General features: G+C 46.7%; 2 protein-coding genes and 1 non-coding gene across 3 annotated transcripts; 2 read left to right on the top strand and 1 right to left on the bottom strand.

Moving 5' to 3' along the window:
- The first annotated feature begins 21,464 nt into the window (after positions 1 to 21,464).
- Positions 21,465 to 38,104, top strand: LOC119965782 (cholecystokinin-like). The gene is made up of 3 exons (XM_038796605.1): positions 21,465 to 21,700; positions 27,226 to 27,471; positions 37,700 to 38,104. The coding sequence occupies exons 2-3, from the start codon at positions 27,228 to 27,230 to the stop codon at positions 37,834 to 37,836; spliced, it is 381 nt and encodes a 126-aa protein (XP_038652533.1). The 5' UTR covers positions 21,465 to 21,700; positions 27,226 to 27,227; the 3' UTR covers positions 37,837 to 38,104.
- A 23,472-nt stretch (positions 38,105 to 61,576) lies between these two features.
- On the bottom strand, positions 61,577 to 287,658 carry trak1a (trafficking protein, kinesin binding 1a). Its single transcript, XM_038796604.1, is given in 21 exon segments — positions 61,577 to 63,253; positions 63,255 to 63,496; positions 63,499 to 63,672; positions 63,675 to 63,706; positions 70,297 to 70,399; positions 73,569 to 73,895; positions 77,889 to 78,208; positions 81,113 to 81,352; positions 84,346 to 84,422; positions 87,260 to 87,397; positions 89,959 to 90,033; positions 91,327 to 91,457; positions 93,632 to 93,710; positions 95,141 to 95,249; positions 95,686 to 95,786; positions 99,924 to 100,040; positions 107,186 to 107,262; positions 171,733 to 171,927; positions 188,692 to 188,990; positions 206,845 to 206,936; positions 287,159 to 287,658. Coding segments are annotated over 20 exon segments (3,186 nt in total). The 5' UTR covers positions 206,850 to 206,936; positions 287,159 to 287,658; the 3' UTR covers positions 61,577 to 62,908.
- Positions 272,242 to 272,429, top strand: LOC119966711. The gene has a single exon (XR_005460821.1). It is a non-coding gene; the product is annotated as a U2 spliceosomal RNA (small nuclear RNA).
- Positions 287,659 to 288,358: the final 700 nt, after the last annotated feature.

Here is a 288,358-nt window from a genome sequence, read left to right as displayed (position 1 = left end):
ATGGATGGGAGGCAGGTTTGTGTGATGGAATGGGCGGTATTCACGACTCTCTGAAGTTCCTTGCGGTCCTGGGCCGAGCAGTTGCCATACCAGGCTGTGATGCAGCCCGATAGGATGCTCTCTATAGTGCATCTGTCTGACCATGTCTTCTCACCAATATATAGTTTGGCAGTTTGGCGTTCCTCACAGAAAGATTGTGAAATTTTCATCTGCATTTTTCGAAGCTCTCAGGCATCTCTCTATTTTCAGTCGGAAATTGTAAAGGTCCCCAGAGACACAGTGGAGATGACATCCTCACTGATATAATAATAAGAGTTGATAATATGATAACTGTGCTTCTCTGAATGACTTCAATTAACTGTATTGTGTCCCTCTGACCGTGACATTTTCAGACACACTCCCACTTGTGCAGTTTAAATGTACCCGACCCATTATATCTATCTGTGCCAGTGTTGTATACTTGCCGAAGCATAATTGGCTTTCTAAGCTGCTGTTAATGGGTTTCACATTTCACCTCACTTGTTAAGCACGGCTTTGCAATGTGCTTGTAAGGATGTTAGCAGATGTGTAAATCTGTGAAATGGTTTGACTTATTTAAGTGTTTTGGACAGATTACCAGTTTGCAAAATTACAGGGTGCTTTGAATGGCCTGGTATTATTTCCTTTGATAATTCTTCATTTTGCAATATTTAAATTGCGAATAATTGCAGCGAAATATATAATAAAAATTTACTAAAAGAAAGATGCATTTATGGAGCACCTTACGTGACCACAAGACATCCCAAAGTACATGACGGCCAATGAAATACTCTTTGTAACCTGATCACTGGTGTAACATAATAAACGCAGCAGCCAATTTATGCACAGCACGTTCTCACAAACAGCAATGTCATAATGACTAGATAATCTGTTTTATAAAAAATATTTTCATTAAAGTTTTACATTTTCCCACTGTACGTTCGGTGAAGATAGGTGAGACGGTTATAATTTACAAGTTGTTCTTTTTCGGTATCATACCCCTCACTCCTCCCACCCCTCCCCCCTACCCACCCCCCTTCTTTAGCTGTTTTAGGGTGCTTTCCTTGGCCCATTACTTCACTGTGGGTGGTTTTTCGGTGTTTATCTGTGGGCAGTGCCCTCCTCCCTTCCCTCTCCCAGTCGCTCGATCTGCCATCCCTTCTTCTCCCCTCTTCCCACCCTCTCGTCAGCCTGCTTTTGAGGATTCTCTTTCGTGTGGCCTTGGGCTGGGCCCTCTGGTCCCTGTATCGGCCGCTATATGGCCTCTCCCTTGTTGTTTCCTCTGGTCTCCCCCCCTCCCCGTTTCCTCCCCTCCCATTTCCGTCTGCTTCCTGCAGTCCCAGTGGCCCCCCCTCCCACGCTATCGATTGTTGGCTTCGAACAGGTCCTGGAACAAGTTGTTGAATAGCCCCCACGTTTTGCGGAAGCCCTCCTCTGACCCTCACGGGGTGAACTTAATCTTCTCCAGGTGGAGAAATTCCGATAGGTCTGCCAGCCAGCCTAGAGCTGTGGGTGGCGCTGCTGATCGCCAGCCGAGCAGGATTCTCCGGCGGGCGATTAGGGAAGCAAAGGCTAGGACGTCGGCCCTCATCCCCATATGTAACTTTGGCTGGTCTGATAACCTGAAGTCTGCCACCTTTGGGCACGGCTCCACCCTCACCCCCACCAACCTTGGACATTGCCTTGAAGAAGGCTGTCCAAACCCAACAAGGGCGGACCCAGAGCATGTGGGTGTGGTTGGCCGGGCTACCCTGGCACCATTCATATTCATCCTCCACCTCCGGGGGAAGAACCTGCTCATTTGAGGTTCTGGTCAGGTGTGCTCTTTGAAACCCTTTTATCTGCATGAGGCTGAGCCTTGTGCAGGAGGAGGTGGAGTTGGCCCTGCTCAGTGCTTCGCTCCAGAGCCCCCATTCTATTTCCGTCCCCAGCTCTTCCTGTGGTGGCCCCGCTCCCGGGGTTGCTCTGCCCCCCAGACCCCCCACCCACTCGCTCTGCTGGTGTCACCTCTGTCTCCTCCTCACCCTCCCCTGCGTTCTGATGCCCTCGCCCCTCCCTTCCTATGAGCTAGTTCCCTTACTCATAGTGAGGCAGTGCAGTCCCGCATAAAATTGTCCATTTCCCTCGCTTTCTCTCTCTGCATCTTCCTCACCACTGCCTCAATTTCCTGTCGTCCGCCTCTGCCAGGGCAGTAACGTAGTGTTCCTTCTTCTGATACGTTACCCATAGCCTGGCTGGGAATAACATTCTGAATTTAACATTGCTTTTGCACAGGGCTGACTTTACGTTGTTGAATTTGGTCCTGCGCTTCGCAAGGCCCACCCCAATGTCTTGTGTCCGTCCCAGCTGCTTGCTTTTGTCTGCTGAGCCCAGTGAAGGATCCGCTTCCCATCCTGGGGCGGAATTCTCCAACCCCCCCCCCACTCCCCAATGGCGGGACGCGAATCGGCAGCATTGGGGCCAGCGTAGTCGAGCGGCGCCGGTCGGGGTATGTGCTGACTCTCTGGCCCAGCATGGGCCAGCACGCCAATTCTCAGGCCCAGATGGGCCAAGCGGCCATCATCAAAAAACCGTGTCCCACCGGCACCGTTCTAACATCGTCTGAGCCTGTGGGACCTCGGCTTTGAAGGGGCCGGGGGCGGCCTGTGGGGGGGGGGGGGGGGATCTGTAGTGGCCTGGCCCGCGATTGGGGCCCACCAATCGGCGGGCCGGCCTCTCTGCCCCCCCCCCCCCGCCTCCTTTCCTCTGCGCCGACTCCTGTAGCCCTGCGCCATTTGGTGTCGGGATGGCGCGGGGAAGAAGGCCACTGCAGATGCGCTAGTTGGCGCCAGCCCAACTGCGCATGCGCGGACCCCGGGGCGCCGGGTTCAGGCCGGGATCGTCAGCTGGATTGTCAGCTGGAGCGCCGGGCTACCCCAGTGTGGGCCGCAGAATGGGGTCCTGGAACGGGTGCCGACGCCGGAGTAAAACACTCCCGTTTTTATGCCGGCATCGGCACTTAGCCGCCCGATGGGAGAATCCTGCCCCTGGTACCTGTGCAGCTTGGTTATTATTGGCCCCAGCTGCTCCCGGCCTTGGCCTCTGGTTGTAGTGACCTGTGTGTTCTGTCGATCTCCGGCAGCTTGGGGAAGCTGTCCCTTCCAACCAGGTTTCCCAGCATCTGGGCCGCATAGCCGTTTTTTTCCCTCTACCCACAATTCCCTCTGGCAGGCACACTATTCGAATATTTTGTCGCGTGGATCAGTTCGCTCGGTCCTCTTACTTCCCTTTCGGGCTCCCCTGGATCTCCGCCAACCTCTTTATGTCGGCCCCTAGGGCGACGACCCAACCGCTCTGATCCGTTGAAGCCTTTTCAAGTTGTTGTATTGTTTTCCCTTGGGATTCCAGCCTCCTTCCCACCCTGCCGAGCGCCATCAGCAAGGCGGCCTCCCCCACTGCCACCTTGACCACCGTTTGGATCTCCGCCTTGATTTTGTCCTTCATTGCAATCAGTTAGGAACGTCTTCCAACCATCGCCAGTTGGCGGGGGTTGGGGGGGGGGCAGGGCGAAGCCTGCTATCGGGTCGGTGGTCTCCCTCTCTCAGGGGGGTGGCAGGTGTCCCCCTCACCTTGTGTGTCCGAGAACCCGCTTGCTCACTGCTCCTGCCCTTATCCGCAGTTTCTGGCTTCCCGGAGCTTCTCTCAAGCTACTGCGTCCTGGCTTTCTTCTCCTCCCTGTTGTCTTTCTGGGTGAGGGGATGAATGAGTCCCATTTTCCAGACTTAATTTGGTCAAAAGTGTATTTTGCTGCGTTCTGGAGAACGACTGCTCAGCACATCCACGTCATCAGAAGTCTCCAGATAATCTGTTTTTGTGATGTTCATTGAAGGATTTATCATTAGCCAGGATACCAAGGAGAACTCCCCTGCTTTTCTTTAGGGGGTGGCACAGTGGTTAGCACTGCTGCCTCGTAGCGCCAGGGTCCCCGGTTCGATTCCAGCCTCGGGTGACTGTCTGTGTGGAGTTTGCACATTCTCCCTGTGTCTGCGTGGGTTCCTTCCGGGTGCTCCGGTTTCCTCCCACGATAATAATATTTTATTGTCACAAGTAGGCTGACATCAACACTGCAATGAAGCTATTGTGAACATTCCCTAGTTGCCATACTGAGGGAGAATTCAGAATGTCTAATTCACCTAACAGCACTTCTTTTGGGACAGGCGCCGGAATGTGGCGACTAGGGGCTTTTCACAGTAACTTCATTGAAGCCTACTCGTGACAATAAGCCATTTTCATTTCATGTGGGAGGAAACCGGAGCACCCGGAGGAAACCCACAGACACGGGGAGAACGTGCAGACTCCGCACAGACAGTCACCCAATGTTCCAATGGCCATTCCTCTTTGTTCCTTTTTTGCTTCAATATTCCCGGTTTCCGGAACTTTCATTGAAGTTAAAGTCAGAGATGCGAAGAGAAGAGTTCATGAGGGTGGCTTCATAAAAGCCACATATCTGAAGCAATAAAAAGCATGGGTCCTTGTCATAATATACACACAGGTATATGATGGTGCACAGACAGGCAGTGATTGACATACAGGATGACCAATGAACACACAGAACACAGCAGCCAATCACCAGACAGGACACAATCACTATAAAGCCAGAGGGCACTAGTGATCCCGCTCTCTCGGGATGCAGCCTCTGAGACAGTCAGAGCTCGTGAGCAACAACTAGAACATACACCATGTGGTAGTCAGATAGTCTGGTCAGGTTAGCCTCAGGTCTCCAGTCAAGTCAGCATAGTGTCAACCCACAGTTAAAGTATGTATTATAGCTAAGAGTTGAATAGAATCGAGTTCAAGTGTTGGAAGCCTGTCTCTCTCACTGCTATAGTAAATGCAGTCCTCGCAGACCCAGCTTACCCAACCCTTATTTCCAACTTTGAATTTCAGATGGGGACTGAGTATCTGAGTGTTTGTGTAAAAGCTTAAAATAATTCAAGGTAAAGGAATACGGACAGGAGAGTTAGAAACCCTGGAGGCGGAACTTTGCTAAACGGAGAAACAAAGAGCAGGAGTGGGCCATTCGGCCCTTTGAGCCTGTTCAGCCATTTAATATGATCATGGCTGACCCTCTGTCTCAAAGTCATATTCCCATTTTCTCCCCATACCCCCTGATGCCATTAAAATCTAAAAGTAAGTATCTATCTCTTTCTTGAATACATTCAGTGACTTGGCCTCCACAGCCTTCTGCGGTAGAGAATTCTGCAGGTTCACTATCCTTTGAGTGAATAAATCTTTCCTCATCCCAGTCATAATTGGTCTTCACTGTATCCTGAGATTGTGTCCCCTGGTTGACCAAGGAAAACATCCTCCCTGCATCTAGTCTGTCCTGCCGTGTTAGAATTTTATGTCCTTCAATCTGATCTCCTCTCCTCCTTGTGAACTCTAGTTATACAGGCCCAATCAAATCAATCTTCCATCATAGGACAATCCCGCCAACCCACTATCTACTGAGTGGCTGTCCGCTGCACTCCCTCTGTGGCAAGTATACCTTTTCTAAGGTAGGGAGACCAGAATTGCATGTAATACTCCAGGTGTAGTCTCACCGAGGCCCTGTATTAAACAGGCGAAAGCAAGCCTGGCCTGAAAGGAGAGTTGGAAAAACTGGAGGTGGATCCTTGACTAAAATAGCTGAGGAAAAACATGACTTGAAAGATTTCAAAGCATATCTTTTTGAGAGTAGAGTTTGGAAACATTTTTGGGGCAATCACCTGGAGGGGGGGGGGGGGGGGGGGGGGGGGGGGATATTTGAGGAGAAACCCACGGAAAATCAATTGAGTGGCATCTGCCACTTTGTTTCATAGTGGGGTGTATTTAACCTCTGTTAGCCTGTTGGGTTACAGGGACTGTATGTTTATTGAGATATTATGTAACCTGTGTTATCCTTGAAATCTATGTACATTAGTGAAGATAAGCAGGAGTGAAGGAGTTTTGTATTATAGTCAAACTTGATGCTTAATCATTTTGTTTGGTGTTAAAAGCTAATTGACAGTCATGTGACTTTGTTCCTCTATGCATTGGAAAGAAAGTAAAAGTTTGGTCTTTTGAGCCAGGGTTCCATTCTGGGATCTTCTCCCTGTAATATCAACTGGGATCGGAACAACTTTAAATGTTGGTTAGGTGATCACATTGCCAAATTCCTCCATTCTGCCTATAGCATTCCACCACTCTTTCCCACCCTGACCTCTGGGAGTTCATCTACCTGCAATATTCCACACAAGTCATTTTGAGGTATTAAAAAAAAAATCCTCCATCCTGCCATCATTTTTGGTTGGTTGGTCTGTCGTTCTTCCTGGCCATTTACTAGTTTGCTTAAATAAATCCCAGCCCCTCAGAGAGGTGATTTATTATAACAGCTAAGAATTTCCTACTTGCCTGAGAAGCAGGTTTAACCCATTCACATCCTCTGAATGATCTGTTGTTTTGTCGTTGTCTTTCCCATTCCACCTACTTTTGCTACGGTAGCATTGTGGATAGCACAATTGCTTCACAGCTCCAATGTCCCAGGTTCGATTCCGGCTTGGGTCACTGTCTGTGCGGAGTCTGCACATCCTCCCCGTGTGTGCGTGGGTTTCCTCCGGGTGCTCCGGTTTCCTCCCACAGTCCAAAGACGTGCAGGTTAGGTGGATTGGCCATGATAAATTGCCCCTAGTGTCCAAAATTGCCCTTAGTGTTGGGTGGGGTTACTGGGTTATGGGGATAGGGTGGAGGTGTTGACCTTGGGTAGGGTCCTCTTTCCAGGAGCCAGTGCAGACTCGATGGGCCAAATGGCCTCCTTCTGCACTGTAAATTCTATGAAACTGGATTATCTATGAATCCATTAAAACGCTTGGCTATCATTCAACGTTGAGTGAGTGTTCGATAAAAGAACTATTCAATTGTTTTTTTTCCCTCCACAGAACTGACTGATTTGCTTTGGATTTTCAGTATTTTCCCATTTCCATTCCAGTTCTGACAATTACATGTTCCTCGCTCCTTTCTGATATCCCTATCTGACAATGATGCCTAATTATCAATAACAATGCAATACCTTCCTTATCTGTTAATACAGTGGGAAACCTGTTAGGTAATCGACAATCAACATATATTCCCAATAGATGTTCCAAGGAAATTTGTTAGTTTCTTTGTTCCATTGCGAATTCAGAGGGAAAAATTGGACGAGGCCGAAAAACAGACAGGCAGGTCGTGATGCTTGATTAACCCCGTGTCCGTCCATTGCAAACGTCGTCCTTCCTGCTGAATTAATGATCGCAGCCTGCTAAGATGTGCTGTTAAACGGCTGCTCGCCTCAGCAGGGGGTCTAATTCTGTGCGAGGCTCACATGCCTTTAAAGGGGCAACGCATTCTGGCTGCGGCAAGTGTCTGGAGTAAACTGTCTAACTTGCAAGAAGAACGAATATGGCTCAATAGAGCCAGAGACTGTGCTCCCAGCTTCTCTAATTCAGCATGGGGTGCAAAATGCGAAGTGAGCTGGGAGAGTATTGAATTGGTCATGCTTAGAGGTAACAAAGGCATAGATGAGGGTAAGGGCGAGATTCTCCGAGCCCCGCGCCGGGCCGGAGAATCGCCACAACCGCACCACGCCGCCCCGTCGCTGGCGCGCGATTCTCTGAGATGCGGAGAATCGGGGCCATTTGCGGCAGCGCGTTTGGCACGGTGCCAATCGCGAGCCGCTGTCCGTGGCCGGGCCGCCGATTCTCCGGCCCGGATGGGCCGAGCGGCCTCACGGAAACGGCAGAGTCCCGCCGGCGCCGTTCACCCCTGGTCGCTGCCGGCGGGAACTCTGCGTGAAGGGTCGGGGGGCGGCCTGTGGGGTGGGGAGAAGCGCTCCTTCACCGGGGGGGGGGCCTCAGATGGGGTCTGGCCCGCGATCGGGGTTCATCGATCGACGGGCTGGCCTCCCCCCCCCGGGCCTACTTTGTTCCGCTGCTGGCCCCAGAACCCCTGCGCCATGTTGCATCGGGGCCGGAGCGTTGAAGAAGTCCTCCGCGCACGCGCAGGTTGGCACGGCGCCCATTTAGCGCTGGGAAGGGAGGCTGGAGTGGCATGGACCGCTCCAGCGCCGTGCTGGACCCCTGTGGGGGCCAGAATCGGTTGTCCCCGCGCCTGTTTACGCACCGTCGTGAAACATGACGGCGTTCACGACGGCACGACCACTTAGTCTCCATTTTGGAGAATCGCGCACTATATTTCAGAAGATGAGCTAAGACAATGCTGGAGGCAGGGCGACATTACAGAGGTGAATGTCGGTAGCCTTGGTGATGGAGAAGATATGTGGTTGGAAGCACAACTCGTAGCGAACCTGCACACCGAGCTCACAAACAGCCTGGTTTGGCCTCTTACGATGGCCGGGAGAGGGATGGAATCAAGTATGGGGCAAGGACCAAAGATCATTTTTTTAAATGAATTCTTGGGGTGTGGATGTGGCTGTCTGGGCCAGCATTTATTGCCCAACAACTGAATAACTTGCTCAGCCATTTCAGAGTTAACCACATTGCTGTGGTTCTAGGGTCACATACAGGCCACACAGGCCTGGACAGCAGATTTATTTCCCGAAAGGGCATTAGTGAACCAAATGGATTTTGACAGCACGGTAGCATGGTGGTTAGCATAAATGCTTCACAGCTCCAGGGTCCCAGGTTCGATTCCCGGCTGGGTCACTGTCTGTGCGGAGTCTGCACGTCCTCCCCGTGTGTGCGTGGGTTTCCTCCGGGTGCTCCGGTTTCCTCCCACAGTCCAAAGATGTGTGGGTTAGGTGGATTGGCCATGCTAAATTGCCCGTAGTGTCCTAAAAAGTAAGGTTGGGGGGGGGGGGGGGGGGGGGGGGGTTGTTGGGTTACGGGTATAGGGTGGCTACGTGGGTTTGAGTAGGGTGATCATGGCTCGGCACAACATCGAGGGCCGAAGGGCCTGTACTGTTCTATGTTCTATTTTATTAAATTCCGTCCGCCATGGTGGGATTCGGACACGGGTCCGCAGAGCATTACCCTGAGCCTCTGGGTCTAGTGTCATCTACCACCATGCCATGACCCCCGCATAACGGCTTTGATCGTCCAAATATCTACAGTATATTAAACCTTAGAAGGACACAGGATTGACGAATGGTTTGAACTCATCGGCCGAGATTGTCAGGAATCCTGTGACTGAGCTCGCTGTAGCACTGATCTTATGGTGAGACCGCTCCTGTTTAATTGGAAAGGCTTCCTCTTTTTGTTCGGTTTGCTGAGGTCAGACACAGAATAATCAACAGTCGGTATGGTTCCCCAAAGAAAGCACCACGGGCTTCAGCTCAGGTCCTGCTTAACAAACCTAAGAGCACTCAACTCAACGGGAAGGAAAGGCAAATGGCCACTTTCCTTGTTTGGCGGTCTGAATTCCATTTAAGGGATTTTACTTATGCCAAATCTATCCTTGAGTATTTCCACAGGGAAGGCCTCACATATAAATGTCAAGCAGCTAATTGGAGCATCGCTCTTGATCCTAATTAGGATGTTCATTTTAATGATTTACTTGCAAAGGCATCTCAAAATTATTCCTCGAGGTCTATGTAACATAACCTATAAATGGACTAATTACCACTGCTGCTCCAAGTCTGAATGTGTCCCTGGATGGTGGTATGGAACACTGATGTACTGTGATGTCTGTTTAGTGTCCTATCATCTGGTTCTGTTAGGGGAACGTCCAGGAACAGGAGCAGAGATTGAGCCATGCAGTCGTTGAGGTTTCTTTCCTCTTCTCTACGTTGTTGACCCTCTAATTTCCTCTCTCCTCCTACCCAAGTTATGAGCCATGAGAGGTTTTTCTACACTGTCATCAGGACTGGGGACTTTCCATTGATCTTTGTTTTCCTGCCAGAGCAGCTGATATTCTCCCCTCCTGTCCTGTAGCCACGCGCTTCCTGGCGACGCGCCATTAGCTTGTGGCGGGATTCTCTCTTCCCGTCCTTTGTCAATGGGATTTCCCGTTGAAGCCGCCCCACGCTGCTGGGAAACCTGCGGGGACGGTGGTGCGCTGTTGGCGGGAAAGGTGAATCGGAATTCCGGCCCAGATAACTGACCAGGCCAGGGGTGAAAGTACAAAATTGGTCATTTGCATGAGCGGGCGTGTCTTCCTTATCAGCACAACGTTAGCATTTTGAGCGTGCATCAATCCAAACTCTCCGTTTCGGCTTCACGTAACCTACCTGACCTTATACAGAAAATGTTAATGGATAAACGACACGAGTAAACCCTTTAAATTTAAAACTAAGATTGCCGGAAGCGATCGGTGAAGAGATGCAGTTGGCACATCTGTTTGGAATAGCTGCAGTGTTTGCAGTCTGTCTGGTGAACAGTTACCGGCCTGCACAGCGATCAGCAGGTGACTGAAGAGAGGTGTTTTACCCAAATGTCAGGCTGTAATCAATCCATAAGTGATTTGCATGTGGATTTATTCAGTGTGAGTTGGTTCAAATCATCTTTTCATTTACTTTCCTGTGCCATTTTATCCTGTCTTTGGAGATGGAATATAAATCAGCCCCGGTCTTATTAAACGACAGAGGAGGCCTGAGGGGCTCCTCCTGTTTCTATTTCCTACATTCTTACCGTCGACCATTCCACACCGTATCCAAATGATCATTATTCACGAGGGTATAGACCGTGAAGGCAGTTTTCAATTCAGCCAGAAGACCCAGTGCTGGTGATGGTGGAGCGCAGATTAATGGAAAATGGCTCAGGACGTCCATTACTTTGGCTGCTACCCATTTTTATTAATATATATAAATTTAGAGTACCCAATTCATTTTTCCAATGAGGTTGTGGGGGCGAAACCCACGCAAACACGGGGGGGGGGGGGGGGGGGGGGGGGGGGGGAGGCAGAATGTGCAAACTCCACACGGACAGTGACCCAGAGCCGGGATCGAACCTGGGACCTCGGCGCCGTGAGGCTGCAGTGCTACTTACTGCGCCACCGTGCTGCCCTGCTACCCATTTTTTTAATGCACCAGAATTCCCTGCGCCACTTCCACCGGACCTGTCTATAGAATTATAGAATCACGACAGTGCACAAGGAGGCCATTCATCCCATCGAGTCAGCACCAACCCTTCGAAAGGTCCCTTCCCTGCCCTGCCCCTGGAACCCCAACCAAGCTTTGGGCACTCAGGGGCAATTTAGCATGGTCAATCCACCTAACCTGCACATCTTTGGACTGAATATGGATCGGGGCATTTAAGCGAAGCGGCAATAACTGGGTGACATCAGGTACCAGATTTCCCCTGGCAATTCTGGGCATTCATAGCACCAGCTTTTGGCAGGGCAGCTTTTCCAGGTGAGGCATCATTAGATAATCTGTTAAATTAGGAACCGAGAGTGGGAATAATGGAGGGAACGTTGATTGACAGGGTCACCATCATCGGGTCCTGAGCACTTCATTCAAAGCAGTAACATTTTTGGCCTCTTGAGGGCTCTCCGCTCTGTTGCTATGCTGTCGTTAACCGACACGTGTTGTGGTGACCATTCCTCCATCTACCCATCCCCCAATCCTGGCCAACTAACTCCCACACGGTGAACATGCTGCTCTGTATAGGCTGGGGCCCTGCTAAAAGGATCTCATTAGGCCGACCTTCATTTTCAGTGTTGGGCAACGTGCGTACGTCCTGGTGCAGGTAGAGGAGGACTGGTCCTCCCAGTCGGCCCAAGAACCCCACAGACTTTACTCTTCCGTCCCCTTCTGGGTTGAAGACCGAGTGCCAAGTAGCTCCCAGCCATCGACTGCACAGCAAGGCTGCATCAGAAGACCTTTTCCAGACAATTCCTCCTCTCCTTCCCACCGGATTTGGGACGTCGGCCCATCCTCCTGTGCCCCACCCTCTTATGCCTCCCTCCCCTCTGCCCCCCCCCCCCCGCCATGACTCTCTCTCTACCCCTCTCTTCCTCACACCATGGGAGAGGATCACCAACACCTCACTCTCCCGCCCCCACCCCCCTGTAAAATTGCCGGGCTGGGTGTAGCACTACCCAGTACGGCGGCGACACTGTCTTCGCTGCTGGCGGGCTCTCAATGGCCACCTATGTGGGAATGGTGGCTTCTAGGGCCCCCAGTATACCTGCAGTGCCGACACCTTTTCGGCTTATCACCCTCCCCCCCACCTCAGTGCAGGGCAAATGGTGCCCCTCGACCTTTCGCCCCGCCCCTAGAAGAAAAAAAATAAAACAAAGAACTTAAAAAGCCCCTGTGTCTTTGCAGCCCCCCCCCCCCCCCCCCCCACCCCCACCACCCCACCGAGCAAGGACGCCTCGGGGCCGGGCGCGGACGGGGTCCCCGAGGCCTCGTTCCACATTTGTTTTTAAAACGCCGGAGGGCTTCGGGTCATTGGACGGTGGTGGTATGGAGCCCCCCCCCCATCTTCCATCCCGACATCTGATGCCGGGCACCCTTATCTCCATCTCCAACGTCGAACCAACCTGCCTAACACATCATGGTACCAGAGTGCTATTAATCCTACCGAACCTACCTCGAGTGAATCTGCAACAACCAGCAAGCGGCCATCCAGCGAAATAGAAAGCATCCAGCCTCCTCCGCAGCTTCACATCTCCGGCAACCTCGCCACCAATTGGAAAATCTTCAAGCAAAAGTTCCTCCTGTATATCGAGGCCTCTGACCTCGAGGCAGCATCGGATGCCAGGAAGATCGCACTATTCCTGTCAACTGCGGGGGATCACGCCATCCATAGCTACAACTCGCTTACGTTTGCCGACAGCTGATTCCACGATCCGGGATCAGATCAGTGCAATGTGCAATCTTCACACGGACAGTGACCCAGAGCCGGGATTGAACCTGGAACCTCGGCACCGTGAGGCTGCAGTGCTAACCCACTGTGCCACCGTGCTGCCCTCCTTGCCGGTCTCCTGAGGGAGTGAAGGGGTACACACTCCTCCGCTCCCTCCAAGCACTAGAATGGTAAAGGCAGCACTTTACATCTGACATGGAGGTGACCGTAGTCAGCCTCAACATCAACAGCAGCAGAGAGGAACTCTGCAGGTTCCCGATTTCCTCGTCCCTCCGGGATGGGATGTATGCGGCATGCTTCCTGCAAGAAACCCACATTGCTCCGGGAGACAAAACTACGTGGCTCCTGGATGGCGAGAGGTGGGAAGATGGGTCAATATTAGTCACCTGGCCTTACGTTCAGGCGGCCTGGCTAACTTGCTCACCCCACATTTTCAGCGCGAGATCTTGGGGATTAAAGAGTCAGTGCCAGGCTGATTGTTGCACCTGATGGTCTGTAACGGGAGCGCTGTGCTGAATTTTGTGAAGTCTACGCTCCCCTTCCAGGCCCGCAGCGAACCACAAGTGTCCACTCTTCCTGGCACAATTGACGTGGGCGAGTGCATTGTCTTCGGGGCGGGGGGATTTTAATTGCACCCTCGGGACAAGGAACTGCCGGATGCCCAGCATTGCACGCCAACGGTGGTGAAGTGCAGGGATTTGGTTGGGTCCATCGACTTGGTGAACGTCTGGTGAACTCTCCATCCTGACCCCAGTGCGTTCACTTTTGTGAGGCCTGGAGTTGGAGAGTCCAGAATTGCCTGCCTTTATATTTTGAAGAAGTACCTGCCCCACAGTCCATCTGCTTCTGTGCTGTAGGTGCCATGCTCGGAGCACCATCGGGTGTGGGCGGGGCTTGGACTCTTTCGTGGTGTACAAAACAAATCCATGCCGGTTCTGCACAACCCTACCATTATTTTCTCAGTGTTCTGTCATCATATCCTTCATAACAGATTCTAATGTTTTCCCTCCGACTGATATCAGGCGAACAGGTCTGTAGTTCTCAGCTTTCTCGCTCCCCAACTTCTTAAACAGTGGGGTGACATTTCCTCCCTTCCAATCTGCAGGAACCACTCCAGAATCTGTAGAATTTTGGAATATGACCTTCAATGAATCCACAATTTCTACAGCCACTTCTTTCAGCACCCTGGGATGTAGATCATCGGGTCCAGGAGATTTAGCAAATTTCAATCCCTTTCATTCCTCAAGCATCGCTCTTTTTGCCAATACTAATTTCTTTCAGCTGCTCATTCCCACAGGTCCTTTGGTTCTCTAGTATTTCTGGGAGGTTTTTTGCACCTTCCTGCATGATGACAGGCACATAGTTTTTTTTTTACTTACTGTGCCATTTCCAAATACCTCATTAGAAATTCTCCTGTCTCTGTCTGCATCGGACCTGCATTTGGCCTTGCTAATATATACTTTTTTATGTACCTAACTTTTTCAGTCTGTTTTATGTTTCTCACTAATTTACCCTCATATTCTGTTCTCCCTTTCTGCATCGTCTTTTAGTCCTCCTTTGCTGAATTCTAAAATGCTCCCAATCCCCAGCCTTACTACTTTGTTTGACAACTTTATCCTTCTTTTGATCTAATACAACCTTTAACTTCTCTCATTAGTTGGATCATTTTTCCTTTTGAGTTTTTGCGCCTCGAATTAATGTATATTTGTTGCAAACCACTTATTAATTATTTAAGTGCTAGTCATTGTATACCTACTGTCATACCTTTTGATGTAGTTTCCAAATCTACCACAACCAACTTGTGCCTCATCCCTTCATGGTTTCCATTTTTACGACTTATGATCCAAGTTTTAGATTGAACTACGTCACTTTCAAACTTAATGTTATGGTCACTCTTCCCTAAAGCCTCTTTTACAATGATATTATGATCATTGCACAATGATAGATCAAAAACAGTCCCTTCCCAAGTTGATTCCTCAACATAGAGTTATAGAAAAACATTGTGTATACATTGCAGGAATTTGTCCTCCATTGTATTAGTGTTAATTTAGTTTACCCAGTCTGTATGTAGATTGATGTATCCTGTGATTACTGTATTACTCTTGTTATAGTCTCTGATTTATATCACTGCCTACATCATCACTACTTGTTGGTATAAGTACCTTCCAGCAATATTTACTGCCTTTTGCTGTTTTTTAGCTCCACCCAAACTGACTCTTCATTTTGATCTTATGATCTAAGGTCCTCTCTCACTAATGTACTAATGTCATCCTGAATCAAGAGTGCTACACCACCTCCTTTCTCTTTTTACTTATCCTTCACCCGGCAGTCATATCTCAGTGATGGCAATTAGATCTAATTGTTTACTCTGCTATTTGTACCATCAATTCATCTACATTTTTGCAAACTGCTGCATGCATTCAGATAGAGTGCCTTTAACTCTATTTTATGCCATTTGTTTCCACTGCCGTCCAATTTTATTTACTGCTTTTCTTCCTACCATTACCAGCTTTGCTTCTCTCTTATCTGAATTCATTCTCTGGTTCCCATCCCCCTGCCAAGCTGATTTAAACCCTCCCCAGCAGCATGAGCAAGTCTCCCTGCAAAGACATTGGTCCCGGTCTTACTAAGGTGTAAACTGTCTGCCTTGCATATGTCGCACATGCTCCAGGAACATTCCCAGGAGGTGAAAAAAACACCCCACGATGAAGTCCATGACTTCAAAGGAAAGAGAAGTAGAGCAAATTGGTGAAACCAGGGAAGATTCTGACTGAACTAAATGTAAGAAGTCTTACAACACCGGGTTAAAGTCCAACAGGTTTGTTTCAAACACTAGCTTTCGGAGCACTGCTCCTTCCTCAGCGAACTAAATGTAGTTCAGGACTTAGCGTTGATTAATATTGTAACATATGCTAAGACACTTCAGTTGCTTAGAATACGAGGACCTACAGCGTAATCAACAATGAAAGTGGAGCTGCAGGAACAATGATCATGAAAGCTAAACATGTCTGTGCTCAAGATAATTTCATAGACATGGTTTATATTACTTTAAACAGATCGATACACTCCTGCGGATTAGATGCACTAATGCAGATATATGAATATATTTTACTGGTCTGTTATTTGTTTAATTCTACTTGTTGAATGAACAGTTTAAATCTATTCCATGCAAATTAAAAGAGAGTAATGAATTCAAATTCATTTTGACAGCCTTCAAATAGCTTCAAAAAATGTTGTGCATCATCGATAATTATATTTTATTTCACATTTTACCATCCTTTGCATATTTAATGTACCAACGATTGATCCAAATATTTTTTTATTAGCTCTTAAATGCTTCTCATTCACCATGTGGTCCATGTATTCTGAGATTTCTGAAATGCTTATCGTCATATGTCTAAATACAAAGTACAGGACATCATTAGAAGTAATTATTGACTGCATGCTCTTCCATGTATGACTAGCTAATTAATATTCAGGAGCATGCAGGAAATGTTGTTCGAAAGATACTGAATCAACACAAAACAAAATCTCTCACATATAAACATCCATAATTGTCCTTGAGAAGGTGGTGGTGAGCTGCCTTCTTAAACCGCTGCAGTCCATCTGGTGTAGGTACACCCATATTGCTGTTAGGGAGGGCGTTCCAGGATTCTGACCCAGCGACAGTGAAGGAGCAGCGATATATTTGCAGGTTAGGGCGGTGAGTGACTTGAAAGGGGACTTCCACATGGTGGGGTTCACACATGTCTGCTGACATTGTCCTGCTAGATGGTAACGGTTGTGGATTTGGAAGGTGCTGTCTAAGGAGCCTTGGTGAGTTGCTGCAGTGCATCCTGTAGATCAGTGCTTCTCAAAGTGTGGTATGCGTACCGGTGCCGGTACGCGAGCCATCGTCTGCCGGTACTTGGAGTGTTTCCAGAAAAGAAAGAGACAGTAATCCTGGATTGGCTTGTTTCGCTCACCGGTCCCTGGCACATTGAAAAAAAAACTGTCGGTACGCCACATCAGATAGTTTGAGATGCACTGCTGTAGATGTTACACATGGCTGCCACTGTGCATTGATGGGGGGAGAGTGAATGTTTGTGAAAGTGTTGCCAATCAAGCGGGTTGCTTTGTCCTGGATGGTATCAAGCTTCTTGAGCATTGTTGGAGCTGCACTCATCCAGGCAAGTGGAGAGTATTCCATCACACACCTGACTTGTGCCTTGCAGATGCCGGATAGGCTTTGAGGGTCAAAAGGTGAGTTACTCTCCGCATGCTCCCTAGCCTACGACCTGCTCTTGTAACCATAGTATTTATACGGTGAGTCCAGTTCAGTTTCTGGTCAATAGTAACTCCCAGGATCTTGAGTGTGGGGGATTCAGTGATGGTAATGCCATTGAATGTCAAGGGGCAATGATTAGATTCTCTCTTGTTGGAGATGGTCAATGTCTGGCACTTGTGTGGCGTGAATATTAACTTGCCACTTGTCAACCCAAGCCTGGATATTGTCCAGGTTTATTCCATTTAGACATGGACTGCTTCAGCATCTGAGGAGTCGCAAATGGTGCTGAACATTGTGTAGTCAACAGCAAACTTCCCCACTTCTGGCAACATGATGGAAAGAAAGTCATTGATGAAGCAGCTGAAGGTGGCTGAGCCGAGGACACTACCCTGAGGAACTCTTGCAGTGATGTCCTGGGCATATTGAGATTTTATATAATTATTGATTAACAGTTTGCATGGCAGATATAATTTTTGTCTGATGTATCTGTCTTTCCTGGTAGACATAGGTGGCATCCTTACTGAATCAAGGTATATTTACAGACAGAGTGTCAGGGGATAGAAGCTAAATAACAGTTATTTAGGCAAAAGAAAGTCATTTAATAGCAGCCAGTCTGAGATCAAGAAAAGTAAGAGAGCAATTAGCTCAAGTATTGCAGCTTGTGTGGAAGGTGGGTTCAGTCAAAATTCAAGATCAAAGTGAAAAGATAAATCTGTCTCAAACGGGATAGTCATCACAAAACTTTAGAATCTTAATGTATTTATCTAAGAGAAAGAAGGTTGAGATTGTTTAAGGACTGAATAGTTTTAATCAGGCTTGTGGACTTGAGCTAATTGATATTTGCTGTTCAAAGCTATTAACTTGTAAGAATCTTAGTGTAATCTCACTAATTTATAACCTTAGACACTGCTCATTGCAATAGCTAATATTCAGTATCCATTAGCCCTAATTTATAGTGATATACGGACTTGACTATGTATCTTGTTACTCGTTTTATTGAGTAAATCTGCTCATTAGTGGTTTGCAACTCGATTGCTAAGCAACTCTGATTGCATTTATGTATGTCTATTAAATGTTCATGGATCCAACTGTAGCTCTAAGTTGTAAGTTGTAAAACGCTCTTGACTATGATTTGGGTCATTGCTTGAGGATTTGACAAGAAAGAATTAATGCACTCTGCAACAAATTAAGAAACCCCCACTAGATGGTTTAGCAGGGACTGATTTAGCACAGTGGGCTAAACAGCTGACTTGTATGGCGGAAGAAGGCCAGCAACAGGGGTTCAATTGCTGTACTGGCCTCCCCAAACAGGCGCCGTAATGTGGCGACTAGGGGCTTTTCACAGTAACTTCGTTGACCCCTACTTGTGACAATAAGCTGTTATTATGGTTAGTAAATGAAATTAATTTCTTTTTGAGCTGAGTTTAGATCGGCATCACGCCTGCCCAGATAATCACTGGGAGGTTAAACCCCCAGATGGGTCTTTAGTAAATAGTGAAAGAGAACAACAAGGGTTCGTCTATTTCCTCGGTGTTCAATGTCATCATCGCGATACTGAAATTCCGATTTTGTTTTACAAAGATCGCCATAAATGTTGTGAATCGCACCTTCTGGAACTGTCTGGACATTATTCTGTTTTATTAGCGCCACGTTAAGAATAACTTGCAGGGGTCCAACAGCCACCAAAAAAGGTTCGCACTGAATCATCAACAGAATCATTTCAGCCAGATGCAAGTCATAATAACTATTCCCGAATGTCAACTTTTACCAGACTAGGCAGATGCTATATTTTTACAGTGACTTTAAACACTGGTCCGAAACTTCTTTAACTATGTTCAAGACCATTTAGCGGGAAGTACTTTTTTAAAAATAGGCGATTGATATCTACTTTCGACGACTGGGCAGCTTTTGGATCTTGGCATCAAATTTGGCAAGCCCATTTACTGCTCCTTGCTCTTGAGATGCAGAATTGAGGCTTGAATAGCAATCCTTGCAAATGTGGAAAGGCAGCATCCCAGACACTTTACACTTGTCTCCTCACTCTCTGCTCGGGGTGGCTGAATGAATGAATGAATGAATTGTAACCTCGACCATTTATCTCTGCCAGTTTTTGGTCCTGGCTCGCTGTCGCCTCCCGTCGGTCCCTCTCGGCTTCTGCCCGGTCTCCCGGACCCTCTCTCGGCTCCTGCCCGGTCTCCCGGACCCTCTCTCGGCTCCTGCCCAGTCTCCCGGACCCTCTCTCGGCTCCTGCCCAGTCTCCCGGACCCTCCCTCGGCTCCTGCTCAGTCTCCCGGACCCTCCCTCGGCCTCACTCCTGAGAGTGGTCGGGCTCCACCGGAACGACCCCAATTAAACAGAAACGACTTTTAAAGCACCCGGTGGCCGCTGAAGCAAAACGGGTGGGTCTGAAATGGCAGCGAATGGGGTTTATTTAGCTGATATTTGCAAAAGTAAATTTATTTTTTAGAAAAGCAGCAGAAATGTTAAAGTTGAGATTTGACTTGTCATTAAATGCCCCTCACTGTACCTGTGACAGAATGTAACTGGTGCAAAGGCCAGTGACAGAGTTAGCTTTAAATTCAATGCAACTTCTATTTGGGCAGAATTGGAGTCTTTGCATCGATATATTTATTGTACCCACAACGTGACAGGCACACACTGGTCAATATAATCAGCTAAAAATTGTGATTCTGGTGATATCCGATGTGGTGAACTCACAGTTTAGAAACTGCCTGTGTTAGCAAACCCCTGTTGCTGCTTCGGAATCATTGGGACGAGAGTGGGACAGTGGAGAGGGATTCACGATTTGGAAACGAAAGGCATCCGGTGAGCAGAAGGGGAATTTTGCAAACAAAAGCGTGTGTTGGAGCGATTCCCCGGGTCAGTGTGTAGGTCCCCTCTCTTGCTATAGTGAGAATGACAATAAAGGGGTGAGCAGATCCTATCAAAGTATCTCTCCCACTCACACTGTGCTGGTGTAGACAGTGGCAAACGCTCAATGAACACACACACACACTATGGTTAATAATATGAACATATTTCCTAAAATGTTATCAGTCCAATGAATCACAAGCCTATGGGGAGTGGGGGGTTATTTACATATCGAAGTCAGTCCAGTGCTAATGACAAGGAATGTGTGACCAGGTTTGAGATCTGATTAGAAAAAACGGATTTAACCCTCTCTCCACCCACCCCGGGAGAGACATGAAGGCAACAGCCGGGAATCCACTCTGTCCCCCGGCAGCTCAGTCACTCTGAGCCCCCTCCCTCCACGCCCCCTCCTTCTCCCCCCACCTCCTCTCCCTTCCCCCCTCCTCCTCCCTCCCTCCTCTTCTCCCCCTTCCCTCCTCCCCTTCCTCTCCATCCCTCCTTCTCCCACCACCCCCTCCTCCTCCTTCCCTTCCTCCACACCCCCTTCTCCCTCCACCCCCCCTCCACCACCCTCCTCCCCCTCCTTCTCCCCCACCCTCCCCCCTCTTCCCACCCTCCTCCTCCTCCCCTCCCCTCCTCCCCTACCCTCCACCTCCTCCCCCTCCCTCCTCCCCTCCCCTTCCTCCCTCTCCTCCCCCTCCACTCCCTCCCTCTCCTCCCCTCCATCCCTCTCCTCCCCTTCCCCTCCCGCCCCTCCTTATCCCCCCTCCTCCCCCCACGCTCCCCCTCCCCCTCCCTCCCCCACCTCCCCTTCCCTCCCCTCCCTCCTCCCACCCTCCCCTCTCCCACCCTCCCCTCAACTCCCTCCTCCCCCTCCCCTCTCCTCTCCTCCTCTCCCTTCCCTTCCTCCCCCTTCCCTCCCTCCCCTTCCTCCCCTTCCCTCCCTCCCCTTCCTCCCCTTCCCTCCCCCCCCTTCCTCCCCTTCCCTCCCCTCCCCTTCCCTCCGTCCCCTCCCCTTCCCTCCGTTCCCCTCCTCCCCTTCCCTCCCTCCCCCTCCCTCACTCCCCCTCCTCCCTCCCCCTCCTCTCCCTCCCTCCCCCTCCTCCCCTCCCTCCCACCCCCTCCTCCCCTCCCTCTCCTCCCCTTCCCTCCCTCCCCTTCCCTCCCTCCCTCCTCCCTCCCCCCCCTCCTCCCTCTCCCTCCCTCCTCTCCCTCCCTCCTCCCTCTCCCTCCCTCCCTCCTCCCTCTCCCTCCCTCCCTCCTCCCTCTCCCTCCCTCCTCCCTCTCCCTCTCCCTCCCTCCTCCCTCTCCCTCCCTCCTCCCTCTCCCTCCTCCTCCCCTCCTATCCTCTCCCTCCCTCTCTTCCTCCTCCTCCTCCTCTTCCTCGCCCCCTCCTATCCTCTCCCTCCCTCTATTCTCCCTCCTCCTCCTCCTCCTCCTCTCCCCCTCCTATCCTCTCCCTCCCTCCCTCCTCAGCACCAAATCTTCCCATCCTTTTCTTTTTCCAAACTGAATTCGTTCGCTGGCGTCACCGACTCAACAACTTCGCTTTCGTGTGTGTAGGTTTTTTTTCAAACTCCTGCACGTCAATCTCCGCCAAGATTGAGATTGCCTTCCCTCCCCACCTCTCCTGACTTATAAATAGCGACTCCTGCCAACCAGCAGCGAGTCCGTCCCCCCTCCCCCCAAAAAGAAGCAACTTCACCTCCGAGAGCAGCATCGAGGAGCAGCTGACGAACGGGTAAGGATTCTGTCTCCGCTTCATGTCTCAGTGGGGCATTATTGTTGTTGTTGCAAAACTCTAGTTTCGAGGTCACTAAATCAGATTTGGGGAGAGAGAAAAAGCCCAGTCCTTTCTGATAGTCTAGAAAGATAGAAACTAGCTTGGAAATTGACCTTTCCTGGAGTGACCAGGGAATGTTAACGCCAGGAACATCACTAACTTATCCCCCCCCCCCCCCCCCCCCCCAATAAATCCTTGTCCAAATCTCAGCCGCTTGGGGGGAATGATTTCCACCCCCCCCCCCCCCCCCCCCCGACTGTTTGGCACCAGTCCCCACCTCTGCTCTGTGTCTCAAACATTGAGGTTCTCCAGGGGTTTGAGTTAAGACTTATTCCAGAACATGCTGTCCCCGGAGTTAGCAAGTGCATGTTTGTTCAGTGGAGTTTGGAGGCTTTTCCTTTGGAGCGTTCATTCAAAGCAGACATTGTTGTGTGGAACGAAATCAGATCAGTGGATGGTTGGGGTTGGGAGTTGAGTCCTTTTAAGTGACCCAGTCGAATGTTCAATGAGAATTTCACTGTTAACCAATCTGTTGGTGAACACATTACATTTTATGTCATTCCAATGACAGATTGAAATAGATAACTTGGACTGAGTTGACTATTAATAATAATAATCGCTTATTGTCACAAGTAGGCTTCAATGAAGTGACTGTGAAATGCCCCTAGTCGCCACATTCCGGCGCCTGTTTCGGGAGGCTGGAACAGGGCAGGAACCCTCGCCGCTGGTCTTGTTCTACATTACAAGCCAGCTGTCTCAGCCCGCTGTGCTAAACCAGCCCCAGATTGCCAAAGACTCAGAAGGAAGGGGGGATGTTGGTTGATTTGCTGGGTTAGTGGTGGTGTGGAAGGAGCTGGTGGGAGGGGGTTGTAGGAGGCTGTGAAGAGGGTGGGTGATTGAGTGAGGAGTGGCCCGGTTGCTCCATGGGTTATTATAGAATTTACAGAGCAGAAAGAGGCCATTCGGCCCGTCGAGTCTGCACTGGCTCTTTGGAAAGGTTAACAGGGTGTCAGAGAAAGAAAGGTTCTGTTAGTATTTGAGAAGCTGTCAACTCAACCCCAACCCATGGCTGCTTGAGACTTTTGGCTGGGTGGCGATCGGATGAGTGATCCTTGGGTTTTTTGGGAGGCATAGTCAAGTCTGTTTTACCCAAGGCAGCACGGTGATGCAGTGGGTTAGCCCTGTTGCCTCACGGCACCGAGGTCCCAGGTTCGATCCCGGCTCTGGGTCACTGTCCGTGTGGAGTTTGCACATTCTCCCCGTGTCTGCGTGGGACTCACCCCCACAACCCAAAGATGTGCAGGGTAGGTGGATTGAACACGGTAAATTGGCCCTTAATTGGAAAAAATGAATTGCGTACTCTAAATTTATTTTTTTTAAAGTCTGTTTTACCCACTGACCTTGCAGCTCATCTCCGACTGCACTGTCTTCTGCAATTGGCGGGTTTAAGTGGCAGCAGAGTTGCTGGGTAACTTCTTCACTGCGAGGTCAATTTTCAAAAAAGACCCGTGGGGATGAGAGAGACCATTCGGTCCATCTTGTCATAAAACTGCTGTCCCGTCCTTTCCAATCTGCCGAGGAAGACTGGGTTTTATATATATATATATATTAGAAATATATTTCAGGAGGTCATTTGAAAGAACCCTAGAGTGTACCGCACAGGAGTTCCATATTGTGAACTCACTAACTACACACATGCCAAGTTAGAAATTAGGAGGCGTTTATCCAGGTTCACCAATCTGAACTATTGTTAGTTGCTGGTTAACAATATATAGAAGCTCCGGTCTGAGCTAATCTCAGCCGATTGTTTATCCTGAGTTTTGCATGTAAAATCCACACACCCACTGAAGGTCCGAATTGTGTGAGGACACCCCACTTTACAATCCAATAGTCTGCGTCTATTTTCCAAATCTATAAGCGCTTTATGAAATGGTCACTTTCCAATAAATGTCAGTAAAACCCACCAGTTAACTTCAGCCAAGCGCAATATGTTCGATCGACTTCACTAATTGCAGCAAATTCCGTTTTTTCTTTTCCCGAAAGGGATTTATTTGTCCCCGAAAGGGACGTCTATTTTACGGTGGGTTAATATTTCCTCTAAACTCTGTCAAACGATTCATTTCCAAAGCAGGAGGAACACAGAACAGGCTATGTCGACAGCAACATCGACTTAATGTAGACCTTACGGACAGGGGGCTGGAATGCCAGTTCTAGGCACCTTCCCAGGAGATGCGACCCCTTGTACTTTCACCCCCTCCCTTCCCATAATCTCAGGGTCCCAAATACTCCTTCGAGTGAAACAGCAATTCACCATCACTCTTCAGTGTTAGCGTAACTTGCGTTCGCTGCTCAGGATGCGCTCTCTACACGGGGTAAATTCACATTGGGTGATCACATTGTGCAACCTTTGGGTATAGAGGTGTCGTTCCCACCCCCAGCCCGGGCTTGTGGTCACCTACCGTTTAAATGTTCTGGCCCTCAACATTGATCACAATTCGCAAATTATACACATTAGGCACAATTCTGCACAAACTGAAGAATTTGTGGTGCAAACCACAAACAACAGGGTTATAACGCTGCTCTTCTGTTATGGCAAGTGTAGTATTCTTCAAGTTGTGTGACAGCATTTCTCTCCTCAGCTTCCTCGTTCCAATATCTCACCATAAATGGCCGGAGGAAATATTTGGAAACCTTAGTGTCTTGCTGAAGACCACAATTCGCAAAGAGTGGTTTTATATTTAAAATGAATGTATTTGAAAACATGCAAACTCTTGTCTGGGCTCCTGTCCTCCAGAGCTGTTCTAATGAGGCTGAGGCTTGATAAACTCTCACAGGCGCTTCACACAGAATTCAGCTCTTTCCCATGATAACCACTAACCCATTATTTTGCTGTTGGTAACGGTTCTGCAGTTGCCATTCATACCTCCTCAAGACCCATCTTTTTTTCTTTACTTAATAATAATCTTTATTGTCACAAGTAGGCTTACATTAACACTGGTTTAGCACAGGGCTAAATCGCTGGCTTTGAAAGCAGACTAAGGCAGACCAGCAGCACGGTTCAATTCCCATACCAGCCTACCCGAACAGGCACCGGAATGTGGCAACTACGGGCTTTTCACAGTAACTTCATTTGAAGCCTACTTGTGACAATAAGCGATTTTCATTTCATAAGCGATTTTCACTGCAACAAAGCCACTGTGAAAATCCCTGAGTTGCCACACTCCGGCGCCTGTTCGGGTACACGGAGGGAGAATTCAGAATGTCCAATTCACCTAACAGCACGTCTTTCGGGACTTGTGGGAGGAAACCGAAGCAGCCGGAGGAAACCCACTAAGACAAGGGGAGAATGTGCAGACTCCGCACAGACAGCGACCCAAGCCGGGAATCGAACCTGGACTCTGGAGCTGTGAAGCCACAGTGCTAACCACTGTGCTACAATACTGCCCCATTACCATCTCCTTTTGCCTCACATCATGATCCCTTTTATCATTTAAGCTCTGCTGCCGACCGGATTTGTCCCCCACCCCCCTGACCTTAACCTCTGGATGCCCCCCCCCCCCCCCCGGCCACACTTTTACCCTACCTCTGGATTTGCTTACCATCTCTTAAATATTTCCAGTTTTAGTACAAGACATTGACCTTAAATATTAAATCCATTTTTCTCTCAGAAGATGTTTCCAGACCCCGCTGTGTATTTCCAGCATTCGCCCTTTTTTATTGCAGATTTTCTGTATTTTGCCTTTGTGCTGGAAGTATTCACATCTGCTCTCCTCATTTATACAATATGCAATGTTCTGCCTGCAATGCTGCCTTTTTTCGATGTAAGGACAGGTCAGGATTCATTGAGCTCTTGTGCTACCTTTACTCTGCATCTACTGGTGCAAGAACCGCCCTTTCGGTTCTACTAGACAAAGGCAAGAAGTGAAGCTAGCATGGGTTCATACCCGTGGGTCTTCACTGTGTGTCTAGACCATTGCTCGCTCGTCCCCTACTAGTCATATACTTCCAGCCAACTCTTCCTTTTCCAGTGATCGTGCTGCAAAAGCAGGATGTTACACAAATTGGACAATTCACTATGGAGAATGGAATTAAGCTTATGCCCTGTTGAGATCTCGTTCATCCATTCTTGGAAACATTGCTCGACACTGAGCAAGCCCTTCAACACCTAATTTGGAGATAGCTTGCACATGGCTTCCAGCGTCATATTTTCTGCACATGTTTGTACCAGAATGTTGCTACTGGATTTGGCATTTACTAATCGAAAATCTAGTCTGTTGATTGAACAATTTAAATGGATGTGACATTCTGTTAGCGCAAGCACTCCTTGTGGGACCTGGACCATTGGAGACACGTTAGGAAATCTCACTGTGGTCCCAGTGGTTTTTCAATTTTAAAGAGCAGAATATTGTACAAATCCATCCCGCAGATTGTAATGACAGTTAAGGTTGGCCACTGAGAGTGCTGTTGGAGCAGTGTAATTTATTCTGCATTTAACTGACATCGCTCAGTGTTCATACCCTTTTGCTGAAACTATTGCAATTTCTTGTGTTACTATTTCTCACCTTCATGAAGCCAAAGACAGAGAAAACTTACTAAAATCACAGCCAGCCCGATAGTGTAAGGTCACCTTCAAGGATTGAGTCAAACTGATAAATACAAAGAGATAGAGGCCCTTGGCCCAGAAATTAGGACAGTAAGATCTAAACTCAACTCTACCTTCAAACAACAATTCAGGTTTTATAAATGTCTCGATCTTTCTGGTGCAGTGTTTATAAACTGCTGTGGCCAGGGACATAGTCCCGGATGACAAAAAATATTTGTAGCAAATACTGAGAAAGTTAAGTTAGTTACTCATTAAATATTGGCTGTTATTGGACATTATGTGCTCTGTATATGAATGCTTCCCACTTGGATTCCTCCCACAAGTCCCAAAAAACATGCTGTTAGGTAATTTGGGCATTCTGAATTCTCCCTCCGGGCTTTTCACAGTAACTTCTTTGCAGTATTAATGTCAGCGTATTTGTAATTAATTAATTCATTTACTAATAATCTTTATTAGTGTCACAAGTAGGCTTGCATTAACACTGCAATGAAATTACTGTGAAACTCCCCTAGTTGACACACTCCGGCGCCTGTTCGGGTACACAGAGGGAGAATTCAGAATGTCCAATTCATCTAACAAGCATGTCGTCCGGGACTTGTGGGAGGAAACTGGAGCACCCGGAGGAAACCCACGCAGACACGGGGACAATGTGCAGACTCCGCACAGACACTGACCCAAGCCGGGTTTGAACCTGGGACCCTGGCACTGTGAACCAACAATGCTAACCACTGTGCTACCGTGCCACCCGTGTAACAATAAAGATTATTGTTATTATAATAGAATAAGTGTTTGAAAACATTTTGACTGCTTCAGGCCGACGTGTACCTAATCGCAGAGACCAGATTTCACCGCAGCTTGTTCATTTTCCCTTTCATTGCAGCTATGAACAGTGGAATGTGTGTGTGTGTTTTTCTCGTGGTCCTCTCCTCGGGCTGCGTTGGCAGAGTCATCAATGGGTCTGACGATGGTATTCCAATCGGAAGTGAGCTGAAGCAAAGCGTCGACATGCACCAAAGGCAGGTCCGGGAAGCCCAGTACAGCGACCAGGTGAAACCCTTCCACAGCAGCGAGCAAAGAGCCAACTTGGGAGCCCTGCTCACACAATACCTTCAACAAGTCAGGAAAGGTGAGCAACACCGACTGCACAAACTGCCAAACATACCGTGCAGCTTAATAGTTCAACATTTTCTGCAATTACTTACTGAATGCAAGTGATTTAACATATAAATGATTGAATTTTTGTGCATTTTACCATGAAAATGAAAATCGCTTATTGTCATGAGTAGGCTTCAATGAAGTTACAATAAAGCCCCTAGCCGCCACATTCCGGCGCGGCTGGTACGGGAATCGAACCGTGCTGCTGGCCTGCTTTAAAAGCCAGCAATTTAGCTCAGTGAGCTAAACCAGCCCTGATGTAAATCACTAGATTGATGTGAGTGTCTTTACATACATCAATGGCTCAGAACATCCAGTAATGCAGATCGTGGGAGACTGGATCTACCCTAAAAGATACACCGAGAGATTCCTTGACAATCCTCATGTAATGACTGTGGGAATTGTTCAGGAAGTTTGGACTTCCCGATGGGCAATTAACATCCTTTCAGAACTCTCTGAAAAAGACTCCAACTGTTGTGATAACAGAATTCTACAGTGCAGAAGAGGCCCATCGAATCTGCACCGACTCATGAAAGACCCTGAGCTGCCCACCTAATCCCATTTGCCAGCACTTGGCCCATAGCCTTGAATGTTATGACGTGCCAAGTGCTCACCCAGGTGCTTTTTAAAGGGTGTGAGGCAACCCGTCTCTACCACCCTCCCAGGCAGTGCACTCCAGACTGTCACCACTCTCTGGGTAAAAAAGCTTTTCTCAAAACCTCCCCTAAACCTCCCACCCCTCACTTTGAACTTGTAACTGACCCTTCAACGAAGGGGAACAGCTGCTCCCTATCCGTGCCCCTCAATCTTGCACATCTCAATCAGGTCACCCCCTCAGTCTTCTCCACTCCATCGAAAACAACCCAAGCCTAACCAACCTCTCTTTATAATTTAAATGTTCCATCCAAGGCATCATTTTGGTGAATCCTCTCTACACCCCTTCCAGTGCAATCACATCCTTCCTATAATGTGGCGACCAGATAGCACACAGTACTCCAGCTGTGGCCTCACCAAAGTTCTATACAACTCCAACATGACCTCCCTTCTTTTGTAATCTATACCCCGATTGATAAAAGTGAGTGTCCCACAAGCCATTTTTCACCATCCTATTAACTTGCCATTCTGCCTTCAGAGATCTATGGACAAAGATGCCAAGGTCCCTTTGTTCTTCAGAACTTCCCAGCGTCAGGGCATTCATTGACTATTTCCTTGTCAAATGACTCCTTCCAAATTGTATCACCTCACACTTTTCAGGGTTAAATTCCACCTGCCACTTATCTGTCTATTTGACTATCCCGTCTATATCTTCCCGTAATCCAAGACACTCAACCTCACTATTAATCACCCGGCTAATTTTTGTGTCATCCGTAAATTTACTAATCCTACCCCCCACATAGTCATCTATGTTATTTTTATAAATGACAAACAATAGGGAGCCCAGCACAGATCCCAGTGGTATGTCCCTAGTCACTGGCTTCCAGACACTGAAGCAGCCGTCTATCATCACCCCCTGGCTCCTAATGTTAAGTCAATCATGAATCCACCTTATCAAATCACCATGCATCCCATGTGCAGAAACTTCAGAAACTTCTGCAGGAGTTTCCCAACCACTGATGTGAGACTTACTGGTCTGTAGTTCCCTGGCTTGTCTCTACAACATTTCTGAAATAGTGGAAGCACATTAGCTGTTCTCCAGTTCTCTGGCACCTCCCCCATGGCCAGAGAGGAATTAAAAATTTGGGTCAGAGCCGTGACAATCTCCTTCCTCACCTCCCACAGCAGCCTGGGACACAATTCATCTGGACCTGGAGATTTGTCCACTTTTAAGCCAAACAATGCCCCCAATACCTTGTCACTCCCTAGGACAGTTGGTTCAAGAACCTTACAGTCTCCCCCCCTGAGTTCCATAATAACCTCCTCATTCTCCTGGCTGAAGACAGATGTGAAATATTCGTTCAACACCCTACCAGTGTCCTCTGGCTCTACCCACAGATTTCACCTATGGTGCCAAATTTGCCCTACTCTTTCCTTGGTTCTCCTCTTCCCATTGATATACTTATAGAATATCTTGGGATTTTTCCTACTTTACCAGCCAGAGCTTTCTCATATCCCCTCTTTGCTCTCCGAATTTATTTATTTTTAAAAATAAATTTAGAGTACCTAATTAATTTTTTCCAATTAAGGGGCAATTTAGCACGGCCAATCCACCAACCCTGCACATCTTTGGGTTGTGGGGGCGAAACCCACACAAGCACGGGGAGAATGTGCAAACTCCACACGGACAGTGACCCAGAGCCGGTATCGAACCTGGGACCCTCGGCACCGTGAAGAAGCAATGCTAACCACTGCATTGCCGTGCTGCCCCCTAATTGATTTCTTAAGCTCCATCTTGCACTTTCTGTACTCCACTAATGACTCTGCAGACTTACTCTCCTTATACGTGTTAAACGTCTCTCTTTTCCTTCTCATCAGATCTTGAATGTCTCTGGTCATCCATGGTTCTTTCGGTTTGTTGCACCTTCCTATTACCCTACATTGGGCCTGTACCCTCCCTATTTCATCTTTGAACGCTCCCCCCTCCACTGCTCTCTTCTGTAGATTTCCTCACAAGTAACTCTTTCCAGTCTACCTTGGCTAGATTCTGCTAATTCTGCCTTATTTTGTTAAAATCTACTCTCCTCCAATCCAAAACCTTTATTTACAACTTGTCTATTTCTTTGACAATAACCAACTTAAATTGCACCATGTTGTGGTCACTATCACTAAAATGCTCCCCCAACATCACACCGACCATCTGTCTGGCTTCATTCCCCAGAACTAGGTCCAGCAGTGCACCGTTCCTGTTGGATCCTTTACATATTGAGCTAAAAGGTCCCCCTGTATACATTTTAAGAACTCTACTCCATCCAAGCCCTTAACATGATGGCTAGCACAATTAATTTTGGGAAAGTTGAAATCACCGAATATAATTACCCTCTTATTATTTTTACACACCTCCGCGAATTGCGCACATATTTGCTCCTCAATTTCCTGCTGACTATCTGGGGGTCTGTAATAAACACCTAGCAACGTGGCTGTCCATTTCTTATTCCTAAGTACTACCCAGAAAGCTTCATTTGATGCCTCCTCCAAGATATCATCTCTCCTTACTGCAGTAACGGCCTCTTTAACTAATAATGCAATGCCTCCTCCTCTTTTACCCCCTCCTCTGTCTTGCCTGAAGATTTTATATCCTGAGATGTTGAGCTGTCAATCCTGCCCCTCACTCAATCATGTCTCTGTAATAGCTATTATATCATAATTACACGTCTCAATCATTGCCCTTAATTCATCCGTTTTACTTTTATTACTCTGGGCATTAAAGTAGACATCATCCTGGTCTTACTCCCTTGAAACTTACTACCGCTATATTCCCTCTGACCTGGTTCCTTTTCTATATTATACTGTGTCCCTATTCTGCTATCAGTCTGCGTCCCCACCTGCTGCCAAACTAGTTTAAACTTTTCCCAACAGCACTAGCAAACCCGTCAGTAAGGATGTTAGTCGCGCTCTGGTTTAGATGTAGACTATCCCACTTCTACAGGTCCCGCCTTCCCCAACAATGGTCCCAATGGTCCAGCAATCTAAAACCCTCCCTCCTGCACCAACTCTTAAGACACACGTTCATCTATGCTATTCTCCTATTCCTGTACTCACTAACATGTGGCGCTGGGAGTATTCCAGAGATTACAACTTGAGAGGTCCTACACTTTAATCTATTGCCTAACTCCCTGAATTCTTGATGCAAGACCTCATCCCTCTTTCTACCTATGTCATTGATACCACCATATACCATGATCTCTGATTTATCCCCCTCCCCCTTCAGGGTGCCATGTAGCTGTTCAGTGACATCCCGGACCCTGGCACCAATGAGGCAACAGACCATCCTGGAGTCTTTTTCAGGACCACAGAAGTAACTATCTGTGCCCTGACTATGGAGTCCCCTTTGACTATTGCTCTTTGACCCTCCCTGCTGAACAACAGAGCCAGCCATGGTGCCACTGCTCTGGCTGCTGCTATTGCTTTCCCCTGATAGGCCATCCCCTCCCAACAGTATCAAAAATGGTCTACTTGTTAGAGAGGGGGACAGCCATGAGGGATTCCTGCACTGACTGCCTGCCCTTTCTCGTGGTCATCCATCTCTCTGCCAGCACCTTGTGCATGACCACGTCTCTATAACTCCTATCTGCCACACTTTCCTACATGGCTATGTGTTTGCAGCTTTGGTACAGCAATGCCCTTGGGCATTTCTTCGCATTATCTGCTTCTTCAGGTAACCCTGTGCCCAATCAAGGTAACCCTACCCAAGGTAGGGTTAGATATTCAGAGCAATTGTTGGGGCACCTTTGGTGGTTGGGGGATTTAGTCTGACAGATGATAACTCTTGTTGCACGAACAACCTTATTGGGGGAGGTAGTGTTCCGTGCTTCCCTCAGTGCATGCACTGGAAAAGACTGCAATATCTTTCTTTTTCTCTGGAATTTTCCACCACCACTAGCCCCCTCCCCCAAAAAATCCAAGAGTGAAGCTGTGGGTATCTCAGAAGTAGCAGCCGTCAGTGAAAATGATCTGCATCAGCTCTGTGTGCAAGTAATGGTGGGTCAACCACCCCCACAGTGAAACATTGGTCAATTCAAATCCAGGTTATTTTGTGGGCGATTAGGCCTCAGACGTTGCTCCAGGGGCGGATGTTGACACTTTGAATCGATGATCATAGATCATAGAATTTACAGTGCAGAAGGAGGCCATTCGGCCCATCGAGTCTGCACCGGCTCCTGGAAAGAGCACCCTACCCAAGGTCAACACCTCCACCCTATCCCAATAACCCAGTAACCCCACCCAACACTAAGGGCAATTTTGGACACTAAGGGCAATTTATCACGGCCAATCCACCTAACCTGCACATCTTTGGACTGTGAGAGGAAACCGGAGCAGCCGGAGGAAACCCACGCACACACGGGGAGGATGTGCAGACTCCGCACAGACAGTGACCCAAGCCGGAATCGAACCTGGGACCCTGGAGCTGTGAAGCCATTGTGCTATCCACAATGCTACCGTGCTGCCGTAAGGTCCAGGGTATTTGCCATGATCATAGGAGAAGCACCACAGGAGGGTTGGTTAGCCCAATGGTTGAGAATGTGTGATTGAGAACAATGCCAACAGTGTGGGTTTGATTCCCATCCTGGCTGGGGCAGGCCATGGGCCTCCTTGCCCCTGAAACTGAGAGTGGAAGGCAATGGCAAGCCTTCTACTGAGGACAATGGGCCAGGATGAAGCACCAGCAGACAAAAAAGCCAAGAATCTGCCTTTGGGCAGGGCAGGTGTTGCACTAATGAAAAAGCATCAGAATATTACTGAGAACAACAGCGTTTTAGACTTTGATGCAGAAATGCTTCACCAGTAGGCAGGGGTTGGTGTATAATTCCAATGTTCGCCCTTGCCCCTTTGTAATTTGACGTTCCACATTGTCTATTTTTGCCTGTTTCTCTTGCCCTCCTTTCGACATTGAGGGAAGTTATTAGAACTGATATCTTGTCATCTAAAATTATAGAATTCCCTATTTTTTTTGTATGTTTGTCCAGAATAGGACAATATTTCCTGACAGATCCAATTCCCATCCCTCTCATGTGCCAGGACATCTCAAAAAGGAACAAATTGTTTGAGGCCTGGGATTAATCTGGCCCATTCCAAAAGGTTGGAGACCTTTACTTCAAACATTGGCTACAACGTAAGGAGTTAATAAACGGCGTCACAACGGGACAAGTCCTGTATGATTGGAGGAGCACATGCATTTTGCTTGTTTTCAATGCCTTCGTGACATATTAAGGTGCCCATTTTACCGTATAAATGCATTGATTGCCAATCTGGAAGCCACAGTATCCAAACACACAGTGTCTGCTTGAACAGGCATAAGGTACGTTGAATGTGTTAAGACCCCCCTCTTCCAAATTTGCCATAAAATAGGGTCTTACAGTGGCATATCCAGTGGTCCGATAAGGGACAGAGTTGGATGCCAGCGATGAAAATGCAAGTTACCTTCCTTTTAATTACATACATTAATGTGAAGCCAATTGGCGTTATGAGTGCTCCTCCCGACTTCACAACATTTGTGCGGGCTCAGACTTCTCCCTGCCTCTGGTTCACCTCCCCAACCGACCCCACCCCAGGCTCACCTGCCAAGCCTGGTATAGAATCAGAGAAATTTACACAAGGATTCCTGTCACGTCTGCCCCAGCCGAGAAAAAGCTATCCAGCCTAATCCAGCACTTCAAGTGCATGTACTTTTTTTTTTTAAATGTTGTGAGGATTTCTGTCTCTTCAACCCTTTCAGGCAGTGAATTCCAGACCCCCACCACTGTCTGAGTAAAATTATTTCCCCTCAACGTCCGCCTATTGTTTCTTTGAAGAGCAGCTTGCCAGTTGAACCAGCTGAGGTTGCTGAGGTGCCAACTAATGCAGCGAGATGCCGAATTTGTGTTTATGTGGATGAGGCCCAGCCATTTTCACCTAGCCTTAGTTGAAGTCTTCAAGTTCCCGCGTCCTTTGTGAAATCCATTTTGCGCCAGTTTCCAGTCTTACAGCCTATTCTATGACCACAGAAACTAATGACCTTATCATTCAAGACCATGGTCATAGAGTCATAAAGTTTCACAGCACAGCAAGTCACTGGCCAGCAAGCACCTATCTATTCTAATCCCACTTTCCAGCACTGGGTCTGTAGCCTTGTACGCTCTGGCGTTTCAAGTGCACATCTAAATGTTTCTTAAATGTTGAGGGTTCCCAATTCGGCTACCCTTTCAGTCAGTGAGTTCCAGATATCCACCACCCTAACCTGGAAAAGGTTTCCCCTCAAATCTCCTGCCTCTTATCTTAAAACTATGACCCCAAGTTATTGACCCCTCTACTAAGGGGTAAAGTATCTTCCTATTTAACTTATCCATGTCCCTCATAATTTTGTACACCTCCAATGAGGTCTCCGCTCAGCCTTCTCTGCTCGAAGGAGAACAACCCCAGCCAATCCAGCCTCTCTTCGTAGCTGAAACGCCCCAGCCCCAGGTTGCATCCCGATCAATCTCCTCTGCAACCTCTCTCGTGCAATCACATCTTTCCTACAATGTGGCGACCAGAAATGCACACAGTACTCTAGCTGTGGTGGAGGATACAGAACAAAAGAAGGAGCAGGGTCTGAGTACCCACTAGACCCTCCCTTCATCTGGGCTGGATGGAAGTGCAATGATGGAGATGGTCCAAGTCACTCAGTTACATCTCTAAAAGTCTACCTACAGCAAGGTATCATCACGGTGAACAAGGTTCCTGTCTCTTGATTCTCCCTTCCTCCTTTTTAAGCAAATACTGAAGTTTTCATTTCATTTCACTTCCCTGTAATAGAATCACCATGACATACTGTGTTGTGAAGTCATTTGCTTTCATTAAATTAAGACAACATTCGTGCTTGATATGAAATTCTACTGTCGTTTTCAAAGTATATTTGCAATCAAAAAGCTTTCACATTTCAATGATAAAAGAGTAGCTTGTTTCTGTTGAACACTAAATATGTAATTGAATAACAATTGCGCCATCTGGTTAGGACAAAGTAATTCTTATTTTATACGTTAGCAAATTGTGAATGCAATTATCCGGAACGTAACTGCATGACTAATCTGCTGGATATTTATGATAACATGCAAAGTCATGAAATAATTGGATATTTTCTCCTTGGAAGTACTGACAATAAGTGCTTCCACAATTCTAGTTTATAGAAGTTGTTATTAAACATAGACAAGAATACCATTTTGGAGAAGATGGGCACTTTTTATATTCCAACAAAAATGTTAATTTAAAAAACAATCATGCATAATTTAAAGATCTGACAGGCTGTTTAGGAGAATTCTGGTTCTACGTGCCTTTGAAATACAGACAATTCAAAATTAAGTTGAACTAGAAAAGATGTACTGGACAGAAAAAGTTATATTATCTATAAATCAATAGCATTTCAAGTTTAAATAAGCAGGTAAATCACAGGAATAAACGTCAGTTTTACAGGCACATGGAGTGTATTGAACACAGGAGATAAGCCCAGACCTAAGGTGAAGAGGATGGCTTAATCACTGAAACAATTCTAATTCATAGTCCACCAATCAAAAATAGATACTGCTTATCGTCAACTGGTTAGCAGCATGTAAACAAGAGGTTTTAACTACTTAATCTGCCTGCATTCGATTTGAGATAACTGTTCATGAAGAAAAGGATGAATTGCGACCTAGACCATACACATTACTGACAAGGGTTTAGATTTTTTTTCATGCCTCTGGTCAACTATGTACTTTGGAACATGGCTGCTCTGTCTACCAATGTAAGCCATCAGGGAAATTTGTTTCTAAGCTCCATAACGCCTCTCATATTCCTGAAGGTAAGATTAAAACAAGCTGTGAATCTAGTTTTCACAATAGTTGTCGATAGACTAAATCCATCACGCATAAAATCTCGAAGTTGGTCAATGTTTCAGACCATCCTCCTCTCCCTGTGTCTACCTGCCCCTGTTGAAAAGTGTACGCAGTACGGTGTATGGAGTTAGAATGTTGACTCTCTCAAAATAGAGTACATTTTATGAAATATTTGACCAGTTCTTCCAGTCTTTTCTCCCTCCAATAAAATTCTCCAATTATTACACCACAAGTTTGAAGAGTGATCTGCTTCATCTAACCACTTGCTTCTCTATTTGCCTTCTCTCTTTCATTTTCAATTTTGGAGTCCTGAGTCCAGCAGCTATCACCAAATTCTCAAATAGAAAACAAATGCCTACTGGGCTTGGGTCGCTGCGCGTGCCAATGGATTCTCTCATCTCGATTAGTGTTTCAACGTCAGAAAAATCATCCCTTCCCCTTTACTTTGATTACAGTGGTTTGCGTTGTGAATTCACTGTACAAGAGCAACCTGGGTCTTATCACCCTGACATGGGGTTTTGGAGTTCTCACTTGCTGTATTAGCAACATGTGTTTGTGCATCAGGTTACTTTTAAGACAGGATATTTCAGAGCTAACTTAGATACTCAAGATTAGACATACCTGTGTTGTGACAAGAAATGTTTCATCACTGACACCTGCCTGATTTTAATTGTGTGAATGGGTTTTCATTAAGTTAAAACCTAGTCTCATCTTCAACAGACACTCTGATGCAAGACACAGCACAGTTAGATTAAACCAATACAACATCCAATACAACATCTTCTGCAGCATTGCCTTTCATTCCCCAGGGTGCATCTCTTACAATTTCCGATCAAGACTATTGATTTGAGTCATGTTCTGAGCAGTTTTATGTAGTGAATTCAAGACTAACTCGGGATATGGTTGAGACTCTTAAATTATTTCAGGCAGTAAGCTTCCTGCTGACCAAAATTCTTCTATCCCTTTGCTCGGAGCGGGATTTGAACCCAAGTCCCAGTGGCCTAAATCTACTGAACTGTTGTCCCCTCAGACTTCCCCACCTCCTCTGTTTGCCTCGATGACTTATGACTGAGATGATAAATTTCTTCACCTCAAATGGTTATGAATAGTTGGATCTGTTCGTTCCAGAGAACTGCGGATGCTCATTCATCGAGTGTCTTCAAGACGGATGTTGATAGGCGCCAGGGTGGCTCAGTGGTTAGCACTGCTGCCTCATAGTGTCAGGGGCTCGAGTTCAATTCCAGCCTCGGGTGACTATGTGGAGTCTGCACGTTCTCCCCTTGTTTGCATGGGTTTCCTCCGAGTGCTCCAGTTTCCTCCTACCGTCCAAAGATGTGCAGGTTAGGTGGATTGGCTATGCTAAATTGCCCTTTAGTGTCCAAAGATGTTCATGTTAGGTGGGGTTTCAGGGATAGTGCGGGCAGTGGGCCTGGGTAGGGTACTCTTTCAGAGGGCAGATTTGATGGGCTGAATGACCTCCTTCAGCACTGCAGGGATTCTATGTAAGGATTCTATGATTTCTGGGTGCCAAGGGATTATGGGGAATAATGCAGGAATGTGGAGTTGAGGTGGAACATCCGCCTTGATCCTGATGAATGATGAAGCATGTTCGAAGAACTAATTGGTCTATTCCTATTTCTTACGTTTTTAAACTGAATTAATTTGAGATTAAATACAACATATTGCAGATCTAATCTCATTGTTTGTCTGCTCCAGGTTCTTTGGGGAGAGGCACCCCTGTGGGATCCAAATTGCAGAACCTGGACCCCAATCACAGGATAAGTGATCGGGATTATGTGGGATGGATGGATTTCGGTCGACGCAGTGCCGAAGAATATGAATACTCAGCGTAAAAAAAAAACGCAAACACACCCCCACATCTGTACAAAAGAAAACCTTTAATTTGGTGTCTTAAAAATTTGTGTTTAAAATTCTATTTATTATGGTACTTAATGTGAATTTGTTTGTAAGATTGTATGATGCAATACGTATATGCAGGATTTCGCAGAATCGTCTGGCTCAGTCCAGTTTCTTATGAATACTAATGATACAAGGTTGAACTAATTCAGCATCTCATCTGTTAACGGTTCGTACATCACAATAAAAGAAGCAAAACAGAAACTTTGTTTAATGTTTTAATTATCTATTATGAAGAAAATGGATATGAAAGGATTGATTGTCATGCTCAAAGGTGGGGGTTATTCGTCCTGGAGATCGGCAGCACTGTGAGTGGCAGTGGTTAGCACTACTGCCTCACGGCGCCGAGGACCCGGGTTCGATCCCGGCCCCGGGTTTCTCTCCGTGTGGAGTTTGTGCATTCCCATGAGTTGCAAAGAAACTCCAAAAATGCCTTTTCGTTGGGTTATTGCCACCCTCACACTCCCTACTATAATACTCAGGTCTTCCCAAAAAAAAACATTAAGATCCTTCCCCCAAACTATGTTCCATCTTATTTCCCTTCTTAATATTTATTAATCTATATCCTGTGATATTTGTATATCTTCCCATAGTGACAATTTTGCCAGACCTCTTTGGCCCCATTCCCAACTGTGGGTGCAGTGATAACCTGCTACTTACTTATTCTCACCAAGTACCTCAGTGGCGAAAGGTACTTTCTCTACTCTATACATATTTGACCAACTTTTACCATGCTCCTCACAACAGTCAGCCTCCAGCGATCAAAGCTGGGTGATGGCTGTCTGCAGTTGGCAATGTCAATGTCCCCCATCTTCATATTCGGCTTGCAGGTATCCTTGTACTTGGCACGTAATTGGCAAAGGCATCAAAAGTAATATGACAAAAGTATTTTCCACACAGTGAATGGTTAAGGTCTGGAATGCACTGCCAGAGTGCGTGTGCAGGAAGTAGATTCCATCGACGCACTTAAAATGGAATTGGACCGTTCTCTGAAAAGGAAGAATGTGCAGGGTTACGCGGAGAAGGCCGGAGAGTGGTAGGCAAATTGTTCATTCAGAGAGCTGGTACAGACACGATGGGCCTTATGGCCTCCGTCTGTGCTGTAGCACTATGAGGTATGGCATTCTGCAGACCATTCTACAGGGATGGTGCAGGCGGGAGGGATTCAGATTTCTGGATAACTGGGGCTCTTTCTGGGGAAAGTGGGACCTCTATAGACAGGATGGTCTACATCTGAAACTGAGGGGCACCAATATCCTGGGGGGGAGATTTGTTAGTGCTCTTTGGGGGGGTTTAAACTAATTCAGCAGGGGCATGGGAACCTGGATTGTAGTTTTGGGGTACGGGAGATTGAGAGTATAGAGGTCAGGAGCACAGATTTGACTTTGCAGGAGGGTGCCAGTGTTCAGGTAGGTGGTTTGAAGTGTGTCTACTTCAATGCCAGGAGTATACGAAATAAGGTAGGGGAACTGACAGCATGGGTTGGTACCTGGGACTTCGATGTTGTGGCCATTTCAGAGACATGGATAGAGCAGGGACAGGAATGGTTGTTGCAGGTTCCGGGGTTTAGGTGTTTTAGTAAGCTCAGAGAAGGGGGCAAAAGAGGGGGAGGTGTGGCGCTGCTAGTCAAGGACAGTATTACGGTGGCGGAAAGGATGCTAGATGGTGACTCTTCTTCCGAGGTAGTATGGGCTGAGGTTAGAAACAGGAAAGGAGAGGTCACCCTGTTGGGAGTTTTCTATAGGCCACCTAATAGTTCTAGGGATGTAGAGGAAAGGATGGCAAAGATGATTCTGGAAAAGAGCGAAAGTAACAGGGTAGTTGTTATGGGAGACTTTAACTTTCCAAATATTGACTGGAAAAGATATAGTTCGAGTACATTAGATGGGTCGTTCTTTGTACAATGTGTGCAGGAGGGTTTCCTGACACAATATGTTGACCGGCCAACAAGAGGCGAGGCCACATTGGATTTGGTTTTGGGTAATGAACCAGGCCAGGTGTTAGATCTGGAGGTAGGTGAGCACTTTGGAAACAGTGACCACAATTCGGTGACCTTTACGTTAGTGATGGAAAGGGATAAGTATACCCCACAGGGCAAGAGTTATAGCTGGGGGAAGGGCAATTATGATGCCATTAGACATGACTTAGGATGTGTAGGTTGGAGAAGTAGGCTGCAAGGGTTGGGCACACTGGATATGTGGAGCTTGTTCAAGGAACAGCTATTGCGTGTTCTTGATAAGTACGTACCAGTCAGGCAGGGAGGAAGGGGTAGAGCAAGGGAACCGTGGTTTACCAAAGAAGTGGAATCTCTTGTTAAGAGGAAGAAGGAGGCCTATGTGAAGATGAGGCGTGAAGTTTCAGTTGGGGCGCTTGATAGTTACAAAGAAGCGAGGAAGGATCTAAAGAGAGAACTAAGACGAGCAAGGAGGGGACATGAGAAGTCTTTGGCAGGTAGGATCAAGGAAAACCCAAAAGATTTCTATAGGTATGTCAGGAATAAAAGAATGACTAGGGTAAGAGTAGGGCCAGTCAAGGACAGTGGTGGGAAGTTGTGTGTGGAGGCTGAGGAGATAAGCGAGATACTAAATGAGTACTTTTCGTCAGTATTCACTCAGGAAAAAGATAATGTTGTGGAGGAGAATGCTGAGACCCAGGCTATTAGAATAGATGGCATTGAGGTGCGTAGGGAAGAAGTGTTGGCAATTCTGGACAAGGTGAAAATAGATAAGTCCCCGGGGCCTGATAGGATTTATCCTAGGATTCTCTGGGAAGCCAGGGAAGAGATTGCTGAGCCTTTGGCTTTGATTTTTATGTCATCATTGGCTACAGGAATAGTGCCAGAGGACTGGAGGGTAGCAAATGTGGTCCCTTTGTTCAAGAAGGGGAGTAGAGATAACCCCGGTAACTATAGGCCGGTGAGCCTCACGTCTGTTGTGGGTAGGAGGACGTGGAAGCTTTGGAACGGGTGCAGAGGAGATTTACCAGGATGTTGCCTGGTTGGAGAAGATTATAAGAGATACGATTTATAATCATTTAGATAGGAATACTATGATTAGGGATAGTCAGCAAGGTTTTGTGAAGGGTAGGTCATGCCTCACAAACCTTATCGAGTTCTTTGAGAAGGTGACTGAACAGGTAGACGAGGGTAGAGCAGTTGATGTGGTGTATTTGGATTTCAGTAAAGCGTTTGATAAGGTTCCACACGGTCGGCTATTGCAGAAAATACGGAGGCTGGGGATTGAGAGTGATTTAGAGATGTGGATCAGAAATTGGCTAGTTGAAAGAAGACAGAGGGTGGTGGTTGATGGCAAATGTTCAGAATGGAGTTCAGTTACGAGTGGCGTACCACAAGGATCTGTTCTGGGGCCGTTGCTGTTTGTCATTTTTATAAATGACCTAGAGGAGGGCACAGAAGGTTGGGTGAGTAAATTTGCAGACGACACTAAAGTCGGTGGAGTTGTAGACAGTGTGGAAGGATGTTGCAGGTTACAGAGGGACATAGATAAGCTGCAGAGCTGGGCTGAGAGGTGGCAAATGGAGTTTAATGTAAAGAAGTGTGAGGTGATTCACTTTGGAAAGAATAACAGGAATGCGGAATATTTGGCTAATGGTAAAATTCTTGGTAGTGTGGATGAGCAGAGGGATCTCGGTGTCCATGTACATAGATCCCTGAAAGTTGCCACCCAGGTTGATAGGGTTGTGAAGAAGGCCTATGGTGTGTTGGCCTTTATTGGTAGAGGGATTGAGTTCCGGAGCCACGAGGTCATGTTGCAGCTGTACAAAACTCTGGTATGGCCGCATTTGGAGTATTGCGTACAGTTCTGGTCACCTCATTATAGGAAGGACGTGGAAGCTTTGGAACGGGTGCAGAGGAGATTTACCAGGATGTTGCCTGGTATGGAGGGAAAATCTTATGAGGAAAGGCTGATGGACTTGAGGTTGTTTTCGTTAGAGAGAAGAAGGTTAAGAGGTGACTTAATAGAGGCATACAAAATGATCAGAGGGTTAGCTAGGGTGGACAGTGAGAGCCTTCTCCCGCGGATGGAGGTGGCTAGCACGAGGGGACATAGCCATAAATTGAGGGGTAATAGATATAGGTCAGAGGTCGGTTTTTTATGCAAAGAGTGGTGAGGCCGTGGAATGCCCTACCTGCAACAGTAGTGAACTCGCCAACATTGAGGGCATTTAAAAGTTTATTGGATAAGCATATGGATGATAATGGCATAGTGTAGGTTAGATGGCCTTTAGTTTTTGACTTCCCATGTCGGTGCAACATCGTGGGCCGAAGGGCCTGTACTGCGCTGTATCGTTCTATGTTCTATGTTCTATGACCTAGTGGCCAGTGCACTGTACAAAAGCTCTCTGGGTACACGACCATCATCTGTCCAGTGAGCATGCTGAGGGAGAGCATACACCTTTGGTTTTGCAATGAGTGCATCCTGATGGAATTAACACATTCCAGGATCTCAATGTTGGTGACTTCATCCTGCCAAGAGATGCCGAGGATGTGTCTGAGGCAACATCCAGCCTTTTCTCCTGCTCAGCATATGTTGTTCACATCTCACTACTCTAAAGGAGGGCACTGAGGACGGAGGCTTGGTAGATTCTCAGTTTGATACCCTCAGTCGGGTTTCTGTTGTTCCACATTCTCGGTTAGTTTTGATAATAATAGCTGCAGCCTTTTACAAGGTGCATGTGGATTTCAGGATAAAGTGACAGATTGTTGGTGATTGTGGAGCCTAGGTACATGAAGCTACCAATAACCTCCAATGTCATACTGTCAATGCGTATTTTACATTTCTTTTATTAAGGATATATATATAATGAAACACAACCAAAACCAAAAGGAAAACAAACAGGAAATCTAATAACAAATAAAGAAACCCCACTGCCCCATCGCCCCACCATTTCCCTTCCCCCAATCCTGCCTCTGCCATTTCTTCCCTCCTCTCGCCCCCCTCCCTTCTTCCCCCCGGACTTCCGGGTCTTTCAACACTTCGAAAATCACCACTTCAGGACTCATAGATTTCATAGAATTTACAGTGCAGAAGGAGGCCATTCAGCCCATCGAGTCTGCACCGGCTCTTGGAAAGAGCACCCTACCCAAGGTCAACAACTCCACCCTATCCCCATAACCCAGTAACCCCACCCAACACGAAGGGTAATTTTGGACACTAAGGGCAATTTATCATGGCCAATTCACCTAACCTGCATATCTTTGGACTGTGGGAGGAAACCGGAGCACCCGGAGGAAACCCACGCAGACACGGGGAGGATGTGCAGACTCCACACAGACAGTGACCCAAGCCGGGAATCGAACCTGAGACCCTGGAGCTGTGAAGCGATTGTGCTATCCACAATGCTACCGTGCAGCCCCCAACTCAGGGCAACCTTCACCTTCAGTAACTCAGACATAACTTCAGCGAACACCTGTCAGAATCCCCTCAGCTTCGGACAAGACGAAAACATGTGGACATGGTTCTCGGGCCTATCCGCCCACACCTGTCCTCCAGCCCCTCATTCTGGCCACCGCCGTACATGCCCAATGAACCACTTTGAATTGAATAAGGCTAAGCCTCGCACATGGAGAGGATGCGTTCACTCTCCACAGAGCCTCCTCCCAAGCTCTTCCTCCCACTTCCCGTATCTGGGCTCTCGCCCAATCCATTAATTCCTTATAAATCTCTGACTCCTTACCCTCGCCAACTCCTGTTTTCGACATCACCTTGTCCTGCAGCCCCAGGAAAAGGCAGCGCCTGCTTCCTAACATAATCCCGCACCTGCAAGTACCGGAACGCATTCCCGCTGGGCAGCAAATATTCCCCTTCCAATTCCTCCGGGCTCAAAAAGACGTCCCCCATAAATAGGTTCCCAAACCTTTCAATCCCCACCCACAGCCTCCCCTTGAACCCCATGTCCAACCCCCCAACCCCCCCCCCCCCCCACCCCCCCCCCCCCCCGATGCAAATCTATGAACCCCACAAATTGGTGCCCAGACCAAGGCACCCTATAAATCAGGTGCTGCCGCCACTGCCCCCAGACCCTTAGGGCCGCCACCACCACTGGGCGCGTGGAGTACCTGGCCGGCGAGAACAGCAGAGGCGCTGTCAACAATGCCCTTTGGCAAGGCCTGCCCGCCCCCCCCCCCCCCCCCCCCCCCCCCTTTAAACAGTCCGTTCCAGCAGCACTTTCTTTACCTGTGGGGCTATTTTCCCTGCGCACACAAACCATGAAATCAGGGCATTAATTTTCCTGAAAAGGTCTTTTGTATAAAAGTCGTGAGGTTCTGAAAAACAAATAAAAACTTGGGAAGCACCGTCGTTTTCATGTTCTGCACCGTCAGCGGGAGTACGCCCCATCTCTTAAAATCCCCCTTCATCTGCTCTACTAACCGTGCTAGATTCAATTTGTGTATTTGTTCCCATCTCTGAGTCACCTGGATGCCCAGGTACACAAAGTCCGTCCCCACCACTTTAAATGGCAGCTCGTCCAGCCTGTCCCCTTGCTTGGATCGGGCAGACCTCACTGATCCCCAAGTTTAACGTGTACCCGGAAAACCAGCCAAATTCCTCTAAGGTGCTCAATATCCCTCCAATGCCACCTAGTGGGTCTGAAATGTAAAGCAACAGATCGTCCGGAAAAAGCAAAACCCTATACTCCAACCCCCCACCCCGCACTATCCCTTTCCAACTTCTTGACGCTTGAAGCATCATTGCCAATGGCGCTTTCGCCAAGGCAAAGGGCAATGGGGAGAGTAGGCATCCCTGCCTTGCCCCATTATGCAATCCAAAATACCCCAAGCTCACCCGATTCGTCATAACACTCGTTTCCGGCACCCTGTATAACAGCCAAACTAAATCCACAAACCCCTGCCCGAACCTGGATGTGCCCTCCCTGTCTGACTGGGAGTGTGCAAAGCTCACTGGGGTGATAATAAATAATCTCGATTCTTAAAACCACAAAGAAAATCTGCATTTGGAATGAGGAGAAATCACTCTTGGGGGTATGAAGACACACACAGCTTGCACACAAACATCCTGCTTACAAACTTGACATCCCGTCCCTAACGCACTCTATCTGGGAAGTTGAGGAACAACCAAATTTCTTAATTTAATTCCACCAAGAAACAAATCGAAATGTGCTCCACACTTCTAAAGTACAAGGTTAGACCTTGGCAATAGGCCAGAGGCTGAATGGCACAATGAGGCCAACAGAGACAACTCAAACCCTGAGTGAGAAACAGAGGAAAGGATGAGAAACTCAGGAACAAAAATCGAATTAAATTTAGTTATGCAATTATAATAATACTCCCGCGAGACGCTTCAAGCACAAATTTCGGTTTTCAAATGGTTCATTGATCAGTGCTACATGATTGAATCTATAGTTGAGCCAAAGTATCATGGTCTAAAGGATGCTTCATGAGAATGATTGAGAGTCAAAAAGGGATATCCTCTCAATGTTACGACATCCTGGGCTATTGCACGGTCAATTCCAGCCCTTCAGACCCCGGAGTCCCAACATTAGTGAATTGATCAATAATCTGTGTATTTTCCGAAGATCTCTGACACTTTACTGCTCCGTATGAGTTACAGGCACCAGATTTGTAAGTAAAAGATTTTTTTTTAAATGTTTTTTTATAACAAAGTAAAAGGTGAACATATAATGATAAGAATGGAACTATGGTCTGCTAATCTAACTTTTCCCCAAACCCCATCCCACCCCACAAACAACACAAATATATAGTGGGGGTAGAGAAAGGGACGGCATGGTGGCACAGTGGTTAGCATTGCTGCTTCACAGCGGCACGGACTCGGGTTCGATTCCGGCCTCGGGTGACTGTGTGGAGTTTGCACGTTCTCCCCGTGTCTGCGTGGGTTTCCTACCACAGTCCAAAGATGTGCAGGTTAGATGGATTGGCCATGCTAAATTGTTCCCTAGTGTCCAGGGATGTGAAGATTAGGTAGGGTTATGGGGATAGGGTGGGGGAGTGGGCCTAGGTAGGGTGCTCTTTCAGAGGTTTGGTGCAGACTCGATGGGCCGAATGACCTCCTTCTGTACTATGGGGATTCTATGGTTCTTCGGAAAGGATTGAAAATAAAAGGGATCATAGGCTGAGATGGTTCTTTGCTGCCACGGTAGCCGTCTTTGTAGCCAGCAATCTTCTCATGATGGTCTTCAACTAGAACCGGCAGGCTGTAGAATTCTCTCTGAGGAGTCACTTTCACTTCAGCCTCAGCTATGTCCAATTTCAGCTTGCGTCCACCAGACGGACTATCAGCCTCCATGAGTTAAAACTACAGTTCTCAGCATGAGGGCTTTAATTGGGCTTTTAAACAGATCTCTCTTTGTTCTGAACCCTCAGGAAGAATCCAACATGGGAGAGAGAATTTGAAGCACTGGCTTCGGGATAGAAATGTTTCCTTGCTCACAGCTCCTCGCATAGGTCACGTTCACAGGCTAGCTGGAAGCATTTGCATCGCCAGGCCTTTTAAACAGAGTTTTACATGTTCACCGACCAGGCTGGAGACACTTAAGGCAAAAGTTATTTCCCCAGGTTGGCTGGAAGCATTCAAATAACCAGTCCAAAATCTGCACAGAACTGAGAGCCAGAATGGAGCTGGCCTGGGTTTTCAGAATCTTCCAGCAACTCTCTGTCAAGCTCGACCAATCCAAAATGAGAACAGAAGATGTCCTGGAATCTTAGAGGCACCGATTAGCTGCTGGCCAAGTCCATCAAAATTACATCATGGGCTATGCCACAGAGCATCAAGGGGAGCCCTGGGCCAGTACATTAGACCAGGTGCGTTTTCAGTTTGACCGAAGTCTGCAGTTTAAAATAAAATCTGAAATGTAGCAGGATAGGAATTCCTATCAAAAAAATGCAGAACAGACAAGGATCTAACAAGCCCCTTACATCATAAAATTGATATGTATTTAAACAAATACCCAATACAATTTTCATTAACTATATATTGTTTTTATACATTCACGGGACATGGGAGTCGCTGGCTAGGTCAGCATTTATTGTTCATTCCTGATTACCCTTAAAAAGGTGGTTGTGAGCTTCCTTGAACCGCTGCAGTCCATGTGGTGTAGGTACACCCACAGTGCTGTTAGGGAGAGTGTTCCAGGATTTTGACCCAGTGACAATGAAAGTGTGGCTTAGAATCATAGAATTTACAATGCAGAAGGAGGCCATTCAGCCCATCGAGTCTGCACCAGTCTTTGGAAAGAGCGCCCGACTTAAGCCCACACACCCACCCCATCACTGTAACCCAGTAACCCCACCGAACCTTTTTTTAATAGAATTTTACAATGCAGAAGGAGGCCATTCGGCCCATCAAGTCTGCACTGGCTCTTTTTGAAAGAGCACCCTATCCAAGCCCACACCCCCACCCTATCCCCATAACTCAGTATCCCCACCCAACACTGACGGCAATTTTTGGACACTAAGGGCAATTCAGCATGGCCAATCCACCTAACCTGCACATCTTTGGACTGTGGGAGGAAACCGGAGCACCCGGAGGAAACCCACGCAGACACGGGGAGAACGTGCAGACTCCGCACAGACAGTGACCCAAGCCTGGAAACGAACCTGGGACCCTGGAGCTGTGAAGCAATTGTGCTATCCACCATGCTTGGACATGAAGTGAATTTAGCATAGCCAATCCATTTAACCTGCACATCTTTGGACTGTGGGCGGAAACCGGAGCACCCGGAGGAAACCCACAAAGTCATGGGGAGAACATACAAACTCCGCACAGTTACGCAAGGCCAGAATTGAACCCAGGAACCTGGAGCTGTGAGGCAGCAGTGATAACCACTGTGCCGCTGCTTGGAGGAGATCGTGGGGTTCTCCTGTATCTATTATCCTTGTTCTTGACATGGTGGAGGTCATGGCTTGGAAGGTGCTGTTCACGGAGCCTTGGTGAGTTGCTGCAATTAATCTTGCAGATGGCACACACGACTGCCAGTGCATGCCGGTGGTGGAGGGTGTGAATGTTTAAGGTGCTGGCATGGGGTGCCAATCAAGCTGTCTGCTTTGTCCTGAATGGTGTTGAGCTTCTTGAGTGTTGCGGGGTGGCACGGTAGCACAATGGTCAACACCATTGCTTCACAGCGCCAGGGACCCAGGGTTCAATTCCCGGCTTGGGCCACTGTCTGTGAGGAGTCTGCACGTTCTCCCCGTGTGCGCGTGACTTTCCTCCGGGTGCTCCGGTTTCCTCGCACAAGTCCCGAAATATGTGCTTGTTAGGTAATTTGGACATTCTGAATTCTCCCTCTCTGTACCCGAACAGGCACCGGAATGTGGTGACTAGGGGCTTTTCACAGTAACTTCATTGCAGTGTTAATGTAAGCCTACTTGTAACAATAAAGATTATTAAAAATTATGGAACTGGTCTCATCCCGGCAAGTGGAGAATATTCCATCACACTCTTGACTTGTGCCGTGTAGGTGGTGAATAGGTTGAAGGGTCACGCCGTGTAGATGGTGAACAGGTTGAAGGGTCGCGCCGGGTAGGTGATGAACAGGTTGAAGGGTCGCGCCGAGTAGATGGTGAACAGGTTGAAGGGTCGCGCTGTGTAGATGGTGAACAGGTTGAAGGGTCGCGCCGTGTAGATGATGAACAGGTTGAAGGGTCGCGCCGTGTAGATGGTGAACAGGTTGAAGGGTCGCGCCGTGTAGATGGTGAACAGGTTGAAGGGTCGCGCCGTGTAGATGATGAACAGGTTGAAGGGTCGCGCCGTGTAGATGATGAACAGGTTGAAGGGTCGCACCGTGTAGATGATGAACAGGTTGAAGGGTCAGGAGGTGAGTTACTCGCTGTAGGATTCCGAGCCTTTGACCTGCTCTGGTAACCACTGTATTTATATGGTTTTAATTTGTGTGACGACAACGTAGATTAGCTCACTAATCTAATCAATGCCTCATTTATACAACTTAATCTAGTACATTTTATTGAGACTAAAATAAGCTCCAGTTTAACAGATAGCCACAGCTTGCTGGTGAACTTGGTGAGTTGCCAAACCCATCTGAGTTAATTGATACATCGTTCAGCAAAAGCAGTGGTCAGGTTGTCAGCTTCTTAGTGGAGACCTGAAGGTGCTTAAATAACTGTTTACCCCGTTTTGGCTCTGGATTGAGGTGCCTGACCTGCCACAGCAGCACCCACCTCTCCCACTGGGGGTGCTGAATGTCTGGAGCTCTCAGCCCTGTGATTGGGCTTGGCAGCATTGGGAGTTCACTTAGAGGCCGCCCCAGGGAATAATATCTCCACCTTTCTGGCTCCCGGCATGTGTTGGCTGGAGATCCCATTTAGTCCCGCCATCCGGGCCCTGAAGCCCATGGGAAACTCCTGCCCAATGATGCAACCCAAAGTATGGGAAGAGCATAGTCAGGCGATCCATACCGCTTTACGCTGAAGCACCTCCTACCCTCTGAACTCACAACTGGTCATGGAGATGTCAGTAATCACTCCTCTCGGCCAGGACTCCAAATTCACGGGGAGGGTGGCGAGACACAATTCAAAAAGGGACAAAAATGTCATATTGTAACAGGAAGTCTTGTGGCACAGTGGTAGCAACCCCACCCCCCACTCTCTGAGGCAGGTTCGAGTCCCACTCCAGGACTTGACGGCCAAGGAAGGAACATTTATATTGTAGCTAAACAGGTTGAATATCAACCCGCAAATCTTTGCAACACACGCTCATAGCAGGCAGTAAGAGCGGGGAGCCGGGGGGGGGGGGGATTCGGATCTCCGCCATCACCATCCATAGCTCCAAGCTGCGACACGTGCAGCTTCTTACACAGTTGAGCAGACTCCAAGGGGCTGAATGGTCTCATCCTGTTCCTTACGTTATGGACTATGTTGCTTTTTCAATATTCTGTGCTGAAGTATTAAATAAAATTTAGCCATAATCGCAAACAACCTCATTTTGGCCTGTTGTACCATGTTTGGCTTTGGATTTGGTAAAAAAAAATGTGACTCCTATTCTTATACAACACAGAAAAGTACAAATTATTAGTCATACATAAGCATTGGATACAAGTGCGCAGTGCAACAGTCCTGTCACCTTAGTTTGCAGATTGTGAAAATAGCGATCCTCATATATTGTACCAATTCTGGTAACCAGCACAGACCAGGTGAGAGAGCGCACTCTGCTGGCCATCTAACTGGTACTACATTTAAGTGACGTCTTCGCTCCATTAAGGAAAATCAGCAATGCTGTAACTTGGCTGTTTAGAATTAAACGTGCAATTTAATTTATTTCAAAAATCAGCACAATGTTTATTCAAGGAAGACAGTTCAAGCTGCCAAACCGGAGTTTGCAAAGTGAAAAAAAAACGATCAAACGACCCGATAAAAATATTTAATGAACATGGCAGAGCAGGCTCGATGGGCCAAATGGCCCAATTCTGCTCCTCTGTCTTATGGTCTTCTATGAATTGGTTCCAAACAGGAGGCTATGACATGGAGTATTACAGAGGGTTGGGAGGGTGACTGCAGGAAGAAAGAGAGGAAATACAGAGAAAGAAAAAATGGTCAGAGTGAAGAGAATTAATTACATTTTTTAAAGATCACAATAGGGGAAAGGAAAATTTCATAGAATTTACAGTGCAGAAGGAGGCCATTCGGCCTATCGAGTCTGCACCGGCTCTTGGAAAGAGCACCCTATCCAAACCCACACCTCCACCCTATCCCCATAACCCAGTAACCCCACCCAACACTATGGGCAATTTTGGACACTAAGGGCAATTTATCATGGCCAACCCACCTAACCTGCACATCTTTGAACTGTGGGAGGAAACCGGAGCACCCGGAGGAAACCCACGCAGACACGGGGAGGATGTGCAGACTCCGCACAGACAGTGACCCAAGCCGGGAATCGAACCTGGGACCCTGGAGCTGTGAAGCAATATTGCCAGCCACTATGCTACCGTGCTGCCCTAAACACAGAAAGTAGAATCAAGCCTGTTCCACAATTTCAACTCGATCATAGCTTCTTCGACTGAGGCAAAAGGGGGCAACAAACTTTTCCAGTGCAAGTTCAGAAAAATCGATTGCTCAAAGTTTTTTTTTAATAAACAAACTCTGGATCAAGAGAAGCAAAATACTAGTTAATAACTGCGATACTCATTCCAGCTGCCAGGTGCCATTGTGCAGATCCATCTCTTCACCCCACATGGAAAACTCTGCCGCTTGAAATGAATGTATTTATAATAAGAGTAATCTTTTTCAGTGTCACAAGTAGACTCAAATTAACACTGCAATGAAGTTACTGTGAAAATCCCCTAGTCGCCATATTCCAGCGCCTGTTTGGGTACACAGAGGGAGAATTGAGAATGACCAATTCATCTAACAGCAAGTCTTTTGGGACCTGAGGGAGGAAACCGGAGCACCCGGAGGAAACCCAGGCAGACACGGGGAGAAATGCAGACTCCGCACCGACAGTGACCCAAGGCTGGAATCGAAACCAGGTCTTTCTCCAGCCTCTCACCTATTGACCATAATCAATTAAACACAATAATAGTAATCTTTATTGTCACAAGTAGGCTTACATTAACACTGCAATGAAGTTATATCCTTTTGCATGGAATTAATAAGAACAGGATTATGTTGGCCAAAGACTGAAAACAGGATTTTATGGGTGCCATGCTAATAAGGCTGACCTGTTTGAAAGTGCTGTTCATTGTGATATAAATACACCAGACTCTGAAATTGACAACTGGTGCTTCAGCCCTCGAGGGTTGATGAGACGCAATGTTCCTGAAGCTGTATCTGCAGCCTACACCACCCATTCGCACTGAACATGTGCGATGGAATGGCTGGCACGCAATGACAGGCATCAGGGCTGCTTGGAACCAAGTGAGAAGGTACAAAGGTTCTCCGAAATGGCATTGAAAGCCCCAGAGAGGGAACGTCCTGTGGTTGAGAGATGGGAGAGGTTCGGAGGGGCGAGGAAGGAATCCACCTCATGCTCCTGTGTTTCACGTCTGTAGGAGATGGCCTCATGTCCTCTTCCCCGTCCTCCTGCCAAACAGGCAAACCCCCAGCAAAATGTTGATTGACCAAACACTCCCTCTCTTCTGGTGACTCCTAAATATTGTCCCCAGTGAGGTAGAAAAGCACAATCCCGACTTGTTCTAGGTGAAACCCTCAGAGGATTTTCTGAGTAAATAGTGTTGGTAAAGCCTTAAAGTCTGTGTGTTTCAAAACTCCTCTTCAACCCTTCAGCACCAAGTGAACTAGACATGATGATTTACCTTGAAACAGCATTCACAATCCTCTGCGAGTTTACTTTTGTGCCGATTTGGGAGTAGGTAGAGGGGTAGATGGAGTAGGAAGCAGCATTGGAGGAAGGCAGAGCGACATGAATAGTGAGGGATACAAAAGGTTCAGAGATGGCCTGCATGAGAGGTGGCAGAGATAGGGAGGGAGGCATGAGTATGGGTGGGACAGCATATAGAGAGTAATTAAAATACAATTCAATTAGCAGTGGCCATAGTAATCAATTGTTTTATGCTCCATAAAGTGCACAATGATTTATTTGACTTACCATCGTGAAAACACCCTGTATATTTCAATCCTTATATTATAAGAAGTAACTTCACGTATGCACAAATTCTAGTAGCAATGCTGAGAGAGAAAATCAATGATTTGTGTGTTCCAGTTTTATCCCCACATTCATCATATCCGTCACTTTCCGTTTTTCGTTCACTCACTCCCATCATTCTGTATTACATTCTTCTTGCCAGAGGAGCAGGAGTAGGTGATGCACAATCAATGGACACGAAACGTAGATGAAGTCCGAACGAAAGGCTTTAATTAGCAAGTGAACCCGGCAGCAGACGTACAGGAGAATGGCTGGCTGCCGGGGAACACGGGTTCTTATATCCCGCCTCATAGGCGGAGCTACCTTCCTCTTAGCCAATCGGGCTAAGAGGCACACGACACCTGGGCCAATGGGCAGCGAGTCCTCTGCACCAATGGCAGCTCACACTCCCAGGTACCGTAATACCCCTAGTCATACTACCACAGTAGGCCATTCAGTCCATCGAACCTACTCCATTCAATAAGATCGTGGCTGATCATCCAATGCCCTCCCCCTCTCCCCCCACCCCCACCTCCCCACTATCTTCATATCCTTTATGTCTTTGGTAGTTATAAATCTGCCAATCTCTACTTTATACATACCCAATGACTGAGCTTTCACGGCACACTGCGGTGGAGAATTCCAAAGATTAACAACCCTCTGAATAAGAAAAATGTCTCATCTCGGCCCTTCCCCTTATTTTGAAACTGTGTCCCCTGGTTCTCAATGTCCCAACCAGGGGAAACATCTTGGGCAGGATTCTCCGCAGGTGGGATTCTCGGTTTTGCCGGTGCCCGGGGGTTTTCCCGATGGCGTGGGCTGCCCCACAATGGGAAATCCCATTGACCAGCCGGCATAACGGAAAATCCTGCCGGCAGGTCAAGGCAGAAAAGTGGCGCGGTGGAGAATCCAGCCCCTTATCTGCACTTACCCTGTCAAAGTATTAAAAAAAAGTTATTTTTCCATAAGATCGCCTCCCATTCTTGAAAACTCTAGAGTAATACAGGCCTAGTTACCCACTCTTTCTGTATTGGACAGTTACACCTTGTGGTAGCCAACTGGTCACAGCCTGCCAACTCGAGAATGACCCATTTATTCCTACTCTCGGTTTCCTGCCTGTCAACCAATTCTTAATCTGTGCTGGTATATTACCTCCTGTCCGATGTGCTCTAATTTTGCTAACCAACCTCCTGTGGGGGACTTTATCAAACGTCTTATGAAATTCCTGACTCCCCTTTATCAAACCTGTTACCAACGCCTTAAAAAAACCCAAACAGGTCCGTCAAACATCATTTCCCATTCATAGGTCCATGCCCAATCAGATAATCATTATCCAAGCGTTCATTTATCACATCCTTTAGAATGGACTCAGCCATCTTCCCTATTACAGCTGTACAGGTCTATAGACTGGGATTCTCCGAGCCTCCGTGCCAAAATCACGCTCGGCCTGAGGGCGGAGAATGGGGCGTCAGACACGCGATCGGGTCCGACGCCGGGAGGCGAACCTCCGACGACCAGAGAATCGGTGCCGGTTGGGGGCCGTTGAAAAAGAAACCCTCACGGCGATTCTCTGCGGTCGAGTTCCTGCCGTTGTGGTTCATGTATGGTTCCACCCGGTGGGAGCTCGGCGTCGCGGCTGCCGCCCTGGTGGGGGGTGGATCAGTCTCCGGGGGGGGGGGGGGGGGGTGGGCATCCATGGTGGCGCGTGCAATCTGAGGGGCGGCCTACCTTCTTCCGCGCATGCCCCTGTGTAGGTCCGCCATGTTGCACAGGGCCGGCGCAGAAGCAGCCGCCGCACGCATGCGCTGGACCACGGACGGTAGTGCAGGGCCGCATATCAGCAGCTGGAGCTGCATGAAGCATGCTGGCCCCCTCTGGGCCACGGAATCACTAGGCCAAGAGGCCCATTGACGCCAGTGTGAAACACTCTGGTGTTTACGCCAGCACCGACATTTAACCACCGTTTTGAAGAATCCCGGCCACAGTTCCCCGTTTTCTCTTTCCCGCCCTTCTTAAATAGTGAGATGACATTTGCTGCCTTCCAATCCTCAGGAACCATTCAAGAATCCTTGGAATTTTGGAAGGTGATCGCCAACGCATTCATTATATCAATAGCAACCTCTTTCAACACTCTGGGGTGTAGAATATCAGGTTTTTCAACTCCATGAGTTTCTCTCCAATATAACCTTCTTACTAAAACTAATTTCCTTCAATTCCACTTGCTCCCCGTAACCGCTGATCTCTAATTCTGGGAGATTTATTGTACCTTTCCCAGTGAAGACAGACACAAAGTAATCACTTAATTTCTCTAGTCTCTATTATAAGTTGCCCTGACTCGGCCAGTGACCCACAAATATCTTCCCCAAACATTTATTTTTAACGTAGGGCAGGTTGTGGCATAATGGTGCTGTCACTGGCCTGGTAACCCAGCAATCCAGGGCAATGCCCTGGCGACTTGCGTTCGAATTCCACCACAGCAGAGGGTGAAATTTGAATTCAAGCAAACTCTAATGAAGACCTTGCAAAAAAAACCCTCTGGTTGTGCTGAATTCTGCCATCCTTCCCTGACCTACATGCGACTCCAGCAATGTGGATGACTCTTGGCTGTTCTCTTAAATGGCCAAGCAAGCCACTCAGTTCAAGGTCAATGAGGGTTGCCCAGTCAGCGACGTCCACATCCCATGAATAAATTTTTTAAAAACAAAACAACGAAGCTTTTTGCAGTGAATCTTTATATATTTTGCTAGTTTACATTCATATTCAATTACCATTTTCTTGGATCTCATTGGCTGCATTCTAACATGTTTCCAATTGTCAGGTTTATCCTGCTGGCAACTTTATAAACCTTTTCTTTTAATCTTCCTCAACTTCCTTTGTGTCATGTGAGAGTATCTTTCAGAAACATGCGTTTATCAGTGATGTCAGAGTGTGGGTGGAGCTGGGCTGTGTCTGCTTTTACTTTGGGCTGTTTGCTACAGGGTGTGTTTAGTTTCGTTTTAGGTTTGGAGCAGCTGCAATCACAGCAGGATGTGTATGAATCTCTGAAAGCTAAAGAATGTTCATTTGGTGCTTTCAAAGTGGTAACTGCTCTCAGTAGAGAAGTTAAACCTGACGTCTTTCTGTAAAAAGGATTCTTTTTTTGTTTTATGGATGTTGCAAGGAAAGATTAAGAGTTACTTATAGAGTACTGTATTCTTTGGGGGATTTATTGGTGTTGATAGTTGTTAAGATGTTTACTGTGGATTTATAAAGTGTTAACTGGTTTCAGAAATAAACATTGTTTTAATTTAAAAGTACTTTAACGCTCTGTTGCATTACACCTGTAAGGTAGGTCCGTGTGCTCCCCATAATCAGATGAGTCAGTGGGTCAGATGAACTCCATGATATACTTTGGGGTTCTCTAAACCCTGACCCATAACACTTTGTAAAGCAATGTTGACTGTTGTTTAAAATTCGTTCATATGATGTGGACGTTGCAGGCTATGCCAGCATTTATTGTCCGTCCCTAATTGCCCTGAGGGGGGCAGCAAAGAGTCAACCACATTGCTGTGAGCCAGGAGTCACACATAGGCCAGACAAGGACAGCAGATTTCCTGTCCTAAAGGACATTAATGAACCAGATGAGTTTTTAATGATAATCGGCAAAGGTTCCATGGTCATTATTAGACTTTTAATTCCAGATTTGTCACCATCTGCAGTGGTAGGATTTGAACCCAGGATCCTCAGAGCATTACTCTGGGTCTCTGGCTTACTAGACAAGTGACAATACCACTACGCCACACTGTTAACTATGTTAAGGGGCTAGTTTAGCACAGTAGGCGAAACATCTGGCTTGTAATGCAGAACAAGACCAGCAGCGTGGGTTCAATTCCCGTACCGGCCTCCCCAAACATGTGCTGGAATGTGGCGCTGGGGTGGTTTTTCACAGTAACTTCATTGAAACCTACTTGTTTCAACCTTCATTGAAACCTACTTGACAATAAGCGATTATTATCATTATGTACCCATCATACCAGTGGTGGGTCACCTGTGGCCCTTCTGGATTCCACGTGCGGCCCGCGAGACATTTTGTTGACCATTGCCTGCGTGCAGGGTTGCCACATTCCGCACATTTCTGCCCGCTTCGTTTTTTCCGACCGGTGAAGTAAAACGCATGTAAAGCAAGGACAAGTGAGGTGCGTGCTGATTGTTCACAACATTGACTATGAAAGCTGTCCACTCCCTCCGCGTTCAAATTGTAAATATTTCTTTTGCTTTTACCATTTGAAGTTGATGACAGTTCTATTTATATAAATAATTCAGCATTTTCTATAGCTTGTTAAGAAATACCAAGCGTGTATTAAATGTATTAATCTTATTCATGGGGTCATGGTGAGCGAGGAAGCCCTATTTCAATCTTACGCCCACTGAGGTGAAGGAGGTACACTCCTACACTCACTATCCTAAGGTTGCCCATCACTGCATCATATGCTTAATGTATTTTCTCAATCCACCTCAGCCAATTTGCCCTTCATACTGACCTTTGTTTAAATTTAACACCCTGGCTTCAGATTTAAACACACCTTCAAACAATGTACAATTTTATCATGTTATGGTCACTCTTCCCGAGATTCTTTTACAAGATTAATTAGCCCTTTTTCATTACATAACACTAGGTCTAAAATAATCTGTTCTCTAGTTGGTTCCTCGGAATACTGGTCTAGGAAACAATCCATAACACACTCCCGAAACTTGTCTCTCACAGTATTAATTTAATAATTTTAATAATCTTTATTGTCACAAGTAGGCTTACATTAACACTGCAATGAAGTTTCCGTGAGAAGCCCCCACCACACTACGGCATCTGTTTGGGTGCACAGAGGGAGAATTCAGAATGTCCAATTCACATAACAAGCATGTCATTCGGGATTTGTGGGAGGAAACTGAAGCACCCGGAGGACACCCACGCAGACACAAGGAGAACATGACCCAAGCCCGGAATCGACGTAGAGTGACCCAAGCCCGGAATCGAACCAGAGACCCTGTGAAGCAACAATGCTAACCACTGTGCTACCGTGCCGAGCATTAGCGCTCATTTAGTTTACCCATTTAAATATAGACTGAAATCGCCCATGATTACCGTATTAGCCATGCTACATGCTTCTTTAATCTCCTGATTAACACTATCCCCCTCACTACCACCACTGATTGGTGGCCTATAAACAACTCCTCCACCCAAATATTTGCATATTTTGTTCTTCTGATCGGAGATCGCCCTTACGAACATACTGTTTTCAGCGCAACACCACCTCCTTTACTTTTGTCTGTCCTTCCTAAATGTCGAATGTCCTTGAATATTCGGTTCCCAGTCTTAGTCGTCCTGTAGCCATGTTTCCGCAATGGCAATTCGATCATCCTCGTGCACCTCCGATTTGTGCCTTCAAAATCGGCCTTATTGCTAATGCTGCATGCAATCAGGTAGATTGCCCTTAACTTGGTCTTTTTGACATGAAATGAAATGAAAATGAAATCGCTTATTGTCACGAGTAGGCTTCAATGAAGTTACTGTGAAAAGCCCCTAGTCGCCACATTCCGGCGCCTGTCCGGGGAGGCTGGTACGGGAATCGAACCGTGCTGCTGGCCTGCTTGGTCTGCTTTAAAAGCCAGCGATTTAGCCTTGTGAGCTAAACCAGCCCCTTGTGAGCTAAACCAGCCCCTCATTCCATATTCTAAGCTTAGTTGAAACTGGCCGTTCTCTTCGATTTCACTTGCCGCTTTTCTACTTCCTGTTACCAACTTTATTTCCTTCCAAACTGAAGCTACCCCCTCAGGTTCCCACCGCCCTGAAAAGCTACTTTAAACCCTCTCCAACAGCACCAGCAAACTCCCTGTGAGCATACCAGACCTGTGGTGTAACCCAGGCATTGTCAAACTTGGTGGCGCGACCTGCGGGTGGGTCGTGGAGCCTTCCGTCGCTGCACTCCGAACCCTGCAAATCTGCGCACAACTGCCGCAGCAGCTTGCTGTTAATAGCGCCGGCTGCAAGCAGCCTCCAAAATGGCCACGAACATGTAAAAAAAAATGCGGCCGCACTGCCCACGCTTGCCGGATCATCGGCGCGTATGCGCAAAACTATGCGCACACGCACCAATGAGCGCGGCCGCTTTTTTGAAAAATGGTTGCAGCTTTTTATTTTACAAGTTCGGTGAGGGTTTATTCATTCATTTTATTCATTTAATATTTTTTTCATTTATTTTATTCATTTTTTTTTACAAGTTCGGGGGGGGGGTTATTTGATAAAATTTTACAGGAAAAAAATTCAGAACTTTGGACAGATGGAGACTCCATACTTTCCGACACCGGAAGGCTTCACCTTCATCCAACAGCTTCCATTGGAGGAGCGTGTACGAGGGCCAAAGGGACCCAAAACCATTTCCTCCATTTTTGTCAGCAGCAAACAAAGCAAGAGAAAATGGTGGGTCGCGCAGGCCAGCTGGCGTAGGTCGGCTGGCGTGTGCCGCGAAGGTCGGCCGGCGTGGATAACGAAGGTTGGCCGGTTGGTAAAAATAGGTCCCCGGAAAAAATGTTTGAAGAACACTGGTGTAACCCATCCACCTTGTACAGGCCCAGCCTGCCCCAGAGTTGGTTCCAATGCCTCAGAAATCTCTTGTACTCCCACCTACAACAATTTTCCAGCCATATGTTCAATCACTCAATCCGCCTATTCCTATGCTCATTAGCACATGGCACTGAGAGTAAGCCTGAGAATACCGCTTTTGGGTCCTGCTTTTTAACCTCCTTCATAACCCCCCTACATCGGCTTTCAGGACCTCGCCCCTCTTCCTACCTATGTTGTTGACAATAACGTGGCCGACGAACTCTGGCTGTCCACCCTCCCCAAGAAGGATGTCCTGCAGCCGCTCAAGGACATCCTTGATCTTGGCACCAGGAAAGCAACGCACCATCCTATTTATGTCCGCAGAAACACCCGCCTGATCCCCCTAACTATCAAATCCCGCACTTCTTCTGCCTCCCCTTCTGTGTAGCCGGGCCACCCATGGGTGCCAAAGACTGCTTGTGGCTGGAATCTTCGAGGAACCATCTCACTCATCATTATCAAGTGGAAACTGATTTGCACCATCTGCCCGATCTCTTACGACTGCCTGGTGGTCACCCTTGCCCTCTGCCATATGCTCCGAACCTGTAATGATACCACCCTCCCCAAAACATGTAATCCATGCATCTGCCAGCATGGCAGAGGCGTCACCGTGACTCCAGGCATCGCTCATGGTGCCTCTGTGACTTCCCACATAATGCAGGATGTGCATTCCATTAAACCAAGCTGCGCTGCCATACCGTAACTTTATAAACTATTTATTACAATTGGAATAAGAAGAATAACTTGCCTGTTACCAGGTCGGCTTCTTCCCTTGTACTGAAGTTAGGAGCCAGTTTCTGGGGGCAGAAAAAAGGTAGGGAAAAAAAGGAGCCACCTTCTTCCCATCCTCACCGAACTCCCTCACTTGCCAGCCCACACCCTTAAAAAGGTCTTGTTAAAAAATGGAAATCCCGGGAATGGGGACTGGGAATCGGGTCCTGGCTGCCAATATTAAAGGTCCACAGAGTCTCTAAACTCCCATGAAAAACCAGTCAATCGATATGGACAAGGATTAATATTTCCAGGAATTGCATTACGTCAGTGACATCTTAGAATAATTCTACAGATTCATTTGGTTTAAAGCCTATAAAAGGGCTGCATAAAATTCATTATCGTAAATAGCCAGTGGAGGGCGGCACGGTGGTTAGCACTGCTGCCTCATGAGGTCCCAGGTTCGATCCCGGCTCTGGGTCACTGTCCGTGTGGAGTTTGCACATTCTCCCCGTGTTTGTGTGGGTCTCCCCCCACAACCCAAAGATGTGCAGGGTAGGTGACTGGCCAACGCTACATTGCCCCTTAATTGGAAAAAAGAATTGGGTACTCTAATTAAAATTAAATACCCAGTGGGTATTAGAAAGTGGGCTGTAATATGTCAAATTTATTCACTGTGATGTTAATTGCAAGTCACAATTGTTAGACATAAAAGAAAAGGTGCGCTGCTGGATTCAAGTAAAAACAAAAAAAATACAGGAAACGGAAGGACAGGTCAACATTCTGAATAGGAATCTATCGTCAAAGCATACAACTATTCCAATAGTTGCACTTATGAAAATAATGTGATGTTAGTTACAATCACACAGTGTCTCCTCCTCTTGCCTTATTGACAAAAGTGTTTCACATCAGTACTGAGAGTGTTTCAGCTCATTTGATGGACTCTTGCTTACCCTTTGCCCCATTTTCATTCCACTTCAGAACTTTGACCCTTTGTCAGGTTACGATTCACAAGCCACCCACCGTTTCCTAGTCACCCCCTTGGACATCGCCCAGCGGTGGCTCACTTTCCTCACATGTTAAGTTCAGGCTGCACAAAGCTTTTTTTTCAACCAATGGTTGGGACAGAGGGCAATGAAGGAAAGACCAGACCTTCACTCAAGAGTACTCTGAATCCAGAGGTCACCGCTTTCCAAAAGCATACTTCAGCTCAATATCCCCGGAGACCAAATGGCTCGGCAATCGAACCTTTAACAATCAAACAATCAGATAAAATAGTTGATTTGTCCGACATGTGACAACTACTTATGCCAAAACCTACATGTAAGAACCCAAGCCTTGCTTGTCCATGTTATTTCCTGGCACATGAGCACTGCTGGCAAGGGCAACATTAGTTGTCATTCCCTAATTGCTCTTGAACGGAGTGGTTTCATCAGCCATTTCAGAAGGCGGTTAGGAGTCTGGAGTCACATGTAGGCCAGACTGGGGTCGGGTGGCTGATTTCTTTCTCTAAGGACATAGTCAACCAGATGGGTTTTTAACGTTAATTGGTGGTAGTTTCGTGGTCACCATTGCAGGGGCCAGCTTAATATTCCAGACTTATTCATCGAATTTGAATTCCACCAGCTCCATTGCCCCCAGATCATGAACCTAGGCTTCTGGATTGCTAAAGGGTAATTCCAATTAAAGATCATTGTTGCATACATTACAGAAGAATTAAAAAAGAACACACGGTTCTGGCAGTTTACATTGATTTATTCCAATCCATCAGTAGATGAACAGATACTATTGTAACTTTCTCATACATTAGATCCCAATCTTAAAGTTGTTAATACGTCTGTGTGTGGTGTGTGTGTGTTGTGTGTGCGTGTGCGTGCGTGCTCGCCCACGTGTGTACGTGCGTGCGTGTGTGCCTGGTGTGTGTACATCTGAGCCCTGATTTATGGAGAAACTCCCTTGATTGTAGGTTTGCTGTTGCCATTTCCCTTCGGCAGGTAAGGGCTGATTGACCGATCGTGACTGACATTAAGGTCAGCTATGCCCATTCAAAATGCTTTCCCCCCTCCGAATTAATGGAAATTCAAACTCACTGGCAACCAATGTGCGGGCACATGTCCTAAACTGGAAACAAAACATCAGGATTCACTTTTTTTTTTAAAAACTTGCACAGTATGAAATCATAAAGAGGCATTCAAAACCGCATGCAGCAATGGGTCCATTTGTTTCCAAAATATATGGGATAAATGTACATCGGGCCATGGAGGGTCACATCAGTCAGAGACAATAAACTTAGGGCCTGAAGGCTGTTGCTCGTGAAACATTTTGACAAAAACGTGTATTTACAATTGACAGTGCAGATGGGAATTTTGCATTTAAGGTACCCTCCCCCTCACACCCCGTGCATCATTCAAGTAAATATAAAAGTCACACGAACACTGGATTCTGTAATAATTACTAGTGCTAATCTTACTCCATTGCACACACTTACAGACTATAGTTATCCTTCAACCAAGAGCTCACTCAGTATATAGATAAACGTGGCCGTCGAAACAGTTCAAGTTAATAGCAAAAAACATACACTTTAAAAATGATGCTTCTTACAATGAAACAAGTTAATTTTCCATTAAAATACAGTGCATTAGTTAAAACAATTTCCTCCGTAACTCTGCATGTCCGTAACAGGTACACAGCGATTACACTGCTATGGACTGCAGAGTTAGTACAAAGCAGCTCCCATTCTCCGATTGTACTGTGTAGTCAAATGATCGTCATACAGTGCAAAATTCAATCTACCTGCATCAATTAAAAAGTTATTCTTAGAAACATCCACTTCAATGTGAGTGCATGTTTTCAGTCACAGAAGAGTACTTCCTTTATAGTATAATATATACACACATATATGTATAGCTAGGACCTTAAATTAAATAAGTTGCTTACAATGAATTTCAGACCATAAATCTATGTACATATTATACAAAGTTTGTTCTATTCCTATCAGGCACTAAGTCAATGTATTAAACACTGAAATTCAGTTTATCGATAGTTGATCAACACTGTGCTTAATCCTCATTGTTGGTTAGTCTGTTTGGGTATTTTGGCTCCCATAAGAATTCCTGAACTCATTGGAGCAGGTCCTTTCATCTGCATGCTGGCACCCACCATGGTCGGGAAGCTCCGATTTCGTCGGATGCCAGTATTCAGCTGAATCCCTCCGATGGCACCAGTGACCACCTGGGTGCAGCCTAACGCAAGGCTCTCACCCACCAAAGTGCCCTGGGCAAAAGCATTCATTGGTCCATGGGCCCTGTTATGAAGGGGTCCTTTCTCGTCCATCATTGAAGACTCACGTCCTGGCGCTGTGCCTGGCTGGACTACTTTGGCGATGCCAAGCCTCTTGACTTTGTCAACCAGGTTTGATTTTGGAGATGCTCACATCTGTTTGGCTCTCGCTGTGCCTCACCAGTCTGTCCCCTCGCATCTCCTTCAGCATGGAGCTGGCTGGCTTGGAGGCAAGAAAATTGTCATAATGGCCGCAAGTGCCCTTACATTCGAATGGAGGCGGAGATGGGCACAGCGGCGAGTTGGGAGGGGTGGATGGTACCGTAGTTGGTTTGGGGTTGTAAAGGTTAGCACTGTTGCTCAGACCCATCCTGTCCAGCTATACGGGTTGTACACAGCTGCCGAGATTCCTCGCTCCTTCAACAACTTAACTAAGCCCAAAGAGATGCTCATTGTGGTTGTACCTTCCCGCAGGTTAGTAAAGGATTCAGCCAAGCTCAGGCGCCGAGGTGTGCACGGAGTACCAACCGGAGTTGGTTTTATACCATCAAGATCCCACAAGATGGAGTAGGCGTAGAGTGAACACTAAGAATGGAGAGGAACAGAAAACTTAGCAAAAGGTCGTTGCACGTTGCAAACATAAACAAGGTCAAAAAGGCCCCCTAAAGGATAATAACATCAAGAGCAGTTCTACACAAACCTTTTACATTGATCATCTGTTAACTACTGAATGGTTTGAGGCTGAATGTTGAAATAACCCCAGAAATATAGGTAGATCTCAGAAGATGCACTGAAATCATAATCATGTCCAGGCAATGTCTATTACGGAAAAAATACATCTTGTCGAACCTTTTCATCTTGCGCTCATTCAATCACAAAATGTACCAACCGCAAGATATATGTCAGCTTGAACGCGTTTTTCCTGCCATTGGTATTCTTAAAATTGTCCGAAGTACAAGATGACAAGCTTTTACAAAACGTATTTTTCCAGCAATACTCCAAGTTCCATACTAACAAACAACTAATAATATCTGTAACAGATGCATGCTTTAATGAAGGAAGACTAAGCACAAGGTTTCCTGTTTGTTACGGGCTGAGGCACATCGCAGTCTGCATTCGACACAAGGAAAGAACACACTGATTTGCACACAAAATAGCCAACAATAGGTCGAATTCAGAACCTCAACAAATGCCAAGTGGGGGGCAAGCTGAGCTGTTAGTAGAAAAGATAGAAAGGAGAAATCAGAGGTACAATTTCAAGGGTCACTCCTGCTGGAGACTGCTATTAACTGTAGCTGAGGGGGTCTCACTCTTTAGCCCCTTGGCAAAGTGATGATGCAAGAACTTTCATGGAGGTGGGGGAAAAAAAGGGGCGGATAAAAACAAAAAGGACAAAAGGCGTGATACAACGGCTCGTGGACACGCCCGCACCAATAGCAAGTTTAATTGCCCAAATTAAGTTCAGGCGTTCAGTCAACTTCATTTAACCAACAAGAGTCGTGACCTACTGGTGAAAATGAAGTGTCTTGCTGGCTCAAGCAATCTGTAAATACATATTGTCAGCAGGCCTCCGTAAACATTGAAGGAGGTGCTGCCTTCTACACAGAAAATCTAAGGACTAGATTTCTGACCCTTCCGGCTGGTGGGAACTCCCAACCCCACCTAAGGCTTCCCCCACCACAGTGGGACAGGTGAGACACGGAAAATGCCGTAGACATCGGCAGGACCAGACGATCTTGCCAGCAGGCCAATGGCTAGCCGTCTCTGCCGCCCTGAAAACACACCAAGGGGGATGAGGGGGGGGGGGCTGGAAAATACCATTCAAAGACGTTATTACCATAATTGACTAATTCCACCACACTTTATATTGGTATCATTCATCTGGCTAACACTATTGTTCTCATTACACATGTAACCCAACACAGCAGTAAAATACAAATGGTGCTGAGATGTCTCACTGTGACAGGTTGTCCTGTGAATGCTGCAAGGATGAATAATATGGGATATATAATTATTTAGGAATTATAGTATTTTGGGAATTGCCTGGAGATTGAAGAATAAAATCAATGATAGGATGAATCTTCTTGCATTCTGATGGGTGATACAGCTTGATTGATTGGCCAAAAACGTTCAATGATTGCTCCCTACATCATTGCTGAAGCAGCCTTTGTGCAGAAATGCAATAACAAAATAATAATAATAATCTTTATTATTGTCACAAGTAGGCTTACATTAACGCTGCATTGAAGTTACTGCAAAAAGCCCCCAGTCGCCACATTCCGGCGCCTGTTCGGTTCACAGAGGGAGAATTCAGAATGTCCAATTCACCAACAAGCTCGTCTTTCGGACCCGCGGGAGGAAACCGGAGCGCCCAGAGAAGCCCATGCAGGCACGGGGAGAACGTGGAGACAGTGATCCAAGCCGGGAATCAAACCGGAGTTCCTGGCTATGTGAAGCAACAGTGCTAGCCACTGTGCTACCGTATAGTCCCCATAACACTGCGATTTGTTCCTCTTCAGCTAAATCATCCAATTCGCCTTTGAAAGCCACGATTGAATTTGTCTCCACCGCACAATTAGGCACTGCATTCCAGAGCCTCACCTGTATGTCAACAAACATTTCATTCCCACCTCCTTTGGTTCTTTTGCCATTCACCTTAAATCGGTGCGTTCTGTTTCGTAACCCTTCTGTCAAAGGCGACAGCTTCACCTTATGCACTCCGTCCAGACTCCATGGTTTTGTGCACCTCTATCAAATCTCAGGAGCAGCTAGCTCTCTATGAAATCAGTCCCGTTGCATCACTGACTGGCACATTGACCACACTGGCCAAGGTCTATTTGTGCTGTTCATCCCGTGTTTGTGATATATTTATATTTTCACCACACACTTATCGAAATGTATTTTCAAAATACGTATAATTAATTTGATATGCTCATGCAATCTTGTTGAATAATGAAACTGACATGAGATAAGGAACATTTATGCAAATTAAGCAAACTGATAGGAGCATTTGTGCACAAAAACTTCCCTCGTGCAAACATTGCTACAACCTATGTGACACAGCCAGTGTCAGAAAATAATTTGCATATTTTGCTCCCGGAAAGGTAACTTATTCAAGTGTGACATCCGGGTGTAAAACCATCCTGCCACCGCTTTAACAAACAGAATCCACTCGCAGAAAAGTCAATCCTGCACCAATTCACACACAAAAGCAGCCAGAGAGAGACATCTGGTTAGGAGTTGGGGTTGGAGTTTAGAAAGATCAGATTGTATGCCACAGGGCTGCTGGGTTCAGAGGGGTCGCTATCGGAAGGGGAGTGGCCCAACAAAAATTAGAAGAGGAGTTGAGATGGGCAAATATTCGGGAGTTCTGCATCATCACCATTCTCCTTGGGGACTCGAATGGGTGCAAGGTACCTGATCAGTGCAAGGAACAGGCTCGATGAGGTGAACACCTGTTCCCTGCGTCATGCTTTCTTCTTTTTATTTTCATTAGTGGAAAACAACAGAACAATAATGTCTCACTGTTAATATTGGAAATCATCAGAAAAAAAAACAACATTCAATTTATGCTGTACGCTCTAAACAAGAAAGCTAATGGAGCAAAAAAACAAGACCACAGCCCACTCAGCACTTCGAAATAAAAGGATTTGCACGTAGCTTCATTCCCCCCCCCCCCCCCCCAATCATTTTCTGACAATTTTCACTTTTCAAAGTTTGCCCCCATGCACCAATGATAAAATGAAACTATGTCAAACAGCAGGCAACTGTTAACTTGACATCTCGTGCGAGGTGCAACGAGGTTAGGGAGAGTGAAGGAGTCAACTATTTGTTAGATTTGACAAAAAATCTCCACATTCCGACATTCCTCACTTCCACTTCTATTGGGCCAGCTTTGGCATTCCTGGCAGTTCATCTCACCCCAGTGGGTCAGCCTTTGCCCTATATTTATCCCTCAAATGCGATGGCACACTGCAATTTCACCGTCCTCCGCAGACCTGTGGAAAATCATTCGTCGTTAAAGAATTGTTCTCTGCATTTTTCTGCCAACAAGTGGTTACTGATCAAAGTCTCCCAACTGATTCCATTTGCTGATCAGCACACAATCATGTGAGACATCTTCAAATCCTGGCATCAGCACACTAATTAGGGTCTATAAGTGAACAAATATCTCTGTGCCTCTGGGGCACACCCACTGGTGTTTCCTGGTGTTACACAAACAGTTTAAAATTGATATACAGGTACCAGGCCCCGTACCGGGCACTCGGGACTGGATGTGTGCTGGATTTGGAGATTGTAGGTTCTAGGCCGAACATGTACTTAGAAAAAAGAAAATAAAACAATAAAAGGGTTTTATTCAAATTACTACCCAATTTGCTAATTTTGAATGTAGCTGTTTTTTGGGGTCATTTAGAATTGGGGGGGGGGGGGGTCTGGTACCGGTGCACATCTGACAAAATTTGGAGGAAGGTGCAAGTTCGTTAGTCTTGCTTCGAGGAGAAGAAGTCTTACAAAGGGCAGCACGGTGGCGCAGGGGGTTAGCACTGCAATCTCACGGCGCCGAGGGTCCCAAGTTCGATCCCGGCTCTTGGTCACTGTCCGTGTGGAGTTTGCACATTCTCCCCGCGCTTGCGTGGGTTTCGCCCCACAAAACACAAAGATGTGCATGGTAGGTGGAGTGAACATGCTAAATTGTCCCTTAATTGGAAAAAAATGAATTGGGTACACTAAATTTATGAAAAAAAGAGAAGTCTTACACACCAGGTTAAAGTCCAACAGGTTTATTTGGAAACACTGGCTTTCGGAGCACTGCTCGTTCATCAGGTGAGACACTCCAAGCCCGTGCCAACCATGCTGCCCGTCTAAACTAAAATCTTCTACACTTCTGGGGTCCGTATCCCTCTATTCCCATCCTATTCATGTATTTGTCAAGATGCCCTTTAAACGTCACTATCGTCCCTGCTTCCACCACCTCCTCCGGCAGCAAGTTCCAGGCACCCACTACTCTCTGTGTACAAAAACTGGCCTTGTACATCTCTTCTAAACCTTGCCCCTCGCACCTTAAACCTATTACCACCCCAGTAATTGACCCCTCCACCCTGGGAAAAAGCTCTGACTATCCACTCTGTCTATGCCCCTCATAATTTTGTAGACCTCTATCGGGTCGCTGCTCAACATCCGTCGTTCCAGTGAGAACAAACCGAGTTTATTCAACCTCTCCTCATAGCTAATGCCCTCCATACCAGGCAACATCCTGGCAAAATCTCATCTGCAACCCTCTCCAAAGCCTTCACATCCTTCTGGTAGTGTGGCGACCAGAATTAAACACTATACTCCAAGTGTGGCCTAACTAAGGTTCTATACAGCTGCTATATGACTTGCCAATTTTTATACTCAGTGCCCCGGCCAATGAAGGCAAGCATGCCGTATGCCTTCTTGCCATTTCAGTGACCTGTGGACCTGTACACCTAGATCTCTCTGACTGTCAATATCTTGAGGGTTCTACCAGTCACTGTATATTCCCTACCTGCATTAGACCTTCCAAAATGCATTACCTCACATTTGTCCGGATTAAATTCCATCTGCCATCTCTCCGCCCAAGTCTCCAAATGATCTAAATTCTGCTGTATCCTCCGACAGTCCTTATCGCTATCCGCAATTCCACCAACCTTTGTGTCGTCCGCAAACTTACTAATCAGACCAGTTACATTTTCTTCCAAATCATTGATATATACTACGAACAGCAAAGGTCCCAGCACTGATCCCTGCGGAACACCACTAGTCACAGCCCTCCAATCAGAAAAGCACCCTTCCATTGCTACTCTCTGTCTTCTATGACCTAGCCAGTTCTGTATCCATCTTGCCAGCTCACCCCTGATCCCGTGTGATTTCATTCTTTGTACCAGTCTGCCATGAGGGACCTTGTCAAAGGCCTTACTGAAGTCCATATAGACAACATTCACTGCCCTACCTGCATCAATCATCTTTGTGACCTCCTCGAAAAACTCTTTCAAGTTAGTGAGACACAACCTCCCCTTCACAAAACCATGCTGCCTCTTGTTAATATGTCCATTTGCTTCCAAATGGGAGTAGATCCTGTCTCGAAGAATTCTCTCCAGTAATTTCCCTCCCACTGACGCAAGGCTCACCGGCCTGTAGTACCCTGGATTATCCTTGCTACCCTTCTTAAACAAAGGAACAACATTGGCTATTCTCCTGTCCTCTGAGACATCACCTGAAGACAGTAAGGATCCAAAGATTTTTGTCAAGGTCTCAACAATTTCCTCTCTAGCCTCCTTCAGTATTCTGGGGTAGATCCCATCCGGCCCTGGGGACTTATCCACCTTAATATTTTTCAAGACGCCCAACATCTCGTCTTTTTTGGATCTCAATGTGACCCAGGCTATCTACACACCCTTCTCCAGACTCAACATCCACCAATTTCTGTTGTACTGTGCTCACCCCAGTCCAACGCCTGCATCTCCACATCACTTCTAGGAGTAGAGCAAAGGTCTGACTTGAAAAATACGATGTCCTGATTCTCCAAAATCAATATTAAGGAAAACGAATGCATATTAAAACCAAAAGAATGATGGGTTTCACCAACTTGTGTCTTGTTTAAACAGTGAAAACGCTATCAATGTATTCCAGGAATTGTACCTAGAGGTCCCTTCATATTACACTTGGGTTTGCGACAGATTCTACACACAAACATAGGCTTTGCACCGTGGTAATAACAGATGGAAGGGGCGATGAATAAATCTGTGTTGGGATTTAGACCACTCAATCAATTCTAAAATGCAAAAACCGAATCTAACAGAAATAATTCTGAAAACGATCGGTGTTCTCCGCCTCACTCGATGTGACCTAGACTGAAATGAACTGATCAGTAATCAAGGTAGTTTGTTTAACTGCAGCAAAGCAATCTTATTTATTTGAGGCGTCCTTCCCAGTGCCTCCGATTGCAGCCCCCATCCAGTTTTTAAACTTGACAAAAAGGGGGCAACTGCCTGTGAGGGGGGGGGGGGACCCGCAGAGGCATCTCGCAGATTCCTCCTCACCAAGAACAGCAACAATTTCTCATGCACTTAAGTTTTCTCACATTAAGAGAGAGAACAAAAAAAACAGAGACAAGTTGAAATTAGATTGATATATGTGAAAGGACCTGCTCTTACCTTGAAGTGACTTGGGCGAGTTCATCAGAGGGGTGAAGAATGCGGCAGGTTGTGAAGGTAAAGGTGGAGCTGGTATGAGACATACATTTACCAGGATAGTGAACTGAAGTAAGTGAAGTGGAGGGGGGGTAGGTGAGGGAGGGGGTAAAAAAAAGGGAAACAGCAGAAAACACACACATCAGCAGCTATTGCGACAGTTTCAAAGCCATTAATCAATTCTCAACAAAGCCGACATCAGATTTCGCAACCCTTTCCAGACCAGTCACCCAGCTTGCTCAAAATTTAGATAACTCTGAATTCTCTTCTCGTTTTGCTCTTATGCTTGCGTCTACGTGCGCTTTTAAAAATTGTCTTTCTTTTCCTGCAGGAGTTCTGGTCTGCCTGGATTGGGAAGAGCATAAAGCATTCATTTTTGATTTTGCTATTGTGTTACAGTAACATCCCAAATCAACACGCTGGGAGAAAGGATCAACCGCTCTGCCTAGAAGGTGCTGAAATTGATTGAATTACACTTGGAGGGGCGGGAGAGAAATTCTGCTACGATTGCATAAGCCACTGGGGATTCTTGGAGATGGACCTCATGTTCAGGTTACCTCAGAGTTGCATTGAAGAACTCGCACTAAATGGTCCTGTACAATAAGGATGGTGCTCTACCCAAGATACAAATCTAAATACCTCTGGATCAAAACTGTGACATGGTTTCATTCAAGAATACTTAGCGTGTTGCAACAATAGCTTTGGCTTCCTATATGATCGAACCTATCTGCGTTTTGAATAGCAAAAGAAAAGTTGACTGCAGCAATGGGAACAGCAGCTGGCAAAAGCCGGGTATCGCTTCTTTAAAAGCCACTGATAAACAATGGTCTAATGTGCTTGTAAATGCAGTAGGTTTACTTTTACTGATTTATCCTAATGGTCCAGAATGTTCCTTTCTTCAAATAAAAGTATGGTTGAAGCTAACACGAGAGCACGCCTGTATTTTGAGTTTGTCTTTTTAAAAATAAATTTAGAGTACCGCATTATATTTTTCCAATTAAGGGGCAATTTAGCGTGGCCAATCCACCTAACCTGCAGAACTTTGGGTTGTGGGGGCAAAACCCACACAGGCACGTGGAGAAAGTGCAAACTCCACACGGACAGTGACCCAGGGCCGGGATAGAACCTGGGACCCTCGGCGCCGTGAGGCTGCAGTGCTAACCACTGCGCCACCGTGCTGCTCAATATTATGGGGGGTTTTTTTTTAAAGTGCATTTTACCAGGAATATTCTATCATTTGGTGCATTGGCCTGCAGTCGTGACTTAGGTACGTAGAACTTGGGAGCAGGTGTAAGCCAATTGGCCCTTTTGAGCCTGCTCTGCCATTCAATAGGATCATGGCTGATCTGGTTGTGGGGTCAACTCCACTTTCCTGTCTGTCCCCTCCATTCCCCCCCCCCCCCCCATAACCCTCGACTCCCTAGTCTATCAAAGATCTGTCTGCTTTGAATAAATTCAATGACTCAGCCTCCACTGCTTTCTGGCAGCGGGCCGGCGGGTGCGGAGGTGCAGGGGAGGAGGTTTCTGGCTTCACAAAACCTTCAAAATGTGAAGGAATATTTTAATGCTAATGAAAAGATATCAAGTAAATTCCAGGTGGGATACGAATGCAATTGGAAAAGAACAAATCAAGCGTTAAAGCAGAAGAAAATCTATTATAACAAATCCATGCAGATCAGAGAGAATTTTGAACAGCTGGAGAGAAAGCTAGCAGCAGAAGATCAAGTGAAACTTACAATTCCCAAAGTGGCAAAGGAGGTTAGTATTAGCTACCCCAGCAGTTGGGGTTGGGAGTGGGGGATAGAATTACTCTCAGTTTCTAGGCCCAAAACCTTGTTGCCATGCTAAACTGGTTATATACGTTAACAAATCAGCAGTTATGCTTGAGAGGAACCCAATACATACTGACCTATATGAAATTTCTTTCAAACGCAACCAATCTGCTTTTAAAGACACTAATTACCTGTACAACACAAGTCATCAAATGGGAAGACGAGGTTAAGGCATGCAGGGGCCTTCCCCTCGCCGTTCAATTGTATCGCCTCCTTTCTGGAAGCAACAGCTAACGTTGGGACATGCTTACATAACCGTTAGTGGGTGGGGGCAGGGGCAAAGTTTGTGCTCTTGATCACAAACAGACACAAACGTTAGGGAAAGGCAAGATTAGCTTAGCTGTCATACCATGCGCATTTACTTTGTCAATGGCTTCACCAACTTAACCCATACACAAATAATGGGCCACTGCACGAGATTCTAGAGGGTGGCCAATATTCATGATCCAAGTATCCCCCAATGCTTTAATGACAGAAGAGGACAAATTGGGAAGCCCCTTTCTAAGGATATAATTATTGTATAAAAGCATCCCTTTTCCTCCCCACCCTTCTTCACTTTCCCTTTCAAGAGATCTTGAGCCATCGCATTGAAAATGCAGAACATAGAAATTTATCATTCAAAAGGTGCATTACAATCACTCACCAAAGCAGTGGAAAGTTTCACCTTTTGTGACAAACTCACAGATTAGGGGATGATGTTTCAAATAAGTTCCGTGCGACTTAACTAAAGGTTATTTGGCGAAGTTGCATTGCATGAAGCAGCCACATATTTTCCTGAGCTGCACGTCAGATAAGAAATGAGTTTGACTTTGGCATTTCGATAACCTCCCCTGTTTGACCTACATACATGCCTTGGCCATCCCTGACAATGCCCAATGGGAAAGTGCAGTGTGGGGGATTTGTTACGCGCATTATACAATAGAGAACAGAGATGGCAGCAATACTTTGAGCACTTTACGGCCATCATCTGATCTGCACGAGGATATTACACAACCTCTTAGATACAGTTTAATCCGTTTTCGGCCCCAGGGTTCCAATTTGGCTAATACTGTTTCCTACTGGGTGCTACAACCCCAGTGAAAATCCACAAATATACAATATCCCGCATGCCAAAGGGCTAAGGAATAACAACAGAAAATAAGGTGCAAAATTCTACATGCACTCTGCAAGAACGAGTGATAGTGATAAATAGAATTGTCAATGAGAGAGCTTTTAACAGAAAGACAAAGAATACCCATTTTCTATGCTACATTATTATTTACACCTGAAACTAATCTGTAAACAAATGCACCCCACTTAATAAGGCACAATAATATATAGATATCATTTTGATGTGAACCAAATCCTCTAACATTTAGTATCCTGTCCAATGGTAATTTCACGTGACAGGAGATGCTCCCTCACCAGAAGCCTTATCACCGTCTGCTGACTCCTGTGAATCCGCTGCATTTGGCTGACAGTGCATCACTAACATCTTGCTGTGTGATACAGGCACTTGTGCATTCGACCTCTCACCTGAGGTCTCCCTGTGCTGCACCGGGGTTGAGGTAGCTAGGCCCCGGAAAGGAGTGTCACCGGGTTCATCTTCTTCGTAATCGGCCAAGTGGTAAACTTGCTCAGTGTCCAGCTCCAGAGGCCTGAAGCCCTTAGTGACAACGCCAGGCCGCGGGTCAAGGATTCCTCCCAGGTTTGGTTGGGCCAGTTGCTGCCAATGGTGCAAAGTTACTGAACCTGTTAACACAAAATAAATCATATTTATGTATGCAATACGGTGACCATTACAATAAAGTTAGTTAACAGCAATGATTTAAGCAGTGGGTGGAATTAAATGTTCAGGCTGCCCAATCATGCATTCATTCTCAATGCATTAACATGTTACTTTAAGCATTTCATTTAAAAAGCTTCTCAAATATTGCATGCTCGGTTTACCACGTTAACTAATTTGCTTTTAGTAAATCTAGATTTATTTTTGAAATTAATTTAATAGAATATTCTTTAAAAAAAAATTTTTTTTTTTTTTTTTTTAAAAGAGTACCCAATTATTTTCCAATTAAGAGGCAATTTAGCGTGACCAATCCACCTACCCTGCACATCTTTGGGTTGTGGGGCTGAGACCCACACAGACACGGGGAGAATGTGCAAACTCCGCAGGGACAGTGACCCAGGTCCGGGATCGAACCCAGGTCCTCCGTGCTATGAGCCGACAGTGCTAACCACTGTGCTAACCACTGTGCTACCATGCACCACAGTGGTTAGCACAGTTGCCTCACAGCACCAGGGTCCCAGGTTCGATTCCTGGCTTGGGTCACTGCCTGTGCGGAGTCTGCACGTCCTCCCCGTGTCTGCGTGGGTTTCCTCCGGGTGCTCCGGTTTCCTCCCACAAGTCCTGAAAGACGTGCTTGTTGGATGAATTGGACATTCTGAATTCTCCCTCCGTGTACCCGAACAGGCGCCAGAATGTGGCGACTAGGGGATTTTCACAGTAACTTCATTGCAGTGTTAATGTAAGCCTACTTGTGACAATAAAGATTATTAAATTAAAAAGTATTAATAGAATATTCTAATGGGAAATAGGGAACTACTGGAAGTCTGCCTCCTCCCCAGTGAGGTTCTCTAGCCCAAAATATTTTATCATCCCGAAATGTTTAACCTTTTAAGAGGCAAGCATGCTATCATTGCTGTGCATTGGAGATTACAAGGTATAATTTCAGTTCATTAATTATAATGATTGAAATTTGTTTCTTTCCTTTAGGATACTTTGGCAATCTCCATAACTCGACGATATTTTAGCGTTAGTTTTTTTTAGTACAAACATTAGTACAAAGCAATTGTGCAAAGTAAATTGCAAATTTTTAATAAGAAAAGAAGTGATGCTTAAATGAAATACAAGAAACACATTCCATTTGCGAACAAATGTCTTTAGCAAGTGAACCCTCTAATAGGGAGGTATCACTGCACACAGATGTGTCCAAGCTCAGTCAAAGTCAGTATTGTGCATTGTCCCACAATTGCTGTTAAAGAGAAACTTAATCCATCGCTACATGCACTACTGTACTAGCCTCTTAAAAGATATTTGCTGGTTTCTTTATCACCCTTTCAATCGATCGCTCAGATGAAGGTCAAATTCAGGAAACGGAAAGCTTTTAACTTCTGCCTTCCACCCTGCTCTCATCCCCCCAGCCCTTTTCCTCATGGTAGTGATCCTCACTGGGATATCTTCCTCGTGGGTGCTGACAACCTTCCAGTGTGTCCCTAGCAATCGCTCCTCATGTCTGGGTATGGATGGTTTCAGCGAAGGTCACTGGATAGCATCCAGGAGCAGGAGCCCTACAGCGACAGAAACCAATTACGGCACTCAAAACTCTGCTGAGCTGAGCGAAGTCAGCACAAAGCAGGGATAGAAACAGCGGCCGTCTTGGTTAATGTGCTTAGTTACATTATCAAGCAGTGAATCTAGCCTCGGGTCTATGGGAGCTTGTTAAGAGGCTGCAGCACGAAACTACGCTCCTGCAGGTGCATATTCCTTTGTGCTTTAATTGTCAATACATCCATTCTTAAACAAGGGAATAAGGCTACATTTGTGTTTCATGATTTGGTACCGTTGAAAGCAAGGGCATTTTATAAACACAGAAATCTGGAAGTAATTTTAAACATGAATGAGAGAAAAACAACCATTTTCACCAATTGTTACCCATTTACAAATTAGTTTGAAGAAAGAGCTACCAGAAATCAAGTTCATATATTGCATTGCAAAGGAAATTCAGTCGACCAAAGACTATAGAGAGAGCGTGCTGTCTGGTACAAACACCCAATTGTTTTGTATTCAAAAACACCTGGTCACGATGGCCGGAATTTTCCGACCTCACCCATGGCAGGGATTCTTGGGTCCCGCTGAAGTGAATGGAGCTTTGGCTGAGTGCCAAATTCTCCGTTCTGGATGGCGGGGTGAACCAGGTCAGAGACCCCCGGTCAACATATCTGCGGCAGTAAAGAGGCTGGGGGCAGTTTATAAGCTGCACCCTCTTCCAACATTGCACAAATGATACAATAAGGGACAATAAGGGTAGATGGCAAAGATGCAGATCTTGCAACATCCCTTATTACAATTCTATCACTCTTCTTTTTAAAAAAAAAAAAATTTAGAGCACCCAATTATTTTTTCTCCAAATAATTTAACGTGGCAAATCCACCTAACCTGCACATCTTTGGGTTGTGGGGGTGAAACCCATGCAGACATGGGGAGAATGTGCAAACTCCACAAGGACAGTGACCCAAGGTCGAGATTCGAACCCAGGTCCTCAGCGCCGCAGTCCCAGTGCTAACCACTGCGCCTCATGCCGCCCCAATACCACTCTTCTCACCGTTTCACTGAATAGCCCATTGCTATGTAACACAAGGGTGTAAGCAGTTCCTTGCCACATATCCCAGTGAATAAATGTTGCCATGGCCCATTTTTGTCGCTCACGTTATTAGTTCATAGAATTAGTCCTGCTCTTGGTGAGCCAGATTTTAAATAAGGTTCCATCCATGCTTATTTGCTTGTTATAATTGGCATTCTGACCCAAAGGCAAACAACACCAACAATTACCATTAAATATAAAAAAGAATTTGGGGCAGGAACTAAACACATGAGGGAATAGCGCACCTTCCCTAACAAAATCCTAACCACGTTTAATAAAAAAGATACTTCTACTTGTCCATATATAATTCGGGCAGCACGGTGGCACAGTGGTTAGCATTGCTGCCTCATGGCGCCGAGGTCCCAAACTCGATCCCGGCTCTGGGTCACTGTCCGTGTGGAGTTTGCACATTCTCCCCAGTGTCTGCATGTGTTTCACGTCCACAACCCAAAGATGTGCAGGGTAGGTGGATTGGCCGCGCTAAATTGCCCCTTAATTGGAAAAAATGAATTGGGTACTCTAAATTTAAAACATATATGATTCAACGGCTGAATCGGTGGATGGCTCAACTCCACCAGCACCAATGCGCACACACACACACACGTGCGTACACATGCGCGTACACACACACACGTGCATACACACGCACACACACACACACACACGCTGTGATTTGTGACAAAAAAGATGGAAAAGAAGTATAGAAATGAGAGAAACAGAAACCAAAACAGAAGACAGAAATTCAACGCAATTTTTATTTGAAATAAATATGAATGAAGGGGTGCTATATCTCGACAACCCTAACTGAAAGGTACTTTAAAAAGGTTGACGAGAATTAAACAAGGCTGTGTCTCAAATAATAACCGAGGTGTCCTTTAAAATAAGCACATAACTGAATTAAGCTGTTCTTTCAAGGATTTGAAACACAGAATGAAAGTACACGAGGGACTAAGATCCAGAAATACACCTTTGTGCTTAACCCGCTGAGTGCTAAATTTCCTTTGCAGTTTATGAACATGATGCTGTTTGGCTTGTTAATCAAGAGTAGTGAAAGATTCAGAACAAACACGAGCTGTATTTTAGTCAACGTAGCTGATGGCAGTATCTTTAATGGTAAAAATTGGGTTTGTTTTCCATCAATAGTAACAATTCTCAAAAGGGTCGGAGACAGGAGCATTTCAGAGGACCTCAAACAAGCATCGCGGCTGGCTATCTCTGAAATAGAAAGAATACTTGGTACAGAGGGCTCCTGATGTTTTATGGTGCATTAGAGACCAAAGGGTATCAAACACCAGGACATAAAGAGGGCGCTGTTTCGCATCACCTTCCAAGGGCTTCACAATCTGCAGTTTCTCTGGCAGGTATGACCGGCTGCTGAAAGACATTCCTGAAAACCTTGTGAAGTCAGATATCCCAGAGAGGTTTGTTCCTAAAGACATGATGCTTTCCGTCGGCGTCGCGGACCCACTCGAGATCTCCCCCTTTCCCGCCAACTCTTGCAGCTTCCTCTCCCGCTCATCCTCGAAAAACCTCCTTTCACACAGGTAGTTCTCGCGCCGAAGCGAGAGGCGTCGCAGAGCTGCCTGTAAATCCCTGGAGCCGGGTGTTCCTGGCTGGCCGAGCTTCTTGTCTTTATCCTCATTTCTGAAATGACAATAATAATAATAATCTTTATTAATGTCACAAGTAGGCTCACATTAACACTGCAATCACTGAACAGCACCTGTACGTTATCAATGCCCAATGTCACTGGCCCGCAGGCATACATCCTTCTACAGTGCAGCAGGAGCCCATTCGGAACCTCTGAAAGAGCACTCAACCGAGGCCCACTCCCCATCCTATCCCTGTAGCCCCACGTGACCTGCACAACTTTGGACTGTGGGAGGAAAGCGGAGCACCCGGAGGAAACCCACGCAGAGATAGGGGACACGTGCAAACTTCACAGAGTCACCCAAGGCCGGAACTGAACCCGGTTCCCTGGCGTTGTGAGGCAGCAGTGCTAACCACTGTGCCAATGTGCCACCCTTTAGTCATCAGTCAGCCTTGTGCTGACATTCAAATGGTGGGGATGTTCGCAAAGAGGATCAGCTCCAAAATTTTGCAAGAGTACAACACAAATGAAATACTGCCCAAGGCAGACGGAAGTGATTTCTACCAACAAGCGAAATGGATCGATTACATCTCCTTCAAAGATTCACACAACTCCCATTTGGGGAATAATATTGGATCGCAATATATACCACCTTAAAAAGCAGTGCATTCCAAATCCTAACCACTCGCCGCATTTTTAAAAATCTCCCCGTGTAACAAAGGCAAAATATTGCAGATTCTGGAAATCTGACTACAAGCAGAAAATTCTGGAAATATTCAGCAGGTCAGGCAGCATTGGCAAAGATAGAAAAAGAGCTAACCGGCGCGATTGAACAGGAAACAGAATCCAGTGTTGGGCACGTTTGGCCCAGTGTTTCGCGGCACTGACATTGTTTAACGGCACTGAGGCATTTTCTTCTGCCTCAGCGAGGGCTGCCCTGCCAAGGTTGCACTTGCATCATCGCCTGCACTAACGAGCTCCGCTCACCAGCGCAGCAAGAGCATTCGTGGATCGGACACCATTTTTAAATTCCGCCCCGATCTGACGCCCCTCCCCCAGCCACCCCACTGCAGCCTTCGGAACACCCCCACCCCCCGCCGATGGCGTTACGCCTGGTCCACATTGTGGAACCCCACGCTAACAGCGCCATGGCGAGGTCTGCCGGTTCCTGGGCCCCAGGAGAATATGGCGCAGACATGTTTGAACGCGAGGCCTCTCACGAGATTCAACGGCATCCATCGTGTCACCGAGTCCGGGAACAATGAGGCCGTTAAATCGCGCCCAACATCTCAGGTCAACAACTGATCATCAGAAGAAACAGGAAATGTTTCTCTCTCTGCAGTGATTGTGCCCAACCTGCTGAGTGTCTCCAGCAGTTCCTGTGATTATTTCCTCACGCCATCTCCGGTTATTTTGCGGATCACCTCACGGATGAGAAAACGGGAAAGACTCTCCCTCCATTTACTCAATCGGAAACATTCACGATTTTAAGCAGCTGTGACAAATCTCCTCTTAGCTTTTCTCTGTCCAAATGGGAACAGCCCCAGCCTCTACAGTCTAGCCACAAAATGGCTGCTTCAATCTACTGGAACCATTTCCAAAGCTCCCACACGGAGCCCAGGATTGAACACACAAATATTTTTTTAAAAATATATATAGGTTTGACGTAACTTCCTGGATTTTGTAATCTGTGCCTTTAATTAGAGATCCCAGGATCTCATTGTTAACTGATATGTTAACTTGTATTGCCACCTTCAAAGATCTGTGCACAGACATCTCCATCTCTCTCCCCTTGTATGCCAGTTAGGACTCGTAAATTCAACCCCCTGTCAAAATCTCAGCTCGCACTCATCAGCATCGGAATTGTGGTGTATTTACTTTTCAACATCCAATTTACTGGCAGGATAGATTCTTGGTAAACAAGGGGGCGATAGGTTACCGGGGATAGGAGGGATGCAGATTTGAGGTTACTATCAGGTCAGCCATGATCTAACTAAACGGCGGGGCAGGCTCGAGGGGCTGAATGGCCACCTCCTGGTTCTTGTTCGTATGCTCGGTACGTTGTATTCGGCATGAAACAAGCTCCTCTCTCTCACTTATAATAATAATAATCATTATTAGTGCCACAAGCAGGCTTACATTAACACTGCAATGAAGTTACATGTGAAAATCCCCTCGTCGCCACATTCCAGCGCCTGTTCGGGTACAGCAAGGGAGAATTCAGAAAGTCCAATTCACATAAAAAGCACATCTTTCGGGACTTGTGGGAGAAAACCGGAGCTCCCGGAGGAAACCCACGCAGACACGGGGAGAACGTGCAGACTCTGCACAGACAGTGACCCAAGCGGGAATTGAACCTGGAACCCTGGCGCTGTGAAACAGCAGTGCTAGCCACTATGCTATCGTGCCGCCCACTTTTACTGTTCCCAACATGTCTGACTCCCATTCAATCTCCCCCTCCAGAAAACAGTGACTATTATTGGGACGTAATGAAGAAGATGTGATAAAAACGCAATACAGTTGCAATTTCTTTTGTCACCAGGATAATTTGAGGGGAAAATGGTGGCAAGAGGCCAAAAGATTGGGTACTTTAACCGAATGCAACATCCTCAGATGTGCGCTGGGGCACAGGTCAAATACAACACTGCAGAGGGTGCTGATGGCAAACCTTAGCTACAGGCAACATCCAATGTTACAAAACACGTTAAATAGACAATCGCAGTTAAATTAGATTTGGCTCTCCACCCTCGGTACAGCAATCTTCACCACTGACGGCATTACATGGTGCATCTTCTGTAAACCTCCTAATTAACTGAAAATGAAACAGATTGTTTTAATGCACCCATGCCGGATAGGTTTCACTCACACAAGGGTGTACCCTCCCATATCTCTGAAACAGCCAGGGGGTGAACCCAATTTCTTTCTCTTTGAAATGATCGGAACCGAAACTCCCTTACCCTATTTCAGGTGATTCAGTTTCTAAAATGATGCTGTTAGTCTTGCTGTCTATGACTATGTTGCTGATGTCGCTACCATAGAAGCTGGACCGGGGAGTGGTGACGCAGCTCGAGAAGGCAGAGTTCATCCCAGAGGACTGGTTAGATCCTGGGATATTCATCGGTGATGGCGCCTGGGATCTTTGTCGCACCGCTTGGTTCACTGTGCGCACAGTTTCAAACACTCGCTTCTGCTGATGTCTGCAAGAACAAAATAAAAACGTCGTCAACAGTCCACTCGCTGCCGTGCTGGGCACAAGTGCGGAGTCCCCATTGTGGTGCAAATTCGCTACACATTCACCACCAGCCACCCCCTTCACTGACAGCTAACCCACACATAGCAACAAAGCAGACTATACAGCTTCACAATTTGGCACATGGGCATGAAGGCAAGATTTGTATCAAGGTTGGCGTGACATCTTAACTTTTTTTTTAAATGGTGAATTTCTTTTCCCCTACAAAATGCTTGTTTCTTTTTTTATTCCAGGAAACATTTTGGCAGTTTTCTTTTTGTTTTATTCCGATGTTTAAATAATTTTGTCACGGGAATCAGAGTATCTCCCTCGGTTTTGTTTTGAGGATAGTTAGGGAAATGTTGAAGAAACCACTCGGGTCAGGGTCGTAAAGAAAAGACTTGCATTTAAAGAGCAGGTCTTGTGACTGCACATTTCAAAAGAGCAGATTGTTCAGAGGTCAAGCTGTAGACAGAGGCACCATCGTTAACAGGGAATGGATGCAAGGGAACACACTTTTCTTCAATAGGTAAATGCATCTGCACCTCAAAACAAAAATTGGATTAATCAAAATATCACAAAAACAAAGAACAAAGAAAAGTACAGCACAGGAACAGGCCCTTCGGCCCTCCAAGCTCGTGCTGACCATGCTGCCCGTCTAGACTAAAATCTTCTGTACTTCCTAGGTTCGTATCCCTCTACTCCCATCCTATTCATGTATTTGTCAAGATGCCCCTTAAATGTCACTATCGTCCCTGCTTCCACCACCTCCTCCGGCAGCGAGTTCCAGGCACCCAGTACCCTCTGTGTAAAAAAACTTGCCTCGTACATCTCCTCTAAACCTTGCCCCTCGCACCTTAAACCTATGCCCCCTGGTAATTGACCCCTCTACACTGGGGAAAAGCCTCTGACTATCCACTCTGTCTATGCCCCTCATAATTTTGTAAACCTCCATCAGGTTGCCCCTCAACCTCCATCGTTCCAGTGCGAACAAACCGAGTTTATTCAACCGCTCCTCATAGCTAATGCCCTCCATACCAGGCAACATCCTGGTAAATCTCTTCTGCACCCTCTCTAAAGACTCCACACCCTTCTGGTAGTGTGGCAACCAGAATTGAACACTATACTCCAAGTGTGGCCTAACTAAGGCCATGGTCCATGCAGGGTACAGTCATACAGCAGAGCAACTTCGATACTTGTTCCAAGAACTTAGCAGAGCTTTTGTTGTATTTCAAACTAAACAAATTTTAATGACGTATTTGTTTACACAACTGTGTTCATCGCAAACACAAGGGAGTAGAGAAACGGAGTCATATTCGTATCAGACTACATTAGATACCAGTGCAGCGACCTAACGGAAGTATCAAATTCTACTAAATGGAAACACGCCATTGATGACGTTACTCCTGAATAATACACTGCATCCCTGGCCGTGTACATTATGTAAACTAGATGATGCACGCAGCTCTCGGTAAACAGCAATTTAATTTAATGACTGGGTCAGAAGATTCATATAAGCACTATGTCAACAAAATTATACACTGTGCCAAATACTGATAACAGTTCACCACATTTCCTCTCTTAGCTATCTGCAAAGTAAGGATTTAGTCTTTTTAAACATTCTTTAATGGAATGTGGGCATTGCTGACTAGGCCGGCATTTATTGTCCATTCATAATTGCCCTTGAGACGGTGGTGGTGAGCTGCCTCCATGAACTGCTGCAGTCCATGTGGTGTAGGTACACCCACTGTGCTGTTAGGGAGTTCCAGGATTTTGACCCAGCGACAGTGAAGGACCGGCCATCGATTTCCAAGTCAGGAAGGTGCGCAGCTTGGAGGGGAACCATGATGGTGTTACCCTTGTCCTAGGCGGCAGAAGTTGTGGGTCTGGAAGGTGCTGTCAAAGGAGCCTTGGTGAATTGCTGCAGTGAATCTTGTAGATCACACACGGCTGTCCCTGTGCGTCAGTGCTGGAGGAAGTGAATGTTTAAGGTGACGGACAGGAGGGCAATCAAGAGGGCTTTTTGTATTCATTGCATGTGGACATTGCTGATTGGGCCAACCCTAATTACCCTCGAGACCATTTCACAGTCAACCAGATTGCTGTGGATCTAGAGCTGTGATGTAGGCCGGAGCAGATAAGGGTGGCAGATTTTCTTTCCAAAGGTTATTTGTTTAGGACAATCGGCAATGGTCTCATGGTCAGATTTCTATCCAAATTTCGCCATCTGCCGTGATGTGATTCAAACACAGGTTCCCCATGGTCTCTGAATTACTAGGGGCACAATCTACCGGCCGCATTACGCCATAAAGGCAGCACGGCGTGGCCGGTAGATCCCTCTTCCAAGAACTACCCGGATCGGCACGCTTCACGAGACACAATGCAATCTGGCGAGACGCCATGATGTGAATCCTGCCCATTGTGAGCAGATCACGTTTTGGCAAATCTGCATATTAGAGTGAGACAGCTAGCCGCCCCATTATAAATCATCCTGTTTCTGACAGTAAGGGACCTACATTTGCCTTCACCAATCTTATTCAGAATATTTTGAACGGCGAGAGCCTTTTTGAATGTTGGTGCCCAGAGAGATCTGGGTGGCTTTGTACAAGAAACACAGGAAGTTAGCCTGCAGCTAAAGCCAGCAATGAGGAAGGCAAATGACACGCTGGCCATTACTATACGGGGATTGAACTACAAGAGTGAGGAGATCTTGCCATAACTGGAGCTATTTAACAAAAAATTGAAACGCCATAACATTTTAAGTGAAGCTTCCCTCCGATAGTTAGGGATTACTTCAAAAATACTGGATGACAGCACTCCGAACTATACACAATTTTAGTAAATAGTATGAAGCGGTAAGAATGACAAATAGAAGTGGCTTCTCATGGAGGTTGGCCAGGTAGAGATTGCAGAGGATTTCTTTTAACAACCAAAGTTAAAAGTTGCATGTTCAGGACATACTTTTGCTCCTGGTCAAGGGAGTTGTCCATCTGGAGCTCTTTGCGCATCGACCCTTCAATTTCAGCTGCTAAAGAATCCTGTTGAATAAAATAAAACAAAATGTGAATCACTCAGAAATAAGCACTGGACTAAGTTGAACTGGCACCGAGAAACACGCTCCTCCATATTCTCAACCCCAAGTTGGGCAACAGGTAATGTCAATATTTTGCTCTCCAATGTGGAAATGAGATATATTTCCAGGTTTAGAGGTAACTCATACATAAATGCTGCAGTACTTGGCCACTGACATGCAAGACAAATAGTTGAGAAAATGCAGCATCATAGTCATCCTCAGTTGATCTTCAGACCAGTGTTTTCTTTTATTAATATAAATTTAGAGTACCCAATTAATTTTTTCCAATTAAGGGGCAATTTAGCGTGGCCAATCCACCTACCCTGCACATCTTTGGGTTGTGGGGGTGAAACCCACACAGACACGGGGAGAATGTGCAAACTCCACACGGACATTGACTCAGAGTCGGGATCGAACCTGGGACCTCGCCGCCGTGAGGCAGCAGAGCTAACCCACTGCGCCATCATGCTGCCCAGATCCGTGTTTTCTTAATCGCTTAATTTAAACCACATTTTTAAACTCAAAGCAGCAATTTTTTTTTAATACTTTGGGCAAATCAAGGTTCCTTCATTAATAACCCCTCATTCTTTAAACATTGATGATATGGAATCTCTAAGCACTTCAAGCTGTAAGGGACCCCCAGGGTAGGTGCTTTCAAGGAAGGGTCACCTACTCTTCCAGATTCACAGCTCTATTAGCAAAAGCCATGGTTTTTCTCTGGCATCTTCATTCCTTGCAGCTCCGTCAAAGGGAACTAATGCTGTTCTTCTTCTAATGATCCGGTTATAGTTCAGACTTTGGCACCGGATTTTACTGCTGGTGGTGGAATCGCTTCTCCCCATGAACACCTGCTGCCTCACCCTGGGGAACGCCGAACATGATGCAGTGACTTGGGAACTGTTTTAATGTTGGAAAACACCCAGCAGGGCAGTTAGCCAACATCTGAAATACAGCGGCACGGCAACGTTGATATTCATTTTTTCATTTCAACGTTAAACAGTTCAAAATCACCAGCTGCGGGTTTGTTTTCCTGTCGGCAGCGTAAAGCTGAACCGACGCAGGTCAGTCACACACTGGACACCAAATCTATATCAAATATGCTGGCCGGTGTGGATTTGCATTAAGCCTTACAGCAGCACAGTGGTTAACATTGCTGCCCCACAGCACCAAAGACCCGGGTTCCATTCTGGCCTCGGGTCACTGTTTCGGTGCGGAGTCTGCCCGTTCTCCCAGTGTCTGCGTGGGTTTCCTCCGGGTGCTCCACCTTCCTCCCACAGTCCAAAAACGTGCAGGTTAGGTGGGGTTACAGAGATAGGGCAGGAGAGTGGGCCTCGGTAGGGCGCTCTTTCAAAGGGTCAGTGCAGACCAGATGGGCCGAATGGCCTCCTTCTGCACTGTACGGATTCTATGGATTATAAACTCTGCATATTACTGGTGTAGAAAATGTGCAATGAGAAGTGAACTTGACAAGAAAGTCCAAACTAAGCTTGTTGGCAATCCTGCTAGTTTATCTTGAAATCCTAAAGATTTTGGTTGTTTGACTTCAACCTGGAACAGGAAAGAAATCCAACAGTTACACAGATGGCGTTCTGACACTATCTGTTTTTTTTTAAGCTACTTAGTAACTTACATAGAACATCGGGCTTGCAACGCTAACCCATACTGAACAGTCCAGAGAAGGTTCACTAGATTGATCCCAGGTAATTTTCTTATGAGGAGAGGTTGAGTAGATTGAGCCTATACCCATTGGAGTTTAGAAGAATAAGAGGTGACCTTATTGAGACATATCGGATTCTCAGGGGGTTTGACTGGGTCGATACGGAGGTTGCTTTCCCTTGGAGGAGAGCCTTGGACCAGAGGGCATAATCTCAGAGTGAAGGGTCGCCCATTTAACACACGAGGAGGAATTTCTTCTCTTCCAGGTTAGTGAGTCTGTGGAATTCTTTACCACAGAGAGCTGTGGTGGCCGGGTCGTTAAGTACGCTCAAGGCTGAGATGGACAGATTTTTAATCAGTGAGGGAATCAAGGGAGATGGGGATAAGGCGGGGACATGGAGTTGAGGATTATCATACATCAATTATGATCTCATTGAATGGAGGAGCAGACTTGATAGGCCGAAAGGCATACATCTGCTCCTGCGTCTTATGTCCAATTGTATTGAATAGTCAATGACACTTCTCAGGCAAAATTCAAAACCCGAACTTCAGAACGTCAGACCCATTAATCATAAACAAGATGTCCAAAATTCTGGTGGAATCAGAAGAGAAGATGCTGCTCCAGACATCGTGGCCTCGTCTCAAGATGTCTTCTTTTTTTTTTATAAATTTAGATTAGCCAATTATTTTTTCCAATTAAGGGGCAATTTAGCGTGGCCAATCCACCTACTCTGCACATTTTTGGGTTGTGGGGGCAAAACCCACGCAGACACGGGGAGAATGTGCAAACTCCACACGGACAGTGACCCAGAGCCGGGATCGAACCTGGGACCTCAGCGCCGTGAGGCGGTTGTGCTAACCACTAGGCCACCATGCTGCCCTCAAGATGTCTTTTGCATAATTACGAATAGGTATGTTCGTATTTGCTACGAGAGGCAGGTCAGCCACATTTGATTTCAGAAGCTTCTGTTTGTTAATGGTGTTCAACTGAACGGTCAGGTTTCTTCTGGACACTTGGCCAGACTAAAGCTAAGAATCTATTGGAGAAATGGAAGCCCAGAATAAAATGTGCACCCGAACGTGTCAATGTTAGACAGCCTGTACTGAAAATGGACGATCACTTTCTTCCTGCTCGTTTATATTTACCAATGGAAAGAGGCCGAGGGAGTGGTATCGGCGCGGTGTGCTGTTTGGCATGGTTTTGTTCCGCAGGTTCTTGATTTCCTCCTGTGCTTCGTGTAGCATCTCCATACACTCTGCATATTTGTCCTCCAGCTCTCGCAACTGCGGACAAACAATATGCACATCCTAAAGATACACACTGTCACATCAGCTCGGGGGAGCTGAACTTCAGCACTTCAACGCAATGACACAGCTCCCGTAATTGAAAATCAATGTTTGGAAAATAATTTTTTGATAAAACCTTGTTTTTCCCTTGCACAGAAAACCCGCGGACGGAGGTGTGCGGGCGAAGGGACCAGAGAATCCCACCGCCAGCGAACGGCCGGAGAATTCCGGCCCATATCCCATCGCCCCGGAACAAAACTAATATGCTGCAGACCTGGAGCAAAACAGAGAAAATCCTGCAAACAAAGAACTGGGCAGCACCTGTGGCAAGAGAAGCAACATTTCAGGTCAATGGTCATTTGTTAGCATGAGAGGCCATTGACCTGAAATGCTAACTCGGTCTCTCTCTCTCTCTCTCCACAGATGCTGTCTGAACTGCTGACAATTTCCATTTAAATTCCCATTCCGCAAAGGTTCTACAAGTAATGATGGGCACCTGCTGAGTCGCAGGAGTATTATTGTTCTCCAAGTGGGCGGCACGGTGGCACAGTGATTAGCACTGCTGCCTCACAGCGCCAGAGTCCCAGGTTCGATTCCGGCCCAGGTTACTATCTGTGTGCAGCTTTCACTTTCTCCCCGTGTCTGCGTGGGTTTCCTCCGGGTGCTCTGGGTTCCTCCCACAGTCCAAAGGTGCGCAGGTTAGGCGGATTGGCCATGATAAATTGCCCCTTAGTGTCCAGGGATGTGCAGGTTAGATGGGGTTAAGGGATGGGACGAGGGGGAAGAGTGCTTTTACGGAGGGTCGATGCAGGTTAGATGGGCCCAATGGCTCTCCTTTTGCACTGTACGGATTCTATTCTACGGGAATTCCACACCTTTGGGGAGGCCCGACGCCGGAGTGGTTGGCGCCACTCCGCTACGCCGGGACCCCCCGCCCCGCCGGGTAGGGGAGAATCCCGGCCCACATGTCTCAAATTGAGCCAGTTCAATAGTGGAAGATATATGAAGAATTTTCAAACACAATTATTTTTTATTTGGCAGCAAGATAGTTCACACTCAAACCTTCAGCCTGACATTTTCTATTACCATCTTGCTTTGTAATGACATTCACCGAATCAAAATAGAAAAAAAAAACCTGTCTACAATAAGCCACCGAATCCAATGTGAAAATGTTACAGAGCGGAATTGGAACACCAAATTATAAGAATCAACTCTGCTGGAATACAGCAATTACTAAAATCGTTTTGAACTTCTCATTAATTATATAAAGGTAAAGTCGCCATAGTCCCAGATAACCACAGGCTGCTTTCGCCTTGCCGGGGGGGGGGGGGGGGGGGGGGGGGGGGGGGGGGGGGGAGCGGTTTAACCCGAGGGTCACCACACCCTAGGCAAGGGGTAAGGGTGAGAAGTCAAGGTTATCATGGATAACCTCAGCTAGTACGGGAATTGAACCCACACTGCTGGCCTCGCTCTGCATCACGTGCCAGCTGTCTAGACAAGTAAGCTAAACCTTATTAATTAATTATACACAGCATAAATGGATCCGCCTTAAGTGCTTCAGAACGGAGTGAGAATGTGAAAGCAGCAACATAATTGCAAGTTAGTTCATTCAAATGTCTCCCGTTTTCCCCAAAGCATTGACCCTTTGTTGAGGGGTTGGCCTCAAGCTTGGCTACACTGGGAGGCATGGCCTGGGTTTCTCGTGCTTTGTTCACTGGAGCAAAGAGAACCTTGATTATTATTGTTAGTATTAAATGCTGTGAACTGTTAATAAATGGAAAAAAAAAATGAAAATCGCTTATTGTCACGAGTAGGCTTCAATGAAGTTACTGTGAAAAGCCCCTAGTCGCCACATTCCGGCGCCTGTCCGGGGAGGCTGGTACGGGAATCGAACCGTGCTGCTGGCCTGCTTTAAAAGCCAGCGATTTAGCTGAGTGAGCTAAACCAGCCCATGGGCATGTCTAAAATGAAAATTTGCTTTAAATTGTGAAGTTACGTAGGATATACAGGACAGAAACCGACTGTTTAATCAAACCAATGCGTGCCATTGTTTATACTCTACTCAAACCTCCTCCCATCTTTTCTCACCTAAATTTGCCATAACCATCCATTCGCCTCTCCCTCAGGTGCTTGACTGGTTTCCCCGATGATGCATCCATACTAATTGCCCCTGGGGTAACAGATTCCACATTCGCACAACTCTTTTCGAATAAAGAAGTGTCTTCTGAATCCACTATTGGGTTTCCAAGCGACCATCTACTACTAGCATGGTCTCGATAGTCATGCTCTTCCCCACAAGCGGGGAAATATTTGCAAAAGCAGAAACATATGGGGAAAAGCGCAGAAGGCGGCGGAGTGGATGGACAGCTCGTCGAGGGCCGTGACATGCACACTGGTCCAAAATGGCCGTCTCCTGTTATGTAAATCTCTATGAACTGTTGCTCGGCATGCTCGATAACTCTGCCCCCTCTGTTAAATTTCTCTCACTATCCTCACTCGTGTAAAACGGCACGTAACACAAAGGTGAAATTACTCAATTGAGCTCATGGTCGATTTACCTCGGCCGTGAGCTGCCTTTGGGCATCTTTAGCTGCACTCAGATGTTGAGTAAGTTCCTCATTTTCTACCGCATACTGCAGGAAAGACAAGCCAAGGGTTAATATCATCACAGTTACAACCTGCTTCACATTACTGTACAGCCCTGATTAAAGCACAATTGTCACTTGTTAAGCACCAACGCATTATTCATCGAGTACATTTTACAAGCGAGCTGAAGATATATGGAACATGGTTAGAGAGAGATGGACTTTTCTGTGTATCTAGTCTGATTGGGCCTCCACTAGGTTGCATTTTCAATACAAAATGGCAAACATTTCTAGCACAGAAATCCATTTTCTCTGCCAGTCGTGGTTGTAAATGCTTAGCACCCACACAGTGGTAATTGCTCATTTTGGCCCCAAGGAAAATTTTGTTGACAGTTCCTCTCCGACTCGTACAACACTTCTCATACTCCCAGTCAATTCTGTTCGAAGATCGAACTGGTTGTGTTGGGCTTTCTTGAAGGGGAAAGGGGGAAGAGGAGAAATAGTCCAACCTCCGCTCCAGCTGTTGTAGATTATTGAAACTCAGAGGGACAGTCCGGCTGGCTAATTTAAACCTTGCCATTTCCCACTCTGGTCCTGGTAAATTTATTAGTCTTGAATTATAGCAAGTTCTAACTTGCGGCTTCATCTCCAAACGGAGACTCAAATTTGTTTCCAACTAGCAGAGGCAATCTGGATTCTTTCAGTTGGGGCTGTGTTCTGCAGGCAAAAGGCAATGTCCCAAACCATAACACCAAGCTTTCTCATAATGTAACCAGCTTAATGCCACGGGCATTCATAGGTTCTTCAACTTAGGATCACATTTGCTGCTTTGATATTCAAAGGGGAAAAATAATTATTCTATTTGCACCCCAACATTAATTTATTAGGTCCACGCTCGGGGATGTTACAAGAAACTATTAAGCCAACCTACAAGATCGTAAGAAATGGGAGCAGAAGGCCATTCGGCCCCTCGTACCTGCTGTGTTACTCAATTAAGGTCCTGGTTGATCCGATTATGGTCTCAAGTCAATTCTCCTTTCAAACCCCTCCCCTCCCCTCCCATAACCCTCGACTCCATGGTGAAATATCTAAGGCTACTTTGAAAGGTACTCAAGTTAAGATCTTAAAGTGTTAAAAAAAAAAGTTATTTGGTAATATATTGACAGCATGTAACCCATCACCTTTGATCAATGTCTTCACAACTCTTAAATTAAGAACATTTGAACAATATTAATGCAGTTTGACATGGACATATTCCACGGCATAAAACGAGCTTCACGACTATCGTTAACAACTGTTGGGGGGGGGGGGGGGGGGGGGAAAGATGTATTGTCATCTTACAGCTTTGGCCTTTTTCTGCAGGTCAACTATTTGTGAGAGAAGATGAGTAATTTCCTCTTGCTGCCGTGCTGTGTCTTCAGTCTTTTTCGCCAACTCCTCTGCCAGGTTAACTAGTTGAACGTTCGACTCCCCTGGACAATTTGGCAAGAGGAACAGAGTCAATTTTACACACACACACACACACACACAAAACAGATGTCACAGAGTGGCAGAAGAGCACAGCACAGAAGGAGGCCATGCTATTATGGACAACTGCCTGTCCCAAAGAGCTGCCGGCCCAACCAGAGGGCCAGCAGCCTCAACAGCGCCACCTGCAGCGATGGGTTAGTGCCAAGGCAGGTGGATGGCCTACAGCAGGTACCCGAAAAGGTGATTGAAAAGCAAGAAAGTGCCTGAGTGCTGTCAGGGAACCCCGCTGGGTAAATCATGGGGGCGTGCAAGAGTAGCGTTCCCTGCCCGCACGACATGCTTTGAAAATGTAACATATAGCTCTGTCTATTTGGTGAGAGCTATGTGTCGAGGCGCATAAACCCAGAGTTCACCAAACATGACTTTATCCTTCAGTAATCTGCTCGAGAGAATAATGCAGCTCCATCATACGTACGTCATTCATAAACATTAAAGAGGGTCCTACATATTAGCCGGCCAAATATCACATACTCAATTTATTCTGTTTCAAGTTGGAAATCAATTTCATTTTTTATAAAAAACTGGAGTTGTAAAAGGGCGTTGTGAACACAGGCTCGTTTCGTAAGCAAAGGTGTGGTTCACTTTACAATCTGCAGCAACATAGTTGTATTTTATGCATCGTCCCTTTGCTAACTTGTATGTACCTTGAGGGGGGGGAATGGTGAATAGGAAAATTACATCAAATTCACACTTACAGGACACAGACTCTTCCATCATGGCATCCAATTATATAGGAGAGCAACCCCAATGTCTGCACCTCAATTGCTTTCCTTAGTTACATTGTTACAAATATTCATCCCTCAGGAAAGAAACGGTTAGGGATGTCGGGACTAAATTGACATTTGCTAATTTCTACTTGCATCATTTGTTGTATTTTGAATTAGCCTCGATTGAACTGGTCTATCTACAACGTTTAGTATTTGAACTGATGCAGTGAAGTCCGCCTTTAATCACAAATGTGTCCCCATTGCTCTTCCCGATTGCATTCTGGGCTCGTCTTCGTGCTTTTCCCTGAACCTGTGATAATGCTAAACGTGGGCAGCACAGTAGCACAGTGGTTAGCATTGTTGCTTCACAGCGCCAGGGTCCCAGGTTCGATTCCCGGCTTGGGTCACTGTCTGTGCTGAGTCTGCACGTTCTCCCCCTGTCTGCGTGGGTTTCCTCCGGGTGCTCCGGTTTCCTCCCACAAGTCCTGAAAGACGTGCTGTTAGGTGAATTGGACATTCTGAATTCTCCATCCGTGTACCCGAACAGGCGCCGGAGTGTGGCGACTAGGGGCTTTTCACAGAAACTTAATTGCAGTGTTAATGTAAGCCTACCTGTGACAATAAAGGTTATTATTATGTTTTTGTGCCACGGTGACCAAAACCAAACACGATGCATTACAAGGCCTAAGGATGACGGAGCAGTAGGTGGGAGCTGTACCAGGGAAATCTTAGAACAAAAAAAGATTCAAAATCCAAATGATTCTGGGCTCACTGATCTCCATTGGCTGTCCTCTGCCAATGCCTCCATTTTAAAACTGCCATTCTCCCCCCCCCCCCCCCCCCCCCCCCCCCCCCCCCCCCCCACCTCACGGCCTCTCTGCCCGCCACCTCTGGCTTCCTCCAACCCAAAAATCTCTGCACTCTTTCAATCCTGGCCTCTTGCGTATCCGCAGATTTCTGCGCTCCACAATTGGCAGCCGTCCCTTCGGCTGCCAAAGCTCGGGAACTCCCTCCATAAACCTCTCTGAACATCCTTTAAAGCAGGCCATAAAACCTGCCTCTTTGACCTACTTTTTGGACACTAATCTCTCTTGTACGGCAGGTGGTGCCACGTTGGAATGTTTTACTACTTCAGAGATGCTATGACAATGCAAGTTCTTGAAAGACTTACACTGCAGAACCGCCCCGATGACTAAAATGACTGCGAAAGAATTTCTTAAGAGCTGAACGGTTTTGTTTCTTAACACACTTGTTTCTGCAAAGATTACCTCAAATATCAGCCATGTTCAAGTGGCTATGAAATATGGTGCATTCTTAAATAAAAGTAGTTGAGTAATGCACAGGAGGAAGAGTTTACTGCTTTGTCAAATCACTCATTCTGCAGGACCCTCCTGCCACCTGTAACATACTTAGCTCCTTCACGCAGTCGTTCACAAGTTGCTGTTCCTTTTCTTCGTATGAAATGGTTTCAGTCTGCAGATGGCACGTCTGGATCAGAAGATAATAAAATGCATCACAACACTGGCAATTGTTTCAGAAAATCCAGATACGGCTACAACATTTTGTGTTGGGATGCACCATTCTAGATCAATTAAGGAGGGGTCAGGGCTACCCTGCATTATTTTTAAGAAAGGATATATTTGCATTGGAGGCGGTTCAGCAAAGGTTCACTAAATCGGTCCCAGGGATGAGGGCCTGTCCCGTGATCTGCGGCTGAATAAATTGGTTTCATATTCTCTGGGGTTAGAAGAATGAGAGATGATCTCGTTGAAAGCTACAAGATTCTGAAGGGGCTTTGACAGGTTGGACGCCGATAGGCTGTTCGCGCTTTTCGGGGAATCTCGAACACCATGGTGTAGTATCAGGACAAGAGGGCCAATCATTTAGGGCTGAGAGGAGAAATCAGTTCACTCAAAGCATTGTGAATCTGCCAAATTCTCTAGCACAGGGGGCTGTGGACGCTCCATCGTTGAATATTTTTAAGGCTGGGATAGACGGCCTTTTTCTGGTCTCTCAGGAAATGAGGGATATGAGGAGCGGGCGGGAAAGTGAAGATGAAGCCCTCAATCAGCCGTGTTAGTACTGAATGGCTCAACAGGCCATCTGGTCTACTCATGCTCCTATTTCTAGTGCTCACTGAGCGTGTGCAGGAATATTATAAATACTAATGGCAACGCCGACTGGAGTGCACAAAGCTAACTAAACGGCCAACACGCAGGTTGTGCATGTTCGCACCTAGCGACGAATGTCCCTTTTGTCAACCGCAGATGCAAAATATTACCTCCCTACTGCCAGAGACTCTGTCCAGCAAGGGGAACAGAGCAGATTCAACACAAGCAACATCTCTAATGCATTACAGAATTGCTTCTATTGGTCTTTACAGACATTGACGGGTCTATGATGAATGGTTAGTTTTTCACATCAGATTTCCCAGCATGGTACTTTGTTCCACTTTGAAGTGGTTTCAGTAGTTCATGACCAAAAATGGTCGAGACGTCAGGTACGGCCCAGGTCGCTTTCTGAGAAGCATGGGGGACAGGAGCCGTGAACGCAAAGTGCCTACTTCTGACTGTCCAATCAGAAAGAAGCATTTAGAGTGGACGGTGCCAATTTCCCCACAAGGCAGGAGAATCGATGGAACCAAAGGAACCTTACATGTGGCTAGTATCTAAAGAGAAGTTAATCTTGGCTTGTCATGATTCCAAACACACGCTGGCATACGCAGGCACACGTTATGCATCTGGCAAACACTATTGCAATTCTGATTGCAACCTGCCTGGATTTAAATCTCAGCAGGGTGAGAGTTTACGAGGAAAGAGACCTAGAAACGAAAACCGCACTCAAGTCAGTGGCATTCTCATCTGGCTTTGATTTTTAACAGCAGCGGAAAGCAAGAAAGAAATGGGTCTTTTTTTCACCTCTGTCCTTAAAACAACGTTTTCCTCTTCCAGATCCTTCAGCTTCCTTTGAAGAGAGTCCAAATGAAAATAATTCTGTACAGATGAGGTGGACTCAATCCGTCTCAACCTGAGGACATACCAATTCACAAACCCTGGTGAGTACTGTCGCTTCCTCGCTCATTTGTTTACAACAAAAGGTTTTACTCATTCACATGCTGAGCCTCGCCACAATAGAAACAACAAGTAATATTTAGCAAATATGTGACAAAATTAAAATTTTAAGTAACTATTTTGAATTTGCTATGGAATATGAAGCACGTTTAATGGTTATCACCGACATTCAGCTTTTATTGTTAAAATGGTTTTTACATCATAAAATGGTTCTGGATCCAATGAGGAACAGCCAAATAAGATTTGTCTTAAATTTTAGATGCAGAGGTATCGATGGTTTACTAAGTGCCAAATGTGCAACAGCCAGCGGATTCCTTGATCATTTTCTACCCTTGGTTCAGAGACGCTTTTGAATTGCGCCATTTGACAAGGTTGAGTCGGTCTGGACTTACGGTGTAGAGGAAGTTGAGTCACTCTCGCTTTCCTCTGCTGCACTGGTGTAGAATTGCAGTAACTCATCTTTCATAGACAGCTCATGGCGAAGTTGGGAAACCTGGCAGTGACGGCGAGGATGGGAAGAGAAAAAATAAAATGGACACGTTGAGAAGAAAGAATATCAAGCAAGAAAAGAAATGATACTTCAGCCATCAGTGCAAGTGGACAGCACAGCGGCACAGTGGGTAGCACTGTTGCTTCACCGCTCCAGGGTCCCAGGTTCGGGTCACTGTCTGTGCGGAGTCTGCACGTTCTCCCCGTGTCTGCGTGGGTTTCCTCCGGGTGCTCCGGTTTCCTCCCACAAGTCCCAAAAGACGCGCTGTCGGGTAATTTGGACATTCTGAATTCTCCCTCAGTGTACCCGAACAGGCACCGGAGTGTGACGACTAGGGGCTTTTCACAGTGGCTTCTCTGCAGTGTTAATGTAAACCTACTTGTGACAATAAAGATTATTATAAAAAAGTTTTAAAATGCCATTAGCCTGCCTGTTCTCTTCAGAGATGGTACAAATATTTCCTGTGTTCACTTCTGGCTGACGAAAGATATGTTTATAACTCCAAATCTGTGATCACTGATTTTAATAATAATAATAATCTTTTAATTGGTCACAAGTAGACTGTAGAATAACTCTAAAAGTTGGGGACAAAGGTGCAAGACCGAAAAAGGGTTGCATTTATACAGTGCTAGTCACGACCTCAGGATGAGCCATGGAGTTTCTTTCCACAGAGATATCACACAGCATGGAGTACAATTCCAGCACAGTGTGACACCTGCATTTACAAAGTCTTCTTCAAACCTGGCCACATTTGTGTTAAGCTGGGAGACAGACAGTGTGAATGTACACAACTCTGTAGAGCACCTCATGGATAAAAGAGCTGCAGTCCTGTAAGCAGGATGCTACTGAGCTGACACCAACACGACATAATTGAATCATTAAACAAATTCTGGTCAATAAGAGAAGATTAACACCAGTCAGAGCAAATCTAGAAAATTCAGTGTTTACATTTTGGCAATGAAAACACATGGGGCGCAGAATGGAAAAGTTTCAACGTGTGGCAGCAAGCGGGAACTGCCGTGAGCTTCCCAACGCTCGGCCAGGCGAGGCCTTTAGCGCTATAAAACGGCACTCAATGAGGCCCGAAGGGCTCCGCTCCGCAAATGACTGTCCAGCTAGCTGATTGGCCGGGACTGTGCTTGCTTCCTCCCCACCCCGGCCAACGAGGGAGAGCAGCACTTCAATCACTTAAACCGCTCCTGCACAGTCAACCCCACTCAGCTGGCAGCCATGTCACCGTAAACCCCACTCAGCTGGCAGCCACGTCACCGTCAACCCCACTCAGCTGGCAGCCACGTCACCGTAAACCCCACTCAGCTGGCAGCCACGTCACCGTCACCCCCACTCAGCTGGCAGCCATGTCACCGTTACCCCCACTCAGCTGGCAGCCACGTCACCGTTACCCCCACTCAGCTGGCAGCCACGTCACCGTTACCCCCACTCAGCGCGCAGCCACGTCACCCCCACTCAGCTGGCAGCCATGTCACCGTCACCCCCACTCAGCTGGCAGCCATGTCACCGTCACCCCCACTCAGCTGGCAGCCACGTCACCGTCACCCCCACTCAGCTGGCAGCCATGTCACCGTCACCCCCACTCAGCTGGCAGCCACGTCACCGTCACCCCCACTCAGCTGGCAGCCATGTCACCGTAAACCCCACTCAGCTGGCAGCCATGTCACCGTCACCCCCACTCAGCTGGCAGCCACGTCACCGTAAACCCCACTCAGCTGGCAGCCATGTCACCGTCAACCCCACTCAGCTGGCAGCCACATCACCGTCACCCCCACTCAGCTGGCAGCCATGTCACCGTAAACCCCACTCAGCTGGCAGCCACGTCACCGACGAGGGAGAGCCCAGGTGGGTGCCGGACCTCACCCCTTAAAAGGAACAGGCCATAAAGGTCACGGGGATGGCCAATGACAGATCTGCCACCGACATCGAGGTTGGCATATGACGCAGAGATGAGCTTCCACCTAGGCTGGTTTCCTTCCTTCCTCCACCACCCCCCCTCGCTCCCGGCCTGCCTCCCATGAGAACAACTCAGAGGAGAGCTCCGAGGAAACCACAGTATTCATGGCACAACTGCGACGCCTGTACACCCTGGGCCATCGCCGACTTCCCTCTCTGGGTCCCTCCCTGGCCTGATGGACGGCTGGGTCCTCAGAGTGTGGGGCGAGATCTGGCACATGGGCTGCCACCTTGCGCCTCTGTCAACGCTGCTGCTGCCGCCTTCTCTGGCATTTGCCCATCTAGCCTGCCAGGCAGCACCACAAGGGCAGTTTCTGCGGAAACTGAGATATCACCTATACCATGTAATATCTATAAGGATTAGGTGAGGATGTGAGACTGACAACCAGCGGTGAGCCTGTTTGCCAGGCTCAAGCTGTTCTGCATGGGCATGTCTTAATAACCTGTACACCTTGTCACCCAGGCCTATGTTGCCTGCTTGATCCCTTACACCCAGTTATAAGGGGCCGGTAAGTAAAATACTTGTGGTGAAAAATGGAAGTCGACTCTTATTGTGATGACAGCATTATGTCATGGCTGAAAAGGGGCGAGGGGGTTTGAGTTGTACAACACGTATGTGCAAAACACCATTTTTGGGAACAAGAATAATAGGGTCGTCTTGCACACGGGGTTAGACTTATACGCCACAATCTATGGTGAATGGAAATTAAGAGATAATAAGCCACTTGCCTTCTTGGAAATTTAAGAAAATCAGTGAATATATTCATTACTTGCTGCAATCAAAACAGGCCAGGGTGATCACAAACACTCTCATTTGTTTATACGGAATGTGTTCAGCCAGCTGGATGGTAGTGAAGGCCTCAACGTTCCCTCATCCACTGGAGAGGGATAGGGAAGCAGCTTGAATCCTCTGCTCCAGATCACTACCCCGTGACCTCAGGTTGAAACTTTGTGTGGAAACATTGGGAAAGGGGCAGAAATTCCACTGAAGCCAAAATGTTTGTTAACACTGGCCAATAAGGCTAGTGAAGAATTGGCACTCAGACAATGCACCATGTTATTAGTAAAATGTACCAGACCATGAAGCAATACTGTCAGCATTATCCTTGCCTAGGAGTCATCCACCCACTTGCCCTCAGACATACTCATCCCTCGTCTCCAATGATGCATATAGCTCTTACCAATGGCTCCCAATACCTACTCCAGGGTGGTGGCGAAAGAGACACTGGGCAGGATTTTCCAACCCTCCCCAACACCGGGATCATCAAGGCCCGCTGAAAGAAATGGGCGGTCGGTTGGCCCATTGCATCCCCCACGTCAAGGCCAGAAAGTCCCAGCCATCATCTGGGGTCATAGGCTAAACTAATTGAGCGTGGGATTTGAGCAGATGGCCTCAAGTATTGAGGAAACGTCCTTTACTAGTGCACAGAGTCTACTGTGGTGAAGCACAGATACACTGAACCTTTCTCACTGAGGGGGGGCACAGTCGCAAAGCTATGTGGTGAATGGACATCAACGGGTCAAACACACACACAAAGTACCTGATTGACTACATACTAACAGAACACAAGAAAGACTTGCATTTATATTTATTATAAAGTGCCTTTCAGTGTTTCCCAAAAGTATTTTACAGCTAATTAAATAATTTCTGAAGTGTAGTCACTGTCGTAATGTAGGAAGTGGGGCAGCCAATGTGTACACGACATCTTTCGGCAAACAGCAATGGCAGATAATCCATTACTGCCATGTTGATTGAAGGATAAATATTGGTGAGGACAGCCAGCACCCTCCACCCCCGCTCTTCTTCAAAATAGTGGCCATGGGGGTCTTCCACATAGTGCCCGTGGGGTCTTCCACAACCAGCTGAGAAAGTAGACAGGGCCTCAGTTCAATATCTCAGCCATCAAAAAGACGGCACCCACAGAAGTGCACAACACCCTCAGCAATGCAGTGCAAGATCAGCCGGGACTTTGTGCTTCAGATGATGAAGCCTCGCACAGGAATCTGTTTCCCAGCAGAACAGACAGAAGTCAAAGGGGGTTTCAAATCCTTTTATAGATATCATCTAAACCATGAGGAGCCACCAATGAGAATCGAAAACACAGGAGGCACACTACTCCCACAATGTAGTAACAAAGCTTTTCCTCCTCAAAAGGCCCGACACACACTCACCTCCTCCCTGGCGTGTTCCACTTGCACTTCAAGGTGCTCGTTCCTCTCGGTCAGTGTCCTGTTCTTCTTTAGCAAAGACTGACCAATCCGTGCAGCTAACTCTAGATCACGCTCTTTCTGCATAAGGCATCAAATAAAAACAGAAGACTTAACTGGATTGTAACAGGTTGAGAGCGGGAGCCAATGCAGACAGTTCAGGCTTTAAAAAAAAAGGACAATCCCCTTTACGGAACATCAAAGGCTTCGCAGTTGAAAATCAGAGACACAGGCGGACATTTTCCGGCCCCGGTGCGACAACTTCCACCGTGGCAGATGCGGAAAATCAGCCAAAAGTCCATTGACTTCATCAGGATTGGAAGATCCTGTTGGTGGAGGAGATGGAAAACCCCATTCATAGATTCTAAAAATTATAAGTAAATGGCCAAAATTAGGCAGACTCTGTATTTGTGGCATAAGAAATCTTTAAATAACCTTACATTTACATCTTGTACTATAATTGTGCTGACTTCCTTTTATTATGGGCCAGGGTTTAGAGAACCCCAAAGTGTATCATGGAGTTTACCTGACCCACGACTTTTTATAGATTGTGGTATGGGGAGCACACGGCCCACTCTACAGCTGTGGTAGAGCAGAAATGGAAAAGTATTTTTAAAAACAAAACAATGTTTATTCTATGAACTCAAGTTAACCTTTTTAAAACATACAGTGAACATCTTAGCAACCATCAATTCAAATACAACCCCCAAAGAATACAACACTAAGTAATCCTTAATAACTTCCCAAACAACATCCAGAAGACAAAAGAAACACCCTTTAAAAGAAGCACATTAGGTTTACATTCACTGCTGAGAACATTTATAATTCTGAATTCACCAAATGATCAAGAGATAGTCTTTTCATGGCAGAGAGATCAATAGTACACCTGCTCTGTCTGGCTTCAGCTCCAACACTGAAAACGAAACCAAAATCACACCCTGCAGCAAACAGCCTAAAATGAAAGTAAAAAGCTGACAAACAGCCCAGCTCCACCTACACTCTGACATCACTGATAAACACCCATTTCTTAAAGGTACTCTCACATGACACATTGATATATCAATGCACATTGATAGATTTTCATTCTTGGTCATTAGGTTCCACAATACTAAATAAGACTAGAGTTGCAAGGAAGAAGCCAAAGTTTATCATACGACCATATTTCTTTAATTCTCCCACGGGGTGTGGGCGTTGCTGACTGGGCCTGCATTTAATCGCTCATCACGTTTGAGAAGGTTTCAAAAATATCAAAACCGAAAGCAAAGCAAAAGGAAAAGATTGCTCACCTAAGGGACGTGCTGTAGCAAGTCACCAAAGTTACCTCATTAGCACCCCTGCCTCGTTCTTTGGGAAGGGGGGGGGGGGGCAACTAAGCTCTCGGTGCCTCCGTCCATTAAATCTGTATACTTTGTTAAAGTAAAACATCTTGCCTGACAACTCTTCAGCAATTTGGCTATGCTACAATACGGCTAGCTGACTACTTGCTATATGTATTTAGCCTTTTATCTTTTCTCGGTTTACAAAAGCGTTCAAGGATATGTTGATATTGTGCAAACGTGGAAAGCCACAAGACAGAAGGCACAGAAGCCCTTCCCTGTTTAACTAACTGGCTATCAGAAGTATGAGAAAGAAAAATCCAGAGCCAACATTTACTTCGTATAGACTTATTCAGAGAAAATCATTATTGGTATAAACCTCCGAACTAGACTCACTCTGTGTCAGTAAGTGTCTCTTTATACTCTTTCGAGCATAACAAAAGACTATAAAACTAATTAACTAAAGAAAACAAATTAACCACCCGTTAAAGGGGCACTGTAAACTTCAACAGAAACTTATCAAATCAAACTAAAATGTCATTGTGGAGGAGATAATGCTCTCCAGCCCCTGTGGCAGCCAAAGGTCACAGAAGGCTACAAGCGTACTGGCAGACAGGAGGTGTTGTTGTTTATCCTTACTGATTGTGGTCTATGGGTCAGGGAATCGAGGATCCAGTTGCAGAGGGAGGAGCCAAGTCCTAGGTTTTGGGGTTTTGATGAGAGCTTGACTGGGATTATGGTGTTGAAGGCGGAGCTGTAGTCAATGAATAGGAGCCTGATGTAGAAGTCCTTGTTCTCAAGATGTTCCAGGGAGGAATGTAGGCCCAGGGAGATAACCTCTGCTGTGAACCGGTTGTGGCTGCATGCGAATTGCAGTGGATCAAGGCATCATGGTTCACAGATGTCATTGAGGGAATGAAATCTGCCGCCCATACCTGGCCTACATGTGACTCCAGGCCGACAGTAATGTCAGTGACTCGTAAATGGCATCTGAAAACCATTCAGTTCAAGGGCAAATAGGTATGGGCAATAAATGCTGGTCAGTGACCTCCACATCCCCTGAACGAGTAACAAAAAAAGACTCAATATTCTTTTCTGCTCTCCACATTCTACCCCCTGTAACTGGAGATCAGCCAAAACTTTGTTGCCATATCATGTCCCATTCGCCAATCAGTCCCGAGCTCACTGCCCTACATTGGCTCCCAACAATCAAGGCCTCAATTTTAAAATTTTCATTCTCATTTTCAAATCCCACCATGGACTGACCTCTCCCCATCTCTGTATTCACCCCCAACCTCACAACCCTCCGAGACATCCATGCTCCTCTAGCTCTAGCCTCTTGTGCAATCATAGTTATAATTCCTGCATTGTAGGTGGCCATGTCTTCAGTCGCCTCGCGTAAAGATGGACGTTAATTTTTTTAATAATCTTTTGGGAACATGTTGGTTCTGCAAAGAAGGGTGTGTCAGAAAATAACATTTGCTATGGCCGTAACACTAGGTTGCAAGTTCTCTCTCGCTACACTGGTCCTCCTCTGTACCTCACTTTCTTCCTTTAAGATGCTTCTTTAAACCTACCTCTTTCATCAGACCTGATCGGTGTCATAAGAACATAAGAACATAAGAACTAGGAGCAGGAGTAGGCCATCTGGCCCCTCGAGCCTGCTCCGCCATTCAATTAGATCATGGCTGATCTTTTGTGGACTCAGCTCCACTTTCCGGCCCGAACACCATAACCCTTAATCCCTTTATTCTTCAAAAAACTATCTATCTTTACCTTAAAAACATGTAATGAAGGAGCCTCAACTGCTTCACTGGGCAAGGAATTCCATAGATTCACAACCCTTTGGGTGAAGAAGTTCCTCCTAAACTCAGTCCTAAATCTACTTCCCCTTATTTTGAGGCTATGCCCCCTAGTTCTGCTGTCACCCGCCAGTGGAAACAACCTGCCCGCATCTATCCTATCTATTCCCTTCATTATTTTAAATGTTTCTATAAGATCCCCCCTCATCCTTCTAAATTCCAACGAGTACAGTCCCAGTCTACTCAACCTCTCCTCATAATCCAACCCCTTCAGCTCTGGGATTAACCTAGTGAATCTCCTCTGCACACCCTCCAGTGCCAGTACGTCCTTTCTCAAGTAAGGAGACCAAAACTGAACACAATACTCCAGGTGTGGCCGCACTAACACCTTATACAATTGCAACATAACCTCCCTAGTCTTAAACTCCATCCATCTAGCAATGAAGGACAAAATTCCATTTGCCTTCTTAATCACCTGTTGCACTTGTAAACCAACCTTCTGTGACTCATGCACTAGCACACCCAAGTCTCTCTGAACAGCGGCATGCTTTAATATTTTATCGTTTAAATAATAATCCCGTTTGCTGTTATTCCTACCAAAATGGATAACCTCACATTTGTCAACATTGTATTCCATCTGCCAGACCCGAGCCCATTCACTTAACCTATCCAAATCCCTCTGCAGACTTCCAGTATCCTCTGCACTTTTCGCTTTACCACTCATCTTAGTGTCATCTGCAAACTTGGACACATTGCCCTTGGTCCCCAACTCCAAATCATCAATGTCATACCCATTTTATAATGCTACTGTGAAGTGTCTTGGAGGTTTCATAATGTTAAAGGCACTATAATATTTGTAGGTTGTTGTTGGTGCAAAGCAGATGGCCATGGCTTTTGGAGGCAGCCCCTGAACATCACTGCAGGTGTTCCTCAGGGTAGTGTCTTCGGGGCAGCACGGTGGCGCAGTGGGTTAGCCCTGCAGCCTCACAGCGCCGAGGTCCCAGGTTTGATCCCGGCTCTGGGTCATTGTCTGTGTGGAGTTTGCACATTCTCCCCGTATGTGCGTGGGTTTCGCCCCCACAACCCAAAGATGTGCAAGGTAGGTGGATTGGCCATGCTAAATTGCCCCTTATTTGGAAAAAATGAATTGGGTACTCTAAATTTAAAAAAAAGAAAAGGGTAGTGTCTTCAGTGGTTGCTGTCATAATATACACCAGTATATCATGGTGCAGACACACACTGATGGACACACACAGGGACCAATCAACATGCACAAACACCGCAGCCAATCACCAGTTAGAATACACACACTATAAAGGCAGAGGGCACCATGGTTCCCGCTGATTCTGGGTACGGCCTCTGAGTGTAACAAGAACTCACCCAGCCCAGCACAGACTTGCAACATGTGCTGAGAGAATCAACTGGTTCGGACAAGGCTTAGGTCTCTAGTTTAAGTTAGCGACATTTAGACCCACAGTCATCGTGTGTTAGTTAGTTAAATATAGTTAATAAAATTGAGTTGAACCTTCATCAGTGCTGAAAGTGTCTGTTCATCTCTCAAGTCTACACTAGCCAACACTTCAGTTGCATCCATGACCTTATGGTCAGATGGTCAAAACGGGTGTGCCAGGTGACAAGCTGGCATCATCCAGTTCCTTTCACATCCTTGCAGGTAATGAAACTGAACACTTAGGATTCCAATAGAACCATCCACTTGCTCATAGAACAGAACATTAAATGTCCCAATCACATTGTCTGTTTCAACGAGACAGATAATTCATACAATGTTTTTCAACATGATAAGCTTATGTTTTGAGAGTTCTGGTGCCCCAGACAATCTTCAGTGCTGAAACTTCACGATTAAATATAAAGTTACAACTATAATGCATTTTCGAAAGCACAGCAAGTTCAAAGAAAGGAACAAAAAGTAAATGGCACAATTAATTGGTTCTCTTTCTTTGCGAAGTTGAAGGCAGCAGGTAAATAGGATAACCCTGGGAATACCATCAAATACGAGCGCTTTTGAGTCCGTTTGTTTAGCATGTCCCAGATCTTTCGCTTTTTAAACAAAAGTAAACTCTACTTCACTGATTCACTTTACTTTGAATTACCATCAATTGCCCCACACATCCAGAAACTGCAGCCGAATCCCACAATGAGTTTGGAAACATTAGCTCTCCTGCTGTAAGGCAGAATGCCCAAACTCTGACTTGGGCACTGATTGAAATGATACTAGAGAACAGTCCTGTTGTACTCGTCACTTCAACTGCATCCCCAGCACATTTTTTCAGATAGCAAGAAAGTGCTCATACAACAAAGTCCTGTTTGCCCATATCATATAGACTGTTTTGCGATATATCATACAAAAAAAAACATCTAATTAAAACCTCGGGTCTATACTTAGGCCAGAGGGATTGTCAAATTGCAGTGCCCCGGACTAATCACACACCAATCAAATTCCAAGACTGGCTCATCTAACCCACATTTTGCAAAAGTTTTTTTAACCACTGTGAAAGTTAATCATTGCCCCACAATGATCCCCTCACACAGGCACGTCTTCACTTTCTCCCCTCACGCCTCTCCTCGCTCTACCTCATGCCCAGCTACTCCCATCACCCAGCCATTCTCGCTGGAGTGCCGACACAAAACCCTCATGCCCAGCTTGAGCCCGGCACTGCCCGGCTCACAAGAGTCTCCGTCATCTCTTCATTCAGATTGCTCCCTCTCATACCAGCTGAACCTCTAAACATGTGTCTTCAGGCACGCAGTCCACACATTCTGCCACAGTCCACCAGCAACGCATCAGGAAATAATGATAAATGTGGTGGAAGATCACAGTTCACCCAGGGAGTCTGTCACTTTTCACACGCTTGTTGTATTCTGGAGCTATGGTTCGTGATGGCAGAGGCCTCAACTTCCTTTCCATCGCATGGATGACCAGGAATCTCTCCCACTCTACCCCGTGCCAACGATGTGCACTGGAAGGATTTTTAGGTGTCACGGGAGTGTCCCTTTAAGAAATATTTTTGTCTCATCACATGGCTTCAGTGATGTCATTGTGTGGGTGGAGCTGGGCTGTGGCTCTGGGAGTTGGTTTTTACTTTCGCTTTGGTTTGGGGCTCTGAGGTTTTGCTTTCGTTTTCACATTTGGCTGCTGTACTCAGAAAGAGAAGTATTTTGGCCTGTCCTTCTATCTTCAGTTTAAAAGCTGTTTCCGGACTGCTTGATAACTTGAAAATAAATAATTGCTTTCTGGAAGGAATTGAAAGCTGCTGATTTGGAAAGGAAACAAGAGCAGCCATACCAGGTCTTGAGTGCTGTGTGCTGGGCCACACCTTTGGAAAGGGGGCACTGGTTTATGGGATCTTGTTATTAAATTGGAACAGTTAAAGGGGGAAATGTATTACAGGTGATGCATAGATTACTGTAGCTGTGTGGGGTATTTATGTTGGTAGCTGATAAAAATGCTTATGGTGTGTGTTCATAAAAATGTTAAATAAATTTGTAGAATAAAGCTTGTTTTTGATTAAAAGTGCTTAAGGCCTCTGTTGAGTGCCACCTGAAAGGCAGGCCCTTGTGCTCAGCGTAACCAAAATCAATAAACAGTTGCAGGTCAGGTGAACTCCTTGATATACTTTGGAGTTTTCTAAATCCTGCCCCATAACGTAAGTTTGACACGCAATCTGTTTGGTCCAATTATGACTGAACACCAAGCCCTGGGGTGGGATTACGGACGAGGAACTTCCCGCCTTTGAAGCCAGGACCTCCCCAGCGTTTTAAAAAGAAAATATTAAAATCGGTACTTCGAACTCTGCCAAGGAATCAATAGCTAGTCTCCTGTCTCAACTATGGCGCCAAGACACAAACGGCAATCTTTGCTGCATACTTTCTTTTTTAATGCATCTCAGGATTACTGCTTCTCTTTTCACTCAGAATGTTCAGCTTTTGAAATTGATAGGTGGAGCACAAAATATTTTTGTGACATTTTCCACACGAGGCGCAATGTTAAACCAATTAACTCGCTGCTTTGCAGTGGGCCACACTGAAGAAAGTGATCTCACTGCCACCGTATTTCTCGAAGGTCAGAAGGTCGTAAACAAACACTTACCTCTTCCAGCAGACGTGTAACAGCATCTATATCATTGTACGTTTTAGTCATCTGGCCCACTCTTTCAGCACATAGAACTGCAAAAGGAAAGACGTCAGCAATTTTAGCCACCACCGCAAACATGAAGTATTTGCCAATGCGGCAAGTTCAATGGTCAGAGACCTAATGTTTCCTCATTTACTGTATTGTTTCCAAGCAAAAATGACCATCTGGCTAAACAAGCGGCACAAAATTAATGCATTTGATTTGGCGAAAAAAATACATTCGGATTTAGTCAATTCGATAACAGAGTGAGCCAATTGCTTCTATGGAATTGCGGCTCCACTGACGTGGAGAAGTCTTTGGTAGACTGAAATTTAAACTAATATGCGTAACATTATGAAAAAGTATAAAATCAAAATTAGGTTCAAGTTCATTCATCGTTTTCTTTGGGTTTCCAAATGGTGCAAAATTAAGAGATATTTTACCTTTACGCCACTATCAGCACTTACCTTAGTCTTTAATGCTATCATTAATACTCTGTCTTGTGTCCATGACATCTGTCAATCCCTCCTTACTTCCCACTGACCCCTGACCTTCCATTCTACTCCACCTCCTCCATTTCCCCCCTCCAACTCTATAATCCATTCTGAAGAAGGGTCAGAGGGGCTTGAAATGTTAACTCGGTTTCTCTTTCCACAGATGCTGCATTTTCAGTATCCTCTGATCCAGCATTTTCCAGATGCATAAGAACAGGGTTATATACAACCCGGAGTGAAGGTATATTATCATAGAATCATGGGAACTCTACAGTGCAGAAGGAGACCATTCGGCCCATCGGGTGGCACTAGCCCTTGGAAAGAGCACCCTACTTCAGCCCAAGCCTCCAACCTATCCCCGTAACCCAGTAAATCTACCTCACCTTTCTGACATGAAGGGGCACTTTTAGCATGACCAATCCACCTAACCTGCACATCTTTGGACTGTGGGCGGAAACGGGAGCACCCGGAGGAAACCCACACAGACACGGGGAGAAAGTGCTAACTCCACACAGACAGTGACCCACGGTAGGAATTGAACCCGGGTCCCTGGAGCAGTGAGGCAGCAGTGCTACCCACTGTGCCACCGTGCCATCCTAAGTGAAACTCACAAATAATAGCTCTGACATGGCCAATTATAATGACGGTCATCAATAATGCAATTGCCACAATCCTTTCGCAGAAAAGTACGCCTATTCAGAACTCCATTGCAATAATGTCATCGCTGGCTGGAATTTGATTGCAAGAGACAGTTTTTCCAAAATGGAAGAAAAGGAGTAAGATTATTACTGCCACAAATCGTGTCAGGCAACACAGGATATCAATCGAAACTCGAAAGGCCTGGCCTATCTTTCTCAGAAACTCAGGAATATTAAATAAAATAACAGCCATGAATAATCCGACGGCAAAATGATATTGTTTGAGATCGGTTAGATAAAAAGCAACTTGATTATTAGATTCTTCAAAAGGAGCAAAAAGGCATGAAATAAGGTGTCTCAATTTCCAACAGTGACTGCTATCAGCAATCGGCATGGATTTTCGGGCAGGAGTAACGCGTTTTCCCAAAAAAATGTACATTTGTCTGTGTCGAATAACACTTTAGTGCTGCACTTGAATGAACAGGTTTTGATGTGACAATTCTATCTTTTCTATGACCTACATGCAGCTAGTCTCCACACATCACATTAACTAGGTCACTATACATCTTCTTAGAAGCTTCGCTATTCATGTACACAGGACCTCACTGCACATCGACTAGAGAACGCAGATACCCCCTTTGGCTGAATCACCCATGCTGATAAAATAATCCAGTAGTTGAGACACATTAACTGCAGATGGTTTGAGAGTCAGCGATTCAGCAAAAAATAAAATGTAAAAAGACTCGTCACCCAATTCAATGAAGTATTTAATTGGATATATTTTTAAAAAGGGAGTTCCAGCAAAAAGTCAGCTTCAGGGTTGATCGCGCCGTCGGCAATTCAACGAGCTATTCCAGGAATCAAAAAGAGGACGATTCCTGAAAAAGAAATTGCACAGAACCGGAAAAAAAACGTTTGCCATCGATCCAACATGGCTGCGAACGTAACTAGTAAACAGCCACAGATCCGGCGTTCATGGGCCACATTGAAATTTAAAAGCATTCACGTGCCAAATAGATACTCTCTGTACTAGAAAACCATAATGTGAAGAGAATATCAACACACAAGCAGCAAAATTAATTCTACAATAGATTTTTAATATAAAACGAACATAAAATACCAAAAAAAGAGAATTCATTTTTACCCTCTGTTTACATTCAACTATAGAACTGGGGGGTGTACAAATAATTTCCGCATATGTTCAATTCTCCCGTAACCCATTATCGTTTACTTACAACACCAAACTGGAATCTAGTTCCCTTTGAACTTGTCAGGTTAGTACTGTTGCAGTTGTCAACACTCAGGACGCTGAACATTTGTAGAAATTTCATACGGAAACAGAGAGTGGCCAATTGAGTGTGAACCACACTGGAATGCTGTCTAATATGTATTGCATTGCCACCTCTTGCACAACCAGACTGTGAACAGATTCTGGGCTAGGTCAGAGGCACAGGCAGCTTCGGTGTTTAACGTTAAGAATTATGTGCAGCTCAAGGGGGGGGGGGGGGGGGGGGGGGAGAGAGAAAGAGAGAGAGAGAGAGAGAGAAACAAAACTGGTACTGGTCTTCAAATGTAAATCAGTTCTGATTTGGTTTGCACCTTTTCATTTCAGTTGCGCCTGAATCTCAAGAGAGAATAGCACATGATTTCCCAATATAAAGCTGAATGATTCATAAGTAGAAATTATACAATGGTTACATCACACGCAACCATCATTTGACCAGGTCTACCAGTGCTGGCTCTCTGCAAGAGCAATTTAAGCTTGTCCCACACCCCCACCGTTTTCACCCTAATCCCTCAGCTGCTTATACACTTCCCTTTCTAAAGCCACAGATCCATGGAATCGCTACAGTGCAGAAAGAGACCTTTCACCCATCGAGTCTGCACTGACCCTCTGAAACAGCACCCCACCCAGGCCCACTCCCCTGCCCTATCCCTGTAACCCACCGAACCTGCACATCTTTAGACTGTTGGAGGAAACCGGAGCACCCAGAGGAAACCCACGCAGACACGGGGAGAACGTGCAGACTCCGCACAGACAGTGACCCAAGCCGGGAATTGAACCCGGGTCCCTGGCGCTGTGAGGCAGCAGTGCTAACCGCTGTGCCACTGGTTGAATCTGCTTCCATCACCCTTTTGGGCACCAAATTCCAGTCGCAACCAAACAAATGCAAGATGTGAACTCGAGGTGGAGGGAAGGTTCAGACCACTGGCAGTAAAGGGAAATAGAGCATGCAGGACACATTTAAAAGGAAGTTCACAAGGGGAGAAACCTTTAAAAGGTTTGAAAGCTACCACACATATCAAGCAACCTTCACCAAGGTTTATGCGACAAGGGATGAAGAGGCAGGTTATGAAAGAATGGGACAACTAGTTAAATTTGTAACCAAGTCACAATACAGCACACCACCCACCTGCCACCTCGATTGCTGTAAATTCAGTATCCCACTCCCGCTTTCTCTCCATACCCCTTGATCCCTTTAGCTGCAAGGGCCAAGCCCAGCTCTCTCTGGAATACATTCAACGGACTGGACCCAACAGCTTCCTTTGGTAGAGAATTCCACAAGTTCACAACTCTCCGAGAGAAGAAGTCCTTCCTCACCTCAGTCCTGAATGGCTTCTGCCTTATTCTTAGGCTGTGACCCCTCATTCTGGACGTCCCCAACATCATGAACATTCTCCCCGAATCTAGTCTGTCCAATCCCATCAGGATTTTATATATTTCTATGAGATCCCCCCTCATTCTTCTAAACTCCAGCGAGAACAAGCCCAGTCGATCCAGTCGTTCTTCATATGTCAGTCCTGCCATCCTGGGAATTAGCCTGGTGAACCTTCGCTGGACACCCTCAACAGCAAGAATGTCCTTCCTCAAACTAACGATGACCATGAAACCGTTGTCAATTGTCGTAAAAACCCATCTGGTTCGCGAATGTCCTTTAGGGAAGGAAATCTGTCATCCTAACCCAATCTGGTCTACATGTGACTCCAGACACCCAGCAATATGGTTGACTCTTAACTGCCCCTCAGTTGGAGGGCAATTAGGGATGGGCAACACAGAATTAAACACTCAAAAGAAGGGAGGAAGAGGATGAAGATGGCTTTGCTCGTTACCGCCTCCGCAACATTCACAATGCAACACTGTTCACATGGAAACCGACACCACAGATTGCAAATTAACATGCTGAAAACAAATGAAAGCTAAAGGGGAACCGTACAGAAGGCTGGCAGGAAATTGATAGCGCCTGCAGGTGACATATAATTAGTTTCATATTTCACAAAGGCATCCAAATTCAAACCATTTAAGAGGTTTATTAAAAATCCACCAGAATAAAGCACCACTCCAGTCAGTGCAAACCGTTGACAAGCAAGAGGGAGCAAAGAACAAATGGCCAATGGTCATCGCAAAGCAGGTGGTGCATCGTGGACATGCAAAGAGGGAATTCAAGTGACAAAGTCTCTTGGGAATGGCATTTCGGGAAGTAACTGCCTTTGTAAATTGCCAGGGGACAAAGGTTAGGTGACACTGTGGCTTCAACATCTGCTTACACATGACTCGGTTTGATAGAATCAGCCTGAATAAGAGATTCACTGAACAACCTTGCCCAGAACTTGCATGTAAATGACCCTCGGTATTTAAATTCAAGGACATGATGCAAACCAGATTTACATAAAATGTTTCTGCACCTGAATCAGACAAAGAAAAGCTTCCCTTGTTTCTCCACTTGCAATCGTTCACTTGTGATTTTGGGCTAGGTAGGGGCGAGGATAGGGCAGGGATGAAAAGTGTCAGCAAAGCTTTTAAAATTGTTTTCAATGGAAGGTCACGACCCAAAACGTTGGGTGGGATTCTCCGCCCGACGCCGATATCGTATTCAGCGATCGGGCGGAGAAACACTTTTTACGACCGGGTCGGGGGCGGCGCCTGTTTTCAGATGCTCCGCGCCCTCCAAAACGGTGTCATCGGGGGAGGTCACCTGAAGACCATCCCCCGATGCTCTCTCTTCCCCCCCCCCCTCCCCCCGGCGGGCCGAGTTCACGGTGGTGTGGGACACGCCTGCTCTCACTTTTCGTCAAACTCGCACGGCGGCTGCAGACTGTATCCAGCGCCGCCACAGTCGAGGGGGAGCGGTTCACCGTCGATTCTGGCATTGTAAAATGCCACTGTTCCCACGCCAGCATCGGCACTTAGCTGCAAAACCGGAGAATCCAGCCCGGCAACTCTCTTTCGCTCCACAGATGCTGCCTGACCTGCGGACATTGCCCAGGATTTTATGGCCTTATTCCAGATTTTGCTTTTGCATCCTGTCATTTCCCTCGTTTTCTTTATCTTTTATAAAATTAAATTTAGAGTACCCAATTTTTTATCCAATTAAGGGGCAATTTAGCATGGCCAATCCACCTAGCCGGCACATCTTTGGGTTGTGGGGGTGAAACCCACACAGACACGGGGAGAATGTGCAAACTCCACACGGACAGTGACCCGGGGCCGGGATTCGAACCCGGGTCCTCAGCGCTGCAGTCCCAGGGCTATCCACTGCTCCGCATGCCACCCCTCGTTTTCAATTTTCTCCTTTCCTCTCGGCTCTGAAAGGTTTCACACTTGCCGTGTGATGGCTACATGGGCAGATTAACTGCACATCCTATCTGAGGCCCAACCACTTATGCTGCTGCTTGACACCCAAGAAAGCCATGTGTTCAAGTGGATCTCCACTTCCCTGGAGATAGAGCAATAAAATCAACAACTTACATTTATATATCATCGGCAAAAGCAAAAGGAAAATACTTCCAGGTACGTCACAGGGTATCCAATTCTTTTTTTAATAAATTTAGAGTACACAATAATTTTTTTTTTCCAATTAAGGGGTAGTTTATCGTGGCCAATCCACTTACCCTGCACATCTTTGGATTGTGGAGCGAGACCCAAGCAGACTCGGGGAGAATGTGCAAACCCCACACGGACAATGACCCAGAGCCGGGATTCGAACACGGGTCCTCAGCACCGTAGGCAACAGTGCTAACCACTATGCCACATACCATCCCTGGGCATCGAATTCTGTTCTGTCCTCTCCTGTGATACAAGCATCACTGGCGAGGTTAGCTATTATCAGCAGCTCCTAATTACCCTTGGGAAGGTGGTGGTGAGCCGCCCTTCTTGAACCGCTGCAGCCTCTGGGGTGCAGGCACGCCCACAGTGCTGGCAGGGAGGGAGTTCCAGGATTTTGCCCCAGCAACAGTGAAGGAACGGCGATATAGGTTCAATGGTCTGCGACTTGGCGCTGAACCTGCAGGCGGTTATGCTCCCGTGCTCCTCTTGTCCTTCCAGGTGGGAGAGGTCTCAGGTTTGGACCTCTCCCACCCGGTGAGTCGCTGAGGGGCATCCAGCGGATGGGGACACATTACTGCCGCTGCGAGGGAGAAAGCGTGTGGCCAGTGGTGGAGGAGAGTGGATGTTTAAGCTGGTGAACAACCTGAGCTTCCTACGTAGCAAGGTTTACAAGGGCGTTGCCGGGGCTAGATAGGTGTGGCTACGAGGAGAGATTGGACTGGTTGGGGTTATTTTCCTTGGAACAAAAAAGGCTGAGGGGTGACTTAATCGGGGTGTACAAAATTATGAGGGGAAGAGACAGGGTGGACAAGATAAAATTGTTTCCCTTGGCGAAGAATTCTGGTACCAGGGGACATAGATTCAAGATAAGTGGCAGAAGGTGTAGAGGGGACATGAGCAAAACATTCTTGCGTAGAGGGTGGTGGAAGTCTAGAATTCGCTGCCTGAGTTGGTGGAGGAGACAGAGACCCTAAACTCTTTAAAAGGTACCTGGAGTTGCACCGTAAGTGTTCTAAGCTACAGGGCTATGGACCGGGTGCAGGAAGATGGGATGAGAAAGGACACCTGGCTGTCCTAGGGCTGGCATGGACGCGATGGGCCGAATTGCCTCCTTCTGCGCTGTAAATGTTCTATGAATATTTGATACCGAGTCGCAAAAGGAGATGCTTCATTTACCCGATGGTGCTCACTTCAAGCTCTGCCCAGATGACAATGGCAGGAAGCTACGGTAAACACTTTGCTTTTCTGTTCTAAGATGTCACTTTAGTGGAGAGCCTCGGCACTTTCTACAGTCACATAAAAAACAGCTTCATCATCTATCCTAATTCAGTTGCTTGGATCATTTTTATGCAAATTAAGAGGCAACGAGGAGTTCAGATCAATAAATTCTCTTGCACGCTATCCTTCTTCCAAGATGGGGGAAATGCAGGGTAGTAGGTTAACCACTAGGGAAACCAGAGTTTGGGGTACTCTCACCACCACCAACGCTAATTAAGTGCAAAAACAAATTACTCAGAAGGAAGGGGGAAGTGAGGGTTGAACCTGTGGGACCTGAAGGGGGTTAAACAAAGTTTAAGAACCGCGTTAGATAAGGTGTCATGGTGGTGCAGTGGCTAGCACTGCTGCCTCATGGCGCCGAGTTCCCGGGTTCAATCCCAGCCCTGGGTCACTGTCCGTGTGGAATTTGCACATTCTCCCCCTGTCTGCGTGGGTCTCATCCCCACAACCTGAAAGATGCGCAGGTTAGGTGGCTTGGCCACGCTAAATTGCCCCTCAATTAGAAAAAAAAATAACGGGATGCTCTAAATTTTTTTTTTTTAAAAGAAACATGGCAGACAGTCCAATTGATTAATCGCACAGAGCAAGTTGCAACAATTTCCATTCCACCAAAGCAGTGTTCTTCAAAGTCGGGGGCGCGACCCGCGGGTGTCGCGGGCAGGTCGCGGAGCCATTGTGCGCGACGCTCCCGATCGCTCAAAACCCCGCGCGTAGCAGCCGGCTTTCCATAACACCGGCTGCAAGCGGCCGGGAACATATAAAAAAAAACATTCGGCAGCATTGCACGCTTGCAGCTTTTTGTTTTACAAGTTCTGTAGTGGTTTTTATTCATTTAATTTTTTTCCATTAATTTTATTCATTTTATTAAAACAGGTTCGAGGGGGGGTTTATTCATTTTTTTCATATATTTTATTCATTTTATTTTTTTTACAAGTTCAGGGGAGGTTTATTCATTTTTTTCATTTATTTTATTCATTTTTTTTTTTACAAGTTCGGGGGAGATTTATTCATTATTTTCATTTATTTTACTCATTTTATTTGTATTTGTTTTACAAGTTGGGGGGGGGGGTTTATTTGATAAAATTTTAAAGGAAAAAATTCAGAACTTTGGACAGATGGAGACTCCATAGTTTCCGACACCAGAAGGCTTCACCTTCATTCAACAGGTTCCATTGGAGGAGCGTGTACGAGGGCCAAAGGGACCCAAAACCATTTCCTCCATTTTTATCAGCAGCAAACAAGGCAAGAGAAAATGGTGGGTCGCTCAGGTCGGCCGGCGTGGGTCGCTCAGGTCGGCCGACGTGGGTCGCTCAGGTCGGCCGACGTGGGTCGCTCAGGTCGGCCGGCGTGGGTCGCTCAGGTCGGCCGGCGTGGGTCGCTCAGGTCGGCCGGCGTGGGTCCCGAAGGTTGGCTGGTTGGTAAAAATGCGTCCCCGGAAAAGTTTGAAGAACATTGCACTGTAGCTTTACTGCAGTTTAGTCCGACAACAGATTTAGATAAATTAACATGTCAGAAACTCAATTGTCCAAATGATGTTATGAATTTGAAAGTGGGGAGTGGCACTAGATGAACAGATTGCATTCCAATGCTTGGTAAACCATAATAAAAACAACAGATTTGACGTTTTATTTGATGACTTCAGGATGAGAAATTGTCCTCCCATCTTTTGACCTTTCTTTAGATATCACTGATCAAAGTACTTGTATCCAATTGAGATCATAAAATCTTAACGGTGGTGCAATATAGCCACCGATAGAATAGGTCATTAATTCCACAGGGCTGCACGGTAGCACAGTGGTTAGCACTGTTGCTTCACAGCACCTGGGATCCTGGCTTGATTCCCGCTTGCGTCACTGTCTGTGCGGAGTCTGCACGTTCTCCCTGTGTCTGCGTGGGTTCCCTCCGGGTGCTCCAGTTTCCTCCCACAGGCCCTGAAAGATGCGCTGTCAGGTGAATTGGACATTCTGAATTCTCCATCAGCGTACCCGAACAGGCGCCGGTGTGGGGCAACTAGGGAATATTCACAGTAACTTCATTGCAGTGTTAATGTAAGCCTACTTGTGACAACAATAAAGATGACTATATATTTGGGTGCCCACCTCTGTTTTGACCAATGGTCAAGCCATTGTCAAAACCCCAGGGCAGGAGGCACATGTTCAGCTTCTCTCTTGATGCCATTCTGCTGCTCCTCCCACAGGACTAACACTCAGCCATTTACATTCATCGTCTCAACAGGAGAGACATCCGCGCAGCAAGAAAGGTAATTGGCAGGGAATTTCTTCACTGTGTGTTACTGTTGCGCAGTTTCAATTTGACCAGGGAAGAGATGGCTTCAGTTGGAGCCTTCCTATTGTACGATAACCGAGGTAGGATCAACATTCCGCAACGCCATGCAATGAAAACCGTACCTATTTCTGACAGGAACCTTTTACACTTTTTCTTCCTCTTTGCACTAGCTGCCTTTATGCTTTATTAACAGAGCTGATTCTTCACATTGGGATGTTTACTGAGCGAGCTCTGTTTCAGTGCCAAGTGATTGTAATTAGAATTCAGAAAAGGGAAGGCAATGTTTGCCCCAAAAGAGATATTTGTGTGCGGTTCAACTGGAGTTAACCAATGTTTTATTGTCCTAATCAACCTCGTCGCTTCCAAGCTTTAAAGATCACAGCATACCAGCTATCATGTGGTGTTCAACATCCATCAAGATATCTGTTGCGATAAAGGATCTCAAGCACACCGCACTGTAGTTTACTGCTTTGTTTACGTGGCAATGACCACCATCTCAGAACACCAATGTTTAAACATTTGACGATGTTAATTTTCCATCATTGCGGAACAGAGAAATCCAATAAACTCAGGTTACATATATATCTCCTCGGCCAGAAATCTAAAACGGCAATCAACAAACCTGACGGATAAAGCCCCCTTACACATCAGTGGGACATAAATGACATTCAGTGTTATGTTTATTGATCATAATTTTTTATGCCTTTGAGTCAGCATATTAGAACACTGGGAGAAATGTGCAAATGCATAAACATAACTGCGCGCGCGCGCGCACACACACACACAAACACACACAGGACTTTGCCCAAAGTGCAATTTCCTGGGTACAACAGAAGGCCAATCTACTTCTCCACAACAAACAATACCATGGTGCATGACAAACATCCCGCCACGTGTGCACATAGCAACCAACAGGGAAGTAAAACAGGGACAGCAACAAAAGGCAGTAAGGTGGACAGTGTAAGGCAGAGAAGCCACAGTCAAAAATCAAAAAGGGCCACAGTACAGGGTACAGTAACTGAGGGGAGCTCAGTGAACAGGCTCAGTAATACTAACAGGAATAAAACGGGAAGTAAAAACGTAAATGGCAAGCGATGCGGCAGGTTGTTACATGAAGATATGGGTTCAACAATAAGGAAAATTAGGAGAAAAGTTAAAAGGAAAAACAACTTAGGAGAGGTTACTGATAGAGGTGTTAAGATTCAAAACGGAGGTATAAAAGCCAACATAAAGGTACTTTACCGGAATGCTCGAGTTTTCGGAATAAGGTAAATGATTTGATGGCGCAAATCATCATGAATGACTCTGATTTAGTGGCCATTACTGAAACATGGTTAAAGGATAGTCACAACTGGGAGTTAAATATCCAAGTGTATCAAACTATTCGAAAGGACAGAGTGGATGATAAGGGAGGTGGTGTAGCTCTGTTATTTAAGGATGAAATCCGGGCAGTTGTCAGGGGTGAAGTCGGTGCTACGGAGGATAAGGTTGAATCCGTTTGGGTGGAAATCAGGAATAGTAAGGTGAAAAAGTCAGTGATAGGAATAGTCTATAGGCCACCAAATAGTAACATTACAGTGGGGCAGGCAATAAACAAAGAACTAACTGATGCATGTAGAAATGGTACAGCAGTTATCATGGGGGATATTAATCTACATGTCGATTGGTTTAACCAGGTCGGTCAAGGCAACCTTGAGGAGGGGTTTATAGAATGTATCCGCGATAGTTTCCTAGAACAGTATGTAAGGGGCAGCACGGTGGCCTAGTGGTTAGCACAACCGCCTCACGGCGCTGAGGTCCCAGGTTCGATCCCGGCTCTGGGTCACTGTCCGTGTGGAGTTTGCACATTCTCCCCGTGTCTGCGTGGGTTTCACCCCCACAACCCAAAAATGTGCAGAGTAGGTGGATTGGCCACGCTAAATTGCCCCTTAATTGGAAAAAATAATTGGGTAATCTAAATTTATATTAAAAAAAAGAACAGTATGTAATGGAACCTGCGAGGGAACAAGGGATCCTAGATCTGGTCCAGTGTAATGAGACAGGATTGATTCATGATCTCGTAGTTAGGGGTCCTCTCGGAAGGAGCGATCACAATATGGTGGAATTTAAAATACAGGTGGAGGGCAAGAAGGTAAAATCGAACACTAGTGTTTTGTGCTTAAACAAAGGAGATTACAATGGGATGAGAGAAGATCTAGCTAAGGTAGACTGGGAGCAAAGATTTTATGGTGAAACAGTTGAGGAACAGTGGTGAACCTTCCAAGCGATTTTTCACAAATCTCAGCAAAGGTTTATACCAACAAAAAGGACAGTAGAAAGAGGGAAAATCGACCGTGGCTATCCAATGAAATAAGGGAGAGTATCAAATTGAAGGAATAAGCATACAAAGTGGCAAAGATCAGTGGGAGACTAGAAGATTGGTAAATCTTTAGGGGGCAACAGAAAGCTACTAAAAAAGCTATAAAGAAGAATAAGATAGATTATGAGAGTAAATTTGCTCAGAATATATAAAGATAGTAAAAGTTTATACAAATATATAAAACAAAAAAGAGTGGCTAAGGTAAATATTAGAGGATGAGAAGGGAGATTTAATAATGGGAGATGAGGAAATGGCTGAGGAACTGAACAGGCTTTTTGGGTCGATCTTCACAGTGACTGATGGAAATGAGGCTATGACATGTGAGGACCTTGAAACGATTGTTATCACTAAGGAGGTAGTGAGGGACAAGCTAATGGGGCTAAAGGTAGACAAGTCTCCTGGCCCTGATGAAATGCATCCCAGAGTACTAAAAGAGATGGCTAGGGAAATTGCAAATGCGCTCATGATAATTTACCAAAATTCACGAGACTCTGGGGTGGTCCCGGCGGATTGGAAATGAGCAAACCTGACACCAGTGTTTAAAAAAGGAGGTAGGCAGAGAGCGGGTAATTATAGGCCAGTTAGCTTAATTTCGGTATGAGGGAAGATGCTGGAATCCATCAAGGAAGAAATAGCGAGGCATCTGGATGGAAATTTTCCCATTGGACAGACGCAGCATGGGTTGATAAAGGGCAAGCTGTGCCTAACTAAATTAGTGGAATTTTGAGGACATTATCAGTGCGGTTGATAACGGGGAACCAATGGATGTGGTATATCTGGATTTCCAGAAAGCTTTTGATAAAGCCACACAAAGGGTTGCAGCATAAGATAAAGATGCATGGCATTAAGGGTAAAGTAGTAGCATGGATAGAGGATTGGTTAATTAATAGAAAGCAAAGAATGGGGATTAATGGGTGTTTCTCTGGTTGGCAATCAGTAGCTCAGGGATCAGTGTTGGGCCCACAATTGTTCACAATTTACCGTATATACTCGCGTATCATTCGATCTCGCGTATCATGCGACCCCTAAATTTTCGTCCCCAAAACATGATTTTATGGTATACCTCATGTATCATGCGAGTCACTTTTTTGGAAATTAATTTTGGAAACTAAAACTTCCAAATGGTATCATTGTGTGTGGTTTCTGCAGAGTGGATTCTGCTGTGAAAGCTGTTTGCGATTCGAACAGCTTTCCAGCTGGCTTTACTAGCGTCGTTCAGCCACTTGCCGTTTCCATTCATAAAAACATGAATGGAAACGTCAAGTGGCTGAACATCTTCCCATCAGAATGCTGTGGTCAAAATCTGAAGAGTAGTATTCTGATGGGAAGATGGGAAGAGTAGTATTCTGATGGGAAGATGGGAAGAGTAGTATTCTGATGGGAAGATGGGAAGAGTGGATTCTGCTGTGAAAGCTGTTCACGATTCGAACAGCTTTCCAGTTGGCTTTACTAGCGTCGTTCAGCCACTTGCCGTTTCCATTCATGTTTTTATGAATGGAAACGGCAAGTGGCTGAACGACGCTAGTAAAGCCAGCTGGATGCTATGTGACTTATCTTGGCCAGCATTTCACACCCGCGATTTTTGTACCTCGCGTATCATGCGACCCCCGAAATTTAGGCTTCAAATTAGGTGCTCAAAAGTCGCATATTACGCGAGTATATACGGTACATAGATGATATGGAGTTGGGGACCAAGTGCAATGTGTCCAAGTTTGTAGGCGACTACTAAGATGAGTGGTAAAGCAAAAAGTGCAGAGGATACCGGAAGTCTGCAGAGGGATTTGGATAGTTTAAGTGAATGGGATAGGGTCTGGCAGATGGAATACAATGTTGACAAATGTGAGGTTATCCATTTTGGTAGGAATAACAGCAAAAGGAATTGTTATTTAAATGATAAAATATTAAAACATGTTGCTGTGCAGAGGGACCTGGGTGTGCTAGTGCATGAGTCGCAAAAAGTTGGTTTACAGGTGCAACAGGTGATTAAGAAGCCAAATGGAGTTTTGTCTTTCATTGCGAGAGGGATGAAGTTCCAGGCTAGGGAGGTTATGCTGCAACTGTATAAGGTGTTAGTGAGGCTACACCTGGAGTATTGTGTTCCGTTTTGGTCTCCTTACCCGAGAAAGGACGTACTGGCGCTGGAGGGTGTGCAGAGGAGGTTCACTAGGTTAATCCAAGAGTTGAGGGGATTGGATTGCGAGGAGAGGTTGAGTAAACTGGGATTGTACTCGTTGGAATTTAGAAGGATATGGGGGGATCTTATAGAAACATATAAAATTATGAAGGGAATAGATAGGATAGATGCGGGCAGGTTGTTTCCACTGGCGGGTGAAAGCAGAACTAGCGGGCATAGCCTCAAAATAAAGGGAAGTAGATTTAGGACTGAGTTTAGGAGAAACTTCTTCACCCAAAGGGTTGTGAATCTATGGAATTCCCTGCCCAGTGAAGCAGTTGAGGCTCCTTCATTAAATGTTTTCAAGATAAAGATAGATAGTTTATAAAGGAATAAAGGGTTATGGTGTTCGGGCGGGAAAGTGGGGCTGAGTCCACAAAAGATCAGCCATAATCTCATCGAATGGCGGAGCAGGCTCGAAGGGCCAGATGGCCTCCTCCTGCTCCTCGTTCTTATGTTATGTAACACAGCAGTTTCTTCAGTTCCAATGAAGAGTCATATTGGACACGAAACATCACCTTGTTTTCTCTCACCACAGATAATAATAATCTTTATTATTGTCACAAGTAGGCCTACATTAACACTGCAATGAAGTTACTGTGAAAAGCCCCTAGTCGCCACACTGCAGCGCCTGTTCGGGTACACAGAGGGAGAATTCAGAATGTCCAAATTACCTGACAGCACATCTTTCAGGACTTGTGGGAGGAAACTGGAGCACCCGGAGGAAACCCACGCAGACACGGGGAGAACGTGCAGTCTCCGCACAGACAGTGACCCAAGCCGGGAAACCTACCTGGGACCCTGGCGCTGTAAATCAACAGTGCTAACCACTGTGCCACCCTGCTGCCAGACTTACAGAACTTTCCCAGCACTTTTGTTTTTATTTCCGATCTCCAGAATATGCAGTACTTCGCTTTGACAATATCTCCTGGAGTTGGCCAAATCAAAAAGAATGCTTTCTGAAACCTACCCCCCCCCCCCCCCCCCCCCCCTCCCCATTATAAAAGCTTTGAACTAACGTCAGCTCCATTTCATCCACCAGTTTATCTTTCATCCAGAATCTTGGCCAGTCGCACTGCAAATCTACAATCGAGCGAGGCAGTCTGCCAGAGCCCTGAAAGTTCGGTGAGTGAATAATTCAGAAAATCAAACTGTTTCCACACAGGAGGGGGGTTACTGCGTCCATTGTGTCTGCACTTTGAAGGAGTTGCCCAATTAGTCCCATTTCCCCACTCTTTCCGAACAACTTTACAAATGTTCCCATTTCAAGGAGATATCGAATTTCCTTTGAAATTTACTATTGCTTCTCCAGGCGTGCAGTTTCTTCTTTTATTGAACACTCCCATCACATACAGAGTCAGAGAATAATGCACCGATTCAGGGATCTAGCAGTGCAAGAACAACCATCATAATTCCTATACTTTAATTCCAATAATTGTCAGCAACAACACTGCTGGTAATGGTCAAAGCAGATTTCACATCAAACGCACGTCAGAATTTTGTTTCTGAAGCCATATTTCAAGCTGGGTATGAATTGCAGAACTGGAAAAAGAAATCTGAAAGGTGTTTCATGAACGAGGTGAAATTCTGATTCGAGCGGGGAGGAGGACTGGACAAGTTCAGGACTGTGGCGAAAACCACATAGCTGTGACAAATCATTTCAATAGCTATCTGCATCCATATTCAAACAAGATGCATCCCATTGACCTGTTAGGCACAGTGTAATGTGGGTGAAGAAAGTTGACATACTTCCTGCTTGATGCAAAAATAAAGAGCCAATTGTGCAAGTCGTTAACTACACAGCCTCCCTATTGACAAGCCCTCAGCTGTACCTCCTCGCAGTGACACATGGAAACTGGGACCCTCGCAGCCCCAGGCTAAAGCTTCAGAGGAACCCGGAGAAGGTTTGGCCCCCCCCCAGACATGCAGGCCCACTGACATGTGGACATACCGTTACCCACAACCCAAACTCCCAGCTACGGTCGAATAGCTGCACAGCCTTGGGGAATCGTCAGGGTCTCCAGAAGCTTTGCCCAGGTGTGCACCCTAGAGAGGAAACTGGAGGGCATCAACACGACACAGGAGGCAGTAGTTACTAGTGATGAGCCCAATTCGATTGGCGTTGAGAAGAGGTACAACTGGATGTCTCCAATGGTGGGAGGGATCACCATGTCCCACAAGGCTGCCACTGTCCACTTCAGGTCTGGCAGCCCTCGCCCAGTAAGGTGTTGACCCACCACAGGCCAGCTGCTCAACGGGTGCTTGGAGCTTAGAGTCACTGCTCAACAAAGGAACAAAATCCATCACAAACAAACTAAACAAAGAGAAAGAAGGTGCCAACTCTTCGACTGGCAAGCTGGAATGTCGGGGCTATGTACGCATGAATAATAGATGACCTGCAGCTGATAAACATCATGTGCCACACGGGTATAATCAACATGGTGTTCGGTGGGAACACATGAGCAGGGTATAGTTAGGCTTCGCTATTAAAGAACTCACTACTCTGACTGAATCAATTGTGAAGGCGCTGTCGATTTGAAGCCATTGGTAGAAATGATTGGAGAGGAGTTGGGGAATTCTGTTTTCATTCTAGGAACACCCGGGGAAAACCCACGCAGACACGGGGAGAACATGCAGATTCCGCACAGACAGTGGCCCAGCAGGGAATCGACCCTGGGACCCTGGCGCTGTGAAGCCGCAGTGCTAACCACTATGCTACCGTCTGCACCGTAAATTCTATGATACTGGCCTTGCTATAAACATCCACATCTACGTAATGAATAAAAAGGTTCATTCTCCTACACACCAGAACTAATAACTTTTATTAGCATACCTCAGATGCCAGCATTTTAAAAAACTTAATGGCTTCAAAATTATTGGTTGATCAGTTCAAAAAAAAATAAATATATTTTTTTAAAATTCAGCAAATCTAATTTGGTCATGAAGCTTACGAAATGCTGATTGCAAATCTGTTCCTTAAATTACAAGTTCTAATCTCAAATGCACAACTTTCTCAAAAATAAAATGTGCCACTGATGAAGGTTCAGAACCCAAAGACAACACAGGACCCACTTGGCAAGCACAACTCCGTTAAAGAACAAAATCTCTTTGAAAGTTGGGTAACAAGTGGTGGGCAGTACCCAGCACATCAATTATTATTCCTTCCCTGGTCGGTGGGCAACAAAACTGCCACATGGATCCTGAAACTCTTAGCCCACTAAAACAACTCGGAGTCTTTGCTAGCAACCACTGCTGTTCTGTTACCGACACGTTATGTGGTTTTCAAATGGTTAGGTAAAGTCAATTCTGAATATGAACAGCATTATTGTATAAATGCACCCCAAAAATAGGCAGCCATGTCAAAGGTCTATGCCGTACAATTGCACGTTTTGAACCTTTGGATAAATCTGCTATTAATTAAACACCACCATCAAAGCTTGTGGATCATATTGGAGATGGAGGTTTTTTTGGGTCAGGGGGTGGCGGGGGGTGGGGGGGGGAAGAGCAGGGAGAGATGAGGACAGGGACAGGGCAAGGGTCGCACAGCAAAGGAAATTGATGGCTGGGAACATTAGAAAATTCCAATCATTACTACCAAAACAAAATTCCACCAAAACAATGGTTGCAAAACCTGCCGCAAGGATAAACAAGCCTCTTGATTTCAACGCAGAATGTTATCAGATCAACTGGGGATTAAAACCAGTTATCAAAGTAAGAAAAATAGAACAGACGTACAATACCTTCCTCCAATAGGAGCCTTTGCTCGTTCTCAAAACTGAAGTGGCTGCCACTACCGTTTACTTCATTCTCAGAACACAAGTTGCTCTCTAAGCATTTCTCAGGAGCGACTTCCTCCACTGCAGACATGATTCAGGCTCTACAGCAGGTTAACAGGGCAGGCTGCACTGCCCAGGAACTGGTGCCATCCCTTGTACCCTCGAGAAATCGGGTGCCCGAGGAACATTGCATTTTCCTCGCCCAGTGTGAACACCATCTCTGAGACGGAACCACCTGCACTGCTGTGTGGCCAGGTTGGCTACAGGACAGGTATGGATAAGCCACTGCTCAAGACAGATAGGGGAGGGGAGCACCCTGGCATTGTACATAAATAAATCTGCAGTATCGGAAACAGAGTCAGCTGAGTGCAGTCTTAAACCAAAAAAGATTTGACTGCATGACAAATTAATTTTTCTAAATGCTGTTTGAACCTGCCGAACATAATCTGGAATTCAAATCTCACAGAGTTTCACCCCTATCAACAAAGGTAAAATGGCACCATCCACATGCCATAGCAACCTTGTGAGGAAGCATGTATTGGATTTTGCAAACAAGACCCACCCTACAACGGCAATAATCATTTGCCTAGATTGGGGATAAATGGAATTTTGGCATGAAGACTTTTGAGATCATATTTATTTAAGTATTGCCGCTAAAGGGGATTATTATTTCCTCAATTATCGGATAATTTAACATGAGTAAATTCATTATATTGTATTTATTGCAGTTAAAGATTAATTATTATTCCCTTAGGCTGCCTCACTTTCTGACTTAAAAGTTATAAATTGATTTGGTGCATGCCTTTAATGTCACAAGTCTGTCATCAGTTGGATTTGCAGCGAGCAAATGTGTAAAGCGGAGTAAAATTTACTGCTTCCAGCCAACACAATTCCAATGAGTTGGTATTGCATATACGAGAGCAGCTTTGATTTATTGTTCTACCAATTTGTCAGCCACTCTTAATGGTGAATTGCTTTACAAAATGACAAAGCCACACACATCTCTTGGCCTTTCTTTTTTCTCTGAGGTATTCCCTTCATAGGGAGCACAATGCCAGTGCTTTTGAGAGATTCAGGAGCTAATTCTGACAACACAAGCTCATGGGTTATGTCCACCATTCTGAATGCCCTCCCGTTGAAGACCTCCCGAGGTCAGAATATCAAGCCAATGATCTACTGGTCTAAATAAGGTGTTGGTTTAGCACAGGGCTGAAGAGCTGGCTTTGAAAGCAGACCAGGGCAGGCCAGCAGCACGGATCAATTCCCATACCAGTCTCCCCAAACAGGCGCCGGAATGTGGCGACTAGGGGCTTTTCACAGTAACTTCATTGAAGCCTACTCGTGACAATAAACGATTTTCATTTCATTGATTTCCCAACCAGGCCAGGCAGCCATATGTCCAAATACAGCATCCTTCTACCTGCACAACAACAAATCTCACACATGCCTTCCATTGTTGATGAATCTGTAAGCTAGACAGATTCAGCTAGAATGAAATCAGCTTAAGTTACAATGAGCTCTTTTACTTATTCATTAACAGGTAGTGGTCATGGTTGACATGGTCAGCATTTACTTGTCCATAGAGTGAAGGTATTCCCAAGGGCTGCGACCGAGAAATTAGAGTGGTGGCAATTCCCCCGCAAAATTTCTAACTCTTTCCTGGGCGGGGAACCATGCCAGGGGAGATCCCTTGCGTGGGACCCAAAGGAGCCGGCAAGGCTGGATCCTGGGTTTGGAGTCCCCTTAATCTCAAAATAATCCTACAGCCCAAACACCCCCCTCCCACCATCGCTACAAATGGACTGTGGAGAACTATAAAAACAAAGCTCAACTCTCCTTTGAAATCGCCTGGACTTGTCAATCAGGAGGCATATAAAAGGTATGGAACATGAAACTGAAAGTAAACAATACAGTTCAAAGCCTATAGGGTTTTCAGCAAGCCCAGAGGCTTGAAAATGTTAACGGGGAATTAATTGAAAAAGCACTTCCAGCTATTTCCAACACAGGGGCGGCACGGCGGCGCAGTGGTTAGCACTGCTGCCTCACAGCGCCAATCCAGGTTCGACCCCGGGTCACTGTCTATGTGGAGTTTGCACATTCGCCCAGTGTCTGCGTGGGTCTCACCCCACAACCCAAATATGTGCAGGGTAGGTGGATTGGCCACGCTAAATTGCCCCTTAATTGTAAAAAAAAATAATTGGTCCTCTAAATTTATTTTAAAAGAAGCTATTTCCAACATATCAAAGGGAAGACTTTTACCTCACTCTGACAGATCTTTGAACTTGATTCTATAGACTTTGGAACAGTTCCTACAGATTGGAGGGGAGCTAATGTAACCCAACTATTAAAAAGAGAGGTAGAGAGAAAACACGGAATTATAGACCAGTCAGCCTGACGTCAGTAGCGTGGAAAATTCTAGAGTCCATTATAAAAGATTTAACAGTAGAGCATTCAGAAAAGAGTGGCAGTGTCAGCATGGATTTAAGCAAGGTTGGAATTCTTTGAGGATGTAACTTGCAGAGTTGATGAGGGGGAGCCAGTGGATACGGCTTATTTGGACTTTCGACAAAGTCCCACATGAGAGATTAACATCTAAAATAAAGCGCATGGGATTGGGGGAAGTGTATTGCGGAGGATAGAAAACTGGTTGGCAGACAGGAAACAGAGTAGGAATAAATGGGTCTTTTTCCAAAAGGCAGGCAGTGACTAGTGGGGTACCACAGGGATTGGTGTTGGGACCCCAGCTATTAAAAATATATATTAATCATTTAGATGAGGGAGCTAAATGTAATATCTCCAAATTTGCAGATGACGCAAAGCTGGGTGGGAGGGTGAGCTGTGAGGAGGATGCAGAGATGCTTCAGTGTGACAAGCTGAGTGAGTGGGCAAATGCATGGCAGATGCAGTTTAATGTGGATAAAGCTGACGTTATATACTTTGGTAGCAAAAACAGGAAAGCACATTATCTGAAATGCTATGAATTGAGCAAGGGGTATGTGCAACGAGGCCTGGGTGTCCTCATACACCAGTCGCTGAAAGCAAGCATGCGGGTGCAGCAGGTGATGAAGGCGGCAAATGGTATGTTGGCCTTTATTGCGAGAGGATTCGAGTACAGGAGCAGGAATGTCTTGAAGCAATGATACTTGGTGAGACCACACCTGGAATATTGTGTGCAGCTTGGGTCTCCTCATCGGAGGAAGGATGTTCCTGCTGTAGAGGGAGTGCAGCTAAGGTTTGATTCCTGGGATGGCGAGACTGACATATCAGGAGAGCTAGAATCAGTTAGGATTATTTTCACTGGAGTTCAAAAAATGAGGCGGGGAGGGGGGTCTCAGAGAAACCTATAAATTTCTAACAAGGGTAATCTTATAGAGGTCTATAACACAATGAATGGGGTAGATAAGGTAGATAATCAATATATTTTCCCAAAGGTCTGGGAGTCCGAAACTAAAGGGCAGAGGTTGAAGGTGAGAGGGGAAGGGCAGCACGGTGGCGCAGTGGTTAGCACTGCTGTCTCATGGCACCGAAGTCCCAGGTTTGATCCCGGCTCTGGGTCACTGTCCGTGTGGAGTTTGCACATTCTCTCCGTGTTCACGTGGGCTTTGCCCCCACAACCCAAAGATGTGCAGGGTAGGTGGATTGGCCACAGGGACAATCTTTTCACACAGAGGGTGGTGAATGTCTGGAACGAGCTGCCAGAGGCAGTAGTAGAGGAGGGTACAATTTTGTCTTTTAAAAAACATACAGACAGTTATACGGGAAAGATTGGAATACAGGGATATGGGCCAAATGTGGGCAATAAGGGCCAGCTTGGTGGTTAAAAACTGGGTGGCATGGACAAATTGGGCTGAAGGGCCTGTTTTCATTCTGTAAACCTCTGACTGAACAGGGTAGATGCAGGAAGGATGGTGTGGGTCCAGATCCAGAGGTCACAGTCTGAGGATATGGGGTAGATCATTTAGGAGTGAGATGAGGATAAATTGCATCACCCAGAGAGTGGAATTTGCTACCAGAGAGTAGTTAAGGCCAAACATTGTAAGGGCGATTCTCCGAGCCCCGCGCCGGGCCGGCCTCTCCACCCACCCCCCCGGGTCTACTTTCTGGCTCGGCCGGCCCCTGAACACTGACCCCATATTGAGTCGGGGCCAGCGCGCTAAAGAAGTCCCCCGCGCATGCGCAGGTTGGGCGGTCAAACTGCGCATGCGCGGATTGGCGCTGCACCAATTTGGCGCCACGAAAGGAGGCTGGAGCAGCGTGAACCGCTCCAGCACCATGCTGGCCCCCTGTGGGGGCCAGAATTGGTCATACCCAGGTCCGGTTGGCGCCTTCGCGTTCACGATGGCGCGAACACTTGGGCTCCATATTGGAGAATCGTCCCCTGTATATTTTCAAGGAGAGTGAGTTATATATAACTTGAGGCAAAAGAGATCAAAGGATATGGGGGCAAGGCGGGATCAGGCCATTGAGTTGGATGGTCAGACATGATCATAATATTGCAGAGCAGGCTCGAAGGGCCGAATGGCCTACTCCTGCTTCTATTTTTTGTGTTTCTATGTAGAAATGCTGGGATAGGTTATGAAAGACTTTTACCGTCACCTGACATCATTAAAATTGACATGCTGGGAGAGTTTAAAAAGGTTTCAAGGCTGCAGAGGGAAATTGCCACGTGACCCCCACTCTGGGAAAGGCCCCGACTTGAGCCCCTAGCCCAGCCCAAGCTCCCCGACCCCCAACCCGCCTGAAGGACCCCCATCAGCACCCGGTAAGTGCAGAGGGTACTCACCCCCTTGCTCCCCCACAGAGTTCATGGCGCCTGGCCCGTGCTTTTAAGGCTCGGTACGAGTTGGAGCCCATGGGGCTTCCAGCTTGGGGAGGAATCCCGGGAGGCCACACCACTCCACTTCAATCTCGCCAATGAGATTGAAATGGATGCAAATGAGTTCTGACCTGATTCGCACCCTTTCTGGGCGAGAACCTGACCTCGCCAGGAGGAGTGGGCCGGGAGACGCCCGATGGGGTTGACGTCCGGCGAGAATCCCGTTTTGGGCCTCACACCTGATTCAATGGGCCAGCAGGAATCCCGGCTCGGGCCAACGGCCCTGGAGAAGCAGCCCTCTAGGATTTTGACCCAGCAACAACCAAGAAATGTCAATTTATATCTCAAAGTAAGGATGGTGAGCAATCTGATGTCTCTGCCACCGCTGCCATTGTCCTTCCTGGTAGCAATGGCTGTGACAGAACCTCGGACCTGCTCCCGTAGTCACAGTATTTGAGTAGCTGGCCCAGTTACATTCCCAGCCAAGAGCAAATACATAACAACAGTTCAGGTATAACTTTCCTTTTTAAAAAAAAGTATTTTAATATGCATTTCTAATTATTCTGGCACGGGTAACACACACATATTGAAAACATAAGTTGAAACACACATTTCAATTGGGTCATAGACTTCTTTTGAACATTAATAATGTAACAAAGTTAGATTAGTTTGTTCAAATACTACATTTGCTTTCAAATTAACCATGATTAAAATAGACTTCAACAGTTGATGGAAACTTGATAAAAATACTGTAAAGTATCTTTCCTCGTACTAGATTATCTTTGCTCCTCACTCCCATCGCCCCCTGACAGCACACTCATTTCCCAGTTTAGCAGTAAAGCAATTCAAGAGAGGCAGATATAGTCATGAGCATGAGCTTACATCAGCATCAACTAAGTACAAAATTAGTTCTCCCACAGTCAGATTCGTTAACTCTTTAAGTCCGGACCGCTTTTGTTTTAAAATACGAATATTGCTGACAAGAGAGCCACGTTGCCCAAGTTTATCATTTGTGCTCATCGGCACTTCAAATGATCACAATTTACACTGTATTACAGGGGTAAAGGGGGCTGCTGCCTGCTGCTAGATGTAATTACACGATTGGGCCGCACTTGCTGAACATCCTGAGTGCGCCAATAGCTACAACAACAACCAATTTAACATAGTTGGTTAAGTTCTTAATGTGGCTCAATTATCCTGGCACGAGTGGCATACCATTCATATTCGGGGACTCATTCTCTGCAAACAAAAGAAATATGTTCAAGCGTCGCACCTTTTATTGAATTATTCGAGAGCTCGGGGACCCTATAGTTCCCCACTGCTTTCTCCACGGTAACATCTCGGTCAGCATTGACCAATCAGCACCCTTTTCTCCTGCATCGTGATCACTTGAAATTTGCCAATTTATCCTGATGAGGGCACGGTGAAAATCTTCAGTTCCACGTCTCTCTTTTCAGCAAGATACAAGTTTGAAACTAGTTATCTGCGCGCCAGGAACCGGTGCCGAGGCTCAGTGAGATGGCTTGGATGAGATAGGGTGTGGAATGGCTGACAGCCAAATGTTGAGTCCTGTTGTAACGGGGGGGGGGGGTCGAGTGTGGTCACTTGCACAACTCAGATGGATCATGAATGGCAGTTTTTAAAATAAACCATTTATTTTGCAGAAACGGTGATCTGATTGCCTCATCTCAGAAATGTGGACATGACCCTGCATTGGAGCCGGCCTGTAAAGTCAACTCGTTATGGGCACCACAGACACAAAATAGGTTCTTTGTTCGAGGGGGAAATATTAAACTTGCAACACTGAAAACGCGTAGACGTTTATTTTGACGGGTATTGGGACACCATATGGCTGAATTTTTTTTCTATTGATTCATGGGATGTGGGCGTCGCAGGTTGTGCCAGCATTTATTGCCCATCCCTAATTACCCTTGCCAGTTAGGAGCCAACCACATTGCTGCGGGTCCGGACTCACATGTGGGCCTGACCAGGTAAGGACGGCAGATTTCCTTCCCTAAAAGACATTAGCGAACCAGATGGGTTTTTAATGACAATCGACAATGGTTTCATGGTGATCATTAGACTTGTTATTTTATTGAATTCAAATGTCAGCATCTGCAGGATTTGAACCTGGGTCCCCAGAGCAATACTCTGGGTTACTAGTCCAGTGACAATACCACTAAGCCACCGCCTCCCGTCAGTCATAGCCGTGTTTTCAGGTAAAGCATCTGGTGGCCGCCATGTATACCTCCAAAACCTAGAGACAAAACCTACCAAAATTCTACTCCAGTTTTGAAATAATTCTATTGCACCCATTGTACATTCAGGCGGAAATCCTCTGGTCTCGCTCGCTGTGGGAAGCGTTGCGGACAGGACAGAGAATTCGACAGACCGGGATGGGCAGAAATTCCCACCCTTCATTTTAGCGGAACAGAGAACTGGACCCAGGATTAATTGCTGCGGCAATGTACCTTCATAAACAATCAATGAAGAAGAGAGTTCAGTATCTCCCAGAACAAACGCGAGCTTGAGAACTCAAGGCTCAAACAAAATCCAAAATATTTGAAACCAACGTGATACAGTGGGACAGAAATGCTGCCACAATCGACAGATTTCAGGGTACAAAATGTTACATTCCAAAATCAAGGGGAATGCAAAATATAGTGATAGCTTTGTGAGAGAGTATAGCTGGGGGGTGACTCATTGACCAAAGCACAAAACCCCACCCACGGATACATTTGAAATATATTGAATTGGACCATATATAGTTTAGGTCACGTCGGAATTACAACTCTGTGACTCAGCTTCCCTGGAATAGGAGTGATTGCATTGTTTGGTTCCAAATGATTCAGTAGCAGGTTCCATTCGCTGCTGATTGCCAACATCATAAGTATTCAACACAAAAAGGCAACAATACTGCGGTTGCTGGACACCTGACAAAAAACACAGCATGTTGAAAATACTCTGCAGGTGAATCATTGCTCTCGGTGGAGAGAGAAACAAAGTTAGGCATCAGAACTGGAAAATGGAATTGACGTCGAGGGACTGGAGAGGCAGGGAAAGGTGCAGAGGTCAGGAAGAGGTCAAGGGGAGGAGGGAAAGCAGCAGGTTCCTTTAAAAAAAATCAAACGTGAAGGCAGAGCAGGGGAGAATGTGGGACTAGCTAAATGATAGATCGAATGACCTCCTTCTGCGCGTTAACAATCCTTTAACCGCATTCTATGATTCTAGAATGTGCAGAACACAGCAAAGCCTCCTGTTTTTCTCTCTTTTGGAGATACACATGGCCACATCTGGATTCTTTACCTCAGAAGATGTTTCAATCAAGGAGTCTGGTAGTAACCGTGGCCGTGTACATCCAGCCCTCTGGTGTCACCTATCTGCTATAGTTACAGATCATGATACATAGCTGACGGACAGCCAAATTATGACTTATATAGCAGTACACCAACGGTCTTGAAGACCACAGCCTAACCCATAAGTAAACAAATGATTCAAGATTGAACCTGTTTCAGATGAACTTTGCATGGGGCAACCATCCATTCGATGCTATAAACACTTGCTAATCAAGTGTAGCAGCACGGTAGCATTGTGGATAGCACAAATGCTTCACAGCTCCAGGGTCCCAGGTTCAATTCCTGGCTTGGGTCACTGTCTGTGCGGAGTTTGCACGTTCTCCCCGTGTGCGCGTGGGTTTCCTCCGGGTGCTCCGGTTTCCTCCCACAGTTCAAAGATGTGCAGGTTAGGTGGATTGGCCATGCTAAATTGCCCTTAGTGTCCAAAATTGCCCTTAGTGTTGGGTGGGGTGACTGGGTTATGGGGATAGGGTGGAGATGTGGGCCTGGGTAGGGTGCTCTTTCCAAGAGCCGGTGCAGACTCGATGGGCCGAATGGCCTCCTTCTGTACTGTAAATTCTATGAAGAATCCCTACAGTGCAGAAGGAGGCCATTTGGCCCATTGTGTCTCACACCGACCCTCTGAAAAAGCACTCCACCGAAGCCCACTCCCCCACTCTACTCCAATAACCCCTAATCTAACCGACGCTAAGGGGCAATTTAGCACAGCCAATCCACCTAACCTGCACATCTTTGGACTGTGGGAGGCAACCGGAGCACCCGGAGGAAATCCACGCAGACACGGGGGGGTGGGGGAATGCAAACTCCACACAGTCACCAGAGGCTGGAATTGAACCTGGGTCCCTGGCGCTGTGAGGTGGCAGGGCTAACCACTGTGCCACCGTTTCTCCCTGAGAAACTTGGGAAGCAACCATCGACAATGCAAAGCTAACCGCTTGGAAAACACAGACTAATAATTACTTCTCAACTTACCCACGTACCAGCAACAAAGGCACGTACACATTTTGCACTGAATTGATGAGTCAACCACTTCAAATGCTTTTTGCGTGCTATGTTACTCAGAAGCCACCCACGTGGTTTGGAATCATTCCCTAAAGCGATTTGACACTATGAGGGGAGGTGGTGGCGTAGTGGTATTGTCACTGGACTGGTAAACCAGAGATGCAGGGTAAGGCTCTGGGGACCCAGGTTCAAATCCCGCCACTGCAGATGGTGAAATTTGATCTCAGCAAAAATCTGGACTTTAAAAAAGTCGAATGATGACCATGAAGCCATTGCTGATTATCGTAAAAATCCATCTGGTTCGCTAATGTCCTTTCGGAAAGGAAATCTGCCGTCCTTACCTGGTCAGGCCTATATGTGAATCCAAACTCACAGCAACGTGGTTGGCCCTGAACTGCCCCCCTCATGGGCAGTTAGGGATGGGCAATAAATGCTGGCACAGCCTGCGACGCCCATGAACTAATAATAAAAAAGGTGCAAATAGTCAAAAAAGCTAGTCATTGAAATGCAGCCCAGAGAGATCGGACATAAAAAAACGCAAGCAAAACCTGTTCCTGACAAGGAGGGACACAAGTGAAGGTATTCAGCACCAGTCCAGCACTTCTAGACCGCACCATCAATGATAACACTGGCACAAGGGGGTAAAATGGATCCAGACGAATCCAGCGTGGCACTAACCAAATTGCCCCCTGTACTCTCTGCAAGGCGTACAAGGCGAATTTCACATCTTTTCGGCTCCAATACTTTGGATATACACACCAAAAGCTGAGAGCAAATACCAGTTTACCAGTTGATTAAAGATGTAAATGCGTTAGAAGCAATTCAGAGACGGTTTACTAGACTGACACCAGGAATGGACGGGTTGTCTTGTGAGGAGAGGTTGGAGAGGTCAGGCTTTCATCTACTAGAGTTGAGGCAACGTAATTGAAACCTTTAAAATCCAGAGGGATATTTACAGGGTGAATGTACAGAGCTCGCTCCCTCTTGTCAGAGAATCTAGAACTAGGGGTCACTGTGAAAACAGGGGGTCCTCATTTAAGACGGAGATGAGAAGAATTTATTTTCCACCGAGGGTCGGGAGTCTCTGGAACTCCCTCCCTCAAAAGAGAAGTCCAAGCAGAATCCTTTTAGAGTATGTTTTAAGGCTGGGTTAGATAGATTCTTGATTAACAAGGGGGAAGGTGGTGAAAGGTCATCAGAGGTAGGCGGGAATGTGGGGTTGTGGTCACAATCAGATCAGCCACGATCTTATCGAATGGCAGAGCAGGCTCGAGGGGCTGAATGGCCTCTTCCTGCTCCTAATTGGTGTCATAGAATCATAGAATTTACAATGCAAAAGGAGGCCATTCAGCCCATCGACTCTGCACCGGCTCTTGGAAAGAGCACCCTACCCAAGCCCACACCTCCATCCTATTTCCATAACCCAGTAACCCCACCCAATACTAAGGGCAATTTTGGACACCAAGTGCAATTTATCATGGCCAATCCACCTAACCTGCACATCTTTTGGACTGTGGGATGAAACCGGAGCACCCGGAGGAAACCCACGCGCACACGGGGAGAACGTGCAGACGCCGCACAGACAGTGACCCAAGCCGGGAATCGAACCTGGGACCCTGGAGCTGCGAAGCAATTGTGCTAATCACCATGCTGCCCCGTGGTATGTTTGCATCACAGGATAATAATGTAGCCTTTACGACACGTGGTAAAGGTGCTCCTATAATTACACACGGCACTGCCAACTCTCATCCACTCACACTGTAACCTTTTCATGCGCACATTGCTCACCAAACATTTCCCCCCCTCCCGAATGTACAGAGGGTTTCTGGATCTACCACCCTTTCAGCCAGCAAGTTCCAGATCCCCACGTGAATGAAAACAAAACTCTCAACTCCGCTCCAATCCTTCTACCAATGGCTTTAAAATCTATATCCCATAGTTATCGACCTCTCTGTTAAGGGGAACTGGCCCTTCCAATCCAGTCTAACTAAAGCCCCTCGTAATCTTATGCACCTCAATTAAAACGCCACTCGGCCTAAACCCCAGCCATCCCAACACGTGCCACGTGGGTAATTAAGTGAGCCAACAATGCTCTCCCCGCCTTGCACGGTTTACCAAAACGTAACATTTGCCGCTTCATCCTTGAATATCCTGGACAACGCCACACGAGGAAGTGTTGCATCAGGAAACCAGGACGGAGCGACAGGAGACAAGCCCAATGATTATGGCGAGGCCTCAGAAATGCAGATCGCTCCCTCCGCAGCAACGAATACATTACAGCGATGGTGCAATAAATAGCCAAACTACACAACCCTCCCAGCAATTCAGTTTCGCCGTCTGGTCGCTTAAAGTGTTCACAAATCCGAGGCTTAATTATACTTTCAGTTTTGTGTTACCTTTCAATTACAGCAAGGATAATAGCATTCATTTTTTAAACTTTTGCAACACCCGATCCCTATAATTCCCTCTGCAACATGTTCGACCTAATAAAATATTTGCTTAGGACAAGCAATTTGTAGCTGAGTATAGTGACAGTAAATGGTGCAATGAAAATATCCCGCTCGCATTCTGGTAGCGATTGACCTTAACCGTTCCAGGCCTATGGAGTTGCAGGACAGTGGAATCATACCAATAAAGCCACTTGCATCATTCTGTGTTTGGCCGTTTTACTTCAATCAATCAAGTCATTTACACAAGAATTCCCCCCCCCCCCCCCCCCCCCCCCCCCCCAAGAAAAGCACGTTGCTGAAAAGCATCCATCTTAAAGCAGGTTTCCTAATATTTAACATTTATTTCATATCCCCCTTTTAATCCAATTTCTGACTGCTTCCCCGTCTCCATGGCCCCATACAGTTTCCCCTCACAGAATACTGCAAAAGCAGAAGAAAAGGGTGTTTGAAACGGTGCTGAGGATGCAAGGGTGAACACAGAATGCGGATGAACACATAATTGGCGCAAATACCATAGATTCTTGCCACCACGCGCAGGCTGACGATAACTGAGCATCTGCTGCTGCCTCACACTTCTGTCAAGGAAAGAAATACCTCCCCTTGCTCCTGGTGAAGGCCGGCCACAGATACACAAGTTTCACAGATACCAGACCTGATCTTCCGGTCTGTTGAATGCAGCCGTTTGAGCAGCGGGTTCTCATCCCCCGCTTGCACCAAGTGATTTCAGCGCCCCAGCCAGATTGCACAGGAGAAGAAAAGGCATAGTTACCATCAGCACACTCTTCATAGTACCAGTCAAGCTCGTAATAGTCCTCTTTCACAAATCTCTGCATACTGGCTGCCCTCCACAGGAGATTTAGCTGCTTCACATTGTTGAGGTCAAGAAAAACACAGCCAGGCTAGTCTGCCCTTCTCACACTGAAAGTGAATTAGGTGGGGACACAAGATGCAAAGTGAAGGACACATAGTCAAAGATACACTACACGAGCAGGAAAAGAGAGAGATTCTCGGGACAGAATTTGAGAGAGGGAGGAGGGTGGATTTTTTTTTTTTTTTTTTTTTTAAAGCGTCTGTCTGCCAGAAACTCCCAATCACATAGCAAGCAGCAAATGGTTTTAATTGAGAGGCCTGGGTAGGCATCCTATCATGTAGCTTCAGTCTGCTGCATCCTGCTCACGTCAGAGACACACACCACTGCTGGGGCAGAAACTGCTTCACCGGTGAACAATCCATCTCACTTGTAGCCGGTTGCCACGGTGACATGCTCAGAGATGCTGCGGGCAAGCCTATGCATCCTCTTTAGGTTTTCAGGTCTATGGGGGCCGAGTCAAATGCTGGAACATTCACTGGACTCGTTAAAAGGTACACGGATTTGCAATCCCTCTCTGCCTTGTGCTTAAATGAAGTAGCAGTTCTGTAAATGGCTGGCAGGAGTGTGCGTGTGGGGGGGGAGGGGGTTGGAGGAGAGAGAGTGTGAGAGAGAAGAGAAGAGAGAGAGCACAAGATGGATAATTCTCTCTTTTCCTCAGATGCGGTTAATTGCTCACCGCTCACATTCAATATTTCCCCTGATCTGTAAGGAGAGAATAGAAGAGAGGGGAGGAAAGACCCCTCCCATCCGGTTATATTTCCTACAACCTTTTTCTTTGCAAGGTATATATACCTGTATCTATAACTTGTACAAAACCCAATAAAAAAACATTTATTAAAATGTTTTAAAATTTTCCCCGCTGATTTACATTACAGCTGCTGGAATGACCAGGAAGGAGCCGGTGGGGAAGAGGAGAGGCGTTATCGCCATGGGGAACGGGTCGGGCGGGGTGTGCTGGCCTGGGGCGAACATCTGATAAGCTATGGCTAGTCGGCGGGGGAGGGGGGCGGGTTACCCTCTGATCCGGCTGATTACCTGGAACGTGAGGGGGCTGAACGGGCCAGTTAAGAGAACCAGGGTATTTTCTCATCTGAAGGGGCTGAAGGCGGACGTGGCTATGCTCCAGGGGACCCACCTGAAGGTGGCGGACCAGGTTCGTCTGAGGAAGGGATGGGTGGGGCAGGTTTATCACTCAGGATTGGACGCGAAGAATTGGGGGGGTGGCGATTCTGGTGGGGAAGAGGGTGGCGTTCGAGGCGGCTGAGGTGGTTTCGGACAAGGAGGGCAGATATATTATGGTGAAGGGTAGGCTGCAGGGAGAGAAAGTGGTGCTGGTAAATGTATATGCCCCGAATTGGGATGATGCCGGCTTCATGAGGCGCTTGTTGGGCCGCATCCCGGACCTGGAGGCAGGGGGCCTGATCATGGGGGGAGATTTTAACACAGTGCTGGATCCCACACTGGACCGGTCCAGTTCAAGGACGGGTAGGAGACCGGCGGCGGCCAAAGTGCTGAGGGGGTTCATGGACCAGATGGGAGGGGTGGATCCCTGGAGGTTTGGGAGACCGAGAGCGCGGGAGTATTCCTTTTTCTCTCATGTCCATAGGGTTTATTCCCGGATAGACTTTTTTGTCCTGAGCAGGGGATTGATTCCGAGGGTGCAGGATGCCGAGTACTCGGCCATAGCGATTTCGGACCATGCCCCGCACTGGGTTGATCTGGAGATGGGGGAGGCACGGGACCAGCGCCCGCTCTGGCGCCTGGATGTGGGGATGCTGGCGGAGGAGGAGGTGTGTAAGAGGGTTCGGAGAAGCATTGAGGCGTATCTGGATACCAACGACACGGGGGAGGTCCGGGTGGGGATGGTTGGGAGGCTCTGAAAGCAGTGATCCGGGGGGAGCTGATCTCCATCCGGGCCCACAGGGAAAGGAGGGAGAGGAAGGAGAGGGAGAGACTGGTGGGAGAGCTTCTGGATGTGGACAGGAGATATGCGGAGGCACCGGAGGAAGCGTTGCTGGGAGAACGGCGCAGTTTGCAGGCCCAATTTGACTTGTTGACCACCAGAAAGGCGGAGACACAGTGGAGGAGGGCGCAGGGCGCAGTATACGAGTATGGAGAGAAGGCGAGCAGGATGTTGGCGCATCAGCTCCGTAGGCGAGATGTGGCTAGGGAAATTGGGGGAGTGAAGGATGGGGGTGGAAATGTAGTGCAGAAGGGGACAGAAGAAAACGGGGTCTTTAGGGACTTTTACGAGGGATTGTACCGGTCGGAACCTCCGAGGGGGAGAAAGGGGATGGAGAGCTTCATGAACAGGCTATGTTTCCCAAGGGTTCAAGAGAGGCTGGTAGAGGGGCTGGGGGCGCCGATAGAGCTGGAGGAGCTAGTCAGGGAGATCGGACAAATGCAGTCAGGTAAGGCCCCGGGGCCGGACGGGTTCCCGGCGGAATTTTACAAAAAGTATGCGGACCTGGTGGGTCCCCTGGTGGTGCGAACTTTCAATGAGGCATGGGAGGGGGGGGCTTTGCCCCCGACGATGTCGCGGGCACTGATCTCTTTGATCCTAAAGCGGGATAAGGACCCCTTGCAGTGTGGATCATACAGGCCTATCTCGCTCCTTAATGTAGACGCTAAGTTGCTGGCGAAGATCCTGGCCACCAGGATAGAGGATTGTGTGCCAGAGGTGATTCACGAAGATCAGACAGGATTTGTCAAGGGGCGGCAGCTCAACACGAATGTGCGGAGACTGCTCAATGTTATCATGATGCCGGCAGTGGAGGGGGAGGCGGAGATAGTGGTGGCGCTGGACGCAGAGAAAGCGTTTGATAGAGTTGAGTGGGGGTACCTGTGGGAGATGCAGGAGAGGTTTGGATTTGGGGAGGGATTCATCAAATGGGTGAGGCTGCTCTACGCGGCTCCGATGGCAAGTGTAGTCACAAATGGAAGGAGATCGGAGTACTTCAGGCTCTATCGTGGGACCAGGCAGGGGTGCCCCCTGTCCCCCCTGCTCTTTGCACTGGCGATTGAACCTTTGGCTATGGCATTGAGGGAGTCAGGGAGATGGAGGGGTCTGGTGCGGGGTGGGGAGGAACACCGGGTATCGCTGTATGCGGACGACCTGCTGTTATATGTGGCGGACCCAGAGGGGGGAATGCCGGGGGTGATGGAGCTGTTAGCGGAATTTGGGGGCTTTTCGGGCTATAAAGCTAAATTTAGGAAAGAGCGAGGTATTTGTAGTGCACCCGGGAGAGCAGGAGGAGGGAATTGGGAGGCTCCCTTTTAGGAGGGCAGTGAAGAGTTTCAGGTACCTGGGTGTGCAGGTGGCCAGGAGTTGGGGGACTCTCCATAAGCTTAACTTCACCAGACTAGTGGAGCAGATGGAGGAGGAATTTAAAAGGTGGGGCATGATGCCGCTATCGTTGGCGGGCAGAGTGCAATCCGTCAAAATGACGGTTCTCCCGAGGTTCTTGTTCCTCTTCCAGTGCTTGCCCATCTTTATCCCTAGGGCCTTTTTTAAAAGGGTAACCAGCAGCATCATGGGATTTGTTTGGGCGCATGGCACCCCGAGGGTGAAGAGGGTCTTCTTGGAGCGGGGTAGAGATGGGGGGGGGCTGGCGTTGCCCAATCTCTCAGGGTACTACTGGGCGGCCAACGTGTCGATGGTGCGCAAGTGGGTAATGGACGGGGAGGGGGCAGCATGGAAACGGATGGAGAGGGCGTCCTGTGGGGATACAAGCCTGGGGGCCCTGGTAATGGTAACACCTCCCACGAGGTATACCACGAGTCCGGTGGTGGCGGCTACCCTTAAGATTTGGGGGCAGTGAAGGCGACATAGGGGAGAAGTGGGGTGCTCGATGGAGGCTCCGTTAAGGGGGAACCATAGGTTCGTCCCGGGGAACATGGATGGGGAATTTCAGGGGTGGTACAGAGCGGGCATTAGACAGCTGAGGGACCTGTTTATTGATGGGAGGTTTGCGAGCCTGGGGGAGTTGGAGGAGAAATTTGGGCTCCCCCCGGGAAACATGTTCAGGTATCTGCAGGTAAAGGCATTTGCTAGACGGCAGGTGGAGGGATTCCCTGCGCTTCCCGCGAAGGGGGTGAGGGACAGGGTGCTTTCAGGGGTCTGGGTCGGAGAGGGGAAGATATCCGATATCTACAAGGTTATGCAGGAGGTGGAAGAGGCGTCAGTAGAGGAGCTGAAAACTAAGTGGGAGGGGGAACTGGGGGAACAGATCGAAGACGGGACATGGGCTGATGCCCTGGAGAGGGTTAATTCTTCCTCCTCCTGTGCGCGGCTTAGCCTCATTCAATTCAAGGTGCTGCATAGGGCCCACATGACTGGGACGAGGATGAGTAGGTTCTTAGGGGATGAAGACAGGTGTGTCAGGTGCTCGGGGAGTCCAGCGAACCATGCCCATATGTTCTAGGCATGCCCGGCACTGGAGGAGTTCTGGAAGGGGGTTGCAAAAACGGTGTCGAGGGTGGTGGGATCCAGGGTCAAGCCAGGCTGGGGACTCGCGATCTTTGGGGTTGGGGTAGAGCCGGGAGTGCAGGAGGCGAAAGAGGCCGGTGTGCTGGCCTTTGCGTCCCTAGTAGCCCGGAGAAGGATTTTGCTACAATGGAAGGATGCAAGGCCCCCAAGCGTGGAGACCTGGATCAATGACATGACGGGTTTTATTAAGCAAGAGAAGGTCAAATTCGCCCCGAGAGGATCGGTGCAAGGGTTCTTTAGGCAGTGGCAACCTTTCCTCGACTTTCTGGCTCAACGATAGGGTACAGGGACAGCAGCAGCAGCAACCCGGGGGGGGGGGGGGGGGGGGGGGGGGATTTGATTAATTAAATAAATTTGATTTATTTAATTTTAATTTATGGTTAAGTTCTCTTGTTGGGGTGGGGGGATGGGGTACATGTGTTGTTACAGTTTGGGGGGAGTTGCGGGTGTTATGAGGCAGTTTGTTGCATATTATTACTTGTTATATTTTTATATTTTCTGTAAAAAATTTCAAAAAAAATTTTTTTTTTTTTTTTTAAAGTAACATTTAGCGGTCACTTTTACCCGCGCTGTGACAGGGTATATACTTAAAGCGCTTTCAGTACTCTAAATTTTTAAAAAATTAATCCAACACAAACTCTACTACTAATATTGAATGAGTGCGTGTGCTCATGAGCACGCGTGTACATATTATGTGTGTGTGTGCGTACATACAATATGTTTTGTTATCAATCGAATTTGATCTATGTCTTTGGCCTAACACCATCTCCGTAATTACAATCATCTCAACAAATATTTGAGATCTCAGTGTCTGGTTCACTTCACAATATTTTGTGCCCATTAATTTGTGATCTTGCCTTTCAACCACCATAACTAAACATTTCCTTTTGGAGGTCAGTTTCACAGAGTCGACCTGGGACCAAACAGACCCCATTGCATGGGATAGTTGTTTTTATCGAATCCACTGCAAGCTTGCCGTGGCGTTCTCTCTCCCGCCTTTCTTTTGGAAATGCACCCCAAATTGCAACACGTCCAGTCTATTCTGATCTCAGCCGCAATCACGAGAACCCCCTCGACAATGTATTTCCCTGTTCCTCAACTGAGTGTTAGCTGGGGTCAAAGCGGAACACTGATTCATAAAGTGGTGATGTTACGTCTCATTGCTAGCCAAGAGCACAGGCAACAAGGCTCACCAACTAGTGGCATTGCTGAGCGGTAATTCTGTGGCCACTGGGACTGACTTTTAATGAGATAGTAAACAAAAATCCCGTCCGAACATAGAAACAAGTAAAATAGGAGCAGGAGGAGGCCATTCGGCCCTTTGAGCCTGTCCCACCATTCATTATGGTCATGGCTGATGTAAAGAAACCCAAGGTCTAACTTTGCCCAGTTCTGATGAACAAGGATGTCCTGTAGCCGCAGTTGTGGTCTTCCGATCCCAATAGCAGCGTGGGCTGGAGGGACTTCAACGGTCCACCGGCTTGCTGCCAGGGGCAGGGGCTCGCCTCCCAGCACCGCCCAGGCCTCAGTATGGGGCCCTCCTGCCTTCAGGAAGATCCCACGGAATCCCAATTCAGTGTGACTAAACATTATGTCTGGAGGCCTGGCGGCTCTTTTAGTTAATCGGCACAGGCCTTGTTTGTGCTATAAGGATAGCTACCTGACTCTGTGCACACAAGTAGTACGTTTGCAATTTCAATTTTTGGACCAGTTCCCTGGGAATCTGTTATTATGTATCTGGGCTCAATCTCGGACATGGATTGCTGAGTGGTATTAATTCCACATGGGGTCCCCAATGATACCAAAGGGCATTCGCAAGACCAGAGGCGGACTTACAATGATTGGTGCTCCGTGCTCCCACATCACAGCCACCTCTCCGTGTGGGCCCCGCGCTCCAGTGCTGCGAGTTTCATTGCAAGTCCGCCTCTGATCCAAGCCGACAGATGCGGCCTCGGTTTAACCTTTCACCCGAAAGGTGGTAGGTCTGACAGCGCAGTTGCCCCCCCCCCCCCCCCACCTTGCCATCTAGGATGGCAACTTCCAACTAGGTCCAGAGAAACTCGCAAAGCCTAGCGGGTAAAATGGACAAACGAAGACTCAGGCAGGCTCAGAGCCTGAAATGCATATTTGTCAGCATGAAGTCCAGACGGTATCGAAACTCCGTCCAATTGACATTTAGGGTCTGGTTTAGCACACTGGGCTAAATCGCTGGCTTTTAAAGCAGACCAAGGCAGGCCAGCAGCACAGTTCAATTCCCGTACCAGCCTCACCGAACAGGCGCCGGAATGTGGCGACTAGGGGCTTTTCACAGTAACTTCATTGAAGCCTACTCGAGACAATAAGCGATTTTCATTTTCATTTCATTTTAATGGGGGCGATTTGCATGTGATGGCCCATCTTCACCAAAACAAAGGACTGGTACTCCAGCAACCGGGACAGTCCCAGACATTTCGGCGCCACTCCCTGTTCAAAGGAAACGCAAACAACGGGGTCAGTGACCGCTTGAGACACGCCCAGTCATCTAGATCCCCGCCCACTTATTGGCTAAGGAATCGAACGGTGTGATCAGGGATCACCCAATTAGTGGGGCCCAAATCGAAAGACCGCCCAAAAGAGCGCAAACCCCCCCCCCGGCCCCCCGAGTATAAGAAGAGGAGTTCGCCACGCCATATGTTCACTCTTTCTTGGTCCTGGTACCCCGGTCACGATCGTCTACAATTGCAGCAACACCAGAAGCAAGTCCAAGTTCAACACTCGCTACCAGACGGATGGGCCCAGCTGAGCAACAGTTACTCCTTCGAACCCGAGAGATCCAGGATCGAACAGCGGCCACTGTTTTCTGACCTAAGCCGGGTGCCCGAAGTTAAGTACAGGTTGTCTTAGTCGATAGGTGTAGTTAGCAAGTAATGTTTATGTTGCATGACTAAATGTGTGTAAATAAAGTACCCTTGACCTTGAACTAAGTAACTGGTGTTTGGCTCTTTGATAGATAGCCGTATGAAACTTGTGGTGGTGTCATTGATAACTGGCGACTCTGAGCATTAGGACATAAATAACACAGAAAGAAGGGAAAACTCACTGATTGCCATAATTGGAACAGAGCCACAGAAAACACAAAGTAAAAGAAAGCACAACACCCACAACCCCCCCCCCCCCCCCCCCCCCCACTGCAGCCGCCGCCCCCCGACCCCCTTGATTTTGGTGCTCAGGTCCTGGAGTGGGGCTTAAGTATTAAAATATTTTCAAAAGGACATTCTCGCTCTTGTTCAAACTGAACCTGGATGGTTTGACAAACAGATAGGGATGTGATAGCGGCTACTCAGCTCCCTCCAGTCAGCTCAGGCATTGGTTTAAAGTTGGTCGGCACAAATGTTAAATACCTGGCATATTTAATGGCCTCCTTTGTACTGCAACCCAGTCTGTGGCTTCAAAATTGCCGTTCAAACGTTACAGAAGGAAAAGGTTAAGGATGATGGCAATGGAAAACAAACCTAGGATCCTGTGAACCAGGGAAGGTGTGTCACCTCTCGCTTTCCAGTCAAACGTTCTCTGCACCAGAACATCTTGACACCTTAAAGCGGATCCTTATTCATTTCTCTCACACCAACAGTTCCAAATCTACATGCTACTTTACACATATGCTCCGGAAAGATTCCTCCCCCGGTGCCAATATCTGAAGTACACCGTTTGCATCGAAATCATTACCAAAGATGGTTTGTTTGCTTTTGCAGAAGGTATGTTTGGGTAAAGCGGACTGCACCAGTGAATGATTAACCAGGTGATAGTCAGAGTATCAAGGACCACTAGAGCTTTAACACTTGAATCCTAATGGCATCAGTAGTTGTCCTTTCTTCCCGGACATTTCAGCTCCTCGACCTTGTTGTGTTCTTTGTGTTGCTGAATTCAGGATGTCTGGCTTAGTGTTCACAAAGACCACAAAAATAGCTTTAACTTGAACAAAGATATATTTATTAACACTACTCATTTGGATTTGCATATGCTCCTAAAGAATACACAGTTGATAATTAACATTTAATCTACACTCGCCTACAACTAATCTCTACATTATTATAAAACTATGATCTGCTCTTACTCACACTATCTTTCCTTCAGTCTATGCTCTAGCAAACTCCTTCACTTCTCTCCCCCACAAGGCTGAGCATCAATGCCTTACATACTTGGAACTTTAGCCCCCTCTAGTGGCTGATCTAGACATTTCATTAACCCTTGCAGTTCTTACATTTATGATAATACCACAGGCTGTAGAGGGAGAAACAGGAGAGAATTAAGCCCAAAGAATCAGATTAAGCCCAATAAACGATAATCAGTAACAAATGTAATGTCAATCCCCATATCAATAACAACGATCCCATCCTCCCACCAAACCCTAGATATTAGCCCGCATGATAAGATAAACAAATGACAGAAAGGAATCAGGAATCACCCAGAGTCACCATTAACACATACAGTCCCCCTCCGTCCCCCAACCCCCCTAATGTTCGATGTGATCCAATTCTCAAAAGGGCATAATGAATAACGCCCATGAATTGTAGAACTGCAGGGAAAGTATGATCAGCCAAACTCGTAGCAGGAGCAAACCATCAGGAATAGTGCAGCAGGAAGGGGGGAAATGGGTCGTGATGCAGCAATTATGTTTCACTGCTGTGGAATGTGAAGTCGCACATTGGGAGAAAGATGTGTCGAAATATATCGTAGATGATAAAACTCTGAGGAATGCAGAAATAAAGGCAAATCTAGGGACTCTTAGTATACCAACTGTTAAAAGACAGTTCCATAAAAAGCAACAAATTAAAACAGCAATTTAAATTTGGCGTTAAATGCGCAAGAGAACAGATAGCAAAACAAGGTGATTATAATCTTGAAATATATACAGATTATAGGGTAGGCAGCGAATCAAGTAGTGTTGGCGATTTTGGATCACTTCATCACGGGCACTGGAGTGGTGAAATTGATGCATCATTGATTCAGGATAGAAGGAAAGTGTTATGGGAAATTTGAACAATTGAGGTTCTATTCACAGGGCAGAGCGAGTTAAGATAGAATTTAACAGAAACATTCAATGTAATACAAGAGTTTGAGAGATTAGAACAATGAACATCCATTTGTCCGTGAAGGATAAGCGTGAGGCCTAAATTTGGGATCAAAATTCGCAGCATTAGAGTCGACTTTCTTTCATGCCAAAAAGGTTAAACAAAAAGGGAAGTCATGGCCACAGGTAGCCAACCAAAACCAAGTCAATCACAACAGTTAAGACTTGGATAACCATGCGAAGGATAATTCACCCCCTCCCATCCATGGACTTGCCCTAGCGACATCTCCCCGCCAGTGGATTTACTAAGAAAATGAAGAGGTCTAGTTCATCAGGAATCAGATAATGTCAGGAAAACATAGGTAGTTCAAAGTGATCTCTATTTGTATTGTTAAATATTAGAAATAAGGTAAACATTTACATGCAATTATTTTAGTCTTTCTGTGCTTTGGTTTCAGTTCAAACTGTGTTTCTATTCTGTTTATGGAGTTCAAAGTTGGCTAATGAGAAGCCAGAAAGATATCTCAAGTGATTCTAAGGTTTGTGAGTTCGTACTACAGACTGCGCAGTAATAGGTAATATAATTTTGGGGCAATCAGTGGTTGGACCTCAGTTTGTGAGGAAGCATTTAAGACAAAGGAATACTGGCAGGAGAGTTGGAAAACCTGGAGGCGGATCCTTGATGAAAACAGTTGAGAGAAAGCATTGGTTTGGATTATGATTTTTTTTAAAGCGTGTCTTCTCGAGGGTGGAATTTGGAAACACTTCTCTGACAACTATCTTGGGGGAGGGGGAATTTGAGTAGAAATTCATGAAAGATCGATAGAGTCAGATCTGCCACTTGGTTGCAGAAGGGGCTGTTGTCAGGTCAGCCTGTGCGTTTAAAATGACTGTGGGCGGGCCCCCGCAACCGTGCCACGCCGCCGCCGCGCAATTCTCCAAGGTGTGGAGAATCGACAGGTATTTGCGCCGGCGTGCTTGGCGTGGCGGCGGTCGGGGCCCGCTGTCCGTGGCTGGGCCGCCAATTCTCCAGCCCGGATGGGCCAAGTAGCTGTGAGGAAACGGCAGAGCCCTGCCGGTGCCGCTCACCCCTAGTCGCTGCCGGCGGGAACTCTGCGCGACGGGTCGGGGGGTGGGGGGGGAGGGAGAGAGGTGGCCTGTGGGGGGGGGGGTGAGGGAGAGAGGTGGCCTGTGTGGGGGGGGGGGGGGGCTCCGTCGCCTCTGATGGGGTCTGGCCCGCGATCGGGGCCCACCGATTGTCGGGCCGGCCTCTTCCCCCCCCCCCCCCCAGGCCTACTTTCCTGCGCAGCCGGTCCCTGAACCCCCACGCCATGTTGCGTTGGGGCCAGCACGCTGAAGAGGTCCCCCACGCATGCGCGGGTTGGTGCGCCCCAACTGCGCACGGTGCCCATTTGGCGCTGGGAAGGGAGGCTGGAGCAGAATGAACCACTCCAGCACCGTGCTGGCCCCCTATGGGGGCCAGAATCGGTTTGTCCCCGCACCCATTTCGCACCATCGTGAAACACGACAGCGTTCACAACGGCGCGAACACTTAGTCTCCATTTCAGAGAATCGGGGCCAGGGTTTACTGAAAACCTTGTCGCACAAGATATATTTTGAAACCTACATTATCCTCAAAATCTGCGTACCTTTGTGAAGGTAAGTGGGAGTGAAGGGGTATTGTAGTAAAGTCAAACTTTTCATGTTTAATAAAAGTTACTGTTACTCCATGTTTTGTAAAAAAAAAAGTAAACGTTACGATCTTTTGAGCCAGGGTTCCATTCTGGGATCTTCCCATCCAATAGTGACATCAACTAGGATCATAGAATTTATCATAGAATTTAGAGTGCAGAAGGAGGCCATTCGGCCCATCAAGTCTGCACCAGCTCTTGGAAAGAGCACCCTACCCAAGGTCAACACCTCCACCCTATCCCCATAACCCAGTAACCCCACCCAACACGAAGGGCAATTTATCATGGCCAATTCACCTAACCTGCACATCTTTGGACTGTGGGAGGAAACCGGAGCACCCTGAGGAAACCCACGCACACACGGGATGTGCAGACTCCACACAGACAGTGACCCAAGCCAGAATCGAACCTGGGACCCTGGAGCTGTGAAGCGATTGTGCTATCCACAATGCTACCGTGCTGCCCACGAGGATCATAACAATATGGGTATCAGAGTACTTAGGTAGGGGGATAAAGAGAGAAAGGAGCAATATCGAAGAGAAAAGGACTTGGTTGACACTGATTTTTATTTTTGATTTGCACTCAGATCTGAAAAAACATTGGTTAAGAAAAAGGTCATCATCGTACCAGAGGGCCATAGGCTGCTCTCCCCTGAGAGCTGATGTGTGGTGATTTAACCGGAGGATCACCACATTTCAGGAGAGGGGCAAGGTTGAGAAGACGGGGCTTTCATGAATCACATCATCTGATACTGAAATTGAACCGCGCTGTTGGCGTCGATCCGCACCACGAACTAGCCAACTGAACTAATTGACCCCAGGCGGTGGGTCAAACAGCTGACAGATTGGCGGGTTTCAGAGAAAATGACAAGTTACACAAGCAACCAATTTAGGATTAGCAGTTTGCTAAAGTTCTATTAATTCAAATGCTTGGACCTGTCCTCTGCAGACTAAAGGAACATGTCCTGGCATTGCATCTTTTAAAAAATTAAACAAAAAAGTGTGGGGAATAATGGTTCCCTGTTGCATCCTCCATGGCAAAGCCTCAATCAGAGTCGACCTGCCAACCAATAAGCATCCTGTTCTCATGCAGTAGAAATTTTTTATCCCTTTCGAATTTGAGTGCAAGATGTAAACTTCAACAGTGTGCCTAATTTTATTAACTTCGGGCAGCACTAACTGGGTTTGGCAACAGGACACTGTGCAGCTCTGGTCCCCAGAGGTGATGGCATGTTATTTCAGTCTGGACCTGCCTCATCAATTCACAATGGGACAGGTCCCAACAGCATCATTGGTTGTTCATTGCAAATAAATTTATAGGATGTGGGCATTGCTGGCTAGGCCAGCATTTATTGCACAACCCCAGTTGCCCTACAGAAGGTGGTGGTGAGCTGCCTTCTTGAACCGCTGCAGTCCCTGAAGTGTAGGTGTATCCACAATGCTGTTAGGGAGGGAGTTCCAGGATTTTGACCCAGCGACAGTCAAGGAACGGCGATATAATTCCAAGTCGGGCTGGTGAGTGACTTGGAGGAGAACCGACAGGTGGTGGGGTTCCCAGGTATCTGCTGCTCTTCTCCTTCCAGATGGCAGTGGTTGTGGGTTTGGAAGGTGCTGCAGTGTGCCACTGTTCATCGGTGGTGGAGGGTTTGAATGTTTGTGGAAGGGGGAGAAATCAAGTGGGCTGCTCGAGGGGCTTCTTCAGTGTTGTTGCTGCGCTCATCCAGGCAATTGGAGAGCATTCCATTACACTCCTGACTTGTGCCTTGTAGATGGTGGCCAGGCTTTTGGGGGGGGGGGGGGGGGGGGGGGGGGTCAGAAGGTGAGTTACTCGCCGTAGGATTCCAAGCCTTTGACTTGCTCTAGTAGCCACAGTATTAATATAGCTAGTCCAGTTCAGTTTCTGATCAATGGTAACCCCCAGGATGTTGATTATGGGAGATTCACCGCTGGTAATGCCATCGAATGCCAAGGGGCGATGGTTTGATCCTCTCCTGTCAAAAATGGTCATTGCCTGGCACTTGTGGCACAAATGTAACTTGCCACTTGTCAACCCAAGTCTGGATATTGTCCAGGTCTTGCTGCATTTGGACACGGACTGCTTCATTATCGGAGGAGTTGCGAATGGTGCTGAACATTTTAATCATCCGCAAACATCTCCACTTCTGACCTTAAAGAGAGGTCATTATTGAAGCAGCTAAAGATGGTTGGGCCTAGGACACTACCCTCAGGAACTCCTGCAGAGATGTCCTGGAGCTGAGAAGGTTGGTCTCCAACCACCAGGATTGGAAGCAGCATGCCAACCAAGGGCAAAAAAATTGCGAAACTGCATCGTTACTAGGATCGCGAGAGGACCCTGCAGTGGGCAAGGCAGACGAAGGTGAGCAGCTGGGAAGGACATAGAATCCGGGTCTACCAGGACATTGAGGCAGACCTAGCAAAGCGCAGGGCCGAGTTCAACCAGGTGAAAATCGGCCCTGTACTAAAGCGGAGTGAAATTTGGAATGCCATTTGGAATTTGGAAGGCGCTGGGTGGGATAGACCCTAGACGAACCATTCCTGCGACAGGAAAAGGGTTAGGGCGGGTAGCAGTGGTGATAAAAGAGGACGTTGTTTACGGCGACGAGGGCGGTCACAGACCCAGGGGGAGGTACGCCATGGTCAGCGGTGTCCGAGAAGGGTCACCGGTATTCCTGGTAAATGTGTACACGCCCAACTGGGACATCACAGATTTTGTAAACAATCGTGTCATGCTTTGAGACACAGGTGTTATGAATGTCCCCAGCCCGTTTCTACATGACCAACTGTTCCTTTTAGCAGTTGACTAATTTTGCAAAAGTAAAAAAGTAGAAATATATTTCTGCGCACCCCAAGCGAATGTGGAGGCATCCAACGCAATCTTGGTGTATATGGCATTCCTAACAGAATTTATAATGCAAAAGGAGGCCAGCAGCCCATCAAGTCTGCACCAGCCCTTGGAAAGAGCACCCACTTATGCCCACACCTCCACCCATAACCTAGTAAATTCACCTAACGTTTTTGGACACGAAGGACAATTTAGCGTGGCCAATCCACCTAACCTGCACATCTTTGGACTGTGGGAGGAAACCGGAGCATCCAGAAGACACCTTTAAAGGAATTCATTTTCAAAACTTAAATACCTTGGCCTACCGGTGTGTATGTGTGAGTAGGAGCGAATGGCAGCTAATTGGTAATTTTAGAGAAGTACAAAAGGCCGCAACCAGGAATCTGTGCCGGGGATAATGGTCCAGGGTGACCGGTCAAGGCCAACAAATCTGGAGGAAAAACAAGCTTTAGACATTTGTTGAGGGCCAAATAAACTGCGTAACGTGACAAGAGCATTTGGGATGGAGATTCACTTGACATACAATATCCCAAGTTCCTCATCAAAGATCGTGGCGCCTTGGCCGACACTTGGCTCCTCTTGCTGCCTCCCAGCTCTCTACTCGTTCCTTCACTTAATAGCCTGGATTGGCAAGGGTGATACTGTTCTCCCAGGTGTGCAGCTAGAAGGCTCTGCATCAGGAAAGACTGGTGTATGTGCTACACTAAACATTGGAGAGAGCAGGATCGTCTGCCATTTCAAGCATGGCAGTTCTCATACGTTGCCCATTAGACAGTTGCGAAAACCAAAGCCGCCTGGGCCAATTACGTATTTTACACAATGAGCAAGAGAAGATCTAAACAAATAAATTTAGAATCTGTGTCACATCAGTGTCTACATTCTCCATCGCCTGTTTCGAACTTTGGAACTTCCTGAGATCTTGAAAGGCGTGACACGTATAAAACCAATTAGACATTGCTGGCATAACTGGTAAAACCACAACAATGTGTGTCCTTCGTGTGGGGCCTGACACCCACACACACACACAATTGATCTACGTTCTCTGGAGTTTAAAAGGTGAAAAGGTGACCTCACTAAACTGTGTAAAAGAGGCTGTTCCCCTGGCTGGAGAGTCTGGAACCAAGGGGTCACCATCTGGGGTCATCATCGGCCATTTTGGACGATGAGGGAAAGACTTTTCCACTTCAAAACGTTCAAATTCCAGTAAAATCAGGAATACTGGCACCAATAGTGGAGTTCTATTTTAAGGGTAAGACAAGTTCTCCTGCCGGATGTGAATCGCTCCTAGTTTGCGCTGGTACTAGCAGCAGCGCGCCCAGGCGTGATTCACTCTCCCAGCCATGCCAATTTGTGCATGGGGGAAGCTCAACGGATTCCGTTCCGAATCCCGCTAGCGGGCCGCCATTTAGAGCTGGCAGCCAGATAATGAGGCCCCCTCCCCAATGAAAATACTGCCCCACTCCCGGCAAGTAGGGGCATTCTTCCTTCCACCACCATGGGAATTGCTGAGTCACTCTCCACCCCCCCCCCCCCCCCCCACACACACCCCACACACAGAAAAGTGACCCGACCCCCGCCCAACCACCTCCACCAGAGACCTCCCCACATATCAGAGGCCCCTTCTATCAGCTAAAGAGCAGTCCAGGCAGAAACAGTGAAAAATCACTTTTTGTTTTCACTCAGCAGTCCCTCACATCTGCTGATTCAGACGGTGTAGTAAGTAGCAGCTGTAGAGAGTAGTAGAGAGAGGAGAGAGAGAGGGGAGAGAGGAGAGAGAGAGAGAGGAGAGAGAGAGAGAGAGAGAGGAGAGAGAGAGAGAGAGGAGAGAGAGAGAGAGAGAGACAGGAGACAGAGAGCGTGAGCGAACAAGAAAGCAAGTGTGCGAGGCAATTGGAACCATATATTGGGCAGAACTAGAACTGCTTTCCCTAATTAATAGAACTTTGTCTTGGGAACATACAGCCGGAGGATTCAATTTAACCTGCTTTATACACCCACTAATTAGGATGCTTCTCCCGCTGGAGGTTTAGTCAGTACAATTTTCTTTGTGGAAATCTGTTCCTGCCCTATCGGAGCGTGATGATAATTAGGTCACCTACCTGATAAATGTTGGATCCATTTAAAGATTACACTGTACATTAAAGTTGGAACAACAAGGGCGACATATGGCGCAGTGGATAGCACTGGGACTGCGGCGCTGAGGACCCGGGTTCGAATCCCGGCCCTGGGTCACTGTCCGTGTGGAGTTTGCGCATTCTCCCCATGTCTGCGTGGGTTTCACCCCCACAACCCAAAGACGTGCAGGTTAGGTGGATTGGCCATGCTAAATTGCCCCTTAATTGGAAACAAATATATATAATTCGGTACTCTAAATTAATTTTTTTTAAAGTTGGAACAAAAATGCCTGCTTAATGGGCAAAGGCCTGGATCACAATGTTGATAGATGAATTGGAAGATGGGTGGGAAACGCAGGCTGCTGTGTGGGCCGCACGATGGTTCTGCATCGCAGGGGGTGGGCAGCACGGTAGCACAGTGGTTAGCACAGTGGTCCCAGGCTCGATTCCCAGCTTGGGTAATTGTGCGGAGTCTGCACGTTCTCCCCGTGTCTATGTGGGTTTCCTCTGGATGCTCCGATTTCCTCCCACAGTCCTAAAAGATGTGCTTGTTAGGTGAATTGGACATTCTGAATTCTCCCTCAGTGTACCCAAACAGGCGCCGGAGTGTGGTGACATAATACACACAATGATATACAGGGAGGCACAGACAAGCAGCTAATGGACATCGAACAGGACATGACCAATAAGCAGGCAGGACACTCCGGGGTGGGATCTGACTATAAAAGACACAAGGCATTGACACTCCGCCTTTTTCCACTGATGAACATCTATAGAGTCAGTCAAGGGTGTTGTTATAATCTCACACCTCCACCATGTGGCTAAGAGCTAGTCTGGTTCAGTCAGACAGAGTAACCACACTAAAGTTAGCGGAGAGTCGAACTCACAGAGAACTGTGCTAACTGTGCTATTAGTTCAATAAACCTGATTGAACTAAGGTCTGGAGTATCCTTTTGATCCAAGCTGCATCCAGTTGCAGCCAGTGTTATACCAGTGTACCTAACACGACAGCGACATGGGGATTTTCACAGTAACTTCATTGCAGTAATGTAAGCCTACGCGTGACAATAATAAAGTATAAAGATTGAAATTGAACTATAATCCTTGAATAGGATAGAATACATTTAATACGCCACAAATATTTCATAACAAGTTACAGAACGTGCTTAATCATTCATATATTAACAGAATGGTCATCAACTTACGACAAAATAAATATTAACACTTTGGACGCAGAGGGAGCGCACGGCTCCCGCAGTCAATGTTGTGAGCAATCAGCACGAGCCTCCCTTTAAGAGCGGATCACTTCAGTCATACTGGTCGGAAAAAAAGCTACCCAGGCATAAATCAGCGGAATGTGGTAACTCTGCCCAAGGGCAACGGTCAACAAAATGTCTCAGGGCAGCACGGCTGCGCAGTGGTTAGCACTGCTGCCTCACGGCGCCGAGATTCCAGGTTCGATCCCGGCTCTGGGTCACTGTCCGTGTGGAGTTTGCACATTCTCCCCCTGTTTGCGTGGGCTCCGCCCCCACAACCCAAAGATGTGCAGGGTAGGGTGGATTGGCCACCCTGATCTTAGCATTTCACCGCTCAGTTCCAACTCCTGAAAAACACGTTTTGCTGAGTGAGGCGCACAGATTTCCAGACCCTTCAATCAGGCACAGGAAAATCACCGAGTTTCACCTGATTTAAGTGGAAACTCTAGCTGTCCTCCGACACAGAATCCAGTGGCAACTGCAAAGTGCCGCTAAACAGCGAGCCAAGCTCTTCCATATGAAATTACCTTGCATCAGCCTGGATGGAGTTTAAGGAATTAGAATAAAAAGGTAAATTGAAAAAAAAGGGAATGCTTGAACTCAAACAATCTTAATTTGCTCAAAAGGTCTAAACAAATGATGCATTTGAAGCCATGCACACAGACAAATGCAAATCAACATTGATCAATTTGCTCAGCACATTGTACCTGAAAAACAATAGAGCCATTTACAAATGCCTTTGCAAGTATTAGTATCCATTGGATTCTGGGATTCTTTCTTTTAAAGAACAAAGAACAAAGAAGAATTACAGAACAGGAACAGGCCCTTCGGCCCTCCAAGCCTGCATCGATCCAGATCCTCTATCTAAAACTGTCGCCTATTTTCGAAGGATCTGTATCCCTCTGCTCCCAGTCCATTCATGCATCTTGCTAGATTAATAATTAACTTTTAAGTCATCTTTATTGTCCCAAGTAGGCTACGTTAACACTGCAATGCAGTTACTGTGAAAAGCCCCTAGTCGCCACATTCCGGCGCCTGTTTGGGTACACAGGGGGAGAATTCAGAATGTCCAATTCACCTAACAGCACATCTTTCGGGACTTGTGGGAGGAAACCCACACAGATGCAGGGAGATGGTGCAGACTCCACACAGACAGTGACCCAAGCCAGGAATCGAACCTGGAACCCTGGAGCTGTGAGGTGACATTGCTAACCACTGTGCTACCCATGCAGGCCCAACCGGTGCAGCGAGAGACCGGGGCAAAAATATTGTTCTCCATCAGCTGTTATGGGAGCGGCGTTTTCAGAACCCCAAAACGTATCCTGGAGTTCAACCAACCCCCACTTTAATGTATTGTTGCTTTTGAAGCACACTACTTGTTCTCCAGGTGTGGTATTACAATTATGGACACATGGGTTTTTAAACACAAAACAATGTTTATTCCATGAATTCAACTTAACTTTTTAAACAAACATTGGATCACTTAACACCCCTTTCTTCAAAGATAACCCCAAAAATAATACAACACTAAATAATCCTTCAGCTGTTCCTTCAAACATCCAAGAGACTTAACACCTTTAAACAGAAACACATCAGGTTAAAGACATTATTAGGAGTATAAAACACCCAAATGATTCAGAGATATTCTTTCATGGCAGAGATCACAGCAGATCCAGCTCACTTGAAACACAGACACACCCAAGCTCTTTTCTCAAAACAGGCTTTCTCCTTTCAAAACAACTCACAGCAAACCAGCCAGGTACTTTTCAGCTGCTTTCTCAAACTGAAACTAAGAGCAGAAAAAGCAGAAGTGATCTCAGCTCAGCTCCCCCCTCTGACATCACTTCAGTAATATGACCTGCTTCATTTCTTAAATGTACATTGCTTAAACATGCATTTCTTAAAGGTACTCTCACATGACACAACAGAGAACAGACATGATGACCATGCCACGGGGAGGCTCGGTGGCCATAGGAGCCCCCCGGGTCAGAGATAGAGTGCCAACATGGCGCCCTGAGAGTTGGCACTTCCAGATACCAGGCAAAGCGTTATGTAGTCATAGGGCACTGCTAAGGGGCAAGGCCTGAGGAAGGGCCAATGCCATGAAATGGGGAGGGGGTTGAAGGGTCAGGGCGTGAAGGGGTGCAATGTCCCGATGCCAACGAGAGTGGATGAGGATGGGGAGAGGGCTGGGACATCCTCACCTCTGCGTGGTGTGGGATGGGAGGGGGTGACGTGCACATTTAATAATGGGGGGGGGGGGATGATTGTCTCTTCTGGGGTCGAGAATTTGGGGTGGGGGTGCCAGAGAGAGAAAGTGCAGACTCTGGAGACAGTGACCCACGCCGGGAATCGAACCTGGGACCCTGGCGCTGTGAAGCAACTGTGCTAACCACTGCGATGACGATCTCTCCAAGCTCTAAAAAAATAACTAACATACACGTAGAGCAGATTCTGCAAAGTCAGCTTTCACGATTCCCAAGACAGATTAAAGTAGCAAGCGCGAATGCTTGTGAGAAATTAAAAAGTTGGGAGCCTCCAGCGTACAACTCTTTCAAACATCTGCCCAAATAATTTTTGTTTTAAAAGGTACAATTGAAATGAATTACTGAGCAAACTGTACAAATGCACAGTATTTTCTGCAGCACATTTTCACATCCATTCAGTGAAATTCTATAACCCTTGCTTGGCAGACACTAATTCTATTATGTCCTCAGGGTCACAAAGCTGGCAAAATCAGAGCACTTCGACTATGGAACCCTTCTAAAAACACCCGAAGCTTTTGAACTTTAACATATAAATTTTTCTTTGTTCAATGTCCCTCAGTCCAAAAGTAAAATAACTCTGGAACCTTCTATAAACACAAGGTCACAGTAATAAATAAGCCATATGCCACTTTCAGTAAAAAGTGAAGAATTGGGCACGTACAGGGAGAGATTAACCTTTGATTATCTGATACCATGATTCTGTTGAACCACATGGCTCATTTCTGCTCTGCAACATCTTTATGATTTTCTGACTTCCTGATTATTTTGGCATGTTTATGGAAAAAGGTGTTTCCCGGGGCAACTGCCAATCAAATGGAGAGGGGCTCCTGCCTCACTTCCCCAGAGCCATAGAAAGTCCCTTTTAATGTGTATATTGCCTCATTAAAAATCAGATTTATAATATGTCCTTGCTTGGGAACCTGAAGAGGGAGAAAGGGTCCACATTCATTTTCATCACAATGGCTGTTACAAGTCAGGAATTTGCAGATATATTTTTCCTCACATGAACAACTTGGGATCAAGTTGAAAACATGCCCCACCCCCCTCCCCCGCCTCCCCCACATCGATTATTTGCCCCACAAACTGAAATATAAATTCTATATTACATTAAATATATGATGTGTAACCTGGTGTTGTAAGACTTCTTACTACATTAAATATAGACTCAGTTGAAGTATTAACATGAATCATGAAGTTGTTCGACAAGGACCAATAAAGCTGCCCTCTAAGTCGACTATCAGATGGGAAAATATCAACAGTAGTCAACTTGGTACACACCATGGGTGGCACGGTGGCACAGTGGTTAGCATTACTGCCCAAGGCGCTGAGGACCCGGGTTCGAATTCCGGCCCTGGGTCACTGTCTGTGAGGAGTTTGCACATTCTCCCCGTGTCTGCGTGGGTTTCGCCCCCACAACCCAAAGATGTGCAGGTTGGGTGGATTGGCCACGTTAAATTGCCCCTTAATTGGAAAAAATGAATTGGTTATTCTAAATTTATTTTAAAAAACTTGGTACACACCTGGGATCAAATCCCACCACGGCAGGTGGTGATATTTAAACCGATAAAAAGAAACCTGGAATTAATGTCCAATGAAATCACTGCCGATTGTCATAGATATCCACCTGGTTGACTAATGTCCTTCAGGGAAGGAAATCTGCCGTCCTTACCTGGTCTCCCCTACTTGTGACTCCAGACCCACAATGTGTTTGACTCTTAACTTCCCTCTGAAATGGCCCAGTGAGCCACTCAGTTGTATCAAACTGCTACAAACTCCACAAAAAAGAATGAAACTGGATTCAGGGGGAAAACACTCTGCTGTTTGGAGTCATACCTGGCACAAAGGGAGATGGTTGTGGTGGTTGGAGGTCAGTCATCTCAGCTCCAGGATATATCTTCCTTTGTTGCGCTAGGTTTGACTCCAACCAGTGGCTTGCTTTCCAAATTCCGATAAACTTTAATTTTACCTGGGTTCGTCAATGCCACATTCAGTCAAACGCTACCTTGATGGAAGCGGATTTCCTTCCCCAGAGGGAGTTAGTGAACCAAATGGGTTTTTACCAAATGGTGCCAGTTCCACGATTACCATTTTATTAATTGAATTTGAATTCCACCAGTTGTCACTGTGGGATTTGAACCTGTGTCCCCAGAGCATTAGCCTGGGCCTCTAGTTTACTATTCCAGTGACACTGTGACTATATCATCTTCTTATGGGAGAATGAGTCTCAAATAGGGCAGCACGGTAGCATAGTGGTTAGCACTCTTGGTTCACAGCGTCAGGGTCCCTGGTTCGATTCCCTGCTGGGTTCTCCCAGTGTCTGCGTGGGTTTCCTCCGGGTGCTCCGGTTTCCTCCCACAGTCCAAAGACGTGGAGGTTAGGTGCTAAATTGCCCTCAGCGATCAGAAAAAGGTTAGGAAGGGTTATTGGGTTACGGGGATAGGGTGGAAGTGAGGGCTTAAGTGAGTTGGTGCAGACTCGATGGGCCGAATGGCCTCCTTCTGCACTGTATGTTCTATGTAAATACCATTGAGCCAAGAATCTTTACATCAGAATTTTGTTTTTAAATTTAAGAGTAGCCAATTATTTTTTTCCCAATTAAGGGGCAATTTAGCGTGGCCAATTCACCTACCCTGCAGATCTTTGGGTTGTGGGGGTGAAACCCACGCAGACACGAGGAGAATGTGCAAACTCCACACGGACAGTGACCTAGGGCCGGGATTCGAACCCGGGTCCTCAGCGCCATCGTCCCAATCCTAACCACTGCGCCACATGCTACCCCTCCTATTAGAATTTTAAAGACAAGCAGATAGACTAGGTACATTCATCCCTCTGGGCTGATTTGAAGTAAATCAATTTATTTCAGGAATATATTAATTCTCACATCTGGGTAGAGTGGCACGGTAGATTCACAGCGCCAGGGTCCCAGGTTTGATTCCCGGCTTAGGTCACTGTGCAGAGTCTGCACGCTCTCCCCGTGTCTGCGTGGGTTTCCTCCGGGTGCTCCGGTTTCCTCCCACAAGTCCTGAAAAATGTGCTTGTTAGGTGAATTGGACATTCTGAATTCTCCCTCTGTGAACCCGAACAGACGCCGGAATGTGGCAACTAGGGGATTTTCACAGTAACTTCATTGCAGTGTTAATGCAAGCCTACTTGTGACAATAATAAAGATTATTATTATTATTAGATTATAATGCAAGTGCCTACCTTTCGTTACCGACATTTCAACCAAACAGTTTGAACACATTACAGCATTAACATTTACATGGTAATCTGCTAAAACTCCGTGGATTAGCATTTTAATAACATTAGCAAGCGAAGGCTTTGAGCGAGCCAACGTGAGGAGGTGATCAGTTTAGGTTTACAGGCACACCCACGAGTCAGTAAGCTGGAGGTTCCTGTATCATTCCAGAAATGCAAAGACGCCTCAGTGTGGTACCAAGGGAGTGCTGCACTGTTGGCAGGATTGTCACCAAAACCCACAATAAAAAAAACCCCAAGTGATAAGAGTTGTGAAAGCTCACCTGCAGAATATTCGGCATGATCTTTTTACAACATGAAAGCAGACCTTAAACTGACACGACGGGATATTGTCAGCATGGCAGCAGTTATAACCACGTACATCAGGCAGATTTCACTATGCCAAAGTGATGACATCTTTTTAGAGTAAAACATTGTAGAGTGAAAAAAGATTCCTCCCAAACCCAACAAAAATGTTCCTTCACTCTTGAGTACGTCATCGAGGCACAAGACTTTGTTATCCCTTCTTATCGGTAGTTGGACTGATAACGGTCAGCAGATAAGTTATATTTGAACATTACAGAAGGTGGAAATGGTGCATCAGGTATTTGAGATCCATGTTACAGTCTGCCCCCTCACAACGCTGAGGGAAATCGGAAATCTCCTTCCCTCAGCCAAATGGAAGGCTCCCATTCTCAGGAAGGACAAACGCATTGCGGATCCACATAAACATGGGTGTATAAATATTTTCACAAATTATGGGAAATTCAATTCCCTGGAGAAAATCTGTGGAGTCACCATCCTGCCACACCCCCTCCTCCCCTTCCCCCACCCCCTTTCACCCCCTTCCCCCACCCCCTTTCACCCCTCCTTCCCCACCCCCTTTCACCCATCCCTCCTTCCCCCACCCCCTTTCACCCATCCCTCCTTCCCCCACCCCCTTTCACCCTCCTTCCTCCTCACCCTCTTCACTTTTCCTTCCCCCTCACCCTCTTCACTTCTCCACCCACCCACCACACCATTCACCTCTCCTTTGCCCGCCCCCCCACCCCCTTTCACCCCCCTTCCCCCACCCCCTTTCACCCCTCCTTCCCCACCCCCTTTCACCCATCCCTCCTTCCCCCACCCCCTTTCACCCCTCCTTCCCCCTCACCCTCTTCACTTTTCCTTCCCCCTCACCCTCTTCACTTCTCCTTCCCCCTCACCACTTCTCCTTCCGCCTCTTCACTTCTCCACCCACCCACCACACCATTCACCTCTCCTTTGCCCGCCCCCCCCCCTCCACCACTCTAAGCCTGAAAACATGCAAGAACAGACTCAAAATCTGCTTCTCCCACGCTGTTATCAGACTCCTAAACGACCCTCTTATGTATTGACCTGATTAATATTACAACCGTGTATGCTTCACCCGATGCTGGTGTCTATGTATTTACATTGTGTATCTTGTGTTGCCCTATTATGTATTTTCTTTTCTTTTATTTTGATGTACTTAATGATCTGCTCGCAGAAAAATACTTTTCACTGTACCTCGGTACACGTGACAATAAACAAATCCAATCCAAGTTGAAATTCGGTTATTAAATAAAATCTGGGCTAAAAGGTCACGTCAGTAATGGTCACCATGAAACCACCAGATTGCCGATGAAAACCCATCTGGTTCACTGGGCGTCCTTTAGGGAAGGAAATCTGCTAACGTTACCCAGTCTGGCCTCTATATATGACACCAGGCTCACAGCAATGGGGTTGACTCTTAAATTCCCTTTGAGACAGCCTAGAAAGACCCACAGTTGTACTCAAGGCAAATCTCACCATCTTTTCAAGGGCAATAAGGGAAGAGTAACAAATGCTGGCCTTGGCAACAAAGCCGATGCCCTGTGAACGAATAGAAAACAAAAATGTGCTCCAACTAATTTATCACCAGTAACCCCATAATGCCACTTGGTTTTGTCTAACATAAACCAGTTTAATCAATAGATAACAAACAAAGGATGAGAATTAATTATTAAACCAGCGTGCCACATTCAAATATATCCAACCTCGAGCGCATATTTGATTTTGTAAGCAAAACTCAATTGGCTGGCGTGTACTCTTATACTCAAACAATCAGTGGAAACTGTAATACAACCAAGTCAAAAGCCAAGTCCTTCACTAGAAGGGTTTACTCAAACATGTGACGTAAAAAGCTTTGTATCGATTCCAATTGTTTGATTTTCACAAATGCAATCACATTCCACAAGTTTGTATCTTAATAACTGGAATGTCATACCTAGTCACGCCGTTAGAAATCTCCCAACAGAAGCTGCATCATTACCACATTGCTCCCATGTGGTGCTACCTTAAAGGGGAAGGTCACTTCCCATATAAATCACTGGGAACTCCCAGCTCTACCACTTTGTTCCCAAACCTGAATCTATGACTACCCGTGAGCTGAAAAACTGCGGGCATCGGACATCTCTCGAGTTTAGAAGAATGAGGGGAGATCGTTTGTGGACTAGCACTGATCGGCGGCTGGTTGCAGCCTTCCTGGGGAGGCAGAGTTATGGCTGGATCCCGTGCAGGTAGGTTCGTAAGTAGGTTTTCGAGCTACTTCCGCGACCGTTGTTCGGTCACGCCCACTTGGGCCGGGGTTGCGACTCTGACGTCTTGCGGAACTTCGGCGAATCCTGCGAGGCGCGGGGCCTGCCGGGAGGCCTTTCTGGGGATTCTCCAGCCGCGTCGCGCTCAAGCGACAGCCCAACATGGCCGGAGAATCGCGCCCATAATTTCACTTTGATAAAGGGGCCATATTATTGCCAGAGCTGAAATTTGGAAAACTGCTCAGAGTGCAAATATTCAACGCTCTCAACAAAAGTCAGCCCACTTGTGCAAAGCAATTGTCACCTCCATCATGGTGAATTGAAACAACCAGATATATCGGCGCGTCCACTGACACTTAGGTGCATCCGGAGGAGTTTTTTATTCGTTCATGGGATGTAGGCGTCGCAGGCTGTACCAGCATTTATTGCCATCCCTAATTGCCCTTGAGGGGGCAATTAAGAGTCAACCACATTGCTGTGGGCCTGGTGTCACATGAGCCCGGTTGAAGGTGGTTCCAGGCGGGAAGATTCGGGTTTAAGGGCATTCCAGACTGAGGAGCCAGGTTTAAGGGCATTCCAGACAGAGGAGCCAGGTTTAAGTGCATTCCAGACGGAGGAGCCAGGTTTAAGGGCATTCCAGACTGAGGAGCCAGGTTTAAGGACATTCCAGACGGAGGAGCCAGGTTTAAGGGCATTCCAGACGGAGGAGCCAGGTTTAAGGGCATTCCAGATGGAGGAGCCAGGTTTAAGGGCATTCCAGACGGAGGAGCCAGGTTTAAGGGCACTCCAGACGGAGGAGCCAGGTTTAAGGGCACTCCAGACGGAGGAGCCAGGTTTAAGGGCACTCCAGACGGAGGAGCCAGGTTTAAGGGCATTCCAGACGGAGGAGCCAGGTTTAAGGGCATTCCAGACGGAGGAGGACATGGGTTTAAGGGGATCCCAAATGGGTGGAAGTGTATTTAAGGGAATAACAAAAGAACTGGAGGGAAGAGGAGTTATTTATACCCAACAATTTGTGATGTGAAATGCACTGCCTGGCCTGGCCGGGCAGAAAAGACAGAGGAGTAGAAGTAATTGGATCGTCATTTCAAAGAGGGCGATGGGCCGAATGGCCCCTTTCGAAGCAATATCGTATTTCGCCATGGTTTCAACCAGACTGAATCGCTGGTCAGAGGGATGGATTTGGAAGCAAAAGTACTGACGTTTAGGTTTTTGACTGGAGGCCATTAAAACCGTTCCAGCCCTAAAGTTCAACTGGGGCAAGATACTGGAGATCGAGAAAATGAAAGCAAAATACTGCAGATGCTGGAAATCCGAAATTAAAACCGAAAACACTGGAAATACTCAGCGGGTCTGACAGCATCTGTGGAGAGAAAAACCAAGTTAACGTTTCAAATCACACATGATCTCTTCCAGGGTTCCCATGGGCCAGGAAGAACCGGGCAAAAGTCATGGAATTGGTAAATGATTTTCTCTCCCTGGAGAAATCATGGAAATTTCCAAAAATCATGGAATTCTGAGAAGATGGGGATGAGTCTCTGGCAATGATGTTCCAACTTCCACTTCTCCCCATCTGTAATTGTTTGCTTTGCGTCTGGTCTCCAGGGCAGATAAATAGACTGGTTGGCCCAGAGGAACTTATCATAGGGTAGAATCCTACGATGGCGAGTGATTGGCACTCGCCACCCTGCGGGCGGGGGCCTAACGCTCATCCGTCGATTCTTGAACTTCCACTGCCAATTAATGGCTTGCTTGGTCTTCTGCCTGCCCTTGGAAGGAGGTCCTGCCTGTGACCATTTTCCTTGAATCAGATTGGCCGGCAGCAATTTAACCTGGCCAGGCACAGCTCTGCAGTGGCTCGGAGTGTCACTGCGTGCCCTACCTAGGACTAAGCACCCAGGGCAGTTTGAAAAGATAAGTCCCAAGGGTTCTGAAGGTAGGAGGGTAACGGGTGAGAGGAGGAGGGGGGTGGCTTGATCATGGTGTTGGTGGGGGAGGGGGTCCCGGGTTGCGGGGGAATGGGAGTGAGGAACGTACCGGAACGCTTACCCCTTGCTGCCTGAGATGGGAGGAAAATATAAATATCACGTTCTCACCTTCCCTGCTCTTGATGATGAGTGGGACTATTTCCCGCACATATCTGCCGTACTACCGTGAAATTGCTTCTGGGTTGGATGGGAAGGTTCCTGTGGAAAATCCCGTTCATTCAATATTATGGCCTCTCCCAACGGGCGGGATATTGCGGTCCTGCCGAATTAAACGGCAATTTAAATGGCCTGCTGCATTCTCTGGTGAGGGGGAGACACAGTGGCGGGTCTGTTCAATCCTGGCCTTGGCGTTTTTATTGTGGGAAATTCATAACTTAATAAGAACAGAAGAACTAGAGGCAGGAGTAGGCCATTCAGCCCCTCGAACGCGTTCCGCCGTTCAATACGATCATGACTGATCTCCCCTCGGCCTAGACTCCACTTTCCTGCCTGTTCTCCATAACCCTTCAACCCATTACTAATTAAACATCTGTCCATCTCCAAGTGTTCCGGCATCCACCACGCTCTGGGGTAGTGAAGTTTAGATTCACCGCCCTTTGACAGAAGTAATTTCTCCTCACTGATTTAAATCTGCAGCCCTTTAGCCTAAAACTATGACATCTTGTTCTAGATTGTTCCACAGGAGCGAGTATCCACTCTACGTCTATTTAATAATAATAATCTTTTATTGTCACAAGTAGGCTGACATTAACATTGCAATGAAGTTACTGTGAAAATCCCCTAGTCGCCACATTCCGGCGCCTGTTCGGGTCACAGAGGGAGAATTCAGAATGTCCACATTACCAAATAGAGCACTTCTTTCGGCACTGTGGGAAGAAACCGGAGCACCCGGAGGAAACCCACGCAGACACGGGGAGAAAGTGCAGACTCCGCACAGACAGTGACCCAAGCCGGGAATCGAACCTGGGACCCTGCTGCTGTGAAGCCATAGTGCTAGCCACTGTGCTACAATGTCTTTCATCATCTTCTCGACCTCAATTCGATCTCCGTCGTTCAGTCACGCCCATTTGGGCCTGGGTTGCAACTCCAATGTCTTGCGGAACTTTGGAGAACCTTGCGAGACGCGGAGCCTGTCGGGAGGCCTTTCTGGGGATTCTCAGGCCGCGTTGCTCTCAAGCGAGAGCCCGGCTCGACCGGAGAATCGCGCCCATAATTTTCAAACGTGGACCAGGCGGAACGGCACCCGGGTGGGGCTGCCCGTGCCACCAGAGAACCATGGGTGGTCAGGGTAAGTGCAGGGTGGCTCACTGGCACCGCCAAGGTGCCTGGATGGCACTGCCAAAGTCCAGGGGGTGAGGGGGGCCTGCCCATGAAATGAGAGTGGAAGGAGGGGGGTTATGCGCAGGGCAGGTAAGTAGGGGCCTCCGGGTCCTGGAAGGGAGGGGGTTCTGTAACGGGGCCTGAATAGGGGGTACCCCCATGGACCCCTTAGCGGGGTGCCCACACTTGGCGGGTGTGATGTTTTAATTAATCAGTGGCTAACTCTCATCTATCTATTAGCTTTAACTGCATGCCCCTGATACCATGTTCCACGTAGGTGGGTAAAATGGCTTCCGCCTGAATCCCTTACTCTCAAACAAATGAGATCATATGACTCAGAGGTCACATGACCAAGGCAAACCACTGTACACAACAAGCAACCGTGTACAGCAGCATCTTTCCAAATAGTTATTTTGCCAAGTGTGTACAGTCACATAAATTTCTTTATTTGTTCTTGAAGTTGTACAAGTTACCTGTAAACAGTTCAGTACAAAATATCTAAAAGGAAGCAGTATAATGTATTCATGTCTCGAGCCTGCCCAGCACATGATAATGTCACTAAACAGATGATCTGGCCATGTTGGGGGTCAGTCTCTCTTTGCAAGTTCCTCCCAATACTACAGATTTTAGTTAAGGAAATGGGACTAAAGTACAAAAATATTTTGATCAAACAGCAGCAGAGACCGTGATGAACAAAATCATCTCGCTCCCAGTGAGTCGGCAGCTGGGATGGCAAAGAATGTGGCTGGATGATGGAAGGCCTAAGCTTCAACTTTGCCTCCTCAGGTGAATGGGATGCCATGTGGTCCTATTGTCCATCATATTCCAACTACTGACTGCACTGGCAATATGACAGAGCACCCCTACTCACAGGGTACATGCAACAAATTGAAAATTAAATATCTAGATAGCCAAACCCTAACCTCTATTGCATCCTGCAGATGACATTCCTCTGGGACCAGCACTCTGGAAAGTATCAAATAAAAGTAATATTCTGCGAACGCTCAGATATGAAGAGTCGCGTTGGACTGGAAAGGTCAACGCCTTTCTCTCTCCACAGATGCTGCCAGACGGGCTGAGTACTTCCAACATTTTCAGTACTTGAGTGGAATGGGAAGAAATTCGTCAAGACAAAGCTGCGGTTAAAGGGAACAATTTGTTTTTTTTTTATTTTTCCAGTGTTAACATCACTTCATATCTAGAGCACCACAGCCAGATGCATAGGAATGCTCTCTCCACTCTTGACCAACAACAGACTTTAAAATCACATCCTCCAATAGCCTCGGGGTAAAGTTTCTCCGCCAAATCCAAAGCAGTTTTGTGTCGTCAATTAACGCCAACTAGGAACCGAACGAGCTGATGTGTTGGGTACTCTGGATCCGTGGAGACTGCGTTTACCTCAGCAGCAACACATACAGGCTACCAACACTTTAAATAGTACAACACTATTTTATTAAGTTAGAAACTGTTGAACACACTTTCACTGTGGGTCGACACTATGTTAGATTAAACTAAAGACCTATGCCTATCCCAACCAGTCTATGCACTCAGCACATGGTGAAGATCTGTGCTGTAAGCTGTGAGCTCTGTCCTTCTGAGAGGCTGCATCCCGAATGAGCGGGAAAACTGATGCCCTCTGTCTTTGTAGTGAGTGTGCTCTAACTGGTGATTGGCTGCGGTGTTGTGTGTGTTGATTGGTCTTGCTGTGTGTCAATCAGTGTGCGTGTCTGCACCATGATATACTGGTGTGTATTATGACACGAGCATAAAATAATTTCACTGGAGATCTTTAAAGTCGGCACCATTCAAGAAGCTTGGGTCGGATTATTGTCGAATGGATTCTTTACCCAGAATTCAAGAGGGAAAGAGGATTTAAGTATACTACCTCCGTATAGGTTGGACATTGTGGAAACCTAAACTTGACCGTCTGAAACAACATGGGACACATGACAAAGTCTTCAAGAGTTGCTTTCCATACTTCATTAATTCAGTTAGCAGACAGATGGCCCCTTGTAAGTTGATTACATTGGCTGGAGTTTAATCAATTTCCTGACGAGATCAATTCAGTTTTTTTGGTGACACACACACCATTGTTTAAAAGTACCATCGGAGCCGGTGATGTCGCTCAATTAGCACGCCCTTTGTATTGCTAATGTATATTCATCTCTGTAGAATTACTGCAGTAGACATTGACATCGTCTATCACCGCACCCCCCCCCCCCCCCCCCCAATCCCTTTGTATCGGAATGGTACCTTTGTCTCTGTGTAAGCCAACTGAATTGCTCAGCAATTATCAATGTATCACCTGTTTGGGGGGGGGGGGGGGGTCTTTTGTGTATAAAGATCTCTACGTCCCTCATGCTCCTCAGCATGTGCCTGCTGCGGCCCTAGATCCCAACGGCCTCTATACTTATTGAAGGTAAAATAGTTTAACCTTTAACCGTGCTGTTATTTGTTACGCTTCTTTCGGTCTAAAACTTTTACTCGGATGTTAAAGATTTCAACAACATGAACCTTTGCATTGTTCAAACCCTCCAACACCTTTTGGTTCATCAGAAAAATAATTTTGTACATGCACGCACCACAATTCCTTGGAACGATTTATAATAAAGCGGCTGCCACAATAGACTTCCTGTGGTGTATTCCCGGACCCAGAAGCAGTTGTGTCTTTCTTGCCCAACTCGTTCCTTCATTTGTCCCCCAAGAAAGGAAAAACCCCACACTACAATTCAGACGTCTTTACAATATAACCAAAAAGATAAACTACGGAAATGAAAACCCATAGTAGAATTTGCTATTAATGGGTTATTAAAAAAAGGACTAGAAATCCCATTAATGGGTTCTACGTGTGCATGGATTTTATAGATTGGAAATCTGGTCAATGCTTTGGTAGAATTCCTCTTTAACAGAATGGAACAGGACTGTCCTGGGACAGGAAAGAGTGACACTCGGGTTGCTGCGCGGTAGCACAGTGGTTAGCACTGTTGCTCCTCAGCGCCAGGGTCCCTGGTTCGATTCCCAGCTTGGGTCACTGTCTGTGCGGAGTCTGCACATTTCTCCCCGTGTCTGTGTGGATTTCCTCCGGTTTCCTCCCACAAGTCCCAAAAGACGTGCTTGTCAGGTGAATTGGACTTTCTGAATTCTCCCTCAGTGTACCCTAACAGGCGCCGGAATGTGGCGACTCTGGGATTTTCACGGTAACTTCATTGCAGTGTTAATGCAAGCCTACTTGTGACAATAATAAAGATTAACTGCTGAAATAAATCTATCTCAACAAATGTAACAACGTACGACCCAAGAGGCTTTCCTCATTTTGACACTTTTCCCCTCAACCTGTGTCAAGAACAAATTCAAGGCGGCATAAGAATTACACACATTCCGTTCGCCTAATGCCTCAGCAAACCTGCTGAGAGATTAGCAAAGCAGCACAGACTGGAGAAATACCCCAGAGTGGTACCCCTGTGCTTATCCTTACCTGCCAGAACAGCTTGTGCTTGTGTCACCTTCCAGGACGAACGTTCAGCTGCTTTCCCTTCCTTTGCCTTATTTCAGATTTTTACTGCACATGTGCGTTTCAAGCAACGGACCATCATTAACAAAGCGTTTCACGGAATACTCCCACTAGGTTTGGTATTGCAGGGTTTGGGACTTGTAGGCACGCACAGTCATTCGCATTTTGCTATACCGGTTTTCCCCTGTTCAAATGATTAACTCCGTACAGAGTTACAGTATAGTTGGTCTTGTACTTTGCTCAGATAACGTTTGTGTCAGAGCGGAGCTCAACCTGACCTTGTCTATGCGTACTCTATCAAAGTGGCGATTGCTAGGTAATGGGGAGGATTGGGAAACATGGTCGATTTCTCCCTTTTCTACATCGGGGATAGTGAGTAATTGCTCTTGGGCACCGTTACTGCCACTGCTGAATAACCTAATTCAGCGACAAGCTGGGATCCAATCAGCAATCTTCCCGCTGCGCACGGCTCAATGGGAAAGTCCTGTGGACCGATCCTTGCCTCTGAACCACAATCAGAGTTCAAGTCCCACTCCATGATCTGTTGACCATGGTAGTTTTCACTGCGTGGCCAAACGGGTTGATAATCAGCCACCTTTACTGGCTCACTGGCTAAATTATTTGAAGCGGTTAGCAAGTGCTGTCCTGTCTTTACAAACTGTTCCTTCAAGTCAGGAATGCACTGCTCGAGAGGGTGATGGAAGCGGATTTAACAGTAATATTCAAAAGGGCACTGGTGAAGTACTTGAAGGGGGATACAAACTGGCACAGGATAAAGATTTTATGGTAATTAATTTAAAGGTGCCATCTACATATACAATGTTGGTAAACAAATAAGAGAAAAGAGTTGTAACAATAGGGGGTGGCTCGGTGGCACACTGGTTAGCACTGTTGCCACAGCCACAGTATTCTATGTATAACAGAACAAACAATGCAGAAGGAGGCCATTCGGCCCATCGAGTCTGCACCAACCCACTTAAGCCCTCACGTCCACCCTGCCCCCATAACTCAATAACCCCTCCCAACCTTTTTGGTCACAAAGGGAAATTTATCATGGCCAATCCACCTAACCTGCACGTCTTTGGGCTGTGGGAGGAAACTGGAGCACCCGGAGGAAACCCACGCAGACACGGGAGAACGTGCAGACTCCACACAGACAGTGACCCAGCAGGGAATTGAACCTGGGACCCTGGCGCTGTGAAGCCACAGTGCTATCCACTTGTGCTACCGTGTTGCCTCGCAGGGAAACCTAGGGACCCAGGTTCATTTCCCGCCTTGGTTACTGCCTATGTGAGTTTACACGTTCTCCCAGTATCTGCATTGCTTCCTCCAGGTGCTCCCGTTTCTTCCCAAAGTCCAAAGATGTGCTGGTTAGGTGGATTGGCCACGCTAAATTGCCCCTTAAGTGTCCAGGAACGTACAGGTGAGGTTATGGCATCACGGTGTGCTAATTTGAAGGGTTGGTGCAGACTCAATGGGCTGAATGGATTCTAAGCTATCTTAGAATAGCTTAGAATAGGGGGGGAGGGGCAGCACAATTGTCGGAGGTTATCAAGTCCATTTCGAATGGAAATGCTGCACTGGAAATTTCATTGAACATACGCTCCATTAATTGGCTAAGATGGAGCTACGCTAATCGAATATTTAAAAACAGCTCAAGCAAAGCAAAAGCAAGATAAATCAGTTGGAAACATTTTGAATAAGTATTGACAATGTTTTTCAGAAAAATTTATAAAGAATCCTGCCCCCCCCCCCATTCAAAATGGCTCCCACACCCTTGGCTACAGTCAGCCATTCCAGGCAGGAAGTTAACATAATCCCGTTGATGTAGTACTTACGCATATATTTGAGCGTCTCTTCTATTTGTTCATTGGTGAGATCGATGTTAGCATCGGGAGAAATAAGAGGGGTGTGAAGCCAGTCGTCGTGGTCATAACCATAAATTGTATCGGCTCTTAGCTTGTAATGGGGCAGTTGCTCTTCCAGTAGGCTAATGATTTCAACTTCTGGAAGATCAGTACTGTTGCACACATCTGGTGGGAGGGGAGAAATCAAAGCAAAAGTATTAGAACTGCAGATTAATTATTCACTGCATCATTCTAAAAGATATACACTTATATTTTTACAAATTTTTTTTTTTTTTTTTTAAAGAGGTAGATCGATTCCTTTGCCTAGCAAGGATTTATGGTTGTGACGAGTAGATGGGGCATGTGGAACTCGAAACACAAACAGATCAGTTATGATCTTATCAAATGGCGGAGTAGGCTCGAGGGGCCGAGTGGCCTACTTCTGCTCCCATTTTGTGTGTTATACAGCATCATAAACGCAGTAAATGGTTCTAAAGCGCTTCAGATGGAGTGTTACCAAAACACAAGGGGTAAGAGAGCTAGAGTGGCTTAGGATAGGAATTCCAGGGCTTAGGGCCCAGGCAGCTGGAGGTACGGCCATCATTGGTGGAGCAATTCAAAACCGGGGACACACAAGAAGCTGGAATCGGAGGAGCACGGAGATAAGGGGTTGTGGGATGGAGGAGGCTACAGAAATAGCAACGATTGGCATTTGCTACCATCCTTCTGTTAGTAACACCATAGCTAAGTAGGCCAGCCAATTCCTCACAGTCAAACTTGGGGCAGGTCACCTGGATGGTCTGAACGACGGACCTGAAACAAAATTGTCCAACTATAATCCAAACACCAGAACATTCAACCCAGGTCCTTAAGGGGCAATTTATCATGGCCAATCCACCTCGCCTGCACATCTTTGGGTTGTGGGGGTGAAACCCTCCAAGACATGGAGAGAATGTGCAAACTCCACACAGACAGTGACCCAGTGCCACGGTACGAACCTGGGTCCTCAGCACCTTAGGCTGCAGTGCTAACCACTACATCACATCCCGACACATGGACAATGTTTCTGACTCAAACCCGAAGTGACTTTTTTTTCTAGGACCGAATTCAGTCAGATCAGGTGGACCGTTACCACATGGGCTGCAGCGGCCCAAGATGACAATTCACCTTCTCAAGGGCAATTAGATATGGGCAATAAATCCTGGCCGAGCCAGCCACGCCCACATCCCATGAACACATTTTTTAAAAAATCAGAGAACAGTTGTCAAAAACATCTACTGAAGTGGTGAACACATTTTAATCTGCTTAAATGTCATTATGCAAAAGCTCAATATGTCACCCACCAGCTGCTTCGGTTTGGAAACACAAGAATAGAAAGAGCCCATTTAGCCTCTCGAGCCAGGCCTGTCATTTAATAAGATCTCGTCTGATCTATGGTCAGCCTCCACATACCTGGTTTGGCCCATATCCCTCATAACCTTTGGTTAATGAACATCTACCAATCTCAGATTTAAAAATCAATAACCGATCTAGCATCAATTGACAGTCTTCACAAGAGAGTTCCACATTAGTACCAACCTGCGTCTCTCATCAAAGTGTCTCCTCATTTCATTCTTAAAATCTCTGGCTCTAATTTGCAGAATGCGTCCCCTTGATTCCCTAAGCAACAGAACTAGTTTCTCTCCATCTACCTTGCAATCTCCTCAACATCTTTAAAACTTTTGCTCGAGTCAGCCTTCCAAATCCCGCCTGGTAATTTAACCCAGGTACGGGCATGGATGGGTAAATCAACCCACAGACCTAATTGGTCTCCCTTGAGAAATTCAACGTGTTGTTGCAAAATTGAGTTGCTGCCTATTATTTGGAAAACTTTCCAGAGACCGGCTTGTGGTGGATTTGCTCAATTGAAACCAGCACTGAAAAAAACGTTGCGCAATTTCTATTTCTTGGTTTAGAAACCTTGGGCGCAATTTATACTTAAAGCTGTACAACAACGGGCAGCACGGTGGCCTAGTGGTTAGCATAACCACCTCACGGCGCTGAGGTCCCAGGTTCGATCCCGGCTCTGGGTCACTGTCCGTGTGGAGTTTGCACATTCTCCCCGTGTCTGCGTGGGTTTCGCCCCCACAACCCAAAAATGTGCAGAGTAGGTGGATTGGCCACACTAAATTGCCCCTTAATAGAAAAAATAATTGGGTAATCTAAATTTATTTTTTTTAAAAGCTGTACAACAAAACAAATTTATTTCGCTTTTAATTTTACTGAGTCTGGCTCAGTTATGACTTTGCCAGTCATATCAGCATCGAGCAGATCCTACCTTGTGACAAGGCATAAAACCGCAGAACTGACCACCACATTGCTGTTGGAAGTCATCATGTCACTGATGTGTGCGACTGGTGGTTTGCTACTTCCACACTCGGGGGCAGAGCAAGGAAGCAGATGCCAATACCTGCCTCAACCGGTCCGGGAACCGACCCTGTGAGTTTGGCATTAATCTGAACCGTATGCCAACCTGACCAATTGAGCTAGCCAGTCCCCTCATCACATGACCCCGCCATTGATAGTTGCACCGTGAAAGTAAACCAAATAAGTTCCAAAGCTCCCTCCCCATCACCCTTCTCTCACTGAAGGCTGCAAGCATCTCTTCGAAGATCGCCAATTCTGCTTTTTAGCTGCCAACCGCAATAGGGCTGAAAGGGATGCTGGATAACGGTGCATGTAACTTTTCATTGCTCTCGGTCTCTATCCTGACCCAATAGCTCAGTATCAAACATTCTTGGCAGGAACTGGGCGCTACTGATATTTAGGGATTAAAGAAATTCCTGACATTACAATGTCGGCAGAAAGTTCAGCGCAACAATCGGAGCAACAAGCGAGCAATAAAACATCTTGCACTGATTTTAAATCCACGCAAATCGCCAGCTTTCCATCGATTCAAGGATGGCGTCTACTCAATCATGTGTTTCTGCCATGGGTCATGTGACTATACCATATGATTGTTGACCTACAGATCTTTGGGCACATGGGCAAGATGCTCCACGAGGTAGTGGGATCCAGAGGTTTTTTTGTAATTCATTCATGGGATGTGGGCGTAGCTGGCTGGGCCAGCATTTATTGCCCATCCCTGAGGGCATTTAAGAGTCGACCACATTGTTGTGAACCACATTGCTGTGGATATGGAGTCACATGTAGGCCAGACCCGGTCAGGGTGGCAGATTTCCCCTCCCGAAGGACATTAGTGAACCAGATGGGTTTTTAAAATGACAATGGTTTCACGGTTCATCGTTACACTTTTAATTCCAGGTTTTTACTGAATTTGTATTTCACCATCTGCCATGGTGGGGTTCGAACCCGGGTCCCAAGAGCATTACCCAAAGCCCCAGGATGACTAGTCCAGTGACTGTACCACGACACCACCGCCTCCGCATTTGCTTCCACTTCAATCCTTCTCTGCTGCCGCTCTGCCCCATCATTACGATGTTGTGCCCCAATGCATGATGGGCATGCTGTCGTCATTCTGAATGATTGGCGGCAAGCTCCTCCCAGTCATTATGTGATGAATGTAGGAATTTCAGATATATTGTATTTGGTGCAGTAAGGGTTAAAAGCCTGGGTTAGAGTGTGTGTGACCGCTGCAATCACGTTGTAAAATAAACCCGAGTTTGAAGGCAAGTATATTTCGGGAGTCAGGGGTGCAATTAAACCTTCATAAGAGGCTTGGGCTAATGCAGTTTTGTTTGCATTAAGAGGATTCCCTGTGGAGTTAATTAGATTTCAGCTTGGCAAGATGATGTTGATGCTGGGTGGAGCCACGGCTTCAGGCATTTTGCAGAAGGCAGTTCAGTTGTGAATTGAATGAAACTGTGACCAGAAGTCAAGCAGTGTTGCTCTAACTGCAGTTCAGTTAAAAGAGGTTAACGGTCTTCAAAGCAGCGCAGACTTGTCTGAGGACAAGGGGAAGCTGAAACAAACTGAGAAGCAGCTTCTGAAAGCTTACAGCCAGAGTTTCTGCATGGATCTGACAGGACTCAGATCTCTTTAAAGTGGTGTCAAAAGGTCTCAAGGAGTGGCCTAGTGGTTAGCACAACCGCCTCACGGCGCTGAGGTCCCAGGTTCGATCCCGGCTCTGGGTCACTGTCCGTGTGGAGTTTGCACATTCTCCCCGTGTCTGCGTGGGTTTTGCCCCCACAACCCAAAAATAAAATGTGCAGAGTAGGTGGATTGGCCACGCTAAATTGCCCCTTAATAGAAAAAAAAAGATCTCAAGGAGCATCTCTGTAAAGCAAGTATTCCTGTGTGCCAGTGGTTCAATTGTGGATTGAGAGCTGAAGTGAGTTATTTTCTTGCTCTTTGAGTGGAAATAAAGACAGCAGTTAAAGGTATTATATTCACTGTATTGTTTAGGGGGTAATTTCAAATTATTTTCTAGTGCAATGTTAAAAGATATTTTATTTACTTAGTAATAAAGTTTGTTTTAATCTGTCATATCCCTATTTCTTCGTGCAATCACTCCTGGAGTGAGGTCCCTTCCACACAGTCTTACAAAATGAAAATACAATATTGAGGTTCTGAGCAGTATCCTGGTTACTATTGGGATGTGGTGTGGGATCGTAGCAAAATACATCAACTTTGCTTCACCTCAAGGAGAGCACTGGGGTGTCATTGAAGCATTTTCTTTGCCCTCCCCTGAAATGTTGCCCATTTGAGAGTTAAGAAAACAGGTAGTGGAGATGTTTTCAGCCAGGTGGACAGAGTGTCCAGGCCACTCAAGCATCAATTAGACAGATGCCCAATTGTTCTCCGTATGTCCGAGCGGTCGCACGCAGGTCTGCCCGAATGCCCCCTCAAGTGACAAGTTTGGAATCAAGGCCAGAGTGCGAGAGCCACGAAAAGGGAGGAATAAATTAAGAGGAAGATCATCTCCAGAGCTTCTCTTGTGCGCAAACCAACAACTGGCCACACGGCAACACTGGCAGAAACCCAGGAACGTCCTGGAGCAGGAGGAGAAGGAAAATCAAAAAGAAACGGGAGAATTTACTTTTAGTAGCGCAAATTCTTTTTTTTTTAAATGTGCGCGCGCTTCAACTGCTTTCCTGCAACAGCAAACCAGAGAGCCTGAGCTAAGACTGGTCAACGCAGCGTTCGGACATTTTACTGAATCTAATGGAGGGAGAGAGAAAACTGGGCCGAGAGCACGGAACTAAATCATTCCCCTCTGGTGCCAAATATGCTCCAAAAGCAAAGTTTCCACCAGAGTTAATCAAGTTCAAGATCTCTGTTGCTATGGGGACAGATATAAATGTGAACAAACACATGCATCAAGCTATAACTAACAAAAGTCTTGGCTAGTAAAAACAGGAGCCCTTCTAGCAGCCAGTATGTAAAAAAACAAGAAAGGTTACTCACTCATCATCCTTCTTCTATCTTTGTTCGCATTACTGAGAATTACATTTTAAAACAGACGTTGCTTTGAAGTGCCTGGGGGTGGAGACACGAGGGACGGTAGAGAAGAGCAGAGCATGTAACGGACTCCAACTAGTGTCTGGGATGGTAGAGGTGGTCACGTGGGTTATTAATTCCCTGACTAAGCATGGATTAAATAACGACAATGACCAGCAAATCTGCTGAGCTGTCTTTGTGTCTCCGCTCCACCCCTTTACAACTTTAACCTTAATCTGCGACTCCTTCAGACAAACCAGTTGTAACAGTTAGCGAAAGGCTGTGCAGGAAAGTGGCTCCCTCAACTGATGAGCAACGGTAGGCTGTTCCTGCCGATTACCTTGCCACTTCTCATACAGCGCACGCACAGGCCCGTCAAACTGTTGGGTTGCGGCGGTACGGTGGCGCAGTGGGTTAGCACTGCTGCCTCACGGCGCCGAGGTCCCAGGTTCGATCCCAGCTCTGGGTCACTGTCCGTGCGGAGTTTGCACATTCCCGTGTCTGCGTGGGTTTCACCCCCACAACCCAAAGATGTGCAGGCTAGGTGGACTGACCATGCTAAATTGCCCCTTAAATTGGAAAAAATGAATTGGGTACTCTAAATTTACGGAAACAAAAAATGTTTTAATTTGTTGGGTTGCTTCATGAGCACCAAATCTCCTCCCAATTAAATATCAGCCCCCCCCCCCCCCCCAACCCACCCAACAACATTCTTAACTGAGTTCCCACTGCCTCCTCCGTAAAGGGGCTTGGCTATTCTTCCTCCAGATCCCTGCATTCCTATCAAATCACTTACTTCAAGAGTGAACTACCAACAGAAGCCTGAGCAAGGCTGCCAACATTGTTGCTTCGAGGTCAAAGGAATCCGGTCTGATTTTGCCACTGTGGTCAACCTTGGTTTTACACTTGACCCCGAATTGAACTTCTGACCACGTTGTCACACCATTGCCAAGACCAGCTAGTTCCAACTCTGTAACATCGCCCCGCTTTGCACATCCCAGCTCATCGGCAACTGGAATCCTCAGTTATCTCAATACTCAACTATTCCAGCGCACTCTTGGCCGGTCTCCTGGCATTCTGGGCTCCACAAACTCGAGGTCATCCAAACCTCTGCTGCTCCTGTCCCAATCTGCACAAAATCCTGTTCACTGCCCAACACCAGCTCCCGGAGGAAACACCTCGAATTCAAAATTCTCACCCTGGCTTTCAAATCCCTTCACAGTCTCGCCTTGCAATTTCCCCCAACCCCCACAACCCTCCGCCATCTCTACGCTCTTCTAATCCTGGTCTCTTGTGGGCGGCACGGTAGCGCAAGTGGTTAGCACAGTTGCTTCACAGCGCCAGGGTCCCACGTTCGATTCCAGACTTGGGCCACTGTCTGTGCGGAGTCTGCACGTTCTCTCCGTGTCTGCGTGGGTTTCCTCCGGTTTCCTCCCACAAGTCCCGAAAGACGGCTGTTAGGTGAATTGGACATTCTGAATTCTCCCTCCCTGTACCCGAACAGGCGCCGGAGTGTGGCGACTCGGATCTCACACTCTCTCTCTCTCTCTCTCTCAAGATACTTCTATAACCCTACCGCTTTGACCTAGCGTTTGATCATTTGGCCTAATATCTCTTTACATGGCTCGGATTACATTTTGCTTCATGATATTTCTTTCGAATGCCTTGTGTGAAATTCTATTACTTTAAAGCAACTTTTGAGCTATAAATGGTTGTTGACAGTGGTGTCCCCCCCCCCCCCCCCCCCCCCATGCACGCACCCCCAAAACTGTCATTAAATCTTGTTGTGGGCCGGCGTGGCTATAAGAGAAATGATCACTTTGTTCCATCAAGTGAGCATCATTGAGAAAGTATCATCCATCCACTTTCAGGAGCGGCAAACATAGGGTTAATACAAGAACTTTGCCTCCGTCCTGAGGCCAATTTTAACCTTGCCGACCTGACACAGGCCTAGAAGATGGGCCATTAAAATGGCCCAGTAACCTGGCCCACTGCAATCCCACTGCCCTCCAGTGGGCTGGATTATTAACTTTATTTTTAATGATGGGGAGTATCCAAGAAACCTGAAGCAACGGTAACACATCTCATGGCAACTGCAAATCAAGTTGCTCCAAATCTCAACGTGAACCTGAAATATCCTGTTCAACCAGTGAAAACTCAAAAGCAACCAACTAAAAAGCAGCAAGCAGCCATGGTTTGAACTCAAACCACCTCCAATGAGTCATGAGGGAAAGGCCAAAGTGAATAGCAGGGGAAGACGAATCGAACTCAGCCCACAATGATCCAGCAATCAGTTGGATTGGCATTCATGTCGAGAGGGCTAGAATACAAGAGCAGGGATGTACTGCTGAGGCTGTATAAGGCTCTGGTCAGACCCCATTTGGAATATTTTGAGAGAGGTTTTGGGCCCCGTATCTAAGAAGGATGTGCTGGCCTTGGAGGGGGTCCAGGGGATGCTCAGAAAACGATCCCAGGAATGAAGAGCTTGTCATATGAAGAGTGGTTGAGGATCCTGGGTCTGTGCTAAAGGAAGGGGTGGGGGGGATCTTATTGAAACTTACAGGATACTGCAAGGCCTGGATAGAGTGAACGTGGAGAGGATGTTCCCACTAGTAGGGGATACTAGAAGCAGAGGACACCATCTCAGACTAAAGGGACGATCCTTTGAAACAGAGATGAGGAATTTCTTCGGCCAGAGGGTGGAGAATCTGTGGAACTGATTGCCGCAGAAGGGTGTGGAGGCCAAGTCACTGAGTGTCTTTAAAACAGAGACATAGGCGGCACAATGGCGCAGTAGTTAGCATTGCTGCCTCACGGCGCCAAGGACCCAGGTTCGATCCCGGCCCCTGCCCGTGTGGAGTTTGCACATTCACCCCATGTGTGCGTGGGTTGCACCCCCCACAACCCAAAGATCTGGATTGGGGGGAAAAAATTGGGTACTTTAATATTGTAAAAAAAGAGATCAATAGGTTCTAGATTAATAAGGGGATCAGGGTTATGGGGAGAATGTAGGAGAATGGGGCTGATAAACATGTCAGCCATGGGCAGCACGGTGGCACAGTGGGTAGCACTGCTGCCTCATGGCACCGAGGTCCCAGGTTCGATCCCGGTTCTGGGTCACTGTCCGTGTGGAGTTTGCACATTCTCCCCGTGTTTGCGTGGGTTTCACCCCCACAACCCAAAGATGTGCAGGTTAGGTGGATTGGCCACGCTAAATTGCCCCTTAATTGGAAAAAATAAATTGGGCACTCTAAATTTATTTTTTAAAAACCTGTCAGCCATGATCGAATGACGGAGCAGACACGATGGGCCGAGTGGCATAATTCTGCTCTTATGTCTTATGGTCTAATCAGCTGACAGTGTACAACCACACAAAGAAGGGTCACTGAGCTAAGACACCGAATATAACTGACCACCCACATTACAGCACATTCACCAATGTAAGGAGGGCAGCACGATGGCACAGTGGTTAGCACTGCTGCCTCACAGCACCGAGGTCCCAGGTTCGATCCCGGCTCTGGGTCTCGTATGTCCGTATGGAGTTTGCACATTCTCCCTGTGTTTTCTCCCACAACCCAAAGATGTGCAGGGTAGGTGGATTGGCCACACTAAATTGCCCCTTAATTGGAAAAAATGAATTGGGTACTCTAAATTTATATTAATTTTGTTTTAATTCAATGCACGGCATAGTTCTTATGAGGAAAGGTGGACTGAATTTTATGAGGGAGTAAACCGACTAACTTTAAAAAAAGGCAGCCTTCCCAATGTGGAGAGTGGGACATCCACCACACAGTGGACTGAAGTCCCGGCCTAAAGAGCTACCAGCCAATCTGATCGGCTGACAGCTCTTGCAGTCCCAGCAATGCCAGGACACAATATTGGGTGCGACTGGGACTGCAAGCAGGCCCATGATGAGGAGTGCGAATGATTACCGAGACAGATAAGTCGAGCCTTAATGGTCAGGGAGGGTTCAGGCACCCGACCGAGGGAGGGGGTTGGGGAGGAGGGTTTTTGAGGTTAAGCACGGAGGCATAAAATGGTAGAGTGCCCCCAATATAAATGAGATATCCCCAAAAAGGATGACTTCCCCACAGCCCCCTTTCCCCCTCACCCTTTCCTGAACTTGGGTGAAAAAATGGCGTCTGCCTGTATCTGCCTAACTGTTGAGGTGAATTGAATCCAAACAGTTGCTAATTGGCCACTTTAAGGCCTCAAAAGAGCTGAGGGCAGGTGAACCAATCAAACAATGGCTGTTGTCTATTTTGTTTTGTTGAAAGAGGTGCAACGTGCGTACATGTCCCTTCTGTCTGCAATGAATGCAGCCTGGGTATTAACATAAGTAGCTTCTAGCTTGCGTAAAGGACACGCCACTGTGCACCAACTGATAATCTTAAATTAGTTGTCAGTATAATTCTTCATGCACTCCGGAGTGCATGATGGCAGAATCCTGTTAGTGGCAAATACCACTCGTGTCGTGAAACGATTAGCTTCAAAATAACTGCCCCTTGGGAGGAGGGGCACAGCGAAGAGGGACGGGTCGAGAGATTCCGATAAGGTTCGTTTAGGGAGAGATGGGAGGGTTCGCAAATGACTGATATGCAATCAAAACCACTGAAAAATATTTCAATCCTGAGTTATTTCCACGTGTGTTATACCAAATTAAATTGCAATGACACGTTCAAAGAAAACTTACAGAAGCCAGTAAAACTATTGAACTTTGCAAATTCAACAGGCAGGGGCAAAATTGATCACCTGTCTTCTCAGAAAAGAGCAAGTCTGCAGGTTTGAAGATTAGTCAACATCCATGCCATTAAAAGGTTAAAGGTAATACCTGATTGCTCACAAGGGTTGATTGACATAAGTGCAAGGAAGGCAGCAAATAAGAGTCTTGATGAAATTAACTCGAGTGAATACGGAGAAGGACCCGACTGCCTCTCGTTAACTCCACTGCTGTGATCGGCCACATTCAAATGGACCTTTCCCAACTCCCTCTCTGCAAGTGCAGCATTGTTGCTCAATTTTATTAACAGGAATGCCTAACTAGCCTGGCATGCTGCTCAGCAACAGGCACAAGGCGAAGGAGGTCACATTGCTGAACTGGACAACCTTTGTGGGTTTTTTTTTTAAATACACAACAATGACCCTTGAACGTTTTTGTAAATATAGCACACTTCCATCAAGTTGGATAAATCATTCGAACAGCGATCATTTCCAATTGCGTGTTTGCACGATTGGGATGGGGGCGGGGGAAGAACACTGAACAAAGGTCAGTGACACCAGTGAGACCACACTGGTTCAACATCCTTTCAATTGGCCAATCAGCAGAGAGCATGGAGCACGACTCCAGACGGTCAAAGCGATTGCCCCATTTATAAATGTCGACCTAAATTGCTCATCTCGCGAGCATTATATTTCTTTGCCGTCTGTAATACAGCTTTTGTCAACGTTACCAAGTATTAGTGACAGATTTCTAGCTTTTGCTCAACTATACTTACAGATGTCTGGTTTTAATCCGTCTGAGAGAGATCAGTTATTTACAAACATTATTTCATGGGCTCTGAACATCGCTGGCAAAGCCAACATTCGTAGTCCAACCCCAATTGCCCTTGGGTGCTGTGGTTTGCTGGGCTATTTAATAATAATAATAATAGCTTTTTGTCACGAGTAGGCTTCAATTAAGTTACTGTGAAAAGCCCCTAGCCACCACATTCCGGCGTCTGTTCGGAGAGGCTCGTACGGGAATTGAAATTGCGCTGCTGGTCTTGTTCTGCTTTATGAGCCAGCTGTTTAGCCCACTGTGCTAAACCAGCCTCCGAAAACCCTAAAAGCAGTTTCACTGACTGTCAGGGAGAGGCGGTGGCGTAGTGGTGTTGTCACTGGGCTAGTAATCCAGAAACCCAGAGTAATGCTCTGTGGACAATGCAATGTTTAACGTGCAACGAGATACATGTCGATGTATCTTTGTGAATATCTTTTGTGTGTAGTTCAAAAAAGTGTGTGTATATATACATAATCCGAGTTAATTGAGAGCAGCATGGTAGCACAGTGGTTAGCACTGTTGCTTCACAGCGCCACGGACCCGGGTTCAATTCCCGGCTTGGGTCTGTCTGTGCGGAGTCTGCACGTTCTCCCCGTGTCTGCGTGGGTATATGCTGGGTGCTCCAGTTTCCTCCCACAAGTCCCAAAAGATGTGCTCATTAGGTGAATTGGACATTCTGAATTCTCCCTCAGTGTACCCAAACAGGCACACTAGCAGGTTTTCACACTAATCTCATTGCAGTGTTAAGGTAAGCATACTTGTGACACTAATAAAGATTCTTATTAATTCAACAGGGGGGGGGGGACACTAATAAAGATTCTTATTAATTAAACGGGGGGGGGTGGTTACTACAGGCAGGTTGTCTGTGATGTCTAAGAGATGAAAGGTTAACGGTGTTATGTATCTGCATTTGCAATTAGAGGTTATGGTGGGTTTTTGTTACAAGTAAATAGGTTCGATCTGAAATTTGTATTGTGAGATAAGCGGGGAAATAGTTTTTTCAGTGCTGGAATTTCAAAAGGAAGTTCAGAGTTGAAACGAACATTTGTGTCTTACTTGGTATTTTGTACGGAAACAGGGAAAGATGTATTAAATTTTATTGATCCAAAAGCAGAGACAAAATAGAAAACATGAAAGATTTTCATATTTGGAGAAGTTGAGTTCAAAGAGGTGTTTAAGGAGAATGAAATTAGAGATGAAAGGGGGAAACAGAAAGGGGGAAACAGAAAAGGGTGTAAAACTAAGTTGAGTTTATTTGGGGGAAAGCCCTCAGTCCAGCAATTAAAGTTTTCAATTGGAAGCAGTCACCCAGGGTTAAGTCAGGCGTGTCTCCTGACATTAACATTTCACATCAGAGTGGAAGTTTTTGAGAAGTTGTGAGATCAACCTTTATTAAAGTGACAATAATTCGGTGACTTTGATAATATTTACCGGTCTTTTATGGTTAAAATCTATAGTGGGTTGTTGCCAAAGGGTAGTTTAATTGTCTAGTTCTGACTAAGCATGTTTCTTTTGGAGTTGTACTATAAGAAGTCTTAACTGTGTAACTTTCAACTTTGCTTTTCCTGTTAATAAATCTTTAAATTAAAATTTCAATTGTGCTACTGGAGTTGTAGCTTTTTGGGATCAATAGATTCCCACAGGGATCAATGTGAAAGCCAGAGATTGGCTCCTTCAGACACACCTCTTGCCAGGAACAATAGAACAATGTACAAGTTGAAATACCATAACATATGCGGGCAGCACTGTGCGTTCCTAGCTGATGTAACTTGCAAAATGAAATACATCACTAAATACGCTCACACTGTGGTTAGCACTGCTGCCTCACAGCTCCAGGGACCCGGGATCTATTCCGACCTCAGGTGACTTGTCTGTGTGGAGTTTGCACTTTCTCCACATGTCTGCATGGCTTTCCTCCGGGTGCTCCGGTTTCCTCCCACAGTCCAAAGATGTGCAGGTTAAGTGGATTGGCCATGCTGAATTGGCCTTGGGTGGCGTTAGGGGGATAGTGTAGGGTTTGATACAAGGTAGCGTGCTTGTTCAGAAGGCTGGTGTAGACTCGATGGGCTACTGGCCTCCTTCTGCACTGTCGGGATTCTATGATTGACCAGGTTCCATCTAGTGGCAGGCGCTGGTTGGCACAGTTAGCAGCTACCAGCACTGACTAACCTCTGACACCAGAGGGAGCCAAGGAGTTCAGGAGCGAAGCCAGAAGTCAGGAGCCACTCAGGAACTGGGTAACGGAGGAGGTGGGAGGAACGGGGTGGGGAGGAGCCGGCCATGCAGGACACAGGGAACCCAGCCAGAAGCTTGCCGAGGGGTCAGGAGCGAGCGGCTGTAGGTGGGACTGAGAGTGAAACTGAATATCAAATAAAGATATTGCCAGAAATCTATAAACAACCGTACAGTGCAACGCTATATGAGCCGATGTTAAGCATTGGATTGTCAGCTTTGGTCTTTCTGCAAAGCCCTGGAGAAGGACAACATTCCGACTCAGAGGCAAGACCGTTGCTAACTGGGCCGTGGCTGACACACGACCAGCATGTCTTCTGCTGAACACAAAAAAGTAATTGAAAATGGTGTATTCACCCATATAAATTGACTTATGGTGCATTACATGGTCACAGGCTGTCACGTTCATATACTGCATATAGCTCTTTCCTCAACTGTTCTTGCAGCTTTCCACCACCGGATGGTGCTGCAACATGGCCGGACTAAGCCAGCACGGGACAATGCAGTGTAATAACACCTTCTGCTCTCGAGATGGTGCTCTCTCTCTCTGCAGTACTGCTGAGGATTAACAATGACCTTGGGCGTAGCCACAGAAGTTTTCATTCTGTTGCCAAAGGTACAGCAAAAGAGGCACGGTCAAACCCCTGCACTAAATAACATTTAGCAGCTGTCTCCTGTAACATAACTGATTGATTCTTTGCCTACAGATAGAGCCAAACGGTGGGCAGCACGGTGGCGCAGTGGGTTAGCCCTGCTGCCTCACGGCGCCGAGGTCCCAGGTTCGATCCCGGCTCTGGGTCACTGTCCGTGTGGAGTTTGCACATTCTCCCAGTGTTTGCGTGGGTTTCGCGCCCACAACCCAAAAGATGCGCAGGGTAGGTGAATTGGCCACGCTAAATTGTCCCTTAATTGGAAAAAATTGATTTGGTACTCTAAATTTTTTTTTTTTTTTTTAAAAGATAGAGCCAACCTAAAAACGGTCAAAATGTAAATAACTCTCTCTGTTGCGTTCAACACCTGGAAATCTTGACACTTTTTCACTGCATTGCCCAAGTTAACTCTTATTTTCCTGCTCTATCCCTTTTTCTTTAGAAGGGGCAATTTTAGTGTGGCCAATCCATCGACCCTGCACATCTTTTTGGGCTGTGGACCATCTGAATAATCTCCAATCCCAGGACTGCAGGTGTTGGCCATGGAGTGAGTGGTGGCACATTTGGTGGCTCCCGCTCAAGGTGGGTTTTTCTGTCTTTTCCCCACCCGGAGGGCAAAGTATTTGAGGGCAAGAGGTGCAGGAGTGGCCGGGTGTGGTTGGTGGATGGATCCACAGACTAGGTGCCACGGACTCGGTGTGGTGTAAGGAGGAAAGAAATGTAGGAGCAGGAGAGTCCTCGTAGTATACCATCGGATCAGATGGCAGAGCACAAGGGGGGGGTGGTGGGGAGCTCTGCCTGGCCAGTGGTCAACAGAACATTGGCGGGACAGGGGGCCTTTGATTGGCCTTTGGAGATGGACTGAGTGCACAGACTGCAGGCTCACGAACCGCCGAGGGCGATGGTGATGCGGTCGCACCGTTTCTGGACAAGGAAAAGATTCTTCAATGGGCGAGGCAGACCAGGAAATGTACCAGGGAAGGAACAAGCTGCTGTGCGCGATGGAGAGTGGGATGTTATAGGGGATGCTGGTAGTTCTGGTGAACGGTGAGGATGGAACAGCCCCCTACATTGACACAGGCTTCCAACTGCCTGATATTAAAGGAGGATAAGGATCCAGAGCAGTGCGAGTCGTACCGCCCGATATCGTTATTGAACGTGGACGCCAGGTTGTTGGTTTTCGGGATACAAACTGAATATGGGAAAGAATGAGGTGTTCCGGGTTGAGGCCAGGGGGAAGGAAGGGAGATTAGGGGAGTTGCCATTTAGGGTGGTGGGAGCGAGTTTTAGTTTTTGGCAATGCAGGTGACGCAGAACTGGATGCAGTTGCATAAACTGAACAAGGCCCGGCTGGTGGATCAGATGAAGGGGGATTTTAAGAGGTGGGTTTGTTGCCGCTGTCGCTGACGGGAAGGGTGCAGACAGTGAAAGACGGTGCTGCTGAGGTTTATGTTTGTATTTCAGAACCTCCCAATCTTTGTCCGCAGGTCATTTTTTAGGAAGGTCAATGGGTTGATTTCCAGGTTTGTGGGGGTAGGGTAGACCCGCGGGTCCAGCGGGCTTTCCTGCAATTGCCAAACATGATGAACAATATCGCTAGGGTGAGGAAATGGGCCATGGGGGAGGGCTCGATGTGGGGGCAGATGGAGGCGGCATCGTGCAGGGTGTTTGAGGGCTTTGTTGTTGATGCCTTTACCGTTCTCGCCAGCAGGCACTCCCATGAGCTAGGTGATGGGGCCAGAGGGTGCCTCAGTGTGGACACCGATTTGTAATAATAATAGGTTTATGGGGTGGCGGGAAGTAGGGACTGAGCACTTTGGCGACTTCTTCATACAGGGCAGATGTGGAGGGCTGGAGGACCTGGAGGAAGTCTGGGAGTTTCCCTGGGGGAATGGCTTTAGGTACCTGCAAGTTTGGGACTGTAAGGAGAGAGGTCCCGTCCTTTCCTGGGCTACTGGCCCGGTGGTTGCAGGACAAGGTGCTGTCGAACACAGAAATAGGGGAGCGGAAGGTGTTGGATATTTAAAAGGCGTTGATGGAATGGAAGGGAGCCCTGGTGGGGGATAGAAGAGGAGTTAGGATGGGAGGTGGGGGTGGAAGCCTTGCGTAGGGTGAACATGGCCTCAGCCAGTTTAAGGCGGTGCATGGGGCACATATGACGGTGGAGGGGATAAGTTATTTGAGGGGGTGGAGGATAGGTGTGGGTGGTGCGCCGGTGGGGGGGGGGGGGGGGGGGGGGGGGGGGGGGGGGGTTCCGGGCGTATCCGAGACGGAGGGGTTTCTGGCAGAGGTTCTTGGACGTGATGTCCGAGGTTCTGGGTGCGGAGGTGGTCCCGAATCCAGAGGTAGCGATAGTCGGGTGTTGGAAGACCCGGATGTCGAGGGGGCGGGCGAGGCCTTTGCCTCCCTGATAGCCCGGACAATGGATTTTGCTTGGGTGGCGGATCTCGGAGCCGCCGTTAGCGGGAGTGTGGGAGAGCGACCTGGCAGAATTCCGGAGGCTGGAGAAGGTCACGTTCAATTCGAGGGAGTCGACAAATGGGTTCACCCCAAGGTGGAAGCCGTTTATTCAATTCTCTGAGGAGGTTTGAGGGGTTGGCGAAGAGGCAGGTGGGTTAAGTGGTAAGTGGGTTAAAGTGGGGATTGCGAGGATGGCTTGTGGCACAGCGGTTAGCACTGGGTCTGCGGCGCTGAGGTAAATCGCCTCATTGTTCCCCTATCTTACTTTTGTAACCACGAGTGTGACAGGTGAACAGGATTTGGTGCCCGTTCAGACATGGGCAGCAGGGATTCCCATGGAGCAATGTGGGAATTAATTGTAACCGTCAAGCCCAGAGATAACAAAAAGGCACAAACGAGGGTTTCAATGGGCGAGCGGAGTTGGGCCAAGGTTACGGAGATGGAAATAGGCGGCAGTACTGATCAGAAGCTGACCTCAGGGGTGAATACCACACCAAAGTCGCAAACTGGTTTCATCGCGGACTGTTGCCAGGGAGATGGATGGCATCGGTGTCAAGGGAAACAGAGTATAGACCAAAAATGGACCAATATTTATAATTTGTGTCATTTTTCAAAATGTACATCACTTACCAGTAATGGTGCAGGCATCCCTTTGTACATTGCTGCTGGAAGCATCTTCTAGGCAAACTGCCTCACTCACGTAGTGCACCTCATCAGTGCCCGTGGCAAAGGCGTGAAGCGGGCAATCAAATGTCTGTGAGGCGGACAGGGCGTCAGCCGAGGCTTTTTCACTGAAAGCTGTGGCGTCCAGCTTGACAGCTTTCACAGGGTCAAGGAAATTGCCATTGATTGAACGAGCGTCGGTCCCTTGATCCGGGAGGCCAAATACCAGACCTGCCTCTGTGACTCTCCTGGCACCTTCAGTGCACCTAAAATAGCGAGAGAGAGGGTACACACCGTTACACTCTGAACTCTCATCTTGGTAACTGGAGTAACATATCGCAGAATTTCTTTTCGTAGCGAAACACAACTCAAGATCGACTGTACGGCAGGAGCCAGCGGCAGCAATATTACATCTCAATAGTCCACTGGAAGCAGGAATCAAACACTGGCGTTCACAGAAGATCGGCACGCGTCTGGCGGACACCAGAAAAGAGCGTTTTGTGCAATATTCGGAAATTCAATAGGGTAGAGTTTCTGCTTGGACAGTCTGAGATTTCGGTGATAAATGCTTGTCCCCAATTTTCCACTCAAAACCTATTTCCATAACTATACTGCAAAATCGGCCACGACCTCATCCAGTTGGGCAACAATTTAGAATTTTGTTTTACATATTGCTTTCAAAAATACTTCTCAATGTATTTACGAGCTTTCTGTAGTTTGACTAACGCCGCTGAAAGTAGTTTTATCACAAAGCAGACAAGTTCAAATCAGTCTCAAAACCCCACCTTTGAGTAATCCAACTTTAAATTGCTAAAGATATACACCAAGGGCAGCACGGTGGCCTAGTGGTTAGCACTGCTGCCTCACGGTGCCGAGGACCCAGATTCAATCCCGGCCCTGGGTCACTGTCCGTGTGAAGTTTGCACATTCTCCCCGTGTCTGCGTGGGTTTCACCCCCACAACCCAAAGATGTTCAGGGTAGGTGGATTGGCCATTCTAAATTGCCCCTTAATTGGAAAAAACAAGAATTGGGTACTGTAAGTTTATTTTTAAAATATATATATATATATACACACCAAACTATTTTCGCGGGGTGCGAAAAATGGATCAATCGTTTTTATTTATTTTATTTCATCACGAGACTTTGCGGTGTGAAAAATGGTTGTCGTTTTTGTTGTAATAATAATAATCCTTATTATTGTCACAAGCAGGCTTACATTTAACACTGCAATGAGGTTACTGTGAAAAGCCCCTAGTTGCCACATTCCAGCGCCTGTTCGGATACACTGAGGGAGAATTCAGACTGTCCAATTCACCGAACAAGCACGTTTTTTGGGACTTGTGGGAGGAAACCGGAGCAGCCGGAGGAAACCCACACGGACGGGGAGAACATGCAGACCACGCACAGACAGTGGAATCGAACGCGAGACCCTGGCGCTGTGAAGCAACAGTGCTAACCACTATGCTACGGTGCCGCCCACTAAACTGCCCATAGACATTGTGCAACCAGCAAGACATTCCCTCAAATCTGATGTCCATTCCATCGCAGGGACCCCCATAGGGGATCTCGGGTGTCCGTGAGCAAGGGAAGAATTAATGAAGCTGATCAACCAGGAAGATGGAAATTCCCTCACAGTCCAAACTGGTAAGCACAACAGAGAAGACACAAATTACTATGAAACAATGTTTATAAAGTGAAATATGGACAAAGACAGAATAGAAAGGTGCTTATTAGCCGGAACAGACACCATGGGCCGAATGGCCACTCTGTGTTGTAAAGCTCCGTGATTCTCTCTACGGTAAATTCAAATGGGATTGATGGTGAGGGTACAAGGGGCAGGCCGAAACTGTAAAAACAAAACTGAGAGAATGCGGCTCCAAGTTTGCAAAATGCCACTTACTCCTAAATGCAGCAAATCAAACTTTGGATTTCCGTGTTCAATTGTGTGTATGCCGATGGGTGTTGCTGTCAAGCCTACCCAAGGTAGGTCTGACAGCAACATCCTTTTGCAGACACCGGAAACCTTGTCATCTATATTGCAGCAAAATCAGGTCAATAAGGCAGGATGACCAAAAGCTTTGTCAGAGTCAGGCTTGAGGGGAATCTTAAAGGGGGAGGGGGGGGGGGGTAGAGAGGAGAAAGAGGTAAGAGGGGGAAATGTGTTTCAGGGAGGTAACAGCCACCAGTAATGGAGCAATTAAAATCAAGAATGTCCAATAACCCAAAATTGGACCACAAGGTTTGGAGGAGGTTTATAGACATTAGGAGGGGTGAGGTTTTGTGAGGGCCACAAAAAATCCAGCACGAGTTTGTAGAATTGAAAGAAATAACTTTATTTGCAATTTTATATACACAACAGCAGCAGTACTCCAGTGCTGCTCTCTCCTCTCTAGCTGGTTTCATACTGGTCAGCTCTATTTATGCAGGTGACTCTGCTAATGATTTCTCCATCCCCCTCATTGGGGTAGCTCATACCCACTAATGATTGTGGGATAGGCAATAGTCCCCAGCCAGTAGTAATCAGGCAGGTTATAACACTGAGGTCAGCACAGCTGCTTCACAGCTCCAGGGTCCCAGTTTTGATTCCCGGTTTGGGTCACTGTCTGTGTGGAGTTTGTACGCTCTCCCCGTGTCTGCGTGGGCTTCCTCCGGGTGCTCCGGTTTCCTCCCACAGTCCAACGACGTGCAGGTTAGGTGGATTGGCCATGCTAAATTGCCCTTAGTGTTCAAAAAAGGTTGGGTGGGGTTACTGGGATAGGGTGGAAGTGTGGGCTTGTGGAGGATGCTCTTTCCACGAGCCATTGCAGGCTCGATGGGCTGAATGGCCTCCTTCTGCACTGTAAATTCTAACATGAGGCCAGGGGCAGCACGGCGGCGCAGTTAGCACTGCAGCCTCACGGTGCTAAGGTCCCATGTTCGATCCCAGCTCTGGGTCACTGTCCATGTGGAGTTTGAACATTCTCCCCGTGTTTACATGGGTTTCGCCCCCACAACCCAAAGATGTGCTGAGTAGGTGGACTGGCCACGCTAAATTGCCCCTTAATTGGAAAAAATGAATTGGGTACTCTAAATTTTAAAAATAAAATAAAATAACACGAGGCCAGGTGGTGATTTGGAAACAAGGTTTGGAATTTTGTAATTAAGGCCTTAGTCAACCGGAAGTCAAAGTTAATCAGAGAGCCAATAAAAAGATTTTTTTTAAAGTTGGTCAGAGAGCACCGACAGAACTCCTAAGTGTTACCACGTCAACTTGCATGTGAGGCACAGGTGACAGCCAGAGATTTGATTTATCAACAAATCCAAGTCATGGTATCGAAAATAATCCAGAGGTTGAATAAACTCGGTTTGTTCTCACTGGAACGACGGAGGTTGAGGGGCGACCTGATAGAGGTCTACAGAATTACGAGGGGCATAGACAGAGTGGATAGTCAGAGGCTTTTTCCCAGGGTAGAGGGGGCAAGGTTTAGAGATGCACAAGGCAAATCTTTTCACACAGAGGGTAGTGGGTGCCTGGAACTCGCTGCCGGAGGAGGTGATGGAAGCAGGGACGATAGTGACATTTAAGGGGCATCCTGACAAATACATGAATAGGATGGGAATAGAGGGATACGGACCCAGGAACTGTAGAAGATTTTAGTTTAGACGGGCAGCATGGTCGGCACAGGCTTGGAGGGCCGAAGGGCCTGTTCCTGTGCTGTACCTTTCTTTGTTCTTTGTACTTGCTTGGCGACAGCCTCTAGTCATGAAAATCTCTTTAAAAGGTCGTCACTAGACAATCTGTTTCAATCCGCCTTGGAATAGGTTGATCCCTTACAAAATCAGCAATGGTAACCGACGTAAGTAATTACCTAATTATCCCAAGTGGTATTTAATTCCCAAGTCATTATTCACAGGTTCGACAAAAGAGTGTGTGTGTAATTATAATGGAAGGTGTCACTCGCCAAATATGTAACTAGAAGTTAGTTGGAACGTATTAATCTCTGTCTGTTGCATCTGCCACTCAGGTGAATAGCTAACAATAGAATGCAGTATGGAGGCATAATTCATTGCATCAGTGATATGAAGTAAACTTTAATAACACCAACATTTAATAGTCTGTAGACACAAATAAGTCAACCGAGGACAGGAACTGTTGATGGTGGAAATGTAAAGTTCTAATTGACAGGCTGATGCACAAGGTGGAGAATGAGCAACTGCTCGGCCCAGGACCGCAAGGAACTTCAGAGAGTCGTGAATGCCGCCCAGTCCATCACACGAACCTGCCTCCCATCCATGGACTCCATCAACACCTCCCGCTGCCGGGGGAAAGCGGGCAGCATAATCAAGGATCCCTCCCACCCGGCTTACTCACTTTTCCAACTTCTTCCATCGGGCAGGAGATTCAGAAGTCTGAGAACACGCACGAACAGACTCAAAAACAGCTTCTTCCCCACTGTCACCAGACTCCTAAATGACCCTCTTATTGACTGACCTCATTAACACTACACCCTGTATGCTTCAACCGATGCCAATGCTTATGTAGTTACATTGTATATCTTGTGTTGCCCTATTATGTATTCTCATGTATTTTCTTGAATTTTGTTTAATTCCCTTTTCTTCCATGTACTGAATGATCTGTTGAGCTGCTCGCAGAAAAATACTTTTCACTGCACCTCGGTACACGTGACAATAAACAAATCCAATCCAATCGTTTTTTTTTTAAATCAGCAGCTTCCAAATAGTAAGTACATGTACACAGCAGCCTCAATCTTTGATCATTTTTATTGCTGTATCCAGTTGTTAGCAGCTCTTGGTTTTAAACAGCCTATTTACTCATTAACAAGGACCAGCAATTCTCTGGTATTTGAGGCAAGCAGACACCACTTGGGTGTAAGTTTAGACAACGTGCAGGCTATTTCAAAGGTGGGATACCTCATAGCAGAGCTCAGCCCAATCCTCACTCAGCAATTCAAAGGTACTTGCCAGTAGGAATCAGTAGACAGGGAGTCAAACCTTTGGCTTATTTTTTTTTTTTTAATTCTTCAATAATCCACGAGGACACTGCTTGAAAATTCGCTGGCGAAGACCAGCTCCGCTCGGATTAGAGATGGACGGTGTGGTGTTCTTTGTGTTTCTTGCATTCAGGATGGATGTCGTAGTGAAAGATCATACAAGCTAAGTTCAAATACAAAGCTAACATTTATTACAATACTTTATATACAGCTCAACCACTTACTCCTATTAAACTAATCTACACTATACTAATATTTGTTTCATATACGGAGTCTTAAACTGTACTCTGCTTTCTCCTCCATTCTTTCCCCCTCTCCTCCATACTCTCCCAGAAGCCTGAGAGTCAGTCCTTTTTATAGGCCTGTTCCCAGCTCCACCTAGTGGTCAATCCATACTGGATTCTACTGTTAGCTCTTCACGTAAATGGCAGATGCAACAGACAGAGATTAATACGTTCCAACTAACTTCAAGTTACATATTTGGCGAGTGACACCTTCCATTATAATTACACACACGCACTCTTTTGTCGAACCTGTGAATAATGACTTGGGAACGAAATGCCATTTGGGATAATTAGGTAATTACTTACGTCTGTTATTATCGCAGATTTTGTAAGGGATCAACCTACTCCAAGGCAGATTGAAACAGATTGTCTAGTGACGACCTTTTAAAGAGATTTTCATAACAAGAGGCTGCAGCAAAGCAAGTTTTTGAGCTTACATTAACCCTTTATATAACTAGACATTCTACATAATGTCACAGACGGGAAACGTTGAGCAACCACTTTTCTTAATGGTCACTTCCCAGCGCAAATTTAAGCCATTGGCTTGAACAGTCGCCAACAGTCCAGCCCAAACCCTTGAAACGCCAACAGCGACACAAGCCTTGGTAACTTTGAAGAGAAGAGCAGCACGGTGGTTAGCACTGCTGCCTCACAGCGGCAGGGACCCGGGTTCAATTCCGGCCTCGGGTGCCTGTCTGTGTGGAGTCTGCACGTACTCCCCGTGCCTGCGTGGGTTTTCCTCCAGATTCCTCCCACAGTCCAGAGATATGCAGGTTCGGTGGATTGGTAAATTGCTCCTCAGTGATCCAAAAGGATAGGCGGGGTTACTGGGATAGGGTGGCAGCCTGACCTTAGTTTGCGTGCTCTTTCAGACGGTCGGCGCAGACTTGATGAGCCGAATGGCCTCCTTCTGCATTGTCGCGATTCCACAATTCTAGAAGAGCAGGCAAACATTTGAAGTAGAGGCAGACATTGGACCATCGGGCAGGAGGTGGTTAGTGGGGAAGACAGAATGAGGTTAGAATTCTCCAGCAAAGAGTCAACACAAAAAACAGTGGACAGCCGATATCTGTGCTATATTTCTGGTTTCAACTTTGAAAGACATCTATCGAAAGCAGTAACTAATACTACCACCGACAGCAATGGCAGAAAGAGTGAGGGGATGGGTACAAGAAACTGACACAGAGTGGGTACAAATGGAAGAGGCATCCTGTAAAGGAATGACCTTCCGGGCCCTGGCTACAGCAACACTTCCATCCTCCTCAGCAAGATACACAACGAGCCCAGTGGTAGCGGCCACACTGAGGACGTGGACCCAGATGAGACAGCACTTCGGGATAACCAAAATGTCCCTTATCACAGATTCCCCCAGCCATGCTAGATACCACCTTCAAAAGATGGAGGCAGGACGGGGGCAGACAGATGGTCGGGGACTTCTACGTAGGGCGCAGACTGGCGACACTGGACGAACTGACGAGGAAGTGGAAACTAGCAAGAGGACAGGAATTGAGACACCTCCAAATAAAACACTTCCTCCGCAAAGAGACAGTAGGGTACCCCGGGGCCCCAGAAAGCACGCTACTAGAGGATCTGATAGGCACAAGCAGAGAGAAGAGGGGGCTATGTGGGAAAATATACGGACAGCTACTGGACAGAGCTCAAACACCACTGGACGGGACCAGACAGAAATGGGAGGACGAACTGGGGACAGAGGTAGGATGGAGACTCTGGAGCGAAGCACTGAGCAGGGTGAGCTCCACCTCCTCCTGCGCAAGGCTAAGCCTAATGCAGCTCAAAGTGGTGCACAGAACGCACCTGACCGGAACCCGAATGAGCAGGTTCTTCCCGGAGGTGGAGGATAAATGTGAGCGGTGCCAGAGGGGCCCAGCCAACCACACCCACATGTTTTGGGCTTGCCCCAAGCTTGCTGGGTTCTGGGCAGCCTTCTCCGAAGCAATGCACAAGGTTGTGAGGGTGAGGGTGAAGCCATGCCCAATAGTGGCAATCATTCAGGGTATCGGAGCAGTCAGAGCTATGGGGAAGGGGGCCAATGCCCTTGCCTTCGCTTCCCTAATCGCACGCCGGAGAATCCTGCTCGGCTGGCGATTGGCAGCACCACCCAAAGCCACAGTGCTTCAGTAAACACTCCCTCTTGGATCCCAGTGGCGACACCAGCGTTTTCACCAACAGTGCCAAAACTAGTAGCAATCGGCTCTTCTGATTTTCTCACTATTTTCAAATCCAGGACACCCCAGGTAAATTTAATATGGGCTCACGTGTTGAAGTTCTGTCCAGGAAAGTTTCCCTCACTGTGCCCCAATCTCCCACCCTGTAAGTCGCAAGGTCTTGTTTGCTTCGGCAATACACTCTGGCTTCCCTTTGCACCGTGCGTTAACAATAGAGCTTCCACAGTTTTAGTCCACTTTCCAATATTACATGTACCGCAATGCAGCACAAATATAAATTGCACAATTTCAGTGGCACCAGGCACAGTTGTTCATGACAATATTGTAATTACCATGTATCCCGGAGCATGACAAGGGAGTAATAACGCCTGCTCCAATTAAACATGTTGGTTGCAATTTCCAGCCATGTATCACTGCAAAGTAATTCCAGGACTTTTGTGCATTTCGCAAACCTTACAGGAGGAATCACAAGCCCACATGAAATCACCCTGTTTATTTTCTCAATCAGGATCACAACAGGATAGACAAGGGCAGGCTCATTCCTGCCTCTCCATATTTAAGATTCTTTTGTAGTGAATATGTAATTCACCCAAGATCCCTCATCTCAAGGAGTACAGAACAGTCAATCTCTTGGCTATAGCACAGTGGTATCGTCGCTGGATTACCAATCCAGAGGGCCCAAGGTAATGCTCTGGCAACTGGGGCTCAAATGCCGCCACAGCAGATGGCGACATTTCAATTCAATAAAAATCTGGACTTAAAAGTCTAATGATGTACCATGCAACCATTGTCAATGGTGGTTAAAAACCCATCTGGTTCTCGCACGTCTTTTAGAGAAGGAAATCCACCATCTTTATCTGGCCTGATCTACATAGAATCACAGAATCTATGGCACGGAGACAGACCCTTCGTCCCAAACTGGTCCATGCAAACCAAAAAGTCCATCTAAGCTAACTCCATTTGGCCCAAATCCCCCCTAACCTTTCCTATCTATATATTCTATGTAGGGTCTGGTTTAGCACAGTGGGCTAAACAGCTGGCTTGTAATGCAGAACAAGGCCAGCAGCGCAGGTTCAATTCCCGTACCGGCCTCCCTGAACAGGCGGCGGAATGTGGCCACTAGGGGCTTTTCACAGTAACTTTATTGAAGACTACTTGTGACTATAAGAGATTATTATTATTATCCGTCCAAATGCCTTTTAAATGTTGTCAATGTCCCTGCCTCAACCACTTCCTCCGGCAGCTCATTCCACATACGTACCACCCTCTGGGTAAAAACGTTGCTCCTCAGGTTCCCATTAATTCTTTTCCGTCTTAACTTAAACCTATGCCCTCGAGTTCTCGATTCCCCAACCATGGGAAAAAGACTGAGTGCATTCATGTGACACAAGACACACAGCAATGTGGTTGACGCTTAACGGTCCTCTGAAATGGCCGAGCCAGCCACTCAGCTCAAGGACAATTAGGGGTGGGAAGTTATTCCTTGCCCAGCCAGCGATGCCCACAACCCAGGAATGGATGTATAAAATAAATCCCCGGAGTAACTTTTCTTGAAACCACAAGTCTTTGGAGGGTCTTCCATTTGAACATCAATCCCGGGGGCCAGGCCAAGCCATTGGGATGTGCTGCTTGCACTTTTGTCAGCATCTCTTGTCAACTCAACATCCCAATGGTTGAGCGGCGGCACGGTAGCTCATTGTTTAGCACAGTTGCTTCACAGCTCCAGGGTCCCAGGTTCGATTCCCGGCTTGCGTCACTGTTTGTGCGGAGTCTACACGTGTCTGTGTGGGTTTCCTCCAGGTGCTCCGGTTTCCTCCCACAGTCCAAAGATGTGCAGGTTAGGTGGATTGGCCATGACGTGTCCAAAAAAAAAATAGGTGGGGTTACTGGGTTCCGGGGACGGGGTGGAGGTGTGGGCTCAGGTAGGGTGCTCTTTCCAAGGGCCAGTGCAGAGTCGATGGGCCAAATGGCCTCCTTCTGCACTGTAAATTCTATGATTACTCTATGATTGTGAGAAAATTCTATTCACCCAACTTGCGTCCAGACATTTGATCAACAAACTAAAGAGCTGGTCATTGACTTCAGGAAGCAAAGTACCATACACACCCCTGTCAGCATCAACGGGGCCGAGGTGGAAATGGTTAGCAGTTTCAAATTCCTAGGGGTGTATATCTCCAAAAATCTGTCCTGGTCCACCCACATCAATGCTACCACCAAGAAAGCACACAGCGCCCCGACCAGGCTGATCACCTGGAACGTCAGGGGACTGAATGGGCCGGTTAAGAGGGCGCGGGTGTTCGCGCACTTACGGGCTCGGAGGGCGGACGTAATTATGTTGCAAGAGACACATCTGAAAGTGTCTGACCAGACTAGACTAAGGAAGGGCTGGATTAGTCAGGTCTTCCACTCGGACTTGGACTCGAAGTCCAGGGGGGTGGCAATCATGATCAACAAGCGGGTACAATTTGAGGCAGAGGGCATAGCCGCAGACAGGGGGGGGGGGCAGATACCTGATGGCACGGGGCAGACTGGAGGGGAGAAGAGTGGTGCTGGTGAATATATATGCCCCGAACTGGGATGACGTGGACTTCATTAAAAGAGTGCTGGGGAGATCCCGGACCTGGACTCTCGCAGGCTAATAATTGGGGGGGGGGGGGGGGGGGGGGGGGGGGCAGCTCAAAGTGGAGGACCCGGCAGGATTGAATAAGGTATTCCGGGACTTCTATTGCAAGCTGTATACTTCGGAGCCTCCGGAAGAACCGGAGGAGATGAAAAGGTTTCTGGACGGGTTAACATTCCCAACAGTAGGTGGGGGGCGAGTGGATGAGCTGGGGGCCCCGATTAGAGTGGAGGAGGTATTGGGAGGCCTAAAGGCCATGCAGTCGGGGAAAGCCCCGGGGCCGGATGGACACCCAGTAGAGTTCTATAGGAAGTTCTCGGAGTTGGTGGACCCGGTCTTGGCGAGGGTTTTTAATGAGGCAAGGGACAGAGGGACCCTGCCGCCGGCAATGTCACAGCCACTATATCACTGATATTGAAGCGGGGTAAAGACCCGGAGGCGTGTGGGTCCTACAGGCCAATCTCCCTGATTAATGTAGACGCCAAGCTCCTGGCAAAGGTACTGGCGGTTAGAATGGAGGACTGCGTACCGGAGGTGATTGGGGAGGATCAAACGGGGTTCGTGAAAGGTAGGCAGCTGGCGGCCAACCTGACAAGATTACTTAATGTGATAATGATGCCCCCGGCGGGCAGGGAGGTAGAGGTAGTGGTGGCGATGGACGCCGAGAAGGCCTTTGACCGGGTGGAGTGGGACTATCTATGGGAGGTGCTCGGACGGTTTGGGTTCGGGGAGGGACTGGTGGATTGGATCAAATTATTATATCAGGCCCCGAAGGCCAGCGTCAGGACTAACAGAGAAGTGTCGGAGTACTTTAGGTTGTACCGAGGGACCAGACAGGGCTGCCCGCTCTCCCCGCTGCTGTTTGCGCTGGCCATAGAGCCGCTGGCGATTGCGCAGACAGCCGCAGAGGGATGGAAGGGGATGGTGAGGGGCAGGGTAGAACATAGGGTCTCTCTTTATGCGGACGACCTGCTCCTGTACGTGTCGGACCCAGTGGCCGGGATGGGAAGTATACTGGGAACGTTGAGCAAGTTCGGCCAGTTTTCAGGATACAAATTAAATATGGCCAAGAGTGAAATGTTTGTGGTACAGGCAAGGGGCCAGGAGAACAGATTGAGAGGGCTACCGTTTAGGCTGGTTGAGGAAATTTTCCGGTACTTGGGGATCCAGGTGGTGCGAGACTGGGGCAGGCTGCACAAGTTAAATTTGGCCAGGGTGGTGGAGCAAATGAAGGGAGAGTTTCGGAGATGGGATGCACTCCCGCTGTCGCTGGCAGGGAGGGTGCAGACTGTAAAGATGACAATCCTCCCTAGATTTCGGTTTGTTTTTCAGTGCCTCCCGATCTTTGTCCCACAGTCCTTCTTCAAAAGAGTTAACAGGATGATCATGAGCTTTGTTTGGGTGGGAAAGTCTCCGCGGGTGAAGAAGGCGATGTTGGAGAGGAACCGCAGTGAGGGAGGGCTGGCTTTGCCGAGTCTGATCAATTATTACTGGGCGGCCAACATCGCTATGATAAGGAAGTGGATGGTGGGTACGGGGTCTATCTGGGAGCGGGTGGAGGCGGCTTCGTGCAGGGGCTCCAGCCTGGCAGGCCTGGTCACGGCTCCTCTACCGCTGCCGCCGGCCAGGTACTCCACCAGCCCAGTAGTGGTGGCGACCCTGCGGATATGGGGCCAGTAGAGGAGGCATGTAGGGGAGATGGGGGCGTCGGTTTGGGCGCCAATCTGCGACAACCATCGGTTTACCCCCGGGAGCATGGATGGGGGGTTTTGAGCATGGCGGCGGGCTGGGGTGGGAAGGGTGGGCAATATGTTCCTGGAAGGGAGCTTTGAGAGTTTGAGGAGCTTGGAGGAGAAATTTGGTCTGGTAAGGGGAAATGATTTTAGGTACCTACAGTTGCGGGACTTTGTCCGTAGACAGGTCCCATCTTTCCCACGCCTCCCACCAATGGGGATCCAAGACAGAATAGTCTCTAGGGGGGGAAAAGAAGGTGAGGGTAGAGTCTATGATACTTATAAGGTGCTCATGAGGGAGGAAAGGTCCCAGACGGAGGAACTGAAACTTAAATGGGAGGAGGAGCTAGGCGGGGAAATGGAGGACGGGCTGTGGGCAGAAGCCCTGAGTAGGGTAAATTCGACCGCAACATGTGCCAGGCTCGGCCTGATTCAATTTAAGGTCGTTCACCGGGCCCACATGACGGTGGCTCGGATGAGCAAATTCTTTGGGATAGAGGACAAATGCGCTAGATGCGCGGGGGGGGACCAGCGAACCACATTCACATGTTTTGGGCATGCCCTAAGCTTAGGGGGTACTAGGAGGGATTTGCGGGGATCATGTCCCGGGTGCTAAAAACAAGAGTGGCGATGGGTCCAGGGGTGGCAATTTTTGGGGTTGCGGAAGTCCCGGGGGTCCAGGGGGAGAAAGAGGCCGATGTTTTGGCCTTTGCTTCCCTGACAGCCCGGCGACAAATACTATTAGCGTGGAGGGACTCAAAGCCCCCGAAGACTGAGTTGTGGCTTGCGGACGTGTCGAGTTTCCTGGGTATGGAAGAAATTAAGTTCGCCTTGAGGGGATCTGTACAGGGGTTCGCCCGAAGGTGGCAACCATTCATTGACTTATTTGCGGGAGAGTGAGCGTCAGCAGGGGGGGGTAGAGTAGAGTAGAGTAGGAGGGATAAAATGGCGGGTAGTACCGGTGGGAGAAGAGCGGGCTGGTGCAGTATGTTACGATTGAAGTATTGAATGGACGTGGATGTTTGCACATTTTTGCCTTTTTTGCTTTCTTTCTGTTGATGTCTGTAACTGTTTACAAAGCCAAAAACTACCTCAATAAAATTGTTTATTAAAAAAAAAAGAAATAGAAAAGAAATTCATAAGTGAATTAGAAAAAAAGTACATTCACATTTTGGGTGAAAACTTGCCTTTAAATGCTGGCTGATCAGTTTTCCTTATTGGAGCTCACGCCCACGCGGTTCTGCGGATGCGCACTGATGAGCGGGCACGCATGCTCAGTGCGCCCAAATTGTTTTACATGGTCGCGGCCGTCATTTTGAAGGCCATTCGGAGCCGGCATTGTTAAAAGCCGGCTGCTGCGGCTGTTGCACGTGAATCTGCGCATCGGGAACGCCGCGCCGGACGGCTCCGCGACCCTCCCGCGGGTCACAACCCCGACTTTGAAAATGCCTGTCCTGGACTCTCTCACAAGGGGAAATAACCTCTCAGACGCTACCCTCTCAAACCCCCTGAGAATCCTATATGCTGCAATAAGGTCATCTCACATTCTTCTAAACCCCAATGAGTACAGGCACAACCTACTCAACCTCTCCTCACATGGAAATCACTCCATACCCGGGACCAACCTAGTGAACCTTCTCTGGACTGCCTCCATTGCCAGTATATCTTTCCTCACATAAGGGGACAGAAACTGATCACAGTATTCCAGGTGTGGTCTTGTATAGTTTTAGCAAGACTTCCCTATTTTTATACTCCATTTTCTTCAAAATAAAGGCCAACATTCCAATTACCAAGGGCAGCACGGTAGCACAGTGGTTAGCACTGTGGCTTCACAGCGCCAGGGTCCCAGGTTCGATTCCCGGCTGGGTCACTGCCTGTGCGGAGTCTGCACGTTCTCCCCGTGTCTGCGAGGGTTTCCTCCGGGTGCTCCGGTTTCCTCCCACAGGTCCCGAAAGACATGCTGTTAGGTGAATTGGACATTCTGAATTCTCCCTCTGTGTACCCGAACAGGCGCCGGAATGTGGTGACTAGGGGCTTTTCACTGTAACTTTATTGCAGTGTTAATGTAAGCCTACTTGTGACAATAAAGATCATTATAATTACCTGTTGAACTTGTATGCTAGCTTTTTATGGACACAAACCCCCAAATCCCTCTTATGGTGCAGTTTCTCTCCATTTAAATAATATTCAGCTCCTTTATTCTTCCTACCAAAGTGCATAACCACACATTTTCCCACATTATATTCACGGTATATGCACGGTAGGTAGCACAGTGGTCAGGACTCTTGCTTCACAGCTCCAGGGTCCCAGGTTCGATTCCTGGCTTGGGTTACTATCTGCACGTTCCCCCCGTGTCTGCGTGGGTTTCCTCCGGGTGCTCCGGTTTCCTCCCACAGTCCAAAGTTGTGCGGGTTAGGTGGATTGGCCACGTTAAATTGCCCTTAGTGTCCAAAAAAAAGGTTATGTGGGGTTATTGGGTTACAGGGATAGGGTGCTCTTTCCAAGGGCCGGTGAAGACTCGATGGGCCGAATGTTCTCCTTTTGCACTGTAAATCTATGATTCTATGATATTCCGCCAGCCAAATTTGTACCCACTCACTTAACCGATCTATATCCCTCTGCAGATAATTATGTACCACAAAATTATTCAAATGGGTCTTTGACATTTATCTTGCTCTCCTCAGCAGTTAAACCAAAGCTTCACTGACCATCTGTTAGGCAAACAAAGGTAGTTTTAAGGGATTTATATTTGTATTGGTAAACAAATTGGTAAATTTGTATTGGTTAGAAATAAGGTATAGTTTTAAATGGGTTTAATTTAATGATTCTGTGCCTGGAAGGGTAAAACCTATAGTTAGCAATCCTTTTTCTAGTCAATTCATCCTTGTCCTGTGCCAGACTTGGCCTGTTCCAGTTCAAAGTGGTCCACAGGGCCCACATGACTGTAGCCCGGATGAGCAGGTTCTTTGTTGAGGTGGAGGACAGATGTGGGCGGTGTGGGGATAGCCCGGCCAACCATGTGCATATGTTCTGAGCATGTCTGAAATTGGGGGGATTCTGGCAGGGATTTGCAGATGTTATGTCAGAAGTCCTGGAAGGTAGGGTAACTCCGAGTCTAGAACTGGCAAGTAATCCTTTTGCTAGCATGAATCGATGTGTGGGGGTTGGTTAGGTTGTAAATGTGTTTCCATTGAGCTTAGAGGGCGACAGTGTGAAGAATACAGAGTAGTGGCAGTCATTATGAACGGTAGAAAAGCTTTTTTAAGTTTTAGTTCGATATGTTGCTGTTGGAGCCAGGACCCAGGGGAGCGAACATCTCTGAACTCTACCAGGAGAAGCTGGACAGGACAAGGGGGATGGAAAGATGCATGTTTCCCAAATAAGATATAGTCCAAATAGCAAGGGGGCAGCATGGTGGCTACCACGTTGCCCCTAATTATTGTGAACAAAGACTTCAGTGCGTGGTTTTGGGAGCAGAGCTTGGAAACTTTCATGTGGTGGTTTGGGGGGGGGGGGGGGGGGGGGGAAGAAATCCACAGACATTAACCTTGGGTTTAGAGCAGTGTGTGTATGACCACAATCATCTTGTATGCTTAAAAGGGACTTGTTGTGCTAATGAAACTATTGTAACTGTAATCAGTTTTAATCTAACATATGTGCGTAATTGCTACAAAAGTAATATCAGAATCCAATTTTTTCATGCTTAATAAATGTTCTTTTTTGTTGTTAAAACTAATTGGCAGTCCAATGACTTTTCATCACATGGGCAGCACGGTAGCACAAGTGGACAGCACTGTGGCTTCACAGCGCCAGGTTCGATTCTCTGCTGGGTCACTGTCTGTGCGGAGTCTGCACGTTCTCCCCGTGTGGGCGTGGGTTTCCTCCGGGTGCTCTGGTTTTCTCCCACACATGCATTTCCCTGCTCTGGCTACTGAGGCCTATCATCATACCTCTCCAGTGACCCCCCCACCCGTGACCCCAAACCCCTCCTGCCGCCATGCGCCCGGTGTCCTAGGATCCAACACCGATCCTAGACCTTGGGTTGGTGCGAGACTGGCAGCAGCCACTGCCTCCCTGATGGTGCTACCATCCAACAGAGCTGCCCGCTTTGGATTGGCTGGCAGATGTCAGTGGGTGGGACTTATAGCCACAAGGCCCTTGATCCCGGAGAAGGCCTGCCACTGTGCCCGTCTGACACTTCAAGCGGTGGACCTTCCTCGACAAAGTGCTCTCGTTGGCTCTCCAGCCAGCAGACAAGACCCTTATTCCCACTGTTAAATCCAGCCCATTATTATTTCTTAAAGTAGCAACTCACCATATTATGGAGAGAAAATTGGCTTGGGGGTGGGGAAGATGGTGAACATAAATGGCAAAGGACTGGAACTTCCTGTGGAAGTCTCATTGGTATTGTGCCCCTTCAACACCTAAATTTCCTGCCAATCTCCACGTATCAAACATAAAATTTAATGTACACAATTGGAGATCAGTTTGGCAACCAGTGGTTAGCACTGCTGCCTCACAGCGCTGAGGACCCCGGGTTCGATCCCGGCCCCGAGTCGCTGTCCAAACTCCACACAGGCATTCTCCCCGTGCCTTCATGGGTCTGACCACCACATCCCAAAGGCGTGCAGGGTAGGTGGATTGGCCACAATAAATTGCCCCTTAATTGGAAAAATTAAAAAAACATTTATAAAACTTAGCAACCAGGGAGCAAAGGAAAATACGGAATTAACGCCACATATTCTACCAATAAGTATGAAAACGAAAGTACTATGCCATCCAACCATCATTCACGGCATTAGTCAGTGTTTGTAAGAACATGCAATCCTTAACTCATGCTGAAGCCATAAGAAGGTACTCAAAGAGACAGACAATCAATTGCATGACTCGGCAAGGATCATTTGAAGTATGGACTTCAATTTTAAATCAATTTTGAACCTGTGAAATTGGAAGAAATGCACTTTGCAGAGCATTGAAGCCGTGATATTGAGCTGCTGCACAAGAGGATTGAAGATGGGTGTACGGGCGGCACGATGGCGCAGTGGCTAGCACTGCTGCCTACAGCGCTGAGGTTCCAGGTTCGATCCCAGCCCCGGGTCACTGTCCGTTTGGAGTTTGCACATTCTCCACGTGTCTGCGTGGGTTTCACCCTCGCAACCCAAAAGATGTGCAGGTTAGGTGGATTGGCCACACTAATTTGCCCTTTAATTGGAAAAAAAAAATTGGGTTCTCTAAAAATTATTTATTTATATATTTTTTTTAAAGATGGCCATAAAGGGTTTCAAAAATTCACTTGCACTGGATTCTGTTTAATCGTTTAGGTGCTGTGATCGAGATACTCTGGAGAACAGACAGGGGAGATGGACAGATACCGTATCCGCTGGTCAGGGAGTGAAGGGCTAAAGGGCACACTTTAAAATGTAGACCCAGGAGTCAAGTCGAGAAACGGCCCTACTAATTTGCTCACAGTTTGAAACTCTCTTCTGCAAATGTCAATCAGATCAGTGCTGGATCAATTGTTCATTTTACATCGGAGATTGTTAAGATTCTTATAAATGAAAGATTGCTGTAAATTGAAGATATTAAGCAATGCAGGGCTAAGTAAGGGTTGTCGAGGGGCTTGGTCAGCAGATCGGTCATTATCTCATTCAGTGGCAGAACAGGCTCAAGGGACTAAGGAGCTCAATCCCATTCCTATTTTAGGCCTTGATTATACATTTCTCGGGGGGATCCTACCCATGAACCATGTTTACAAGAAAGAAGCACTGAGCAAATATAGGGGGGGTGGGGGGGAAGAGAGAAAGTGTGTGACTCCATTAATAGTCTTCCAAATACCAATTGGTCAGAATATTTGGAATAATTTTGTTAGAAATCTTGTTTCACATATTGGCATGGAGTGGTTGGGGGGGGGGGGGGGGGGGGGGGGGAAGCAGCGATGGGTAGGAAAATCTCTCAAAGAGCAAGTTCAAGTGATAATTCTCAACCATCGCGTTACATTGTCCCCAACAGCACCGTCAGTGACAGACCTGCGCTCATGAGTACTTTTCTCAAGTGTTAGATTGCTCAGTCCCACCAAGCCCAAGCATATTAGGACGGTCACAATGCAGAGCAAGTTTTATAGTCGACCCATGTGAAGTGCGCATTCATCATCGTACTTACTAGTGCAAGACCCCATGAAGATTTCACATGCTTACACACTCGCGCCATAAAAAGAAGGAGGGCGACTTGCTGGTTTAGTCAGATATTTGCACTCCCGGTTCCACCGCCCAAGCAGCATTGGCATGCCAAGAAAGAAGTCAACTCACAGCATTACGTGTAAAAACGTGTATCCTGCATGGGTCAAAAGTCACCAGCCGAGCTACATGACCTTGTGCCACTTGCTGTCTGCGTATAAACCCTGCTAAAAGAAAAAGTGTTTCAGTTTCCATGTGGTTAGTAATGAACGAAGCAGCCTGCCGTGCTTCACTCATTACTGACAGGAATGGTGTGAAATTGACACAAATATTCATACTTTTAAGCCGCTACCTGACCAAAGAGTAACATTTGGCATAAAACACATGTTAAATTGACGATTTATTATAGAGCATATACAATGGCCAAGTGTTTCCATTGAGGAGAAGGGGGAGAATTTGAAGAACCAATCTTCACATGTGAAATATAAATGGGCGTCAGTCATGCACTGCAACACATTATTTATAACATTATACCTGCGGGGTGCTAAAAACGGTTATAAGCTACTTTGAACTTCAAGTCATAGTGCTGGTACGATTTCAGCAGGTACCACAAGTTAGATCCCAGAAGGAACCCAGATTGGATAGATTCGAACATTTATTTGAAGAAACCGAGGAGGAAAATGAGTGAACGAATTTGCAGGGCTCTGCTGGTGAACTGCACAAAGAATAAGAATATTTATCAAGACAGGAAAAATTAACTATATTACACCAGACAAATAGGTTGGAAAGATCTCAATACAACACACAAAATGATGATTCAATTTCCCCAATATTCCTTCACCCAGCAACGTATTCACAGTCACATTAGCCAGTGAAGATTAACCGCTAGCGTGATACAACTCTTGGGACTGGCACACGCAAAAATAATTCTCCTGCTGAAATGAAATGAATGCTTCTAACCCGTATCCTCGGACACACGGAGTTTGCATCAAATTTTTGAGCTGCTGTGTAACACAGCTTTCCTTCAGCCTCAGTTTGCAACGCCTCGATCAAACCACTTCACAAACTGGTCGGCTGAATCATCCGGATCACGGAGATTGTTACCCTTATAAAAAGGTGCATCAAGTACAGGATGGCAGGGTGCCCAATTCCAAGCTTCTGCACTAAATATTCTGAGCGTGATGCCAAATGAAGCAATTTAATAAATGGTGGTTTCCATAGTTGGCAGTCAAGAAGAACAGAATTAGGACATCACCAGACTTGCGAAACAGACAACTTAGTGGGAAAAATAGCGTCCCGGGGAGATTGTCAAACGTGGATTCTGCACTTTACTGTTGAAACCTATTTGTTAACCTAATTGATACTAATTTGAAGGAGGCGCAGATAAAGTAGAATTATTTCCAAATAGATCATGAAACAATAATCCTTTGGAGGGGGAAAAAAAAAGAACACCCTTTAAGCTGCTTGCATTGTGGGAGATTGTTAAATGGTAGCAAACGATAGCCAAATATAAACAATAATTGCTCCATTGATGAACTAAGGCACGTCTACAACAATGTTCCCAAAACCTGGGACCATTAAAAAAAAGTTTGACTGTTTTTTGGCCTCTCTTTGCTATTTTGCGGTCATGATGGGGATTTGCGGCCACGGCCAAAGTGCCCACTCAATCCCACCCTCGATGTACACAAATGTGAAATAGCGGGACCGCCTCAGGCCAGCTGCTTACGGACTGTGTTTTTTTTTAATAATTTCTATTGGAATTTTTTTTTACAGAAAAATATAACAACAAACAATGAAATGCAACAAAATAACCCATAACAACTGTAACACCCCCCAAACCGTATAAAGGCATGTATCATATCCCCACCACCCCCCAACAACAGAACTTAGAAATAAATTTAAATTAAATAAACAAACATAGTCATCGTTCCCCCCCCCCCGGGTTGCTGCTGCTGTCCCAGTACCCTATCGTTGAGCCAGAAAGTCGAGGAAAGGTTGCCCCCGCCTAAAGAACCCTTGTACCGACCCTCTCAGGGCGAATTTGACCTTCTCTAGCTTAATGAAACTCGCCATGTTATTGATCCAGGTCTCCACGCTTGGGGGCCTCGCATCCTTCCATTGTAGCAAAATCCTTCGCCGGGCTACTAGGGACGCAAAGGCCAGCACACCGGCCTCTTTCGCCTCCTGCACTCCCGGCTCCACCCCAACCCCAAAAATCGCGAGTCCCCAGCCTGGCTTGACCCTGGATTCCACCACCCTTGACACCGTCCTCGCCACCCCCTTCCAGAACTCCTCCAGTGCCGGGCATGCACAGAACATATGGGCATGGTTCGCTGGACTCCCCGAGCACCTGACACACCTGTCTTCACCCCCAAAGAACCTACTCATCCTCGTCCCAGTCATGTGGGCCCGGTGCAGCACCTTGAATTGGATGAGGCTAAGCCGTGCACACGAGGAGGAAGAATTAACCCTCTCCAGGGCATCAGTCCATGTCCCGTCTTCGATCTGTTCCCCCAGTTCCCCCTCCCACTTAGCTTTCAGCTCCTCTACTGACGCCTCCTCCGCCTCCTGCACAACCTTGTAGATATCAGATATCTTCCCCTCTCCGACCCAGACCCCCGAAAGCACCCCGTCACTCACCCCCCTCGCAGGAAGCGAAGGGAATCATTCCACCTGCCGTCTATCAAATGCCTTTACCTGCAGATACCTGAACATGTTTCCCGGGGGGAGGCCAAATTTCTCCTCCAACTCCCCCAGGCTCGCAAACCTCCCATCAATATACAGGTCCCTCAGCTGTCTGATGCCCGCTCTGTACCAACCCCTGAAATCCCCCATCAATGTTCCCTGGGACGAACCTATGGTTCCCCCTTAACGGAGCCTACATCGAGCCCCCCACTTCTCCCCTATGTCACCTCCACTGCCCCCAAATCTTGAGGGTAGCCGCCACCACCAGACTCGTGGTATACCTCGTAGGAGGGAGCAGCCACGGCGCCGTTACCAGGGCCCCCAGGCTTGTATCTCCACAGGACGCCCTCTCCATCCGTTTCCATGCTGCCCCCTCCCCCTCCATCACCCACTTGCGCACCATCGACACATTGGCCGCCCAGTAGTACCCCAAGAGATTGGGTAGCGCCAGCCCCCCCCCCCCCCCCCCATCTCTACCCCGCTCCAAGAAGACCCTCTTCACCCTCGGGGTCCCATGCGCCCAGACAAAGCTCATGATGCTGCTGGTCACCCTTCTAAAAAAGGCCCTAGGGATAAAGATGGGCAAGCACTGGAAGAGGAACAAGAACGTCGGGAGAACCGTCATTTTGACGGACTGCACTCTACCCGCCAACGATAGCGGCACCATGTCCCACCTTTTAAATTCCTCTTCCATCTGCTCCACCAGCCTGGTAAAAATAAGCTTATGTAGAGTCCCCCAACTCCTGGCCACCTGCACCCCCAGGTATCTGAAACTCTTCACTGCCCTCTTAAATGGGAGTCTCCCAATTCCTTCCTCCTGATCACCCGGGTGTACTACAAATACCTCACTCTTGCCTAAATTTAACTTATAGCCCGAGAAGCCCCCAAATTCCGCTAACAGCTCCATCACCCCCGGCATTCCCCCTTCTGGATCCGCCACATACAACAGCAGGTCGTCCGCATACAGCGATACACGATGTTCCTCCCCACCCCGCACCAGACCCCTCCATCTCCCTGACTCCCTCAACGCCATAGCCAAAGGTTCAATCGCCAGTGCAAAGAGCAAGGGGGACAGGGGGCACCCCTGCCTGGTCCCACGGTAGAGCCCAAAGTACTCCGATCTCCTTCCATTGGTAACTACACTCGCCATCGGAGCCGCGTAGAGCAGCCTCACCCATTTGATGAATCCCTCCCCGAATCCGAACCGCTCCAGCACCTCCCACAGGTACCCCCACTCAACTCTATCAAACGCTTTCTCCGCATCCAGCGCCACCACTATCTCAGCCTCCCCCTCCACTGCCGGCATCATAATAACATTTAGCAGTCTCCGCACATTCGTGTTGAGCTGCCGTCCCTTGACAAATCCTGTCTGATCCTCATGTATCACCCCTGGCACACAGTCCTCTATCCTGGTGGCCAGGATCTTCGCCAGCAACTTAGCGTCAACATTGAGGAGCGAGATAGGCCTGTATGATCCACACTGCAAGGGGTCCTTATCCCGCTTCAGGATCAGAGAGATCAGTGCCTGCGACATCGTCGGGGGCAAAGCCCCCCCCCTCCCATGCCTCATTGAAGGCTCGCACCAACAGGGGGCCCACCAGATCCGCATACTTTTTATAAAATTCCACCGGGAACCCGTCCGGCCCCGGCGCCTTACCTGACTGCATTTGCCCGATCCCCCTGACTAGCTCCTCCAACTCTATCGGCGCCCCCAGCCTCTCTACCAGCTCCTCTTGAACCCTTGGGAAGCATAGCCTGTTCATGAAGCTCTCCATCCCCCCTCTCCCCATCGGAGGTTCTGACCGGTACAGTTCCTCGTAGAAGTCCCTAAAGACCCCATTTACTTCTGTCCCCTTCTGCATTACATTCCCACCCCTATCCGTCACTCCGCCAATTTCCCTAGCCACATCTCGCCTACGGAGCTGATGCGCCAACATCCTGCTCGCCTTCTCACCATACTCATATACCTGCGCCCTCCTCCACTGTGTCTCCGCCTTTCTGGTGGTCAACAAGTCAATGTTACGGACTTTGATTAACTATGAGTAAGAAGATAAAGGTGTATGAGGCAGTCGGCACTGCTTGGCGTTTCAAATACCCTAGAATATCACACCAACTGAGTTAGCACTTATTAAACAAATACAGGCAAATAAGCCTCCGCATTTTGTCATGCTCAATTTAAAAATAGGACTGCTAAATTTACATAGAAGAAACCATAACCCATATCATGCATGTCCTATAAATGAATGCAGTCTTACATGATACGGTGGCACAGTGGCTAGCACTATTATTTCACAGGGCCAGGGACCCAGGTTCGACTCCCAGCTTGGGTCACTGTCTGTGTGGAGTCTGCACGTTCTCCCCGTGTCTGCGTGGGTTTCCTCCGGGTGCTCCGGTTTCCTCCCACAAGTCCCAAAAGACGTGCTTGTTAGGTGTATTGGACATTCTGAATTCTCCCTCTGTGTACCCGAACAGGCGCCGGAATGTGGCGACTAGAACATAGTACAGTACAGCCCAGAACAGGCCCTTCGGCCCTCGATGTTGTGCCGAGCAATGATCACCCTACTCAAACCCATGTATCCACCCTATACCAGTAACCCAACAAACCCCATTAACCTTACTTTTTAGGACACTACGGGCAATTTATCACGGCCAATCCACCTAACCTGCACATCTTTGGACTGTGGGAGGAAACCGGAGCACCCGGAGGAAACCCACGCACACATGGGGAGGACATGCAGACTCCGCACACACAGTGACCCAGCCGGGAACCGAACCTGGGACCCTGGAGCTGTGAAGCATTTATGCTAACCACCATGCTACCGCGCTGCCCCTAAGGGGGTACTCAGAGGCCATTTTGTGGACTGTTTTTTAAAAAAATCTATATTTTCAACAGCTTCACTGTTCAACATTCGTACTTTAAATTATGAATAAGCCATACTTTGCATGACAGTATCTGCTAGTTTGGGCAGCACGGTAGCAGTGGTTAGCGCAATTGCTTCACAGCTCCAGGGTCACAGGTTCGATTCCCGACTGGGTCACTGGCAGTGTGGAGTCTGCACGTTCTCCCCATGTCTGCATGGTTTCCTCCGGGTGCTCCGGTTTCCTCCCACAGTCCAAAGATGTGCGGGTTAGGTGGTTTGGCCATGCTAAATTGCCCTTAGTGTCCAAAGAGTGGGGGTTGTTGGGTTGCGGGGATAAGGTAGGTACATGGGCTTGAGTGGGTTGTTCTTTGTAAGGGCCGGTGTAGACTCGATGGGCCAAATGGCCTCCTTCTGCACTGCAAATTCTATGATTCCTGATCCTTCTCTCCACAGAAACAGCTTCTTCCCACTCACTCCGCTAAAACAAAATTCACAGCTTTGAACATCTCTTATTAAAATCGCTCTCAATATTCCTTACCTTTAAAACAATCCCAGTTTATGTCCTGTATCGACATACCAGAGTTTCCTCACCTCTGGGATTATTCTGATCAACCTTCTCTGTAATCTCTCCCAAGACCTTGACATTCTCCCCAAAGTTGGGTGCCCAGAATTGAATGCAAAATGGCATGTACATTCTAAGGACGGTCTGCTGTCTATGTGAAAATGTCTCCAATTCAGTGTTCTCTCTGGAGCATTTCCAGCAATTATTTTTTGTTTGAAGTTTTCAATTACTCTTACTGGCTGACCCACGGGCAAGTTGCCAGTCTATTATTTTTTTTTAAAAACTTTTTATTGGCATTTCTCATATTTATACTTACATCACATTTTTCTTGCCCACGCTAAATTTACTTTATTGCACAGAGAGGTTTATTTTGTCCTTCATTTAAGTGACCTATGTACACTTCGCTGCTCTCTGGATCGGTATATAGTTCCTCCCCCTTCCCAGTTATCCCCCCCCCCCCCCTCCCTTCCTCCTGCCTTTGGCTTCAGCTGTGTTTTTCTTTTATTTTCCAGGAAAAGGAGGGGTATCCCCTTCCCCCCTCTTCTCTGATGTTTTCCCCATTTTCCTACCATTCCCCCCCCCGCCGGGTTGCCCAGTCCTTTGGTTTGCCAGTTTATTATCTATCCACACTCAAAAGCTTCACGCTACACAAAGCGATATTTGGGGTTCAGGCGACGAGAATTTATTTTTAATTAATTGAAGGGATGTGGATGTCGTTAGCTAGTCCAGCATTTATGGCCCACCCCATTTGCCCTCAAAGTGGCGGTGAGCTGCCTTCTTGAACCGCTGCAGTCCGTGTGATGTAGGTACACCCACAGCGCTGTTAGAGAGGGAGTTCCAAGATTCTGACCCAGCGGGGAATGGTGATTGATTTCCAAGTCAGGATGGGGAGTGGCTTGGTGGGGAAAGCACGCATGTGTTGCCCTGGTCCTCTGGGCGGCTGAGGTCATGCGTCTGGAAGATATGGAACCGTATCTATGTTCATGCTCTATGAAAGGCAGCACAGTTCTCAATGCACAACTTCTGTTAGCCTAACCTAAATGTAAGTGTGTAAAGTCGCCATGGTCCCAAATGGCCATGGGCTGCTTTCCCCTTTGAGGGGGGAATAGCTGATGGTGGTGGAACTGAAGGATCACCACACATCAGGCAAGGGGCAAGGCAGCCAAATTTCTCAAGATTGATAGAGAAGGGTTGGCGAGAAAAAAAGTTTACTTGGGCATGATTCCCAATGGACCTCAAAAGGGCATAGTAAACAGCCATGTATGCACCAACAATCACAAGGCAGCTAAGAATAAGGTGGTCAAGTGCTCTCTGACTGCCTACACTTTACAACATCAAAAAAACACTTGGTTATGAAAAAGTAACAATTTAATAAAATGAAGCAATTGAAGTACACAAAATACTGAAGTTGGAAAATAATATACAAATTAGGAGGAATAATCCATTGAGATGATGAATCATTTATAGAAACTTACAAAATCACTGCACTAGAACATACAGTGCAGAAGGAGGCCACTCGGCCCATCGAGTCTGCACCGACCCACTTAAGCCCTTACCTCAATCCTATCCCCTTACCCCAATAACCCCTCTTAACCTTTTTGGGTACCGAGGGCAATTTAACAAGGCCAATCCACCCAACCTGCACGTCTTTGGACTGTGGGAGGAAACTGGAGCACCCGGCAGAAACCCACGCAGACATGGGGAGAACGTGCAGACTCCGCACAGACAGTGACCCAGCAGGGAATCGAACCTGGGACCCTGGCGCTGTGAAGCCACAATGTTAACCACTATGCTACCGTGCTGCCCACTACTCATTGGCATACAATAAACACAATTGAATACACTCGCCTGCCAACTCAACCATCAATTCTCCAAGGCTGCGGTAACGAGGCATAATCTCACCAAATCTAACACATCCACTGCCGTCTGGGTATTCAAAGGAGCATTGCTTAGCTTAGCAGTAGAGCTAGCCTCAACCAGAGGTCTATATTGTCGAGGTACTTTTTTGTGGAATCTAACCATCTCTCACCACAGTTCAGTCACTTTGGGTGATATGGAAATGTTCATCACTTAGAATACATTCTACTCAAACTCCTCAGCTTCCCCCCCCCCCCCCCCCCCCCCTCTAAACACGAGGGGTTGCCAATCAACTCTGCTTATCCGCAATCATAGAACAGGCAAAGCTCTGGGTTGCTGGGTACAATGGTGCTCTGCAGCAGACTAAAGATTGGATGCAGTTGAGAACCTTAATCTATCTCAACAAACAACTGTTTATAGCTGCCACTGTTACAACCCAGTTACACCAACAGATCTGTACAAGGGTCATTTAGATCAGAAACGTCAACTCTGTTTCTCTCTCCACAGATGCTGGCAGACCTGCTGAGTTTATCCAGCATCAGGTTTCCAGCTCCGCAGTATTTTGCTTTTTACACCAACATATCTTTTTGTAGCGGGAAAGCGGGCGATTAAAAAACCTCAACTGTTCTGTAATAGATTGCACGCAACAGACTCCATCAGGAACACAAAGGGTTAGCAACAAAGGAAAACTGTAGAGGTAAGCAGCCCCTCCTGACTACCCAGGGCAATCCACTAGTTCCCCAGTCCCGACATGTCTTGTAGATCTCGTCATCAAATCCCTAAAATGCAGAAGGAGGCCATTCGGCCCATCAGGTTTGCACCAACCATTCGAAAGACCATCCTATCTAGGTCCAATCCCCACCATATTCCTGCAACTCCACCCAAAGGGGCAATTTATCGTGGCCAATCCACCTAACCTGCACATCTACAGACTGTGGGAGGAAACCGGAGCACCCGGAGGAAACCCACGCAGACATGAGACAATGTACAAACTCCACACAGAGAGTTACCCGAGGTCGGAATCGAATCCGAGTCCCTGGCCCCCAAGAGAGGACTCCTCCTCCCATTCATCTGCCAGACAGGCCTCATCCTTAACCAAATACAGCAAGATTGGACAATCAAAAACACGGAAAAAGAGAGTGTGTTGTTCTCCCAGGCTGGGAAAGGTTAATAGTGCAGTGTAACAATGTGTTCCCATCCAGACACCACGGTAAAAGGCACTAACTCGGGACAGAGATAGAAACCTGGATTCCAGCTCCCAATCAATCTCCTTTTGCTGTTATGAGAGACCAGGGCGTGCATCTATAATTCCCTTCACCAGGCCTACCCATTCAGTTGAAAAGTAAATTTGTTTTACACATGCATTATTCTGAGACGCCTCCAACAAACATTTTGGTCCTAAAATAACTTTTCAAATATGGGATTATTAAAGGAATTTCAAGAATGCCAACAACAAATAATTACAAAATGTATTAAAATGGTTTGGAAAAAAGGCTCCAACGACCACTGGATGACTTAAAGCATTTTACAGCCATTCTGATGTGCAGCCAGTCGTAACGGACGGATCGGGGCAGCCGTTTTGAACACACAACGTGATAATGATCATGCTCGCTTGGCTCAACAGCCGGTTTATGATGCAGTGCGAGGCAACAGCGCGAGTCCAATTCCTGTACCGGCTGAGGTTATTCATGAAAGCTCCGCCTTCTCAACCTTACCCCTTGCTTGAGGTATGGTGATCCTCAGGTTAAATCACCACCAGTCAGCCCTCCAACCCCCCCCCCCCCCCTCAAAAGGGAAAAGCAGCCTGTGGTCGGTCATCTGGGACTATGGTAACGTTGATGGTGTAAACATTCCCAAGGTTGGTATAATTGCAGGGGTCAATGCACAGTATTATGGGCCAGGGTTTAGAGAACCCCAAAGTATATCATGGAGTTCACCTGGCCCACAACCTTTAATAGATAGTGGTATGGGGAGCACACGGCCCACTCTACAGGTGTGGTACAGCAGAAATGGAAAAGTATTTTTTCAAGTAAAACAATGTTTATTCCATTAACTCAAGTTAACCTTTTTAAAACATAGTGAACATCTTATCAACCATCAATTCAAATACAGCCCCCAAATAATACAACACTAAGTAATCCTCAATAACTTCCCAAACAACATCCAGAAGACAAAAGAAATACCTTTTAACAGAAGCACATCAGGTTTACATTCACTACTGAGAACATTTATAATTCTGAATTCACCAAATGATCAAGAAATAGTCTTTTCATGGCAGAGAGAACAGTACACCTGCTCTGTCTGACTTCAGCTCCAACACTGAAAACAAAACCAAAAAAAACACACACCCAAGCTTTTCTCAAAGTGAAACTAAAAAGCAGAGCCAGAGTTCAGCTCCACCCACACTCTGACATCACTGCAGTAACATGAGCAGCCAAACATTTCTTAAAGTATCTCATGACAACAGTGGGCAGCCATTATGCTCTTTCATCCGATTACAGCCACATTTTAAATGCTATTAGTCACAAGAAACACAGAAGGCCCTCGTCAACTTTGCAAACACAATCAATGCAAATGGAAACATAGGTCATCGGAACCAGGTCAACAGAACATTTACATCTCCACACATGCTTCCACCAATTTGCATTTTCCTGGTTTTCATCAAGACATAACAATCAGTTCAGAAAATGATACCAATTTGTAAGACAATAAAGAGAAAAGGATTTCCAAAAAGGCCCAGGACAGGGAGATGGCGTTGGCAAACAAGGGTAGGTCCAAAGATATTGTCGTCTTCAGCTACTAAAGAAAACTGGCTTCCACTTGGGACAGAAACCCCTTGGAGCGATTAGTGCAAATGGAGTCTTTCAAAGGCTGTAGTTTCGCTTCATTATTTCAACACTTTACATCCAACACATATGACTCATACTGGAGACAGAGACAGGAAACATGCTGTAAGTGAGCTGCTTCTATGCGACTTGAGACTTCCTTCCGGTTGAAATGGGTGACAAACTAAATCATAATTCTGCTCTTAATTGTTAAACAGGTATAATTTACAACATCGCTTCTTTCACTTCATACAGCTTCATGAGACAACACAAACTTGGGGCGGAATTCCCCAACCTCCCGCCGGGTCGGAGAATCACCGACGGGCCATGCAAATCATGTCATGCCGCGGCGTGATTCTCCGCTGAGCGATCGGGGCCCACCGATCGGCGGGCCGGCCTCTCTGGCTGGGGGCCTCCTTTCCTCCGCTCCAGCTTCTGTAGCCCTGCGCCATTTGGCGTCGGGGCCGGCGCGGGGAAGAATGCCACTGCGCATGCGCTAGTTGGCGCAGGCCCAACTGCGCATTCCAGGTTCACGCCGGGATCGGCAGCTGGAGCGACGTTCTAGCCCCCTGTGGGCCAGAGAATGGGGTCCCGGTACAGGTGCCGACGCCGGAGTAAAACACTCCCGTTTTTACGCCGGTGTTGACACTTAGTCGCCCGATGGGAGAATCCCACCCTTTATATGGATCGGACGTTTACAGTTCTGCTGACCCCCAATCTAATTACTTCAGCAAATGCTAAATGATTTGAAATGAAATGAAAATCGCTTATTGTCACAAGTAGGTTTCAAATGAAGTTACTGTGAAAAGCCCCTAGTCGCCACATTCCTGGGCCTGTTCGGGGAGGCTGGTACGGGAACAACTTGCGACAACACGGAAAGACTAAATGCTGTGACTTCTGTCAGAAAATTAGCCTCCGTCTACGCACGGAGCTCGATTTGATCCTCAATGTTTTCAACCTCTGTCTAAATCTGATGGGCAGCACGGTAGCATGGTGGTTAGCATAAATGCTTCACAGCTCCAGGGTCCCAGGTTCGGATCCCGGCTGGGTCACTGTCTGTGTGGAGTCTGCACGTCCTCCCAGTGTGTGCGTGGGTTTCCTCCGGGTGCTCCGGTTTCCTCCCACAGTCCAAAGGGAGGGTTGTTGGGTTCCGGGTATAGGGTGGATACGTGGGTTTGAGTAGGGTGATCATTTGATCGGCACAACATTGAGGGCCGAAGGGCCTGTTCTGTGCTGTACTGTTCTATGTTCTATGTTCTAAATTAACCTCCTCCTCCTTTCAATTTCACTGCTCTCCTGTTATCCCTCAACTTCACCCTCGCTATAAAACATACGATCCATATTCACAGCCAACCCCTTCATCACCAAGCCTCCAAACACCTACTCTCTTGGTTCCTGACAGCTCCATTCCTTACCACCAGCGTTCCCATTTCCATCCCAGCTTGTTCCCTACGTCTGCCCTGGGAAAAAACACTCTGCCAGTCACTTACAATCTGCCAACCATTTAAACTTTGGGTCATCCAAAACGTTTAAGACAACTCTGCAATTGTCGATCTGCTCAAACACCCCCTCAGCTCTAGTCTTCCCCCGGCATAAATCTCTCACTCACTCATGTCAACACCAAAATTGGTTTGAACTATCAGACATCAGATCTGTCTCGACCACATCAGGCACTGATGGCCCCTGATTCTCCTCTGCCAAAAACTGTCAACCACATCAGGTTCAATCTGGAAAGCACTTGCTTTGTTTCTCCATTACAAATTTATCTCCACTGCTGCCTCACAGTGCCAGGGAGTCGAGTTCAATTCCCGCCTTGTGTCTCTCTCTGTGTGGAGTTTGCACATTCTCAGTGTGTCTACGTGGGATTTATTTATTTTTTAAATTTTAGAATTTTTTTCAATTAAGGGGCAATTTAGCGTGGCCAATCCACCTGCCCTGCACATCTCTGGGTTGTGGGGGCAAAACCCACGCAAACACGGGGAGAATGTGCAAACCCCACACGGACAGTGACCCAGAGCCGAGATCGAACCTGGGGCCTCAGCGTCGTGAGGCAGAAGTGTTAACCACTGCATCACCGTTTTTATAATCTTTATTAGTGTCACAAGTAGGCTTACATTAACAATGCAATGAAGTTACTGTGAAAAGCCCCTAGTCGCCACACTGCGGCACCTGTTCGGGTATACTGCTGTTCCGGTTTCCTCCCACAGTCCAAAGATGTTGTAGCCATCTGGGATGGCCACTTCTAGAATACAAAATGGATGATCGCAATGACTGTAGGGAAATATGGACAATATTAGGAAAGCAAGCAGGCACAGAGCCTGTATGCGTATTGAGAAGGCAACTCCCAGACGAGACTGAAACTGTAGGTCAATTAACATATTGATGGCCCATCTCCGGGAACAAAGGAAAGACACTCAAGAACCGATCTAGCTCCAGACACCCCGGCGCCAGTTTCCCCAACCGAAAGCGCAAACAAAGCAAGGCCAACGGCCACATAGGACACGCCCAGCAATCAGGGCACCCACCCCTTTATTGGTCGAGATCAATACGAGTAATCAAGATACGGCCCAATTAATCGGGGCCAAGTTCAACGCCCGCCCAAAAGCACGCGAAGCCCCTTCGGTTATAAGAAGGCGGCCCCGAGAGAGAATCGCTCTCTTGGACTCGGCTCTTGAAGTGGAGAGACGGGTCCACCAGCTGCACCAGAAGCAAGTAAGTCCAAGGTCAACGCTCGCCATCAGACGGACGACCCTAGCTGAGCTCCTATTACCTCTTCGAACCCAACAGCCTCAGATCCGATCAACGGCCATTGTTCCTCTGACTGAGTGGGCACCCGAAGTTAAGTATAGGCATTAGTGTTAGAGATAGTTTATTTTGTGGTATTTTGTGCATGAGTAGATCTTACTGTGTGTGTAAATAAATAGTATTGATTTTGAACTAACTAACTGGTGCATTGGTTCTTTGATTAGTATTCTGGTTTGAACCTTGTGGCGGTATCGAAAGATACCTGGTGACTCTAGAGCAAACATAATTAGGATTAAGGACGGCGACCATATTGACCGCTGTATTTATAACCAGATAAATATAGCAACAACGTGAAGGTTAGGTGAATTGGCCATGCTAAATTGCCCCTTAGGGTGGGGCTTCAGGAAATGGGGCGAGGGATTGGGCCTAGATAGGGTGGACGTTCAAAGGGTCAGCACAGACTCAATGGGTCGAATGGCCTCCTTCTGCACTGTAGGGATTATATGATCTGATTGATACATATATAATATACATATATATTCACACATACATGCACATATACACACACGCACGCAAATATATGATTATGAGGTGGAAGGAACATAGCTACTGTCACCTATTTCTGCCGATGTAATGTCTTGCTTACATCAAAATTTTGAATTATCCAGCAGCTAGGATTAAGCAAATTCAAATTAATATCAATAAACTTACAAATCAGCTGTTGAAGATAAGACTCCAATTTTTTTACATCACTTGAAAAAAGTATTTTCGTCTCGTGACAGGATTTAAGAATATCTGATATTTTGAGTGGTGCAGTGGTTAGCACCACTGCCTCAAGGCATCGAGGACCCGGGTTCGATCTCGGCCCCGGGTCACTGTCCGTGTGGAGTTTGCACATTCTCCCCGTGTTTGCGTGGGTTTCACCCCCACAACCCAAAGATGTGCAGAGTAGGTGGATTGGCCATGCTAAATTGCCCCTTAATAGGAAAAAAAAAAGAATTGGACATTCTAAATTTATTTTTTTTTAAATAATACCTGACATTTTAGAAAGTAAGCAGGAAACTTCTCAAACCGTGGCGTTGACGATCACTTCCTACCTCCTGCCGTTCTTCTATCCCCATATCCATCTCACTCACTCACCTGGTGATACAATCTGCAGTCTGAACCAAACCCGCCCATCAGTCAGTTATTAGGGACCGGGTTAAATTCTCCTGCCTTCGAGATTTTCCGGTTCTTCAGAAACACGACACTCGAGTTCACGTCTAATAATAGCCCGACCGAGTTCAAGGACAAAAAAGACTTCCATTTTATCAATTCGTACTGTGCGCGCCCGAATCAACAGCTGTATTACAGTGGGGGATCTCCTCTCCGTTGTATTAATTTCTTTCCTTTCAGAAAGACTTGTCCAGTGCTTACATTAGTGCACTGTACTGCCAGAGACAAACATGCAGGTGTGTCATTCATCTTTTTCCCCAAATAATAAAGGGAGGCAAAGCGCCTAATCCCGTGTGTGTTTCAGGGATTTTACGAGTTTACAACACAACATTATCTCACCCATGTACCTTCAGGGAGAAGAACAATTCCTTCTGTACGTTCTCCAGAAGATAATGCAACAATTACAACAATTCATGCTTTGTTTTTGCAATCTAAACCTGGTTGACTATTATCTTGTACATACTCCAGTCCATCAATTATGCTCCAGAAACTCTCGAGTAAACGTATCGATTTTCCATTTTAGTATCAGTAATTGCAGGTTGGTCTGAACAGCAACGTCTATTGACATTGTACCTTTCACTTAACAACAGCCCCAACGATGTTACAGAAGATACTGGAGCCATAAGTGATCCAATTTGATGCCTCCAGAGGTGGACCACAAGCTGTTAAGTAGGCACAAGAAAAAAAATAAAAGATCTCAATGCCCTCAAAATCGCTCAATAGAACACCTCAAACTTTTGCCCCACTTTTTAAAAATCCATTTACATGATGTCGGCGTCACTGGCTAGGCCACTACTTATTGCCGATCCCTATGGGCGGCACGGTATCGAGCACTGTTGCTTCACAGCACCAGGGACCCAGGTTATATTCCTGGCTTGGGTCATAGTCTGTGCGGAGTCTGCACGTTCTCCCTGTGTCTGCGTGGGTTTCCTCCGGGCGCTCCGGTTTTCTCCCACAAGTCCCGAAAGACGTGCTTGTTCGGTGAATTGAACATCCTGAATTCTCCCTCACTGTATCCAAACACGTGCTTGTTAGGGGAATTGGACATTCCGAATTCTCCCTCCGTGTACCCGAACAGGTGCCGGAATGTGGCGACTAGGGGCTTTTCACAGTAACTTCATTACAGTTTTAATGTAAGCCTGCTTGTGACAATAAAGGTTATTTGCCCTGAGGTGGTGGTGATAAGCTGCCTTCTTGAACCGCTGCAGTCCATGTGATGTAGGTACGCCCACAGTGCTGTTAGGGAGGGAGTTCCAGGCTCTTAACCCAGCGACAGTACTGGAATGGGAGATACATTTCCAAGTCAGGGTAGTGAGTGGTTTGGAGGATGAACTCCAGGTGGGTATTCCCATCTCCCTGCTCCCCTTATCCCCTTAGTGGCCAGGCATTTGGAAGGTGCTGTCTAATGAGCCATGTTGAGTTCGTGCAGTGCATCATGTGAATAGCACACACGGCTGCCACTGTGCAACAGTGGGTGGAGGGAGTGACTGAGGTAACAATCAAGCAGGTTTTTGTCCTGGATGGTGTAAAGCTTCTTGTTGGTTGAAGCTTCACCCATCCAGGCAAGTGGAGAGTTCCATTACACTCCAGGGGCAGCATTCTCCCCTACCCGGTGTGACGGAGGGTCCCGGAGTAGGGGAGTGGCGCCAACCACTCAGGGGTCACGCCTCCCCAAAGGTGGGGAATTCTCCCTACCTTTGGGGGCCAGCCCCGCGCCGGAGCGGTTGCCACCAGAAGACCGGCGCAAAAAACCGGCGCCCCCGGCAGCGGGGCTGACCGAAAGGCTTTCGCCGGGCCGGCGCACGCGCGATGTGGGGTTCTCTTCCGCTTCCGCCATGGCGGAGGCCGTGGTGGACGCGGAAGAAACTAATGCAGCCAGGGCACTGGCCCGGACGAGGGGGGGGGGGGCCAGATTGCGGGCCAGGCCACCGTGGGGGCACCCCCGGAGTTCAATCGCCCCCCCCCCGCCAGGACCCCGGGGGCCTGCTCGCGCCGCTGAGCCCGCCGTTCCAGAGGTGGTTTAAACCTCGGTGGCGGGAGAGGCCTCCCAGCGGCGGGACTTCGGCCCATCCGGGCCGGAGAATCGCCGCAGGGGCATCTCCGATCGGAGTGGCGAGATTCCTGCCCCCACCACTTCCCGGGTGGCGGAGAATCTCTGCCACGGCGGGGCGGGATTTTAGGCGCCCCCAGGCGATTCTCCGACCCTTCTGGGGGTCGGAGAATTTCGCCCCTGATTTGTGTCTTGTAAATGGTGGTCAGACTTTCAGGAGGAGTCAGGAAGAGAGTTACTTGCCACAAAATTCCTAACCTCTGAACTGCTCTTGTAGCCATTGTATTTACCTGGCTTTATATATGTCCAGTTCAGTTTCTCGTCAACGGTAATTCCAAGAATGTTGAGAGTGGGGGATTCAGCAATGGTAATGCCATTGAATGTCATGGGACAAAGGTTAGATCCTCTCTTGTGGGAGATGGCCATTGGCTGGCACATGTATGGCGCAAACGTTACCTGCCATTTGTCAGCCAAAGCGCTGCATTTGGACATTGGACTGCTTCAGTATCTGAGTCGTCGCAAATGATGCTGAACATTGTGCAGTTATCAGTGAACATCCCACATCAGTGACCATCCCAACTTCTGACCTTGTGATGGAAGATCAATGATAAAGCAGCTGAAGGTGTTTGGGCCTAGGTCACTAGAATCATAGAATCCTTACAGTACAGGGGCTGGTTTAGCTCACTGGGCTAAATCACTGGCTTTTAAAACAGACCAAGCAGGCCAGCAGCACGGTTCGATTCCCATACCAGCCTCCCCGGACAGGCGCCGGAATGTGGCAACTAGGGTCTTTTCACAGTAACTTCATTGAAGCCTACTCGTGACAATAAGCGATTTTCATTTCATTTCATTAGGAGGCCATTTGGCCCATTATGTCAGTACAGACCCCCTGAAAAAGCACTCCACCCAAGCCCCCTCCCCACCCCATCCCAGTAACCCCCTAACCTACACTGAGGGGCAATTTAGCATGACCAATCCATCTAACCAGCACATCTTTGGACTGTGTGAGGAAACCGAAGCACCCGGAGGCAACCCACGCAAACACGGGGAGAATGTGCAAATTCCACACGGGTAGTGGCCCCAGGCTGGTATTGAACCCGGGTCTCTGGTGCAGTGAGGCAGCAGTGCCAACCACCATGCTGCCCGAGGACTCCTGCAGTTACGGCCTGGAACCGAGATGACAGACCTCAAACTTTCACAACCATCATCCTTTATTCTATGTATGGCCCGAAACAGCAGAAAGTCTCCCACCAGCCCACCCCCACTGTCTTTGATGCGTATGCAGGCAAACACTGCCCTGATGTCAAGGGCAATCATCTCACCTCGCCTCTGGCATTCAGCACTTCTGCCCAAGGGATCAGGAGCGGAGTGGTCCTGGTGAAAACCAAGTTGAGTGTAGGTGATCAGGTTATAGCTCAGCAAGTGCAGCTCGATAGCACTATTGACGACCCTTTCCATCACTTGACTGGTGGTCAAGCGTAGACTGATGAGGGTGGCAATTGGCCAGGCTGCTTGACAGAAGACAATATTTCACTCCATGGTGGTGATGAACAGGAAGTTAAGAAGCGGTAATTAATCATCGGGTTGGAAACAAAGGCAGATTAAACGCCAGCACGATTCCCGATTCAGTAAACATCTCTGGTTAGGCGAGTGGATGAAATAGGGTTCACAGCGGCTCTGACAGCACCTACTGGTCAGATACTTTGTTTCCAGGGGTGACACGGTGGTTAGCACCGCTGCCTCACGGCTCCGAGCCCTGGGTCACTGTCTGTATGGATTTTGCACATTCTCCCAGTGTCTGCATGGGTCTCAGCCCCACAACCCAAAGATGTGCATGTTAGGTGGGTTGGCCACGCTAAATTGCCCCTTAATTGGGAAAAAAATAATTGGTACTCTTTAAAAAAAAAAAAAAAATTTTAAACCCTCACTTCCAGCGTTTTAAACCATTGACTTGCGTAGACAGAGAGAAGACAAGAAATTGTCACCGTTGTGTGCGAACAAGAGTACACAGAAATTGTACAATTACATTTATATAGCACCTTCACATACTGAAACTTCCCAGGGCATTTGCACAGGAACAGTAAAAAAAAAGTTCTTGCACTGAACCACGAAAAGAGATATTACATCAGATGACCAAAAACTTAGTCAAAGCATAAAGTTTGAAGGATGGTCTTAAAAGGAGGAAAGAGATGTAGATAGTTGCAGGGGGTGCAAACCCCAGAATCTGGGCCCTCAGCACGGCCGCTAATGGTGGAAGAACTCAAACTGGGGATGCGCAAGAGGTCAGAATTAGATGAGCACGTGAAGTTTTATATGCTGTGTGTGGTTGGAGGAGATCACAGAGGTACGGATGAGCCAGGTCATGGGAGGGAGTTGAAAGCATAAGAATTTTAAAATCAAGAGGTTACCTGACTGGGAACCAGTTTAGGTCAGCGGGCACAGGGGTAATAGAGGATTGTTGCGAGTTAAGACATGGGTAGCAGAGTTTTGAATGGCCTCATTCAGTAAGACCTGGGAGCCCAGTGAGGATTGGAAAAGCCGAGCCGAGATGTAAATTGAGGCACGAATGAGGGTTTCAGAAGTCAATGAGTTGAGAGGAGGCCGAAGAAGTGGAGGCAGAAGGTCTCCGAAAGCAGAAGGGTAGGTTAATAGGCTATGGTAGGATATGGAACACTCGCTTTTATCAATCGAGGTATAGATTACAAAAGCAGGGAGGTCATGTTGGAGTTGTATGGAACATTGGGGCCACTGCTGTTTGTCATTTTTATAAATGACCTGGAAGAGGGTGTAGAAGGGTGGGTTAGTAAATTTGCAAATGACACGAAGGTCGGTGGAGTTGTGGATAGTGCTGAAGGATGTTATAGGTTACAGAGGGACATAGGTAAGCTGCAGAGCTGGGCTGAGAGGTGGCAGATGGAGTTTAATGTGGAAAAGTGTGAGGTGGTTCGCTTTGGAAGGAGTAACAGGAATGCAGAGTACTGGGCTAATGGCAAGATTCTTGGTAGTGTAGATGAACAGAGATCTTGGCATCCAGGTACATAAATCCCTGAAAGTTGCCACCCAGGTTAATAGGGCTGTTAAAAAGGCATATGGTGTGCTAGCCTTTATCAGTAGGGGGATTGAGTTTCGGAGCCACAAGGTCATGCTGCAGCTGTATAAAACTCTGGTGCGGCCGCATCTGGAGTACTGCGTGCAGTTCTGGTCACCACATTATAGGAAGGATGTGGAAGCTTTGGAAAGGGTTCAGAGGAGATTTACTAGGATGTTGCCTGGTATGGAGGGAAGGTCTTATGAGGAAAGGCTCAGGGACTTGAGGTTGTTTTCGTTAGAGAGGAGAAGGCTGAGAGGTGACTTAATAGAGACATATAAGATAGTCAGAGGGTTAGATAGGGTGGACAGTGAGAATCTTTTTCCTCAGATGATGATGACCAACACGAGGGGACATAGATTTAAATTGAGGGGTGGTAGATTTAGGACAGATGTCAGAGGCAGTTTCTTTACTCAGAGAGTAGTAGGGGTGTGGAATGCCCTGCCTGCAACAGTAGTAGACTCGCCAACTTTAAGGGCATTTAAGTGGTCACTGGATAGACATATGGATGAAAATGGAATAGTGTAGGGCTGATAGGCTTCAGATCGTTTCACAAGACCGCGCAACATCGAGGGCCGAAGGGCCCGTACTGCGCTGTAATGTTCTATGTTCTATTGGTGAGGCCACAGCTGGAGGACTGTGTGTAGTTCTGGTCACCACATTATAGGAAGGATGTTATTGCACTGGAGGGGGTGCAAAGAAGATTCACCAGAATTTTGCCTTGAGGGCAGCACAAGTAGATAGCACTGTGGCTTCACAGCGCCAGGGTCCCAGGTTCGATTCCCCACTGGTCACTGTCCAGTGGTGGATTGGCCATGATAAATTGCCCTTAGTGACCAAAAAGGTTAGGAGGGTTTATTGGGTTACAGGGATGGGGTAGAAGTGAGGGCTTAAAGTGGATCGGTGCAGACTTGATGGGCCGAGTGGCCTCCTTCTGCACTGTATGTTCCATGTTCTATGGAACATTTAAGTTATAAAGAGAGGTCGGATAGGCTTGGGTTGCTTTTTCTGGAGCAGAGAAGACCGTGGTGCGACCTGATCGAGGTGTACAAGATTATTAAGAGCATGGACAGGGTGGATAGGGAGCAGCTGATCCCCTTAATTGGAGGGTCAGTTACAAGGGGACACAAATTCAAGGTGAGGGATGGGAGGATTGGGGGGAGTTGAGTAAAAACTTTTTTTTTTAAACCCAGAGAGTGATGATGGTCTGGCACGGGCTGCCTGGGAGGATGGTAGAGGCGGGATGCCTCATCCTTTAAAAACTACCTTGATGAGCAGTGGCACGTCTTAACATTCAAGGCTATGGGCCAAGTGCTGGCAAGTGGGATTAGGTAGGCAGGACAGGGCCTTTCATGCATCGGTGCAGACTTGATGGGCCGAAGGGCATCTTCTCATAGAATTTACAGTGCAGAAGGAGGCCATTCGGCCCATCGAGTCTGTACTGGTTCTTGAAAAGAACACCCTACCCAAGCCCACGCCTCCACTCTATCCCGGTAACCCCACCCAACAGTAAGGGCAATTTATCATGGCCAATCCACCTAACCTGCACATCTTTGGACTGTGGGAGGAAACCGGAGCACCCGGAGGAAACCCACGCAGACACGGGAAGAACGTGCAGACTCCACACAGACAGTGACCCAAGCCGGGAATCGAACCTGGGACCCTGGCTCTGTGAAGCCACTGTGCTAACCACTATGCTACCGTGCTGCACTGTACTATTGTGTGATTCTGTGATTCTGTGATTCAAATGTGAACCAAGATGGGCTTCACTCAAAACAATTTCAACAAATTCAAGAGGGGATCCATTTGTATTGGTTCCCAACCGAAAACTATATTATTTGTAATCCAAACAATGTGATTTTAAATGATCTTTGTGTGTGCAAAGTACGAGGCTTCATCTGTTGATATTTTTGCTTATCATGCAAGAAACGTCAAGTGGAATTGCCAGAGCGTCTTTCACGCCCGATCTCCTTCCTCTCGAGTGGCACAGCAACATTTCCGACAATCGGAACAATCAGTGACAGAACAAATCAGCACAGCACCCAGAGTACACAGAAAATATGCTCTCTATCCAACTGCGGACAGCAATCCCTGTCCCCTTGTCATGCGAGGCTTAAAACGGCCATTCCCTGGCCTCCACAAAGTGCCGTCCAGACCAACAAAAACAGGAACAAGACACAGCATTTCTATGACCTTCACAGGTCATCTATGTGGAGAACGGCAAGGCGTTACTTAACAGTGCCCCCTTCGGTGTTTTTCCTTTGCAACATTTTATGAGAGGCTATTAATAAACCTTTTCACATTCTAAATGTCATGAGACCTCATGCTGCAGTACAGCATCCCAAATATATCATCGGCGGTGCCAATGGGCTCCAATAATTCAGAGCCGTGGTATGTAGTGCTTCATAAGGCCTTCTGTTAGACAGGCTCTTAACCTTCCGACTCACTCATGGACACACACTTGTTCCCACTCTTGATGTTTTGACACGCAAAGGAAAATTAACGATGGACACAGCAATTTTCAATTGCATAAAACTGTAATTACAGTATTTTAATGTTATTGGTAAGGGCTACAAATTTTAATTACCAATTTATCCTCCAAATTCTACTTCTGAAATCACATTTCAAATCAGGCCAATTTTTGCAACCCGGTCCAACGCTGGTCTCCTGTTTCGTTTTAAACAAGGTGATTTTGTGAACTTAAAAAGTCAGAACACGTTTTTTAAATATAATGTTATGTAGGTGACAGCATTTTAAATACTTCCCCAAGTTTGTCCCACTCGAAGCCACTGCCAAAAGATTCGAACATAAAACTGTTAAACACATACAATATGTGCAATCCAAAAATTCTTCCCTCCCCAACCCACTCAGCAATAATATCCCTCTGGGTAATGACAGCTGAATACAGGACAGATTAGTTTTAAAAACGATAAAATGCCTTCCAAATAGTTTATACTTGAAAACATTTAATTACTTTTCAGTTTGCAGCACTCCCAGGCACACACAATTTCCTGGACTCTCAAAAGACAATTAAAGAACACAATGTGATCACAATGAAAACAGGCCACAAAAATACAGCCGAGAGATTTAGTTCAGCTGTTGCTTGGCGACCAATATTCAATCATGGTGGCTACTTACATCATCAATCACAGCTTAAGAAAAAAGGGGAAAACCAGGTCTCCATTAAAGACCTTATGGATCAAAAAACTTAATGGATTCTTGTCTTGTTGCACTGTTTATTTAGGAGCATAATGTACATCCAGTACCTTATAATAGGTAGTTGAACAATTAATCGCTGGTTTGTTTATTTTTCAAATGACCGTTTTAATCTAAAAGCAAAAAAGCACATCCAATACAGAACTGCAAGGAGTTCAATATGCTCAACCGTATTATATGTGTTACGGTACCTGCATTGGAGGTACTACTGTATTAGAGATAGGTGGGTAAATCCCTGTCTGCTGGCTCCGCCCAGTGGACGGTATAAAGAGGTGTTCATTCCCGGCTGCAGCCATTTTCTGTTACGAGCTGCTGGGGAAACACATCTTGTCTAATAAAGCCTTCCATTATTCTCTAATCTCGCTTTCGCAATGATTGATTGGGCATCACACTGCAAAAGACAACTACAGGAAGTCTTTTAAATAAGATTTCCTGCAGAAAAACAAAAGAACCTTCAATTCTGATGTGCCAGATTCCGGGAGTCCCGCAGAGGGGTTGAGGGGAGACACAATGTCAGGCACCAGTGATCCCTGCACCCCACTGCAGAGGGCCTCACGTGCACCCTGCGCCCCCGACACAGGGTGGCTGACAGCCTTCGGACAGTCGCCCTCCGGGCCCGAATCCTCCACCACATGCGAGTGCGATGGGCAGCACGGGCCCATCAACAACCCGGGGGCTGCCTTAATCCCGCCACTGGGATCATCGACAGGCGGTATCTCTTCAGACTCCTCCCGGGGTGCCTCTTAATTGGAAGAAAAATTAATTGGGTACTCTAATTTTTTTTTTGAAAACAGCAATGAGAAAAATGACCACAGAGGGTTGTGGGGAGTGTGTTTTTTAAATAAATTTAGAGTACCCAATTTTTTTTCCCCCAATTAAGGGGCAATTTAGCATGGCCAACCCACCTACCCTGCACAATCTTTGGGTTGTGGGGGCGAAACCCACGCAGACACGGGGAGAATGTGCATACTCCACACGGACAATGACCCAGAGCCGGGATCGAACCTGGGACCTCAGCGCTGTGAGGCAGCAGTGCTACCTACTGCGTCAATGCGTGCTGCCCGTGGGGACAGTGTTAACCAGGATGCCTAGTGTTCTGCTTTGCTTCAAACAGGCAAGATCATTTCAAAACACCAAGTGAATGTTGTTGGTTGAAAGAATATTTTGTTGTTAAACACACACGGTCCCACCCCCGAGAATCCAGCACACAAAGGTTCGGCGGGATTGCCAGTGCAGTATTGAGCGACTGTTGCACTTTCCAAGGTGCTGCCGGTGGCTTGAAGAAGAGATGTTAAGCCAAGGCCAAATTTGTTCTCTTCATGTAGACACAAGTCCCCAACTCTTTTGAAGAGCAGCAAAGCAGTTACCCCAGGTGTCCTGGCCAAAAGCTACCCCTCAATCAACCGCCAAAAATAATGATATCTGATCGTTGTCACATTGTGGTTTGTGGGAGCTGTCTGTGAGCAAATTGGCTGCTGTGCTTCCTACATTACAACAGTAACTCGTTTGGGAAGTATTCCCATTGACTAGAGCACTTTGACATCTTCCCAAGATCAAACGGCACTACAGAAATGCAACTCTTTCTTACGTGGTTTGTTGCTGCTTTGGTGAGTTTATAGAGCAGCTGAGTCAAGAGACAACAGCAAAAACAGAACCCACTGTTTCCATTCAGTGTCACTATCCAGCAGGCATACACAATGGGTGAAGCAGAATTGGATTCTGCTATCCACATGATCAAATTGACTCCCACCATCAGGGCTCTAACATAAACAACAGTTAACCAAAGTGTCGAACCCTTGTCTGACATTAATGGGAACATAAATCACATGCACGTAAGGAATTAATTCCCAGTGGAGAGAAACTCGACTAGGAATGAAAATGCTTATCCCATGTTCCAAAGAAATAGAATCTCGACAGTGCAGCACATGAAAATTTCAGTAACGCACCCCCTGTCCACCAGCCACAAGTCAGGATTGTGATGGAATGCGCTCCACTTACCCCGGATGAGTGCAGCTCCAACAACACTCAGCTCAACACCATCCAAGAAAACAAAACAGTCCACTTGATCATCGTGTACCACAGAGAAGTACCAGTACAAGTACTTGCCAAGCCTCCTTAAAGAGCACCTTCTAAACCCGCAACCTCTATCTACGGCAAGGGATGGAGAGACTTGGGAAGACCACCACCTGCAAATTCCGTTCCAGGTCAGACACCATCCCGAGTGGGAATTACTTTGGCATTCCTTAACTGACGTCGGGTCAAAAATCACAGAGTTCCTCCCTAACAGCACTCTGGGTGTACCTACACCTCAGGGGCTGCAGCGGTTCAAGGTGACAGCTCACCACCACCTTCTCAAGGGTAGCTAAGTATCGGCAATGATGCTGTTCACCCATCCTCCGTGCTCACTAATCAACGCTGGCCTGCGAGCGAGCAACATCTTGAAATCCCTCCATCACCTCACTCCTCACCATCACGGAAATCTCCTTTTACCCCACAACTCTCCAAGATATCGGTGTTCCTCTAATTCTGATCGCTTGAGCATACCTGGCTTTTAAATCGCCCCACTAATCGGTGGCTTTGCCTTCAGTTGGCTGGATCCCAAGCTCTGGAATTGCATCCGTCAAGCTGTCTGCCTCCCTACATCACTTTCCCAAAACGACCACTTTGACCAAGCTTTTAGTCATCTGACCTACGACCTCCTCCCGTTGCTCCCAGTGCCATTTGTAATGCTCTTGGGAAACACCTTGGGCCTAAGTGCTGCCTGTGCCGCATAAATTGCTGTTGCGGCTGACAAATGGGTTAATTTGCATTTCAAAACAGTGCTTTAGGCTGCACGCAATCACGAGGGGAGTTTGGAAGTTGAACAGGAGTTTTCAGAGATGTAAATTGACTGAAATGTTCACACAGTAACCTGCAGTTTCTCGGAACATCTAAATTGTTGCTGGGGTTGAAAATCCTTCAGCAGCTGCACTTCAGATGGGTGTTGGAACTAGCTGTAACGATGTTTTCATTTAATTCTTTGATAGGGTGGGGGCATTGTTGGTGAGGCCGGCATTTATTGCCCGTCCTCAATTTCCCTGGAGAAGGTGGTTTTGAGCCACCTCCTCGAAACGCTGCAGTTCCTGTGGTGTAGGTACACCCTCCGTGCTGTTAGGGGAGGGAGTTCCAGCATTTCGACCCAGCGACAGTGAAGGAAAGACGATATATTTCTAAGTCAGGATGGTGAGTGACTTAATAATAATAATCTTTATTGCCACACTCCGGCACCCCTCTCCCTCGCACTTTTATGCTACATTAAACAATCATTCTCCCAAGATTAGGAGGAGGTCATGTAGAATTTCACAGTGGGCTAGAAAAGTTTGCTTATACACTTGTCGAATCAACCAATTTCCAATGTATGTTTTTTTAAATTCTTTTATGTGCATCTGGCAATGCCAACATTTGTTGCCCATTCCTAATTGGCTTTGAGGTATATTCTGGCAGAAGCCACCCCCCCCCCCACCCGCCCGCAATTTTGGACCATTTGCTGTGGTAATCCCTTAGCTTGACTTCAATTACTGTCCATTTCATAATCCCTATAAAACCCAATTCATAATTACCTTTATTTGGCCTGGATTAAAAAGAACATACTTGCAGTAATTTAGAACTTATGGCAGCATATTCTTGGTAATTTAAAAGGACACACTGGAGGAGCCAGTACAGCTCAATCTCCAGATTGGCTGTCCATCCTAAATGCCTGCGCAAAACAGTGTCAAAGCGTCAAACCTTTTTTCATACTTCCAAACCGCTTTCCCGGGGTGTCCATTAACGTGGATTTCTTTCCTTCAGACGATCAGTTTAATGAGCTGATTGGGAATAATAGGTTACTGCTCTCTCGCACCCCAATGCAGCACCTCCAAGAGGTTGGAGCACAACCTGGCATCCAAGGAAATTACTTGAGCTATCTTCCTTGGTTACCTTATTACTGGCTTCGCCCTCTTTATGGCACTTCAGGAGGTGTGCGCATCTATGCAGAAGGACCCATTTCCTAATGCCATCATTCCCATGGAAAGGCTGGCACCAGTTTGACAAGTTACTCTGGCATTCCAGTGGCTTGGCCAAGTTAAAACTTTCGGCCCCCAAATGAACATGTCTCTCGTAATCTGTTACGATGATGAGATTTATAACATTACGTCATGAGGCTGTGCGGCTGTGTCTTTAAATAAAAGGCAAAATGAAGAGGGTGTGCCCTGTGCTGAAATCTGTCTCACCACAGGTCTGAATGATGGAGCTGCTAAAGATTAAAGGAAGGCCCAGATTGCTTTACTGGCAAGGAAGTTGCAAGGTGCTTACACTCGCAGACAATATCAACAGCCCATGTGCTTACAGCGGATAGACAGAGACTCCAAAGTCCCAGAAACGTGTTGAGAATGTCAGTTTATAAAAAGAGTTGTGTATTAAACTGTCCATTTATTGCCCAAGAAAGAGAGAGTTGGGCTCTCAAAAGATAGCTAATCAGCATTTCTACCTTGGTGCAAGGCTCATGTGATTCATGTTGTCGTGGTGATGCGACATTGAGGTGGGAGGGGCACAGAAAAGGCCGTTGTGATATTGGGCTACAGATTTTCCTAATATCACAGACATGTTAGTCTGCGAGAGTCTGAGAGGAACAAAGAGCAGCTAGAAACTAAGCCCTTATGGTCCACTGTGCAGGTGGGAGCTCAAGTCCAGATTGTAAAGATCAAATTCATGTGTTAAAACAAATCTGGAAGATTTATCTAACTTGTGCTAGAGGGAGGATCTCTAGTAACATACTCATCATGAAGGACAGTTCAGGAGCCAAGAATCACTTTGGATTGATTTTGGGAGAACTTAAGCCTATTTAAGAAGGTCAGTGAAGTGTTTTTTTTTTTTCGACTGCGCTAAAAATAAGAAGGGAGATATTCCACTCCGTCGTTTAAAGTACAAGTTGCCAACAAAGATAGCGTTTAGTCAATAGTGCTTGTAGCCTTTTGTTGCAGTAAGCATCAAAACATTAAATTTTGTCCTACTGTTCTCTCTGCTATTAACTAAAAGTTTTTTTTTAAAATTTTAGATATACGTTATCAGTTTCCATAGAGATTGTAACAAAAAGAAAGGGTCAACGGTCGTAGTTGCACAACACTAAAATTTAACACAATGTATTACTGAAGAATGGTGTTCCAGTGAATCTTCATTCCACCATTGGAAAGTTGATTCATTCAGCAGCATGTTTAAAATAAAATTTAACTGATCGATTTCAATATTAAAGTGCTCGCCTCCGACCATTTTATTTTACATTCCCAAGTCCACTCCCGAAAACCATAATGTCCTTGGCTTGGGCAATAAGACGTTTTGGCCAGCAGAACGCGCCCCCCCCCCCCCCCCCCCCCCAACTTTCTTCAATAGATCTTCAATAGTGCCCCACTAGCTTACATTATATCCCGTAGATGGTGCAAATGACGGAAGACAAGGACCGAATTCAAGGGGATAAATATTCCCCCCCTCACCATGCATATTTAACAGTTTCAAGAATTATATTTACAAAGCCATTTTAGGATGTGCACAAAGTCAGTAAACTTCAGTGCAATCTTCACTACTCTTTGGATCAGGCCTCTTTCATCCAAGGAGAAGGTGATTCGCTTGGTAATGTAACATTCCTAAATATGCATGAAAGTATTAAGCAATACTGATTCCCCCCCCCTGTGGTGATACACCTGTGCACAGTAATGTATACAGTTATCCTTTAATGTGTACAGTTATCGATATGACCTCCAACCAGCAGGTGGCGATAGAGATCTACCATGTGACTCGAGATATCCGGCAGTTGGTAGTAAGTCGCACTCGAGGATAGTCGCACTCGAAGTAGCTCCAAGAGAATTCAATGAATTAATTTAGTCGTTACCATTTGTATCATAGCTCGTTAGTTATCCTTCCATGTGTTGATTCTGTTTAATAAAGTATCTTTCTAGTCAAAGAATTACACGTTGTGTATACACTGTACTAACACCACAACACAGAACATAACACCCCCTCCACCAATCAAGCACTGCTCAAGGTTTATATTGAAGAATACTTTCACAGTGAAACAAATAATTTATGAAAATTAAGATGCATTCAAACACTCAAAATTACACTTCAAAATGGGGCAAAGAACAATCATAGTATGTGTAGAAAATAAGGAATAAAGGAGGTCATATAAAAGGAAAGGAAAACAACCTAGTTAATGTACTGCTTCAAGGCATATTTTTCTTCTTTGGAAATGACTGCAATACTCTATCAGAGAGTTTCCTGTCTGGCTGTGTAAAATCACAGCATGTTTCAGCGGTGCCAAACTAACAACCTTTAAACACCAGTTGGATAGAGTTTAGTTATTAAAATAATACATATACACAAGATAGAGAAAATGGAAACACAAAACACACAATATTGGGAATACAAAGAGGGTTTTCTGGAAGTGAGCATCCTATTGCAGGAGCATAAAGCTAAAAGAAGCATTGTTGCTCGTCTTAATTATCTTTGAGGTGGTAGTGAGTCACCTTCATGAACTGCTATGGTCGATATTATGCAGGATAGGCACACTTAGAGAGCTATTAGGGAGGAAGTTCCATGATTTTAACCTAACAACAGTGAAGAATGACGATCTAGTCCCAAGTCAGGGTGGTGTGCACCTTGGAGGCGAATTTGCAGGTGACGATGTTGCCACATGTCTGCTACCTTTGTTTTTCTAGTGGCAGAGGTTATGGGTTTCAAAACCTCCTGTTGAAGGAACCTTGCCTGCAATGCAGCTCACAGATGGGACACACTGTTGCCATGGAGATGATTGATCGCCAACAATCATAACCATTTTCTTTTGCGCTATGTATGACTACCAACCAGTGGAGAGCTGCTCCTCTAATTTCCATTCACTTCAACATTTCTAAGCTCCTCAATGCCATGCTAAAGTCAAATGTTGCTCTGATTTCAAGGTCACCCTTCTCTTATTTTGTCCATGTTTGGTCCAAGGTTGTAAAGAGATTCTGAGCATCAATGAGAAGGTTATTACTGAGTACACACACTAGACAGCACCACCAACACCTTGCATCACTCTGCTGATGATTGACACTCAACTCAGGGCAGCATGGTAGCATGGTGGTTAGCATAAATGCTTCACAGCTCCAGGGTCCCAGGTTCGATTCCCGGCTGGGTCACTGTCTGTGCGGAGTCTGCACGTCCTCCCCATGTGTGCGTGGGTTTCCTCCGGGTGCTCCGGTTTCCTCCCACAGTCCAAAGATGTGCGGGTTAGGTGGATTGGCCATGCTAAATTGCCCGTAGTGTCCTAAAAAGTAAGGTTAAGGGGTGTTGTTGGGTTACGGGTATAGGGTGGATACGTGGGTTTGAGTAGGGTGATCATTGCTCGGCACAACATTGAGGGCTGAAGGGCCTGTTCTGTGCTGTACTGTTCCAAATTCTAAGAACTAATCAGGCAGTAAATCAGTCAGATTGGCTTCGTCCTGCCTGGTGGACAGTACATAGCTGGTCAATTGTCCACATCATCAGGTAAATGTCAATGCTGAGCACATTGGTTCAAAAATAGCTTTCACAATAGCAGTAAGAATGGATCATGATGCTCGTTATTTATGTGCAAATACCATCAGAAGGGAAGATATACAATTAAGCATGGAAATCCGTAAGTTGCTAACAGAGATTTGCCACTCTGCCATCAACTTGACGAAAATGGTATCTTGCTGCCTGGCATCAGTACAGGAGTGGCAGGAAATTACTGTATTTGCACAGTAGATGCAAACTAAACTCGCTACCGAGAGTTGGGGCTCGTGTCTTTCAGTCCAATTACCTGTTTAAAGGCTGAAAATTAATTATTCATGAGTGAGGAGTCCTATTCCTTCATGTTTTAGTCGTTGTTGGAGATTTTTTTTTTTTTTAAATGTCAAATTTATATATTTTCAAAATAATCTCTTTTCCTCTCACCTAATTCAGTCTTGCTTTCCCCATTTCAGAATCTGTTTTGGGTTTGATGTTGAATTCAATCCTCTAAATTGTATCGGCTTAAGCAACACTTGCACTGCTCATTTCACGCTTGTTCAATTTGATTGGGTATCGCCTTAAACTGTGACTTGCCCCGTTTGCGTCGGTCCTATTCTCTGCAGGGCACCGTGCCATTTTAATCTCCTGCTTGAAGCAATTTGCAGAACAAAAAGTATCAAAATGAAACGGACAAGGACAAGACACCATTCCTTTGCTTGCCACAGCAAGTTTTGGGCCATTACTAAAAGTGGAAGGAGACCCATTTCACGTGCATAATCCATACGGCAGTCTGATGATCTTCGCAGAAATAACTGGAGTTAAAAATGTTACTTATTTCAGGAAACTGGTCACCATCAAGGATAAATCTGGTGTACTGCACTGCCTCCATTCAATATATACCCGCTTGAACTTCCAATCACTGCTCTAGTCACACCCAGGCAACAAATGGTCCACAATCAACATAGTTCAGATGATCAAGCACAAATAGTAAATAAAGGAACACTTGTTATTTTGTTTAATTCATTACTTTGACAAAAAGAATGCTATAATTAGTTTGGAAACATTCCCATTTATATTTGGAACAGGGTCATAGCTGTTACACAATGGGAGGAAAGCTCAGTCCAATAGGGTGACCACTCCCAGATCCCGGTACACATTTATTGCACAATATTGGAGGGATCATTGGTCATTTCTCTGCACGTAGCCGAATAGTGAAAAAAGGGCACCCTCAAAACTCTATTGTATGAACAGTGGTGCATGCCAAGTGTACCGACTGCCTCAGGACTACATCAGTTTCTGATTTTCCACTTCCTCCCACTCCATCTTCTCTAGTACCACTACATTGCATTTTCTTATGCTTTTTCTCGGTTTCCCATCTGAACAGCAAAAACATATTCTTATAGTCCTTTGGTAGTACAAGACTTGACTATTGAGAAAATGAAACATGCTGTTGAAGCTCTTCACCTTGCACTCATCAGGCCAGACGCAAGGGTACCAAATTTCAAAAGACACAATCATTTATATTAGAGAAACATCAACACCCTTTCCTCATGCAGTAGAAAATTGTTACTCGCTTTTAAATTTGACAGTCTTGCATTCGTTCTGATTAGTGCAAGGTGAAAAGCTTCAACAGCATGTCTCTTTTTTTCTCCGCAACACTAAAAATAATTCCCCTGTCATTAATTACCACAAACAGCCACACTAGCTAAAAGAGAGAGTGTTAATTCATGGAACATGTACTGCTGTACATCCTAAAAGAGCACGAGAACAAAGTGAGGCTCGTTTATTGGTTTCATTGTAATTTTGATCTTCGGCGAGTACCGAGCATTCCTGCAGCATGTGCTTTGGGAACGTAGTTACGCCACTGATAGAGAAAGAACGTTGCCAAATTGTAGGTTTGTGTACATGTTCAAACTCTGCCTGGTCAAACAGCATGTCCAATTCTTCTGTTCCGACTCCGAGCTTCCACAATTATACATCCAAGCCAGCTGCAGAGCTCATGCAGCTTCAGCAAAAGTAGTCATTTATCAAAGCCATAATGCATCGTAATGATGAACCAGAATCTGTTCCAGGAACCACGGATTCTGGAAACACTGACACACAAATGTGTACGTAATGCAGGCTGGTTTATACAGATCTGTGAGCTAAACTCACAGCAACCTCAGCATTTGAAACAGCAACCAGAACTTGCTTTGTTTCTGCTCACTGTAACCATGGCAAAGTCTGGTTGCTTCAAGCTACAGCCTGTGTCTAAAAGGAGGGATATGCGGTGGTTTTTGCTACTCATTATCTAAATGATTTCGCTATGCTGCTTTGGATGAGATTCAGGCTGTGAATCAACCGAAAAATTTCTAAAGGCTCGATTCTTCTGCCCCGCTTGATCATCACGGGCGGGACGCAGACATTGTAACGATCCCTTGACCTCGGGTGGGAATTTCCAGTCACCGAGCGGGCGCGGCCAGATAATCCCGCCCCACGAGTCATTTCGGGCAGGTTTAGCGGGGTATTTCTCGCCGGCGTTTTGGACGAAAAACGGGCTTGGTAGGTGAATTGGACATTCTGAATTCTCCCTCCGTGTACCCGAACAGGTGCCAGATTGTGGCGACTAGGGGATTTTCACAGTAATTTCATGGCAGAATTAATGTCAGCCAGCCAACTTGTGACACTAATAAAGATTATTACATCTTTGGACTGTGGTATGAAACCGGAGGAAACCCATGCAGGCAAGGAGAGAATGTGCAAACTCCACACAGACAGCTACCCTTGGCCGGAATTGAACCCGGGTCCCTGGTGCTGCGAGGCAGCAGCTCAAAACGCTTGTTCCACCGTGCCGCCCAATCTCCCGCCTTCCACCATATCACGGGCCTTGCTTTGCCCTTATCCCACCCACCCCTTATCAGTTACATCTTCAACTGTTCCCAGTTCTAATGAAAGATCCTTGACAGAGAAGCAGGAGGAGGGCATTCAGCCCTCCGCGGCTGCTCCACCATTCAGCAAGATCATGGTTAATCTGGTTGGGGTGTCAATGCCACTTTCCTGTCTGCCCCTCAGAAGCTTTGACTCCCTTGACAATATAAAAACTCGGTCTAGTTCTGCCTCAAAATAAATTCAACAGCCCAGCCTCCACTGCTCCCTGGGGAAGAGAAATCCATATTGACCTTAAAAAGTTAACTCGGTTTCAATCTGACTAAATTGGGTAACCTGGGTAATTCATGCATGTTCTCTTTTTCTCCCCACAGATTTCTAGTATTCTGCTTTTCACCTTCTTCCACCTCAGGGAAAGTCACCCACCTCTGTCAAATCAGCTGATGAAACACACATCCTTGCAGTCGTTCCTCCAGATTCAACAATTCCAAGCTCTACCATCCGGCCTCCCGTCTTCCTGCCTCCCTGAACATGAGCTCGTCCAAAACCCCCCTGCCTGTTTCTTTACTTGGCCCAAGTCCCACATTTGCCCCTGCCCTCCCTGACCTACACTGCCTCGCAATCGTTCTCAAAAGTCAGGATTTAAGATTTATCAGTCTCGTGTGCAAATCTCACTATGTCCTTCTCAGTTCCAATATCCTCCAGTCATTGGGCCCTCCGTAGAATTCTCCACTGTTCCAATACAGTCTCTGCTTCAGCTCACGTCAAAATCATCCCACTACTTACAGACACGCCTTCAGTCCTACAGGCACTAATAATAGATTAATATCAAGGAAAAGACTCGATGCAGGTGAATTTTTCTCAGGTAATTTTCACTTTATGAATTGAGTACCCAATTCTTTTTTCCCCCCCAATTAAGGGGCAATTGGATTGGATTGGAATTGTTTATTGTCACGTGTACCGAGGTACAGTGAAAAATATTTTTCTGCGAGCAGCTCAACAGATCATTAAGTACATGGGAAGAAAAGGGAATAAAAGAAAATACATAATAGGGCAACAGAAGGTATACAATGTAACTAAATAAGCACCGGCATCAGGTGAAGCATACATGGTGTAGTGTTAATGACGTCAGTCCATAAGACGGTCATTTAGGAGTCTGGTGACAGTGGGGAAGAAGCTGTTTTTGAGTCTGTTTGTGCGTATTCTCAGACTTCTGTATCTCCTGCCCGATGGAAGAAGTTGGAAGAGTGAGTAAGCCGGGTGGGAGGGGTCTTTGATTATGCTGCCCGCTTTCCCCAGGCAGCGGGAGGTGTAGATGGAGTCAATGGATGGGAGGCGGGTTCATGTGATGGACAATTTAGCGTGGCCAACCCACCTACCCTGCACATCTTATTGGGTTTTGGGGATGAGACCCACGTAGACATGGGGAGAATGCGGACAGTGACCCAGGGCCAGGATTGAACCCAGGCCTTCGTCGCCATGACGCAGCAATGCTAACCAATGCGCCACCCCAATTTTCACCTTTAATGTTACCCTTTCAGTGGGGGCGACCAGATTCGAGTCAACTGCTATAGCTGCAGATTTTCACACTGTTCCCCTGGTGTTTAGAGTCGATTGGTTTGCATTTTATTCAGGTCAACGCAAAATGTCAGGTTCTCCTTGAATTTAACTACTGCATCGACTTTCATGACAGAAGTGAAACGCAAAATGCGGCTGGTTACTCATAAAAGCTTCAGTCCGACATTGATTTATTTCGGAATTTACTGAACCATTGCAACTCCGAATATTACAGCTGAAATATTAATACTGTAACGATCCACTGAGCACACACACACACATCCATATAGAAGACAGAGTTGCATTGGTATGGCACCTTCCTCAACCACAAAAGTTCTCAAAACTGGATGTTGGTTTATCAGCATTAATTTTTGTATTCAAGCCCTGGAGCGGGAACTAAATTCATAACCTTCTGACTCAGGAGATGAAAGTTTCCCCGAGCGGCAGCTCACACGGGATAGAATAAACAGCACAACCCAAGAGCAATGTTAAACGCAAAATACTAGGTGCAAGGTGTAATGCTCTAAAAAGTTGGTGAAAAATTAGTCACATCACATCATGCACCATTGCCAGATAACTTAACTCACCCAGTTGCATGGGGCTCAGGGTTAACTCTACATCACCATCTCTAGATTGACGAGAATCAGTAAAGTGTTGGTTGTGAAACGAAAAATAGGGAACTGGTTGAATGCATCACAACAGAACTGCAGTGAGACAGGCTGACCTTTCAGCAAATTTAGCCTTTACTCTGAAATGTGTCTTTCAGGAATGTCATAGTTGAAGAGTTTAGCCTCGAATTCAGAAGCATAATAGCATGGTCAAAAGCTGGCAGAAAGGCGGCAGACCATAATAAAAGGGGGGCAGAGCGCAACAGAGGAGCGGCAGAGCCAGCATTAAGCCTGGTTACGAAGGTAACAATATTGACCTAGAGTTTGGGCATTTCAGTTAAAATTCCACGACCATGTTAAAATGCAAGAAAACTGGAAATCCGAAATGGAACAGAAAATTGCACAGCAAGGCTTAACTTAAAACTGCAATGAAGTTACTGTGAAAATCCCCCAGTCGCCCATTCCGGCGCCTGTTCGGGTACACGGAGGGAGAATTCAGAATGCCCAATTCACCTAACAAGCACATCTTTGGATTGTGGGAGCGCCGGAGGAAACCCACGCAGACACAGGGAGAACGTGCAAACTCCGCACAGATAGTGACCCAAGCTGGGAATCGAACCTGGGACCCTGGCGCTGTGAAACAACCATGCTAACCACTGTGTTATAATGCTGCCCTCAGACAGATTAGTTATCCTGATTGACCTGCTATGCGTTGGAAGTTCTTTCAGTTTGGAGTGCGGCATTGTCACTTGCTGAATTATTACTGATTGGCCAGTGCATAACAAGTCCCCACATGGACCATCCTTCATTGTGAGAAACCTCAGTTTGCCTGTCAAGTTCATGTACTCTTTATTAACTCAGGACTGTGCTCCCGCTCATCCACCAATACATAAGCTAATTCTGCTCTCCGCTCAAACATCTGCCAGTCATGCTATTTTATCTCCTGCTAACCACATCCATGCAATGAACACGTTGCCAACCATGTTGAATATCACAGTCCCAAAGGATTTGAATTTGGTCTTCGTGCTCAGCAATTCTTGATGAGACCTCGAAATTAAAAATAAATCCCCAATGAGACAACTTTCTAATTTGGTGACTTGTTTTAAATGTCTGGATTGTTTCAGCAATGATAGTAGACTGTACATTACTGGCTGGAAAAAATACTTGTGTAACTTGGTGCACAGGAATGAAGGAACCCATTCATTGAGCAGTCAGTCATCGCAGGTTCTCCAAAGATGCTGCCAGACCTGCTGAGTTTTTCCAGCATTTTCGGTTTGGATACGAGCACACTAAATAGGGACAGAAGTAGCAACCCATCGGGCCTGCTCCACCAGTGAATAGGATCACAGCTGAGGGCAGCACGGTGGTGCAGTGGGTTAGCACTGCAGCCTCATGGCGCCGAGGTCCCAGGTTCGATCCTGGCTCTGGGTCACTGTCCGTGTGGAGTTTGCACATTCTCCCCGTGTCTATGTGGGTCTCACCCCCACAACCCAAAGACGTGCCGGGTAGGTGGATTGGCCACGTTAAATTGCCCCTTAATTGGAAAAAATGAATTGGGTACTCTAAATGCATTTTTTTCAAAATTTTAAATTAAAAAGATCGTGGCTGATCAGTCTGCGTTCTTTAAACTCCACATTCCCACATAGCCCACCGATAATCTTTTTTCTATAAATTTAGAGTAGCCAATTTTGTTTCCCCCAATTTTTTAGGGGCGATTTAGCGTGGCCAATCCACCTAACCTGCACATCTTTGGGTCGTGGGGGTGAGACCCACGCAAACACGGGGAAAATATGCAAACTCCTCACGGACAGTGACCCAGGGCTGGGATTTGAACCCGGGTCCTCAGCGCCGCAGTGCTAACCACTACACCACATGTCGCCCCATCTCTGCCTTAAAAATATTCAATGGTACGATAGTGCAGTGGTTAGCACTGCTGCCTCATGGTGCCGAGGACACAGGTTGCTCCCAAGAAAAAACTTGCTAGAGAAGTAAGAGAGAGGAGGAAAAGCGAGGATCAACAAAGCCAGCAACTCCGAAATTAGAAGTCGACTACATCCGTTCAATTTCACACTTACTCCAATCCAATGCATTCCTTCAGTGTACAGAAAACCATAATTTTAAAAATGCAAGCTCCCATGGTATGACCATAATCCGTCCATTCTAATACCAGGCCCACATCGTAGGAGTCACCAGCCCAAGACTGCTGGGTTGCGTGTCTCCTGCATGTCTGACAGAAAAGATGAAAATGAATGGTTAAAAAGAGTGGCAACGCCGTATAAAGTAGAACCAACTCTCCAGGTCACATCATGCATCAACTTGGCGATACTGTGGGGCAGCACGGTGGTGCAGTGGTTAGCACTGCTGCCTCATGGCACCGAGGTCCCAGGTTTGATCCCGGCTCCGGGTCATTGTCCGTGTGGAGTTTGCACATTCTCCCACTGTTTGCGTGGGTTTTGCCCCCACAACCTAAAGATGTGGAGGGTAGTTGGATTGGCCACGCTAAATTGCCCCTTAATTGGAAAAAATTGAATTGGGTACTCTAAATTTATTGGGGGGTGGGGGGGGGAAACCTTGGCGACACAGTCCTATATTGGAAATGGCAATCACCCTTCTTGTCATCAATGAATGTTAATAGACTAATGAAATATTACATGAGCACTGCATGTGAGGAGTTGCACTCAGGAGCCCTGTTCCATTTCTAGCCGCAGTATCTAAGCTGCACTGCCAGTGAGTTTAACCACCCCACACACCCCCCACCTTCTGTGCATATCTATTCTATATCTCCCTATTCTAATGATTCAAAGTCAGCATCTTTTTTGTTTTAAACCGGCAAGACATCCGGGATCTTGAAAGTAAAAAAATTACACACACCAACAATTTAGTTGAATCCTTAGAAACCCCAATGATTACAAAGCATGAACACAACAAAGAATGGAATATAACTCCGTTGGATAATTTGTCGTTTGCTGTCAAGGTTTTCCATATCACCGAGAGTTATGACATGACAGTCTGATTTTCTTTCCTACCCCTTCCCCCATTGAGTTTATCACTGATTTTCCCTTTACGTCATCCACTGCTGTTGCCTGGCTGCTGTGGGAAGGTGCACTTTTTCCAAAATCTCTGCCAGGACTGTATGTAACAGCTTTTCACAGTGAGGGGCTGAGAGATATCTGGATCTTTGCAGTGCAAACTAAAAGTAATTTTTGAAATGCCCAAGCAGGCAAGGCCACATTAGATGAGGTTAACCATTGTTTTTCAACAGGTTATTCATGGTTTGCCCATGAACAGTTGGCACCTCAATATGGGCAAAGAGTAGCATGTGCCAGCAATCAGCATGCAAAATGTATCGACTTGGCACCTTTAGTGCATTAAGACAGCCAAAGATGTTTGCAGGCGAGGTCAGAAAATCTGACCAGCAACCCCACAACAAAACATTAACAACAATAATTAGCGTCACAAGTAGGCTTACATTAACACTCAATAAATTAGTGAAAATCCCCCAGTTGCCACACTCTGGCGCCTGTTTGGATACAGTGAGGGAGAATTCAGGATGTTCAATTCACCGAACAAGCACGTCTTTCGGGAATTGTGGGAGAAAACCGGAGCGCCCGGAGGAAACCCACGCAGACACGGGGAGAACGTGCAGATTCCGCACAGACCATGACCCAAGCCGGGAATCGAACCTGGGACCCTGGCGCTGTGAAGCAACAGTGCTAACCACTGTGCTAGGGCAGATGACCGAAGGCTGGGTGACATTGCAGGATTTTAAGGAGTGTCTTAAAGGGTTCGGGGGAAGAGGGTTAGGACGTAAGTCTTACACTTACACGGGTAACCAAAGGCACGGCATCCAACGGCAGAGCAATGGAAAAGAAAAATCAGCATTTCCAGGGGCCAGAATTGGAACAGCACAGATCAGATTCCCATGTTCAAATCTGAACTTCCTTTTAATTCTTGATGAGATGACTGAATTCCAAATAAATTCCCAACTACCTAGAATTCTATCCGGATAAAGATTAGACCATTTAGGACTGAGCTGAGGAGAAATCTTTTTACCCAGAGAGCAGCAAGCCTGTGGAATTCGCTGCCACAGGAAGACGTTTAGGCCAAAACATTGTATGTTTTCAAGAAGAAGTTTCGATATTATAATAATAATAATAATAATAATTTTTCTTGTCACAAATAGGCTTTCATTAACACCGCAATGAAGTTACTGTGAAAAGCCCCTAGTCGCCACACTCTGTTCGGATACGCTGAGGGGGAATTCAGAATGTCCAATTCACCCAACATTGGGGCAAAAGAGATCAAAGGATATGGGCGGAAGGCGCGAACAGGTTACGGCGTTGGATGATCGGCCATGATCGTAATGAATGGCGGAGCAGGTACAAGAGGCCGAATGGTCGCCTGCTCCTATTTTCGATGTTTCAAATTCAATGCTCCACAGGACAATGCACAATACCCCAATTTTTTTATATACATGTAAATCAGGGCCTAATCATTTTTATCCAAGATCTCTCATCAAAGTCAATTGATCCGGATCAGCTGGCAATATTCTACTTGCTAAACATTCAGCTTCCCCAAAAATTCATCCAATGTGCATGCCACTGGCACTCATTTCATGCACCAGATTAAGATTATAATTAGGAGCAGGGGTAGGCCATTTGGCCTCGTGCCTGCTCCGCCATTCAATAAAATCACGCCTGATCTGATTGTGGTGTTAACTCCACTTTCCTGTCTGTCCTACTTGACCTTGGACTCCTCTGTTGATCAAAAATCAGTCCAATGCAGCCCCTTAAATATATTCAATTGCCCAGCCTCCAACACACCCCTGGAGCAGAGAATTCCAAAGGCCAACAACCCTGAAGAGAAAAAAATCTTCCTCATCTCAGGTCTTCAGCGGGAGACTCTTCAATTAATTTTACATTTACATTTTAATTCAAAGAAAGGTCTCTTCCATATTTAAAGGGTCAGATGGCAGGGTGGGGTTAGCCAACAGCCTTTCAACACCGTGACTGGAGGCGGAATCCTACTCCGACTAATAGAATAAATGTTTTTCCTCGTTTGCCAGCCTTGCCTTGGGAAATCTCTCCCCAATCCAATTCCTAATGAGCACCGGTCGACAAAATGCAAATGTCCAAAACCTCAGCGCTAACTGGCACAACCCTACTCTCAGGAAACTGCAGGATGGTCGATGTGGGAGTTAGATTTTTTTTATAAAACACACAACTTTAGTGCAATGCGGGCTGGTCTGCCAAAGCTAGCACTAAGGCTACATAGAGGGAGATTTATTGTCCATTTGGCTACGTCATATATGATCCCATATAGAGGATGGCACGCTGGCATGTTGGTTACTAATGTCTTTTCTGGAAGGAAATCTGCCATCCTTATCTGGTCTGGCCTACATGTGACTCCAGGCCCACAGCAATGTGGTTGACTCTTGAATGCCCTCTGAAATGACCTAGCAAGCCACACTGTTGTAGCCAACCGCTACAAAAACATACAACAGGAATGAAACAGGACGGACCACCCGGGATCGAACCAGGCACTGGAAACGACAACGGCAAACCCAGCCTTCGTCAACCCTGCAAAGTCCTCCTCACTAACATCTGGGGGCTTGTGCCAAAGTTGGGAGAGCTGTCTCACAGACTAGTGAAGCAACAGCCTGACATAGTCAGGCTCACTGAATCGTACCTTACAATGTTCCAGACACCATTATCACCATTCCTGGGTCTGTCCTGTCTCACCGGCAGGACAGACCCAGCAGAGGTGGCGGCCCAGTCAGGAGAGAGTTGCCCTGGAAGTCAACATAGACTCTGGACCCCATGAAGTCTCATAGCTTCAGGTTGAACATGGACAAGGAGACATCCTGCTGATTACTACATACCGGCCACCATCAGCTGATCAGTACTCCTCCATGTTGAACACCACGTGGAGGAAGCACTGAGGGTGGAAAGGGCACATATAATCTGGGTGGGGGACTTCAATGTCCATCACCAAGAGTGGACAGTAGTACCACCACAGACCGAACTGGCCGGGTCCTAAAGGACATAGTTGCTAGACTGGGACTGCAGGTGAAGGAACCAAGAGAGAAAAACATGCTTCACCTCATCCTCACCATTCTGTCTGCTGCAGATGTATCTGTCCAGGACAGTATCGGTAGAAGTGACCACCGCACAGTCCTTGTAGAGACAAAGTCCCGTCTTCACATTGAGGATATCCTACATCGTGTTGTGTGGCACTACCACCGTGCTCAATGGGACGGACTTTGTTCGAACAGATTGAGAAACCCAAGACTAGGCAACCATGAGGCGCTGTAGGCCATCAGCAACAACAGAATTGGATTCAACCACAATCTGCAACCTCGTGGCCCAGCATATCCCCCACTCTACCATTACCACCAAGCTAGGAAATCTGTCCTCGGCCAATGAAGAGTGCAGAAGAGCATGCCAGGAGCAACAACCTGCTCACGGACGCTCAGTTTGGGTTCTGCCAGGGTCGCTCAGCTCCTGACCCCATTACAGCCTTGCTTCAAACATGGACAAAAGAGCTGAATGTCAGAGGTGAGATGAGAATGACTGCCCTGGACACCAAGGCAGCATTTGACCAAGTGTGGTATCAAGGATCCCTAGCTAAACAGTAGCCCATGTCAATCAGCAGGAAATGCTCCACTGGTTGGAGTCATACTTGGCACAAAGTAAGATGGTTGTGGTAGTTGGAGGTCAATCAACTCAGCTCCAGGACATCACTGCAGGAGTTCCTCGGGGTAGTGTCCTAGGCCCAACCATCTTCAGCTGCTTCATCAATGACCTCCTTTCCATGATACAGTCATAAGTGGGGATGTTCGTAGATGACTGCACAATGTTCAGCACCATTCACAACTCTACCGATAATGAAGCAATCCATGTCCAAATGCAGCAAGAGCTGGACAATATCCAGGTTTGGGCTGACAAGTGGCAAGTTACATTTATGCCACACAAGTGCCAGGTAATGACCATCTCCTACAAGTGAGGATCTAATCACCGCTCCTTGACATACAATGGCATTACGCTGAATCCCCCATAATCAACATACTGGGGGTTATCACTGATCAGAAACTGAACTGGACTAGCCATATTAATACTGTGGCTACCAGGACAGATGAAAGGCTCGGAATCCTACGGTGAGTAACTCGCGTCCTCTGCCCCGACCTGTCCACCATCTACAAGGGCACAAGTCAAGAGTGTAATGGAATAATCTCCACTTGCCTGGATGAGTGCAGTTCCAACAAGAAGCTCAACACCATCCAGACAAAGCAGCCCGCATGATTTCTCCCCCTTCCACAAACATTCAAAGCCTCCACCACCGATGAACAGTGGCAGCCGTGTGTACCATCTACAAGACACACTGCAGTAACTCACCAAGGTTCCTTTGACAGCATCTTCCAAACCCACGACCACTACCATCTAGAAGGACAAGAGCAGCAGATACCTGGGAACTCCACCACCTGGAGGTTCCTCTCCACGTCACTGACCACCCTGACTTGGAAATATATCGCCGTTCCTGGATTGTCACTGGGGCAACATCCTGGAACTCCCTCCCTAGCAGCACAGTGGTTGTACCTACACCTCAGGGACTGCAGCGGTTCAAGAAGGCAACTCACCACCATCTTCTGAAGGGAAACTAGGGATGAGCAATAAATGCCGGCCTAACCAGTGACGCTCACATCCTATCAATTAAATTTTTTTTAAAAGCACTGTTGCCTCGCAATGCCAGGAAGCCGTGTTAGATTCTTGCTTTGTGGGACTGTGTGGAGTTTGCACATTCTCCCAGTGTCTGGGTGTGTTTTCTCCAAGTGCTGCGGTTTCCTCCCACAATCCAAAGATGTGCGGGTTTTAGGTGAGGTTATGGGTGAGTGGGTCTAGATAGGGTGCTCCTTCAATGGGTTGGTACAGACTATGGGCTAAATGGCCTCCTTCCGCACTGTAGGGATTCTATGGAACTCAGGGAACCCATCATTAACGCTGGCTGTCGCAGGCAGGGGGTTTGGGTCTCCCGAACCTGATGTACTACTACTGGGCAACGAATGTGGAGAAGGTGCGGAGCTGGGTCAGAGGGGTGATTCCCAGTGGGTCAGAATGGAGGAGAGTTTGTGCAGGGGGTCGGGGCTGAAGACACTAGCAACAGCACCGCTCCAGATAGCTCCGGGGAAATACTCAGGGAGTCCGGTAATAATAGCTTCATTGAAAATCTGGATGCAGTTTCGCCAACACTTCGGGTTGGGGGCAGGGTCAAGGGAAATGCCGATTCAGGTAAACCACAGATTTGAGCCAGGGAACTGGGATGGGAGCTTTCAGAAATGGAAAGAGAAGGGGATCAAGACACTAAAAGATTTGTTTCTTCGGGGTCCATTTGCAGGATTGAGGGAGCTGGAAGCTAAGTATGGGCTGGAGCAGGGAGAAGTGTTTAGATGTATGCAGGTTCAAGATTTTGCCAGGAAGGAGATACAGAGCTTCCCGGAGGAACCGGCCTCCACGTTGTTGGAGGAGGTGCTGGCAGCAAGTGGACTGGAGAAGAGGACAGTGTCAGCGGTGTACGGAGCTATGTTGTAAAAGGATAAGGCACCACTGGAGGGGATCAAAGCAAAGTGAGAGGAAGAGTTGGGAGAGGTTATAGAGGGGGGGGTCTGGTGTGAGGTGCTCCGGAGTGTGAATGCCTCCACCTCATGTGCGAGGTTGGCGCTGATACAGCTGAAGGTGGTGTACAGAGCACACCTCATGAGGGCAAGGATGAGCCGATTCTTTGAAGGGGTAGAAGATGTGTGTGAACGTTGCAGGAAGGGCCCGCTAATATGTTTTGGTCCTGTCCAAAGCTAGGGGAGTACTGGAAGGTGGTATTTAGGGTAATTTCCAAGGTGGTGCGTGTGAAACTAGACCCAGGTCCCCGGGAGGCCATATTCGGGGTGTCGGATCAGCCAGGGTTGGAAATGGGTGCGGAGGCAGATATCATAGCCTTCGCCTCGTTGATCGCCCGAAGGCGGATCCTACTGGGATGGAGAGCATCCTCTCCACCCTGTGCCCTAGCGTGGCGGGGGGACCTGTTGGAATACTTGACGCTTGAGAAGGTTAAGTTCGAACTGAGGGGAAGCTCGGAGGGGTTCTACAAGTCATGGGCACTATTTATTATGCACTTTCAAGAACTGGATAACATCGAACATTAGTTGGGGGTGGATGGGTGGGTGGGTTGTGGGGGAGGGGGGCTGTGTATATTAAAGATAGCTGTGGGTAATCCCTGATTCCTTCTTTGTCATTTGTTTATGTTAACATGCGGGCTGATGTTTGGGGGTTGGTGGGAGGATGGGATCGTTGTTATCATTATGGGGTTTGATATATTTGTTGTTGATTACTGTTTGTTGTTGGTGGGTGTAAATTCAGGAGAAAAATTGTGAAAAAGGAGAATAAAAATATTTCAAAAAAAAAAAAATTAACGCTGGCTGTCTCAAACATTAAGAGCTCTATTTTCCACCACTAATGTTTTTGACCACAAAATGCAATCATATTTTTTGATATACAAAGTGCTGGCCAAAGAGTATGAAGCCAGTGACTTTAAACAGGAATTTCTTGCTGGCAAGCAGCCCACATTGTGTATTTTGATCACGATGGACTGGGAAACACAGCAGCACTATTCAGGAATCTACAAACACAGCTTTTACAGGGGGCGAATACACGCCTTGTGGTCCAATTAAGTTGTCTATTCCTGTTGTTTGTTGCAAAAAATGTATTCATAAGAATTGCCTTACTTAGGTCTACAGAGACATGATTCACCCAAAGGCTCACAAAACAGTAGGTATCCACCCTCAATGCTGTTCTCATCAGCAGAGGCGGCAATCAGCCCTCCCCATCAAAGAGGCAAGCTGCAACGTATCCATGCGCGTTGCCGGGTTACTCATTCTTTTTTCAACCTACAATAATGGACGGCTTTGTTGCAACGTGGCTCAGCATCGTTAAGAAAAAGATAAAGTATCAAGTGGGAGAGCAATGGAGATATTTCAGAAACAAAGTTTTTTTCCCCCAATTTAAAGTACCCAATTCATTTTTTCCAATTAAGGGGCAATTTAGCGTGGCCAATCCACCTAGCTCGCACATCTTTGGATTGTGGGGGTGAAACCCACGCCAACACGGGGAGAATGTGCAAACTCCACACGGACAGTGACCCAGAGCCGGGATCGAACATGGGACCTCGGCGCCGTGAGGCAGCAGTGCTAACCACTGCACCACTGTGCTGCCCAGAAACAAAGTTAATTACTGAAGCCATTCCCCAACATCATGGTTGACCATTTGCCGTCCACCTTTCTCCTCTTCAATACAAGTTATTTTCGAATCGTCCACCGCCAAACATTAACCTGCATTTCTGTTCTGCTTCCCATCCAGGGAGCAACCAGGGGAGTATTGAAACACTGGGGGTGTGGGGGCAAGACAACAAAACAAAGGGAAGCCGAGAGGATTAAGGGCTGAAGCCAAAGAGAAGGTTTTGAGAAAGTTTTGAGGGCAGACAGGGAACTTTCAACATAGGGGAAACCAGATAAAAAAGAGTCCATGAGGGCAAGGGCGAAGTGGAATAACGAACAACCATCATTGGTGTAGCAAAAGACGAAAGAGTAATTAACTTGAATTTATACAGGCCCCATGATGGACTGAAACATCCCGTACCAGCCTCCCTGAACAGGCGCCGGAATGTGGCGACTAGGGGCTTTTCACAGTAACTTCATTTGAAGCCTACTTGTGACAATAAGCAATTTTCGTTTCATTTCATTTCAATAAGGGTAACTACAAAGACATGAGGGAGGAGCTGGCCAGAATTGGAAAAGGAGCCCAGCAGGGAACACAGTCGAACATCAATGGCAGGTGTTTTTGGGGGTTATTAGGGAGGCACAACAGAAATTCATCCCAAGGAGGAGGAAACATGCTAAGGGGAGGACAAGGCATCCATGGCTGACGAGGGATGTCAAGGACAGCATAAAGGCTAAAGAAAAAGCATACAAAGTGGCGAGGATTAGTGGGAAACCGGAGGATTTGGAAGCCTTTAAAAGCAAGCAGAGGACAACTACAAAAACAATAAGGGGGGGGAGAAGATGAAGTAAGAGTGCAAGCTAGCTAGTAATATAAAGGAAGATGAGAAGAGATTTTTTTCAAAATATAAAAGGTAAGAGAGAGGCAAAAATGTAAATTGGACCACTAGAAAATGTGGCTGGAGAAGTAATAATAGGAAACAAAGAAATGGCAGACAAACTGAATAGTTACTTTGCATCTGTCTTCACGGTGGAAGACACCAGTGGGAAGCCAGAGCTCCAGGAGAACCAGGGGGCAGAGGTGAGTGCAGTGACCATTACTAAGGAGAAGATTCTGGGGAAACTGAAAGGTCTGAAGGTGGATAAGTCACCTGGACCGGATGGACTACACCCCAGGGTCCTAAAAGAGATAGCTGAGGAAATTGTGGAGGCATTTGTGATGATCTTTCAGGAATTATTTAATTGTAATACCGTTACATCTGATTGCAGCTTCTCCCTCTCAAACTGCAGGGTAAATTCTATCATATTGTGGTCACTGCTCCCTAAGGGTTCCTTCACCTTAAGTTCCCTAATCAAGTCTGCCTCATAACACATCACCAAATCCAGAATTACCTGGTCCCTCGTAGGCTCTGTCACAAGCTGCTCCAAAATAACATCTCTTAGACATTCCATGAATTCAATTTCTTGGGATCCACTACCAACCTGATTTTCCCAGTCCACCTGCACATTGAAGCCCCCATGATTATTGTAATATTGCCTTTTTTACATGCCTTTTCCATCTCCTGATTTATTTTCTGCCCCACATCCTGACTACTGCTATGGGGCCTGAACATAACTCCCATCTGGGTCTTTTTACCTTTGCGATTCCTCAACTCTACCCACAGAGATTCTGCGCCTTCTGATCCTGTATCGCTCCTTGCTATGGATTTAACTTAATTCCTTACTAACAATGCAACCCCACCCCCTTTGCCCATCTGCCTGTCCTTTCGATAGGACACGTATCCTTTGATATTTAGATGCCAGCCCTTTTTTTTTTAAAATTTAGATTACCCAATTATTTTTTCCAATTAAGGGGCAATTTAGCGTGGCCAATACACCTACTCTGCACATTTTTGGGTTGTGGGGGCGAAACCCACGCAGACACGGGGAGAATGTGCAAACTCCACACGGACAGTGACCCAGAGCCGGGATCGAACCTGGGACCTCAGCGCCGTGAGGCGGTTGTGCTAACCACTAGGCCACCGTGCTGCAGATGCCAGCCCTGATCACTTTGCAGCCACGTCTCTGTGATGCCCACAACATCGTACCGGCCAATTTCAATGTGTGCAACAAGGTCATTTACCTTGTTCCGTACACCGCGTGCATTTAGGTACAACACCCTCAATCCTGCATTGGCCACCTCCCTTTTCACACTCTCCTCAGTCACTGTACCCTGTACTGTGGCCCTTTTTGATTTTTGACTATGGCTTCTCTGCCTTACACTTTCCCCCTTACTGCTTTTTGTTTCTGGCCCCGTTTTACCTCCCTCCAACTTCCTGCATCGGTTCCCATCCCCCTGCCACATTAGTTTAAACCCTCCCCAACAGCACTAGCAAACACCCCCCCCCCCCCCCCCCCCCCCCCCTCCAGGACATCGGTTCCAGTCCTGCCCAGGTGCAGACCGTCCAGTTTGTACTGATCCCACCTCCCCTAGAACCGTTTCCAATGCCCCAGGAATTTAAATCCTTCCCTCTTGCACCATCTCTCGAGCCACGCATTCATCCTATCTATCCTGACATTCCTACTCTGACTAGCTCGTTGCACTGGTAGCAATCCTGAGATTACTACCTTTGAGGTCCTACTTTTTAGTTTAACACCTAACTCCCAGAATTCAGCTTATAGCTTGTACCTATATCGTTGGTCCCAATGTGTGCCACGACAGCTGGATGTTCATCCCCCGCAACCCACAGAATGTCCTGCAGCCACTCCGAGACATCCTTGACCCTTGCACCAGGGAGGCAACATACCAGCGAGTCTCGATTGTGTCTGCAGAACCGCCTGTCTACTCCCCTTATGATCGAGACCCCTATCACTATAGCCCTGCCATTCTTCTTCCTGCCCTCCTGCGCAGGAGAGCCAGCCACTGTGCCATGAACCTGGCTGCTGCAATGGGTGACACAATACATCTTTGCAAATTGTAGTATATGGCACAGAATATGCAGAGCAGAAGCAGTATATATTGTCGTAGTTTGGATTTAGCACCGGGTCACTGTCCGTGTGGAGTTTGCACATTCTCCTCTGTGTCTGCGTGGGTCTCACCCCCACAACCCAAAGATGCGCAGGGTAGGTGGATTGGCCACGCTAAATTGCCCTTCAATTTAAAAGCAAAGGCAATGGGACTACTGTCAACCTGCATAATGGAAAAATGCAGAGAATAAAAAGGGGCTAACAGATAACCGAGTCTTAACACAAATGATCTCACACATATAGCAGGACAGTACCCTGTGCATAACAGTGAAGAGCGGTACTTGTATATACATCTGTAATTAAGCGTTTCTCAAGCTGCAAACTTGATTGCATCAAACAAGTCATGACTGGTGTCGCTATGTTTCATTTTCAGCATCTTGGGAAAGGTTTTGTTGCATGCCATTACAACCGTGACGACATTTGTAATTGTACCCTTTGAGAAAGGCGTCATATAAATGCTAATTTTTTTTTGCATGAAAACTTTAGCTAATCAGGGAGCTGGCCAGTGGATCACGGATGATTGGAAGTACCACGGCAATGAATCAAACTCAAACAGCTGAAGTAGATTTTTTTGTCGCAAAATGAGCCCCTATTTCAGGATCACGTTATGGGAACTGTAAACAATACTGTCGAACTTTCCGCAGCCTTACAGGAGCCCTCTTGACTGCAGAGTCGCCAAGAGCAACTGGGAATTTGTTCTTTGGGTTACGCTATTGGTAAAAAAATGTGTTGAATTCATGTTCTCCAAGGAAACAAAGTAGTGTGGGACTCCCTTGACCTGGGTTTGCCTTTTTGTTCCTTCAAATACCATATGATGACCCTACAAAGTCAACCGAGATTCAGCCTCCAATCTGATGTCAGTTTTCTCAGAAGGTTCCACAAGATAAATGGGATCACCATTGAAAAGTACACTGGCTTGCTGCCAACTTTGGGGTCTGGAAAACATTTTTTAAAAATCTATCTCAGTATGACTATTACCGTCAGCCGCTTTGGCTCAGATGTTCCCCGCCTGCTCAACCCTCCTTCCCCACGAGTACTTGGCTTTTCTCAAAAAGTTAATTTGCAAGCGTAACAAATCAGGCCACTCGATTCTGTGTGTCATAATGCTAGCGACTACAAGAGTGCGCAATGTTTGAGAGGAAATGTCTCTCAAGTGTTTGCACAGGGAATTATATTGGGATTGTGCCGGAGCAAGGCAGTGCAGCCCAGAGATATTTTTCTGCACCCTTCAGTTTGAAAATATAAGAGATTAAAAATCGTGCATCTACAAATTTCAAAAAATCTTGAATGTTTATAACAGTTAAATAGAAATAATTATTTTTTTTTTACGCCTAGTGAAGGCATGGCCTGTGCTCGACTTCCAATATGGACTGGAGGGCATGTGGCGAAGTGGTTCGCACTGGACTGCGGTGCTGAGGACCCGGGTTCGAATCCCAGCCCTGGGTCACTGTCGGTGTGGAGTTTGCACATTGTCCCCGTGTCTGCAGGGGTTTCTCACCCACAACCCAAAGATGTGCTGGTTAGGTCGATTGGCCATGCTAAATTGCCCCTTAATTGGAAAAGAAAAATAATTGGCTACTCTAGATTTATTTAAAAAAACATGGACTGTGCATTCCTGACGTGACTGTACATTCCATGACTTCCCCTTGAACGGGCATGCCTGGACGCTGCCTCTTTGAAGCATTTACACTTGTCATTGCTAAGAGTTCACTACAAACACAATCAATGAATTTTGACAGTGGGAAATTTGGCCAGTTGGATAACGAACTGGCTAACCGATAGAAGTCAGAGAGTGGTGGTGGATGGCAAATATTCAGCCTGGAGCCCAGTTACGAGTGGCGTACCACAGGGATAAGTTCTGGGTCCTCTGCTGTTTGTGATTTTCATTAATGACTTGGATGAGGGAGTTGAAGAGCGGGTCAGTAAGTTTGCAGACGATACGAAGATTGGTGGAGTTGTGGATAGTGAGGAGGGCTGTTGTCAGCTGCAAAGAGACATAGATAGGATGCAGAGCTGGGCTGAGAAGTGGCAGATGGAGTTTAACCCTGAAAAGTGTGAGGTTATAACATTTTGGAATGACAAATATGAATGCGGAATACAGGGTTAACGGTAGGGTTCTTGGCAATGTGGAGGAGCAGAGAGATCTTGGGGTCTATGTTCATAGATCTTTGAAAGTTGCCGCTCAAATGGATAGAGCTGTGAAGAAGGCCTATGGTGTGGCAGCGTTCATTAGCAGAGGGATTGAATTTAAGAGCCGTGAGATGATGATGCAGCTGTACAAAACCTTGGTACGGCCACATTTGGAGTACTGTGTGCAGTTCTGGTCGCCTCATTTTAGGAAGGATGTGGAAGCTTTGGAAAAGGTGCAAAGGAGATTTACCAGGATGTTGCCTGGAATGGAGAGTAGGTTTTACGAGGAAAGGTTGAGGGTGCTAGGCCTTTTCTCATTAGAACGGAGAAGGATGAAGGGAGGCTTGATAGAGGTTTATAAGATGATCAGGGGAATAGATAGAGTAGACAGTCAGACTTTTTCCCCGGGTGGAACAAACCATTACAAGGGGACATCAATTGAAGGTGAATGGTGGAAGATATAGGGGGGGGGGGATGTCAGAGGTAGGTTCTTTACCCAGAGAGTAGTGGGGGCATGGAATGCACTCCCTGTGGAAGTAGTTGAGTCGGAAACATTAGGGACCTTCAAGCGGCTATTGAATAGGTACATGGATTACGGTAGAATGATGGGGTGTAGATTGATTTGTTCTTAATCTAGGACAAATGTTCGGCACAACATCGTGGGCCGAAGGGCCTGTTCTGTGCTGTATTTTTCTATTTTCTATGATCTCAACTCCATTTGCAATTTAACAAAGAGAGCTGATGAGACCAATAATACACAAATCTGAAATCCACTATGCATCTCCGACAGTGATATCTTTGGACTCCCAAACCATACCAACTAAGACAATTACAGTTTTGGACATGTGACCAAATCCAGCTGGAATAAGTTTTGATCCAAAAACACAGAAAAGGCCAGGGCAGAGCACCGCAAGCCAGCAACTACGGAAAAGGCAGCGTCATCTTTATCTTTTAATAACTGAGAGGCTGTAAATTCTTTAAAATTGACTTCCAATCAGATTCCAAAACATTCAAGTCCATTCAAAGAAAATTGACCTCCTCATATAAAAACCATAGCTTTGCAATCTGATCATTTTTTTTTTAAAAGAGGGAATCCTGAAACAATTTGAATATCTGACCTCGGCTATTAGAATCCACATGAACTACAATCCACGAGTAGAAATTACTTATTTTTCTCCCAGGCTCACAATAATTGATCTCCGACAACAAGTCGAACATTTGAACTGTAAATTATTCTTTTGTAGAAGTGCACTATCTACTTTAATTGTATCCTTCTTGAGTGTTCCTGATGTAGTGTTCACTGCACTAATTTGGGGAGTGTGAGAGAATAAACAATTCTCTTTATTTAAACCCACAAAAGCCTGGTGCCGAAGCTTTAATATTGACCACGTGAAAGGGGACTTAGAAGCAGACATATCTACCTTTGCAAATAAAAACTACACTAATTGCTGACCATAAGGGAAGCGAATTGGGAGTTTCAGTTTATCCTCCTTAACTGTCTGTAACATTTTCAATTATTTTCCTTTAAGAAAATCTCTTTTTCCGAATCCTTTCACCAGCAAAGGAATCAAAAAAATCCCTGTAGTTGAGCAATGCTTCAGACGGTGCTGGATCATTATGGAAGTATGCAACTCCAAAAAGGAAATGGGACTCCAACAATATTTAGTGTTGACTTTACCTCATTGTCCAGCTCAGCGTTCGGGGAAATACGACACGCTTAAATATTTAATTACATCATGACTGCACAAAAACAATTCACACAATGAATGCTCGGGTTAAAATCTGACAGCACCTGGTAGCATTCAGCTGGAAAAACCACCAGAAAATTGTAGGAGCGTTGACTTCTGGTCAGGGTGTGGCATGTTCCCAGCTTTGAGACGCTATCTGATTCATCCCAGAGCACATTAGACACCAAGCTAGTCAATGAGGTTAAAAAAAACACACTTAACAGTAAATATTATTGGAGTTCCCTCTTCCTGTCAACTTAGACAAAATTTCCCTTAAGATCCACTGCCCTCCGAAGAAACATTCAATATTGCTTTAAAAAAAAATGATTCTACTGAAATGGATGTGGAAGGAGAGATACTGGAATTAAAATGTTGGTGTAAAAGTCCATAAATTGTGATCAATGCAAAGCACTAAGTTAAACTTGAGTGGTGTCTTCAAAAACTGTAGATAAAAATGAGTTAGCCTCGTGTCAGTAATTGGTAAAACCACGCCCATTGGTTGAAAAGTATCCTAAACGTTCTGAGGGTAAGAACAAAGGAGAAAAGAGGTGAGTTAGAGGCAATCGAGATTTACCAAAAAAAAAGGGGGGGGTCACTGCAAGGGCAGTTAGACCCTTCTCAAGAAGGTTTGGGGACAAGGGGCAGGATTTTACCGGCCCGCCCACCCATGGTCAAAGGACCTTTGAATGGACCATGAAATTCTTTGTCCTTCCCGTGACGATGCCTGCTGACCAGAACATTTACCCCAGGGTGTATTTTTAAGGGGTTAACTCACTTAAAATCATCCAGAGGCAAGTCCCCACAACACCTTTGTTATTAACCAAAGGCATGTTGCACTGATCAAACAAATTTAATCTGGTGCTGCCCTGTTACGTTGAAAGGGCAACAACCTAGGACTTGGCTCCTCCCTCTGCAACTGGATCTTCGACTTCCTGACCCATAGACCACAGTCAGTAAGGATAAAGAACACCACATCCATGATAGTCCTCAATACCGGGGCCCCGCAAGACTGCATACTTAGCCCGCTGTTATACTCCCTACACACACGTGGACTGTGCGGCACAATTCGGCTCCAACTCCATCTACAAGTCTGCTGATCACACGTCCTTGTTGGATCTCAAACAATGATGAGTCAGAGGGCAGGATTGAGACAGAAAACCTAGTGGCGTGGCGTACAAAAATAATCTCTCCCTCAGTGCCAGCAAAACTAAGGAGCTAGTCATCAACTCCAGAAAGTGAAGTATTGTGCACATCCCTGTCTGTATCAATGGTACGGAGGTTGACAGCTTCAAATTCCTAGGGGTGCACATCACCAACAATCTGTCCTGGTCCACCCACGTCGCTGCTACAACCAACAAAGTACAACAGCGTCTACACTCCCTCAGGAAACTAAGGAAATTCGGCATGTCCACATTGACTCTTAGCAATTTTTACAGATGCACCACAGAAAGCATCCTATCTGGCTGTAGAACAGCCTGGTATGGCAACTGCTCGGCCCAAGACTAAGAAACTTCAGAGAGTCGTGAACACAGCCCAGTCCATCTCGCACAAGCCCAGCACCCATCCACTGACTCTGTCGACACCTCCCGCTGCCTTGGGAAAGCAGGCAGCATAATCAAAGACCCCCCCCCCCCACCAGTCTTATTCTCTCTACCAACTACTCCCATCAGGCAAAAGATACAAAAGTCCGAGAACACGCACTAACAGATTCAAAAACAGCTTCTTCCCCGCTGTTACCAGACTCCTGAATGACCCTCTTATGGACTGAACTGATCTCTCCATACAGCTTTTCTACTGTTGTTAGCGCTATACTCCATATGCGTCACCCGATGTCTATGTATTTACATTGTGTATCTATCGTATGCCCTATGTTTTTCATGTATGGAACGATCTGCCTCAACTATGTGCAGAACAATACTTTTCACTGTACCTCGGTACACGTGACAATAAATCTAAATCTAATCTAAGGAGAAACTGTTTCCACAGGCATGGGAGCCTTAGTAGCCAACGGGATGGATTTAAGTCAATTGGCAAAGAGCCGGGGGAAAATGAAAATAATTCATTTTATTCAGCGAGCGATGATGATCTGGAATGTGCAGCTTGAATCAAGCAGCAGATTCAATACTAAGTTTCAAAGGGGGATTGGATGAATGCTTGAAAAGGAATATTTTGAGGGCAGCACGGTGGCCAAGTGGTTAGCATACGGTAGCATGGTGGTTAGCATCAATGCTTCACAGCTCCAGGGTCCCAGGTTCGATTCCCGGCTGGGTCACTGTCTGTGTGGAGTCTGCACGTCCTCCCCGTGTGCGCGTGGGTTTCCTCCGGGTGCTCCGGTTTCCTCCCACCGTCCAAAGATGTGCGGGTTAGGTGGATTGGCCATGCTAAATTGCCCGTAGTGTAAGGTTAATGGGGGGATTATTGGGTTACGGGTATACGGGTTACGTGGGTTTAAGTGGGGTGATCATTGTTCGGCACAACATCGAGGGCCGAAGGGCCTGTTCTGTGCTGTACTGTTCTATGTTCTATAACCGCCTCACGGCGCTGAGGTCCCAGGTTCGATCCCGGCTCTGGGTCACTGTGTGTGTGGAGTTTGCACATTCTCCCAGTTTCTGCGTGGGTTTCGCCCCCACAACCCAAAAATGTGCAGAGTAGGTGGATTGGCCACGCTAAATTGCCCCTTAATTGGAAAAAATAATTGGGTAATCTAAATTTATAAAAAAGAAAAAAAAGAAAAAAAAAAGAAAAGGAATATTTTGCAAGGCTGAGGGGGAGAGGGGGCAGCGGGACTAATTAGTTAGCCCCCTCAAAAGGCCAACACGTGAGAATAATGGCCTCTTCCTGTGCTCTCCAATTCTACTATTTGCTGTAATAGCACAAGGCTAAATCGCCGGCTTTGAAAGCAGACCAAGGCAGGCCAGCAGCACAGTTCAATTCCCATACCAGCCTCCCCGAACAGGTGCCAGAATGTGGCGACTAGGGGCTTTTCACAGTAACTTCATTTGAAGCCTACTTGTGACAATAAGTGATTTTCATTTCAATTCAGCTTTACAATTAATATATGACCTAATTTCACCACATTTTCCCCATTAAAAAAGTTGCAGTGCATGTGAAAAAGATACAAATATAAATCAATTCAGATCTGATTATATCCCTGTTATGGGTCCAGACCAGACCCACAATTTTGGTTAAGATCCCGGATTGGAACCAGACTATTTGTGCATTTGGTAAAACTGTTGAGGAAATGTTACTGCACCATAGGAATGATAACACTGGCCAACAGACAGCGTTTATATTAAAACAAAATTTACATTAGCAACAAAGAAATAGCTTTCATAGTTAAGAGTTACAACATCATAGCACTTGCTTCCCGAAACCTGCCTCTACATTCCAATTAAGCAACCCACATATTTCAAATACCACTAATGTGTAACCTTTTTTTTTAGAAACTTAGAGTACCCATTTTTTCCCCCCAATTAAGGGGCAATTTAGCATGGCCAACCACCTAGCCATGCAGATCTTTTGGGTTGTGGGGGTGAAACCCACACGGATGCAGCAACCCGGGGTCAGGATCAAACCCGGGTCCTCAACGCCTTAGGCAGCAGTGCTAACCACAACACCACCGTGCCGTCCTCTTATGTATAAAATTGATCACCAGGTTTTACTTGCTGATCTTGGTGCAGAGTCCTGGGAGAGAGAAACATTTTTTTAAGACAAAGCTAAAAAACTTCTGCTCGGCACAGAGCACTGGAAACAATTCCTTTGTCCAGACACACCTGGCCCCTCCCATTACGTTCACCAACTGCGTTCAAAAGCAGACAGATTTATTTTGTCTCGTTACAAGATGTGCCTCGATTTGTTTAGCCAGGCTCAAACTGTTACAACATTACATTAGCTGTATTGAACAGTTAAAATGGTTTTTAATATCTATTAGCGAAACACGTCCCCTGCACAAATCACTGATTATCTCACTTTTAAATCACAGCTCAGTAAGCATTCTCACCTAGGTTTTAACAATATTACTGCAAAAATACAAACTATGAAGTATGACAATTTGTCATATTCATCACACCCCAGAAGATACACAATCATATGGTTAGCTATCAGGTGTCGTGGGCATACTCCGAAACGCAAACCTACAACCTTTATAGGCTAGTAACATGCGTCCCAGATAATCTCTCGGGAACAGACCAAAAGATTTACCCAAGAAATGGAACTTATTCCATCGCCTCCACATATAAAAGATCCATGCAATAAACCGAAAAACTGGTAAGCAAAGGTCAAAGAGCAGAACAGGTTGGAAGAAAGCTAAAAGGGAGCAAAGGCAAGGCAACAAGAAGATTTATCATCCTCCGTCTCAAGCCTTGATGATAACTGGCCACAACGTAATTGCCATTTTGAGCATTGCCAACAACTTCTTCTGACTAAAATGCCATAATTAGCTTCTGTTTGTGAAAAACCTCAGCATAAACTTAATCCTGAAAATTAGTGCTGTTGCAATACGGACATGTCAATGCGTTTGTACTGTTTAGCAGCCAGCTGAGGCATTGCATATAATGTTTCTATATTTATTTATGAATTGGTGATTAAAAGATGAGAGAGCAAGAGGAAAAAGGCAATGGCAACAGGAGAGAGATGAACTGAACAGATTTGTTCAGATGATCCCCGTTTTGACAGGGGACTCAGTATACGGATAATTGGGGACAGGGCAGGAGAAGTGGGGGACGTGGTGTAATTGTTTGTTGTTCTTTCAGGGGGTATTTTGTGCGTCGATCCACACGGTTGTTTTAGAAATGTCAACATGATAAATTGTGAAAGTTACAAATGCTTCAATAAAATATTTTCTAAAAAAACAAAGCCCCATTTTGTCAGAGAAAATGTACAATGTGTTAAACGTGAAGTTGTAAAAGATTAACATATACTCAGCTGCAGCAGCCATTATCGAACTAACTTTACTTACCTCTCCCAATGGAGAAGGCAGTGTAATAAAATGCGCAACGATTTCAATATATTACACACATCGTGTGCCACAAATGCATCGCAGTACTTGTTGTTGCAATGGACAGTCCATTTGCAGTCAAGTTAGCGTCAGTTTGTTTTGGGCAAGGGGTTGAATCATAGCACTTGGAGCTTCCGCATCATTAATTTTAACAAGTTCCTGGCTCAAATTTTAAATATCAATAGCCAATCAGCATTAGCAATTTCACCAATTCTGACCAACCTTTTGGCCAGCTGTTCCAACATCTCCTCATGTGCCTCGGTATCAATTTTTGTTTGGTAACGCTCCTCTGCAGGGTCTTGGGACATTTTACTGTGTTAGAAGGTGCTATAAAGGTTGAAAAGGTTTTTAAGGATGGCAGGTGGCACAGTGGTTAGCACTGCTGCCTCACGGCACCAAGGGCCCAGGTTCAATTCTGACCTTGGGTGACTGTGCAGAGTTTGCACCTTCTCCTGTGTCTGTGTGGGTTTCCTCCGGGTGCTCCACTTTCCTCCCATTGGCCAAAGGTGTGCAGGTTAGGTGGGGTTGTGGAAATAGGACGGGGAAGTAGGTCTAGGTAGAGTGCTCTTTCGGAACGTCGGTGCAGACCTGATGGGCTGAATGGCCTCCTTCTGCACCGTAGGGATTCTACGATATAGATATGCAAATTCTTATTTTAAAACTTAGAGGAGCCAATTATTTTTCTTTTCCAATTAAGGGGCCAATCAACCTAACCAGCACATCTTTGGGTTGTGGGGGTAAAACCCACGCAGACATGGGGACAATGTGTAAACGCCACACGGACAGCAACCCAGGGTCGGGATTCGAACCCGGGTCCACGGAGCCGCAGTCCCAGTGCTAACCAGTGTGCCACATGCCACCCCTCATGCAAGCTTTATGACTAGTTTGTTCGTTAATATCAATGTCTGGCAACACTCATGAAGATTGGCTTTTCGAGAACAAACTTGTTAAGTTATCATAGGACCAAACACTAACACAATTTGCCACGTTCAAAGAAAAGGGGAAACAAAATGAATTGCCAGACAAAAATACTAATTGATCTCCCATAGTGCTGCATGTGGGGTCAGGATCAAGTGTAATCTTCTTGCGAAGTAGGGTTAGAGGTTAGAAGAGTGGTAAATGAACGGGGGAGGGGGGTGAAAAATCATAAACTTTAGTTCCTACCTTAAGATTATACATTTTGCCCTCCCATTTTCTTTATTGATTCCTATGTTAATGATTATAATGGGAACGCTATGTACACTTTTTTATATTTACACACTTCCACACCACAAATCGTAGTGAAGTGTCTTTAGTGAGTGTTTTTTTTCATAATCCAAATATATCCCTGATAAAACAGTCAAAAGAATTTCTAATGAAAATAACTGACAGGATTGACTAAGTTTGATACATTCTCCAAGTAAATAATTATAAAGGTCAAATATGAAAGTTACATTAAATATAAACAGATTGCTTCTAACGTAAATCTTTGCATAAAATAGCAGAATCTTTTTGTATAAAGCAGCAAAATGTTTTCCACCAAAGTAATTAAGGCTAAACAGGCTGGCAAATCATTTCTTGCATTAACAACTGCGGCCTGAAGCATAAAATTGTAATATTGCAACCTTGTCCGAGAATGTAGAGGTCCAGCTCCAAAGGTCCGAGCGTTGCGCAGTTTCCCTGTGGCGCTCGATTGCAAAAATCAGAATAAATGTTTAAATGTGTGTGAGGGCCCCTCTCATTTTAATCAGTGTTGAGTCGCCTGGGCAATTAAGGAAAACGAGCATCTTTTGTTCCCAAGGCTTGAAAAGATTAAACAACACAAAGTGCAATTGACACGAGACAAAATAATTGAATTTGTGAAGCAGGAATTAAAATGGGAAAATGTTCTCCTCGAAAGACTAAAGTAATCCTGATCTTTAAAATAAAAACACAATTCAGTTTTTTTAAAAATATATTCATCTTGGCTGAGACACCATTTAGAGGGGGCAAAGATGGTCTTTGATCTACTGAGAAATTACCAATAGATTAACTTAATTAAGCAGAAGAAGACAACAAGATTACCAAAGCGATTGTAGACGATTAAGCAATGTGAACAACACTCTGAAGCATGGGTGAAAGTATCCACTTTTGGAGTTGACAACTAACATTTCCAAGTGAGAATGTTCTCAAAATGACTCCGTTCAAAAACACATTGCAAATAATCTTTGGGGTGACATGTGGCACAGTGGTTAGCATTGCTGCCGACGGCACTGAGGACCCGGGTTCGACTCCCGGCCCCGAGAAACTTTCCATGTGGAGTTTGCACACTCTCCGTATCAGCATGGGTCCCCCCCCCCCAACCCCCCCTCCCCCTCCCCCTCCCCCCCCCAACCCAAAGATGTGCACGGTAGGTGGATTGGCCACGCTAAATTGCTCCTTAATTGGAAAAAAAATAATTGGGTACTCTATTTTTTTTTTTAACTAACATTTCCAACTGCAAAAACATTTGGCAATAAACTCAAAGAAATGAACAAAACATAGAACATAGAACATAGAACATAGAACGATACAGCGCAGTACAGGCCCTTCGGCCCTCGATGTTGCACCGACATGGAAAAAATCTAAAGGCCATCTAACCTACACTATGCCCTTATCATCCATATGCTTATCCAATAAATTTTTAAATGCCCTCAATGTTGGCATGTTCACTACTGTTGCAGGTAGGGCATTCCACGGCCTCACCACTCTTTGCGTAAAAAACCCACCTCTGACCTCTGTCCTATATCTATTACCCCTCAATTTAAGGCTATGTCCCCTCGTGCTAGCCACCTCCATCCGCGGGAGAAGGCTCTCGCTGTCCACCCTATCTAACCCTCTGATCATTTTGTATGCCTCTATTAAGTCACCTCTTAACCTTCTTCTCTCTAACGAAAACAACCTCAAGTCCATCAGCCTTTCCTCATAAGATTTTCCCTCCATACCAGGCAACATCCTGGTAAATCTCCTCTGCACCCGTTCCAAAGCTTCCACGTCCTTCCTATAATGAGGCGACCAGAACTGTACGCAATACTCCAAATGCGGCCGTACTAGAGTTTTGTACAACTGCAACATGACCTCATGGCTCCGGAACTCAATCCCTCTACCAATAAAGGCCAACACACCATAGGCCTTCTTCACAACCCTATCAACCTGGGTGGCAACTTTCAGGGATCTATGTACATGGACACCGAGATCCCTCTGCTCATCCACACTACCAAGAATTTTACCATTAGCCAAATATTCCGCATTTCTGTTATTCTTTCCAAAGTGAATCACCTCACACTTCTCCACATTAAACTCCATTTGCCACCTCTCAGCCCAGCTCTGCAGCTTATCTATGTCCCTCTGTAACCTGCAACATCCTTCCGCACTGTCTACAACTCCACCGACTTTAGTGTCGTCTGCAAATTTACTCACCCATCCTTCTGCGCCCTCCTCTAGGTCATTTATAAAAATGACAAACAGCAACGGCCCCAGAACAGATCCTTGTGGTACGCCACTCGTAACTGAACTCCATTCTGAACATTTCCCATCAACTACCACTCTCTGTCTTCTTTCAACTAGCCAATTTCTGATCCACATCTCTAAATCACCCTCAATCCCCAGCCTCCGTATTTTCTGCAATAGACGACCGTGGGGAACCTTATCAAACGCTTTACTGAAATCCATATACACCACATCAACTGCTCTACCCTCGTCTACCTGTTCAGTCACCTTCTCAAAGAACTCGATAAGGTTTGTGAGGCATGACCTACCCTTCACAAAACCATGCTGACTGTCCCTAATCATATTATTCCTATCTAGATGATTATAAATCGTATCTTTTATAATCCTCTCCAAGACTTTACCCACCACAGACGTTAGGCTCACCGGCCTATAGTTACCGGGGTTATCTCTACTCCCCTTCTTGAACAAAGGGACCACATTTGCTATCCTCCAGTCCTCTGGCACTATTCCTGTAGCCAATGATGACCTAAAAATCAAAGCCAAAGGCTCAGCAATCTCTTCCCTGGCTTCCCAGAGAATCCTAGGATAAATCCCATCCGGCCCCGGGGACTTATCTATTTTCACCTTGTCCAGAATTGCCAACACTTCTTCCCTACGCACCTCAATGCCATCTATTCTAATAGCCTGGGTCTCAGCATTCTCCTCCACAATATTATCTTTTTCTTGAGTGAATACTGACGAAAAGTATTCATTTAGTATCTCGCTTATCTCCTCAGCCTCCACACACAACTTCCCACCACTGTCCTTGACTGGCCCTACTCTTACCCTAGTCATTCTTTTATTCCTGACATACCTATAGAAAGCTTTTGGGTTTTCCTTGATCCTACCTGCCAAAGACTTCTCATGTCCCCTCCTTGCTCGTCTCAGCTCTCTCTTTAGATCCTTCCTCGCTTCCTTGTAAATATCAAGCGCCCCAACTGAAACTTCACGCCTCATCTTCACATAGGCCTCCTTCTTCCTCTTAACAAGAGATTCCACTTCTTTGGTAAACCACGGTTCCCTCGCTCGACCCCTTCCTCCCTGCCTGACTGGTACGTACTTATCAAGAACATGCAATAGCTGTTCCTTGAACAAGCTCCACATATCCAGTGTGCCCAACCCTTGCAGCCTACTTCTCCAACCAACACATCCTAAGTCATGTCTAATGGCATCATAATTGCCCTTCCCCCAGCTATAACTCTTGCCCTGCGGGGTATACTTATCCCTTTCCATCACTAACGTAAAGGTCACCGAATTGTGGTCACTGTTTCCAAAGTGCTCACCTACCTCCAGATCTAGCACCTGGCCTGGTTCATTACCCAAAACCAAATCCAATGTGGCCTCGCCTCTTGTTGGCCTGTCAACATATTGTGTCAGGAAACCCTCCTGCACACATTGTACAAAGAATGACCCATCTAATGTACTCGAACTATATCTTTTCCAGTCAATATTTGGAAAGTTAAAGTCTCCCATAACAACTACCCTGTTACTTTCGCTCTTTTCCAGAATCATCTTCGCCATCCTTTCCTAGGATGTGGGTTTTTTTAAAAAAAACCTCAGATCTAATCAAATCTTCACGATGATGTAATGTATTACTGCACAGAATTCAAAGGATTTATCAACAGCTTGCCACCAAACTTCATTTGTTACTTCTAATATCCCCCCCCCCCCCCCCGCTGCCTATTCCACCATACACAGTTCCCACAGCCCTCCCTCATTCACATAATCCATTAACACGGAATCATGCTCAACAATCAGTCCTGTTCTGCCAATTCTCTAGTATCTCCCTCCCAGAATATCGGAATTCCCCAACCCCCACCAGGTCAGAGAATCGGCGCCGTTGGCACCGGTGTGGTCGGTGCGTCGCCGGTCAGGGTATGAGCCTATTCTCCGGCCCGAATGGGCCAAGCAGCCGTCGAAAAAAATCCGAGTCCCGCCGGCGCCGTCTAACATCCTCTGAGCCGGCGGGACCTCAGCGTTGATGGGTCCAGGGGTGGCCTGTGGTGGGGTGGGGGTGGGGGGAGGTCCGACCCCGGGGGGGGCCTACATAGTGGCCTGGCCCGCGATCGGGGCCCAACGATCAGCAGACCGGCCTCCATGGCTAGGGGCCTCCTTTCCTCCGCGCCGGCTCCTGTTGTCCTGCACCATTTGGCATTGGGGCCAGCGCGGGAAAGACGACCACTGCGCATACACTGGTTGACGCCGGCCCAACTGTGCATGCGCAGAACGCGCGGCGCCGGGTTCACGCCGGGATCAGCAGCCCCCTGTGGGCCGGAGAACGGGGTCCCAGAACGGGCGCCGACGCCGGAGTAAAACACTCCCGTTTTTACGCCAGCGTAGACACATAGCCGCCCGATGGGAGAATCCCGCCCCATATTTCTGACTTCAATTCCCGGCATTGTTCCACACAGACATGGGGAGAATATGCAAACTCCACACAGACAGTGACCCAGAGCCGGGATTGAACCTGGGACCTCGCCGCCGTGAGACAGCAGTGCTACTCACTGTGCCACGGTGCTGCCCAATTACACTAGAATATAGATGGTATGAGTGAAATGGGTTAAGAGGAGGCAAACAGAACTCATTGCAAGTATTTAATTGTGTTAAGTACAATAGCGGTGATTATAGTCTGAATAGATAACAAACTGTGCAAAAGTAGGAGGATTTGAAGATGCAGTTTCATAGGATATTAGAAATTATAGGAAATTAAGAGGCAACCTAATTGAAATGTTTGGAGTCGTAGTCATAAGAGTTTTACAGCACAGAAAGAGGCCGTTCAGCCCATCGTGTCTGCACCGACCATCAAACACCTATCTATTATAATTCCATTCTCAAATCTTGTATGCTCTCCACTTGCCTGGACGAGTGCAGCTCCAACAACACTCAAAGCAGCTCAACACCATCCAGGACAAAGCAGCCCACTTGATTTCTCCCCCTTCCACAAACATTCAAACCTTCTACCATTAGCCAACAGCGGCAGCCATGCATGCCATCTAACGAGATGTACTGCAGTAACTCACCAAGGTTCCTGAGACAGCACCTTCCAAACCCACAAACACTACCATCTAAAAGGACAAGAGCGGCAGATACCTGGGAACCCCACCACCTGGAGGTTCCCCTCCAAGTCACTCACCACTCTGACTTGGAAATATAGATCACCGTTTCTTCACTGTCACTGGGGCAAAATCCTGGAACTCCCTCCCTAACAGCACAGTGGGTACTCTTTAAAAAAAAAACAATAAGCGATTTTTCTTCTTTCTTTTTTTTCAGAACTAAAAAAAAAGAAAGAAGAAAAATCGATTATTGTCACGAGTAGGCTTCAATGAAGTTACTGTGAAAACCCCTCATCGCCACATTCCGGCACCTGTTCGGGGAGGCTGGTACGGGAATTGAACCGTGCTGCTGGCCTGTCTTAGCCTGCTTTTAAAACCAGCTATTGAGCCCAGTGAGCTAAACCAGCCTCGAACTACGTGGCGCAACCTTAAAATTAGATCTAGTCCGTTCAAGAATAGTGTGGGAAAGCGCTTCTTACACAGGGAGTGGAAATCCAGAATTCTTGATCTGCAAAATGCTATTAAGGCTTGCGGGGGCGGGGGCGGGGGCGGGGGGGGGGGGGGGGGGGGGTTCAACTGAACACCTGAAAACTGGGATTGACAGATTTTCAATGAAGGTTATGGAACCAAAATGGGTCGATAGAATTACAGATCAGTCATCATCTAATTGAATAGCCAGAGGCTCGAGAGACAGAGTTTCCACCTCACTTTAATTAGCTGTTTTAAAAAAAAAACAGCCTTAAATCTAGGTTATTTTCCTCAAGTGGGACGGCACAGGTGGCACACTGGTTAGCACTGCTGCCTCACAGCGCCAGGGACCCGGGCTCAGGGAGTTCTCCCTGTGTCCGAGTGGGTTTCCTCCGGGCGCTCCGGTTTCCTCCTGCAGTCTAACGTTGTGCAAGTTACAGGGATAGGGTGGGGGAAGTGGGCCTAGGTAGTGCTCGGAGGGCTGGCGCAGGCTCGATAGGCCGAATGGCCTCTTTCTGCACTGTCGTGATTCTATGGAATATAAAAGCCAGGGGGTAATGATAAATTTATATAAACCTGAGAGTATGGCATGCATTTTTGGATTCCCTGTGAGATGGCGGCTTTCAAGAAGGCACTGCATAAATTGCCTAGAACACTTCCCAATGTGAGCAAACAAGAATGTAAAGACAGACCAAGGCCTTTTTCATTAGAATACAGACATGGTAAAAGTGTTTAATAAATATTAAAATCGCTTCTGGGCCTTTTGGCTAAGATCAAGTGTAGTATTTGCTCTGCCTTTTGGTCAGATCTGGTCTGTCTCTCTTGTGGGGGCTCAATTTGAGTTGGTTTTTGGAGCAGGCAAGGAGCTGGATTAGGGGTTTGCCCCTGTCCACACTCTTGAGCTCTGGCTTTGTAACACAGAAAAAGTAATTTTAAAAATAAATAAATAAATAAATATTAAAAGTAGAGGACAGTATAAATGGATTTGAAATAAAAGAGAAAATGCTGGAAATACACAGCGGTCAGGTGGCATCTGTGAAGTGAAACAGAGGTAACATTTGTCTGAAGGATCTTTTAATCTTTTGGGTCACTCCATTTCATTCTGCGTCGATGCGGAGCATTTCCTGGTTCATTAAATCGTTTTTAATTTCAGATTTCCAGCATTTCCTTTTGTAAAGATAGGGGGCGGGAATCTCTCAGCCCCAGGGCCAGGCCGGAGAATCCCCACGACCGGCGCCAATCACGCCACGCCGCCCTGACGCCGGCCCGCCATTCTCCGCAGAGTGGAGAATCGGTGCCATTGCCATTGTTGTGGTTGGCACGGCGCTGGTCGGGGGCCGCTCTACGCGGCCAGCCCGCCGATTCTCAGCCCAGAATGGGCCAAGCGGCCATTGTAAAAACGCCGAGTCCCGCCGGCTGACAGCAGGTGTAAATTATTGATGGTGGGTGTAAATTTGGGAGAAAATGTGAAAGAGAAGAATAAAAAAAAATTTTTTTTTTTTTTAATATTTAAGAATAAAATGAATTGATTGGCAGATGGCATAAAAAAGGAAGGATGAAAAGACATTGGGACAGACTGGGCAAATGCGATTATATTTATTGCTAAGATGGTCGATCCTAACACAGACTGAATTGGGCTGAATGGACCATTTCTATGTTGCAACTTCCATGGATTTTATTGGAATATAGCTTCTCAGTGAACAATTCGTACAGAAAATTATCTGAAAGAATAAGACATTCCAATGGTGCAAGCAGCTGTTAGTCAATTCTCAAATTTGTTTATGCTTGACCACCATTGCAACTTACAAGTAGCTTTTTACGCCACCCATGTATTATATTCACATGTAGAATTACCTTCAATTTGAACAAAACGAAGACACAGCGTCAATCAGAAATGTTTGCACTTCACTTCCAAGATTACCACTTGTGCTAAAAAGCTTTCGCCATGCATTCCTTTAGGCAACCACATTCCGTGAACTGGAAGAACGGAAGTAATGTCCACTCCACTGCATTGCATCAAATCGATGGAACTAAAACCATTACAGAACCATGAACAATGGCACTTGTTCCTTCTCTGTTACTGGGTCAAAATCCTGATTCTCCCAGGGTGAGTGTTCCCACAATACATGGACTGCGGCGGTTCAAGGACGCACTTCACCACTACCTTACGTACATGGATAACATAGGTATGAGGCGCAGAAGTAGGCCATTCAGCCCTTCGAGCCTGCTCTGCCATTCAATAAGATCATGGCTGGTCTCTTCCTGGTCTCAAATCCACCTCCTCACCTGTTTCCCATACCCCTTTAACCTGCTTTTTTTTTAAATCAGAAATATATCTATCTCCTTCTTGAAACCATTTAAAGATTCCGACTCCATCACCTTGTGGGGCAGCGAGTTTCACAAATTCTCTACCCTCTGCCAGGAGCAATTTCTCCTCATCGCAGTTCTAAATTTACCTCCCAATCTATATCTGTGACCTCTCGTTCTAGATTGCCACACAAGGGGGAACACATTTTATCAATCCCTCTTAGTACTTTATATACCTCGATTAGATCCCCTTTCTTCCTTCTAATCTCCAGCGAGTAGAAGCCCAAGCTCTTTAACCTCTCTTCATAGGTCAACCCTTTCACCCCTGGAATCAATCTGGTGAACTGGCGTGAAATGGACATGGTCCCACACGACAGGACCTGCTGCGCGGCCGTCTAGTTGAGGCCTCTGTAAGGCTCCGCCATGGCTGACGCGGCGAAGAAACCCCCTGCGCATGCGCAAGAACAAGCTAGCGGTTCTGCGCATGCGCAGGAGACCACACCGGCCCTTCGCCGCTGGTTGGCACAGCGCCAACCCCTCCAGCGCCGGCCTAGCCCCCGGAAGTGCGGAGGATTCCAACGTGTTCGCGCCAGTCCATCCCGCCTAATGTCTACAATTGTACAACAAAACTACAGCAGCCTGCCACTGAAGGTCGGAAATAAATTAATGTAACATCGCAAGTGAGTGTACATATCCATTGCATTTGATAAGGTTCCCCACGGTAGGCTATTGCAGAAAATAAGGAAGTATGGAATTGAAGGTGATTTAGCGGTTTGGATCAGTAATTGGCTAGCTGAAAGAAGACAGAGGGTGGTGGTTGATGGCAAATGTTCATCCTGGAGTTCAGTTACTAGTGGTGTACCGCAAGGATCTGTTTTGGGGCCACTGCTGTTTATCATTTTTATAAATGACCTGGAAGAGGGTGTAGAAGGATGGGTTAGTAAATTTGCAGATGACACGAAGGTCGGTGGAGTTGTGGATAGTGCTGAAGGATGTTATAGGATACAGAGGGACATAGATAAGCTGCAGAGCTGGGCTGAGAGGTGGCAGATGGAGTTTAATGCGGAAAAGTGTGAGGTGGTTCACTTTGGAAGGAGTAACAGGAATGCGGAGTACTGGACTAATGGCAAGATTCTTGGTAGTGTAGATGAACAGAGAGATCTCGGCATCCAGGTACATAAATCCCTGAAAGTTGCCACCCAGGTTAATAGGGCTGTTAAGAAGGCATATGGTGTGCTAGCCTTTATAAGCAGGGGGATTGAGTTTCGGAACCACAAGGTCATGCTGCAGCTGTACATAACTCTGGTGCGGCCGCACCTGGAGTACTGCATGCAGTTCTGGTCACCACATTATAGGAAGGATGTGGAAGCTTTGGAAAGGGTTCAGAGGAGATTTACTAGGATGTTGCCTGGTATGGAGGGAAGGTCTTACGAGGAAAGGCTCAGGGAATTGAGGTTGTTTTCGTTAGAGAGGAGAAGGCTGAGAGGTGACTTAATAGAGACATATAAGATAGTCAGAGGGTTAGATAGGGTGGACAGTGAGAGTCTTTTTCCTCGGATGGTGATGACCAACACGAGGGGACATAGCTTTAAATTGAGGGGTGGTAGATATAGGACAGATGTCAGAGGCAGTTTCTTTACTCGGAGAGTAGTAGGGGTGTGGAACGCCCTGCCTGCAACAGTAGTAGACTCGCCAACTTTAAGGGCATTTAAGTGGTCACTGGATAGACATATGGATGAAAATGGAATAGTGTAGGTCAGATAGGCTTCAGATGGTTTCACAGGTCGGCGCAACATCGAGGTCCGAAGGGCCCGTACTGCGCTGTAGTGTTCTATGTTCTATGTTCTATCATTTAAAAAACTAAATTCCACATTGTATCAGACATCAAAAAGGAGAGGTTTACAAAAATCAATTTCAACTTTAACTACCTTTTAACATGTCGTGAGACATGCTATGAAATAATTACATCTTTCACTGTTAACCCAAGGAACCCCAGGCATGTGTAAATGTTTTCCTCATTTCAACAGAAAGTAAAATTCAGATGAAAAATTGATATGAAGAGAGATACTCTCCCAATAGTAATCCCCCCTTCCCACCCCCCAATATTTCGAGGCCCCCTGCAGTAATATTTGACATCAACCCGCAGTTAGAAATGAATGTTTGCAGCAGTTTTGTTTGTAATAAAAAACGCAAAACAATAACATTTTTTACAGCTTTAGAAATCAGCAAACATACAAAAAGGGACAACGGTGAAGGATTGATTGCATATTCCACCAGATCAACCATTCAGCATCTTTAAATCTAAAATAATTCAACAATACAAACAGGGCAAATAATGCCCTTCTCTACGTTTAGCATGAGCTGGCATCCACATTGATGAACTCGCCTCTTTCAAGAGGATAAGAATGACTATGTTATCCATGACACCATCCAATAGTTCATCAAAGAACTCAGAAAGCACTGGGGTCCTGGGTCAGGGAAAAATAAACTTGCATGGGAATGCAGTGAGGACTGAGCTTTGAAATTGGTCCCTGAACGGAAAAGCATTGCCACCACTGGAATGATACTGTGACTGCTGCAGAAAGGAGAATGTGCAAGGGTGTCCAGCCAACCTGGATTCACACTAGGCTGCAATTAAACTTCAGATAATACGAAGTCAATGAAGGGAAGACTAGCTCCCGGAGCTGGTGTCACCTCCATCTTTGCTTCTGTACAGGATGCAGGCATCTCATCACACCCAGGATCAGCTCATATGAAGACAAGAGTAACAGTCTAACCCTCCTTAGAGTAGCTAGCCTAGTTAACTGGAGGCGTTCCATCAACTTCAGCAATGAGATTAAAATATCGAAGGGTAGAGAGGTGTTGCCGAAACTTTGTACTCAACAGGACAAATCAAAGAATGTCAAATAATCACAACAATTTATACATCAGGAGAAAATGGTTGCTGATTGATTGGTTGACTCAGATTGGCCGACTCCGATTGGCCAAGACATTTTGCATGGAGAAAAAAACTACAGGACCGCAGTTAAGGTCCCAGTTATTTTTATTTTATTTTTTTTTAAATGGTGTGAGGCTTTGAAAATTTCCCTTTTGTTTGCAAAGCACGAGTCCCTGCAAATAGATATATGTCATTTCTGGCCAGAGTCAAGGAGCCACATTGCCAACCAATCAAGACCCCTTTTCTCCTGGAGCATAAACTGTTCGGTTTGTTTAAAATTTGGCATTCTTGCATCTGCCCTTATGAGTGCGCCAGGTGAAAAACTTCAGGAACATCTCAATCTCTTTTCAGCAACTTCGACTGCAGATTTAAAAAAATATTATTCTGGCGAATTTTGACAATACAGCTTCAAATTTTTATCGTCTGTCATTATTCCAAAAGTTCTAACTTAAAATGAAAACAGCCTTGGCATTATAAAATGATTGCCATATAAAAACAGGACCTAGAAAGCATCAGGGAGGAAGATAAACAACCGATCTTCATCACTCATGGTTGTCATGACAACTATCTATGGGCATTGAACAAGATGATTCACGTCCAAAGCGGTGAAACAAAGTATAGAAGAGGCCATTTCTTTTGCAATTGGTTTAGCAACTGAGAAGACTTTGATGTTGTGGGTTATGTGCCGTCGATATGCAGATTTTTTTTTTTTTTTTACAGACTTGCAGCCACAATAGCCATTTTAAAAAGACAAAACGAAGTCTATTTTTCAATTTATTTTGTTTACTTCACATTTAGCTATTCTGAGATTGATTCCTTTCTGCTATCAATCTGCTAATTGTTGTGCGAGCTGCTGGGCTGAAGAACTAAATATAGAACTTTGCAACGGTCATTACTCAATTCAAATGCAAGTACAGTTGGGTCTGACCCAAACACCAATGCATCTGAGGTGGATCAACCTCGAGAAGTAGGAACAATTCCAGTATGGACTCATCCTGTTCCATTAAAATAAACAGATCAGCTGAACATTACAGTGAGCAATTAGCGTCATCTATCGATTTTCTCTCCAACCGATTCCAAACAACAGGGCAACACAGTAGGAAGTCGGAGCAACTAGAAGCCAGGAACCTATTTAATTATTTCATACTCGACACCAAGGCAAAGTTTTCAAACACTAGCCTTCAGAAGATTAGATTAAAACTCGGCTTTGGAGGAGTGGAATTCGGAAACACTTGCACAAACAAAGGGCCGGGGACTTCCAGCTCCGCAGTGGTGGGTCCCACCGTGGGGGGTGCGGCAGGCCAGCTGAAAGTCCATCGACGTTCGGCGCGACTGGGAGATCCCGGCAAGGGGCAGGACCAGAAAATCCCACCAAAAAGGAGCGGTCGAAGTTTGGAACTCTCCTTCACAAATGGCCATTGGTGCGTGATTACGGATTTTAAATCTGATTGATTAATAAGCAGAAAATCTATTGTGTAATGTAATTGGGGGGGGCATGAGTGTATGGGATTAGATTGCAGAATAGCCATGAGCTAACTGAATGTGGAACATGCTGAAGGGTCTAAATGCCCGACGTCTGTCGCTTTGGGTGGGGTGGAAGGTGATCACATTATGACATGTCAAGCACAAAATGCCGATGTCCTGTACTTGTTGACCTGCCAATATTACACGCAAGTACATTTTGTTCTACGCAATGCTATGAACGTTTCCATAAGGCAAGGTGACTGATAAGCTAGGCCAAGAGCTCCTAGACAAATTGCCACAAGTTCCTACACAGAACATTTTGAAGACCACTTCACTGAGAGGCAATGAACTGGAGCTAAAAAGAACTGCTGCTACAGTTGGCAAAAGGATAGCGCCATGTGCCACTTAAATAAAATAGCAACGGATTATGCAAGTCATATGACGGCTGTAGTTAATCAGCAACAAACTAAACATAGGGAACAGGGTTAAAATTGTACGGCATTCGTTTGGCCTATTCCCAGCCTCATACAGCCAACAGTCTGCATACACCCAATACGGCATTGGACAGTCAATGATGTTCTTTTTTTAAAAATATATATTTAGAGTACCCAAATATTTTGTTTCCAAGGGTCAATTTAGCGTGGCCAATCCACCTACCCCGCACATCTTTGGGTTGTGGGGGTGAGACCCACGCAGACACGGCGAGAATGTGCAAACTCCATACAGACAGTGACCCAGAGCCGGGATCAAACGGGGTCCTCGGTGCCACAGACAGCAGTGCTAACCACTGTGCCACCCTAATGGTGATCATTTTTAAAAGATTACAGCTAACATGAAAATTTGAGTAAACGTGAGAAGTGTACATTTAAAAGTTCGGCTAGCTCAGTTGGCTGAACGGCTGGTCCGTGATGCGGAGCGTCGCCAACAGCGCAGGTTAAATTCCCGTACCGGCTGAGTTTATGCAAGAGGGACTCGCTTTCTCAATGCTGCCCCTCGCCCGAGGTGTGGTGACCATCAGGTTAAATCACCACCAGTCAGCTCTCTCTCAAAAGGGAAGAACAGCCTGTCGGGGACTATGAAATTAAATGAAATGAAATGAAAATCGCTTATTGTCACGAGTAGGCTTCAATGAAGTTACTGTGAAAAGCCCCTAGTCGCCACATTCCGGCGCCTGTTCGAACTATAGCAACTTTCATTTCATAAAAAACGTGCTAACGCCTACATACAATTTTCCAAACAAAACCTGGCATCAACTGATATTGCAGGACCACATTTGGAGCATAGATACATAGAAGATAGGAGCAGGAGGAGGCCTTTTGGCCCTTCGAGCCTGCTCCGCCATTCATCACGATCATCCAACTCAATAGCCTAATCCTGCTTTCTCCCCATAGCCTTTGATCCCATTCTCCCCAAGTGCTAAATCCAGCCGCCTCTTGAATATATTCAATGATTTAGCATCAACTACTTCCTGTGGTAATGAATTCCACCGGCTCACCACTCTTTGGGTGAAGAAATGTCTTCTCATCTCTGTCCGAAATGGTTTACCCTGAATCCTCAGACTGTGACCCCTGGATCTGGACACACCCATCATTGGTAACATCTTCCCTGCCTCGTGCTGTTAAGTCTCTATGACATCCCCCCTCATTCTTCTGAACTCCAGCGAGAACAATCTTAACCTAGTCAATCTCTCCTCATAAGACAGTCCTGCCATCCCTGGAATCAGTCTGGTAAACATGGGAAGGACTGCTCATGTTCTCTGGAATGTGCCCTATTCCCAGTTGGGGCCACAGTTTCAGACCTACAGCAGCAATGGAAGGAACAACTGCACACAAAAGTTGTTCAAAAGTCACAGCTGTGACTAATATTCTGGCGGCAGTCCTTATTGCTCATGAGGGGGAAAGACAGGCCAGCAATGCAAAGGCAGCACAGCTGATTTATTGTGGGAGACCGAGCCCGCGAGGAGAGGTCCGCTTCAGGAAAAATGATTGCCGGCAGTAATCATTTACATTTGCTGCTTGTCACAGTGCCCCACATCAGCACTGAGCGCAGGAAGACCTCGTAGAACAGAGAACATACAGTGCAGAAGGAGGCCATTCGGCCCATCGGGTCTGCACCAACCCACTTAAGCCCCCACTTCCCCCCTACCCCCATAACCCCTCCTAACCTTTTTGGTCACTAAGGGCAATTTATCATGGCCACTCCACCTAACAGCACATCTTTCGGGACTTGTGGGAGGAAACCGGAGCAGCCGGAGAAAACCCGTGCAGACACGGGGAGAACGTGCAGACTCCGCACAGACAGTGACCCGAGCCAGGGATCGAACCTGGTGCTGTGAAGCCACAGTGCTATCCACTTGTGCTACCATGCTGCCCAAATCTAGTGCTACCTCAATCTGCTTCTCCAAAGGTGCGGGAGGCCACGCCACTTATACGCTTGTGGGCAGCACGGTAGCAGTGACTAGCACGGTTGCTTCACAGCGCCAGGATCCCAGGTTCGATTCCCGGCTTGGGTCACTGTCTGTGCGGAGTCTGCACATTCTCCCCCTGTGTGCGTGGGTTTCCTCCGGGTGCTCCAGTTTCCTCCCACAGTCCAAAGATGTGCAGGTTAGGTGGATTGGCCATGATAAATTGCCCTCAGTGTCCAATGAGGTTAAGTTGGGTTACTAGGGTTACGGGGATAGGGTGGAAGTGTGGGGCTTAAGTGGGGTGCTCTTTCCAAGGGCCGGTGCAGACTCGATTGGCCGAATGGCCTCCTTCTGCACTGTAAATTCTATGATCTATCTCTGTGCAACTCTCAAAACAGGAAGCGCTGGGACATGAATGTAGTATTTCAAAAATATCAAAAAATGTGGTTTATTGAGGCTTTAAAAAAATAATCAAATAACAACAAAGTTTTGAAAGCAAGCGGTTCTTCTAAATGCAACACAAGCACAGCTGTTGAACGTTACTGTATTAAGTACAGTTCAATGTTTCCAGCTTTTCCTACCATCCAGTGCGGTTCCAAATCAAGAATTCTTCACTTGGGATTATAATTTTTCCCCTCCAAGTATTTTACTGATGATGCATCATCAGGCGTACTCTGGTGGGACACCCTGGGTTTGTTTACACTTAGCTTGGCCAAAGCATAAAAGATAACCTGAAAATTAAACCAATATATTTTCAGGGACAAGGTCAGCAGATGGCTTTGTTTTTTGGCTTTGGGACTACAGATGAACATTATGTAAATCACCAAACTTGTGGAAGTAAAACAATCCAGATAAACTTGAACGGTGAAGTTCCAATGTCATAGGATTGGGTTTGCCCCAGATACCACAGGTTTCTTCCTGTAACGTAGACACCAGGAAGATGCAGTTTATTATCCCAATAATAGCTGACAATCTCGATGACATCTTAGCTGAGAATAACCCGTGGATTTCCCCCTTTATCTGCTTTTAATATACGCCCAAAAGCCTATTTAAACATTGCAACCAAAACCCAAATAAAATGCACCAAACCCAATTTAGCAGCTTTACTTGTAATGTTATTTTGTTTTGTCAGACAAATTAAAATTGCTCAAAGCAAGCTCCTGTCCAGTCTACCTTTTTTTAAAGTTCCCCCCCCAATTAAGGAGCAATTTAGCATGGCCAATCAACCTACCCTGCACATCTTTGGGTTATGGGGGCGAGACCTGTCTAATTCTCCCTTAATTCCTACCCGAGATCACTAGTGCATCCAGAAACAACGACCATGTGCACAGCATGACCACACTATCCCACAGTCTTATTACATCTTACCGCCAAACAAACACAAAACAAAACCAAGACACCACGGGCTTTGCCCTCAATCATGCCTGCCTCCAACAAAACCTTATATTTGTGGCTTTGTCAGAGAAACAGAATTATGTAGGCTGTTTGCAAGCGCTCAAAAATAAATTCCTTTGCAACTTCAAAGGCATCCACAAAAAAAATGTATCCAAATTTAAAACCACTGATATTGAATGTGGTGGTGGAAGGCGGGATAAGGACAGGGAATCACAGCTACATTTTGTTTAACTACCTGATGTTTAATAGCCAAAATGCTTCGAGCCAAGAACTTCGCTTTGGCTACTGTCTCAGAAATATAGGGGGAAATTAGCACAATTTAAAATTCTGCATTACAATTTGCATAAGTATATATTACTTATATAATAATAATCACTTATTGTCACAATAGTCTTCAATGAAGTTACTGTGAAAAGCCCCTAGTCGCCACATTCCAGCGCCTGTTCGGGGAGGCTGGTAGAGGAATTGAGCCCGCGCTGCTGCCTTGTTCTGCATTACAAGACAGCTATTTAGCCCGGTGTGCTAAACCAGCCCCTGCATTTAGCAAAGTGGCTTCAGTGTATCTTCGCCATCAGAGGCGCTTTAGAATATAATTTAAGAGCAATACACAATTCCAGAAACACATCATATCTCATAAGATAACTTCACAGAAGGCAGAAAGCTAGGGATAAACACTTGCCTGCAACCACCACACTGGAAGTCGGAGTTCAACATTTTTTCCAGCCATGGCGAGTTCTCAAAAATATTTACAAGGTCAACATATAAACCACAACACTGATGATCAAGATAACTCTTCACCCAGCAACTGGTATTTATATTGCACCTTTACCATATTAAAGAATCCCAAGCTGCTTTATAGGGTAGTTATCTAATAAGACTTGACATACAAATTCACAAGATGATTTTCAGACAGGCACCAAGAGGTAGATTTTAAGGGACATCTTAGAGAAGGGTAGAGAGGTAGGGACACGGGGAGGTTTATGGAGGGAATTTCAGAGCTTCGGGCCCAGGCAGCTGAAGGTACAGGAGTGTGCCAGTGGTCTAAGGTGGAGGAGCGCCAATATTTCAAAGTTTTTGGGGCCTAGAGGAGATTAGAAAGATTGGGAGAGTCAAAGTTATGGAGGGATTTGAACACAAGGATACAAATTTTTAAGCGGAGACCAGGAAGCATGTAGGACAACAAGCACAAGGGTAATGGGCAAAGAGAATTTATTTCAAACCAGTTTACTGGCAGATTTGGTTGATGTGCGGTTTACAGGGAATGCAGGGTCGGAGGCGAGACAGGAGTGCATTGGAATATCCAAATCCAGAAGTAACAAATGGCTAGATTAGGATTGGAGCAGACGGGCTAACACAGGGGCAGAGATGGGCATGTTATAGACTTGAAATTAGACAGTCTTGGTGATATGATGTGTCTGACAGAAATATTTTCACCAATTTACAACCAAGAGTGACTTTTACTCGCCCCTATAAAATTGAACATATGGAGGTGGGAAAACAAAAGGGAATGATTTTTCCAATGTATCTCGGAGTTTCAATGAGACAAAGTGGTTAAAAAGTGTTTCAATGAGGGGAAGGTGGACAACGGGCAATTTATTTCTCTCAAAGTAGAGGGTAAATTTTAGTTATTTACTCGGTCCATTTTATATCAAGTGCCATTTTTGACCATAATGTAGAAACAGCAGCACCTATTTCAAGGGTATTGCCATATTACAACCCAATCAATCGGTGGTATTTGGAAACCGTTTCAGTCAGTCACCCTTCCCACCCAGGCCCCCCATACGCAGTTCATAAAAAGCCAGAGAATTTTATCCACCTGCATTTTCTTTTTCAAAGAATCCAGAATATTTAGACAGCCAGGCAATCACGCCAAACTGCAAAGTCTCTTTCGCGGGCACTTTACCTCGACCGCATTGAATTTGATAAAAGGGAATTAATACAAAGGCCATTTGTAAAGATATTACCAAAAATAAACAACTCCATGATTCATACAGCTCACAAAAAGGTACTAGATTTAATCTGCGTTGAATGACTCAGTCCCTGCTCCTCTCGTACAATCCAGAAAACCCGTCTGGAAAGTCTGTACCTGGCTGTCAGGTCCGGGCAAAATACTGGGCCCCCACAGCCAAATAGTCTGTCGACGCTCGCTATCTTTGCTTCTAGGGGGTCAGTTGTGGCTAGCACTTATGGCACCTGCCACCTTCAGAAAAGATCACCTTCAATTGCAGGCTTTTAAATGAAGTGTAAGATAGCAGATTTTTTTTCCAAATATACTAGTTCTAAATTCCACCACTACTCAATATCTGCTTCCTTGATCAACATCATTAGAATTAAATCTGTTGCACACTTGCTGAAGGAGAACTATATATAAACAGAGAATCCCTACAGTGCAGGAGACCATTCGGCCCATCGAGTCTGCATTTACCGTCCGAAAGAGCACCCTAACCTAGGCCCAATCCCCCACCCTATCCTTGTAATCCCACCTAGGGACAATTTAGCACATCCAATCCACCTAACCTAACCTTTGACTGTGGTAGGAAACCAGAGCACCCGGAGGAATCCCGCACAGACACAGGGAGGGTGTGCAAACTCCACAGACAGTCGGCCAAGGTTGGAATCGAACCTGGGTCCCTGGCGCTGCGAGGTGGTAGAGCTAACCACTGTGCCACCCCACGAGAGCATTAGTAAACATGTGTCATGCCATTTAGCTTCTTACCACTTCATTTTATGCTCTTCCTGATGTTTTTCTCCTTGTAGGTGAAACTTTCAAGTTTAAAAACACCAGTAGCCCCACTTAACGTTTTAGGACACTGCGCCGCAATTTAGAATGGCCAACCCACTTAACCTGCACATCTTCAGACTGTGGGAGGAAACCGGAGCACCCGGAGGAAACCCACGCACACACGGGGAGAATGTGCAGACTCCGCAGAGACAGTGACCCAAGCCAGGGATCAAACCTGGGACCCTGGAGCTGTGGAGCAACTGTGCTAACCACTGTGCTACCCATACTTAACATTTGTAATACTAAACATTTTCATCAAAGTGCAAAAAGTCTACATTTCTGTAGGTTCTCAGGTGCATCAGGGAATTATTAATCCTTTGTCGGCCTATACTGGACTTGGGGGGGGGGGGGGGGGGGGGTGCTGACAACTCATCATGCTCTCACTCAACATCCACTTGCACACATCTTCAGCAAGGGGTGCAGAATTGCAGTCGGAGATGGAATCCGGAATGATTTCCCTTCCCCCGCTCCCCAACCTGCTCAGGACAATCACCCACCTCCCACCCCGTGTAGATTAAATGGAAGCTTTCTTTCTTCACACCACCTCATGAGAGAGCAGCTCAGTCATGACTGGGCACTGAAGCAGAACGTTCCAAACCTCGGCTGCAAACCTGTTGAGGTTTAGCTGAGGCACCTGGACTCTGCTGGGTGAACTTCCTTCACCCGTCAGATGGTGAAGGTCATTGTGGTACACAGCAAAAACGGTAGTTCCGGCTTTTCTGTCATTGCAACATGCTACACAAACATCACAAGGCAAAACAAAAAAAAAGAGAGACTGGATGGAAATACAAGCTCAGGTTTCAACCAGACAACTGCTCACAGGTCTTTTAGTGATTTAAAAAAAGACAAGCCTGTTTTCCATTAGGATTAGCCAGAACTCACTAAAAGGGTCATTTAATTTGTTTAATGCTCTGCTGCATTGTGTGCGCACAACACACACACACACACACACACACACACACACAGGCCACTCATTTTTTTTAAATTTAGAGTGCCCAATTCATTTTTTTCCCCAATTAAGGGGCAATTTAGCATGGCCAATCCACCTACCCTGCACATCTTTGGGTTGTGGGGGCAAAACCCACGCAAGCACAGGGAGAATGTGCAAACTCCACACGTATAGTGTACCCAGGGCCGGGATCAAACCCGGGTCCTCGGCGCCATGAGGCAGCAGTGCTAACCACTGCACCACCGTGCCACCTCTTTAATGCCTTCATCGTGCCTGGGGCTGGTTTAGCTCACTCAGCTAAATCGCTGGCTTTTAAAGCAGACCAAGCAGGCCAGCTGCACAGTTCAATTCCCGTACCAGCCTCCCCGAACAGGCGCCGTAATGTGGCGACTAGGGGCTTTTCACAGTAACTTCATTGAAGCCTACTCGTGATAATAAGCGATTTTCATTTTCGTTGTCTTCTCCTGTTCTCCGCTCAGAGACAGGTCAAACCAATGGTGTCACAACATCCGCCAGGATATTGTGGCACGAGGCTGGAATCGAACCCGGGCCCCCGGTGCTGGAAGGCAGCAGTGCTAACAATGGCCGTTCCAGCCAAAACTCCATTCCCTTTCAGCGGAAATATCCCAGCCACCAACAAGGGAGTAAGACTTTGGCCTGAACTCAAACCAGTTGAAGGTTCATCACAGCATCCTTACTTTTGTACTGTATGCCTCTATACCAGTCCAGGCTTCTTTATGCCTGAGGAACCACTTACCCATGTGTGCACAAGCACATACAGGGCAGAATGTGGAGTGTGCAATATTACAGATGTTTGCACATCCTTTTACCAACCACTAGTACCTGTGTCATTGAATATACCCGGGAATCTCTGACAAAACCACCCTCCCCCCCCCCCCGGCCTCAAGTGAGCAATCAAGATGTCATTTCCGCGGCAGAGGGGGAATAGTTTCCTTCATGGAGACCCCAGGGTGTAACCAACCATCTCTCACATCTCCTCTGGTCACAGATTACAGGGATGCTTGTGAGCAATGTCAGACTTCACCATGCCCCCACCCGTGAAACATGAAATAACACAATCCTCCCCCAGGAAAGGTGAGGCAATTGCACCCAAAACACAACCCGGCTCTCTCATTTATTGCACTGTTTATTCGTCCTGCCTCCAATACTAATGAGAATTCATCTCCAGCTCATTTTAATCACATCGTTGCTGGCCTCCACACTGGGTTGGGGAGAGATAAAGGGATCCCTGTGCTGAATGACATTGAGAAGACAGAGAGAGAGAGAGAGAGAGTGTGTGAAAGGGAGGAAGGAAGGAGCTCCTTGCAGCCCCCCAGATGCCTTGCAGCCCCCCAGATGCCTTGCAGCCTCTGCAATGCCAAGCAGCCTGAATCCAGCACACACACAGCGGGAACACACACTTACTGTTTGCGGGAGGGAGGGGATTCTCGCACAGGAATCGGCTCTGTTTTCTCAGTCGCTCCTCTCCTGACCTCTCCCACGTCCTCTTCTTGTTTTCAGACGAATGTTTCCCACTTGGGTGTGAGCACAAAGTCCCCACTTCTGCCTGCTGGCCACCTCCAGGTCACTCACTGGTCTGTGTGCAGCTGCCTTGCGCCACTCTCCATGTCCCAGTCTCTCTCTCTCTCTCTCCTTTTCCTCCTTCCCTCTCTCTGGACGGTATTAAGGAGCCGGTCCACGGGCTGGGCGGAGGGAAGAAGCCGGCTCCATTCGCCTCTCTGCTTGTCCAAGGGAGCGCCGCACTTCCTCCTCCCTCTGCCCCTCCTGCAGTGATCCCTCCCTCACTCACTCACTCAGATGTTTCTCATTCACCAGTATCCCTGCCCCATGCTGTGTGTGTGTTCACTGGGATCTCTATTCCTCCCCCACTGGCTGCTATTTCAGCCAATGCTGCTCACATTGGGGTGTGGAAATGGGAACTGATCTCTCGCCTCACCCACAGGCTCAGCCCATGTTTGGAAACCGTTGTCTGTATTTTCCCCTCCCCCTCGCCCAGGCTCTGCTTATTGCTCCATTTCCTGCCATGTTTGCATTGATGCCGAACAATGACTTAACACGTCCCAGACAAAAACCACTCTGCAAACTTATGCCTGTCTGGAATAATGAACCCTTCCAAAGTTAAATGTGCCATCTTTGCTTTTGACATTGTGTCCCGAGTGGAGGTTTTTTTTTTCATGCATTTATTTATTTATTGAAAATTCCCTGCCACTTCAATGTTACCCCAGCAATGTGGGCTTGATTGATTGTTGTCTCTGTTAAGCTGCAACATGGTGGTGCTAATAAACCTGTTGGACTTTAACCTGGTTTAGCACACTGGGCTAAATCGCTGGCTTTTAAAGCAGACCAAGGCAGGCCAGCAGCACGGTTCAATTCCTGTACCAGCCTCCCCAAACGGGTGCCGGAATGTGGCGACTAGGGGCTTTTCACGGTAACTTCATTGAAGCCTACTCGTGACAATAAGTGATTTTCATTTTCATTTTTCATTCAACCTGGTGTTGTGAGGCTTTTTAATTAACCTTGAAGGCAGGAACACGTTGATCACAGATGGCGAGTGAGGAAGGGACCAAGACAATAGATTCAAACTGTATTGCTGACTTAGTAGAT

Source organism: Scyliorhinus canicula, chromosome 5 (assembly GCF_902713615.1).
Source record: "Scyliorhinus canicula chromosome 5, sScyCan1.1, whole genome shotgun sequence".
Taxonomy (NCBI): Eukaryota; Metazoa; Chordata; class Chondrichthyes; order Carcharhiniformes; family Scyliorhinidae; genus Scyliorhinus; species Scyliorhinus canicula.
This window is presented reverse-complemented; position numbering and strand designations above follow the sequence as displayed.

Excerpts from the sequence above, each read along its gene's own strand:
- LOC119965782 (XM_038796605.1), top strand. The coding sequence starts at position 27,228 with ATGAACAGTGGAATGTGTGTGTGTGTTTTTCTCGTGGTCCTCTCCTCG. Across the intron at positions 27,472-37,699 it reads CCTTCAACAAGTCAGGAAAG|GTTCTTTGGGGAGAGGCACC; the intron begins GTGAGCAACACC and ends TGTCTGCTCCAG.